Raw genomic sequence first — 226,466 nt, forward strand, 5'->3', positions numbered from 1 at the left:
CCTCTTGTCAATCATCAACTATCTGTTTATACATCAGTTACAGATGCTTGATAGATCTTGATAAATGCATTCATAATGTCCTTATGTTTGCTTACAGCTGCATTATGTTGCCATCTATTATAAACAATAATAAGTGTTTATTTACTGCTTATAAATACTAAATAACCGGTCAAAATAAAGTTTGACCATGTCAAGTATACATTTGATGTCAACAAATTCTGCTCCAGATGACAAATAACTTATTATTTCCAGCCTGTGGAAATAAACAATATGCCACAATGAATATGCCACAGCCTAATCAGACTGCTCTGAGATAAATGTATTTAGTTTTCAGGTATAAAGATCACATGGTACACAGAGGCTACAGTGAGAATGCCTCTGAATGTTTTCTCCATGATTTGGATCACTGAGCAGCACATAAAGTGTTTAACCTCTCCTCGCTTTGTAAAGCTGAATTAATTTTTCTAGCAGTGTGCCTGAATTCAATTTGTGCTAAGTTGCAGCGAGAGATTTATGCATGAAATCCCTCTTAGAGCTTATTTTCACTCTTTCTTCGCTCCGTAATCCCTCCGCCACTGCCGCCTTGTATGACTTAGTTATATCATTATTGATTTACAACAAGTGGACACTGTCCTGATTAGCTCTGTGCGATTTGCAAAGGATTTGGGCTGCGGGAGAAGATGATAAAGCAGCGTGTACATTTGAAATGATGTCAGACAGAATAGAAATGTATAATAGAGTAATTCAGACATCCATTTGTTGGTCCAAACACTACTCTCAATCTTGTTTTAATGGCTAAAAAGCGAGGTCTTATATTGAAAGCAGTGATATGATATTAAATGAAAATATTATGAATTTTCCTCCAAATTTCAACACTGTCAAAGGAGAAAATAAGCTTCTGTAAAACATACTGAGCTGAGCTGTTTTTGGTGCACGCTGGTGCCTCTGGGCCCACAAGGAGAGACCCCCTTTTTGCTTTGTAATTCAATTTCTCTGCCTGTTGTTTATTTCATAGCTCCCCTGTGAAGCATCAAAAGCTGATGTTCTGTCAGCCCCTAACTGTCGTATATGTTTGTCATTCACAGCCCTTGTTAAAAGAAGAGGAGGAGGAAAAAAAAAAAGAGCTTGACTCTTTCCTTTCCCCAGCTGAGAATTCCCAGAAGCTGAATTTAGATGGAAACTTTTTTTTGTCACTTTCCTGTCTAAATTGGCATATCTGGCTCTCTCCTCCGAAACCAATAAACTGTGAACCTGGATGTATCTGTCAATCACGCTCAAATTGACTGCAGTATGCCAGATGACAACAGCATCCTCTAGTATATAAATATATATATTATTTACAGTATAAGAGCAGTGGGAAGATCTGATTGGCTCTAATCAGCATCTGTCTTTGCTCATCAATCAAAAGCACAACAATGACACTGCTCGTCTCAGATGAGCTAAAGTGAAACATAAAATTGATCGGAAAGAAAAGATAAAAGAAAAGTTTGGCTTAGCAGAGGGCTGAATAAAGAGATTTTTATTCACATGAAAAACTAGTTCAGTAATCAAGTTAATGCACAAGTGCTGAAATCTTGATTTACTGTACATTTAATAAGTGAAACAGGCTGCTCTGCAGCTATGATTTTTAATTCATTTGAGAGAAAAAACAATCTTCTAATACTCTACTTTTTGCTGTAGCTAACTGTGACATTAATGTTATTACTCCTCACTGGATACGCAGTAATTATCTTAATGTGCAGACCTCACTCTGTAGTTTGCTCAAGACAAACACACGATTGATCTTGAAAGTTTATGATCCACTGAAGAATCATTATTTATCTTTAAAAAGAAACAGTAAAGAGGAAGGTTACACGAGCGTACAAACACGGGTTTGACACACGCTTCTGTTTCAGGTATTACAACCGTGAGCCTCATCATGTACAACTTCAAACCACATTGTCAGATCTAAGCGTTGACCTTTCGAGCTGCTCCGCACTAATACATGCTGACTGAACGCCCTGCGATTTGTACAGTGGTTCTATGAATGTGCCGCAGCGACTGAATTATAATTTGGGTACTGGTGTGTCAAATGTACAATAAATCCTCAGGATGTTATCATTTGCAGCGACACACCAAGACGAGGGTGGAGGGGTGGAAGTGCTGTGGGGAGGGGGGGCATGTGGAGAAAATATGAAAATGCATTTCACGTCTTTATATCTGAGTAGTAGTTTGGACGTTATGAAAAGAGGGAATGGATCTGCTGCTTTATGTGCTGTATCTAATTGGATATGGCAATATATAATACGATTCTCCAGTATCCATCAATTCCTGTGTTAGACCTGTTTGTATGGCCGTGTCAGTGGGGCAGCCTAGCTTGTTATGATGCCTGAGCAGCTATTATGAGGTAATTTTTGACTCTTGCTGTGTGAGGCCATCCAGAGGATACTTGAGGGGAGGTTCCTAATGAGTGAGCATTGATTGATTGGACATAATAAGTGCCCTGCTTGACTGAAAGCGGGTAGTGAGAAAAAGAGTGGGAAAAAAAGGGAGTGGGAAGGGTTGGTGGGGTCTGGATGACAACATATTTCCAAAATGAAGCAAATGACCAGTGATTATATCTGTTAGCGTATAGGTGAGCGCCACACCTTTGCCAAAATGAGGACAGCTTCCGGCCTGGCTGGCTGGCTGGCTGGCTCAGCCCAGCACCGAACCTCATTTACCCTTCACCATTAAATAATTACCCTAATGGCTATTGTGTGATACATGATGCAATTAAAGCCTAATGCAATGCACCTCACTTAGTGAACGTGTCAGGTCCCACATAACAGGCACTGGTTGGTCCTGGGCTAAACGGGGCTTGCTACCTGACTGGCCAGTAATGGGGATATCCTCCAAAGCCGACAGAAGAGCTCCCTAATCAGCTGGATCTGTCAGCCGGGCATGTTTGTTTGCAACCGGGGGGAAATATTCAGAGAGAAGAGAAGGAAGGGAAGGGGGGGGGGGGCAGAATTTGATGCAGGCTATTCCTGTTAGGGAATAATAGAAGCGGGTAGAAGAGAGGGCACAATCATCAACCCCCATCCTTTCCCCCCTATAACCCCAGCTTCTCCTGCAGCTCCCCTTCACCCTCGCCTCCCCCACCACCACCACCACCACCACCACCACCACACTCCCAACACCCCAGTCACTGTCAGGCCAAACACATGATGAATTGCCCTGTCAACAGAATTCATTCAGGGACCAATTAATTCAGCAGAAATGAACTAGAGCCATCAGTCGCTGAAAAACTCACGGCAAAGAGAGCAAAGTAGCTCTCTTTGGAAGAAAGAGAGACAGTGTGTGTGTGAGGGAGAGAGTGAGGGAGAATGAGAGAGAGGGTGCCAAGGGAGTGCAGTGGAAGTTAGCCTGACAGGAATTGGTCATTTAATGCTTTAGCGCACTGGAGACAGCCCCTGTCATAGAGGAAGCCATGACAGGACTCCCCTGGTACTTTATTTATTAATTATCCAGAGCAGCAAGGGGCATTTAACTGTCTCACTCCAGGCCTGTCAACTCGACTTCTTGTCATTTCCCCACCATAAACAGGTCCTTTAGAAACAAACCCGAATCAAAGCAGGAGAAAACGTAAGCATTCACAGAGAGGACGGGATTTTTTTTGTTGCAACGGCAAAATTCTGTTGTCATGCGCAGAGTGTTTCAGAGGTGAGATCCCTCATTGAAAATGTAAACATTCGATTGCCATCGAGGAAACAATGTCAGGCCCTGTGTTGTGTCAGCTGATCAGCTGTCAGCAGTGAAAGGGCTCCAGAGAGTCAGGTCGCTCTCACGACCTCTAGACACAAAAACAACACAAAAATAAACACCAATCGAAGAAGGCAAACTCCTGTTAGAAAAAATAACTGCAACGAACACAGCGCTTGCTTTGACCCCTGAACACAAAGCAATGGCACCTTGTGACCCATGCATGCGTACAAGTTATGAACTTTCTGGATGTGTGAAGAGGTAAAACTGTTCAGCATTTACCAATTAAAAGAAAAGATTCTAGAAAAGTCTGACAGATAAAAATGGTTTTGTGTAGCGGAATTTAGTTATTTTTCTACCTGGATGATCAGTTCAGTTCCCCTTAGATTCATCTTGTGACCCCTTGTGACAGTGCAACAACAACTCAGAGGGGGCAACTGAGAAACATAATGATGAGCTTCATATGAAATCTACAGTTCTATTGGACACATGGATACATGTTTTTTTAGGGGAATACAAAGCGTTTCTTTTGTGTGAAAGATGTAAAATAGTTTGCAAAGGCAGGATTTTTGGCCTAAATGGATTAAAGATGGTAGAATAACCAAAAATGGGAGGTCACACCATACGTATGCCAATTAAATTTTCTTTATTACAGCATACTGCAAGTTAATTGCTATGACCTGTAAATTTTAACTTATTGTACTGTTGCAGCAAATGTAAGCCACTTTGTATAAAAGCTCATCTGTGAAATGAACATACAGAGTGTAACAGTGCAACTATAGTCTTCCTACAGTCCTGTTTTCTCTGCTGGAAACTCAATGAGTCTGTGGTTGACCTGTTCAGTCAAAGGTTTGATCTTACCCTATTGTGTTGTGTTGATCGGGTGGTAAATATTTGATGGAAGCTTTTCTTTAGCACATTATGCATCCTGGTGTAACAGGAGGATGAAGGAGCAGCTGGGAAGCTGCTTATGCCATCAGGTATTCCTTTACCAAGATCACGCAACAACCTGCAGCAAAACAACATCATCACCTGTCCCCACAGCATTACAGTGCACTTCTATGAAACAGAAAATACACAGAAACTTAATGAAGGATTGTTAAATGATCTCGCAGCCAATCCTCTCATTGTCAAGGGTGTCGTGGTGCTTTAAGCAAACATCTTGTGGTGAGCGAAACATCCAAAAACTGTTAAATCCACACACTGGCATCATATCCACGACCCTAAACCGAGTACCAGCACCTAACTGAGATGATCTTCTCTGCAAGTTTGAAACAAAGGCAATGAAATCCAGAGGAAACCAGAAATAAGGAGAAGTGCTGCAGTATATAATTAATTAAATGAGACTAATTAGGAACATGAGAGCAGGTGCCAGGCTATGGGCTGACAGCACAGACAGCCAGACAACAGGAAGGGGAAAAAAAACCTATGGGTAAGGGGTGTAACGTGACAAGAGGAGGGACAAAGCAACTTTCTGTGTTTTGTCACATGAAACCTCCAAGGAATATATGTGACAGAAACTGTAGACCCAGACGCCATGGGGGTCTCTCCCTTTGTTTAAGACAGATTTTCATTTTGCCAATTTGAGGATGATGCAAGCAAGAGATTTTCCTCCTCATTATTTCTGCACATGGATTTAAAATAAAGAAAAAAACAGAACTGTATGACTGAGACATGAGCTGTAGCTCACCGGAGACAGCATAGAGATGTCTCACATTTAGAAATACCATGCAGATGAATGGTAACGCAGGCCTTACATCACTGACTGCTCAGCCTCTGGTAGAACAGAACTCCTGCATTACAGGTCAGACAGAACTCAGTGTCATTTTCTGTCATTTTTGGGTGATAAAAGTAATTCCAGCTCACCAGATCCTGTTACGGAGTGATGTCGAGACGCACAGCATCAGAGTTATTGATAGGAACCATTCTGTTGTGTAAAAGATAGAAGTAAACCTGTATTTGTGCCACAAAAAGCACCTCTCATGCTCTTTTTCATCCACACAAATGCGGCTCCCAACATTATGGAAAGTCCAGCTTGTGCAGCTAGAGATGCTCAGAAGGGGCATCAGCCTATTTTATCACAATTTGCTCGCTAACCAGTTACAAATGTGGCATGTGATGACAATAATGAGGCTTGATGTCACTTAGCCTTTGGTGCCGTGTGTGTGGAATAGCAAAGCAGGATGTCAGGGTGCTGCAGGTCCTCCACTCTGGCACTGAGAGGCCTCCTGCACGAGAAGTGACAGACACCTCGGTTAGAGAGAGAGCCGCCTCTCTAACAGCATTATAAATTACTGTAGATCCTATTTGTGTCAGTGGAGGCAAGTGAGGGGAAAATTCAACATCAGCCTATTTATTCATTTACTTATTCCCTGGCTCGGTCAGGCTCAGTGCTGCCGGAGAGGAGCTCTGCTGCGCTCTGCAGTGCCACTCTGCCTCAGAACAAATGCTGTGTGTTTACGGGGACACATGGGCATTTTATTTTAGAGGCACTGGTGATATCAGAGTCAATCAGGCCGGAAGAGGGAAAGCATTACGCTGAAGCAGATTTCTCCCTACCTGGATGGAGCCTGAATATTTTAACAACCGTAAAGTGTAAATAAACCTGCAAGTGCAGACGGCATGTCCACCATGGGCAAAAACATCCTTGCTGAGATGTGACTGTAATGTTTAAAAAAAAAAATTAAAAAAAAGAGCTTACTCATGCATTTGTGTTAAGCACATTCCCAAGCACATTCCAAATAAATAAATAAATAAATACATACATTTTAAAAAAGTGAATGACAGGGTGTGAATGACAACCTCCTTCGTTGTAGTAGCCTTGTTGATCCAACCATCCATCCCAACATGTTTTGGTGATGTAACACAACGCTACAAATGACCTTTGCTAGTTAATGTTTTGTATTAGTTTTATGAGCCTTGCTTATAAATCTGTCATGCAAGAGTTCCTGGCCAATTAGCTACAGACTTACAAAACAGATTACACAAAACATGTCACAAAGTCAGAATTACACAAAATGTGATTATGAAATCATAAAAATGCAGATAAGATTATCACATAAATGGTCACTTCCTATAAAGCAGAACCATAAGAGTGGTACAAAACCATTGAAAAACAAATAAAAACACTAAGATTATAAACACATGTGGACTCTTGTCTTGTGAGTGGAAGATTTTTGAGCAGAAGCTGTGTGCTCAATAAACAAGCTCACCTGACTGAATATTCAAAACAAGACTGTTAACAGTTCTTACTTTGTGTAATCAATAACGAGTGACAACCAATGGATTCTGCAAAAAAAAGAGAAAAAGTCATTTCCCAGCTAACAATGCCACAAGTGATTTAAAGGAACAAAGTGATTGCAGCTCGATATGTTTTTGCGTGCACCTGTTAATTCACAAAAAGAAATAAAAACAAGGGAACAAAAAAAAAAATTTTTTAAATGGATGGCTTGAACTGTGCATCATCATTAGTTTGACTAAATAGCGTCGGTCAGTGACTCAAGTAGTGGTAAATGGCACAATTAGCAGGCTGAGCAGGGAGAGGTATATTCAATTTGAAAGCCTTCTTTCTTAATCCATCTCCTGTGATCATGAGAAATGCTGAGCTACGGGCTTTTACGCTCAATGACATTAATCAGGTTAATTCTGAGCAAAATGTCAACGTTGTAATCAAGAACTAGCACACTCCAGCAAAACGTAAATGTCTGTGGACGCCAAATTTTAATGTCCTACAGCTTTCATCGTCCCTATCTCATCTACATTGTCCTCTTCTTTCTGCACAAATTCCTCTGTTAACAAGTTGGCACATTTTCTCTTCAGCTGGGCATATTTGATTAACAGCTAAGAAAAAAAAAAAAAAAAAAAGGAGCACAGATTAGTTTGAAACCTACGTAGCAACCAACAACAATGAATAGCTTAAGTACAGACACCAGGGAGGTGTTGACATGCTTCCTTAACATGAATCTGTTGTTCCTTGTTCTACTTCTCCCAGTGCCCCAGTGCCCCAGTGCTTAATCCCTCAGTGCACTTGCTCTGTAACCCCAGCAGGTGCAGTGGGAATCTATAAACACAGCTGGTGCGTCTCAGCGTCGAAACTCTCAGATCTACCCTCACCTCGCACCTCACCCCGCCGAAAACCCCCCCAGTTTACCCTGAATACCAAGCATAACACAGATTCATGATGCTGGCTGATTCTTTTTATCAGGGCTGCAGGCAAGACAAAGGTTCATGTCAATTAATTACAAGTACTCAGTGCTGCCGTCAGGATTTTTAGAAATTTGTCAGGGTTAAAAAGCCAATGAAAAAGCTCCACGTGGGATACTAATCTGAATTCCTCTCTGGTTATAGTAACTCTTCAAGGCAAGGTGACCTGTAACATGTATTCGCTGTTAGTGGAAACTGAGCTACATCGTGATTTTAAGCGACAAATACATTTACGAATCCAAGCAGTTAGAGGAATAACTCCAATGTTTAGCAAACTACTACAAGCCACTAACTGATGTCAGTATTTCATAAAAATGAAATACAATATTTCAAATGCAAAGGGATGTTGGTTTACGGTAAACCAGGACTACAAAAGGCAAGTCAAAGAATATGTCTGCTCGAGATACGGTTGAGCTCTGGGTAAAAGAAGTTTGAAACCGAGACAAGAATTCAGGGAAGACTGAGTCGTGTAAATGTCTCCGCCAAATGCAATAATAAAAGATCGCAATGTCCATGCTCTCTAGAGCAACGCACTGAGGTGTTTTCTGATCTGACGTCTTATCAACTGGACAGCATCATCTGTCTTTGCCTTTCGACACCATTACAAATCACTGTTGAAATAATAAATACATTTACAATGTGACACTGCTAGAATTAAGGTTTGGTTGGATTAAGGCACGAAGACAACTGGTTTGGGTTTAGTACTCACTAGTACTTTGTTAAGGGGATGGTTTTCATCATGGTTACAATAATAAACACATGGTTACAGTTCAAAATTATTATTGTTACTGTATAACTCCGTTACCTGACTTCCTCTTTTGCTCTTGTCATAATTGCTACGGCCACTAGAGGGCTTTGTCATTTCAACGTAAACAGATGTAATTCTGCGGCACTTTAAAATGACCGGGAGAGTATAGTCTCAAAACTGAAGGGCAATAGGTTGTTTGTCAGTGCTTTCCTAAACGATCCATTTGAGCATTACAGCATTTCATCTGAGAGTTTTCTGAATCCATCTCTACAGTTAGAGTTTGGTTCATTTTAGACACTTTTGCGAAAGTTTGATGTCTTCTTTACAATTCCCTGTAGCTGTACCACTGCAAATATGCCTCCTCTGCTAAATGCCCGCAGCCAGCTGTTCTGCTCTTCCGGGTTACAGCATTGTGGGACATATACTCTATATGCGCGTGTGCACAAATTACATGCAATGCACACATGCACCAGCTGTTGTGTTCTGATTTTTGTCAAGTACATGCATGTATCACTTCCTATGAATTCCTTGTGTGAACCGTCTGAATCCAACATGGGAATGTTGGACCCTGCCACTGACAATGCAAACTACTGTACAGTTACAAGTTAACTAGTGAACGTACATTCGTTTGATAGCAGAATATATGCCTGCCATACACATTTGGGTTTGATATAATGAAGATATATAGGATTATTATTATAACTTTGAAGAAGTCTTGCTGTCAATATAGTTAATATATTGGATTTCAAGCAATTTAAAGATATATGTTTGAGCACAGATACAGTACAGTATGTAAACAGTGGGTAGAAAATTAACAAAGGTGGAATGAGCAGAGAAGGTCTGAAATGAAGACAGTCAAAGACAAGTAAGAGAAATTGGAGAAGTGAAAGGAACTGAGAACTGTAAAGCCTTATAAAATAATAGGGGTTATGTATAGTTTAATACTGTACACGGCGTCTGTTTCCCTGCTGTATGTATATACAGATTTGTCACCAGGTGTCTCCTCTCTTTTCTAGAAGCTTGATGACTCTGGGTATCGACTGTCTCATTCACTCTGATTTAATGTTCTACTTGGCTTTGCATTTTAACTCGTTAAAGTGTCGTAGTCTATACCTGCCCGGGAACGTTAGTCCTGATTGCTTAGGAAATTCACTGCTGCCTGCCTGTAATGAGAGTGGACAGAGGTTAGAACAGCTCAATAGGAGAGATAACCAGTCTTTGATCCAAACAGCCATGCAGAACATACAGGCAATAGAATCAGAAAATGTACTGTCAGGAATTTTGGATTTTAAATTACTCCTGATTAACCTGAAGGGAAGTGGAGGAAGAGTTTGGTGGACTTAAACAGGCAGGAAAGAAACGTGAAGTCGGTTGGTCACAAAACCTGTCAACTTTCCTATAGTCTGAAAGTATGTAAGGCAATAAAGATTTGCACAAAGATGAAAATAAAAAAAAAAAACATACTATACATATTCATCAGTTGCCACATCTAAGAGTAAAATGCAAGCTCTCTGTGATGAGGGATTTTGTTTCATGCACCTGTCAGTCTCTTCCACCTAAAGCGCTGCACAAGTGTGAGAACAGCCCTTGCTGATCAAGATCAGTGAACAGTCTCATGTTTGCAGATGTCTGCTGTGTTATTATCAGGAAACATCAGACCACTGCCATGAAACATGCATCAAAGACGAGATTTGATTCAATGGATCTGAAGCTGGAATTATCCTCACTTTTTGTGTGCAATGATACTGCAGCTATTTATTTATTTTTTTGCAAACAGCATAAAACAATTTGTGGACATGTTCATGGAAACAGTGTTTAAGCTTTCTCATGACAGCAGTTGACTGACATCTGAGGGCGGTCGTTGCTAGGAGACGCACTGTCAACTTTAGATCCATGGTTTCCTCAGATGGTTGACAGAAGCCATTTTCCCCCTTTACCTAAAACCCACATAACATTAGCTATAATAAAAGTATGTTGTGTATAATTTGTTGTGTAACTAAATTATTTAAAACTAAATTAAGTTATCATGGCTCCCAGATAGCTAAATTATTCTGTCAAATACGTGGTGCGTTTCTTCTGGCTCCATACATTTCTAGTTCACGGCCCAGGTCTGGCCCACATGCACCATGACGGCTACATCCACATCAGGACCAATTCTGGCACAAACACAGAAGATCTTCCTGGCTCCCAGCCAACCCTAGATGATGATATATAATGACAAATATAATGGATAATAGATAATGACAGAGTAACAATGCAGCATCACAGACACACGAACAGAAATGGAGGGGGGGGGGGGGGGCGCTATCACTACAAATTTCTTTCAAACACCATGGATACTTATTTTGGAGGAAAAGTTAATTTCAATTTCAGCTAAATGTCTCAATATACCTGTTAGAAAAACGTATCTACGGACAATAATTTAACAGAAAAAAGAGATTGTGGTTCTCTGTAAGATAAAAACATCTCAGAAGACTAGCGTGAAAAAGCTAGGCTAACGAGCTACTACTGGAAGCTAGCTGGTTAAGCTTATTAATGTCAGCACTGATTGTTACTAGGCTTTACTTTTCAATCAGTTTATTTCCACACCTACAGTGCTCTGTTTGTCCAGCATTAGAAAAACTCGTGAAAACAAGTAGCTCTGTAACCTTCACATGTAAAACTGTGATTTGACTAATGACATCGAGCAACAGTGCAAAGTCCCGGACTGAATAAATAAATAATAAGGACGATAATTAAAATGAGGAAATTGATTTTTCTTCTCTTTAAAATAAAACTGTCCCAAGGTATTTGCCTTTAGGCTTGAAAAACTGGCTTGAAAAACATATCTATTGATATGTCATTGCCCCCTGTAATTAATATTTTTCTTTAATAGGGATTATGTTTACGACTTTTATTAAAACTGGAAATTGATACTAAACATTGTCTCAAATCCCACGGCTCTTGAATATTCACGAGGGTCAGCTAAAAAAAGATTCGATCAGCCTCAGCCACAGTTTGACTGTGGCTTCCAAAACACCTGAGGGGGAAAATGATTTCCTCATTGCCAGGCTAATGATGTTCATTTCTGTTAATCTATGGCCCAGTGTTTTCCAATTTGGAGGGTGTATCCTCACTCTCCACTGTCTATTATGCTCCAGGGCCGGGGAGAGGCCGCTCTCTCCCCATCTTGTGGCACTTGAATTAAATGGAAGCAACTTGATTGCTGGGAAGCACAAGGCTAAGCAATAAAGCAATTAAGACACTCCAATTCTTAGCCAAAAGACGGGGCAGCAACGGCACCGGAGAGAATTAATTTGTATATAATGATATCCTCGAGTCTCTTCATTCACATTTTTGTTTCATGGCTTTTTTTGGGCTCTTTTGTGTGGAGCGTTTACTCCTCCTTGGCTTGTCAGAGAGATGAAAACAAATCTGTGGTTAATAGGTCCTCCACGGACACAAGAGGTCTATTGGAGAGTCGTTTGGGAATGACTGGAGGACTGGCTGAAGTGAAAGAAGAAAGGACACTGATAACAGCTGCTCCTCTGCAGGTTGACTTTATCTTGAGCTTGATATCTGGACTTTATCTTCATTTATTCAAAGAATAAATAAGAAGAATATAAAGAATATTTAGGAGTGAAGCAGTTATAACTGTTTTTTAACAGTATTGTTAGTTTACAAATGTAGGGCCAGTACGCTTTCAGTTCTGGTCCCTTCTTAAAAGGGTTAGTTCAGCCAAATTATTAATTTCTCACTTCTTCTGTTGGCACATGCAGATAGTTTTGGTTTTATTTGCCAACATTTTGAGATATTGCCTTTGAGATTTCTGCAATGCCTCCTTCAGTGAACTTAAAACACCTCAAGGATTTTTGTGGACTGAGCTAAATACTGGAAAACTCAACACTGAGTGGAAGCATGAGACTTACTTATTGAATATTTAACCAAAGAAGCCTGATCCACAGCTCCAGATGGGTCACAACACAAGACAGAAAATCCAGGTGTCCAGTGCTTTGTACTCCACCATCTTCATCATCAACTTCATCATCCACCAGGACTTCCTTCCCACAAATTCTGTCACATATAAGGATGTCAGATTTCCAGAATTGCAAAAAAGTTGTAACTCAGGCAGAAATGACATTTTCTCAAAACTTAGCGCAAATTAGTGTGAGTATATTTTTAAGGAGTGCACTGAATCCCATTAATCTCAACTGTTTTGGGATTGAGGAAATCTAAAAAACAGAAATCTCAAAACCTCAGCAAGTAAAATCAGAACTATCAGCATTGAGAGATACGACTGGGAAAGTAGTAGTTTTTTTGTTTTTTAAACTTAATTCAGTTCAATACAACCAATTTTCTTTGGTAAAGAATGTAATTATACTACTGTCCCAGAAAAAAACAACATAAAGGAGTTCAAAGAAAAAAAAAGATCATTTTCTAATCACGAGTGTGATGGCTTATAGACACTAAATGTTTGAGAGCAAACAATTTTCTCTCCAGCTGGCCTCTTTATAGATCATGAAAATATACAACTTAAATCAATGGGAGACATCCCACACACAATGGCAGCCCTGCTGTTCAATGATGGCTTTTGTATTGGGGATAATCTACTAAGGTCATCAATCATGTCATGCATCTTCCAAAAAAAAAAAGAAAAAAAAAGAACACTGGCTGGTGTAATGGATTGAAACATACCTTTTATAAAGCAACTGCCATCTTCCATTGCTCACCAAAAGAAGATGTGAGTTAACGTAAAATATTTATAAAGAAATATATATGTGTGGCCCCATACTAAGGCAATACTTTACACTAAACACCAAGGGAGTCAATAAGGCAAATTGTTCCAAATTCACCGTCAGGCATGTGGCGAGGAAGGCATTTTCACAGCAAAAGACTCCCTGGTTGAGCTGCAAATGTACAATTGACCCTGTCTGCCTCTTCAAAATGGTGCAGCATTATAACCTGGGGGAATGTGTTGTCATCCAAATGAGATAAGTTTATTTTCTGCGATGTAGCATTTGTTCCATCAGGCAGGGAGGCTATAAAGCTAGAAGGATCAGTGGGGAGTCTAGCTCGGCACATGTGGTGCGAACGAGGAGCCCGACGAAAAGGCTTGGCCACCGCCCAAATCTCTGCCTCTGCCTTCTGTGCGGGCCCAGCCTTGGGAAGCAGGAGGCCACAATATTGTGGAACAAATTTCCTCTAATCTGAGCGTGCTGGTCTGGGGCTCCAGTGGGAAGGCTGCTCTCCTGTGCCCTCCCCGCCTGTCCCACTGATCAGCCCAGTTTACCCTTCACAGTGCCAACACACTGCAAGACGGATGAGATGTCGGCAGGGGGGGTTAGGACTGCCGGGATCTCGGCCCTTACGTGGACCACTCATGTGTGCTCTCAGCAGGCCTGCGCTCTGCCCTGGAGAAAGGAGCTGAGTGGAGAAGAGCTGGCACGGGATTGGCCTGCTCCCACCTGCAGCCTCACAGCCAACAACTTTCATAACTTTAAAGCGTCTCACTATTAGTCTGACACTAATTGCTGTTGCTGTTCAAATCAAGTCAAATACTAAAGCATTAACTGACATTTTATTTCTTTCCTGTCACGATGCGCGAAATAAACCATTTTCACCAACATGACCAAACAGATGGTGTAACCGATCCACCTTCAGAATAAACTAGTCTTACCGCCTCGCGATTGTATGCCACCTTTATCATAATTGCTGTGTGAGGTTTTGAGTTATGGCTACAAATGTATTTTGTGAGGTCACAGTGACCTTGACCTTTGACCACCAAAATCTAACCAGTTAATCCTTGAGTCCAAGTGAATGTTTTTAACGAATTTCTTTCACTGTTCTCTCTCATTATTGAGATATTGGTTTCACAAGGCTAAAATCGTGTTTTGTGATGTTCATCCTCAAGTCCAAGTGAATGTTTGAACCAAATCTGAAGAAAGTCCCTCGTGACGTTACTGAGATGTCACGTTCACGAGAATGGGACATCTCAGACAGATGGACAGACGGACAGACAACCCGAAACCATAATGCCTCCGGGCCTGGCTGTCATTGGTATGGAGGCATAAAAACACAACTGCAAAGATCCCACACAGCTGAGTGAGGATCCTCCCGTTGTCAAGGACTACATTTAGATTAAATGTGGTGCCATAGGCGCCAATGGAGACAAGTCACGTGCCCTGCTGGGGACTGTATCCATCAGCTCCCAGTCATTTTACAGCAGCATGCAGGGCTCCTCTGCTCAGGATTGATCGAGACAGGAAAGGAGTGGGAGTGATGAAATATATAGCAGATAATTATTTATGGTGGCGATGCCATGAAGCTCCTCCAGCACTTCTTTGTAGGCAGAGAAATAAACATTGTTTATACCACAAGTTGGAGTGTTAAAACTTTGAACTGACAGCTTTAAGATGAATTCCTAACACTTCCTCTTTGTGACTTGCGGTCTTGATTTTAAGAACAGCAATGAAAGGATTATCATGAAAGTACAACGATTAGACAAATTTAAAGCGTTCACATAAAATCTTTCAAATCGTACTTGTATTTCACCCCTGTCATCCTGCTACCAGAAAAATTAACAGGCATCTTTCTCACCAACGGCTTCATACAGCTGATTGTTTTATTAGATATCTTTCTGTGTTTATAACTTCTGAATAAAACGTTAATGACACCGTGCAGGTGGAAGATATCAAAATTATGTTCAGGGGTCAGATTAACTTTTTTCTCCCTGGTCAGCAGTTCATACTTACAGGACAAGAGACACGATGAAGGCAGTAACTGATTACTGATCAAATACCTTAGGATAATTAAACTCAGTCATTTGATCGGCTACTCTTGAGGTGAAATCAGTGTCACTGTCATTCTTTTTTTCATAATTTCTCTTGGCCCCAACGCACTTTCACACAGGGTAATCCCTGCATCCCTGGTTAACAGAACATAATATATAATCTAACAAGATAAAGGAACCCTCTTCACATTTTCATTTTGAATGTTTGGTTTCAGTGTTATGATTGTATTTATCTATTTATTTATGAATATATATGTGTTTGTGTATATATGTATATATACTGTATATGTGTATATATATATACCTAATATGGATGCATGTATATAGGGATACATACAGTAACTAAGAGACTCTGTTGGAGTTGGGTTTTAAATGTCAAAACATATCAAGATATGTGCAAACAATATAGATTTTTGGCTTATTTGACTTAAAAATAAAATAAATAATTAAATATAGGTGCCAAGTGATGCTATGAAGTTATTGAAAAACTAGAGCAAATGACATCACAGCCTGGTTTAACATCATAATCTTTAAGATTTCAGTGATAGTTGATTAAACAACGCTTGTGGTTTCAAGTGCGTTTTAATGATACAGGTCTAACAGTGCTGCTGACACTTCAACAACAGGGAGCAGCAAACATGCCTCACGTGGCTACACTGACAGAAATGCATCAGAACTTGTGTGTGTGTTTACAGTGCATGCAGTTAAACTGTGGACTGAGAGGTTTCAGCGTCTTCACGATGTTTTAATAAAGCAGACTAAGGAAGAGGTCTCACAGCTGCCGGACACGATAATACTGAACTTATGATGCAATCTTGTCTTCCACATTACGTCCAGTACGAGCATGCTGTTTCCTGTGAATCCTTTTTGCGTGGGTACACAATTTGAATCCCACATGCCAGGCAGACTCTGCCAGTAACCATGCACGCTGCTACCAAGAGGCAATTACAGAATGCAAATACAATGAATGGCTTCTGCGGAACACAAATAGCAGCAAAACTATAGTGTAATACAATAAAAATCTAAGAAATTACTGCTTGAATTATAAGTTGTAATAGACATTCATCTAATTTATCATCTATAGATGAATATCTTGTCTATTGATAAACAGTAAGTCCTTGCATTATATTTATTTAAAAGTGAGGTAGACTGTGAGGCAAACAATTTCTCAGTCTTCATCTCTAGCCAGCTTACAGGAGCCCATTCTAGGAAATTTTCCAGCTGCAAAGCCGGGCTGAGCACCGTTAAGCACCCGAGTGCACCCCGAGCCATTTTCCATTTGCAATAAACCCCGTTTGAAACAGGGCAGAACAACAGAAAAGTTGACTTGTTAACACAGGGAGAAGGAGGAGGACTTGTATGGTCTCAAATGAGCAGTCTGGGGCATTTTCATGCACCCGGGGGGGGGGGGGGGTTTGTGGGGGTGGGGTGTGGGGTTGTTGGACAGGCAGTGAGGAGGAGGGGGTTGTGATTTCCATAGCAACAGTCAAGTCCCCAGCTGTCATGTTTGGGCTGAGATAGGTGCTGTGAGCATAGGGACCACTTAACCCCAGCCACACTTCAACTTAGGAAGTTAAGATGCTGCTGAGTGTCTGTGCTGTGCCTCACTTAAAATGCAAACTCTATACCCCTGGGAAGATAAGGGAATGCTTCTGAATTAACCCGGGGATACAGGAGCTATGCAAAAAGCCTCCTCAGAAATAATTAACCATCAATGTTTTTGGATGTCATTGAATGAAGAGTAAAGAAAAAAAAAAACAGACAGTGAGAGCATCGAGCCAGGCACACAAACACAATGAACTCCCGGGTTTTTCATCTTGAAACACATTCACTGGTCGACAATTATAGGAAGTGGGGTCGATTGTGTAGTAACCCAAGAAGACGTGCTGTCAGAGGTAACACTATGAGGAGAATCTTTTCAGAGCTGTTACACATCAAAAGTATATTTTTTCGTATGTTGATGAAATCCACTGTAAACTTTACTCATGAATAATAATCCAAACCTTTTTTATGGCAGCTTTCACATGAACATTTAATATGACGAAGCAATGGAACAGCTCCAGTTTACAGATCAGGAATGTCAAAATAAAAGCCTTGACAAAAAGCTTATATTACTATTTACTATCTGCACCATTCTCTGTAAAAAATGATTCTCACCTTACTTCTTGTTCTCTGCTATTGTCCAAGTCACAGGGGGTTTTTTTTCTCACAACCAGCTGAGAGCTCTTGATGCTATAATGAGCAAAATGAGTTCGTATTATGTCTGAAGCTACAAGCCTTTGGTCAGACAGGGAACATGGTATTATTACAGTGTTTAAAGTGGGGCCCTCTAGTTGTTGAAATACATCACAGACTGATGTACGAGCAGAGCAGCAGAGGCAGTGAAAAGGGAGGTAAAATGTATGAGTGAACTTCAAGCAGCAGTTACTGAGAGGACATTTATTTTGACTCTCTCAGCCAGTAAGTTAACTCATTTCAAAGGTTTCACATATTATATGTGTATCAGCATCGAGCGTGAATACATACAGTGTACTGTTCAGATATTAGGGTTGTGTGTGATGGATTTCAAATGACTTCTATGATTCAGGTTGAAAACTGTCCAAAAAATTTTTTTTTAAAGTTTTACTCTTAAGAAAATCACCCTTCAAATGGCTTTTAACCCTTGAACATCCTCTTTCTGTTGAGGGGGGAGGACAGTAAGACAAAAAAACAAATGGATCCTTTTTTATTGTTAGACCTTTATATTGAGCTGGCAGATAAAGTTTTCATGGATTTAGTGTACTGCTGGACTGCTCTGAAGGCAGGGAAATGCCATGTTTATTAAGGTTTCATTTGTATACACTGCTGTGTGTTGTGTATGACCAAAAGATGAGAGTTTAATCTCTCTCGCAAATAAATACATGTTCATGTTACAAGTTCCCGTAGTACTAAAGCTGCAGTGTAAGCAATTTCATTTTAAGTAATAGTATTAAATAACAGACAGGAAACAGACTTATTCACTTGCTGAGAGTGGTAACAAAACCCCACTACCAGCCCTTCTAAAGCTCACGATTTACACTTCACATATCATTTATTTAGTTCATACCAAGAGAAAAACAACAATTCACCATTTTAGGGTTTATGTACCTCACCATTTTTAAACTCAACCAGTCGTTAAAATAGTGAATTTCTTTTTTCTTTTTTTTTTACACTTCCTTTTTTTATACAAACAAGGTATAATATGTTAGTTAGTGATCTTCAAATGTGCTGGTAGACTTATTTTGATACCTGTGGACAGAGCCAAGCTAGCTGTTTGCCCGTGTATCCAGTCTTTATGCTAAGCTAAGTTAGCCTGCTGCTAGAGGTAGCATCATATGTACATTATACTTACAGAAATGAGAGTGGTATCGATCTTTCATTTAAAGCGAGCCAGCGCGAATGCTCAAATATACTTCATTTTTTCATTTAGTAGCAGTTTGCAGCATCAAGAAGAGTTTTTTTTTTCCACGTGTGGCACCTGCTGATATCATCAGCATTTAAGATGAGATTTAACATTATTAAACTAAAAAAGGGAATTCAGTGAAATTTCCTCCTCCAGATTAACTACAAAACACCATCCTTGTTTTAACCGCAGCGACTGCTGATTGAGCAGCGACTCGTCTTTACATGCAGGATCACTCTGTCTCCTCTGAGCTTTTCACACAGCCCTCTGCAACGTAACAGATATTGCTCACGACAGGCCAGACAAAATGTCCCTGTTGTTTTGCAAGGGAAAATGTGGCATTGTCCCTCCACGGCAGTCCCCTTCTGGGTGTGAATGGCCATCTAATCAAGCTCTGCCTTTCACTGCAGCTGGTTTACAGCGAGCAGCGGGGCTGACCTCTGAGGGGCCCGCCTCCCCCTCCCTGTCCTCTGGGACCCTTCAACAAGCTTTAGAGGCCAAATGAGGTGTAAGTCTATTAAAAGGGAGTTTGTGTGTAGATCACAGTCCCTCTGGGGGTGGGAGCCTTTGCCTTGTCATTCAGGTGCGGCTAATTTCCTTCTGCTCCACATGCAGACATGAGGCCGGCCCATGGTCGTCGTCGCACTCAGACGAGACCCGCTGCTAGAATTTCAAATGACGGCTTCTTGCAGAGGCAGCAGGTGATTTATTAAAACAGAGCAGCGAAACAAAGACACATCGTGATGAATACAGTGCGACTGTGCAGCGTTCACAGCCTATGATCCTGTTCATTTATGAGGCTCATAACTACAGCGCAAACATCACTGAATGCAAATTAGATGGAAAAACAAACTCTGACATTTTTTTTGCTCACGTGTTGAAAAAAAAAAAAGAAGCAAAATTTGGGTGGAATTCTGGAGGGATGTGAACACAGCTGCAATGATAAATATTTGGTGCTGCTGCTGACTGCTGCTTATTGAACTGACAGAGAAAGAGAGAGGCTGGAGAAGCCGACGAGGGGAAAAAGGGAAATGGAGGAACAAGGCCACAGGCGATGCTTGAGTGCATGCGAGTTAGAATTTGTGGCATAAATTGATTGGAAGTGAGAGTTGTCAGAATAACATGGTGTTCTACGAATCAGGGTCCTATGAAGAGATCTGATTATCACAACACCACAGAGGCACCTTCAACTTCACAGCTCCAAACACAGACACAGTCACAGCAGAGTGCAGCAGCAAAACACCTGACAGTTACAGCGCAGTCAGGACAGTGACATGATTTTCACTGTGGTGGCTCTGTGAAGAGAAACTATGACTATCAGATTAAAGTGTTGGCCTCCAGCTCTAATTAGAGGCTGTTCACATCTATATATAACTCTCAGCCCCTTTTTAAGTCCCTGACGTTTAAGAAAATGCAGCTGGAAACATACAGACAAGATGACCAAGAGGATTTAATGGACAAACATGACCTCAGTTCAACTTATTATTTGTTTCAGTTGCTGAAGATCAGAATGAAGGATAACCCCCCCCCCTCCCCGAAAGAAAATGTGCAAAAAGTGACTGTGATTGCACCACAGGATGGCCTAAAACTGAAGAATAACTCAATCATTTATTCATTCAAGGGAACACAGTGACAACGCTACAGTTAAGTATAATGACATGAGAAAAGGTCATGTGATCAGACAGGTTGTAAACAGGCCAACAGATCAGACAGATTATGAACTACTTTCATGGTTTTGTGAGTATAAGTTTCAGAACCCCTTTAAAACCTGTTTGATCATCAGAATCAGAATCAGAATCAGAATCGGTTTTATTGCCAAGTATGTTTCCACATACAAGGAATTTGTGCTGGTGATTGGTGCAATTGGGGATCAGGGGGATCAGTGACAGTGGGGCTCTCTAGCCTTGTTGATCATCTGACCCTTTGTGTTTCTTGCCCCGTCTGGCTGTGTTTTAGCAATGTCAATGTTATTTTTACCCATAAGGGTGATGGCAAAAACCGTAAAAATTAGAGCCAAACTAAAATGAACTGCAATTACTCTTCAGTTTACAGTGAGCACTTTACACTCACAGTCATCATTTCATTTCACATCAAACTGTAAGAGCCAATGATTCACCACTGTCTCATGAACAATCTGTATTTGTAAAAAGATTTAATTTACCTCTGCACACCTGAGAAGACCTCCTCCATGACAGATCCCATTGCAAACCTGATTTTATCCACCCGAGCTATTCTCAAGATCAGGTGTGCACTTTATGCATGTAAAGAAAACAAACATATCATCTTTGAATCATCACTTGAGAATGAAGACTAAAGTCACATTATTGGATTTTTGAGCTCAGATATGAAGCCCTTCAGCCACCTTCAGAGCAGACTGACCTGATATTTGGCTGAGGAAGAGCTTTTCCGAATCAAGCATTGACAGTGTTTGTCAGAGGGGACCGAGGTCAGCCGAGCAGCATTAACCTCTGGGAGGCCATCTCTGTGCAGTGCATTAGTCACCTAGAGGAGGAGGAGGGATGTCCTGTAATAGATTATTGACCAGCGGGCAGCGGCCTGCACCGCACCATGTGGTCCTAGCCAGCTACTGACCTCTTCATCACAGATGGAGGAACCCACCTGCAGTGTAGAGCGAGGCAAGAACGCACATACACACACATACACATGCACACACACTCCCATGGCAGCATAACCCTGGCGACTAATGACAAACACACAAGTAATATTCTCTGTGTGGTTGCAAGATATTTAGCAGGACAAGGAACCTGAGGGGTATGAAACCATATTCATTCATAGCTATAAAATGGGAGTCCTTGGCTCATCAAATTGAAAGTGCTGGGGAAACAACAATTGCTTCCATGAACTTAGACTACCTAATTAAAGGCAGGCAATTTCTCTCCCAGAGTCACACTCAGGATCTTTAATTGAAATCAAAATGAATATCGCTGGAACACAGAGAGCAGGGTGGAGCGAGAGTTGGGGGTGGGGATGGACACTTCCTCTGCCATTTCACTGGTCTCACTATCAGTTCATGCGATTTCATATTTGATTTATTGACAGCTGGGAAAAACATTTCGAAATTAACCTTTTTTTTTTTTTCCTAAACACATGCATTACAGCAGCCTAAAGTACAAAAACAAAAAGGAATAAAACAAATCAGAAAAAAAACTGAAATAACCCAGAAAGACAAGAGCAACTCAAAACTATTGCCAATATCATCTGTGCTCTGTTTCCCTTTGGCTCAGCCTCGCTTTTTTTTTCTTCTTTTTTTTTTTTTTTTTAATTGTTTGATAATTCATCTCCGAGCTCTAATTTACCCCCCATCGTCAGCCCTGTATGTTCAACCACTGTGTGAGACATTCAGCTGAATTTCAAATGAGCTTGTAGCATATAAAGTCTCTCTTCCAGGGAAAGCACCTATTTATGGACATGTTTGTTTGTTTTTCATCAACATTAACCCTTTGGGCGACGAACGTCCGTATGCCGTCTTCTCGAGAGCGGTCCCAGGAACGTCCTTGGGCAGGAAGTCACACTGTTTTGGTTAGTCTGGTTTCTCAGGGTGAAAATACAAGATAATTAATTTGGTTTTCACCATCAGAACATTTGACCTATAGGATGCTATAGGATTTCAGCATTTTGAGGTCATCATTAAAGGAGTAAAACAATGAGATATTGTTTTGGTAATGTGTTGTAGGATGACCTGATGAAGTTGTGCCAGATATCTCCACTTTTACCCTTTCATGGAAAAAGGATTTGTAATGATAGTCACTGTTTGAGAGAGATATTAATGGTGTGTTCAGGTGCTCCTGTTCAGCTTACAAAGCCGGAATTTTTCTGTTGGAAAGTTTTGATGCAAGAGTTGTGGCATATTACTTCTGCATGCAATAGAAAACTATTTAAATTTTGCAGTTTCCAGGAGTTTCATTGGTTCTTTAAAGCAGTAGTTTGTAGAGAAATTTATATATGACGTACATACATTCTCCTTTTGGTGGCGAGTTCAATTACAAGATTGATACCACTCTCATATCTGCAAATAAATATGAAGCCAGTACCAGCAGCCAGTTAGCTTAGCTTAGCACAAAGACTGGAAAGGTGTATAATGTGATGCTGGAGGCAGATTTTGTTACTGTTGGACAGAGCCAAACTGTTTCTAGTCTTTGTGCTAAACTAAGCCAACTGGCTTCTAGCAATCACCTTGTATTTAACAGGCAGGTATGAGAGTGGTGTTAAGAAGCAACCAAGCAAAATAATCTGTCTTTTTTTTTTTTTAAATATGAAAACATTTAAACATTTAAACATATCAAACATTACAAGAACATGCACTGTGTCTCAAAAACACTGTGAACCTTTCAATGTGCACCAAACACACACATGCAGGCGAACAAACACCCACACACTCAAACAGGATTGAGAATATGAGGCTATCAGAGCCTTGCACATTACATTGACTGGTGGAGGTCTTCACTGTTTAAGTGGAGCTGCCTGCTGAGGTTTTCCTCCCCGGCAGCAGGCCTATAAGAGTGGTAAGTGGCGGTGATGAGACACTGTCCCCTGTGCCTCCTTCAGCTGCCATTCCCTTTAAATTGAAACAGAGTCCTGCAAATAAATGCCACATTCTGAGAAGGGAGAACGCCTGAAAGTTGCATTTCATATAAGCACCCGATGGGGAATTGGCCCCGGCACAGTCTGCTTTATTCGCTCTGCTTTTTGTTATTTATATGATGAAGGAACACGGCTACGTCAGGGTCATTCAGTGTTCATTTATCTTTTTATGTTGTGTTCTGAGGCAAGCCACTATAGCCGGGCTGCCTATAGCACTGGATTCTGCAACATGAGCCCCCTCCTATGGCTCTGAATTTTACAGACAATCTTATTTTGATGCTCTCATATCTTCGTATCAATATACATCAGTTTTACCCCCTGTTCATTAGCTTTAAATGGTGTCTCTCCTTAAGATTAATTGAGACTGGGATAAAAGAAGATGGCTCCTAAGAGTGGCCCACTGTTTGTTATTCATGTTGGCCTCAAAACGGCAACAGTAAATCCTCTAAGTTGTTGTTAAGCTGGCTGTATTACCATATGTGTGCCATTTCCATGGAGTGACAGACCCCCCCTGGATCAAATGGGGACTATTGATCCTGTAGCACTCCATTTCAAGTTAATTGTGCTTGAAATGAGGTGCACACACTCAAGCATACCTGCATTGGGAAAGCTTTATTTATTTATATTTGTCAGGGAACCTGTGTCAGATAAACTGAAAATATTCAATTCACGTCTCATTCAATTTTGCTCAAAAAGCCTGTTGTGTTGAAGTATGCTTGAACCAGATTGAATCAGACTATGATTCTCAGTAAGGCCAGTGCTACATGAGACCACAAGCAATACAATGCAGGGGACTGACTGAAATGATACTAGCATGGCAGTGATTAAACCTCATCAGTGGAAAAAGCCTCATCAGATTCTGGCAATATTCTCCTCCGCTTTCCTCATACTGCCTCCCTGCTTTGGAGGCTCTCTCCCCGGCTGGTAAGTAAACCTGGCTGTAATATTTCAGCAGAGGTCAGGTGAAATCTGGCCTCCCCCTGACCCCTATTCCCGACGACATTAACAAAGCAGGCTCTAAGGTAACCAGGCATGAAGAGCCTGGCAGAACCAAAAGGGCTGGAAGCGCCGGAGTTCCTCAGCAGACGTCCTGCTCAGCCTTCAGAGTGATCATGTGCCAGATTATGACTTCGAATACACACCGCAGCCTACAAATCACTTACGTCCCTGTAGCGCAGTGTGCTTAAAGTGGGGAATCTGGAGTGAAAAAGAGGCATAATCAAATCAGGAAAAAAAAAAAAAAAGAAAGAAAATCAAATCTCACCCTTGACATATTCTCATGATGCATTATATAACCTCACAAGAAAACCTCATTGTCCTTCAATGTAAAACACTGTTATGATAAAATACACTGGATGAATTTATGGTTAAAGGTGGACTTCACGGTTTAAGATATCTTTGAATGTAATGTTTTCCACAACACAGACAGCCCCATTGTCAGTGACTGGCAGTGAACGACAGTGAAAATCATGGCTCCCTCCGCCAGCCCCGGGGCCAGCACAGCCCCATTTATAGAACAAACCCCTCCCGCAGTTTGTTTATAAGCCTATTCTTTTATAATAGTATATATAAATAAGTGAAACTGTGTAATGGATCGCATTAAACAGGCAGGCATATTGAGGCAGGATTTAATTTGCATGCCAGATTAGCTTGCTATTGGTTGGGGCAGCGCCGTAGGGCAGCCTATTCATTAATAGGATCTAGTCTCTTCAAATCCATTAAGTCAATTGAACCCATACATAATCTGATTTCAGAGGCACCATGTAAATGTTGTACTGGTACGCCTGTTCTAGGACAGGCCTTTGCACTCCCTTAAGTGCAGTGGTGTGGTGGTGTTTGTAAAAGTGAAGCAGGGATTACCCCCTACCCCCTCCCCCATAAAAATCAGTTAGTACAGCATGTGTTGTTAGGCCTACCATAATCCCTTCATCTGAAGTTTTAAAACTGATTTAGTCTTGTAACCCTAACCTCCAAACAATTATTATGATCTTCACAAGAAAAACGGCTGGACTTGATGTTTCCTGTGGGAAAATATGGGTGATGAAGTACAAATATGATGAAGGACATATTCTGTTACTGTCCTGCTAATAGCACAACAGCTGGCTCAGAAAGAGGTATAGGACAGGTTGTTGTTATCCCTTTCCTTCATCATTTGTAATGACATTAATTCAAAACGGGGTGTCTCAAAAATTCTGGTAATCTAGACTGACTCTGTCAATCATAAGGACCTTCATGAGCAGCGTCAGTTCATGAAAGTCTACAGAATAAACTCAAGCAAGCCCATCTCCAGACGAGACCGCTGATATTGAATGATTCTGCAAAAACTGTCCATAGCAACTATGGACTGGTTAAGGTTAAGGAAAGATTGTGGTTGGGGCAAGCGCTGTCTCTGCAGGTAGTAAAAACAAAGTTAGGTTAGGGCCACCAGGCAGCCCCTAAACAAAATGAAAATATTAAATCTGTTCGATATGTCTGTACTTGAAATACTAGAATTGAAAAATGAACAATGTGTAGAACCTTTATGTTACGACCACATCCTTAAAATTACTTTGCAAAATTTTTAGTTTGTAGAAAACACTTCCAGCACACAGTGGCATTAAAGCTGCTGACACTGAAGTTTCTGCACTGTTTTGGTTCATTCTCTTCACTTGCAGGTAAATGGCAACTAGTTAGCAACTAGTTAGCAACTAGCATTTAAGCATTTAACTGCTAAAGAGCCAAATATTTCTCTCTCATGGGTTTTCTTCAACCAAAACAGAGCTAAAAGGAGAGTAGATATTGAACTTATATTCATCTAGTGGCCAGAATCACGACTCCAAATAAATGTTAATGTAGCTCTGGGTGCTACAACAAAATCAGTTGGCATCATAGATGTAAAGCCGTTTGTATGAAATCCTGCTCATGCAATCCTCCAGTTACAAGTCTGAAATAACTAAATTCAGGATCACAATGTGCAGAATATTTATTTATATGCAGGATGCTAAAAATACAGTCAATATATTTATAGGTCCGGGTGTAGAATTAAATATGAAGCCACAAGGCAAAAAAAAAAAATCTGTTTTGTGCAAACACTTCATGTAAACATCTTAAATGCTGCATCCACAGATCATCAGAGAAAGTGACTCCCAGTCAGGTTAACAAACACAAGGGTGAGGCGTAGGTTGAAGGGGGGGTCACGATGACCTAAATCCTTGTTTGTGAGGCTGGCTGGTCAGAGCTGAGGAGGGGAACACTGCTGGAGGCACTCAGAAGACAAGGCCCAACATAGTCCAGGTCATGCCTGACTGACCCGACTAGCCCCAGATTTACACACTGTACACACCCCAGCATCTGGGCCAACAGGGAGCTACACATGCACACACGCACACGCACACACAGACACACAGACACACACACACACACACACACACACACACCTAACTCACAGATACGCACACATCCACAGTGTAGATGTGAAGACAGGACAGGGACACACCATGGGGAAATCTATACAGTTTATAATTGGGGGAGGCTACTGAAGGAAGAAGAGAACCATAACAAATCTACACAAGGGTGCATGAGGCTAAATAGACCTGAATGTCTAAAAGAAGACTCAAAAAGTGGGACGATTTCAGGAAAAGGAATACGATAAATACATTTGGAGCGGTGCCATCCAGTCCTCAGTAAGATTTTGTGTGTTTGTTGTATTAATTCTCAAGTAGCTGTTTTTTTGCATTTTGGTAAAGATTTTCGTAAGAAAGTTTCTGCTTTCACCTAAATCATCCAAATTCATGTTTAGTGGCATAAAGAGAATACATAGCATCTGTAATTGGCTGATTATAGGTACAGTAAATACTGTAAAATATTAAATAAAGAATCACAGTAGGAGGCAGTTAACTACCCGTCACCTGAAGATTTTAAGACTTTATTTACAATCCCTAAACTGTACCACAGTGATTTCTATGTCAGAGGATTTGTCACCTCTGCTGAGAGGTTTTCCTGCTTTTCCAAACACACAATGGGGAAAAATTAAATCCTTGGAGGAGGATTTAGACACTTATATAACTCCCCAATTATAAAGTTTTTTTTTTATTCCTTCAAGAAGCCTCAGTGCCCTCACTACTGTTTATATGACTCACAAATATCTAATACTGAACTGTGTATAATGCCAGTATGCCCACATGACTGCAGAAAAGGCTCTTTTGCTTTCTGCCCGACTGAGTCAGGCATAATGGGAGGCTTGAAAAGCTGCGAGCTTAAACCAGCGCAGTCTTGACAAAGCCTTGGTGGCTTGCTGGGAGACTGTGCATCCTAGGAAGTTGCCAAAAAACTAATTTTCAAGAGCACTCAGCATGGTCTTAAAGCCATCTAATGGAACCACACCCAGACTGGACGTTAAATACTTCATTCCTGCATGGGCAATTTGCTGACAATGATGAAGGAAATGACTATAAAGGCTACTATAACTCTACTTAAATTTAAGAGGGAAAAAAAAAAGAAATAATGCAAAAAAAAACAGCAGCTATCAAGCTCACAATTTATTGCTCTATCAATGTGAGCTGCTACAAATGTGGTTTTAGTGTGACTAAAACACAGGGCCTTCTTGCAGCATAAGACCAACAGGAACAACCATTATTTAAAATGCACATCTGTACCCAACATAGATTATATGGCAAAAAGTATATAGATGCCTCAACATCACACGGATGTGTGACTGTTGAATATATAATTCCCAAAATATGGACATTAATATGTAGCGCCCACTCTTCCTGGCTGCGAGGATTTTCTCCCATCCAGCCACAAGACTGTCAGTGAGATTGGGCACTGATGTTGGGAGATAAGACCTGGTGTGCAGATGGCATCCCAATTCATCCCAAAGGTGTTGGGTGGAGTTAAGGTCAGAAAGTTTTGTTTTTACCAACGCTTTCAAACAAAAACCCATTTCATTCATTCAATATTATATATGAGAAAGACAAGTAAAATATTTGGTATTTTTGCATTCAATAGGACTGAAATAATTAATTGATTATCAAAATAGCTGTTAATTTTCTTTTGATTGAGTAATTGATTAATTGAGTAACTGAAAAAAACTGTTCTTTATGGACCTAGCAGGGGTGCTGTCATGTTTGCCTTTCCCAAACTCTTTCCACAAAAGTGTAAATACACACCGTCTCAACTCAGGTTATGACCTGAGTGCAAGGGTGAGTTGAGAACAGCTCAATAAAAAAGTGTTTGTTTGCCTTTAATGACTATTGAATTTGAAGGAAAAAACAGACAAACAGACTTAAAGTAATGAAAACATCCTGCACATGACACAAGATATTTTTGTGTTGCAGAAATATGCCAAATCCCATTGGTGGATTGTGACTAAGTACATTTACTCAAGAAGAAGAAAGAAGATTTTCCTTAACTAGAACTAAGGGGCCTGGCCCAAACCACAAACAAACTACAAACGTACTTTGTACATAGGCCACAATAATCAAGAACAAAAATGAAAACTAATGCAAATAACTAAAACATACTGTACAGTGGAGATATGAAGCTGTCCACTTATTAAAGTACACATACCTAACATACATTTGTTCTATGCAGCTTAAGTTCGGAGTAAATCTGATCCAGGTAAGAGTATCTTGTTAGAAGAATGCCTGGTATTTTCCTTAGTTCTCTTACAAGACATATTTTATGATAAACCACAATGACGCCAAGTCATCAAGAGGTCCCAGTCCCCTTTGACCCCCCCCTACCTGATGGCCTCAAACCTCCCCTTCACCTCTACTTATATTTCAACCCACCTTGATGTACCTGTTTATGTGTCTGTGGGTGGTCCGGCTGGTACTAAAACAAATTCCCTTCCCCCCACACTGGCAGGTCCAAGCATAGAGTACCCGTTTATCCGATTTCAGGAAACAGCTAAAGCTGCCCGCTTGTTTTGCAGTTTACGTCCTCAGTATGAAAGAGGTAGAAAGGGATCGAGGGTGGGCACACAGGAGGAGGGGATCATTCAGCAAAAAAAAGTCCCCTGGCCAGGCCTCAGGACCACCTAACCTGTGGCTTCTATTCCTGACCCATTAGTGTGTGTGTGGGAGGGGGGATATTACCTTTTCGCTGACAGTGCTTCCCCATATTCCCTGACCCCACAGAGACATTACAGTGGGCAAATATAAAGCAGGGCTTCATGAAGCCTGAGCTTATCTGGGCTCTGAAAGTATGTGAGACATGCCTGGGAACAAAAGGCCGTCTCTCAGGCTGGGAGCAGGCCAAGGGGATCTCTTTCAGCAGCCACAGATTGCCCTGTGTTTTCTTAATTGACAGACCCCGGCCACATTTGATAGAAATGACATGCAGCTGGCAGGGAGCCCCGGCCTTCCAGGTAGACCACCTTTCAGCAGGAAAATTGTCCTCAATCTACTTCATAAAGAAGTTCGATGGAGGTCTCTCAGCCTGCGTCATAAACATACTGTGCTGCGGTGGGTTCATCTCACTGTGGATTACACCTGCGTGGGAAAAGTTGGTAATTTCAGAGTATGGTTGGGGCCAGCTTTCCTTCATCTACACTTACTGATGGGCTTGTTGGCAATTATTTAACAAAGAACTATTTGGAAAATATCAAAAAGCAACATCTGTTAGTCTTCAGAGCTGTCATTTGAGACACCTACTTTTAATAATACACTTTTTAATTACTCTAAATTTAACTGATTGCATTTAACCCTGACCTTATCACTGTTTTCTGTCTGTCTAGACATAGCTGTATTTATTCATACTGTACATTACTGTATATTTCTCTGTAGCATCTCCTCCCACTATAACTGGCATTTATATACACACACACACATATACATATATATGAGCACATTGGATGTTGTGTGCACAGTCTGGGCAGTACAGTGGGTAGGTGAAGCTACATAAAGCTATATGTTCCCTTTTCCCAGTCTGAGGAAAGCATGTCCTCAGCTGGTCACATACAGTAGTGCACCCTTTGCTCTTTTTTTTTCTTAAACATATCTGTCAATCAAGCCTCAAAGATGCAACCTTACTTTATCTGTGTTCAACATGTTGAAGCCAAATCTCCAATACAATTAAAATATATTTTACTTCGAAAATGGAAGGTAATAAGTTATTATTAACTTTACCATAGACTGAACATTTTTGCTTCAACACACAGCATTCTGCAGTTAGATTTAAAGCAGCAATTCACTGAATTCACTCTTTGTGAATTCAGTCCTGCAGAAACTCTCTCCTGGTGGCATATGTGGACTTCATTAAGTTATTGTTTTAGATTTGTCTAATTTATTTTCTGTCATTTTTGACTGCTTTTGGGTTGTTATAAGGAGAAATTCAGGGTGAAATATTTTATCTGACGAATCTTATTCATGATTTCATGGTCACATTTCTGTCTAATTCTGCATTTTCTCTGTTTCTCATTAATGTTTTCTTGGTTAAAATAAAAGTTTAACAGAAAAAAAAAGTTCACATCTCTCCTGTCATTTAAATCACACTGAATACAGTAATTACTTTAACTTGGGTATCCCATTTTATCTAATGCAATAATCTTTCCAGGGCAGGCACATAGATGCATACCATTCATACCATTTTTTATTGTTTCTATTAATTCTTTGTTTTCTGACTTCTGACTATTTGTTTAACTATTTGCTGAAGTATTGTAGACAGGTTGTGTGGATGTAACAGCTGACTTTAAATGTCTTTGTTTGTTCTTAAAATTCTCTTGAAAAAGAAATCTTGATCTTAATAAGAGTACCAGATTTTAAAAGTTGCTAAGTGCAAGAACCATTCAAAATACTAATAATTATATACAATTCAATAATGAGCAGTGTTTTATGCAGCTGTGTCTACAGACAGTCACCACTTCAGTCCTGAAAAATGCTAATGAATTTCAGTGATGTGCTAGTAATGACAAACAACAACATAAACTGCCAAAATTCCTTTGTCACACCACATATTGCCAAAATCTCCAGTGTGCATTTAGATGCTGGGCATCCAAAAGGCCTGAACTCCACAGAGAATAAAAAGGGGCCATATGGCATCCATGTCTCAAGCCCCCGTGATCCACCGAGGCTGATTTCCCATCCGGTGTAGAAAAAAGGATTTCAGGGTGCCAAACGGCGTTGGTCCCCTGTGGATATTAGTGGGCCATGGAAGATAAGAAACTAGCCATCCCAGACATCCAGCTCCATCAGCAGATAAGAGCTGAAAAGGCCCCTCAGCTCCAACTGAACCTCCACTGATCCACTGCAGGACGGATGTGCTGCAACTTTCCAACCTCTGTCCAATACCAGAATTTTAGTTTTTCATCTATCTTTTCTTCATTTATGCTGTAATTACTGAATAAATATATTTTCAATAATAAATATAATATCTTTTAGAATAACAATAATCTGTTATTGTTTTTCATGAGCATTTCACAGGAGCCTGATTAGTATTTAAATGTCAAGCACAAGCCACATGAACGTCACATGTACAATTGCGGATACTAAGCAAATTGTCCTCGTTAAACAGAACACAAGTCTTCACAGTAATCATCCATCCAAACACAATTCAGCAGCAATGGGGGACATTTCACTGAAGACTACAGTCCTTAAATCATCTTTGATGAACAATAAAACGTGCAGTGCATGAAGTTCCAACAGCTGTGAGGAACTAAAGCACTTTTTAGTTAAAAACTGTTTAACTGTTTAACAGCTCTTTTTAAAAAGACAACATCTTTGCAGTTGTGCTACCACACCTCAACAAACTGTCACTCTGTCTGGATAAAGGCTCAATAAATACTGCACTTTATTAATTGTTCATAAAATAAATAATTCATCTCTTGATTCCAGAGGTGTCCATGTAAAAGACTGCTAATTAAAACATATCGTTAACTTGAGGCTCATTACGAGTTTGTTTACATTTTTGTTCCTAAACCAAAGTATCTTCTGCATTGTCTCACATTTAGAGGTTCCCATCCCACACTGTATCCTCACTCAGGCCCAGATTAATAAGCCTGTGGGGGCCCCTGGGCACAAAATCTTGGAGCCCTCCTCCACATATGCACAATCGAGGTTTTGAATTATAGGTTCTCAGTGGAGGGGAAACACCTGCAGTTTACACAGGCCTTACACTGACAGGCAACAGCCTATTATCACAATCTGAAGGACAATATCAACACCTGTAGATACAATCTGTCAGGCAGGGTTTACGCCACATGATCGCAACAATACTTTTCTGGGCCAGCAGCAATGTGTAGCTGAACGGCATGAGCAAGCACAAACTGCCTCACCTCATACTGTTCTGCAAAGGAAGACCAATCACAAATAAAAACATACGCGGCCCATATCACACAGGATTTCCATCATGACACACAGCATAGGATGGAAACACAACGATACAACAACCAGTGTCAACCACCTCTCATTGTACAAACACAGCACCTTGGAGACAAGACCTTAACTGAGGACCGTCCATACAGTGGGAATAATCATATGAGAGAAAGCCTACCTTGTATGGCGGTCTTCCTTCTGACCTTTCTCCTGGAAAACTCCACCACATCATTGAAGTCCAGGACTCTGATGAGTTGTTGACTGTCCTTGTCCTCAGTTGACTTTTAATCCTAGCCATGAGGGAAAATGAGGTTCCCCCTTCACAGTTTCCCACAAACATCCTCAAGACAGCGCACATGTGAAGGGACTTCCGGGTGTTCGGCCTCTTTGATGGCGACTTGTTCCCACATTCATTATCCGGCCTGTATCACAAGTCACCGTCCTCCTCTCCAGGCTGTTTGCTAATGCTAACAGGCCGACTTTGGAAATAGGTCGAGATATACGGAACGTTTTCTCTTTTTCGCCTCTCTCTTTGCTGCTCCACTGCTCCAAGGTTCCCACCATCACCACCTGACCTGACTCCTCACCAAATACAGACACAGCCGGCTAACCAATTATAATATATATATTTTTTTTAATTTGCAAATAAGGTAACTCTCACTGGTCTGCATTTCAACAAACACACTCTCAATTAATTTATTTGATTTGATTTGAAAAAAAAAAAAAAAAAAATTAAAAAGGTCAGAGGTCCCCGGGCCCCAGCCCAGTCAGCCATGTGAGTAATCAGTCCTCACTAACACTAAAACATGACAAATTTTAAATTCAGGCTTGAGTTCAGTAGTTGAAATACTGTCTATAATTACAGCAAAATACTTTAAAAGTTAAAAAAAGATATGATATAAGAGTGATATAAGTCAACACTTTGAAGGACATTGGGGAGATTGTGTTCTGTTGTAAGCCACTTATTGCCTTGTCTGTAATGTATTGTTTTTGGTGTCAGTATGTGCTTTCGCTTTAATGAATGTTCACAAATACAAGGAAAATGCCTCATGTGTCAACAGGACCAGTGTTGTCTGTGTGTGTGTGTGTGTGTGTGTGTGTGCAGACAGCTGCAACTCAGAAAACTCAAAGTCAGCAAAAAGTGCAGTGCAGTTTATTTTACAGCAGAATTAAACAGGTCAGTTCTTCATTAGCATGCGACATCAACACAATATGATGTTGAAATTTAACTCAAACTTCAAAATTCTCATCTCAATCAGTGTTTTTGAAATATTCAGTATTCTTTACAATTTTTTTCTCCATTAAAATGAATCTTTGGATCTTCTCAACTTCTTTTAAACCCCCCTTCTTTGGTACAAGAGCACGCCACAGTTGGCGTTCTTGCAGGATTTACACAGTCGTCTACCACCACATCTATAGTTGTTACCAACCAGCCGCTCAGTATGTTGTCTAGTGTTTACTCAGTCGTAAGGTTTATGCTCCTTCCTGACTGTCAAATACTAAAAAAAAAAAAAATCTATGGTAGTTGATGGAAACAATCTGTCAATCAAAGTCTGGTTTGTCTAGTTTTTGTATGTCTCAGCTGGTTGTCAGGTTTGTTACAAGCTTTACACATCAGCTGACATTTTGACCCGTGTTCATCTCTGCCTCTTAACTGAAATTTCTCCCAGTAATTCTTACACTTTGACTGACACATCTTTCAGCACCTACACTGTTACTGCAATTTCAGCTTCTGTCACCATTCATCAACTGCAAATTCAACAATAACTTAAAAATCTCAGTGTTTCAATTTCAAATGTTTCAGCTGCACATTTCATTTCTTAAACCTTTTCCAGGGAACAAGTTTAAAATGCTTTTTGAAAGCAGCGATACACTCCTTAAGTGATCTGAAACTCCATGTTCCAACGACTCTGATGGTAAAATATTCAGAGATATGAAAGGTCATCTGAAAACTTCTAAAGAAGCAATGAAACAATGATTACCAGGAGAAAATATCAGCACTGTGATTAAGAAACAAATTTTATTCTCACATTTCAGACCTGAGCTGAGTGAACAAACCCAGCTGTCCTCGCTGGTGCACTGTCATCCTCGCACTCACAACCAGATGAAACTCCTCTTGTGCACAGAACTGGCTGATGGAGCTGCTGTCACATTGTTGATCCTCTACCCAGCTTCCTTTCTACACAGGGAACTGTTTTTGGTTTTGTTTTCAGAGACCCAGCAAAAGCATAGTGGGATTTCTTTTTAGGCAAAAGATGGGTCACAACTTCCCTCCCCGTCTCTGCAGATGCTGGTTGGTTAATGAAGTAACAACAAATTGGGCCGCGGGCTAATTTGGAGTGGCGTTTCCTGGCCCCTCTTGGCCCATAGAGATGTGTTTCATTTTCTCTTATCAGTGATTCAGTCATGTGGATTTACGCATGAACGCCTCTGTCTCCCCCGATCGCTGTGCTAATGGAAACTTCGTTAATGTCATTAATCTACGGGCCGAGACATGTACTAAACACGTATTTTGCTGTTTGTGCTCCATTTGTCAAGTAATACTGCAAGTTTCCTTTACGCCAGAGTTTCTAGACACTGAAGCAACACAGCAGAAATGGCTTGGGTGATATTTTGGTTTAGATTATTTGAATTCTTCAAGTGATATTTATCATTTTGTGGCTTCAGACATGAAGACTGTTTCCCCCCTATAAATCCCAAAGATATCCACATCCACAGACATTAAATTGTTCAAATAAGGATAAAATATAAGCCTCTAACCACTGTGCACTGCATCCAGAGTTGTCTTTCTTTGCCTGAAATCAGATCTTTGTCTCCCTACAAAGTACATTATGAGACAGCCTGTAGCATCTTTCAGTGTCCACTAAGCATAACAAGATGTGATCTGTGATTACGGCACAATGCTGAACTCTGATCTCTGCTGGCTGGAGGACACAAGTTCAACACACTTACTTACAATTTAGCAGCCCAGATTAGATCAGAGGGCAAAATGCTCCTGCCAGGACGAATCCTCATCATGCTCATTGTATAAGTATTCTCTATTAGGTAAATCAGTGTGTTTATATTGCAGGCAAATTGAGCGTAGCTACAAAAACTTGTTGGGCAGGGACTCAAGCCTGGGTGGCAGAAGGCTTGAGGGCAGAGCGGGGGACTGTCATGAGGAGGGTCATCTCTGCAGTAGGACTCATGCTTTTAAAGAATAGAATAGAAATCATGATTTTATGAAAAAATATTTGGGTTTAGGAGGAAAATGGACACAAATAGGGTTACACATTGGTGTGACCTGTAGGTAACCTCTTGTATAAAACCACACTCTGCAACTGAGAAAGCATTAAAGCTAGTTAGCAACGATTAACTTCTCCTTGTAGTAGTACAAATGGAAACCTGACCAACTATCAAAGTTAAAAAAAAAAAAAAAAGAAGCTAAACACTGACAGTTCATTGTCTTGTAAAATCAGTTTAAATGAAGTAAAATGAAGTATGTAACAAAGAGCAGTTTCTATTTATCTGGTGAACGTGTCTCATTGCAGAAGCAGTTCTTAAAGGGGAACTTCACAGCTTTTACACATTAAAGTCTGTCAACAGGTCTTGGGGAGAAGTATTGTAAATGTGAAAAATAAAAGCTGTATACATTTTTTGTGGGATGGAGTTGGCTGAACAAAGTCTGATAAATGTCTTCAAGTGATGTCGCTTGAGTCAGTGTCAGCTGCAGCTGAAAACTACAAGTCTGAAACTCCTCATCTCTGCTCAAGGCTCATTAGTAACCTTTAGCTAACGCCTACAAATCTCCTGACAAACTGACTGCCGTCGAGTTGCTTGCTGGGTAATGAAGGCGCCACGTTCTGACAATGCAGGAGAATGTGTTAAAATCTATGTTAACAATGTCTTTGGTTCTGTTACATTAATTTATTTTAAACTATCCATCATGAATCTGACAATATTACAGGAATGTTGAGCAGTCAGTGGAGTCCTCTTTTGATGTTTAGAGTCACTTTTACACTGACATTTACAAAAGTATGAGTTTTGTAACTAATGATTATTGTTCTTAACTGCATTTGTTAATTAATCTGTCCAATATAGTGTCACAAGTTCCCAGAGGTCATCTTCAGATTGCTTGTTTTGTCTGACCCAAAGACAAAAAAACAGATTATATTCAACATACAATGATTTTTAACAAAGAAAAGAAGCAGATCCTCACATTTGAGAAGATGGAAACAATTAATTTGCAATCTTTGCTTGATAACTACTAATAACGAAATTGATGATATATGAAAATTGTTGTCATTTAATTTTATATTGGCCATATAATCAAATAATTGGCTTCTCATTTCTGCACTATAGCACAGAGAAATTGCCATCTGACAGTTATACCACAATAAGTACAGTAAGGTATTTTAACTAATATCAGTCTTATATCAGTCTCTGTATCAAATGTTGATGCTATGAGAACAAATGCACAGAATGTATAACTTCTGCCTGAATCCATCATTTATCAATAAAAACACAACGAAGTGATGGTGTTGCTGACGCTCGAGTAAAATGCAGGGTTTATCCCAAAGAACTGGGCCAACACATTCCTCACCCAGGCAGTGAATAGTTGAGTCACACTGGCTCTGATGTTCTATTCATTCAGAGCAAATGACAAAAAAAAAAAGGTCTTAATGAAGAGATAAACTAAGTGTGTGGACTCGCTGGCGGCAGCGGGGCCGGAGCTAGCTGACCATGTGTTTCCTGTCCAGTCTGGGGTTAGGAGCACAGTAATTAGGAGGATGCTAATGGGTCTGACAGTTCTGAGTCCTTGGAAAGCTTGAAATGTCGCTTCAATTAGACGGCACCCTGAAGACGTCTTGTGTGGCACCGTCATTCATCCCTCTCAGAGGTTGAAAACACAACTGTGCTCGGCCTGAATCTCCACATAACAGTGTCTTTTATTAAAGCCTCACACCCATGACTCACACATGAACCCTTAAGACGTCGTTTTTCATCACTATCTCCCAAAAGTTCATCAACACCTTCAGTTCTCTCCAAACTGAGCTCTCCAGATTCCAAACATACATGTTTATTCATGCTGATTTTAAAATCCCACATTATTTCCTGCTTGGTTGATCGACATTTTGATGGCCACGCTCACAAAGCCACTTTAATGTTGTCATTAGTTATGCTTCTGTGGTGGCCAAAAGATGGATCCATAAGTCCCAGGATCCAATAGGGTTGTATATGAATGGTTGGAGGAGATAAACTACATCAAATAAATGAACGAAAGACTCATTCACTGATGGAAGACGGAGGAGAAAAAGTCTGTTAATTAAAAATATGAAAATGAACAAAATCTCTGACACAGTTTTGGGCCCATCTGAACAGCAACAGTAATTTTCTCTCCACCTTATAAGAACTTATTTAATTAACAGGAAACTGAAAAGTAGCTGGAACCGTTTTCTGATTTAGTTTCCTGAGCAAGATCTGTTTTTTTTTTTTTTCAACATGCTGAAGATGAAAATAATATTTTGCGTTCATACAAATGACAAGACATATTTTGATTCTTACTTTATTATTCGCTTGGTTAATGTGACATGAAAAGTGTTCCCGCATATTATTTATTTTTCTCGGCTTTCAAAATGAGAGCGAAGTTATATTTGCAGGTTGCCTGAAGTAAAACTGACATTCAAGTCTCTCGTTTGACTGGATGCTTTGTGACACAAGACAAATGGTGGTTGACCTGTAGATTTAAGGTCAACAGCTATTTAAGAGAAGAAATTACACTTGAGAAACATTATAGTGTCATGGAGAAAAAGCCTGAAATGTCTTTTCCACAAGCACAATGAACATCTTTTATTCATAGAATACAGTGTTTGCAATGGTTAATGAGATGCAAGAGGCAAGTTATGGTTATATTAAGTTTTAGCTGACAGCCTTATATATTTATAACCTATACTTACAAGTAATATCTATTTAGTCAACAACTTATGGTTTATTGATGTATTTTGTAATTCACTCACATATCGTGTTATTTTTCTTTTTACTACCTCTCCTTTAAGGAGATAATACAATATGTACTGTATGGACATGCTGCTATGTATATGTGGGGAAGGTGTGTGTGTGTGTGTGTGTGCGTGTGTGTGTGAATGTGTACAGCAAATATTTTACAAATGTCAGGTTTTCTGTCATTTCTATCAAATAAAAATTGTCTTTCCTGAAATAAAATCCAAATTTGAATGAAAGGTGAGCAAATGAATTTATAAGAATGAAATTATGACAGTATGAAAGTGAAAATATTGTTTCAGCTCCCTTCTGACCCAAAACCTCACAGGCACACTGAACAACACATAAGACTGAGAGCGGGGATTCAACAACTCGCAGCCTAAACTCTGATTAAAACATGACAGCCTTAATTGGCCCTTTTCACACATTTGACAGGTCAGCAGCAAAAAAACAGCTGTAAATAAAAAATAATAAAATAAAAAGTGAGTCTGAAATTAGGTTTCACGTTCCTGGTTTTGTTGAGTGACATGTTCTATAGACAGACCTGTCCACTAAAGTTTGACCACCAAAATGTTTATATCCAATATCTGAATATATAGGTCACACATTTTTGGTTAACAGCTATTAAACATGTGAATACTACTGGGGGCACCATTTTTGCTTATCAAAGTAATAAACAAAAATGCAAACACTTGAATAGAACAGAGCCTCTATTCATGTTATAAGTAACGCCTGTGCTTTTCCTACTATAACAATGTGAAAAAGGCCTATGTCACCTGTTTTTAATTGGTTTATTTGCAGGATCACAGTCAGTACGTTATTCTGTCAGAGAGGACTTTGAAAGCAGCCAGAGATTAAACTTAAATCTATTTGTTGTTTTAATAAGTACAGTATATTACACACTGCCAGGGGCCACAACTGCATTCTGAATAAAATGAAGCGACTACATTGTTGTGCCTTGGTATGAAATGATCAGTTGCTATTGATCAATAATTTAGACAAGTGCCAGATTATTGACAGGGAGACAAAATATGTTAGGCCGGCCGTGTTTGAGAAATCCCCCCCATATACTCAATCACTGGAACAGAAATTGCTCGGTGGTATATAAAAACACAGCGATGTTTCTTTCCCCCCTCCCTGCAGATCAATGCTAATTGAAGTCCTACATGATGAATGTAGCCTGAAACGTTTAACCCACTGACTGCTGAACGGCAACAAGGACGGGCCACTGAACACTTGAGATGTTTTTTATGCTGATTATCATATTTGAAGGTGAGACTGAGAAGTTACAGTTAATTGCTAGAATTGCCTTTGCGTGCATTATGATACAAGGGACATAAGAGTATTATCTATTTTGCATCACTTGTTATTTCAAGGAGGCAAAGTCATGACGCCAGCCAGTCTTATTCTTGTTTTAACGGTCTTGCTTAGTTGGGTTAAATATGAGCAACTACTGCATGACGCGCAGCCTGAGTTGCCTCATGAATTGAAATTTCAAAATTTACTTTATAACTAACGGCACTGGGATGTCTCCTCGGAGGCACGCCGGTACAATATGATGATCAGCACAGCTAACAGAAGGAAGCCGGTCGATCCCTCAAGCCCTCCAAAGGCAACTCTCTGTTGGTGCAAATTCAGCTTGTGGACAGCACGCAGCAGATGGGGTAAACCATGCCATCAAGTGGAAAATAGACCTGTTGTGTTGTCACGGAGACAAGTTACAATATAGTCTGCCCATCAGACCACCAGAGGAAACTGTGAGAGGGATTTTTTTTTATACACCTAGCTGTAGCAACAAGGGGACGTGTGCTTTCTTATTGTGCATTCACTGCATCAGGTGGTAGCAAGATGATAAAGCGGATGTGTCTTCTCACAACCTGCCAAACCAATCGAACATTAGACCTTTTCTCTGAAAATAGAGAAAAAAGATGCTTGGCCTCTTTATATGCTCCTGACACTGGATCCTGACATATTTAATATAGCAGACTATCACTATGGTTCCTGAATGTACTGTAGTTTAGAGGTAACGCAGCCTCGACAGAATTATGAGACACATATCCTGACTCACTGCTACCACCTTGTGTCAGTTTAAGTCATAAACCTAGAACAAAACCAACGCAACGCTTCGACAAAGGCCTCTTCTGCTTGACTATCAAGCCAATTACAGGAATCTTGTTTTCTTGTTTACAGACAGACACAGGCCAACAACCTCTTCACTGATAGAGAAGCATTTTGTTTGTGCAAATCTTCTGAAAGCTTTAATGTTAAATCATCTTACTAGTATCACTGAAGAATACATTTGTACGACCTTAGAATACTGTAGTCAACACTAGGTTGATTAAAGTGCCATCCACCTACAATAAAAGGAAACCTAATGTCCACACAGATGATTACATCACAGCACTTTTATGTGTCTCTATACAGAGGAAATTTCTGATGGTTTTGTATTTTACAATTTAATATTTCTTATATAATTCATACACTGTGTTACAGGGAAAACAGCATTTCAACACAGGTACTTTTTACAAAACTCATTTCAAAGGCTTACAGGACAAGTCATAATAAATTCCTATACTTATTTTAAACATGTACTTGGCTATACACCTTTGCTTTTATTAACAATGTAGATTTAAGGGTTGCGTCACCCATACCAAAAAAAATATACATTATCAGTTAAACCAGTACTATCTAGCCATGGAGATACTTTTATTGTAACAACTGTTGTAAGCAACAGTTTTCAGGGGGTAAAAAAGTGCTGACAATGAGGTCTGTGGATCATCCTGAGGAGCCAGGACGTTGTTTCTGGAAGACACATGGTCAACAGTGATGCCAGGCAGAAGTCTCAGTAGCGGAGATAACAAAACCTGGACAAATAAAACCAATGGCTAGAAAAAAACTAGTGGTAAGTGAGAAAATGTTTGGTGGGGAATTGGATGAACCTATCCATTAAGTTGGCACATATACATGCAAAAAGAAATGTTTAATTAAACTCAAACATGTTTGAATGTTTCCAAATGAAACATAAGAGAACTGCATTTTTACAATATCATATACATAAAGTACCAGCAAAACAATACACTGTACTTTGGTTAAAACTGCTTTCCTATAAACCCACATTATTACAACACAGAGTGATTAAGAAATAGTGCAGTGACATCTTTTGGATATGAGGCAGCAATTCTTAAAAGTACGTGGCTGTCTTCAGTCATTTACAAATGTGGCATTATTTTCAGTCCCATCTTAAAGATGCACCTTTGATCACATTCCAGTGAGTTTTTTTTTTCTTTGTCCTCATTATTTAGCCGCACAAACGTGAGTGCAACACATCCAGATCTTCCTGGATTGTTTTGACATATTCAGAGCAACTCCTGTGCCCATGTGATACAGCTGAGAATGATTGCTGTTATGAAGACACCTGTAACATAAAGAGGCAAATGTTGATGAGGGCTGATCAACTGTTACTGACATTATCTGCTGCACTCTGGTGCATACTGGAAATAAATTCACTCACGTTGAGTTCTGACATCAGTTTTGGATATAAACATGTCATAAGCTCGTACAGTAGATATACTGCTGATATTACCTACCTGTGCTGGGCTGACAGATGGCCCTTTGGTTATATCTGGAGATTGATAAAGGGAGCGAACCCCAGCACATCCTGAAGAAGCACCAGAGCCCTCTGTAAGGGCGGCTCAACGTCTATCACAACATTGCGCTTCCGCAGAGGATCAAGACTCGACTCTGTCACATTGTGGCAGTGATTCACCTTCAGGGACTGCAGCTTTGGGCAGTACTCTGCAAGGGTCCTGTGAGCACAGCATGGAGGACATTATGGACTGGTGCACAAGTGAGGTGATGCATGTCAAATTGTGGGCACAAAGTTAGTTGGATTATACTTGAAATTAACATATACCTGATGGACTGGTTTCTGACCCTCAGGCAACCTGTCAGGTCCAGCTGCTCCAGGCCCCTGCAGTTCTTGGCCACCTCCTCCACCGACTCATCAGTGACGTTGGCATTGACTGCCAAAGATAGAGACCTCAACTTCAAACACTTCCTGGCAAGGTAGCAGATGGCGTCGTCCTTGAGCTGGCGGCAGGCGGTGAGGTCGATCGACTGCAGCCCCCCACAGTGGTCAGCCAGGCTGCGAAGGGACAGGCTGTCCACCCATTCGCAGTGCGCCAGGCCGAGGTGCTGGAGGTGTGTGCAGCTCAAGGACACGGCCACCAGGGAGTGGCGGGTGAGCCAAACACACCCGCTCATGTCCACTCTCTGCAGATGCTGGTTCTGGCCAAAAACTGGCAGCAGCTCCTTGTCTGTCACCCAGTCTGAACAGTTCTGAAGTGACAGGCTCTGGAGAACTTTGTTGTCCTTTAACATTGAGCAAAACGCTTCCTTGGGAATGCATGGTCCAATCTGTGATATCAAAGAGCAGAGAGCAGACTTCTTCAAGTACTGCAAACATCACGGCTCTCAGTATATATAGCAGGGTATCTGCAGGCCACAGGCACTGAGTTCAGTTCCCTACAAGTCTTAAATTTTACAGCGGTCATTAATATTTCTACTTGCCTGCAGTAGACAGTATCATTTGTTATAACTTTTCTATATGTGGTTAAACTACAACTGAAACTGGTGCAAGAGTGGACTGTGCATGCAGAAGGCTTTTTGAAGAGTTATGCTGTATTATTACTATTTATTATTATCATTACCGCTTAGTATTGTAGCTAGAAGCTCATTTTAGGAAAATACTTAATCTACCCATTCTGCCATTTATCTAGGTCCAGGTCACATCAATTAATTAATTATATTACTAAAACTTTTCATACAGCTGGGAAGTGATATAAATGTCAATAAAATAACCTTATTAATAGATAATTCTATAAGTAGGCCTTTTTCTCATTCTTTGACCAGTACGAGAGTCAAAAGTAAAGCAAAACCACTTACCGGGGACAGATCGAAAGTCCTGCAGTTGGCCAGATACACCTGGATGAGGCTGTGGAACTGCTTGCTCACCCTCTGCAGGCTGACCAGGTGTTGCAGCGGCAAATAGCACAAAACGTGCGGAACAAGTACATCTTCCCAGGGCAGGTCCAGAAGATGGCATCTGCCGAAGGAATGCAAACCTCTTGAGTTTACAGCTGAACTTTGACACTGAATGCAACGACAACACGGTTTAACGGAACATTGGATGTCAGCATGTGTTTTAAAAAGCAAAATAACCGCAGTTACATTACATTAGCAATAGAGAATGTCATATTAGCTTTGTCAGGGTGATATATGGACCGAGGAGTCAGCTGCCACAAATAAATGGGACAGCTGCATTTCTCAGCTGACTTGGATGTTGTTGCTATCGCTGTTAGCTGAGAAGCTAGCCTGCCGGGGCCACCAACCCAGCTGTTTTTTAAATTAAAAACTCGTTTTCTTAAAGGCACTTACGTTCGTATCTTAGCTTCTTCATCCATTCTGAGTCAGATATATTATAAAGAGTTTTTCAGGACGTGCTGCTCTTCACATAAACGCGAAAATAACGTATGTTCCTTTAGCATCTTGCAGACATTTGAGGTGTTGCCCAAACCCAATGCTGCCTTCAGGGACTGTCGGGACAATCCGTAACATTATTCTTCTAAAAAAGAAAAGAGAAAAAACATAGGTTCGATACAAGGTAAACAAAAGCATGAGAATGATAGAGATATATAGAGATGACATAGAAAACAAACTACAAGCAGCATACAAAGCAAGCACAGTGTTATGCATGAAATTAAAGTGGGACAGGAAAACTGTGGTAATTTCCTACCTAAGCAGGAATTAAATGCCACTGAATTTATGTTTAAAGTGATCTAAAGGTCTAATGTAATGAAGGGCGGAAGCTTTGACGGGGAACACGTGAACGCAGCAGTTGTAATTTTCCGGGTACGTCAGTGATTATGTTGAGGGCAATTTACATATTAGTGCGCTAAGGATTATGAAATACCTGTTTTATGTACCATGGAGACATGGGATAAACGTGAATTTGCAAGCATTTTTTGATTTCATGAAGATTTATCAAAACTCAAAAACTTTTAAAACTTTATTGACAAAATAATGTCACCATTAAACACATCAAAATAACTGGATAGCAAAGTAACCTGTACAGAAATCTTACCATGAAGAAATAAAACACAGGTAAGTGCTGTTCTGTTACAACATTAAGCCATGATTTAATTTGGAACAAACACAAACAATCAATCATTATTTTTGTTTGTATGGACAAAATAAAAAAAAAAAATAGTTTTGATATTAATCTGAGACTTCTTTTTCTGTCAGTTGTAAAGAGCAAATTATGCAGCAAAACGAGTGTGATCTGCTGCAGGCGCACACATGTCTATTTTGAATATTTCACTTCCGAATCCCAATCAGCTGCCACCATTTTAACAGCTATTCTTCCTGGTATACATGTGTTAAACAATTGACCACCCTGCCAGCTCACCTCTGCCCAGAACAACAAAGAAGTCAGTCATGCTGAACAATTGCTGACCCATGAGTTATGTCTGAGTGAATGAGATAAGTCAACAGGATAGCTGAGTGAATACTCACTCTTGACTGACTACAGTCCACTATACAAGCCAGAGTATAAGCATGGCGAATAAATCAGTTTATGATTTCTCTGCTGAGACCCTGGATGGACAACTTTTTCCAATCAGTAACTACAAGGGGAAGGTGCTTCTCATCGTCAATGTTGCCACCTTCTGAGGGTCAACGATAGAGGAGGTAATAATCTGCAAGAGCACTGATTGATTGCAGCCAGATCACACAATCTCATAACCCATGGTGTCATTTCTATTAGAGGTATTTGATTTTGTGTCCTGCTTCCTCAGTATCACCGACTGAATGCACTGATAGAAATGTTTGGTGACCTCAGCTTCACTGTCTTAGGCTTCCCCTGCAACCAGTTTGGTCTTCAGTCACCTGGTAGGTACAGTGAAGCTTTTGAAATGAGACACTTTATTCACTTGGTGGCATACTGTACCAAGAGAAACACTGTACTGTGTGAGTCACATTTCAAATGTCTCAAATGTCTTTGTCTTCAGATGTTTTTTATCAATTCCACCAAAAACTGATTTCCTCTCTAAACTTAAAAAAGCCCATTATTTTATAAAGAAAGCAAAGATTCTGTCGACAGTAAAAAAAAAAAAAAAAAAAAGAACGGATACAAATTTGTGTTGCAGAGCTTATTTTTTCTTCTTCTAGTCCATATATGTTGGGAATGGAGTATTTTTGTAGTGGAGTATTTATGAAGGGTAACTATATACAGTAAAACTAGCTCCACCGTGGTAAATTACAACAGTAAAATGCTCCTTATGCAATGAATCAGCAGTCTTTGGAGTCACAGGGCAAGTTTTCTGTACAAGTACTTCTAGATGTGATATTTTCAATACATTTGCTGCTGATATTTTTGGTCTTTTTCCCAAATGGGATGGGAGTGTTTTTACATTAATGTATTGGTGCTTTACATTAATATAAGGATCTGAATACTTCTCCACCACTAACTAACATACACGCTTTGTTTACATACTAACACCTACCTTTGACAGGTTGTAAATACACACAATATGGTTTTCATGAGGAATATGTTTAACAAATGAATACTTTTTTATTTTATTTTTTTCAGAGGTTAATCATGAAACCCTCAATATTCTGAAGTATGTGAGACCTGGTGGAGGGTTTGTACCAAAGTTTCCTGTCTTTGGCAAGGTTGAGGTGAATGGATTAAATGAAGAGCCTCTTTTCACCTATCTAAAGGTAGTGTGTTTTACTCAGGATTAGATTGATGGGTGAAATTTTTAGTCACGTTGTATATTTTTGCTGTCAGACCTGCAGCTGTTGCAACTGTCACTTCTGGTTCACCACAGGAATCTTTGCCATTTGTGAACCCTGTTATTGGAGATATGAAGAAATTCTACTGGTCACCCGTCAAAGTCAATGACATTCGGTGGAATTTCGAGAAGTTTCTCATTACAGCAGATGGCATACCCTTTAAAAGGTAAAGTTACAGACTGAGGACCTAAAAAAACACTCCATTAGGTCTAACAAGGGTTTCATTATGACTGTAATTCTGATGTTTCCCCTTCTGCAGGTATGAACTTCACTGCCCCATTGAGAAAGTGGAGAAGGACATAGCAGGACTTCTCTGATTGACTTTCTTCAGGGTAACACCGGTGGCAGAGTGACGATCCCTTAGTAAATGCACATGTGCACCTGAGTTGGATCTGATGGGGAGAGGAACAGGACTCAGAGCTTCAGTGCATTCATTCTGAGAGACGTTCCCTTCAGCCACTGGAGGAGTTTTCATGTTGCCATCCCACTTTTCTCTAAACAGATGTGATCTGCTTATTGAATAAATAAATACTTTAAAACAAATCCTCAAGTCCGTGTGGTTGATTTTGTTATTACTCCTAATATAAATATGTTATTATTAAACCCTTTACTTAAGTAAAAGTAACAACATAACTATATAAAACTACTACTAAACTAGAGGTCCTTCATTCAAAATCCTACTTAAGTAAAGGCATCAAGTTAAAGTATCTGTTTCACCCTTGTGACCAATTTATTACTATAAAATATACGACTTTATTAGAGTTAGTGGAACTAGGTTTAACTACTTTCTATGCAATTAGGTAATTTAGTCCAGTGGGTCTCAAACCAGGGGTTAACGTCCTCCAAAAGGTCACAAGAAAAATATGTGGGGCTCTGAAATGATAAAACAGAGAGAAAAGAAGAAAAAAGTTGTCGTCACTGCTTGGAGTTTTCTCTCATCATTTAAAATTAAGCCATGTGAGAAATTTTGAGGCGAAATGTTTTTTTGTTGGGACTACTAACAGCTACATTTTTATAAGAGTACTTATAGATTTTTCAAACTTAAGAAAGTTATCAAATACTTATTTATATGTTTTCCCCATTGTTTACAGTAAATATACACGCGTATGATTCGATGGTCAATTTAAAATTGGTCCTTATGTCGACCTGTACTTCCAACCTTGCGCATGCGTGTTTCTTCTTCTGACAGACAGCAGCAGCCAGTAAACATGGCTGGAGTCGGTTTTCGACGCTGGGCCCAAGCCCTCGCTAAAGGGAAAGGGTCTGGCATTTCAGCCCTTCTGTCGGGATGTAGAGCGGGTCAGTAGTGTGTTAGCTTTTTTATTGTGCGGTGTAATGAATACCTGTTGAAATGTGTGTTAAAATTTAAATTTTAAAGCCTCGAATGGACGTAACCTTGAAATGCTAATGTTAGCTTGTCCTAGCTGAGCGGCTGTTCTGAATGAGAGTGAAGGCGGACAGAACAGCGTTGTTGTTTCTTGGTTTTATTCACTTTAGAGCTTTATAAGTTAGACTTTGTTCATTCATATATGCATTCATTTGTGTTTCAGCCTCTGGTATGACAAACAATGATCTACCTGGTCCGTACCCAAAAACCCCAGAGGAGAAAGCTGCTGCTGCAAAGAAGTACAACTTGAGGGTTGAGGACTATGAACCGTATCCTGACAACGGAGAGGGGTGAGCTTTATTTTGAAAAGATCCACCATTCATAGTCGTTTAAAATGCACTCTAAAGGATGCACAAGTTATTGCATAGATAATCAGTTGCCATCATTGTGTTTTTGTAGTTATGGTGACTATCCAAAACTAGAAGATAGATCTCAGCATGAGAGAGACCCCTGGTACGGATGGGACCACCCTGACCTGAGGAGGAACTGGGGAGAGCCGGTAAGATACTGATGACTTAATTTCCTGCTAGTGGAATTATTTATTTTAGCTTAGTTATTACGTGTGATTTTCAGGAACTATGTCCAAATATATGAATGTCTTGCAAAGAGAGAGGATGCAGATTTAGATAATAATTGAATAACAACAAACTCAATATGGATATGGTATCAGGTGCAGGAAAAAAAACACCACAATTGCAACATGTCTGTTTGCAACATGAGATCTTTTTCTTCTTGCCCACTCTGACATGTTTCCCTCAAGTGAACATGGAAAGCCATGTAGAAATTGCAAATTTATCTTTGTCAGCAATAATCCTTAGTTAGATGTGATGCTGCCACCATTTGTGATTTAGAAACCGTGTCACCAGTACATGTTTTTTATTTTTTATTTTTTATTTTTTGGACTTAAGAGCACTGATATGTATATTTTAAATTGTAAGATGCCTAGCTCAGTACATATCTCGGTGCCAATTTTTTAAATTTACATAAATAAGGTCTCCTTATGAATAATATTAAATCTCATGTGTCAGTGTAAAAAATAATATTGGATTGTATGTTGTTATGGTGTTTTTAAACTCAAATATCAATCGTGGTACTTGCCTCAAAAATCAAATATCAGCCAGGTAGATTTTGTATTTTGTCTTTCCTTATGGTATTCAGATATCAATTTCACATTAATTACTACAAAATTAATTTCATCTAGTCTTTTATTATAAAAAAAGAAAAGTCATGGCTCATACATAACATTGGATAGTCTTTGATGAAGATTATACATGCATACTTGTGTCCTAACTGCCTGGAAACACATTATTATTATTTCCATAAATATATGATATAAACATAATGCTGAGTGCATTGTGTCAGTCCTCCATAAAGTACTATACTGTTCTGTTGCTGATAGTGCTTGATTGCACAGAAGCACTGTTTTTTCCACACAAGGCAATACCACGGTGTAATTACCTTTTTTTTTTTTTTTTTTTTTTTTTTTTATTAAGTAGTTATTACAGTTTAATATTGCCTGTTAATCATCAATTGTTCTCTGTCCATTTCAAGATGCACTGGCATTTTGACATGTACATCAGGAATCGTGTGGATACATCACCCAGCCCTGTGCCCTGGAACACAATGTGCAAACAACTGTTTGGTTTCATCGGCTTCATGCTGTTCATGTTCTATGTTGGGGAGATAATGCCATCCTACCAACCTGTTGTAAGTACAGATCAAGGCCTGGAATTATTGTGCATATTGCAAGTTGGTTTTCAAAAGGTGTGAAATGATCTGGTCTTAATAATTGTAATAATAGTAATTAAATATCTTTCTCTTATGCTTTTTTTTAAAATCTAAGACTGCATGTTTTCTTTCCCTTTTTACCTCCTCTGAGTGTTTCCAATGTTGTTTAATACTGAAATGCTGTGTGGTTTCTACCAATACATAGTGTTTTAAAAATGTGCACATTTCTACCAGAAAACTGTGAAGTTGTGCATGCTAGGATAGGCCCTGACAGCACTACATTGTCCTGTTTCTTGTTCATTTTGGCTGACGGCTGGGCCCATTAGCAACCTTTTTTTTTTTTTTCAAGAAAATATGACAGAATATTCAGCTGGCAGGAAATATCAGATTGTCCACATAGCTGATAATATCTTTAAAATAGTTATTCTTGCCATCTTTTAATCTTCACAAGTTTTTGAGTGATACAAATACAAATGTACATTTTATGATTATCCAACTGATGACCAAGACTTTTTATTACAACTACTATGTGACTATACTTATGTTTGTTTTTACCATTTTTGTTTGTTTTTCAATCTGTGTTTATACTTTAAATCATGTGGTTACAATGTCAGCACGACTTGTAAAATAAAAAGCTGTTCTGTGAACATTTATATTTATGCTCAGTAGTTTGAGTATTTTGGTATCACATGTATTTGATTCTGCCCTTTAACAACTTGCACAATTTCAGTAAAGCATTTGTGTCTGTTCTAGGCCGACAAACAGTATCCCTACAACAACCTGTACTTGGAGAGAGGAGGAGATCCCGAAAAACAACCAGAGGAAGTCAAACATTATGAAATCTGATGATTAAAATCCGACTCTACTTGTGTATATATATTTCTCTTTCAAGAATAAAGGCGTATGTTAACACTTAAACTTTATATGTGTGGGCGTTTCTTTTGTGTGGAAATAATATAAACCATTGCAGAATAATGTTGGACAACTTTTAGATAAGATAGGTTCAGGTCATGTCTCTATTGGGTCAGCTGTGACACTGGGGGTTACCTGAGGCCACTGCATTTGAGAATGGGTCTGTGTGGGCCACCGTAGCGCAGTGACAACACGGCAAAGCACTTTGGTCGGACTCCGCCTGTGGCTAAGCTGTTAGCTCTTAAGTAGCTTTCTAGCTTGTTTTGGATGCGGACAGTCAAGCTTTAATAGACAGTTGACGTGAGTTACTTCCGAATCCATATTTATATTTGTTTTTACGCTGTGTTTAAATTTGCCTGATACAACAATATTTCTGTTGAAATATGATAAGGGTGGTGGCTGTTAACTAGCATGCTAGCTAGCAGTAACATCGGCTCCGGTTATAGTCTGGGATTAAACGTTACCTGCTAGCAAGATTAAATTACATTTTCGTAATGTAGTGGCATGCACAAGCAATTAAGTGATCCCTTAAAACTATTTGAGAGATAGGTAATTGGCGCAGTCAAATTGTGTACAATGCTAAATGAAGCTAACGATAAGTATGTGCTTGGAGCCGTAACGTGTATCTTACGATACATTCATTTTAAAGTGACTTGGCTACAATTTAATATAGATTATATCAGCGGTAACTACATTAAACTCACAACAATGGGATTGACATAAAATGCTGGTATAACAAACAGTTTGTTGTGTCAAACCACAGCTGTATGGACAAACGATTTGGTGGGTTAACGTTAGCCACATTTTCAGGAAATAGTCGGAGGTAATCTGTCAGTAGGGGCATCACCCTGTTAGCCATGTAAGGTAAAAAAGTTGACAAATGTGAGGTTTGAGTACAGGTGTATGTAGCCTCCAGTTCTCCCTTTAAGGGTAACTTAAATGTCAATGCCGAGGGACCGTGGTTAAAGCCTTAGTGCTGTCCCCCCGTCTAGACCACATCAGACAAGGTCTAGATCAGAAGCCACTGCACTTAAACTTCTCAAATCTGGGCTAGATTAACAAGGACAGTGTAAAGACTGTTTAAAACAGTGCCACATATACTATACATATGTATAATTTGAAAAATCAAAAATGTCTATATCTAAAAACAGTGGCAATGAATTATTTTATGTTTTTACAAATAGATTAAAGGAAACTGTCTTTAACGATTACTCATGTCTGTTTGTTAATAATGCCCTGGTTTGATAAGTGCAAGATAGACCTGGTTGTCTGGATCGTTGTCTGAATGGATAAAATGCAATGAAGTTGGCATAGTTGCTTTAAATTTCAGAAATAAAATAAAGGTTTTGCAAATCTAAAAAAAGACAGTATCAAGGCTTTTTTTTTTTTTTGGTCTTTCAACCATTATGTCTAACACCGTTTCTCCACTAAGGCACAAACCTGGGAGTCAACTTCACTGTCATATTTGTGTATGACAAATTGTCTTCCTTAGTTAAAAGAAACTTGATGTTATTCTGAATCAACAATAAATATTATGGAAAGAAATGTTTTGCCTTCGATTTTAGTGGAGTCTAATCATCTGTCCAGGTCTTGAGACTGGTAATCAGAGGAAGATGAGGCTGAAGGAGATCCAGAGGACTGCCCACCAGGCGTGGAGTCCCGCAGGACACCATCCCATCTACCTGGCCTTAGGAACATCGGCACAACAGCTTGATGCCTCTTTCAACACCACAGCTGCCCTGGAGATATTTGAGATGGATTTTTCTGACCCCTCTCTGGACATGCAGCTAAAAGGATCGTTACCTACCTCCAACAGGTAATCAATAGGAGTGATAGAATAATAAGATACATTTTATCGACAAGCCACAATTCTTCTACCACTGTCCACATCAGGCAATTGTTTTCATGAATGATTGATCTGTTGATTATTTGTGACAAATCAATCAGTTGCTTTATTATTAAAAATATCAGAAAATAGTGAAAAATACCTTTTATAATTCCCATAGGTGATGTCATCAGATGTCTTGTTTAGTCCAATCAACAGTCCAAAACCTCAAAATATTCCATTTATCATCATGTACAACACAGAAATGCATCAAATCATCACCTTTGAGAGGCAGATGTTTGGCATTTAAAAAAAAAAAAAAAGAAGATTAGAATGATTAATTGATCATCAAAATAGTTGCCAATTAATTTTCTTCATCCCTACTTCAGCTTCAGTTATGAGTCATGTGGTGCAAATAACTCATTTTAGTTTTCGTATACTCTAGGTTGCACAGTATCGTATGGGTCAACTTTGGAATGGGAGCGGATGGTACAGGTGGGAGACTGGTTGCTGGCAGTGAAAATGGCGCATTGACTGTGTATAACCCGGAGGAAATAATAAGCTCTGGAGCAGAGGCAGTTGTGGGACAGTCTGACAAACACACAGGACCCGTCCGAGCTCTCGATTTCAACCCGTTTCAGGTAAATGTTTGTGTCCTACACAGAAGGTCTTCTCTTCCCTGGCCTATGGTACACATTATTAATCTTTCTCAATTCCTTCCTGTCTCAGAATAATCTCCTCGCATCAGGAGCAAACGATTCAGAGATATACATCTGGGATTTAAACAACTTAGGCAGCCCAATGACACCAGGAGCAAAAACACAGGTGGGTGCATGATCAGGAGATGACAGGATTTATGAAGTTCGCAGATGTCTGTCGTGAGGAATGAGTTGACTTTTTTTTTTAATTTTGATCCTGACCCATTTACCGTTGCTGAAAATAGAAACCACAATTTCGAAAAGACAGTTTTGTTTCTTTACCTCTGTAGTTTCACGTCTGTGAGTTAATAGTGAAAGTCCAAGAAAGTGTTGTTTGTGGTTTCCCTTTCATGTGTTGTGTGTGTAATTGCTCTCAGATAATGGAGTTGATGATGCTTTGTCATGTGGAGATTTTCTTTATAAAATCTTCCAAGCAAGCTTTCCATCATTTTCATAAAACAATTTAACATTTACTGAATACCTCAATTCTACATCACTATCAGCAGATTGCTCTAAAAGTTCATATAAATGAGTGTCAACAGTGTCTCCATGGCACAGACTATGTTTGAATATTTGGGTTTTGTTTGTCTCAGACTCAGGTTGTCTCAGGAAATCAGGTTTGACAATAACAGCTTCTGTCTCTTTTCTCAGCCTGCTGAAGACATCAGTGTCGTGTCCTGGAACAGGCAGGTTCAGCACATCCTGGCTTCTGCAAACCCCAGTGGGAAAGCAGTTGTGTGGGACCTGAGAAAGAATGAGCCCATCATCAAGATCAGTGACCACAGCAACAGGGTTGGTGGCTTGAAAACTTCAAACAACAAATGAGTCCAAGTCAAAAGCTACTGCCTGCCAAATCATTGCAAAGTTTATCTGTTGTGGATGAATCAGAAGGCTCAATGGTCAAACTTCATCAACATTTTAAACAATTTTATAGCAGTTATTCAGAGATTTTTTTTCTGTTCTGACACACTGGCCACTGCACGGCAATCATTGTTCACCATGACCACCGTCCAGTCAAATTATAAAACAATAGCTCAGTGTCATACCCTTGATCTCCTATTTCTTAGCTGTTTCTTAGATATACTATACAATAAAAACATAAAAATGAAGAATCGTTATACACAGCATGTGAACTTTTAATATACCTCTGTAAATGAACAATATAAACAATCTGTGATCAAAAATATATTATTCAGGACAGTCTAGTGCACTACACTAAACTACTGTAACAACTTCCAGGTCTTGGATTTTACTTCTAAGAGTGGGACTCAACTGAGAAAATGAGATTTGAGCTCCTCAACTGATGATTCTTGTCATCAACTTTTAGAAAGCAGTACTAATTTTGAGAATCTCTTTTGCACCCTGATGAAAATCCCTGTTATCATTCTAAGTCTCAACTATTGTGTGATTTCAGATGCACTGTTCAGGAATGCTCTGGCACCCAGATGTGGCCACTCAGTTGGTGTTAGCCTCTGAAGATGACCGACTGCCAGTCATCCAGATGTGGGACCTTCGTTTTGCCACATCACCCCTGAAAGTCCTTGAGAACCACACAAGGTGCAGCTTCAACAGTTTGTCTATCATGCTCCTGTCTGCTGTTTCTTCATCTTGCAGAATACACTGTATGTACCGTCTGTTGGTATTTTCTTACAGGGGAATTCTGTCCATATCCTGGAGCCAAGCAGACTCCGAGCTCCTGCTGAGTAGTGCTAAAGACAACCGGATCCTCTGCTGGAATCCAAACACTGGAGAGGTATATGACATTAATTGCTGCTTCTGTGTTACCCCTCAGTTACCTCGCCTCATTGTTGTGTTGTGTTGTGACTTGATGTCAATATCCTGGGTCATCACGTGTCATTTCCTTCATTTTAGGTCATTTATGAGCTTCCAACAACGAACCAGTGGTGTTTTGATGTCCAGTGGTGCCCCAGGAATCCAGCCCTGCTTTCAACAGCGTCTTTTGATGGGAGAATCACTGTCTACTCTGTGATGGGAGGGAGTTTGAAGGCTCAGCAGCAAAGCACAGCTGATAAGGTAGTGGCTGTTCGGCTTCAATTGTTTGTCCACAAGGTGGTGCCGGTGTGAAGGGATTGATGGGGACTAATGACTGCATATAACATTGAAATTCATGAGTGACCGTTTTCATCATTTATTAGTCAGCTAATTATTTTCTAAATGAAGTGAATAATTGTTTGGTCTCTAAAATATCAGAATAATTGTTAAAAATGTCTGTCACAGCTTCACAAAGCCTAAGTTGACACACTTAAATCTTATTTTGTTTCCAAACCCAAAGATACTCAGCAGATTTTCACATTTTAGAAACTAAAACAAATACATTTTTTTTTTACATTTTTGCTTAATTGATTATCAAAATAGCCAATGAATTTTCTGTTGTTTGACTAATTATCTGATTGTTGTAGCTCTTGCCTTTTTTAACCTTGTACGTTTTATTTAACAGATATCCTCCTCATTTGACACAATGGATCCCTTTGGTACAGGGCAGGTGCTGCCTCCCCTGCAAGTTCCTCAGCCCACTGTGCAGGACACCATAGTTCCCCCTCTGAAGAAGCCACCTAAGTGGGTGCGCAGGCCAGTGGGGGCTTCGTTTGCTGTGAGTTCAACATTTAAATATTTTATAAGCATTTTAATGGAAACAGGAAAGTCTTCTCCTTTATGACTGATCTGCTGTATGTTTTAAATTCCTCAGTTTGGTGGGAAGCTGATAACCTTTGAGAATCCCAAGCTGCCTCCGGCGCAGAGCCCCCAGCCTATCCCCAGACAAGTGTTTGTGAGCCAGGTTACCACGGAGACTGAGTTCCTCCAGCGCTCCAGGGAGCTGCAGGCGGCGCTGCAGTCGGGTTCCTTTAACAACTACTGCCAGGCCAAGATTCAGAACGCCAAGTCAGATGCTGAGCAGGACATATGGAAGTTCCTTCTGGTGGGACCTTACGCACTGATATTCAGACATAACATTAGGTCTGTCAGTCAGTGTTGCCCTGTTGTATTCCACTAATTCACTTTCTCTGTTTACAGGTTAATTTTGAGGATGAAGCCCGAATTAAATTCCTCAGACTTTTAGGTTTCAGCAAAGATGAATTGGAGAAAAAGGTATTCTCTCTCTGATTACGACAGCAGCTATTATCTAATACCCATCTTATATAAACATGTACCTGAGTCATCATCTTGTGTGTAAACATGTTGACTTTACTCAGATTTCAAAATGCCTGGGGAAGAGTTTTCAACCCAATGGACATGGAGTAGATGCCAAAGATCTGGCAGAAAAGATGCAGCGGCTTTCCACTGAGGTCAGCAAGTTTGTGCACAAAACTTTTTTTTTTTTTGGTCTCTTTTTTTTTTTGTCATTGTTATTTGCAGCTCTTGTTTACTGTGAAATACTCTTTGTCGTATTTCCAGAGGTCTGATGAAGCAGCTGCAGTAGGTGATGCCAGAACTTCGGGTTCTGTTTCACCAGCAGATTTCTTCAGTCAGACCCCAAAGGAAAACTCCAACTTCCAGATCCCTGTGTCATGTGGTAAAATCCCTCATCTGAACACACCATTTATTATGTGATTCTTACCCATATTAGCTGCATGATTGTGAGCATAACTGCAGTTTATGTGACTGGGTTGATGGCTGATGAGCGTGTTGTTCTTTTGAAGATACTGACGGGTTGATAAGCCAGGCGCTGCTGGTCGGTAACTTCGAGGGAGCTGTGGATCTGTGTCTGAATGATGGTCGCTATGCTGAAGCCATCCTCCTGTCCATCAGCGGGGGAGAGGAGCTGCTCAAGAAAACTCAGCAGAAATACCTAAGCAAGCAGAAGAACAGCATTTCAATGGTGAGAGAATTCATGTCAAAGTTGATGCTGTTGCATTGATTGTGCTTCAGTTGGTACAATCATATCTGCATCTTAAGTTAATGTAGTTTGTCCTCGACATTAGCTTATATCATCAGTGGTGACCCAGAACTGGAGAGACATAGTGCAGAGCTGTGAATTGGACAACTGGAAGGAGGCTCTCGCTGCTCTTCTGACCTATGCACACCCTGAAGACTTTGCCCGTCTGTGCGGTAAGTTGCTCACATTGATCATGCTGTGACTTGCCTCACTGCTAGGAGAAATGCACCCTTTTGGCAGTGCTTGTTCTACTTGCTGAATAACATTTCTGTCTGTACCTGTCCTCTCCACTCTCATGACGGCCTTCCTTCTTTTTAACATTGTTTCATTCTACAATTCTTGCAAGATACTCTGGGAGGCCGGTTGGAACGTGAGGGGACAGAGAAGCGCTGCCTGCAGGCCTGTCTGTGCTACATCTGCTCTGGGAACGTTGAGAAACTGGTGGAGTGCTGGGCCTTGCATAGAGACTGCTCCTCCCCTCTTGGTCTAGAGGTATAATCTTTTTAAGGTTTTGGTCTTGGCTGTAGCAATAAAGCAAATTATGTCTTAAAAAACACTAGTACCTCTTGCATCAGGAGACAAGTCTAGAAGAAACTGAAAAAAAACCCATTATTATCTTATTTCCTATTCTTTCTTATTTATTTATTTTTACTTTACATGTCAGTGAGATCCCGCCCTTACAAAATAAGTAATTGAATGATTGCTTTCTTCATCGTAAAGGAATGTCCTGACGTGCAAAGGTGAAAGAACTGAGGAATGCATCAGTCAGTGTCATGTGCTCTGTATCTTGCAGGATCTGGTTGAGAAAGTAATGATGCTGCGCAAGTCAATCGAACGCCTCCGCAACAGCGAGGTGGCAGTCCAGAGCCCCATCCTGGCCGAGAAGCTCACCTGCTATGCCGGCATACTTGCTGCAGAGGGCAGCCTGTCCACTGCCATGACCTACCTGCCTGAGAACTCAGACCAAGTGAGAGGCCAAATGCAAAGCTGGGAAAGATCCTCAGATTCATCATTTTTCCTCTATTTGGATCATAATAATCACCTTTGTGCATTTGTGCCATTTTGTTCACCCAGCCTGGGATCATGATGCTGAGAGACAGGCTGTTCCACGCTCAGGGAGAGGCTGCCATTGGACAGCAGCCTCCAAACTCCTTCAACAGAGTCAATGTGTCGACAGCCAAGCCCACTCCTGCTGCTCAGACTCCTGCACCAAAAGCACAAATTATGGTATAAATTTATTAGTGATCGAAAGCATTACAAAGTTCACGTATTTTGCTATATTCTTTCTAATGTAATTCTGAATGTTTGAACTTTTCTTTAAAACACAAAGACCATTTGGGTGATTGTTATTTTATTTTTCAACCTTAGAGCCAGTACCAGCCCTCAGCCCCCTCCCAGGTGGCTGCACAGCCGCAGCCTCCTATGCCGTCGGTGTTTACCCCACAAGCTGCTCCAACCAACACTGGGCCTGGTCTGCCACCCTCTTCTCATGTACTGCCGCCCAGTGCAACCCGGCCTGCCATGAGGCCTTCCTACCCGCAGCAGCCTGCTCCAGCTCCAGGTTGGACAACTTGTGCTTAAAAATGATGTCAGGCTGATTTTATTTGATGTAGTGATACTTATGTGTGTTCCCTCCCAGGTTTCCTTCCTCATCAGCCATTCCAGCCTCAACCTATGTCCATGGGCGGACCCTCAGCCTTCCCTCCTCCAGGTCCTTCTATGTCAGCTGCTAACTTATCAGGACCTCCACTACCACCTTCGTCATCAACCCCCGGAGGTTTGCCCCCCATGCCCAGCCCTGGGGTGCCACCAACAGGCTTCATGCCATCTACCTCTTTGCCCTCAGGCTTCATGCCGCCCAGCTCCCAGCCTGGAGCCCCAGTTCCCATGTACCCAGGGGGCCTCCACAACCAGGGGCCCTCACCCCCAATGGCATCTGGTCCCTACGCTCCTATCGGGTCAGGTTATCCACAGGGAGGCCCTGGAGCTCCTGCTGTAAAGCCTTTCCAGGCCCCGGCTGTCGCTCCTCCTCCTACAGGTACACACCATGTTCTAGATCAAGAGATCACAGTTACATTCATTCAGTTTGCCTTTTCTCACATGTTTACCCAGATAATTCTAGAAAGCTAACAGATCTCCACAGAATTACAGATGTTAGCAGGATTCTGCTGCCTATGGTGATTATTTTTTCTATTCAGCTGTCACTCCTTATTTGACTTGCAGGATATTTTCCCTGGCTGAATTCCCAGTGTGACCCTCAAGGTGACAGGGTTAGGGTTGGATATGGAATCAGAGTGCATTGAAACATACACTGAGTGACAGTAAAAAAACAACAAAAACAAACATCTGTATGATATAATACAGTGCAACACAATATTCCTGCACTACGTTATACCTTTGTCTTGGAATGCATTTCATTGCACAAGGTTTTTATGTTTTTCTGGTCACTCTGTGTGTGTTTGGTGGTGTTTGCTTGTGCTGCTGTATGTTTCAGGGAAATGTAGTGACTTAAGAGAACAAAACATGGTAAACAAAACTACAGTTTCCAGTAGAGATGTTCCAATACCATTTTTTCTGATTCCAATATTTTAACTTGTGTATCAGCCGACACCGACTACCGATCCGATCTATATGGAAAAACTATTTCAAACTGTTAGAGCCTACTGCTGCAAGCTGTCATATGCTGAGGCTCGCCGACTTATTCCTCCAACTGTCTCTCGTCTCATCTTGTGTAGCATCACATGACCAGTGCTGTAAAAGCTAGAAAAGCTGTCCCTGTTAAAACAGAAACACTGTCAAAATGTAATAATGCTCAATAATTTATAGGTTATAGGTCTGCCTATTAGGGACCTTGGCCAATGGCTAACTTTATGCTATTTACCAGAATTCAATTCTTCTTTGCTACTCCATAACAGCAGCTGCCAGTGGCTGCATGGCTCAACTTCCTGTGTAGGCTACTGTCAATGGGCAGCAAAGAAGAAAAGATTTCCAGTAAAACTGCAGTTTTATCTGTGTGTGAAACTATAAAGTTTATCAATACATAACGTGGTATCGGATCAGTGCGTAGACTCTCAGTATTTTAGGCAGTATCCGAGGCGTTTTCAATACTAGTATCAGAACTGGAACAACTCAAATTTCCATGCTTGAATTAAGATACATTTTATTTTTGATCACACAGTTTCTGTCCCTTAAACATAACATACACAAATAATTACAAATTGTTGCACTATAAATGTATTTATAGATGTTGTCCACATTACACTCAGTGCATATAAATGTATTTATAGTGCAAATTAAAACTTAAGTCCAACATTTTACAACATTTGCAGCTGATACATATGTTTGAGCTCAAAAAGTTATATATTAGATGCTTTTGATTATTCAGCATTGACATGTTGTTGCTGTTGGCTGATTTTTAATAATAATGCTGCCTGAACATTTTGCAGTATTTGCTGTTTTGTTTTTGCATACACTGCTGAAGTCTATGGATAATGTCACATTCTCACTTTAAGCGTTTTGCCATCTGAACTAACCTTGACTCAAACAGATTGTCTGATGTAGAAAATCTGCTACAAAGCCTGCTTGAGTGTGACCAGATTAAAAAATGCTACTAGTTTCTTTCTGATTGTCCCTCTTCTTCTCATTTAGGACCTCAAGAAGGCTGGAACGACCCACCAGCAGTGCGTGGTGGACCCAGGAAGAAGAAGGTACTCCTGCATTTATCACGATTAAAATAATCTTTTACGTCTTGTAATCTTTCCTTTAAAATAAGCTAAATTAGAATAATATGCTCGCAAATATGAGCAAACTTTCCCTCATGTAGTGTCCCAGTCTACAACTATTGTTGTGAGCACAGGTTAAATCAAACTTAACTAATCCATCTTCCATGTAAATGCATTTTTTTCTGAAACAAATGCGGCGGGACCTCCTCACCCTGAAAATAGCTAAAGTAAGGAATGAATGCAAATAGTTAGAGTACATTTCTGTCACACACATTTGTAGGAACTTAAACAATATATATATAAACAATAATGGAATATCTGTTGTGGTAGTGGTCCCCAGACTTTTTTCTTAAACAAACTGGAAGTGTTTCATAGTTTTTCACAGTCTATGTCAGCTTCTCTGCCTGCTCGCTGACTAGTTTTCTTGTTATTGTGACAATAAATATACCAAAAAAAATCAGCCAGGGACACAAGTACCCCTGGATTGGAATTGCTGCTCTAACATACATGGCTCACACAGTAAGAGTCTGCTGTGTAATAATACTCAGAAAAGTTAAATAATTTAACACATCAAGAGCTCAGTTCAATAATTTAGGTTATCATTCATTCTTAAAGCTCCACTAATAAATGTTTTATAAGTGGATGTATTGAATTACTACATATAATTTAAAAGAGGTTGTGTGTAGTGACAAACCCACAGAGAAATGTCATTGCTCTCATTAACCTGATTTCCAGCAGCAGAATACAGATGTTTTCATCAAACAAGCTCTGATGAACGCGCTGCAATAAATGGGAGACAGACAAAGTGACCAACTAGCTAACTATGGGTTAACTGAAGTTGAACATCCAGTCAGTGAGTTGTAGAGTTCTCTGCTTAAGTGACCCAAACAGTCACTTAAACAGTTAATGTAGCGTTAATGTCAAATCTAAACTGCTGACCAGTGTATTATAACCTCCCTCTCATGTCTGTACACAGGTCCCTGATAACTACACTCCTCCAGCCCCCATCACTGCCCCTGTGATGGGATTCCCAGTGGAGGGCCCTCAACCTCACGACCACGCCCAAGTCCCCCCTGGAGCCCCCCAGGAGCCCAGCGTGCAGGTTGGTGTGTGACGACGGGTCGTTATCTGAATTCTCAGCAGTAACGCACACGGCAAACATGTCAGCCCCTTGTATATGTGTCCTTGTTTTGCTCAGCTCCTCCAGCAGCTGCCAGCAGAGAGGGTGGAGCAGAAAGAAATCCCAGCTGAACACATGGTCCTCAAATCCACCTTTGACAGCCTGGTGCAGCGCTGCCAGCTAGCAGCAGGAGACCCTGTAAGTCCCACAGCCTGTCTGTGGCAGCATCCAGATTTAGCTGTTTGTATTAAAGCTCGTATTGATTGTAAGGGAAAAACGTTCTATGAAATATTAAAAGACCAAAACCATTTCAATTTCAGCAAACAAAAAGGAAACTTGATGATGCAGCCAAGCGTTTGGGATACCTGTATGACAAGCTGAGGGAACAGTCGGTAAGCAATTATTACATGAAGGCAAGGTTTTCATTGCTATGATCTAAGTGATAAACTGCAATAAAGCTGCCATGTGCTGAAGTTAAAACTGCACTCTGCTGGGTGTGTTGATGAAAATACCCCTTCTGACCTAGATTAGGAAGAAAAAACGATCCCATTCTTTCTATTTGAGTCTTGATTGATTTGCCGTCTTTGATTAAATGAAATTCTGCTGTTATATACGACCCCTGAGAGTCTCCTCTGCGCAGTGCCCACATGCAGTGATGATTTAAACCTTAAAAGGCGAGTGTTTTCATGGACCCTGGGGAACTTGTGACATATTTAAATGAGGCATTTAAATCTCAGGTGCCACTTCGTAACATATGACATTATTTCCCTTCAAATCTCTTAGCTCTCTCATAACATCCTGAACGGGCTTCATGAGATCAGCCGCTGCGTGGCGAGCCAGAACTACCAGCGCGGCCTGGAGGTCCACACCCAGGTGGTCAGCAGCAGCAACTTCAGCGAGATCTCCGCCTTCATGCCCATCCTCAAAGTGGTCATGACCATTGCCAACAAGCTGGGCGTCTAACCCCCGACAACTGCACCGATCAGACTTCAGTGTTATCATATTGTTATATATGTATTTATTTCTTTTTGACCTGATGATGTGCTTTGATAATGAGAATAATTACCGATGATACTGCAGATTGTGATCTTCATCACTCCGTACATGTTCTTTCCCGGAGGAACTCGGCTGATTTGGGCAGTGAGGTGGATTTTTGTAGAGATTTGTTAATGTTGCTGTGGTAATTTTACGATAAGATGAATGTATCCTGAAAGTTGTGATTCTGTGTAAATTCAACAGTTGATGTAATATACAAAGCAAGTGGTGCAAACTTTGAAAAAAAAGGTGGTGTTTGTACAAGTCGGCGCATTTTCATCGTCCACATTACACTCTACACCAGTGCATATTTTTCCTCTCATTTCAGCAGTAGTCAGAAAAATATGTGATCAAATGCATGCAGTGCTTCAACTGCAGAAACAAAACATCTGGGACTAGCAACTTCTTCACCTGAGGTGGGGGTGAGAATCGTGAGAATAAAATTTGAGCTGCACTTATTATCCATCTGTCAGTGTACTTTGTATGAGGCAGAAACAGACTAATAGTCCTGTTCTTTTTACAGAGCGAGTATCATTGCACAACAAGCATCAAAAGCATTGAAAAACTGCTGTAACATAAAGTCCTGATTGTTCTCTTCACCTGATGTAATAGATTGTGCTCAGTTCATTGTGCCATCAGGGGTTTTGGGCCAAAGCACTGCAGAAGGATGTCATACAGTGATTGTCAAGTTGCTGTTTTTTTTTCCTCATTCTATGTTGACTAATCCCTAATAGCACTGGTACTTCCTTAATAGCTTGCGTGAATGACTGAATGTAAATGACTTTTTTTTCCTTTCACCCTCAGACTTGCTTCAGTTTGCATGTTTCCCATGTTAACTCCTTCACTTACTGCTGAGTTCACATGGCAGCTCGGAAACAAAAATTAACTTCATTTACTGATGAATTAACATCCTCGCCACTCCCTCTGTTGAAGATACTCTTTCTCAACTTAATACCCACTCTACATCTTAACCTTTTGTAACTCTGAATGACTTTTTTTTTTTTTATCATACTTGTTTTAGATTAGATCGCACAACCTAAATGAACTGTCAAACTAAAAAAACAAACAAACATGATATTCTGAGGTTTGTAGCTGGACATAAAAGCTGGATAGTTTGTTGTATCATGGCAGCGGAAGGCAGTAAAGTGCCTCAGTGTGCTCATTTTGGTTGCACAGATATTTATACAATCCATGTTGCTTACTTTACTCATTTCGGTATCTTTTTTCAAATAAAATTCCTCTTCAAAGGGCTTCAGCTTTGATTGATTTCTTCATCACATATCAATGAGCTTGTCAAGTGATCACATTTTGCTACCATCCCCTAATAAGACGCTGCTGAGAAAGTTGTAATAAGTTTTAACTAATGGATTTATTAATGGTGCAAAGATAATCTATATGTGTAGTGCAATGTGTTAGACGGGACGATATGTGAATTTATGTGCCGTTGTCTTTAGATCTGTGTATATGTTCATACCCGTCTAATATATAAATCAAGTGTCATAAACATATTCATGCTTTAATTCAAAGGCTGTAATTACTTATAATTTTTATTACACATAAAACACACGATAAACACAAAATCAAGTGTAATAGATGAAATTGTATAAAGTAGTTCAAATCATGAATAGCTTCATTAAATTGATGCTTACAGATGATTGCATCAGCAGTCTGGAAGAGGACAGTGAGTACTTTTATTCTCATTTCATTACTTCTTTACTTTATTAACATGTTGAATGGAGGATTTAGTATTTTCACATTGTGGCATTGCTCTGTTGTTGTAGTTGCTGAGAGGCAGTTTCCGTTTTGAGCAGTAGATGGCGCTCTGTTGAATGTATTTGTCATGCATTTGCTTTATCTTCTCAGCAGCCACACACAGTGCTACGCCCAGCACTTATCAAACAGATTTCTACACCTTTTTTCACGACAACTGTTTATTGGAGTGTTACTAACAGCATTTACACACAAAAATAGGAAAATAAATAAATAAATATGGAAATAAAGAAGGATCAAAGTATCATTGAGCTACAATGAATTGACCATAGACACACTTAGTTCTCATTGCTTTTAAAGTAGTGCTGTATTGTTAGAGTCACTTGAAGTCACTCCATTTCCCCATTTTCACCAAAAGCCCGTGAATGCACCAAAGTCTGCTTCCCCCTGTCGGGCTGCAGACTCAGAAATGCGTTTCTCAGCCCCATGAATTCATTCACTGTCACGTCCACGGGCTGTGAGGTGTCGGTGAATGTGCAAGCTGGCACAGGTGCTTCCCCCCCCCGCCCTGCCCCTATTGGTCCAGGAGGATCATAAGTCAGGACCTCGCTGCCGATTGGCCGGTTGGAGTCAGACGCTGTGAGCTGCGTGGCGTGAATGTTTTTTGGGGGGGTTTTGAACTGGAGTAACCTCGGTGTCATGTCACCCTGGGGTGATGGTGGTATAATGCAACCTCACCACACATCACACCACGGCGGCTCCCTGAGTCATGCTGTGCTTTCCCTCAATGGGACACCGAGATACGTGTACAGTAGCTTATGAAATCAAAACCACTAAACTATACCCAGAGCATAAACTGTGCCCTTCTGCTTCGTTATCAAGCAGTTTGGCTTTGGTTACTTTGCAAATCCAGGTTTTAAATACAGAAAGTTCTGAATAAAAAGTAAATCCTGGGGTCAGCTGTCCTGGCGGAATAAAAAGTAGTCCCCACCTTAACCAGCGGCAGCATGAAATGAGTCTTATACGTTAACGCGCCGATGATAATGATAATAAAAACTAGAAAATGCAATTTATGGAGAAATCGCAGTGATGTTCACAAATGATTCGTAAAGTTTGTGGGTGTGAATCAAACTTTGTAAACCTGTAGAATAAATCAGGTTCGCACATGTGGGAAAATATTTGTATTTGTTAACAGAAAACAGAGACTATTGATTCCTTTATTGGCGCCTTTCTCACCCACTGTCCAACCAATCATCTTATGGGGGTTGTCTATAAACGCAGGTAGCTGTGCCCCGCTTCCTGTTTACCACATCCTCTGAAATTGTCACAGGAATGGTCTGTTTCTGCATTTGCTCCTGCTGAAGTGTTTAAAAAAGTCCAACGACCCACACACAAATCACCAGCTCTTTCATTCATTTCCTGCTATATCTCCCCCATTTCACCCAAAGCCCCCTGTATGATTTATGACACACTGATAAATTGAGAAATAAAATGCTATCAAAGTCCATTGGGACTGAGGGGCCTGAACTTGCCAGTCTTCTCTTGCTCGGTAAACATGGGTCTGTTAAAACCCAGATAAGAGAAAGCAGGTCCTGCCTTGTTTCCCTTGCAGCTGCCAACTGTAACCCTCTATCAAGACACCTTATCGTGGATCTTGAAGAAATACAAGGGAAGATCGCCCCTATTTGTTGGTTACCTACTGACATCATACAGAAAACACCTTTCACCTAAATGAGTGATCAATTATGATGAGAGTGATGAAGCCACACAGCTATTAGACGCAGAAGGCAGGTGTTAGAGTAGAAAGTCTGTCCAGGGCGCTGGAAAGAGAAGGCATATGGCACAAAGACAAGCCCGGCAGGCAGCAAGTGGAAACTAAGGAGCTGGTGAGTGACTGTGGAGCAGGTGAGTGGGGAGGAGGAGCATGTCAGGTGATTTTACTGGCAGGCAGGAGAGAAGTGACGTGGGCTGAAATGACAGGAGATGTGCATTAACAACTGGACTGAATGAATGGAAGCATGAATGAGCAGGCTGAAACTCAAAACCATGATAATGTGCTATTTATACTTTGGAAGTAGATTAACTCAAGTTCTGTGGGCTGCTTGAACTTAACTTGAATATTGTATTTTCCCCTCCATTATATCATCTAACTGCTATAGTCATTAGTTTCTTTGCATTTAGATTTTATTATTCGGGGCCTTTGCTCAACTAAAGTGATCATAACTCGACCTGAAAGTCAGATGTAATATAAACTGGCTTCTGGTCAGCACATCGGTCTGACATTCCTCTCTGCCCTGTGTAAACCATTTGAGAGAGCTTTGCTCATCTGCAGGCAAGAGCTAATAGCTGCAGTGTTAAATAGAAGGAATATATTTGACTTCCACAGTTATGTCAGCAGCAAACTGGATGCGTTCAGTTCTTTACCACAGAAGGGAACGGCTCGCCAGGGAACAGAAAATCCCCAGACGATCCCCCCTGTTTGATTTTCACCAGAAAATTGCTCCACATTCCCACACAAAAAACAGTGGTGGTAGAAATATTCAGGACATTTACTTTTGCAAAGTTAGCAATCCCGCGATGTAGAAATACTCCATCACAGTCCTACATCCAGTGTTCCTCATGTACTATTCCTATTATGAGCTCCTGTTGTTTTAGTCTGATACTGAATGTGCTGGGTTTTGACTCTTGGTCGGACAAAACAAGATATTTTCAACATGTCAGTTTGGACTGGAAATTCTATTTGGCATTTTTCACTATTTTCTCACATTGTATGGATAATACCTCTTCCCTCTCCCATTAATCATCTCAGGACCCCTCAGATTTATCTTGTGTTCCTTTGGAGGGGCCTCACCCCTGAGTTTGTAAACTAAAACAATGTAACTCTATGTAAAGTAGAACTTCAAAATCTATTTCCACCTTGAACAGTTACAACAGTAAAATCCTGCTTTGAAATTGATAGATAGGTAAAACTATAGTATCAGTTACAGGGCCAATGTTTCTGCATGGGGAGTTTTACTTCTGATATTTCTGTACTTTAAGTGCAGTTTTGAATACAGGACTTTTACTTGTAATGCAGTACTGTTACATTGATGTATTGGTACTCTTACCTCCTCCACCTCTGTCAGCCAGAACAGAGCAGTCCTCTTCTCCATTACTGTTGAATGATGGAGTCTGAATCCAGCCCTGACATCTGGGCTCATGTTTCACTGGACAAAGATGAAATGATCCATGTTTGCAGTTGGTTTGCTGCAGCAGGTGACGCTGGAAGATCTAGTTCACTTGAGTCGCAACTGAGCCATGATAGTTAACCTTAAACAATCCAAACTAAGAAAACTAAAATTGCAAAATTGCACACAAGGTGCAAACCTTGAAAGAAATGAGTTTAAATTTGTGCCAGATTCCAATTAAAAAACATGATGAGAAGCAGCTCCAGAGGAAAAGGAAGTCAAATGACTCTGTAGTCAAAGGTTTCTCGTGGAACTGCTGGAAACATATCAGTCTGGTAAAAATGTTAGATGTTGGGCTCTTCAGCCAATCAGGAATTTTCTGAAAACCTGAAAGATTATGTGGAGTATCAGAGAAAGTGAAGACACAATAGATGTAGAAAAAGAAGAGCGACAACTGTTAATTGAATTACCAGTGTATTGAAAATATTGTGAATTTTATTTCAGAATAGAACACAGTTGAGATTTGACATAATCATTCAGACTGACAACTGTTTGATCCTCATTGTCATTAGGAAAATGTTGATTTCTACGCTCTGGACAGCGGGAGTTGTTTGCATGGCTTGTTGGATTTATTGTCGGGTTTGGTAAGTGCTCTGATGATACTGTAACATTCCTCGTGACAGCACCTTTGTTTGGAAGTTTTCACACTGAGATGCTGTGATGGGTTGAAACTAGTTGGCACATCCATCAGGGACCAAATTTTGCAAGTTCGATTTCATGGTTAAACATCTGCACCAGGCGTTTCAGATTCTTTGAAAATGAACCTCTTTGCTGTAGTTTTATATATATATATATATATATATATGTTATATATTTTATTGTACCTTGATGTTGTCACGCGACCATTTGCCTAAATTAAAAGCTCATGTGTTTTAAAAACAAAAACAATGTTCAACCTGGTGCTTCGGCCTGTAAACAATGACCACGGTCAGATTTGTTTTGTGGTGCTTGAGCCGTTTTGTCTTAACTGACAGGACATGAAGAAGATCAGGAATGGATGCAAGTCATAAGGCATTAGGTTGTATCCTGACTCTTGGGAAAAAATAAACAGGTGCTCCAATTTGATATATTTTACCAGACAGTCTGCCAAATCTTGGATTGCAGAAACTTGTTAAGGTTAGAGCAATTTTTTTTTTTTTTAGTCAAAAAGAAAAAAAATAAATACATAAATAAAGTAATGTAAGCATTCCGCACACCAGAATTGAAGATGAACATAAACATCGCTGCACCTGAAATTTTGCAACAACTATCAGCTTTGCAGGACATCAAAAGGAAACCAGACCCCGTCTCAGAAATCACCACGGCAACAGTTCTGATGATCCAAAAGCGATGCAGCTCCACAGTACATTACAAAAATAGACGCAGTTCTGCCATTAGAGTCACCGACAAAAAAAAAAAAACAAAAAAAAAAAAAACCACCTCACTACAACACCTACTACAGTATATCGTCATGCATGGGTGGCACGTTGTTTTGTAACACCAGAACTGTCACATGACTGGTTGCTACGTCGACCAATGACACCTCTGCTGCAGGTGTTTCAGGACAAAAGAGGGCTGAATAAAAATCTCAAGAGGAAGCAAAAGCCACTGATGCCACAATATTTAAAAACTTCAATGATGATGTTAAGTGAAGAAGCAAGATCGACTTAAGTGTGCTCTAGTGGACCATAGAGAAGATAATAAATATGTTGACAGTTGGCACGCTCTTGGCACTGTGATATATTCATCAGAAACACAAAAAAGGTCAATTAAACATTACATGGTTCTAAGGTGAAGTAACATTTATCATTTTGCTGTTAATATTGAATGGCAGTTTTAATCTAATGATAAATGTGCCCCTTATATTGTCTTTAAAAAGCTCCATCCAATTATTACACAGACTAAATACAGTATGAGTTGTTTTTTTTTCTGCAGAAATCAAACCAAGTTACACACAGAAACACAATACATGACTTGGTTTCTGTACAGTTTAGGCTACCAGCTGTCAGTATAGTCAAGTTATAAGAAGATAGTCTGGGTTCCCTCACTTCTCCATCATGTGCCATATTTCATTCAAGCCAATTTTTTCAACAAAACAAATGTAATTCAAACTCTCATCCTTTTTTTTTGTTTGTTTTTTACAGATCCAAAACTTACTTTCTATCAGAACATCAGAACTTTAAAAACTTACTGTAAACTGCAATAAAAGGCAACAGTCTCCAATCAGTATCATACCATACCAGTTAAAACATTGTTACTCCATGTTTCAGTGCTCCACTTCTTGTCTAGTTTGATTAATAATTGAGTAATACTTACAGAAAAATGATCGGCTACATGACTGATCTTGCATGAAGAAATGCACACCAAAGTGGCAAAACAGCAGAGAATGAAGTTGACTTTTAAAATGTATCTACTTCAAATCTAAAACATCTTTGCAAGACCTTGGCCCGACTGAACAATAGAAACTGAGGCCAAGAGCTTAGCAAAAATGTAGTTTTTTTTTTCCATCTTGAACAATTTGTTTAGTTACAGCTACAAAAACCACAAAAACAAGCAAAATGTGGTCAAGGCCCTCATGAAGCTGACGTTCATCCCCAGAGGATGAGAAATGTATAGCTGTCAAAGACTGTGAAGCTTCTTCTTTTCGGATGTTTTGCCTTGAAGCTGACCACAACTCAACAATCTTAGCCACTCCGGTGGCTTCCGTCTCCAGTGCGCTGTATTCGGGCCTGCACCAGCTCATGGGACACTCTCTTGCGGTCCTTGGCCAGGCCCAAGAAGCACATGAAGTCGATGAAACAAGTGGTAAGGTTCAACTTGCAGCCAAACTCGCTGGTTGCATAGTCATAGGGGAACGTGTGGTGGTAGTTGTGAAATCCCTCACCTGTAACGTACAGGAAACAGAGATGAGCAGTTCGTACTAAGAACGGGAATCGATTCGGTGTCTACACAGCTGGATCATGTTTAGAAAGAAATGTAGCCTGATTAAGGACATGCCACATCAAATAAAATAACCACTTCAGTGACTGTAAGCCGTGATCCTTTCAGCTCATGTTGATTAAATCCACCAGAGGCCATGTCGTTTTGTTATTTAGCAGTTTATCTGCTGAGCTACTTAGCAAATGTCACTGAGTTCGGTAACACCTACATCGTGACACATTCTTGGCACAAGAGTAGAGTCCTCATAAACCACGACAGAGACCGACAGCAGGTTTACATTCAAACCCAACGCGGTCGGTTTCACAAGCAGGAATCTGCAAGCAGTGCTGGACCCTGAGGGGATTTTAGCATCTGATCCCAGCAACACAAACACACAACTTTTTCAATTATCACAATTTATGCCAAAAGGGCCAATAATGAATAAAAAGTCTGTTAGTAAATCAATTTTGAGCCACAGTGGGTGTGAGGAGTTAGCTAGCTCAGCCAGAGGTGGTCTCTGAGGCCCAAACACACAGACGCCTGATGAGCAGTTTTCAATGGAATGAACTGCGTGACATCCATTGTGCAGCCTGTGTCACTGCACTAGTGATTCCTACAGTGGAGGTGGAGAGGGTGGGAATCATTACTGACTGGGATAAATAGGGCTTCAGAGCTGCAACTATTTTGAAAGTCGATTAATTGTTTAGGTCATTTCTTAAGACAGAAATTCTTCTCCAGTGTGAGGTTGTGATGCTTTTCTATTTTCTTTTCCGATGTTTTATAGACTTAAAAATCTATTAACAAAGAAATAAATAAAAGGCATAAATAAGTAAATAAATACAACAACTCCTGAGACTCTTACAAATTTGCTCTTTGACTTTGATTATTTTATACAATCTTTAGCACATTCGGCCCATTAAATGTTGGGATGAGCCTGAAAAATTTGTTCATTTGTTTAAAGAGCAATCCTGCAGAATGTCATGGGATTTCATCTCTAGGTGACGCTACATCAAAGTAGCAAATGTAGATAATACTAACTCATGAGTCTGACTTACCTGATATTTTGTATAATTAATCCTTGAACTGTGTCCTAACATTTCCAGTCAGGATTTGAGTACTCCCCAAAAATGTACATGTACATGCAACAACAGTGTAAATTATTCACTCCTGCATGATTCACTGATTCACTGTGCACCTGAAGTTACTCTTCAAATTCTCTTTTTTTAATGTTTTCTTTTGTTACGATGAGAGCATGTGTTCTTCATACCTATAGCACTGAATGTGACAAACTTGTTCTCCCTGGGGTTGATGTTCTTGTCATAGGGCCTGTTTCCCCACATGTGAGCCGCGCTGTTGACCAGCCAGGTGGCGTTCAGCACCAAGGTGTACCTCAGCAGAGCCGGGATGAAGTACGCCACCCACAGAGACTCCCCCCACAGGTACCAAGGCACGAACATGGGGACGAAGAAGCACATGAGCAGCACAGAGGGCTTGTAATACCTGTGGAGGAGACAGAGTGGGCGGAGATCGGAAAGAATGGAGGTTACTGTTTATTCAGCGTCATAAATACACAAATGTAGTACACGGGATTCCTCACTCACTCATTTTCCCTCCACATGACAGCTTCCATTGAAACCTACCTGAAGTCAATCCCTACGTGCATGAATGACATGTTAGCAATTGGCACCTGGTTAAACCAGAATGACTAATACAACCTGCACTGCAGACACAGCTTTGCATCAGTGTTGGGTAAATTGAAGTAGATGAAATTTATTTTTTCTTTCTTTGCTTTTTTTTTATTTAATATATTGTCTGAAAGTTAAATATAGAAATGTTTTTCTGTCTGTAAGCTGCTCGTTTACTGTCAACACTACATGACAAAGGAGTAAAGTGCACCTTTCGTAACGATTTAACATTTCCAGGCTCATATTAAACCGTTGGATGAGGTGTAAAAATGAATCATTTACTGAAGCTACTCACTTCCTTTGAAACATTACAACTTTGTCGGCCAGCAGGTCACTGAGCTCCAACTTGCGTCCTTTCTCAATGACGTCAGGGTGTTTACGCACCAGCAGCCAGCCAATGTGAGCAAAGAAGAAGCCTCGGACGGCGTTGTGAGGGTCTGCGTCTGTCTCTGAATATTTGTGGTGAACCCTGTGGTCTCGAGCCCATTCGAAGATATCATTCTGTGGGGTGAAGTTAAGACAGAGATTACATACACTGTAGACCCAACGTGGTCTTTACACTGTAATGAAAACTGCTATTATCACAATGTTAAGTGTGTGCTTGTGTCATTTTTAGGTACCTGAAATGCCATGGAGTTAGCAACACCAAGAAAGATCCTTAGTGGTAATGACGCCTTGTAGGATCTGTGACTCCACAGGCGGTGAGCTCCTGCAGTAACTCCTAAAGCACTTATCAAAAAACAAAGTACGGCTGTGGGGAGAAATGCATTGACAAATTAGTTTGACCACATACTACTCATCTATTCCTGTCATTAGCCCTTTATTGCACTGGCACCGCACATTGCAATGTATTTGCATCACTCATTTTCTGAACACTTGCACTGTCAGAGTTAGGGCTGGGCAGGCAACCCTGCAACAAGTGATATGACAGTCATCTATGATACAACATGACACTTGTGTAACTGAAGGATATTTTCAAAAAAGCAGAAATGATTAATGCGCCATAGCATCTGTTCACCACACAGTGGTTTACAAGGCCTTTCCTATTTATTAAAGGCAACATATTTGTGCCCAAAAAAACTCTCATGGATACAATGAAATGTGTTACAGTAGTTTTCCTGCACAATATTTCTAACTGAAAATGTTTCAAATCTGCCTCCGACTGAAGTTTTCTGTACAAGCCTTATCGAAATGAAATAACTGAACAAAACAAGGTATACTACCTGAACTGTGACACTCACTGGGAGGTGTAATTATGTCCCATCAGATGATGACCGGATGGATAAAACCATTTGATGATTGCATATATGATTAGATTGGAAGCATTAAAATCTATCCAGAGGTCTAACCTCTTTGCTTCCGATAAATGTGCAGATGACTTTCACGTTTAATCAACTAGTTGCATAGTCTATATTTGTCATGTATTTGTATAAGGTGGGGTTTTCTAATGTCTTTTTTTTTGTCTGATCAACAGCCCAAAGCCCCAAAATATTCAGTTTGAAGTTAAATAAAACAGAAGCACATTTAGGGGGAACTACTGCCGAGAGTTTGACATTTTAGATTTATACATAACATACATAATTTTTCTCTATTGATCAATCACTCAGCAAATCGTTTCAGCTCTACCACGCTGTTACTTAACGGTAGCTCTCTGTTGTTCAGGAGGACAAGTCATTTCTCTGCAAAGCACTACACGGTCCGCAGCTTTGAGGAGCATGCTGTGGCATCACATCCCTGATGATTTGTGCCTACATCTAAATCCCCTCCTACATGCAGGATACTGGGAGGATCATGCACGGATCTATGCGACCACCACCGTTTTGTAAGCATGCACCAGCGGTGAGAGGAAGTGGGCCTGGCTGCTGACATAACAGCTGTGGTTTAGAAAAAAAAAAAAAAAAAAAAAAAACACAGAAAATGCCACAATCAACACCCCAGGCCGTGCAGAATTACTGTAACAGGTAGATGAGTTGTTGTTTTTTTTTTACTTACACCAAAGCAAGGTCAAAGGAGATGCTGAGGGGATGATGAACACGCCGTACGCGGCACCTATATGCAACAGGGTCATCAATATGACATTTTTCCAGACGATGGTCCTGGGAGGTTTGGGGCCCTCTTTCTCTTTGTATGTGTGATCAAACACGTCTTCTCTGGTGGCCTCTGGAGGAGCACTCCCGTTGCTGGACTTGTGCTGCTTCTTCTCCAACGCCTCCGCCTCCGTCATCGCGGCTGTGGTTTGGGCGATGCTCTGAGCGGCAAACATGAGATAAATCCGTCACCTCGGTGTTTTAATGGAAGCAAAAAAAAAAAAAAACAACAACACAACACAACACAACAGCCTCTTCACACGGTGAATGCGTTGGTTATTTCTGTGCTATCCAGCTAGCCCCGGCAGGCTAGCTGTTTGACGCTGGGTGATGCTGACTTCTGGGGTACGACGCTCTCTGCGTTGCATAACACTGATATTACACCTGTGGGGGGGAAAAACAGAGGCCACACAAATAACTCACCAAAACACAAGACAGACGAGCGGGAAAACGAGTGTTAAACGGAGACGAAGCTGGTCTGTTTAACCCAAATCTACAGTAACCCAGAAATGCGAGAGTGACAGTCAGCAGCTCCGCAGCGAACGCATCAATGGGAGCTGGAGCTGGAGGTGCGACTGACCAATCAGCGTCCAGATCGCGCCTCAAGCCCGGGCTCTGATTGGCTGCCGGTTTATCTGCTGTTCACCTTTTATTCATTCTCCTGCCAGATGTACATTTACCTCCCCAGGAGAGCGGCCGCTGCTGTCTAGACATGTATTGAATTAACCGCACTCATATTTCCATTCATGCGTAGATTAAGACGAATTTACGGCGATGCAAGCAGGAGTAGGAAAAAAAAAAAGTGTTAAATTGAACGTTGAAACAAGTTAGTTACTTGCTGCTGGACCCCCCCTCCTCCTCCCCACAAACACAGAGATACTTGCTCTATCACGTCATCCTCATGCACCCCTCCAAAAAGAAATCCTTAGGAATAAAGACAGGATTATAACACACACAGTTAAATGCAAACGTTTGGGCACCCATGGGCAAATTGTCTTTCATAATAAAGTGAATGCCCCTGCAGCAAACAGACATGAAATGAGTTCAGAAAAAAAAAAAATCTTAATAGCAGGAGGCTGGCTTCTACAACAGCACAATGATCCAAAGCAAACCCCAGAATCCACCATGAACTACTCCAGCAAAGACCAGCTGAAGCTTTTGGAGCGACCCCCCGCAGCCCCCAGAGTCAAACATCACTGTAAATCTGTGGGTAGATCTCGGGTGGGTATAGTGAGGGTAGATGCAGAACATGCAGTGTGTGAAACACAGCCTGAAAATGTCTCAGATCTTGAAGTGATCTGAGGGAAGAGTGGGTGAAAGAAAAAAAGACTCTCGGCTGGCTACAAGAAGCATTTACAGGGTGTGATATCTGGTAAAGGAGGTTTACTACTGACGGTTGCACATTCCACATTTACTGTTAATTAAAGTTCATACATTTTGATTACCCTGCAATAACATTTGAAGAAAGGCTCCTTTCTAGTTTCTGTTTGCTGCAGGAGTTGTACTTACTTCTTTTTACTTTAAAAATCAACAAAATGTGGAATTTTTCTCAGGGGTGCGCAAACTTTTGCATGCAAGTAATATTGGAGGCAGTGAAATGAAATATCACAAGAGAACAATTATGTCTCTATGACCCTGCTGCTGAGTAAGAATGATTCTCACTCGTGTAGTGAAGTTCAGTCTGCAGCTTAAGGAACTGCAGTATTTATTTCACTCAAGTAATGTAAAAAAAAACTGAACTGAAGGGGGCACAGGCCCAGGGGCCAAGGAATCAAGTGGCCCCTGGTCCTGAGCATGACTGGTAACATTTATTTTCAGAAAGTTGATCAAATGATATAAAAAACAAACTACAAAGAGTTGAAATAGCTACAATGGCAAGGCTACTAAGAGAACTACAAAGACAAAACAAATACAAAGATGCATAAAACAGTCATAAAGGGACACACACAGTGATTGTGCGTCTCCTACAGTCTGAGGGTCTTGCTCCTGTTGCAGAGGTGCGGAGCCTTTTACATATCTGTAGCTTTTCACCTCCATGACCTACATTTGAAAAGAGACCATCTGTCTCCATCTAGAGGAGAAATGAGGCAGCACAGGGAGCCGACGCTGTCATCACATCTCCAAAACCTCCTCACAGGAGCGGGCAGGAGCTGATCTCACAGCCGATGCTTTTATGTCACCGGCTGACACCATTTGCAGCATCCACATGACGGCATCAGCAGGCGCCTTTATTTACTTCTGGTCCAGTTAGCCGCCGCTGCCGCGCTGCGATGGAGGTAAACAGGGACGAGGCGGAGCGCTGCATTGACATTGCAACTGCGGCGTTGACCGACGACCAGCCGGAGAAGGCGCAGAGGTTCCTGGAGAAGGCGCAGAGACTCTTCCCGACGGAGAAGGCCCAGGGTGAGTTAAAATGGCCGTGCCGGAGTGAAGGGGAGCCTCGGCCGGGGAGGTAGGTGCGCAGCATCAGCATCATCACCTGCAGCATCACCTGCATCCCGGATGAGCTCTGCAGCGTGTGCAGCCGGGGCCTGTGATGGCTCACCGGCTTTTAGTGCACAGTCCCGGCTACTGAGTGTCATCATGTTGCCATGTCAAGACAAATGAAACTGCCCCTGTGGTAGCTATTGCTTATCTGTGAAATACCCTGCACAGCCCATAAACATGAAGCAGATGAGACAACACTCGTTATCGGTCGCTTTTCCATTTGAAAAAAAAAAAGGTCAAATGTGTCACAACATACCGTTATAAAAAGAAGGATTGTGATGTTACAGTGATGCCCCCATCCTACAAACGCGTCTGTTTGGTACAGACCCCCAGCAAAGATCATGTTATTTTGAATATGACAATGAATTTCAAAAAGCCCCACTTAAATCGTGACTCATATTGCAATGCAATATCAGATAGGGTTGGTTCAGCCCTTGTTTATTGGTTTCAGAGCACATTTATAATATCCCTACACCCGGCCCTCCACAGCTGCAGACCAAGAGATACCATTATACATAAGTACAATACATAGCAAAATAAAAGACAGAAAAGTGATAAATAAACACATTAAAGAAAAAATAATGTATTGTGTATGAATGTGTAGTTTTAAGCATTATGAGTAAAGTGATGCTGCTTTCAAAAACAATGTGAAACAAATCATTTTAATTTATCAAGTGCCTTTATACAAAGTGAAAAAAACACTATTAGAAATATGGTGATGTAATTATTCATTGATTGAAGAGGGCTCTGTTGTTTTTTACGTATCCTAAAGGCTTCGCTACAGTTAAGCTCAGGTTATGATTATTCTAGCTGCTTTTCTGTTGAATGTACGAGTAGTCATCCCTGAAATATTGCCACAAATACTGGTAAATATCATATGTGTATATTGAAGCGTTTCTTTTTTTTTTTTTTAAGTGCTGTTTAAGTTTGTACTTGAAAAATCTGCTCTCCCATTGCGAAGACATCCACAGACACAGAAACACACATTCACACAGCACATTCCCAAGGCTGCCACAGTTTCTGATCTGACGATGTTATATAATTTACATGTAGCGGCTTCTGGAAAAAGGGCTCACATAAGCTACGCCTACCTTCAATCTATTGTGATGTGAATGTCCTTATTACAGCAGGTTACCTCCTAACATATTCAGGTGTAATATTCCGTGACACGACCATCTGACCATGATCAGAAAGAAATTACCTTTGAATATCTTTTAATGCTTACGACAGTGTCTTTGGATTGGTTCTAGTTCTGCTGGACCTAATAGCAAAGAATGGATTTACACCCAGACAAGGCAGCCACTCAGAGTTCAGTGGGACCTCGGGGCCTCGACAGCGACAGACCCCCAGTGAGAATACGAGACCTGAGGAGAAGCCGTCAGAGACCTCCAAATCCTACACGGCAGATCAGCTGGATGCTGTGAGGAGGTGAGGCTGATACTAAATAAATCTGGTGCTGTTAGAAGGAATGGTTTACTCACCCTTTATATGCGACCTGACATTGAGAATCTTCTCTGCGCAGGATAAAACAATGTAAAGACTTCTATGAAATTCTCGGGGTCCAGAAAGACGCCTCTGAGGATGAACTCAAAAGATCATATAGAAAACTTGCTTTGAAATTCCATCCAGATAAGAATCACGCTCCGGGTGCTACAGAGGCATTTAAAGGTAATCAACCGTGGCTCCTCACTGATGTTGGTGTAAATGCAGAAAGCCTAATTAGAAGATATAATTATAGTTGCAAAAGGTGCTTTTTTCGCCCTTCTATGTGATGCTTAAACATAATTTGACTTTTAATTTTCCTTTCCAAAAGCTATTGGGAACGCATATGCTGTTCTGAGTAACGCTAACAAAAGATGGCAGTATGATCAATGTGAAGAAGAGAGGAGACATCCCTCAAGACACGGTCCAGACGATGGGAACTTCGAGCCAGATATTTCACCTGAAGACCTCTTCAATATGTTCTTTGGAGGAGGTTACCCGTCAAGTTAGTGTCACTGTTCTTGTGTTTTCATACCAGGTTATACTGGTTATGATCTGTCTTTTAATTGCTACATGTGCTACATTGATCCAGGTAATGCTAATGTTTACACCAATGGGCGGATGCGTCATCAAAGGCGAGAGAGACGAGAGCGACAGCGAGATGTAAGTCTGGTGTTATTGTTGGAGCTCCTGCAGACTGCAGATGTGCACATAATGTAATGCCACTGTTAAACAGCAGGGGGAGACATTGAGTGATCTGTAATTTTACCTTTTGAGATTGCACAATATTCAAGGGTCAGAGAGACAGCTGACGAATGTGTGTAGGATAAAGTGTTTGTGATGTTTTCTTCGCAGGGAGGTCTTGCTCTCTTCGTGCAGGTCATGCCCATCCTCATCCTGGTTATTGTGTCAGCTCTCAGTCAGATCATGGTCAACAGCCCGCCCTACAGCCTCAGCTTCAGGCCGTGAGTGTTGATCCCTGCTCTGGACGCCTGCCTAAGAAGGATGTTATTATTAAATAACGCACCTAACTGTTGTTGTGCAGAATTTGCAAAGGATTTAGACAAAAGATTATCTTCTTGTTACATAAAAGTCAGCATAATCCAACTCCGGCTTGTTCTATGATGGTTAATTGTCAGATTTTCATGCAGTTTTTGCACAAGCTGGAGAGCAAAGAAAGGTGTGTGTGTGTGTGTGTGTGTGTGAAATGTCACAGATTTATGGATTAACCAGCAAAAAATAGATTTGCTGTCATAGTATTTGAAGTTATTTTAAGAGTGAGCCATTGCATTGACTTTTCAGTTTCTTATTTGATTTCCTAACAGTGTTTCAGTTCCAAATAATCACAGACCGTCCTCTGGCTCCATGTTGTCTGTCTTTGTGCTTCAGATACACTTCTGTAGCCTCTTGGCAGAATGTGAGCCATTATCAGCCATGAGTCATGTTAACAGAGCCAGACGGAGCCAGATCCGTCATCCTTGTCATTGTCGGTCACATGATATATCTCCCACACTTCGTCCTATCTTTATGCAGGTCAGCAGGTTACACCCAGAAGAGGCTGACTGAGAACCTCAAGGTGCCATATTATGTGGGGGAGCAGTTCTCCAAAGAGTTTGCCGGAGTTAATCTGAAGAATTTGGAGCGGACGGTGGAGGATGATTATATTTCCAACCTTCGTAACAATTGCTGGAAGGAGAAACAGCAAAGTATGTTTGCCAGGAAAACAAATCCTGCTTGTTTATTTCTTTAATCATGAATATTGATGGTTGATTTTGTCATTATCAGCTCTGGGAAAACAATGAAAAACATATTCAGATTTTTAACTCCCACAAACAATATAACTTTCATGAATTGTTTCTGTCTCCTGCAGAGGAGGGCATGCTATACAGAGCTCGCTATTTTGGAGACACTGATCTGTACCAAAGAGCACAGAGGGCTCGCACACCGAGCTGCGCGAAGCTGTCTGAGATCACGGCTTTACTACACGGATGAGGCTGCTTCCATCATTCAAAGCAAGTTCTCCAGACCAAGACATTTATTTTCTACTTCTGAACACATTTTGTAGTGGCTACCTGCATATTTTGTTTCACTCATTGTTTTCTTGTTTGTTTTTTTTTTCTTGTCATCTCCAGAGTTTCCAGAATCAACACAAAAGATTACTGGCTGTAAATAGATGAGCTTTAACGATCTGGAGACTGAAGATGACTCAACAAGCAACACAAAGAGACCAGCACCAATCTGCATCAAACAGACCACACGAACTGGTTGAAACTATGAATTTTAGTGTGTGAAATTTAAATGTAATATTGCCATGATGTTATGAAATGGAAAAGCCACTGAAAATAGCTTGTCCTCCTGACAAGACACGGGTTTGGAAGAACCTCCAAGCCCCAGTTTCTACTGGATGCCGTGACGCTGGCCGAGGTCACATTATGGTTTTTGCGAGAACGCAATACGAAAGCCGAGCGTAGTGAGGTTAGATACTGTCGTACAGATGTCATTTATGTAGCACTCAATAAGATACCGCAGCAGATGCTTCCTCTTTCATTTTATGCAGTCAGATCAGTGGAGGAGATGAGAGTGAGGGAGATTTGCTGATTCGACTTCAAATGCACATTCTGAAACTATGCAGGAATAATGTGAAACCTCTGATGAATACACACTCATGTCTAAGGTTTGTCAGACATACGAACACTGAGATTTGTCTTCTTCTTCTGCTGTCCCTGCGCGTGTGTGTGTGTGAGATCATTAGGAAATGTCCCTTTACACTTGGCCTCCCTTAATTGTATTAAGGATAGAATTATACAATGTAACTGCACTTCACAATAAATGCCAAGAGAATGAGAGACGGGCCTACCCACAAAGTGGGGCTTTAACAGGTTGTAGTTTTGGAGCGTGATGCGATCATCATGTGTTGGAGAAAGCAGTCCTTGTCACACTTTTTAAGTTAATTGTAGGCTATTTATTTTCTGTATTATTATTTATTTAAAAAATGGATTATCAGACCAACCAAACCGGTATAGATCTTGCTCACTTTTTCCACCATGTTTTTACTCCCAGATGAAAATAAATATGGATGCTCAAAATGTGTTGGAAGTGACTCGTGGCTCTGAGCAAGAACAAGTACAGAAATGATGTGGAAACAAATGCTCAGTCAGCACATTTGGCGCACAGACACTCTGCAGACAGAGACAGGGAACTGGAAACATGGCTCTGCGCACGTTCACGTTTTGGCAGAGGTGCAGCATGTGCCCGGCAGGAACTGCAGCATCACATTCTTTCACCGCAAACGTTCTCAGCTGTTCTTGGTCGATGTTGCACCTCTGCTGCACATTACGTCATTGTTGTGCATGACATGGCTGGCTCATATCCGTCAGCTGATCTATAAGACAATATAGCTGAACAAATTTTCCTCACTACAAGTATCTTAATGTTGGTGTAGTTTGTGTACGAATGAGCATTCAGTTTCATTCATGTGATTGTATATTTAGCAGAACGGAACAGAATGCTTTTCCATTATTTCTGTACGGGAGAAGACTTGACTTTTTTTCCAAATAAGTTGCACAATTTCCATAGGAAACATGAACCTGGATGTAAAACTACAAATAGATCAATTGCATATCACAAGTTTAATGGAATAAAAAAAAAAAAAACAACAGAAAAGAGAATTGTTAAAAAAATAATTTATTTGCAAATCATGAAAGTACAAAAACAGTGCAATGTTATGAGTATTTGAATATCAAATAAATAAAGTCGAAAGCAGGACATGTCTACACAGATACAGGATCAAGTTACATTTGAAATATTAGCCACAGCTTACACTTATACTGCACAAGGCAAGCACTGGTAGGCCTTTGCTCTTGAATTCAAGCAGTCACTAAAGTTCCTAACAGTTTCGTTATTGTACAATATATCACTTGGAGTACAATTCAGTTAATTGCCTTGTATAAAAAGAACAAACACAATGGTCTTCAATAACTAGTAACCATATAGCTAGCTGCCATCATGTGGTTTCAATAGAAACTGAGGTACGCACTTTAATACTTGCAGAAATGCCTATTTACTGAATATAGCATGACGGTTACACATTTGTAATTTGAATATCTGAATGTCAATGAGGAGCAGAAGACTGCCGCGGGTACCATAAACTTCAACTCCCTTACAGTAGGAACAATGGGTGACATCATGACAAAGTCCATCCTTACACTTCAGAAGGCATCTCACATACAGTAATAGTAATAAGGCCCTTCTGTGAGATTAAGTGGGCGGCCACTTGCACTTCTCAACATTCCTCAATGAGCAGTTCTTCAGAACAATACAGTTTCTTCTTTATCACGCGGAAACCAGTACTAAGTTTAAGAGCTTGTCTCACTACTGGAGTGGATGGAGACTTTGAGCTAAAAAGTCCTTGGATTTTGGGCCACAGCCCACCAGACTCTAACCTCAACACTAGAGTCAGCTGAAAGGTGGGGACAAGGTAGGGGTCCACGGACAGCTGTCCCATGCTCTCGCAGACAGCCCCTTGCTCCACACAGAGGTCAATGAGAGCCCCCCTTAAACCGCAGGGCTCACTAGCTGCCAGGTGAAGGAGCTCCTGTCCGATGTGCTCCAGAAGTTTCTCTGGGATGAGCAGTTTGGTACATCGTAAGGCGCATTCTGAGTCTTTGGCTTCTCTTAGGCTTCGTGCAATAAGGTCCACTACTTCTTTCAGGATCGTCTCCTCCATTGGATTGTAGAACAGGTCTTCATTAGAGGGGGACAGGTCGCCAGAGATGTCTGACCCTGTTGGAAAGACACACTGGGTTAGAGCTGGCACCATGCATGCAGAGGTGGATCAAATTCACCCTCCAATTAAGACTGTTGGTTGTGTCTGCAGCATTGCTTACCTGAGTCTGAGAGATCACTCCTGCTGCCATTGTTGTACCCCATATCAATGCTGCTGTTGGCAGGTGTGCTGAAGTCAGTCAATCTTTGCACCAGTTTGCCCCAGGACAGCCTCCTGGGGCTGCTGTCCACTGGAGAAGGGGGTGAGCTGCCGATATCGGTGGGTGCAGAGAGAGCAGGCATGTTTGTCCTCTTTGCAGTTGCTGCCTCTGTGGTCAGCTGTTCATGAGAAAACAAGAACAGATGAGCACTCAAAACTCAGGATAAATAACCGTAACCAACAGCAAGATTGAACGTGATTAAGGCACATTTTAAGTAAAGCTTGTTTAGGAGTGTGTCAACAGCACAAGTTTGCAGCAAGAAAATCTGTGTTGAGGCAGCTAGCAGCTGTTTTTACTGTTAAAATGAGCTAAAAAGCTAACAAAACTGGCAACAGTGACATAATACTTACAGCTTCTTCGAAAACGGCGCTGCTCAAGTCCGTGGTCCGTGTTAAAGATAGTTATTTGAATGGTTATTGTCTGCGAAAACAACAGTCTGGAAACTTCTATCTCCCACGTCCACACAACCTCTCACCAGCTGCCAAGCTCTGCGATCTGTCCTGCAACAATGTATATATAGGAGCTGCTGGGCCACGCCCACGCTCCTCCGGCCAGCCAATCAAAAAGAGAGGCACGCCATCTGACCTGTATCCTGCCTGGTAACATGCCAACAGAGAAGAAGGACAAACACTAGCAGGAGAAGGGGGGATGGGGGAATGAATAGCAGAACCCAGCGCTATGGAAATGTACAGGGACTTGCCTGGGCTTGCAAAGATCATATTGTCTTTCTTTGTTTAATGTCTCACATAAGCATAAATAAATATCTCTGGTGTGTGTGCATCCAGATTATTGACAGCATTGATCAGAAGTCCCTGCAGGCAAGCCTCAGCTGGTTCAGTGTTGCAGTGCACATTACGTCACCTGTTTTGCTGAACCATTACATCAGATTTTTTCATCTGCCACAAAGAGATGCAAACACAGTCAACTGCAGCTGCGCATTTAATAAAATGCTGATAATTCACATCCATAACACCTCTTCCTGCGTTTATCCTCAAAAGGTACAACATGGAAAACATGCAGAGCAACAGGAATGCACCAGGAGGGTAGCTGATACTTTTTAATTATTTCTCTATTTATTATTATCATTACTGCCTCAAATGCTTTGGTGCTATTAAAAGAAAACACTGCACGAAAATGGAATTCAGAAAGAAAACACAACCGTAGTGCAAAGCAGAAACCACTGCTGTGTGTCTGTCTGGCACATCTATACTGTACCTGACATACTCAATGTTTGTTTACAGAAGTTTTTGGAAAGCTGCCAAACATATGCTGTGCTGCTACACGTGAGTGGGATGGACTGTACTTTATGTTATGGAGGAACTGAAAGACATAAACACATGTAGGCACAGTATGTTCTGAGGGGGATGTCATGAATCAGTCATCATCACAAAGTTTTTAGAGAGGGAAAAAAATGTTTGTTCCTCTTTTTGTCATATACAAAGAATATGGACTTAGGTTACATTCTTCTGCAGCTCAAGGAAAAACCAACTTCTGAGAGCTATGAACAAACAACTTGTAAAGTTTTAACAGTTCATTTTACGACATACTTTCTAGGAAGCTAGAGCAAACTCTTATTAAATGAACTGTTGAACTTCTAACAGGAAATTTAAGCTCCGGCTAGAGGTGTGTCTTGTAATGCCCAGGGCCGTCCTTAGACAGTCACACTCGGAGCAGTACATTCTGTACGTTCCCACCCCTTTGAAAACACTCATTCCCTGAGCAAAACACCAAGATCTGCACGTTTCCTCTCTGTACACAGTGTACACACCGCAGAGACCCGACGCAAAAACAATCGCGTCAGTGAGTTTCAGAACATTTTCAGCGACAGATATGCAAATGAGACAACCTCAAACAACACAGAACAAAGATTTAATTGTCTTATCAGCAACATAAAAGTCCTGTAGTGGGTTGGGACTAGAACTATACAACACCAAGAAAAACAAACGGCAAGTGACCCAAGAAATGTCCAAGTATGACTTTATTTACAAGCTCTCTTTGTTTTCTCCCCAGGCTGTTGGAGCAAGCAGCGATGAGGACCCACACAGAGAGGAGGATAGACTCAACAGGCACCAGGTTTCCAGAGTTATGAGTTACAGCGCAGCCATGTGAAAACACAATGCCTCACTTCAAGAGATTTATTACATTGCCAAAGATATTTGCTGCCTGAGGCTAAGCGCAGATTGGACTGGCAGAACACTTTAATGTATTAAACCAGCTGAGAAATCTATAAACAGCCTATTACAAAACTTTTAATTGCTTAGTTATTAATATATGATAAGAAGATTGTTTCGTTGACAAGGGTTTATGATGGTGTGCTGGGTCAAATATAAATATTTTTAAAAAAGCAAACCATACTCATACAATAGTAAAAGTGATAAAATAATTCATCTCACATTCAGTATCTCCAGATAACATTTCACACTATATTGAATACAACCATAGAGGAGGAATATAATTTATGAACTGAAATAATCCATCTCCTTCCCTTTTCTTTATATTTGGCTGATTTATTAACCAAAGGCATCTCGATCTCTTTGTTTACGACGGTGTAAAGCCCAATAGCTGTTCAATGGGTTTGTACCGCCACTCATCTGCCTCCAGCTCCTCCACCAAGCTCGCGAGCTTCTCCATTCGAGACACTTGTTGATCTGGAGGAGTACAAAACAATTACTATCACGGCACAAGTCTGTATTTCATCAAGCAGATATAAACACATTTTGAATGCACACTTACCATGTTTAACCTGTTTCAGTGTTGAGGCAACTTGGTAGCTGAATACAGACTCACATAAAAATCGGTCAGAGCCGTCTAAAAAGAAACATAAAAAGGTTAAGTTAAATTTAAAGATTTCTTGAAAAGACATAATTGAAACCTTGAGATATGTCAAAGGGGGCTTACAGGCTACTTTGGACAACAAACTCCAGGTTAAATATTATGTAATATCAGCATTATGTAAAAGGGCCATTCAGGTTTTAAATAGTCTAAATACTAATGGCACAAAAACAAGAAAACAAAGAGGAACAGCTTGAGACCTTCAGCATGACTGCAGTCCTATTCATCACTTTGTTGGTTGTTTTTAACCTTGCAGCACCCTGCTGCCAAACTAACCACGTTAATTAGTGTATTTTGAGCTATACAGGCAACAAAGAGAGGGCGAAAGAGCCAGATGGCCTTTCGCTCCTATAAAAAAAATCCTATGTTCAGGGTTATGAAGAGCTACTGAATGAAGCTAGAGGGTGGACCAGCTCACTTTGTTATTATTTTCAAGTGCTATATGGGAATTTGGTGAAAAGAAAGAGGAAAGAAGCTTTGTGACATGACTTTATTTTAGTGCCAGATTGGGCCACTGACTCAATTGTTGTTTTCAAATATATTTTCTTTCTATTATGATAAACATTGTACAAGCCAAGCCTAAAAACGGACAAATCATTTAACTACATATACTGCATGTCTTCAAAACAGCTGCAAGAGAGCGACTATTATACAACTAATATATAAGACTTAGCACTCAGGAAAAATGATGACTGCAATTACATGTCCCGCTGTCTGGGAACAACTTATTTGGCCCAACGCTAATTTCCACACATACTTTATTCTGCTAATACTATATTTAATCAGATAGTCTCACTGAGTGTGTGATCTTACCTTCCATCATTTCACCTGCTCCTTTAGGATATGTGTACAGGACTTTCCTAGGTGGGATGAGCTCTGAGGCACTGAATCCAGAGCCGGTCACCGAGCTGCCGCTCACACCTCCCGCAGAAGAGGACGAAGAAGACGCTGCCATCGCTTTAGGAAACTGTGGAAACACGGTCAAACGGCTCAGGAAGGCAGCTGAGCTTTAGCAAACCAGCCTGCAAACGCTAACGTTAGCAAGTCTGTAGTATAATCAACTGCTATTACTGGGTGGCTAGCAAGAAAAGCTAACTATCCTGCTAACTCCAAAGACGGCAATAACCATCCACCTTTAGTGTTCTCAGAAACAACATAGAGATAATAAACCTATTCTCTAACAGTAGGACTTACCGTCGATGTCTCAGTGAATCTATTATGACTTTAAATCTGCGCAGTTGTTTCTGTTGTTTGTTTGTGTACTTCTCTTCTCTCTAGTTTACGACAAAGACAGCGTTTTACGTCTTAAGCGCTACCGTCCTTATCACAGATTTTACGACAACGGGGATGGGTCGCTATAGTGTCACCTTTCACAGAGTCGTCGTTCATTTCCGTTTGTAGATCTACTAACGCGTTGCTAGCGGCAACACTGACATAGCAACGTCAACCTACTTGAACGTTGCGACGCTGAAGTTAGCCTCCGATTCGACAGTCACCGTGAATGGCATCGGTTGGTCCCTTAACTTACACCTCAGCACCCGAATGGGAAACTAACTTCGGCGTAGTAAAGCTATATGTACCCGAAAACTGTATATAGAAATAGCTAGCTAGCTAAATTAGCAGCGAGCTACCCAGGCAGTTACCTGTGTCGTTAGTTAGCCTAGGTTTAGCTGACGTTATCAAGTTTCTATTATGGAAGTTTTACGTCCAACTCTTATCAATATAAATGGAAGAATATATCGGAAAAATATCATTAAGGAAGAACATTATGAGGAAGAAGAGGATTTCTCCTACGTGGGGCCACCAGGTTAGTTAAGTGTTGACAGCTAGGATACATACACTCACTTGCCAGTTTATTAGGTACACCTAACTAAAACTAATGCGGTCTAATTCAGCTGTCCTGCAATAAATGCTAGCTTAGTTAAGGTTATAATAATAATATATAATCAGTTTGTGTTGACACTGTGTCACAAAAGGGTTGATTCATCTGTATGATCATTTTGGAAGCTGTAACCCTTGGTGCTGTTGAACTACATTGCGTTGTATAAAGTGTCTGTGTCTTTCAGTTGTTTAGTCTACCCTCACTGATTTGAATAGGCTGGGCAAAATAATAGGAACAGCTGTCAATATAAGGCAATGCAGCTCAACAGCACCAAGGACTACAGCCTCCAAAATGATCAAACAGTTTGAACAAAAACTGAACATTAAAACTTTTATGAAGGAAGATTTATTGCAGGGCTGCTGTATAAGACTACATTAGTTGCATTAGACTGCAATGCTGTCAGGCTGTAGCTTCAATAATGTATCTGTAAGTCTGAGATTGACTGGTTACCATATTCAGAGGGCGAGGATCTTGCAGAAGATGAAACCTGTGATACCTTCTCAATTGATAAGACTGATAAAGGATACCGCTGTGCCATTGATGTCCCAAGTGTTCTTTACAAGTGAGTTATCTACAGACCGCACAAAATGCATATGAGGTTTTGTTTAAAAGCAGTGTAATGAGTCTGTGTTTCCTTGTTTGCTTCACTGATCCACAGATACATCATTGGGAAAAAAGGAGAGACACGCAAACGTCTAGAGTTTGACACAAAGACATCCATCAGCATCCCCAAACAAGGGGTGGAAGGACAGATTGGTGAGGATTAAGAGCAAATCTAGTCATCATAAAAAAGGTGAGAGAGCGTGCTCTGAAACAAAAGATTTTCGCTAAATTTTCTTCCATCTTCTGACAGTTATCACAGGTTCCAACAAAGCTGCAGTCTCGTCTGCAGTCACACGAGTTGAGGTCCTCGTCGAGAGTTTCCGGAGAAAGCAGCCTTTCACACACTTCCTGTCATTCCCTCTCAGTGATTCCAAAATTCAAGAAGGTTTCCTGAGATTTAAAGATGAGGTGTTGCAGCAGTGTTCACAGGTATATAATTTATATATATCACTTCAATATATGTTGAACATCCCTCATTTAAACCTTGCATTTGTCACTTTGACATGTTTGAACTGACTAGACTTTACATTGTACATTACTTATTACCATATTTACACAATTCAATGATTGGTTGCACTTGTCACTTTCATATATTTCATACACCCCACATCTTTTTCCACAGCACAGTTCATATTTCATTTCAATTAAAAAAAAAATTATTCGTCTCTAAATAGATTTTGATTTTATTATTTGCTTTATTTAATTATTTTTCATTTATTGTTACCTTGCTTTTGCTCTATTTTTGTTCTTATTCTTCTGTGTTGCATTTGTGGAGCAAATGCTAAGACACAATCTTTCTATGCTTGCAGACTTGCCTAATAAAAACAGATTCTGATTCTGAAGTACTATAGAAGGAAATGTAAATATGAATAGTGAAATGGAAGGGCAGTGATAGCCATGTATTGTTTAAGATCAGCACATTATGTTGTTAATAAATTCTATGCTCATAAATTGTTGTGACCTCGTGTAGGATCATGGAGTAGAGGAAAGCATCTTTCAGAACCCTGCAAAGCTTCACCTGACGATCGGCACCCTGGCTCTGTTAAATGAGACAGAAGTGAGAAAAGCATGTGAACACCTCCAAGAGTGTCAAACCTTCATCAGGTGGGGGCCAATACAAAGTCATTATATCATAATAAGATTTTAACCATGTAACTAAAAAATACTGTCTTTATTTGAGACCAAAACAAGACTTTATGGAAATTACTGCTTTAAAAGATAGATAGTGATATTTAATATTTTACTTGTTGAATTAAATTCAATCTTCATTATCTGTTATTTAACATAGCCCATCAAAACCAGGAATGAATTGATTCTGCTAACAATTACTGCCCGTGAAGCCAAAGCCTGATATAACTTATTCCTCTCTGTCACAGCCTCAGTTGTCTGGCTAACATGTTCTTTGATTACGATGAACATGGAAACTGTAGTTTTCTGCAAATACAGTATTTACACAGTTGTAATGGATAAATTCTGGATTGAACACACAGGCTGGGGAAGTGGGAAAGTATTGAGAGACGGATTGTTGTATTGATGGTTTTGGTCCATTCACGGGATTTGCTGACATTGAGAAAAAATAGATTATCGCCAGCTTTATCCTTTAAGAGTTAATGAACTTTCTTTAAGCAGTTAAAGATAATGATTAGATTAGATGTAATAAGATTGGATTTGATTGTGTAGATTAGATAAGATTACACTTAATGATCAGAGTCTGCTAGCACACATACACAGCACAACATGATTTTACGGACTGCACAGCTGCAGTGCATTCAATCAGTGCTGAACCTTTAGTGTAAAATACATCAAATAAACACAGAATAAACTGTAGAGACAACTCTAAACTCTAAACCTGCTGTGTGAGTGCACCATGTGAGTGTGCTTTGTGTTGTCTTTTATCAGGGACATCACCGAAGGAAAACCTCTGCAGCTGGATGTGACAGGTATAGAGTACATGAATGATGACCCAGCCATGGTGGATGTCCTGTATGCCAAAGTCAATTTGAAAGACGGATCTGACAGGTGAGTAGAGGAGCATCAGATCTTGTTAAGACAAAAATAAATGAGAAAAAAAGCTGACACCTCACCGTTTAAAAAAAGTTCCTGCTGCTTGAATCTCTGTTTCTGTTTATTGTTTTTCACACTTTAGGTTGCAGGTGATTGCAGACCAGCTGGTAGAGCACTTTGTCTCTAAAGGGCTGATGGTCAGAGAGTGGGACAGAGTGAAGTTGCATGGCACTGTGATAAACACTCTGTTCAGAAAGGACTCCACAGGTAAAAACATTACATACGCATGACGGGCTAACCAGCACAAATGCAAACAGCATCTGTGTGAAAACAAACTTATTGACCTGCTGTGATCACATTGGTAGCTCCTGCCCTGAACCTATTTGCCAATGTCCCCTTATTATCTTTTTGGCTTGGATTGGAGCTGCAGTGACGACAAGGCTGAATCTTGAACAATTACAGCAACAAATTCCTACAGAGTGGCAGCATAGGGCAGCTACTTCTGTGTTTGGCCACAACTCTGTTTACGTGCACAAAGCAGCGTGTTTTCCAAGTACCATGACAATGGCTTCATTCATTTTTGCCATGGATCAAGTCCAGCCCCAGTTCTCAAATTTGTACTGGGCTGAGCAACAACACAGCCCAAGAGGGGGGCCGTGTCACTGCTGACCATGTTTACCAGCATGGGGACACATCCTATTAAAATTCAGTGTTTTTTTTTTTTTTCTCCTCCTTTCACAGACAAGCTGCTCTTGATTCTCACATTATTATTGTATTATTTGTGCAACTGTGTCAAGAAGTAAACATGTTAATTTGATCAGGAGATAACATATCTGTTTTTTTCCCCCTGATTTGTTGTTGAGCTTGTCCTTTACTCTGGTGTTTTTCCAGCTGAAGACACAGGCGGCCCAGGAAGACAAACCGTGAGCGAGAGAGAGGCTTTTGATGCCAGAAACATATTAAAGGTTAGAGGAAACTGACTCCTGCCTGCCTTTTCAAATTACTAAATTACAATCATCCACACTGGTACTCACTGACAGACAGCTGTTCTCCCAGATGTGCCAGATAACAAATGATGTGTGAGCATTTTAAAATAGTTTTTTTGCAACACTGTGTTGTTGTTTTTTTTTTTTAGCAACACTGTCTACATATCTACGTACTGTATACAGGTTTTTTCAACAGTTCTTGACATTTCCATGGCATTTAGAGTCCCACTGGGATATGGGAGCTGGCTATTTTATAGACCTTTAAACAGAGAGATGTAGGTCTTTGGGTAGAGCGTGAACAGAGGATAATCAGATTAATTTAGGGGCTGATTTTGCTCTTATCAACTAGTGCAGAAAGTGTTTTGATTTCAGGCTAAATGATCATATACCCAGATTAGCTGCAATGTTAGATATGTAAATTATCTTTTAGAAGCCAGTCATGGTTGTGTAGATTTCAGAACAAAAATAACATTGATGACTGTCTCTTTCAGTCTGTAGTAGTGGAAGAACACTAATTCATTCTGGATTATTCTGAGTGTAATGTGCCGTTGTGAGATGGTCTGTTTTGCCTAAACTCCCACATTGTAGGCTCGACTGAGGGCAGTACATGTCATTAGCTGTCATTACTGTGTCATTTCTCTCAAAGAACTCTGTTGTGTGACAGGAATTAGACTCCAGTAGTCATTATGGGAAGTGCATGCCAGCTGAAAAAAGCTTTTGTTGTGTCAAGAATGAAACATATTACATAAAAATGCAAAAACTGCAAATTAATGTGGGAAGAAGCAATCAAAAAAAGATCTACTACAGCACATTAACAACAAGCAGACAGTCAGTTACATGTTTGATAAAGGTGACTGGACTGATGTCCAGTTAGAGCTGCTCATTTCAGGTGTATTTACAATAAGGTCAAATTCATCATTCATCATCTTTCTTTGTTTATAAGTCCTATTTTAAATTTTTACTTTGAATCTTCTTCACATCAATACTAAGATTTTAAAATTCAACTTAAAGTGCTGAAATACTGCATGCTAAAAATCTGTTACCTGACAGTGAAAAGTCTTAAATGTTTACTGTGGGGTTATGCTAGAAAACAACTTGTATGTGCAACATTTATGTTTGAAAAGCTTTTATAGTTGTTCTGAGCAGCCATAGTTGAAGGCAGAGTGAAAAGCCAGCCCTCATAGATAGGGCAAGACACAAATATTGTTTAAATATGGGGCGAGAGTGCACATTTTCAGACAGTCTATTGTGTAAAAAATGCCAGAAATAGTTGTGTAACCAATGGAAAAAGAGAGCTTGACAGAGAAGCTTATTTTTCACACCGCCAGTTGCTTTGTGAAGTCGGTGTGAATGCGGATTGTTGGTTTCGCAAAGTTATAGAAAGTGTTGGACACAGCCTATCCAATTCCAGCATCAGAGGAGAGTTTTGATTGATTTTTCTTTTTTCAAAGAAACACTAAAATCCTCCAGGTGCTGTTTCTTTGTAAGTGAAATTGACACCGCAGATGGAAAACTCTGAAATTCACCTTTCTTTCTTCTCTGGTGCAGAGGTCGTCTTTGTTTGAATACCAAAATCCTTGATTTTCTTCTCTCTGAAAAGTGCTCACGGTCATCCGTAACCATGATGACGCCTTGTTTGTGACTGGCAGCTTGTCGTCTTCTCTCCATAGAGTTTAACAATAAGGGTTGACTTTTTAATCTCAGTATAGATTTTCTAAATCATGCAGATTGTTTTGATATTAGAAAGATGCAGTAAATGTAATTCAAAAAGAGATAAAATGATGATGAAGTTTTGTATTATTGAAGTTTGTATATTGTTACAGGAAAAAATCTGCTGTTTTGATTACAGAAATTTGGTGCTTATCGTTTTGGAGAGTTTGAGCTGAACACTGTCCAGCTGTCCCAGAGATATTCGACAGATTGTACGGGCTACTACAACTCTGCAGGGAGCGTCAACTTCTCATGAGCTGCTACAGAGCTGAGCCTCTTCTGAGGTAAGACCTGGTTAAATAATGGAGAAATTAAATTTCTAGTTTTGATGAGCACAGTCTCTACGGTGTTGTCCATTAGGTGGCAGCATAGGATTTTCTTTTTTTTTTTTTTAATTGCAGATGACTTGTACACCTGTATCTGAACCAAATTCTGTTTTATTAAGTCCATTGGGAGCAGTTTATGGTGCAAAGTGAAATGATCAGAGTGCAGAATGACTGAAATTTTAGATGGAAGCTCATTCATAAGATAAAAATGCATGCAAATCCATTCTCAAACACTCTAGGCAGTGAAATTTGTGTTTTTGTACTTTAGTCTCTAGACAATTGGTTTTCTTCAGGGAATCTGTGTCAAACAACATGAAGGTAAATGACAGATACATTTTAATGGAAGAGAGAAGCAAAAGAAAACATGAAAAAAAGCAAGAATTTCCTTCTGAAACTTCATGGTTTACCCTACTTTTGTCTCAACAAAGAACAAACTTACAAAGAATGGAAATGTTTTATTTTCCATGGGAATCCCAGTCAAATTATGTTCCTTTGTAGGCAATGCTGTTCTCTGAGAGGAGGGTTAGGGCTGTAGATGATAGACTGATGATAGCTGTTTGTATGAAATTGGATTGTTGAAGAAATAAAAGTCCAATAAGTGTTGGAAATAAGCTTTATTAAGCTATTTAGAATAAGCTCTGTATTGGGTTACATTGTCTGTTAAGATGTATTAAATATATAATAAGAAACATTTTATTGAACACAGTGGAGAAATACGTGAGAGATACTTGTACATGAATATTTCCATTTGATTTGATTTATTACCTTAAACCTCAAATCATCTTCATTTCAGAGGCCAATGTTGTACTTTATACTTCACTGCATTTATCTGACAGCTACAGTTACTTTGTAGATAAAGATTTTACACAGAAAACATATGATGTACATATGTATGATATGATGTATTGTTACAGATTAAACAAATCAACAGTATGTAAAGTAGTTAAACATTTCTCCACCTCAACCAAGTAAAATAGTGAAATGCTCACACACATACTTACACATTAATACCAAATTAATAATCATTCAAATATATAATAATGCAATAGTAATATAAAACAGTAGAATTTCTACTTTTATTTAAGTAAAGGATTTGAGTGCTTCTTCCACCACTGGTTCAATGTTTACTTTTTGTCACCTTTTAAGTATCAACATCCAAATATCCAATTACCCTATTAGCTGTCAAAAATCAAAGGGGATCTGTTGAAAAGTTGCCTTCTTACCATTGGCTGGTCATTCGTGCGAGCCAATTGGCTGATGTATCTCACATATTTTCTGACTGGTCATACAAGTCAGTGTTACCAGCATGTTTGGAGTAATTTGAAGAGGTCCAGTTGCATTGTCTCACTGTCAGCCACGGCAGCTGAAATAGCTTATTAAAACCATTCTTTAGCCAACCCTGGCTGCTCTTTGTTGAGAAGCTCAGACTTTTACAAACAGATTGTAAGAGTTAAGCATTTCATGGTTTAGCACATACGAAGTTCACAGGGAAAAGTCATGATAATAGTTAGAAAAATAAATCGTGAGGCAAATGAGAAAGCTGTTTGAACATGCTGGTATCTGGTCTCATCCACACACTACTGGATAATAAGTATTACCCATTTCCTTTCATCCCACTGCCTCATGAATGTGTTAATGCGTCACTGACATGATTTATTATACCAGTCGGGGTTTTCCTTTTTTCAGTCTTCTTTATCAGTGCCCTTCCCACACGAACCATAACCTTGTTCCCACTCCCGTCTGTTCAGTGTGTCAGTGGATACAGACATCGGACACAGAGCCTGGCCACTTGCTCTTGCCGTCAGAGCTTTTTTTCAGCCTCCCCTCAGTTGCTGATGCTCTCTGCTTGGCATGCAGGAGGGCGATTGCCAAGTGGCCAAAAGTTACATTGATGGAAACTGAGGGCACTTTTTGTTTGTCAGCTCTGCCATCCCGTGCTGTCCACCCTCCCATTTCAGCTGTGGCGTGATTTTTTATTTTTTTTTTTTTCCTATGCTGCTGGAGCTGTGTCAAAACAGACACCATTAGACAGGGACATGCAAATTTCATCAGCGGAAAACAGCCAGTCAAGCAGCCAGTCAAGCAGCCAGTCAAGCAGCCAGTCAAGCCGTCCATGCATTGACTGTTGCACTGTCTAGGCATATAATTTATCTTTTCAGACCTAGAAAAAAGGGCCTAATTATCCACTCGCTGTCTCCTCAGAGCATGCTTGTTAGTGGGTCAGCAGTACACATCCAGCCTAATGCCACTCTCAGGTAACCAATACAGCAAGGATTCTGGGAATTGCCAACACTATTGCTCATAAGAACACAGAGAGGAAGAGAGAGAAGATGTTTTTTTAAGTTAATGAAATTCACTGAGAATGTGTATCATTTATTTAGTTATTTATTTTTTGGCCGGGACATGATTAAGGCTGCGTTGGGAGGATGTCCTCTCAAATGATCGCACTGAAAACACATGTGAAAGACACATGCGTCATCCATCGACACTCAAAACAGATTTAATTTGTCAGGAGATTTCAACAGAAGATGTTCACACTATATGTGTATTCAAATTGCCATATGTGTGTTTTGTTGCATAGATCAGGAACATATTGGATAATCAATCAGAATGGGATCAATCATTTAGTGTAAAAAATGTCAGAAAATAGTGAAAAATGCACAACATTTGTCATTTATAAGCACTATACAACATGTAATATACAATTTAGCTAGTTGTAAGCAGCTATAAGAACATATTGCATTTGGGAAAATAATAACATCTCCTATGGAGACATATTTTATATTTTGTGTTTTACTGTATTGACATTTATTTTGTTGTGTTTATACACCAGCATCCCATTATGAGAACCCACCTGAGGAATAATAGTTGTTGACAGATGTATTAATAAAAAAACAACATTATTGTGTGTTATAAACCATTGCTTGAATGTTCATATATTACACATAAATTCTAAATAGGGGGACTTCAAGTGAAGTGTTGTGGAAAAATGCCTCTCATAATTTTCCCAGAGCCCAAAGGTGTCATCTTTAAATCATTTGTTTTGTGTGACTAACAGAGCAAAACCTACGGGCATTTAATTTACAAATACACAAAACAGAGAAAAGCAGTGAATTTTCACATTTGAGAAGCTGGAACCAGCAACTGTTGATAAATGACAGAAACTATGATCGTTTCAGTTTTGTTGACACGATTATGCACTTTCCATTTCCATTCTACTTTAATTTCCCCAGATTTCTGAGGCAGAATGATTTGGATTGCTTCTTGATAGAATCATGTTGCTATGCATGCCTGTGTGGCTGAGCTTGCTTACGCACTGCCCGACATACATCTTTTTTCTTTCTGTCCCTGCCACATCTCACAGCCTAATTAGTCAGCTCTGCGCTTCCTGCTGTGGGAACTTCCAACGTGACCCTTGAGACTTCGAGACAAGCATGTGTCCCTTTCAATAAGCCAGATAAATAAGACCTCTGTGTCTGTTTGTGTTACCGCTGACCTATTTCCTCTGTGAATTTGCGTTACTGAATTTCTGAAGATCTGAGGAGACACAGGAGCTGGATTTTAATTAAAATGTTAAACAGTTTAGTTGTCTTTGCAGGCATTTGTGCATTTGCTTGTTCACACGCATTTATGAGTCAAATACATTTTGAAGGCAGCTTCACTGTAGCCACTGAAAACAAGCCTTTACAATTTAAAACCAGCCGGAAAAAAAAAAAAAAAATCCAATTTACTTCAAAAAGTGGAAGCAAAAGCTGTCGCTTATATGAACCCATAACACTAAATACTTGCAGTGAACCATTCAGTAATGAGAATTCATATCATGTTTGGTAACTGGAGTCTTGTGTTATCTCAGCCAAGTATTGTTTTGGCCTCTATCCAATTTGCATATTTAATTTCATGCCAGTTTTCAAAGTAGCCTTTTTGATGCAGAGGCTGTTTGAAATAGGTCTTGCTTGATCAATGTGAAACTTTTTTAGCACATTTTGGGGTTTTGATATTCAGAACCGCACTATGCAATTTTTCATAGTGTAATTAGGAATTAAGCTTTCAGTCAGGAGGACTGACATTAAGATTTGCCAGGGAAGAAAGATGGTGCTTGACAGACGTGACCTTGTAATCAAGTAGATGTGTTGGATTTGCACACTCAGGTTTGTTTGAATTTCATATTATGTTTGATTTGCATGAAATCAATTAAGTGCAGAATAGCTTTTTAAGGTAATTGTAAGTTTTGCCCACGTGTGCCTTAAAGCACAAATGTTAATCAGGTTCATTTTACATAAAATATATTAAACCAAACCCAATTAACCGACAGGAACAAACTCTTGGTTATGTTTTCCTTTAACAAGCTTGAATCCTAAGTTTGTTCTAAGGAGGTATTTGATTGATCAAACACATCTATCCGCAGGAACTCACAAAGGTGCCCTATAAATGATCCAGCCAGACAAAGCCAACAAATATTTCAGATTGGATGTCGTTAGCTGTGAAGTATGACAGCGTGCCTTCCTTTTGATTGTTCTCTTATGTTGGATGTGACTATCCAGTCAAGTGTCACTGCTGCTTGAATTTCACACTAATCACTCTATCACTAATGGCATGAGCGGCCTTGGTGTACAGCCAAGGCTAGAGTATTTGAAATGTCTAATCTGCGTCTCCAGCGAGGAGGCAGGTGATCCCTGCAGCAGCTCTTTATCATTCAGAGTGCTGCGTCTGGAGGCTGCCTGCAGCTGTCCATGTCTGTTTACTGCTCGAGGCATTCACACAGGGAGGAGAGGCGCAAAGCCGAGTGTGTTTGAACAGCAGGTAGTCATTCAGAGCTGCTGTTTACTTTGTGTAAACTTTGCACGATAAGGGTCTAAAATAGGGCTGCAACAAACTTTTATTGTCAATAATCTCTCTTACCTGTTATTTGATAATTGTTGAATATATAAAATATATTAATAGATATAAATAAAATGATCATGACAGTGTCACAGAACCCAAAGTTATGTCTTCAATTTGCTTGTTTTATCCAACCAGCTGAACACCAAAGATGGAGAAACAACAGATCAAATCTTCGCATTTGAAAAGCTGGAATTGGTGAATGTAAATTGCTTAAATGAATAAATGTTTTATTTAAATCTTTCATTATCAACCAAACTGACATCAAAGCTGTTTGCATAGCAATGCCAACATAAGAAATGTAAAGTTAGCATTTTTTGGCAACTTAATTAACATATCTTGTAGAGATGCTGTAGTAAACATGTTAGCAAACAGTTGCTGATACACATCCAGTAATTACCAAGCAACATCAACATTCATTTAGAGACCTGATGAATACAAGGCTAATTTTATCTGTCTGTTGCTTGGTGCTGGGCAGCTAGCACCCAGTCAGTTTCTAAAGGGTTTAGAGGCTGCATGTTGTACCTGGAAACAATGCTGATGAGAGCAGTGAGAGTGAATCAATACAATGAGCTGAAAGTTGCTAAAATGCTCCTTAGAGCTGAGGGAGCTGCAGAGTTGGGGAAATCATTGACTCGATTGTTAAAAATATTAATTTGTGTGGCTTTAAAACTTGACCTAAAATAAGGACAAAGTAATGTGTCGTTGATCAGTTTTGTTTTGACCATCTTAACATTTCAGCACAGGAGCTGGATCAATTCATGTTGAATATGCAAAAGTGATGATTCACTGCTGTAAACTCTCTCTATTTAAAGCTATAAATTGTTAAACAGGTCCTCCCCCTGACTTCCATTCAGATGTTTCACTCATCCACTCCAAAGTGTTGCAGAGTGACATCCCGTCACACAGGACTTAATGCTGTTTCTTATTGGTAGGATGTAGAGTGAAACTGATGGGGATTTGACACTTAAAAGTAGTTGGTATAAGCTTCATAATACAGACTAAAAATAAATCATCTACTGAGAATGAGCATGTCAAGAGTTCAGAATTTTATCCAGCTTCTGTCTATTGTGTACATTTGATTGAAAAAGGTGCTGCACTCTCTTCCACCCCTGCTGCAGCTGCCTGCAGTGCAAAACAGCAGCTACAGTGCTTGCATGCTGCTGTCAGACTGCTCTCAACTAACTTTGCACTTTTAATAGCTGTGTGACCCAGTTTGAATCCAATTGAATTAAATCTATACACATTTATAGCAGCTCCACTTACAGCTGTAAGTCACTGGAGATTACTCACTAAATGCGTCCCAATGTGGTTTATTCTCTCCTCAACTCTCAAAATAACTTCTTTTGATGGTTCTTCTATCCAGGAACCTGCTCTCAGGCTATATTTTTTTCATGCACACTTTACAGTGGAGCCACCTATCACAGGCAGTAACTGCCTCACAAACAAGCATCAGTAGTGGCTGTTGTAAGAAATACATTTGCTCCATGTGTTTGTCTTTATTGCGGCATGAATATTTTATGCTTTAATATCCTTTGACCAACTTTTTCCTTTGTTCATTGATTAAAACTTTACATAACTGGCATATGCGCATGAAGTGCAGCAATAAAGAAAATAATATTTACACTCAACTCCCGTCCCTGTGGGTCCATGTCCCCTAATTGTCGCCTCCCTTGCTCATTGTGACACATTTCTCATATGCACAGGCTTGTACTTAAAACCAACAACAGAAGGCTGGACCATATACATTTAGTACAAATATATATAAGATATGAATAAAATAATAACATTATTAGGAAGTAATAATAATAATAAATCTGTGTGTCAGCTTCTATATAGAATCTATACACTCCCATACAACACATTTCCATACCTATATGCATATGCACGTGTAGTGAAAGGGGTAGCTCTGTATGTAATGAAAAAGTAAAGTATACATAATTACAGATGCTGAACACTATATTAAACCCACTAAGACTGAAAATAAAATTTTACTAAGTCAAATGCTTGTATTAGTGTTTCAATAGTTTCAATAAAGACATAGAAGTAAAAAAATGTATTATTAATTACTGGGTTTTCTTATAGAAAGGTTAGGTTGCTGTAAATTGAATATCTTGAGGGTTTGGAAAGTCGGTCAGAGGTCACCTCATCATTTTATATAATAAATAATGTCAATTCATGAAAAAGGAAAAAAAAATGTATCATTGATTAAAATATTTGTCAGTTGCTGCATTAGGATGCTTTAAAGTACAAATATTGATCAGAGATTATGTGTTGCAGGTCACTGATGCACATCAGAGCAGGACAGAAAGTGTTCACTGATGCTGGCTGATGAAGGAGCTCTCCGATGACAGTGAAGCACTGTGGGAAACACGTTTCCACCAAAAGATGAACATGAATGGACCCATAACAAAGTGATGTTTCATGTTTGCTGGATCTTTTGTTGAAATGAGTTGGGGAAAATTGCCATTTGTTTGGATTTAATTTTCCCTTCATGGTGGCTGTAAGTGCTACATTTTAATATTCTGTATAAATTTGACAGGAATAAATAAATGTGTAAAGCACCCACCCTTGGCCTGTTGCAATTAATTGTTGTGTACTGGGAATTCCTGAAGCGATACTTACAGAGATGTTACATCATGTGAGCATATGCACATCCTCGATAAGCAGTGAAGCTCGTGTTGTGCCTCGCTAGCTGTTCGTAACTTAGAAAAGAGATGTTCTGGTTTCACATTTGTAGACAGCAAATATTTATAGCTAGGCAAGCCTTTAGATTTTGCTGCAGTCTTGTCTGATGTTATTCAAATACAGCTTCCTCCCCTGTACTCCTTTTGTGTAAACTGATTATGCTTGGAGAACAGGATAGATAGATTTTATCAACATCTGCCTAGAGAGGAACTGGAGGAACTGATTGCATCAGTTAATCCATTAACAATTAAAGGCACTCTTCCACAGCGTAACTCTGATATGAAAAAGAAGCAGCTCCGCACAACTTGTTTAAGCTAAGCAAGTTGTGCGGAGCTGCTTCCATGTGTTAAAAAAGAAGAGGCTGCGCTTCACATTTTTGTCCTTTAAATCAACTCAAACATTATTCCTTAAGGAAATTGTCAGGGCGTGTGTTATATTGTGACAATATCCACACACTCAATGAGCAAATTAAAAAACAAAAAGTCAACTCAAGCGTTAAAGCTCACTTAACTGCCTGTAATACCAGTTTTGTTTGCCACACAAATCAGGGTTAGTGATAAAGCTAACTTCAACGCATCAGTTTCAAACCTCTGAATCATGTCCCACATCTCTGATTTGTCCAAGTCGATTTCTGCCAAATGGAGAAACAGTCAACCAATCGCATCTTCTTGGTGGGATGAAGACTGGGGTAGGCATCTGCCTACAAAACTTGCTTGCTACTCAGCTACATTCATGTAAAATATTGACAAAGATGTTAACATAAAAAGTGTGGATAAGATTGATGCATCCGCAAGTTTGCCATAGCTTCTGTTTCTACTGAAAATGATGCAGCAGGACGGATACGCTACTGATAATTAAAACAAAATCTTTTTAAGAAGAAATTGGCTAAAATGAACACAATGTCAGGCTGAAGAAAAGAAGTGAAACAAAAGGGCAATGCAAATCAGATTATCAGGGTATTTTCCATCTATCCGATATAGTTCAAATTCAGGCTGACCTCTGTTGCTACGGTAACTAATGCTCCACACCATACCTGCAGCAGTTTATTTTTCCTCAGGTATGAAAAAATTATTATTGTAATGAAAAAAGCAACTCATGCAGGATTTCAGTCAGGTATAAATTACCATTACCATTCCCATTATACCCCACTGTAGACAGTACATACCCACAGATACCTGGTAAATGATCCAATCAGAGGGCTGCTGGTATTTTCTATTGGTATTTTAAGATAAATATGTCTTTACCATCACAACAAATTTGAGCACCTCTACATTTTAACAAATACAGAATTAATGTTTTAGCATTCAACAACATCATTGCAGGACTCTCGGCCTCTAAAAGGCTGTTAGGGCCTCATGGGAGCACAACAGCTGTAGTTGAATGCTAACAGGATAATCTGAGCTCTGACTTAATTTCATGGCTTTTGAGGTTGTTCGCCGCTGTCATCGAGACTGAGAGGCAGTAATGGTGGTCTTAGTAATTAGAAACGTAAATGTATTTGTTGAGGGACACTCAATAAGCAGATATAATCTAAATTGAGAATTTAGAGGGGGTGCTCTAAGGTGGCTGTTGTGAGGATGCAGGACACTGATCAGTGAAGCAGAAACTTGCGATAAAGTCGTCTTTGCTTGTACCATATGTACTGCAAGTATAAAAATGGTCTGTTGTGTGATTAGTGGTCCTTAGAGGCTCCTGGTCACTGTGCTGCTACTTCAGATACTGATGGAGCAGAAGTGGCGAGCTCATAAGAGCCCTGTGCAATAAAAAAATAAAGATCCTTGGAGTTTTCTCGTCCCTAAAACTTCTGAAGAGATGAACAACTCAAAGCCTCTCATCATCATGTTTTCCATTTGCTGCTGCTGTTCTTGCCCATGTAGGATTCCCTCAGGAAACCTCCTCCGCCATGGTCCAGAGAGAGGCTTCCCAATATCTCAGTCCTTAAAAGTTAATGATGCAAAGCAGAACACAGTCTTTAAACGCTTCTGAGTGACCCATTTCAGCCATGTGGCCATTAATCTGCAGCACATCCATCCTCATCACGACATGACTGACGACGACCTCTCGATTAACACATCATGTCCAGCTTCTCGTGCTGGTGCTGTGCACAGCTGGCTGACGCTGCAGGATATTTCTCCTGCTGCCCTTGCTGTCCAAATCTGGTGCTCTGCACTTTCGGGAAAGCCTACATCTGCCAAATCAACTATTTTGACAGCGGTGTCAGAGTTAGTTCGGCCAGCTAAGCAGCATCACAGGAATGTGAACCTGCCCCTGGCTACTGAGCCTCGACCAATATTGGTAACCTTAAACTAAAATGAATCTTTGCAGAGCGCTGGATTATGTTTATCTTCATGGGGATGAAATAGAGAGTGGAGGAAGCGAGAGGGAGAGGGCACAGAGAGTTTAGGGAGCAGCAGGAGTAACGTGGGTAGACTTGAAATGATGTGCAGGCACAGCACAGCTCCAGGTCACAGATTGTTGCAGAAAAACCCAGAATATATCCCACCTCTTCAATCCCGCCATCCATCTTTACAACATAATTTTGTGCAGACTGTTGAAATCAATGAAAGACTATTTTCCATTTTATCCAAGACCTCAAGGTTTCAATATCAAATAAGCTCATGTCTTGCTGATCTACAGGGAGGTGTGTGAATGCACAAGACATCAGGCGTCGTCCATTTAATGTAGCGCTGAAGTTATCCACTTGAAATGTGGCCATATTTTTTAGGAGGCGTCAAGGATGAAGTGGTTTCCTGCGTAATCTATGTAGAAAATAATGAAATGCTGAGTTGATTTTAAACATTTTTAGGAAAGGTGGTTTCCTAATGCTGGACTGACAGAGATGTTCCCTGAATGACACAGTATCACCTTCATCATGATATGGACCCATGTATGTTTAGAAGTGTCTTCCTCCTACCTTGAAATAACATTTTTAGAGACTTGAAGTTAGTAGCATAACCAAGTCTGGATTACTAACCAGGCAGAGTGCCCCCAAAAGGTCCAGGCTAATTCTGTGTCCACTGCCTTATGCTAATTTCATTGAAAATGTGTTTTTGGAAAAAGCACTGCTACGGTACAACCTCACCTCATAAAGAGGATGATGTTGCTTCTGAAGGTATTTGTTGTTAAACTTTAAAACTACTTAAAATGTAGGAAGAATGTTGGGGTCACATTTTAATGTGGAATCGCCACAATATTAACACAAAAAACAGCTGCTCATTGATAACTTGTTTGGTCAACAGAACCGTAACAAAGGCTTGTTCCAGGTCCTGGTTTATCTGTGAAAGATAAGAGACACCTCTGATCTGAGTCACTCTAATACATTCTCTCTCTGCGCTGCTAATGAATAAATTAAGAATGAAAGCTAATTTTAAGCTAAATTGAACCTCATTTGCCCCAAGGCCACTTGGGAGTCCTTCAGCGACCCTCAGCAGTCCGGGGAGTCCAGTTTGGGCCCCACTGCCTTACGGTATTAGCTCAATTGCAGCAATTTCCTTCACCTACTGCTCCGACTTTATTGTTTAATTGAATTTCACCGCCTGATTGTGTTATAGTGGGAACAAGTGAGTCTTGCTGGAATAAATATTAGGCAAACTGTGGCCTTTTGCCAGCATCATTCTAACGCAATGAATAAAATCTGATTGATCATCAGCACAACAATAAACAGCTGTTCCACTTGTGTGATTCATTGGCAGTGTGACTGTTAGGGTTTCTGAAACAGCCTGTGTGGGCTGCTTATAAACAGAAGAAAAAGCCAAAAAAAAAAAAAAAAAGACAGAAATAATGAATCCAAGTAAGCAGAAATAAATGATTAGTGCAGGATCTAATCTTTTCCTTAACTCTTTCTCACCCCTCCCTGTCTCTCTCTCTCTCTCTCTCTCTCTCTCTCTCTCCCCCTCTCCTCCTCTTTCTCTCTCATTTCCATTCAGTGTGTTGAGGCAGCAGCAGCAGCAGCAGCAGCAGCAGCGGGAGGAGGAGGACACATCCCAGACCAAACTGCCCCGAACAACATGGTCGTTGCGCGAGTCGTCGCTTGCCTGTCCCTGCTGGTGGGCTTCTCCCTCCAGGTGGACGTGAAAAGTGGGAAAGAGGCAGGGAAAGCCGGGAATTTCATGGAAGATGAGCAATGGCTGTCAACCATCTCCCAGTACAGCCGTAAGATCAAGCACTGGAATCGCTTCAGAGACGTGAGTTGTGTGTGTTTGGTGTAATTACGCAGGCGTGTTGTCCTCCCTCTCCTCGGTGCCGCTGCCTGTGGAGGCGACGCGGGCTCGTTGGCTCAGGTGATGTTGCGCACAGCGAACTGTCGCTCTGAAGTGCACATAAACGCAACATTAGCAGTTTTTGCATCAGAAATACTTTTTTACAAAAAAACAAAAATAAAAGGAGATATAACACAGGCTGGTGTGGTTGAAGATCGTGGGTAGCCTATGGATAAATGCGCGCATGTGCCGTGTTTGATAAATTCACATTTTCTTTCATTGTCTCTCAAGGTGCCTTATTTTCTTGTATTGTATTTCATGAAGTGACAACCCTTGAATTGGCTGATATGGGCCACTGTTTCACAATGCAACTGTATGGTTAAATTGACACTTTTATCTATGGACCTTCTTATGTGAGAGTGAATAAAACACAACTCAAAGGAAATCTATGACATTATCCCAAGACTCAAAAGCCATTCCCAAGCTCCTTCTGGGTAACTGTGATGCCCCGAACAGTGTCTGTATTCGCTGATCAATACTCATTGATCTGCCATATTGCACATAAAATGTAGGGCTCCCACTTAGGAGGCTTCCAGAGCTCTCAGACTGAAAAGCCACACAGCAAGATCAATCAAACGTGTATCCTCTAAATCACAAATATCTGGCATAAGGGAACAAACAATTCTTATTCTCGTGTGGATCTGTTATCCAGACTGATTTCTGGGCTGTAAAGGGACAGCTTTGTTTATTCTGTTCAGTCATGCCAGGAGATTCACTAGAGATGGAGAATAAATTCATTAATAAAGTTACAGACATTATGAATTTCCTACTGACCTGAATTTAGTCAGATCATAATTGTAGCTGAAATGATTAGAAAACTGCTCCGTAACTATTTTTCAAGCATAATATGTTAAACACTTACCAGTAGCTTCTCAAATGTCACATTTTGCTGCCTTTTCTTATTCTTATTCTTTTCTTTTTTATATGGTGACACAGTAAAATGTCTGTTTTTGGTTAATCCACTGACTTAATTACCTGATAAATCAAGGTTTGCCAAATCCTGTAAATCCAGTTTAGCCATAAAGCAGTCCTGCTCATTAATTTTCTCAATTTCCCACAATGGTCTGATATAGACATAAATATTCCAGGAATAGCTACCTCAGTGCAGATACCAAACTGGTATGCACTGATCCAGGTCTAATAGAGAGAGAAAATCTTTTGTCTCCCATGGGTGGGATGGTGATGGCTGGAGGTCCACCAGCTTTTATATCATGCTTTCACTGCTGTATGTAGTTTTAAGTGTGCTTGTGAGGAGCATTTTAACATGATCTTTGCATTTTTTTGTGTTCTTTGTTTCAAATGGCTAAAAGACAAATGCATCCCGTGGGAAAATAAGGTTAGAGTTGAACTGAATCTAACACTACAGATTCTGGTGCCTTGATGTGGGGTATTTGCATCATGTATCGTGCCAGTACTGAGCTTGCATATCAGGTCGGTGCATCTCTAATAGCAAAATCTGTATTGGTATATGAGTTTCTTTTATCTCATGCCCCAAAAGTCTATTATCTTTATCTGGTCATTTTCTTAATGATTAGGGCAGGCATATCAGAAGTGAGGTAATATAAGGAAGGAAATATATGCACTACTATACAACTCAGTTACCAGTTTATTACCCAGCGAAGACTGATGCAGTTTAATACAACAGCCTCACATAAATCCCATCTTCATGAAAGTTATAGTGTTGAAACTGAGAGGTGTTGATTCAACTTTATGGTCATTTGGAGCCTGATATTGATGGTGCTGTTGAAATGTATTGTGTTACTCCGAGTGTTATTCTGAGGGTGGACTAATCCACCCTCATTCATATAGATGGGTTAATAGATTTTATATTACCCAGCCTTGCTTTTCACTCTCTCCTGTCAGCATCCAAAACACAACCAACCAGGGGATATGTGGGTGATGGGGAGACAGTGAGCACGGCAAGAGGTCGATGGGGGTTATGATGCTGGGTGTGCCACATCGATACAGTTGTGATGGCTCTTTGGTACCAAAAGACAGACAACATGGCATGAATCAGGACTCCAGACATCTCTGAGGAAGAGTAGGTTAGCAGCACCTCAGATCCGAGCCTCTGGTTTGACAACCGGATGGTTGTTTGATCTCATAGCTGAGAGATATCACTTTAGAGAGATAGTCTTATCAATGTCAGCCAGGCTGCAGCTGCATTACCTTTGACCATGCTCACTGGCACGCAGGAATGTGTCCGACAGCTCTGGTTCTCCAGGGACACAGAACAGCCCTGTTAGAGAATTTGTAATTGAATTGCAAATTTTTGCTGCCATGTAAATTTGAATATTATCTTTTCTGGTTTTTGGAGTGGTTTACAACACCTGCCTCATTAGATCACTGGTTGACCAAAGGGCAGGAGTGAACGATGTCGGATGGGGCTTTAAGCAGCATATTTGGGGGATGTTGGACCCCACCGCTGTCCTGAGAAGATTTGCTCCAGCTCTGCAGAGGCTGGATATTAGATGTGTCTTCAATCTACCTGCATTTAGTTGCATATGGAATCTAAATTTGACACATGCAAATGTTGGAGGAGATCTTGACCTCATTATTTGATTAAAAGCAATGTAGAAATAAACAAAAAAGAGGCGTAAGTGCTGTCATTAATAGTTTGAAAGGTTATGGTGACTCTAGGGGCCCACGGCTGATCTAGGGCCGCGAACAATTATCACAGTGAATATGGCTTTACAGTACAGTATCTATATGGCTGCAACTAAGTAATTACATTTACTGGATTATTTTGTATTTTTTGTCTAAAAACAGAAATTCAACTGATAATATAAAACAGAAAAACTAAATTTGAGATATGGGCTTTGGGTTCACTTCATCATTATTGGCCCAGTTATAGATTTTCTTTTGATTGATTGTCTGATTGTAATGTAGCCTACTATTGTTTAATCATCACTACTGCCTGACTTTTTTCTTCTTTTTTTTTTTTTAATGTTTTACAACTTTGAATCCCAGTGGATTAATTAGGCTTTTGGCTTCTGATCATTACAGAAAGTCTCTTAAATGTCAAAGCGAAAACAAATCTGTTGATCAGTTTCATTAAAGTTTTATTAATCTGCTGCGGTTAAATTCATAAAATCATAAAAGAGTAAGAAGCCACAGATGGGGGGTGGATACTTTTTTTTATAACCACCGTGTGTGTGTGTGTGTGTGTGTGTGTGTGTGTGTGTGTGTGTGTGTGTAGTCAAATGCGTGTAGTGGTATTTATTCAAGACCTCCTCAGAGGTTTAGCTTTGGTATTCAGATTAAAAATTCAAGTAAATACATGATTAAAGTGAAGTAATTAAAACAAGATGTTGAGGCTTTTTGGATGGCACAGCTGGGAAAAATCAGATGGACAAAATATCAAATAACAAATGATCAAATCACATTTCATAAAATGGAGGGAAAAGGAAGTATAGGCAGCCCTGGTGTCACCACGCTGATATCGTCTCATTTTCAAGGTTTGGGCCACTGCGGTTTGGTGGGATTAGTGAAAAAAGTTCTCACTGTTATATGTAAAATAATTTTATTCACTTTCTTGCCAAGAGTTGATGACAAAGTTGACGCCCTCTCGTGTCTGTAAGGTGAACATGGAGCTATAGCTAGCATAACTAATAATAATAATAGACGTGAAGCAAAAGATATACCTACCAGCATCTCTAAAGCTCGCTCATTAACTTCTGTTTCATTTGTTTAATCTGACACAAACAGAAGTATAAAAAAACAAAAAATTGTGTTATCACAGGGGAGCTACATGCTGTATCTATTTCTTGGCGACTAACGCTAATTAGCACTAAGCCGACCACTTTCTGGCGTTAGCTACATATGTAGCATACAAACATGTGAGTAGTATCAATTCTGTGGTCTAACTCTTGCCAAAAAAGCAAATCATCTGGTTGTGTTCTTTAATTTTCAGCTATTTTATCTCACCATGTTGCTCTGGTTTGAAAGAAGAGTGTAGGTTTGATCCATTGTCAAAGAAATTGGCTTTGATTGGTGCTTACTTGCATGGGAATTTTTTGCTGCCTTGCTTGTCTTTGTGAATCTAATCAAAAAAATCAAGTCGATTGTTGAAGCACAGCGAACGAGGAGATGTGATACTGTGGGGAGACAGACGGCCAAACTGGCTTGGCTCTGCTCAGACACGACTATTCTCTGTTGCACCGGGCAGTGAGATACAGCATCTGAAATGTGACGGGGTTGTATTTGTTTACTAGCTGTCTTGGCAAACAGGTGGTGTGAAAACAGCAAGCAGGAATATTCATACTGAATATAAATAAAGCAGGGGAAAAAAAAAAAAAAAAAATCACCATGTGGGCACACAAAGCAATGGCGGTTTGATTGATCTGACTGGTGTTTAAATTGGACCACTGTACATACGATTATCCGGCATGGAGACATAATGAGGAAATGTTGAAAGGAAGAACATTAAGACCAACAGCTGCAGGGGCAGGGGGTGTCGGGATAATCCACAGCAGGTTACAGGGCGTTGTACAAGCTCTAATATGACTGGCATCAGTGTTTATGCCGTACTGCAAATGTCAAAATATCAAATCTCACGATTCCCCCACACACAGTTCACCCAGGCAAAAAGGTTAGAAATGCACAGTCTGCGAATTAAGTTTAGGTCTAATTAGCGGATTATATCCAACTGAATCTGCTGATTAGTTAAAAAACGTGTTTTACTTCTTGATTTTAATTTTTTTTTTTTTTTTGTCCAATCCAATTTGCATTCTGGTGTGTTCGGGTGGATCTGCTCAGTGGGAGCTCAGGCCGCCGCTCATGTGAACAATACTGTGCTGTTCATTCACGGCCAGATTCCCCCATCTCTCTGAGCAGTGCAGAGAGGGAAGTCATTAAGGAGCCGTGGAGCCTTTCAGCCAACCACAGAGGGCTGTTTAAGGTTTGCACCTGCTGTACTGCCAGCTACATTTTTAATGAGGGAAAACTGCTACATCTTTTTCAGGTAAATGGCTCCTCGGCTCCTTTGGTTGTTAAGACAAGCACAGAGTGAGGCAACAATACAAGTGACCATTAGCTTTATTGGTGCTTATGATTTAATTTGATTTAGGACAGTGATAAATGCAACAATTAGATAACAATGAGTGGTTCTTTAATTTTATCCAAGCCTCTGAGTGTGCTTAAATCTACATCCTCAATATTCATGAAGGAATGTCTGAAGAAAGGGAGTATAAGAAAATAATTGTAATGTTTTATATACGGTACATGCATGAGCTTCAGAGCTTCAGCTAATTTTTGTTTTCTTCATCATTGATCTATTGATGATTTTCTAAATTATAAAATGTCAAAAAACAGTGACAAATGCTGATCTCAGGTTACCAAAGCCCAAAATGGCATTTAGAGCAGCAACAATTAGTTGATTAATGCATTAGTCAGTTGAGAGAAAAACAATAAAGCAATTATTTTGATAATTGACCAATTGTTCAAGTCATTTTCCAAATTTATCATTTGCCATGGGTTTCTTCTATTTGGTGTTTTATCTAATTGTAAACTGAATATCACTGGGTTTTTGGCTGTTGGCCAGACAAAACAAAGCATTTGATTTGAGTATTTTTTTGACATTTTATAAACCAAATGATTAATTAAGTAACCAATTAATGCAGAAAACAATAATCAGATTAATCCACAATGAAAATAATTATGGCGACCTTGTTTTAATTGCTTTGCCATTGTGGGCATGTTCGCATGGTGTTGTTAGCATTTAGCCTGGAGTACAGTGCTTCACTGAGCTGTTAGCTTGGTTGTAGGCTTTTTATCTTGTTTCAAATATAAAATGTCAATAACTAGTGAAAAATGCCCACTACACGTTAGAGACCTCTTTAAATTGTGCATTTTGTCCAAAAACAGTTTAAAATACTTTTAAAAGACTTTTGACTTACAATCATAAGGGAAAAAAACAGTACACCAAATTCTCACATGTAAGACGGTAGAATATTTGCCATTTTTGTTTGACTTGAACATCTTAAAATTATCTTGACTATTCTTAACATTTCATTGCCATTTCCGCACTCGGCTACACTCCAGGCACACTGGCATATAAAGCACTTCATTCGGCAAGACATACATAAGGACAGAAAGCAGGTTGGATGAGGTAATTGAGCTCCAATAAGTAACCAGATGATTCATCCAAACATGGATCAGAGTCATTATTGTTGCTGTTAGTGAAATGATGGCAATGACCCGGTCACTGATGCCACATCAACTCAGCTCCTCTGTGAGAACTCTTTGATAAATGCAAGACCAGGGTTCACTTTTTCTGCAGATGAGCAGCGATCGTGATGCTGTTGCATCCTTAGTGACACTGAGCTCCCGAGCACAAAGTCACTCTGCATGCTGTGGCTTTTTCTGCTCCTGTCATCAACCTCAGCCATTTATTAGCCTCCCACAGGATTTATGCTCCAGCGCTAACGGCCAGTGTAATTATGGATGTGAAAAATTTGAAAAATTAGAGTAAGAGGAGAGTATGCAATTGTAGAAAATATGAAAATGAGGCCTATTTCCAATTAAAAGTGGCAGTGCGGGGGTTGAAAATTAAGATGAGAGAAACCATAACAGTTAAATGAGCTATTAGTTATCTGTATTTCCTCTGCTGTGTGAATCCGAAGATCAGCCTATCAAATCAACTATCTGTGGAGATCTGATTGTTGCACACTAATGAGATCAAAATGGCAGAAGTGGTGGAAAGAGACGCTTTCTTGCTTCTTGTCATTACCATGTATGTGTTTCACTGGAGGTGAATGTCGGGGGGGATTTGCTGCGAGTATTTGGAATGCTCACATACAATTCACAGTGGAAACAGAGAAGAAAGGGGATCCTGCTGGCTTCCTAACACAAGCGTGGGTGACTCTTAATTGAGTGGAGAGGCTGTTTTGTGTTGTTGCTCCTGTGGAAAAGCTGGATAGCAATTCATGGTCTGCAAAAAAAAAAAAAAAAGAAAAGCTAAGGAAACAGAGAGAAGCTCAACGATTGCCTTGCACAACAGGAAAGCTTTTTCATAAGCAAAGCGATGTTCCACAGCCCACAGACTGTCCAAATATACAAAATCTCTTTCCGTCTTCTACCATGGCTGAGTACGAGGGGACTACTTATTGTGATAGGATAGTACATGTAGATTAATGTGTTTCATAACGGAGCCTGGCTGCACCTACTACATCAGTGTATTAACACACACCAGCAGCAATGTGAGTTGCTGAAATGTCGAGCTGAATAATTAGCTGTTCCAAGGTTCTTCTTCTGGCTCTATTGTTCATGCATTATTTATAGTGGCATCTGCCTGAGAGTTGTCTCTGTACTAGTGAAGCTCCTCTATGCCTTGCTGCAGGCAGAGTGATAAATGCTGCCACTCTGCTTGTGTGTCTGTCTTCATTCATGGCTGGCATGACGGCACACCCAAGACTCAAACGATGATCCAGCTTTTTAACAAACAAACTATAATCAAACTATAATCGCTCACTATGAGTCGATAATGGGAACTTATAGTTATAGGTTACAGTTTTTTTATTGTTTCAAGGATCACTTAACTTCTGCCAGTGTGACTGACTGCAAGACTTCCTGGTGTCCATGAATACACAAATGTAACAATAGACAATTGAATATAATTACGTAAAAGTAAAGGAAAGAGAAAATACTGAGAGTGGACAGCCATACCAGGAACTCTATTGAGCTACTTTGAGCTAAATGCTAATATCAGTATGCTACCATGCTCTTTAGCACTAAACACAAGTCATTAATGCCATTGTTCTGCAACCAACCATAACCATAGGGTTAAAGGAATGTCCGCACCAAATTGTAGAGCATTCCATCTAATGGTTGTCAATTTCTAACAAAACCACAAACTATTAACCGCACAGTGGCATTAGAGGAAAAGTTAGGGGTCCATCAAAGCCGCAAAGTGGTGCAGCCAGTGACAACATAAAAGTTCCTGTCATTGGCTTATCACAGTGATAGGCCTTAATGCAAGAAAAAAACAATTAAGGAACATTTTGTTTACATTCTTATTTGCTGTACTTGATACGTTGGCCCACTTGCAATACCTCCATGGCCTACCAGTGGGCCTTGGCCGACAGGTTGGGAACCAGTTGATCTTTAATACTGTCTTTTGGATAATTTGTTTTAGGCCTGAAGAGAGATTATTAACTCCTCTTGGCATTCCTAATAAGTGAGATTTTGTATATATTTTCTGAAGTTTATTAGATGTATTGGTTGGTAACAGGTTCCTTTTCGGAGAGGCTCTGCTTAGGCCTATGTTAAGCGATAATTGACCCTTCTTGTCATCCCTGGTAAGATTTCGCCTTACTAAAACAGGCTGAGGCTCTTCGCTTAGAGATGTATTTTACAAACTGGTAAAATAAAATCCAATATTTATCATTACACACATAATCAACTTGATGATAAGAAACCCACCTGTGTTTATTGACAGTTGGAAATTCGTCTGTCACTCAACTATAATGACATCCGCATCTGTTTATCTCCAATGACCTTTATTGTTATCACTCACAGACATGAGGCTGAAACCTCAGTTTACTCTTGACTGGGTAAACAATTTAGAAATGGCTTCACCTGCTGATATCTCTCTCCAGAAAAGGTGCTGTCACAGGACCCGTTATTTGAATGGAAATTATTAAACCTAGAAAAAACAAAAACGGCTACAAACATAACAGTGCATACATTAGCCAGGTGGAAATATACTGAAGCTGCAGAAAAGTGCTGTCCTGAATATATTCAGGTCTGCTTTGGGTGTTTTTGTATTTTTGATTGATGTGTGTTTGTGGCCACCATTATTGTCATGAGTTGTCTAGGCCCAAGCTGCACTAAACACATGGTCTGAGCAAACACAGTCATATTGCTTAGGTTCAGTAACAATAGGTGTAATAAAGCAAGGTGCACAGGTTCAACCTGGCATTGATATATTCCTTGCTTTAGGCCACAAATCGCTCACTGTTGCAGCAGCAGGGCAAGTGCTGTACAATTAGGCCAGGGAGCTACAAAAACTTTCAGGACATGCTCTTGCCTGGGGAGAATCCACCTCTTTTACTATCTTCTGTATGTTTGATTTGAATGTTGGACGAGATGGGCACGTGTTCGTCTTTGGCTTGACTGTCCCAGAGCTGCATATGGAGGAGCAGGGAGAGCTGAGCCTCGTCTCTGTATTAACGGTCAGAGTGAGAAGGAGGTGTCAAGGGCGTGCTTGGAAGGGACTGTGATCCTGTCTGTGTACAAGCTGTATTTAGTATGTGTGGCATGTGGTGGATATATTTGTTTGTGTGTGCGTATGTGTAGGAGAGAGACAGAGACTGTTAATTTGTCGAGTTGGCAGGATAATGGATACACACTACAAAGTCATATTGAAATGACCTTAATCAAGCAAATCGTATAGCAGGGATAGGGAGTAGAGCTAAAGCGCTAATAGCTTTTTTCTCAGTTGAAAGAACCCGACAGAATCTCATTTATGCGTGATGTAGTCCTTCCTAAAGCCATAACATGACATCTCAATGTGGCTCCCTGTTTTACTGTAATATCCCGCTGCCACTGCAGGAGATTAGCATTATCAGCAGCCACAACAACCCAATTTGTTCTCATTGCCATGGCAGATGGGGGGAATTAAATGTAATCAGCCAGCTAGCATATTTAACTTAGCTATCCCTGTGAGCTGTCTCATTCAGATCCCTGCGGCATTTCAACTGGGATGGTTATCATCATTATCTTCTCTTAACCATGCTGCTGGTTTTTAAACTCATGTGTCTGACAGTTAGTAAAAGAGCTCTGTACCTTCAATGGACTTGTTATTGGAGCCTAATTAATTTAAATAGCTGGTGTAGCTGTAAAAAATGTGGAAACTGCAAAAAACATAGTAATCATAGGCAGACAGACAGTGGTAAAATGATATTGTGATCACAATTTTGGGAGGTTTGCTGAACACACATGCTGACAGCGCACTACAGCATGCCCAGACAGTTGCACAGCTTTTCAGTCCAATGAAAATCTTCACGCAGATTTTGTGGTCACTGAGCAGGTCAGTCTGGTAAAAGGAGAAGGCTGGTGTTATTTATTTATTTTTTTTCTCATTTTCAGCAAATGCCACAATAAGACCAAAACCAACCAATCTTTAAAAACACGTATTCTGTATATTATAGAAAACCGACACAAACAGTTTACATTGCATTTGTTGGGGACTATTTTCAGCTGCACATTAATACACATTTGGTGCTCTAGAGAAATGGTGTTTGTTAGCACGGTTGCAGACCTCTGAATTACAGACCTTGTCTCTGGTTTGTTCAGCCGTTTGCATAGGGCCAGTGCTCACTGGTCATTTTCAGTGGACGGAGGAACAATTTACCAATAAGAACTTTGTAGACAAAATCAACACTGTGTACGGTCATTGTCCTGCATAGCTAGCTAGCCACCTAGCTACATCTACGAAAAGTAGCATCTGCAAAATGGGCAAAAAATGGTAACAAGCGTGAATGAGATGTAAGTAAACTTTTCTTATATCTGCATATTTCTTGGATTATTATGAAAAATGTGCACTGAAAATCCAGTGAAAACTCGTTGTCCTCCCTCAACTGTGGTTAACATAACCACGTATTAAAACTAAAAACATCAATAGTTGATCAGAAGAAGTGGTTTAATACACCATGGACTGTGGACCAAAGAAACTGTTTCAACCAAGCTAACAGTTTCATCGAAACACTGAAAACATGACACGAAGAAACACTGTATTTAAAGCTATTTCTAAATTTCAAAATGTAGCTATTCCTACGTAGCCAGCGTTAGCATAAACAGCTGTTTTTTTGAGAGCAACTCACCTAGCCTCCGATCTGCCCTGAGGATGTAGCAGAGGGCGGATTATAACCCCTTGTCTTGTAGACAAAACGATGGCTGTAGCTCTTGTCAGTCGACAATCACCACAGACAAGACTTACAAATAACCCCTTTGATGATAGAATAGCACACCTCATCATGTATTCTGTTTATTTGGATTTACTACTATGGCTACTACTACTGGTAATAAAGTCAATTTACAATACAAGATACAACAATAGCAGCAGGGTATAATACATGATACATTTTTGATGCTTGTGTATGAATTTAGCTCTTTCCTTTTTACACAGTTTCCTTTGATTAGATTACATTTTATGAAGAGAAGCAGATGTGAATCTGCTCCTCAAAAACTCTGTAATAACCACTTCATGAAGATTGTATTTTAAATAGCATAACCTCCAAGGCTTGTTTTATTCTCCAGAGACACAAAGTCAGTTTGTTAGAGTCTATTGGAGAGGAATTTATTTTCTTAGCCACACTTGATATTGATTTAAGTTTCCTGAGTTAGATAAATATGCCAACAACAAACAAGATTTAAGCTTATTCTACTATTTACGTATGCTGATAAGTTCTTTGAGTTTGCAGATCAATATTGATGAGTCTAGCCACTACAAAGTGAAAATAGAAAATTGGCATCAGGTTTGGTTTTTTTTTGTTTGTTTCTGTGGAGCCAAATGCTTCAGTTTGTCTTATTATGGGTTTTTTCTGCTAATATCATATGCAGCATGGCTCAGCACAGTAAAGCAGGTCTGCATAAGCTGCAAGCTCCCTGGGGCATCTGTGGAGTTCAACCTGAAGGCTGGCCTCTTCTCTTTCTGCTTCTTTGTTTTGCAAATGGGTTGTGGTGGTGGTGGTGGTGGGGGGGTGACATGCTGCAGAGCCTCCGATGTTCCAGGGTTCTGCTTGGCTCAGCAGCCGGGTCCAACAGAATCCATTTTTCTGCATCCGCTCCGTCCTCCTCCTCTCCAATTACTGCATCTCTCAGAGCATGCAATGCCTTGATTCAACTATGGAGTCTGCTCCAGGAAAGTGAGCCTGGCTACTGTTTCATGTACCGCTTCATCAGGGATTTGGAGACCACAGCTAAAGGGCTCTTGAGAATGGAAAAGGTTCACTTCTGTGATGCAACTTCTTGAAATGTAGTCTAATTAGCCCATGGCAGCAGCCCCCAAAAAGCCTCTCATCAGAAGGTCTTAATGTTTTAAGACTCTTGTCTCAGGTTGAAAAGATCCTCTTATTTTAACTTCACATAAACCAGCCTGCAAGTTGATAGAAAATGTCGGCTGCCGGTTAGTTAAATCACCGGCATTCGCAGGCAAGACCCACACCCCCCCAATTCAGCTTGATTGTTTCTGCATTTCAGCGCAGTGCAAATGTTTCAGATGGATGCGTGCTTGACAGTTGGCTACTTCATGGCTCAGGAAGAGAAACGTGCCCTTCAGTGTGCAGAGATGGCTGCAGATTGTGCTCCGTACTGTACTGCATTGCAGGCAAGCGTCTTACCTTGTGAAACAACATGCGTCCTTTGCCTGCAGGCCCCCGAGCAATCCTGCTCAGATGATCAATTTGATCCAGCCCTGTGTTGCTGGGCTGCGACTTAATCCCATAATGCTCTGGTGTTTTGTTGCAATCGAGACACCCCCATTTTTCTCTGTGGGTTTCTTATTTTATCTTGTGATGACTGCGATGAAAATTCTCATGCTTTCATATATATATGGCATGTAATCACACTAAAACAGTCTGCAACACAACTATAGATCATGTTAATGTCTGTCAGAGCGAATATGGTGCAGAAATCATAGACCTGTCACGCTTCAATAAGAGTAAACTAAGGAATTATTTCTTTATACAGACGAAAGAACCACATGAGTTGGTATATGGAGATGTGAAAATATGTCCCTAATTGTTTCTGTGTGATTTCTGTTCAAGTGAAAATGCAATGTTTTGCCACTCTAAAGCCAGCGTAGTCGGGCCGCAAGATACACAGTGTCATTTGGAACACTAATGCATTTCTAAGTGGTTCAATCTGTGGTGGGTCTGCGCCATTAGTGTCTCTCCCATTCCTCCGTCGTTTTCAAAGGCGACGGGGTACAAAGAGAGTGAGACATTACCTCCACCACTCAGGCCCCAGCATGCTGAATCGCGGCGCTATAATGACCCGGCAAAAGCAAGATGGACTCCCGCTGCTCCTTGGTAACTACAGAGAGACGGAGGGTGGAATGTAGATTCACGACAGCCTCTGCCTGTGTGCCCTTTTGCAGCTATTTAAAGTAGGGAAACGTACTAATTCAGCTACATTAATCAGGCAAAGCACATTACTGTGCAAATGTCGGCCGGGGGAATGATGATCTGACTGTCCTGCCAGTCTGAGAGGCAGATACACCTCAGTGATCTGATAGGATGACACAGCCACAGCCCTGAGCAGAGCAATCAGCTGAGGAAAGCCTCTCGCAGGTCTCCGTTCATTACAGACATGACCCGGATCACCAGTCCATCCATCAGCCTGTGTTTATCTAGTCGCCGCCAGAGCAAATGACTTCATGAAGCTGGCTAAATGACAACTGGAGGAAATGCAAAATGTCCACATCATCTATTAACCTCTCACTTATACCCTGCTGCTTAAGGTATATCTTTAGTGCAAATAGCACCCTCAGAATATCAATAAGGACCATTGCGGAGGATGAAACACACAGTTATTGCCCTGACAGAAAGGGATTTTATTTAAAAAGCAGAGCCTCTGAACTAAAATGTGTGTGAGTTCATGCTGATATTTTAAAGAATACACCCTGTCTGAGAATATTACTTTGTATAATCACTGGATTATGGTCATTTAAATTGATCTGCTGTTGTGCTTCCTAAAAGCTGAACACCATCAAATTTTGCAGGCTCTCTTGAAGGTCACATGTGGGTGATTAGAAGAGTTAGGGAAGTTTTTGTCAAATGGGCAATAAAAGTTTGGAAGCCAGTTTCTGGATTTTATCCTTTTATCATCCAGATGTCTAATGAAATAATTTGGTAATGATTGGGTAAAATCTGCCATGTAGGAGGAGTAGTGAAAAACTGGGTTGAATAAAATGAAATGGCAGAAAATCAGCAACATAGCTGGATGGATTCATCTCCAATCAAAGAACTTAGGGAATAAAAATTAGCTTCTACACCCGACGCTTCAAGAGTTTCAATAAACATAAAGTTATAAATGGCCACATTTGGCCACATGCTGCCGCCATTGGCTCTAGATGTCTCACCAATAAACAAATTACAGTACTTGTTTGTCTAGTGGCCTAAATTTCCATCAAATTTCGCTATAATTTGTTTACAAGTTGAGAAAAACACTTTTCTTTGATATGGTCTTTGCACCAATTAAACAGAAGAGATATAAAATGTTAATTTGTAGTTTAGGGGAAACAGTTAATCTGGCTTTGTCCAATGGTAACCAAATCCACCATCTCCTCTAAAGGTCACTAATTAACACTTAGTTATTTCCCCCTACTTGTGCTAAACTAAGCTAACCAGCTGCAGGCTGTAGCTTCATATTTACCATATACAGCCATAAGAATATTGTTGATCTTTTCTTCTAACTTCCTGCCAGAGAGTGAATAAGCATATTTCCCAAAAGGTATAACTGTTCCTTTAAGAAAAACCTATTCATTGGAACAGGCTGGATACAGTATCTGCTGATAGAGAATCAGTCCCCAACAAAATCTGATCTTTCTGAATTAGATAAGGAAATGTGATGTTCTGCGGTCAGAGAGGAGCTTATCCTCCTTTGAGCTGCAGATGAGATGATAGATATATAATATTTATAATAATATATATAATATTGTGTGTATATAGGGAGTTGTTGCGGTTTGTAAAACGTACTGTCTGTTTGATTTCAAATGTTTCCAGTACATTCTCTACAGCAGACAAGGGTTGAAGGGATTTGTGTGAATAGATCTGTGTGTGTGTGTTGAAGTTTAGGATGTTGCGTATGTGTGTGAGTGTCCTTTAGCACCCCGACTGTACCGACCCTGTCACATTACAGGGACAGATGAGCTGCAGTGATGAAGCGAGCGGGCTGCGTGCACGTGATGGATCATTGCAGCAGGGCGAGGAGATGCAGATTTTCACTGTGACATTTCTTTTACTCTGGCAGCGTTTCTCCGGCGAGCTGAAGTGAGGTCGTGCTCTGGCAGCTCTCAGTTCGAACACTGGGAGCCTGCGAGCTTGGCTCCTCAACACTTCTGCTTGAGGTTTTTATTTCCAATCTGATCTTCGGAGATTGATACTCATACTCATTTTTAGATTACTGCTTAGTTTGTATTCCACGTCGGAGGTGCCAAGGTGACCTCTAACACTTAAGCTGTAGATAAACACTTGTAAACAGTACAGATGGCTCAACACTATTTTTTTCAGATACAAATTACACAACACTGAGTATCTGCTAATACTGATACTAATCCAGTACTCATTTTTCCTCTTCCACTAAGCTCTTTTCATTCTTCATTAGCCACCCTCTCCACTAAAAACATAATGCATATATTTTAAGATACTTAAATCACATAAGTTAATGTTGAAATGACTCAGTACTAGCATCAGATACATGTTCAAGCTCTAAACACATTTTTCTTGGACTTTGCTCGGACAGCTATGAGAGCACCAATTCAGAGGAGAAATGTTGGTTTGGCAGCGACTAACAACGGTTTGTATTAAGACGTTTTCCCATGTGGATAGCAGTTGGTCATCCATCAAAATAAATCACATGATATTTCTCGGCCTGTAAGCTTTGCTTTGTTGCTGTCTGGAGGGAGTTTCTGACACTTCCACAGACACCTTCCAACAATGTGTTCCAGCAAAACTTTTCTTGTCGACACATTTATTTCTTATTTTTCCATCACCACTGTCTCTCTCTAAACTTAGCTGTACTGTAGATATGCAGATATTGTAGGAAGTTCAAATTAAAATATTAACACTAAGCAAAATATGAGGTTTCACAGAACCGTCCTGTTGATGTTCTCGTCTAAAGATATGGCTTGGACCAATTCGCCACCTTGATGTCCCTAATGTTTAGTTGTATTTATTGCATTTCATATTTTTCTCTGGTGTCCAGTCCAATGTTTTTGCTGCTGTAGTATCCGACCAATGCTGAGTAATGCCCTGGGGCATTACTGGCTAGCTCACATACACAAACAACATACCAATTTCCTTGCTAAGAAACAGACATTCAGTGAAATGGTTTTGTGAGTCAAAAGTTCAGTTTACCCTCGTGCCTCTGATGCAGAGCCAGGATGTGCATGAGCATTTTGGTGTTGCTCAAGATGGGTGTGCACCAATGACATTGGGGTTGGGTGTTTCAGGGTTATCGGCGGTATTTATGTCACCAGCAGACAGGGTTTGGTCGAGGTGAGATAGACGTTAACTCAGAGGAGCGCAGTCAGGCTTGTGGCCAAATGCTGTCAGCCTAATACCAGCGAGCGGTCCAGGAGGGGCAGTCGCAGCATCTGGATAGTCAAGCTCCATTAGCCTCCTGGCTCTGTTTTACACCGGCTGCATTACAGCCTTGTTGACAAATGGCAGAAGAGGTGGTGTGTGTGATATGAATCACCTAACTCAGGGGACCTCCACCATGAATATCATCCCCCCGTACTCCCTGATCTTTCCCACCTTCCCTCCCTCCCTCTTGTCTGGGTCTTGCTGCTGTGAACTGTAGCAGCAGCCTGGATGGGATTCAGTGGGACAGCACTAGTTCTCAACCTTGGTGAAGGACTAAATGGAGCCTCTGCCTGGTGTCCTTGCCGTCACACTGCTGCTGGGAGAAGATAAGCACTCCAGCCTTTAGGACACGCTGTAGGGACCCCTCTGGTCCCTGCAGCTCTCTGAGCTGGGTAGTTGCAGAAGTGCTGCGAATAATGAATTAAGAAATACATCTGACGTGTGACATGCCTGAGTCGTATCTCTGATGATATTCAGTGTAATAGCTTTAACCTTTAAAATGCCAAGATGTAAAGATCCACATCAGAAGAGAAAAGGAAGGTAATTCAGTAGTGGAGGTGTTTACATGTCATATGACATATGTAAAGTTTCTTCTTCTTCTTCTCACATGACTCATCGAAAACATCCAGCCGATTTGGAATATTGATAACAACAGATAACATAAGATAACAATGATATTGTCTCTCGTGTATGTAGCCCCGGAACATTTCATCGCTACAGAAAATATTTCCCTCTAAGAAACATTCTCTGAGGTGAAATCTAGAGCCCTGCTGCGGCCTGGTGATGAATTCAGGCTTAAGCCTTTTAAAGCTTTCCGCTGGCTTTTTTTGTTTGTCCTTGTGTGGCCTGTAAATTGCTCATAGTGATATATTAACATGCTGTCACTGCACTGTTAAGTAGACAGGTATGACTGTGTGCGTGTGTGTGCGTGTGTGTGTGTAAGAATTAGGTTTATTTACTGGGTTGAGTTGCTGAAATAAACCATGCAGTGCTATATTTCTCTCAAACACACCGGAGCATTGAATGATGACACACACGGGGAGAGGCTGTGTGGTGGGTATTGATGTGTAATGCCCTTGGACCGAAGCCAAGACGGTGAAATGGAATGAAAGGAAAGTAGTCACTCTCCTGTTAACTCAAGGTTGTACTTTACAGGAGCTATATCTGTCTGTGTTGTCAGTGCTACGCTTAGTAAATGCGCTCTATGTGTCTGCTGCTGCAACTATAAAAAAACATCTAAATCACATCTGCCTGTTGACTTTGAAGATTCCCACCCATTTGCCTGTATTTTTCCAAGGCTGATGCGGTATGTTGTGGCTTATCCACAACTTCTGAGCTAGTGGGAGGCTGGTGTTTGGCACTCGCTTGTAAACACAGCCAGAGAATGAGCCCTTAGTGATCGGGACCCCTGCCAGCTCATAGAAGTGGCAGCTGATCATCCTCAGTTAATAGGCGCCCATAATCCTCTGTGACTGTCTTATGTTGTCCCTTGAGAGGAGCGAGACTAAGGCATGTATTTGCAATCAGCGTGCATTAAGGGCTGACAGTTTAACTGCTGCCATAACTGTAATAAAGCACCCCACTGTTTGCATGCTGAATGGAAGCAAAATGAAACTGTGAAGTGTTTTTGTTTTTTTTTTATCTCTAACAATGGCTCTCTCTGTCTTTCTCCCCCACTGCTGCTGGTCATTGCCACAGGAAGTCGAGGTTAGTGTCTCTTTTGTTGTGTACAAAGCACTGTCTGTCTTAACTTTGACATCTCTTTTACACTGTAGGTGTCACCTGCCTGATGAGTAAGCACTTATCTTGCCTAAACAACAAAAAATACAGTACAATACAACAATATTGCAACATAATGACAAAAAGGATCAGAAACAATAGCATGTAAAGCAGAAAAAACTGCTTCCTAGAAAATAAATAGAAGTATCAATAATAATAAAAGAATATCTGATGTGGCTTGTAAGTGTTAATGTAATGTTCAACTCAACTATCAATTCATTGTAGAAAAACAAGTGTAAACACAAATATCCCTTCAACTCCTCACCCCGCGCACAGTATTTAAGATGCCTCCGGCTGTACTTGTTCAGCTTAACTTTAAGAGCTCAGTCTTCGTGTCCCCTGAGCAGAGTAAGACCAAGCTAAACTGAACAGACCTGATCCTCGGGGTCCTCTCTGGGCCTTGTGCCGAGTAGTAACCGCTTTATAGTTGATCCTCTCGGCCCTGACACAGAGAGAAATGGGTCAGAATGGATACAGCAGAGGGAGGCTGAATTTTTATTATCGTTCCAGCGCAGTGCCGCCGGGGACACAATCTAAAAACCAGAGTTAGTTTGCAAATATTCCCTCTGCAACAGCGTGGGAGCTAAAATAGTCCAAGTTCTTTTATGAGATACATTTAAGCTTTCAGAGTCTTGCTGTGGTTGTTAACTTAATGTTAGAAGGTGCATTTACAACAACAACCGCAATAGTAAGTAAAAGGAATATTATAACTATCGTGTTATTAGTATGTCAAAAGAAGAGCTTCAAAGTATTTGATTAAGACAAGTAAATGTCTGACAGGTCAATTTTGGCCTCGGAAACAAAACAGTCTAAACTAAAGGTCCTCTTATTCACTTGTTTGTGGCTGTATGACATTGTCATCATCAGCAGATTGAGGTGTCTCAGGTGGTGCAGAGTTGTAGATATTCAAACTCTTCCTGATTTTAATGTTTTAATCAGCTGATGAAGATTGTGTGATAAAGTCAAAAGCTGCGGAACAAGCAAATAAGTGTAACTCGACTTTGTTTTTCATTGTTCTAGCATGCATGTATGCTAAAACTACAAAGGAACACATTAACAAATAATTTAATATTTTGGGAAATACAGTTGTTTCCTTGCCAAGAATTAGATGAGAAGATTTATACCAATCGTAATGATGGCTGGTTAGCTTAGCCTAGCATAAAGACTGGAAACAGAAGGAAACAGCTAGCCTGACTGTACAAAGATGACACAATCTGTACTTTCTGAACAAAAACCAAAGTGTCAAAAAAACTATTTGACAACTTAAGCGGGAAACAACCTGGTTTATACAAGGACGACAGGTCTGAAATGAGATTGAGGTTTGTTGAAAGACTAGCTCATCAATTTGTACAATTTTTATTCAGAAATCTCAACGATTATTTATTCGTTTCTAGAGAGAAGAAATTAATACATGAATGATTATTTAAAAAATATAGGTTTTAGACAAAAGTGGACAAAACAAGACTATTGTTAATAAGTACATATACATAAATATAAATTCATAAAATACGTAAAAATATATATTAGTTTAGTTGATGAGGAAGTGCAGAACTGCATGTGTATGCTATTATCCTGAAAGAAACTCTTATCCATTGACCACTAAAAGTCATTAAAGACTTAATAAGACAGTATAAGTGGATGTCATCAGCAAAAGAGTGAAACTTTGTAGCGATTATGATGAGCAGGAAATAACTAGAGTGAATATTTTGTGGCTGTGTAAGCACTTGGTTAGAATTCTCTTTCCAAAGATAATTAATTTTATAAATCAATCAAACATACAGTATACATATATATTGAGTAAAAATCGTCACATAAATGAACAGAATTTATTTAAACTGTGGATTAAAGGTTTTATTAAATGCATGATTTATGCTCTTCTGAATTATTCTCTTAATGACTGAAAAATCATTAAGCATGCGAGCGAGAGCATACTTTCTCTATCTGTGTTGCCTAACATGAAATATGAACTGAATTAATGCAAATATGTTTCCTCTCCAGGATGACTACATCAAAAACATGGAGGAGAACATGGGTTCCGATGAAGGTAAGTCAGAAAAAAATATTTTATCTGATAAGAAAACAGTTTTCAGTTTGATGATGGGTGTGTGGATCCATTTAAAGTTTGTTGTGTTTTCCACTTGTGTGTGCCACTGTGCTATATGCAGAGCTGGTTTGCAAAGACTTTCAATATTTAAATGGTGTTACTCAAATCGTCAGTTCCACTGTATATCAGACTATCAACCTGCAAAATAAATGCTAAGGGCTGTCTGCCTTAATACATCAGCTCCAGACAATGAAATAGCGTGGTGCACATTATTGAAGTGTGGCATCTTTTAATTGCAGCAGTTGTCTGAGGTCATCTAGCTTGTGGTGAGCGTAGGTCCGAGGTGTCAGAGCTTGTGGAGGGTGAGAAGGTAGTTGTGATTCAGGATAGGAGAGGCTGCGCCCTCAGTCAGATCCATTAGTTTGAAAAGCCTGCTGTAATTGCCTTTGTTGCTGAGGGCTCAACTCAGAACTCCCACCAGACTCCATTTACCTCCATGGGGTCTGTTCCTAGTCAACAAGAAAAAAAAAAAAAAAAAAACATAAAAAAATCTTACGATTAGAAAATCAGCCATGGAGGAGGAATAGAGACTATGTGTCTCTATCTCTGTTCTGGTCTTTTTGTATTCAGTGGAAATAAAAAATGATACAAGAAAAGAAGGTTCATACTTCTGTAAATGTTTCATCATCTTTCAAATTTGTCGTTTTAAATAGTTAGGTTACCCAAGTCATAAAAAATGACTGAGGAGTATTGAGTTAAGCATTTGAAAAATTAAACATCAATGTGTCTTTCTGGGGACAGTGCACTTTCCTTTTCACTTTTTTGCATTCAGAAGAAAATATGTAGTTCCAAGTGAAAGCTGCTGCTGATTCGAAACCTACTGCTGTGGTTCAAACCAAACTGCTTTTAGCAGTCACTATATTTGACCTTTAAGCTGAACTAATGCTGCACATGAGGTTTTACTGAGGTTTAAAGCGCCTATCTTCAATATTTTTAGGTTCACAGTTAATCATGAGACTATTTTTACGTGACGATGGTTGCTTGAAATGGTGAACCCATAGAGAATTACCATCCGACTTTGCAGTTCCTATCAGCACTACAGAGCATTTTAATGTCTTTCACCTCATCGTTTTGGTTGTCTGGCCACAAATTTACTGTTTTGGTTCTCTCTTGCCACTTTCTATGGCTTTGTTTTTAGCTACAGTACAGCTGGCAGGCTGTTTTCAGCACCTCTGATAAAACAACTACATGGTACAGACAAAGTTAGCGACTAGCTGTGAAAAAAACGTGTAACATAGCAGCTAAGGGGCAGATGTGTCCCTCAGAAGTTAATGAGGAGACCAAAAACAGAGCTTAAAAGAAAGTGAACATTCATGATTGACATATTCATCAGGTGGCCAGAAACACTTATAATGAATTAATTGTTGTAAAAGGTGATATATGTCTTATGTCAGCTGACATTTTGAAGAATTAATACATTTAATAGCATCAGGTGTTAAAAGTATATCTGGCACATTGAAGTGGAAAATTTAGCAACCATTAATACAAGTATGAATAAATACAAGTATATAGCTAGTCACCCACATGAAGCTATAAGTAATAATAATAGTAGTGTTAGTCAGTAATTGATAGTAATAGTAGCATTTTATTGTAGGAGGAAACCATTTTGCAGTAGCACTTACAGAATAATAATCAGTGATATTTGATAATTGTAAATGCAATTCCTATGAAAATGAAAACGTACAGTGTATCCATCCTTTCTTAATTATTTCACCAATAAATTAATTAAATAGGCTAAATAGGAAAAAACAATTTTCAAGACAAGTGTCAGTTTAGACCAGTGGTTTGTTATGTTGCTATGACTCAACGATGTCGGCAGATTTTAAGATAACTGTGCATCTGGTTAAGCTGTAGTTCAGCTAAACTGGTCAGGTTATAAAGATGCTATTCGTACATGCTTTAGCCAGTTTAGCTGGCCCTTAAGGTTACTTTGTGTTCCTGCTGCCAGGTGAGTCTGGGAGTTCAGGTGTTAGCACCACACATAGGCCGCCTCACTTTAAAGTCGATGAAGACTTGCCTCAAAGGAGAAAGATGTGGGAAGAAGCAGGGGGAATAACTAATGTAATCTCAAGAAAACGCCTTACTTTCTGTAGTGTGGGTGATGTTAATTTGAATACCATTGATTTCATCCCCGTCACAGCTCCCACTGGGACTAATTCTGCAGACCTAATTGATCAGGGTCCTCTTAATTGCAAATTCAACAAGACAGCGGAGACTCGGGCAAGGTGTAAGCTCCAGACAGAACAAAAGACCTAACAGGAGACTTGAGAAGGCTCTGCAGAGTCTGCTCTGTATGTCCAAACAGTAAGCAGACCACTGCTTAGACTTAACAGTGGAACTGTCATATTTGACCTTGATATCCTTTATTTGTGCTGATAAATTAGACTTTTTTTATGCCTTAAGAAAAATTCTACTAATTGGATCATAAAAGCAAGTGATTATGCGTCCATTTGTACACTAACTTCAGGAAATTATTCAGGACATAGTGTGTTGGAATTAGATGTGAACGTGTGTGTTGTATCCTCTCTAATTACGAGTAAATAATTTTATATCTCCATTGGAGTTGAATAAAAGCTGCAGGCTGCTTTAAATAAGCGGCCACAAATTAAGCTGAAGGCTATAAAAGAGTCTTCTTAGATGACAGTAATTGCAAATCCAGTTGAAACTAATTTACTAAAAGCTGTCAGAAGGGTCCGTCTCTCTCATGCTTTTAATATTTATCAGAGCTAAATCTTTTCAGTTTCAGATGGGTGCTACTATTTCTTGGCAGCCCATTAACAGGTCTTTTGCAGATTTTTTTTTCTTGTTTTTTCTTTTTTTTTGCAGAACCACTAAAGTCTAACGTACTTCATTAAATGCACGCTCTGACAATCTAAATGAAAGACAAATGGTTCATGGAAGATGCTGTCCGATTGCAAGACGTCATTCTCAGCGGCAGAGAACTCAGTTGTGACCACTGACAACAGGGAGAGAGCTGATCGAGTACAGGAAGACAGCCGTGCTCTGATGTGTTTTTGATCGCAGCACCAAAATAATAATAATCTCTGAGAGATTGGACGCAGGCTCTGTGCAGTCACATCGCCTTTGTTGACATGATTACAAGAGGATTTAGAGCCCATAATGGCCCCAGCCCTGCACTGAATTCTCAATGCAGCACAATGCAGCAACAACAGGGAGAGCAGGCGAGGTGGAAAACACACTTGATCTTTAATGCAAATTCAATCTTGTGTTTGGATTTCATTTTCAACATGTAGGAGTTGTAGAAGAATACTGTATGAGGGATGTGTTTGGTTTTAAGCTGTTGCTTGGAGGCAGACTTAGAGTAAAGGTGCTTGTGAACATAGGAGGAATGAGAGAGCTGCAGATCACCATCTGAAGCTATACTGAAAGCACCAAGCTGTGTTTCTATGGGAACATACAGTAAAGCAATCTTGTGTTACTTAGCATGATTAAAAAATATCTAGCAAAAGGTGAGGGCCTGAACCAGTTCACGTAAAGTGAGGCGTAAAAGCAAAAGTCTTTGATTCTAGGATTACTTATATAAAACAGAGATGTTTGGCTTAAAACTGCCATAATCAACATTCTTTATACATTAACAGTGGATCATATGTGGATCAAAACAGAATCATCACCTGACTCTGCAGTTTCCCTCAGCTCCAATATTTTACCACGTTTCAGCTCATTGTTTTGGTCAGCCAGACTCATCTGTTGTGATTCAGTCTCACTGTTCTCATTATAGCATCGTTTCCAGACAGATCTGTTTTTAACCAAAACAAGCTTTAACTCGCTGTACGCTACCTGCTGAACTACCCGCTGAACATGGTGAATATCATTGAGCTGATAATATGCAGTGTTGTGAGTACAGTTTGTTTCAGCTGCCCCATGGCCAAATAACCAGTTATTGTAGATTTAACTTTAAGACTTTCCATCATTGCAAATTTGTTTGCAAAATTAAACTCAATCAACCCTCCTACAAATTGAGTTCACTGTTCACAAAATGCTGTTAATTTGTCTTTTTATATTCCAGTTTTTCCTTAATAGGTTGCCAGATTTCTGTTGGCGCTGCCTCTTTGACCTAAATTGCCATTTCTTCAAATTTAGATCACACAAACACAGTCTGTCAACTGATCCAGCAAAATCTGATGGCATTTAATCTCTAGGTGGCGCAATCATTGTGGTAAGATAAGTTTAAAAGTCCAGACTCAGTGGTGACAAATTCACATCCCTCAAGATTTTGTATGATTCAAGCCTTAAAAATTCCCCAACAGGAATTAATCTAGCTAAGATGTATGATCGTCTGTCACCTTTAATGCAGATCTGGATTCAGATGCAGATTAAAAATGTTTTATTATTAAAGTAATATGAAGAGGATTACGGAGTCTTGGTGGTGCTGAGCTCTTTCTGGTTTTATTTGATTCCTCCTCAGATATTCAGCTGATTTAATGTACGGCTCACAGCACAGCCTGTAGCTTTGGTTTCCCCAGTGGACGACAGGTACAGCAACAGTTCACCAGTTAAAAAAACCAAAGGAACTCCACACATGACAGTGAGAGCAGTTTACGGTATATTACACAAAGAAAACACAGAGTTTGGTTTCTTGCTCCCATGATAGTTTATGGTCTGTGACTGGAACCTGTGTTAAAACCACCATCAAAATAAGCAGTGACAGTCTCTGTACGATCAAGCAGAAGACAGCCTGAAGAAAACCTCAGTGATGAGTTTCACTAAAGAGAACTGGTGTGATCCACTGAAGCATACTACAGAAAATATGAGACGACTTTACCTTCTTTGTTGTCAAGAAATAGTCAGGATGACATGTGCGGTGACAGTCTGGTATGATTTTTGGGAAGTTTAATGTCTTAAATCAAAAGCAAAATAGGAGACAAATGTGCCGTAAGCTGTAGAGTCTGGATATTATTCAGCTGCGGGGGTTAAATCGTGACAGAGCAGAATACCTGTAGGAACAGATGAAGTGAATAAAAGTCAAGTGGTCCCAATATCTTTTATATGGAATGACTGTTTCGTGTTTATGAGCTATCAGCACTGCCAGAATCCAGCTATCTGTCTTTGAGCCTCTCTGCTGAGCCTAAATGCTACAACTAGTGTTTTTATGAGTTTCTTTCCTGCTGAGAAGTTGCTTTTAGATAAACGGATTTGTAATTCAATTACAATGGATAGACAAAATAAAACCATACCTATATCACGGATGCAAATTCATTTTCTTTTTGACATTTACGAGTCGTTGCCTTTGATATGGGAGCTGCTTGCTTATTTTTATGCTGAGTCCTGCCCTACTTCAGACTCTCTGTTTTATGAAACTCAAGCTATTATTACATACAACAAAAGGTTCCTTTAATCTGTAGCTGTGTGAAGATAAACTGTGGGATTTTCTGCTCATATTGTAACTACTACTGTACTTGCCAGTAAAATCTGGGTACAAATAACACTTTTATCATGTTGCAGCCTTTTAGCCAAACTAATATGTAACAAAACCTTAATGCAGCCAGAAAGAAGCTAAAATTTGTGTGAAGGCTGAAGGCTGAAAGTCATTAAAATGTGTTAATTTAGTAATAGAAAATGAATGAAAATTAATTGGCATGTGTGTCCTGATATGCATTAAAATACACATAGACAATCATTTGATTAGCATGGCACAACTTAAACGGAAAATTGAGGAAATGTTAAAACATCTTGAAATGTTTACGAGCCTAATGACACCTTTCCTACAACTTGTGCAGCAGTGACATATCGTGGCACCACACTACATCACAGTGTGATCACATCCAGCTGTGAGTTGAAGAGACTCATACCTTTCAACCCACAGAAGACAGTGCAGCTATGATTCCCATTATATTCTCCTCCTCCCAAAATATAGTGTGGAATGAATCTTAAAGCAATTCTCTACCTAAGATCAATTGTTCCAAACTTCTAACCAAATTTAAACACCCAGCCCCATTTGTGACATCAGTATTCTGTATCTCATGTACGCAAACCGTAGGAGAAAAAGCTAAATGTTTTTTTATGAACGTTTGGTGCTACACAGCAGCAGGTTGTATCTTCAAATATGTTTTTCTGATCCCACTGATATCTTCTCTCTGACTGGATCACAAGTAGCTGCCTTGCTCTGCTCTTCTTCTTCTTCTTCTTCTTCTATTTCAGTAAAGTGTTTTTAAGTCCGCTGTGCAGTCTGTGGAAATGGTAAAGAGTTTCACAGCTCTCTTAACATCTGAGTCAGTTAAAGTTTTGGTCAGACTTCTCAGCAGTTGTTCAGGCACACAGTATTTTTGGATTCCCTCAGAGATGTCTTGTCATCCACTGATTCCGTAAAAGTCCACTGTTCCTCATACCTCCCTCCTGTAGCATCACAGTACCACCTAGTCGCTGGATTTGCAGTGATCTGGCTGGCAGACACCTTGTCTGTTGACCGTGTTGACTACAAAGCAGCTGCTTGAAGCTGACTCAGGGTTTCACAGCTTAAATTTCTCTTGCTCACCGCTGCTTGCCACTCACGCTTAAACTCATCTGAGTACGTGAGCTTTGCGAGGCCTCTCTGGCAAGGCGGTAAATGGACTGGGACAGTCTGACATCCAGTTTTCGGATGGCATTGACCACAGGCTGAGGAAGGTGAAGGGCACAGTGCTATTTCCATCTCAGTCTATCAGTGGAAAAGAGGCTGGCATTGAACCATTCAACTCTCCAAAGATATAGAGAGAGATGCAGTGGAGGGATGGAAGGAGGGAGGGAGACAGCATGCAGGGGAGGGAAGAGGCTAGAAAGAAAGGGAATGTGGAGACAAAGATGGAGTGTGCGTGTTAGTGCGAGAGAGGGAAAAGGCAAGCCGGAGAGAGACAGTGATAAGTTGATGTGGGGGAAGTGAGATGTGACAGGCCAAGAGAAAGAGATGCTCAATCAGTGCTGTCAGGTTTTCTCGCAATCAGAGACAGTCGTTGGAGACTGCAGGCAGTACTATTGACGATGGGCTGCCTCGCTAATGACAGCTAGGCGTCCATGTTTTCAGCAGTGCTGACTATAAAATCAATGGACTCATTTGCGCACACTGCTAGAATATTTTTCATTACACATTTCATGGTTTTTATTGCATACGCCTTTGAAATTGATAGTTGTGTGAAGATGAGAGATCATTATAAATGGTGTAAATATACAGGCCTTGATCATACAACACATAAAATAGCTGCGTTCCTCTTTTTTTTTTTTTTTTTTTTTTTTTTTTGCTGTTTAACACATGCTCTTTGTCAAATCATGAATAACAAACAGACAGAAACTCTGTGTTTTTCTCCTGGAGGTGGAAAAAAAATCGAGAATTAGAGCAAAACACCTCAGCTGTGATTGACACGTCTGGATTTTCAGTGTTGTTATTTTGTGTTTGCAGCCATGGACACCACCAAGGACCCATGCCAGAATGTGAAGTGCAGCCGTCATAAGGTGTGCGTCGCTCAAGGCTACCAGAGGGCCATGTGTGTCAATCGCAAGAAAGTAGAGCACAGGTAGGTGGAGACGTGTTTTGTGTTTGCAAGACGTGCCGCTGATGTGCTTTCTGTGTGGACACGGTGGACGTTTCTGTGGTGCAGTTAGCTCCGCGTCAGTTAAAAGCCTTTCAATGTCTGGTTGGAGAGCTATTGATTAAACTCAGTAACAGGGCCAGAGAGTGTCATGAGTCAGGAGTGAAGTCATTTTTGATGCAACACTCATGCTGAGCAATGACTAATTAACTGTGTGGATGAAGGTGGTAAAACTGAACACAGGCAGTTATGGAGGCTAATAAGGGCCATAAAGGTTTGACATGCAAACTGAATACCTGATTTTGAACTTTCATCACTACTGAATACTTTTTTATACCACTGAAATATTTGTCTTGGTCAGATCTGAATCGTTTTTCTTAATTTTTGTGTCTGAATTTGACCAAGCTAATTTGAGTAATCAGATTTTTTGACATGACTTGAATTTTTAGATCTGAATTTAGCCGACTGGATTTTAGCTATTTTAAGTTATGAATTATACATTTTGAAAATTGGCTACTTGAGTTTTCTATCTGAATTTATGAATCTTAAAAAAAATACTTACGTGTACTTGAAATAAAACTTTTGAAAGTGATGACTGAAAATTTGAAAGAGGGAAATTCACTCCACATTAATTCAGAGAAAATATTTCAGTGCTATAAATTCATTGGTAGTTGAATATTACATAAATAATCACTTTAAGTAGTGATTAAACTTTCAGATCAAGTATTTAGTCGCTTTATGGCGATTAATTGCTTCCACGTGCGTTTTATACATGGCTAAACATGAAATCACGACAGCTATGCTCCTATCAGACACAGAGCAAAGAGATGCTTGTTTAATGGCTAGCACTTAATGCCAAGGGTACATACCTCATGATTAATTAATGCATAAGTAATATATGACTCATGATGGTCTAATGCATGATGTATCTTGAACTCCTGTGGTTTGGTATTAATTATTAATGAAACCACTATTACTTATTTTAATTACTTAGAAATACATGGATCATCAGTTTGTGAACTAATACATATATGTAGTTAAAACAGAATAGAATTAACATCTCCAAAAGCAAGATAGCACCAGATTATTATGTTTGAACCATGAAGTATGAAACTGGTTGAACTTTGAGCAGCCTCTTCATCTGTAGAGTGCACTGATGTGTGCATTCACACACACACAGTGTGTTTACTGTATGACCACAGTTCAGCAAAGGACTTGATCAGATCAAACCTTACGCTGTGTTGAAGTCATGTTGTATGGACTGTAAAGACAAACAGCTAAGTGAGAAGTTAGGCCTCTAATTTTGGACAGTTTTGTTATCTCCTTCTCAACAAACAGTAAGTGTCAACAATCCTGTCCCAAAATTGCTGAAAATCATCATTGTAGTTCAAGTGAATAAAATCCCATATTAACACAAATATTACTGGTTCAGCTCATTAAATAGGAGCTTTGTAACCTGCACATTTTGCTTATTTGTTTAACATTTCAACAAACTGCTGTAAATATGTAACATAATTTACAGTCGCTATAATCAATATTTTCAAATTGGATGGATCAAATGATGTGTATGTCATAAGAAGCTGTGAAAACCAAGGTTACTGTTCTTCAACCCTTTTGACTGGTCACAACCCTGGTTTCCTTTTTTTGGCATAAAAAAAACGAAATAAAAGGCTTGTAGCAGGACCTTCAGTGTGGAAAACACCTTGGAGGGTCAGCCACAAGTCTGAACCAGTTCTGTGGCAAAAGGTGTTGCAGTGGTATCAGGATCCCAGACACATATATTCTAAGACTAAGAGTGTTGAAACAATATATGATTTGTCAAAGTTGTGTGAAGATTAAGTCTGGTACAGATCAAAACACACGTAACGTAGGGCTACCAAAGCCAAAGTGTCTCATGGGTGGAACAGTGCATTTTAAAGTAATATTTAAGCTACTGAATGATGGCCACAAGTAACAATAAAGTGATAATGGTAAATGGTATAATGCAGAGTTACAACTGCAGTAAAGTAGAGAAAAGGCATAACATCAGTGACTGGACTCAAAAATTAGCTTCCATATGCTACTAGACCACTTAAGGGTTGTAGCAGCAAAACCCCTTATCGTATTGAGTAGTTTGTTATTTCTTCTTTTGAAAATAACATGGTTTTGCTTTAAATGACTAAAAACATGGGCTTTTGGCAGTGGCAGCTCATGTGTTGTGATGTACAGTACTGTGTGTTGAGCCCACGGAAGTAACTTTTTATAGGTTTATATATATATATTACATTTAATCATCTTGTCCTTTTTTTGACCCTAACGTGATACTGAACTGAAAATATTCAGTAGAAAGAAAAAGAAAATTTTATTGACCATCACTTAGCAACAGTGTTTCTACGTCTCAAACCACTTGAACGCTGAGTATACTGTGTACTTGACCTCTGGTGAAGAAATGTATGTCACTGAACTTTCTATGTAGATAATAGGACAGCTTTAGAAAACATGGTACAGGCTAACCAGTAGAAGTGAGAGCAGAGGAGGGAGGGGTAGAGATTGACAACATGACAATTGAAGCATATAGAAAACTCTTACTTTTTGGTCATTTTATACAGTAATACAGAGTATTATGCAAGTATTTCAGATGCTCCTCCCTTCACAAAGACCCTTTAGTTTTCTGTTGTAAATCTCACAAAAAAAAGCATTTATCTGTTCCTTCACCCATTCATCCCACTTTGACTGAAAAACAAATGAGCAGGGTTGCAGCCTGAAAAGAATTAATGGAGTGAATTATTACTACCTGCAAAGCCTATCTGCAGCGGCAGGCATTTATCTTTTTCAATAAAGTGCTTCATTTACAGAGTCACTCCAGAGATGAGAGAGACTGGGTCGAGTAATGGGTAATAAGCACGAACGCAACCACACTAAACCATCCCAGCATCATTAAGTAGCAGCCTCAGAAGTCGTGCTGCAGAGAGCCTAATGCTTGTGCTCAGTGAACATGTAGTCAATCACCGTGTGAGAGGAAAGCAAGCAAAGGTAAATTTTATGAAGCAGTGCATACAAATATTAACAGGTGGATTATGTCTTTCTGGTAATTATGATCAGAAATGTCTGTATCACTCTGCAGCAGAGTGATACCAATACGATACTAATAAAAACATCTTGTTAGAGAGGATTTGTAACTGTAGGTGTGCGCCAAACAAACATTAAAGGGCCAGTTCACTCAAATTACAAAACATATTTTCTTACTTAAATGTAGGGGTGCGAATCAAAGCAAATGGTCCTTAGTTATCCAACATTTCTGCTGCTACACCATGAATCCTTTGCGCTTACAGCACTCAGAAATTATATTTAAAAATTCAACAGCAAAGCGTCTCATCCAAAACCATGTCCCATTACATTACAATCATTTTACAGATGCTTTTGTCCAAAGCATTTCACAGTAAGTGCTTTTAAAGTTGACAGCGACAACAGCTAGATGTTACCAAAATTGAAAGTGCATCCCTCTCGAATAAACAACCGAAAGCCTGTTCAGTGCCACAGTGCAAGTCTACTAACGTTTCAAAAGAAATGAGACGGGAGCGGTGTGAGGTGTCGAGATGTGTGAAAAGAGGGCGAGTGTCCAGCCAGCAGCAGAGGATGGGCAGTGAATCTGCTATCCTGGTGTCAAGAGGCCGTTAATTTGACTGCTGTGGAAGACAAGACAGGCATCTGTCATGTGTTACTCTGGATAATCCACAGACCTCTCTGTCAACAGTTTTCACTGGAACTGCTGTCCACCAAAGAAATAGTCCACGAAAATGAAAACTGATGAGAGTGTAGCAGGAATGCTGTTTCTGGAAAGAGTTTTTAGCTACACGAGAGGCAAAACCCAAGAGGCTGGTTGGTCCACCACCTCAGTCTAGACTGAAACGTACTTAATACATCTCAAAATATACTTACACAGATTTGGTGATCCAGTCTAGTGCCACGATGAGTTCCATAGTTGTGAGTGAAATGTCTTGTGAAACTATTTTGGATTGTTATGAAATTTGGTGCAGTCATTCTCTGCTCCTCTTCAGGGTGAACTGCTGTGATTTGGCCAGTCCTCTGTCATTATTTATCTAGCGCTATTATCGGGTCAGTTATTTTGTTTATAACTTACCTCCGAAATGAATAACAGCCTCTAGTAAAATATCTCAGCAACAACAACTACTGCATGGATTGTCATGAAATTAGTACAGTAACTGGCACAGGCCTCCACCTCAGGATGAATTATAATCGCTTTTGTGATGGTTTTTGACTAAATACCTGAAAAATTAATGACATTAATCAACTTAAGCTGCATTTTGAGTTTACTGCATGATGGCATGTGAGCGTGTTAACATGCCATTGCTAGCGTTTGGCTCAGAGCACTGCTTTACCTGAGTACATCCTCACAAAGCTGCGAGTGATCTTGTTAAATTTAAATTTTAAGTGCTGCTGACACAAACTGAGAACTCAGACGACACTAAGGAAAAAAAAGGCTAACGCTACAGACCTGTGCTGTAGCACTGAACATGCTTGTGTTTTGAGGTGACATCTAGCTCTTGTTCCTATCAAGTTTAAATCCACTTGTTTTGCACAAACGTGTCTTCAAAGTAAATATAAGGTACAATATAATAAAACTGTTTTGCTGGTGAATTTTTGAATGTAGTTTTTCAGTGCTGTGTGCACCACAAGCAACAGACATCCATGGGAAAGTCGAACTGTTCGTAAGTCGAGATACCATGAAGGGTAGAGGTAAGTGAGAAGGTGTATTTTTCTGTAATTTGGTTGGACTGACGTTTTAACATTTCCTGTTTTCCATGTGCAGAGTCAAACAGCCAGGGCATCTGGAGGCCCATGAAAGCAGCTGCAAGCCGTGTCCTGTGGCTGCCTCCTCGCCTGTATGTGGCACTGATGGACACAACTACGCCTCTGAGGTGAAAGAAAACACTGGGTTCTGCACCAGCATCTCTCTTTGAAAGCACTTAGACTTGAAAGCTTAGATAATTTTTCTTTTGCTTTATTACTGGCTCCTGGCTCCATAAAACCCTGAAAAGAAATGGAAAGTGGCCGTGTCATCGTTTTAAATAATGAGAGCAGTTCAGTCAAGTGCTGTTTCCTGCTACGCTGACATACACGTGGGCGCAGCAGGCCAGCACAGTTCATCACTGCTCGCGGGGGGACAAGTGCACCAGCTGAACATGGCCGTATGATTAATGACTGACGTTGTTTTGAGCGGCACCACCGCGCACCGGCCGCTACCAGGACTCTTTATTGATTTACGTATAGTTTTTAATTTTGACCTTGCATGAGAAGACGGCGGAAAATGACAGCTCATTCTTGCTGCCTTTCTCTAAGTGCAGTGTCTCATCTGAATGAGCAATCTCTTTTTCCTGCGGTCACCCCCATAAATATTTTAACTGCGTCCATGCCTCTCTCTCTCTCCCTCTTTACAGTGTAAGCTGGAGCAGCAGGCCTGCCTCACAGGCAAAGACGTGGACGTCATGTGTGCTGGCTTCTGCCCCTGCGCCACAGCCTCCATCACCATCACAAATACCGACACCAAACGTGGCAAGTGCCTTTTCTTCATCTTCTTCATTTTAAGCATCTTAATTTTGGGATTCACACCTCCATGTCTGAATCACTGTCAGTGCTTTTATGAGTCATGGCTTCAAAAAAAAAAAAGAAAGTTATGATACACTGGTGGCCCCACACAGCACACTGTGTGTAGGAAAGTACAGACCCCAATTTCCTGAGACAGCTAATCAACCTGAAGCTTGATGTTTGGGGATCAATACTCACCAATTTCAGAGATTACTGTTAGCCAAATATCCCTTGTGTGGTTAAACTGCTCTTTCAATCATGTAGTAATTAATTATTTAGAGTGTACACTATCTATCATTGCAGCCAAACACTATTGATTGTCCGGGCTCTCGGGCACGTGAAAATGCCAATTGATCAAAGGGATGAAATGTTACTCTTGTTTTTCATGTGTAGCCTGGAATAAATGCTTAGCCTGAGACTAAAAGTGGATTTTTATCGGACGACAGCAATTTGCTGTAGTAGAGTTAATTGCAAAATAATGTTTTCTTTGATTAGCAGATCATACACTCACAAATCACGGCATGAAAATCCAACAGCAGACCTCAACAGCTTTACAGTGAGGGAAACCTGTGCCTTTTATTCTGTGCACTGTACATCAGTGAGAGTTCACTCCCTTGCCTGCTTTTTGGGAAGGTGAGTCAGATTGCTATTAAGTGCCTGCCAGCGTTTTGAATGCAGGGATTCCCTGTTTTTGCTCCTCTAGAGAGCTGCACTGGCCAGGACCTGGCAGACCTGGGCGACCGCCTGAGAGACTGGTTCCAACTCCTTCATGGAAACGCGAAGCGGAATAACTCTGGCAAGCTTGGAGCTGGCACCGCTTCAGGTTAAAAACTCACAAAGCGGCTTTATTCTCTGCCACCCCCAAACTTACAACTCAATTGTCTGTGCAAGGAAATGTAGCGTAAACAGAAAGAAACTTAAGTATTGTGCAAATTATTTCTGACAGCGCTGGACAGGAGCCTGGTAGCGAGCTGCAAGGACTCCATCGGCTGGATGTTCTCCAAGCTGGACACCAACAGTGACCTGTATCTGGACCAAGCTGAGCTGGCTGCTATTAACCTGGACAAGTACGAGGTCTGCATCCGACCCTTCTTCAACTCCTGCGACAGCTACAAAGATGGGAAGGTCTCTACGGCGGAGTGGTGCCTCTGCTTCTGGAGAGAAAGTGAGTGAAGGGATCTCCACCAAAGGAGCAGAAGGAGAGCTGAGTCTGTTTCAAGTCAAATCTCTAAATGGGTGAAATAATAGCATCGTTACATCACAGGGAAATAGAGAGTTTGCAGTGTAGTGACTTTATTCACGTCCCCCACCACCACTGAGTGGCAAAGCTAACTTTTATAACTGTGAAATGAGTAGTGTGTAGACATTTAAAGTGGCCAGACATTTTTGTTGTGACACATAATATCATATGTTTGTATTTCTACCTCAACACCAGGGAAGCAGCAGCACCCTTAAAAGAACAGTTTGATATCTTAAGAAAGTGTATTTCCCAAAATGTGGAACTATCCCCTCAGCCAAGTCTGACAGCCCACAGCAGACAGCTAGTTTAAGCAGGATTTCAACATCTTTAAAGCACATTCTGATTCTGTTGCTTCTCTTTATTCTAGACTTCAGCAGTTTGTATAAACCTATGCCTGAATTCTCTATCCATTCATCCATTTTCCACTACTTATCTAGGTCCAGACATATTCCCAGCATGATTAGCAGTTCTTCTTCCCTGCTGAGAACAATCTTGGCAAGACTTGTTTTGTCTGAGTCATCTGACAGTTTGCAAGAATGTCTGTCTGGCCAATTGACAGTCCTTCTCCATGGCCTCAATGAACTCTACCCACAACCCAGTTTCATCTCTCTGCTGGAAAATATAGTCCTTCCCTGATTTAGGGCTCCCCTGGGCTACACAAGCCCCAAAGGCCTCCTTCTTCAGCTTGACAGCTTCCCTCACTGCCGGTTTCTTTGGTTGCCACTGAAAGGGGAACCAACAACTTTCCAGCCACAAGTGCAAAACAACTGTGTCTCACAACTGAGGCTTTGAACAACACTTTGTCTTTTCCCTGGATACAGTAAACATTGGCAGTTTCTCTTTGGAACATGCAGTCACATAGATGCAGTTATCTCATTCTGTTGAAAAGAATCTCTAAATTTCTTTTTACCAATATCTTCATTGATTTTTTCTCACATATGAATGCAAAGTGGCAGATAATATATGGTGATATCAGGTGCATATCCTTTACTCTAGAACTTTGAATTATTTTATGGGTTCATACAATGTCCCCACATCGTGGTACTGGAGCTGTTTGACATATGTAGAAATGTGGTTTGAAGTCTGGTTTGATTCTGTGTCAATATTTAGACAAAAAACTTCTCCTGAGAACACTGCTATCTTTTTTTTGAGTGGCAAAAAAAACAACTAAAAGCCTGTTTCATTTGCATAGAATTTGAACGCAAATCACCAAAGTTACATGGCAACACCTTCAGTTGCGTTAATAGAATCGTCAGGCAAAATGATTATAGAATGAATCTAAAAATAGCTGGTGTGCTTAAAAATTCATTTGAAAATGACGTTTTACTTTCAAAGTAATGTTCCCAACATTTATGTGTAGTTGAGGTGTTGTGGAATGTAAAATCCAAAGGATCTGTATCAGCGACTGCAGCTCTCAAGCATCTTCACCAAGTGTCTCTATAGATGTTTTTGCACAGATAACCTGTGCTCACAGAGCTATTTATAAAGTGCACACGTGCACCATTTGCACCACTTGACCTTTACTAAACAAATACAGGATATTCCTGGCAGTAACCTCATTTGCAGGCTCATTATCCAATTGATCAGGCATTTAACCTGCATGCAATAGGTTGCACTGACACCCTAATCAATTCTTTATCACTAACTGGTGATATTTATAAACTACACAATGCTATTAAGTAAAAATCGTTTCATGATAATGACTTGGACACATATTATATGTAAAGATATATGTGCAAACCACTATAAAAGGCATTTGTCTTTGTGAAGCCTCAGAGAACTGACAATATCCCATAAATTCATCTAGTTTTGTGCAAACACAACAGAAATTCTGTACAGATGAGAAAACTTTCTCCTCTTAGTTTCTATTTCTATCTATTCTAGAGATTTCCTTGTCATTCTCAGACTACATCCATATGTTCTTTCACCTAAGCTCTCGACAATCGATCAGGCTCTGAGGGAATGAAATATAAGACTTCTTAAACAAATCAATGTGGGGAAAAAGTGTAATTATGAAGGGCATTGATTGAGATAAAGTTTGAGGGAGAGCAGTTTCAGGTATTGTCATCACTTTTCTTCTCTGATTCACACAGAGCCGCCGTGCCTCGCTGAGCTGGAGAGGATCCAGGTGCAGGAGGCGGCCAAGAAGAAGCCTGGTAAATACATTCCTCCTAACAGCACCGTGAAGTTCAAGAAGTATTTGACTGAACATTTTTCAACCCCACACGTGCAGAGAAACACCTTTGGACAGGAAATTACCACTATGCACCATCTAGCTGGCGTGCCCCTGCATTCGCCGCGGTGTCTCTGGGTGTACCTATGTAACAAGGTGCCTGGAGCAGCAGGCGAGGAGCTGGAGGAGCCTCATTAAAGAGATCACAAGCTCACAGCTAGGATTAGGCCCTAATCAGGCTGGGGGGGATTAAGGGGCAGCTCTGGCTTTGGGAAGGAGCAAGGCTAACGTGCCTATTTGGCTCCCTGGGAAGCCCCACGCCGCAGTATCAACCCAGCACGCTCAACATGCTACACAGCTACTTCTCAGTCTTCAGCTCCAGAGATGCGTTCCTCCGTCCCTGAAGCCCACTTGTCTCATTGCTTGTGTTTTCTCTCTCTCTCGCAGTGGCGTTGTGGGGAGGGTGGGTGCTTGTTAGAGAACTTCAGGTTTGACAAGAGCGTCCTGAGGGAGGCGGGAACAGTGGAGCTCTGTCACCGAGTCTGTCACTACATTTTTACATGCCTCTCTCACAAAACAAGGAAGCACGCCACACCAACGTGCTGTGTGAAATCACGTCCACCAGCATATGCATGCTTGTGTAAAACAAGCAGGGCGAGCTCTCTCTGTCTGCGTGGTATCCTCTGCCAAAAAGCTGCTCCTCCATCCTGACTGATGGTTTTATCACAGGTTCACCAGGGCGTGCTGGCATTCTCGTTTATGCTGCGCTCATCTCAGGCATCAGCATGAGGCAGCAATGTGTGCTGAGGGTATAAATATTTAACATCTAGGAGTGTGTGTGTGTGTGTGTGTGTGTGTGTGTGTGTGTGTCTGTCTGCATGTGTCCTTGTAGGGATGTACATTCCCAGCTGTGATGAGGATGGCTACTACAGGAAGGTGCAATGTGACCAGAGCCGAGGGGAGTGCTGGTGTGTCGACCAGCATGGCGGAGAGATGATGGGCACCAGAATCCATGGCAACCCCGACTGCGGTAAGAGAGGGGCATTTGGCAACAGATATTTCCTCACACTGTGCACTGCAAGCAAATCTCCTTCTTATAAAGTCATCTTTTGTTTGTGACTGGTCTGTGAAGTCGTAATTTTTATTTCTGGATTTTGGTGCATTGACCTGCCGTGTCACACATTTCTAGAAAATGATTGAAGGTCGTAATCTCCTTTCTTCATCAGCTGTTTTTTTTTTTTTTTAATTTGTTTTAATTAAGTGTTGAAGGTTTTCAGGAATCAGTTACAAAAAAAAATTAATTAATTAACAGATGGAGATTTTTGGCAGGGTAGATAAATAAAAGCTGCATCTGTTCAAAACCTTGTGTTAGATCTCAGTATCAGAAATTGTGCTGAAACAAATGGTCATTTTGGTATCAATTACTAATTAATACATTTTTTAACTCTGCAATTAAGGTCAAAAATTGTGAAAAATGACAATTTCTCAAAGCCCTTCCTCAATTACCTTGTTTTTTCTGACCAACAAAACCCAAAGGTGTTCAAATTAGAGTGATAAAAGCCAGCAAACAAACACATTTTCAGAGTTAAAACGAGCAGATGTTTGGCATTTTTGCTTGCAAATTTTCTGCCAGTCAGTTAAATACTACCAATTCATTTTTTGCCACTAATACTTAACAATTTCTTATATATTTACCTTTTTTCAGATGAAGTGGCTGGATATTCAGGAGATTTTGGGAGTGGTGTGGGATGGGAGGATGAAGAGGAGAAAGAGGCAGAGGACAACGGTGAGGAGGCAGAAGAGGAGGAAGAAGAGGAAGGTGAGGCAGACGATGGAGGATACATCTGGTAGAACTGTCTGACCCCACACAGAGAGCCATGTCACAGCTGCTGGCCTGAAAATCTACAGGGATGGCTCTCTCCTAGCAGCAAAAGATTTTGGGATCGGACTCAGGAGGCATGGAATTATGTATCATCCTGGTGGGATATGTGGTGACGGGCAGGTCCAGTGATGAGATAATGACCAGTTTTTGTCTTAGATAGGTGTAATTGCTTCATTCTCTTCTCTGTTTTTTGAGCAACAGAGCTTTTTGTTTTGCCGTCCTGAAAAGCAGGACCCACTGACTACTGCGCCATAGGTAGCTAAAGTCCATCAGAATTCCTATCTTGTCCGACCGCCATCTATGCATATAGAGATTACCAGTAATTTTGTATTGTGTGAACAACTGCTTGAGTATTAGAGCCGCCGTCCCACTGGAATGACAAGAGATCAGAATTTAAAGGAATAGTTCAACATACGCTTCTTTGCTTTCTTGCTGATAGTTAAATGAGAAGATCGATACCACTCTTACAAGAGCTACGCAGCGGTTGGCTTAGCTTAGCTTCTTTTAGTATTAAAATTGGAAATGTGGAAACAGTTGCCTGGCTCTGTCTAAAGATGAAAATAAAAAAACAATCCGTACAAAACCAAAAAGCATGCGGTGGACTAGCCGGGAAGTCACTGTTCTAAGAAAAGAAATACTCCAGCACATAACACCCTGTAAAAATACAAACTGTCGCTTTCACACTTTGTGTACCGATTAAACAAACAAGATATTACATCTTAGTTCGTGAGCTTTAAAGGTGCTGGTAGATGGATTATCTTACTGTTTCTCAGAGTCAGATTTGCTGTTTCCCAGCGCTTCCAGTCTTTACATGACTGAGATGGATATTTTCATAATAACAATGTATCAGATGACTCTGTGAAAACAATGTGACAGTGCTGCTTGTAGAGACATGAGTTGGCAGCTCTCTTTGGCTTTACAGAGCTTCACAGTGAGTTTGTTTAGGTGTCTGGTCTGTAAATTCACTGCTGTGATTCACTCTTACTGCTCTTAGCAACTTGTTTTCAGGAAAAGGTTTTTAACTGTACATTATGTGCTCAGCACCAAACAGCAGCCAGACACAGGTAGCAACCAAGTGGTGAACATAGCGGAGAATTCAGCAGCTAAAGAGCAGGATATTTTTCTCAGGAGTTGGTAGAGACCAAAAACGGGACTTTTATTCACTTTTATTCATCAGATGGACAGAAATATGACTCCAAATGAAAGCTAATGTTGCTCCATAACTGCTGAATGTGTAAATAAGCAACTGTGATGACATGTTGCTGTTGTGTTCACAACTTGTTTTCACAAGCGGTCAAATATTGCAGGAGAGGGAGTGGTATCAATCTTCTCTAATAGTTGGCAAGAAAGCAAATGAGCCTTTCTCCCAAAATGTGGAACCATTCCTTTAAAGCAGTTCAGTGCAATGTGGTTAAGTATTTGTAAAGTGATTCTGATTCTGTATATAAATCCAGTGTACATTATCTATGAAGCAAGCTTAGAGGATTTCAGGTGACTATGGTTTCAAGCTACCTTTATGATAAAGGGGCACCACAGGTCATGGCAGTTTTTAAATTGTACATGCTTTATGAATTTAGTGGATACACACAACAATACAGGACCTATATTTCCAGTTGGATTACTTTTATTGAAAATCTGTAGAACTGCACCTACAGTAGAAACCACTAATCGCTGTCCTCTGCTCTCTCTGAAATCATGTCAAAGAATGTGGCACAACTACGTTTTATTCTGAGTTTGCAACTTGAAAATCTGTATTTTGTGTTCATTAAAAAAAAAAAAATGTGTGCATTACTTGAAGTTCTGTGTGTATACTTGAATTCACATTGTAATTTTTTTTTCTATGAGAATATTGTTGCCATATCTTCATTCATGCTATTGATAGGCAGATATTTGGTTGTTTTTAGTATTGCATGTTAGTGAATAAGAATGTACTTCTAGGCTGAGCACTTTACTAATAAAGGCACTGGAGCCAAGCTGTGTGTTGATTTGAATCTTTTCTAACTATTTCAGGGTCGAAAATGATCATCCAGGGAGAAATTAGTTGGGGTTTGTAGCTACTTTGCCACCAAGTCACACAGCATTTCCTTCTGTAAAGAAAGGAACACTGTGCTCAGGTGGGGGAATTCAATGAATTTGTAAGACGAAGGCAGGTGTTTTTTTGTGTCCTCGCTGTGGTCAGGAGAGGATCTGTATCAGCGACTGCAGCACTCAGCTTTTTCACCACAGCAGAGCCATGAATAAACCAACGCTGTTTGCAGTAAGCCTACCTTATGTGGAGTAATCTGCTTATAAAACATAAGCTGGATGTGTAAATAATGAATATTTTAGAGCACAGAACTACTTTCTTATGACCTTTTGGTTCCCCACCCGGTGTGTGAGGCACTGATTGCTGAAGATTTTTTTTCAGCTACAGCCTGTTAGACACGCGATTACATCTGATTGTGTTTAATTTCATCATCATCTACAATCATGGAGCCTGCAGTGGAATACAGACAAGAAGAGGCTGAAAGCTACAGTTTCCTCCTCAGTTGAGATTCTTTCAAGCAGATCAGGATATTTGTGGGGGTCATTTTGGTGCTGAGCTGCCACCTCATGCTAGAAGAACAAATTACAGCAGGTTGGCAGCCAATACCATAGCACTACTTAATCACAATGTAAAAGATATATAACATTTCAGATTTCAAAGCCAACACTGACTGTGCATGTCTGAGTTGGAGTTGGACAAAAGCCTGACAGGGGGTCCTGATGTGGATCAGACTCATGGAGAGTTAAGTATGAGCCTAATCGTGCAGTGCTTTAAAAACCTGATCTGAAAGGGACTGGTAGCCTGTAAATGGCAACAAAAACTGGTGTAAGGTGATCACTTCTTTTGGAGTGTGTTTTAAAAACCTAGAAAAGGTGCTCTGCAATAGATGAAGCCAGTTGATATCAAAATAAAGTGTATCACAATAATTAAGCCTGAGGATAAAAGCATCAAAGCCTTTCTCCTCATCTGACAGCACCACGGAATCAAAAATTACAGCACTCTGGCTCCACAGTGGTCGACACACAGGCTACTAAGACTATGCATAAGATACAGGGTCCATCACACTGGGCTTAACATGGATTTAAAATGATCTAAAATCATAGTGGAAGTAGTGACATAAAAAAACAAAACAAATGATTGCAAAAGCAGCATCTCACATCATCTCATTATTTAGGAGGCGTCTATCACAACCTACTGCAATTACACATCCCCACCCTCCCACCCCCCCATCCACACATTCGTGGGGACCATAGACTGTACATATTTTATTGGACTTTCATGAATCAAATGATATATGTATTGTTGGATTACAAATCAGTGTTTTGACTTTTGGATTTCTACTAACTTTCTGTTTTAGTCACATGAATTATTTTTGTTTGATGGTTATATTTAGAGATTTCTTTTCACGATGACATAAAAGTAAACAGACAAACAAACAAACAAACAAACAAACAACCTAATTAAATGAGAATTAAACATGGAAAAGTGCAGTGGTGGTGAATAATAAGGGTCCCAGGACAGAGCCTCGGGGGATGCCACAATGGAGTTGGGCATAAGTGTACGGGGCCTTCCAACCACAACAGTAAAAAAGTATTTGTCCCTTTTCGCTTCTGATAGCTGGACCTTTTGTCTTTCTCTGTCAGGCCTAACACATGTCAAAGACACAGGCATGCATTGTTTCTGTAAACCCTCCGAGAATGTAAAATTCTAGCTCCCAAACAAAAACGTATATTCTTTACTAATTCTGTTTGAATAATGAATATGAGCACATTAAAAAACACTGCAACTGGAAATAAAAAACAAAACACTCACCCAGATGACTCTATAAAAGGCAGATTTTATTACAACAGCTCATCACATGGACCATCCTACTTATTTTATATTTAGATGCTCTCATTCAAGTTGAAACTATTTGCACAGAAACTGTAATTGCTGAAAATAGTCATTCAAGTTACTTTCTGATGTCAGCTAAAGGGCATTTACTGTACAAACATTTACATCGGTATTATACATAATTTACAGGAGTTCAGTGACTGGTACAGATCACTTTTCAAAGAAGAAGAACTGAATATTTAAAATGTTACCCTGTAAACATGGGATGCAGACAACAGTAAATGGGCACAATGATAACATGCTTCTGTTCCTCATTATTCATTTCCAGCATCCACAGGCTCAAACAACAAAAATATTTGAGTATCCAGAATAATATTAGAATATTAATTTACACGTTTGCATATTAATGTTTGCAGGTTGCACTCTCATATCTTTTCAGATAGTCAAAAAGTACATTACCTGCAGCACTTCAACCCTGTTAATACTGTACAGCCTACATGCTGATTACATGACAATATAATGCTTAGGCTCTAGAATAAGGGAATAAATAATAAATAATAAATTATTCACTTATTCTCTTATTTAAAATATTGCCACTTCAAACTTGACTTTAATCCATACTCATTTCTAGTAGAATTGTAACCAATGCTATGCAGAGATATGAGACACTGTATTTTATGCAGTACTAATTAATACTTATTGAAAAGATAAACAGGTTTCAATAAACAGACTTGGACCTGTGTATAATCTTTCCTGCTCTCAAATACAGTGCGGTAAGACTCTCTCTGCTACAGTACAGTTGGTCATTCTTCATTATTGCTTCCTGACATTACAGGAACAATGTATTACTACTGTCTCCATGCTATAATAAAGCAAGGGCAGCCACTGACAGTCATAAAAATTCTTTATGAACATACCAAAGTCAAAGATAATAAATACTTCTTTTAGTCCAACTAGCACTCTTAAACTTAGCTGCCTTCAACACAACATGTAACGTCACTTTTGGGTCAACACATGGGAAAAGATGTAACTGTCAGAGTTAAAATTAAACAAGCCGATTCCATCAAGACACTGAAAGTGAGCAGCACATTAATCACAACACAGTCATCAGTGAGCTGTTCAGTTTGACTCAGTATATTTCAGCATCTTTGCCCTTATTTGCAGGACATGCTGTCTCTTCGTCTTATTTGGGATCTAAAGGGGATTTAACGTTATTTGGGCTCAGTATTCAGCCTGGAAGATATGTTATGTTGGAGTTCAGTCTCTCTCCCTTTTAATCCCAAAGTCATTAGCTATATATTTTGAAGGCGGTGGCTGTGTACCATGAAACTAAATAAATTAAACTTACTCTTCTGTTTCAGTTATTTTTATAATTAATTGTTATAAACTTTTTAATTCAACCACCTTTACCATCTTCTGATGTCAGACAAGCAATATACTAGTCACCACAATCACCATGAGTCCTTCATTTTCATCACTCACTTCCTAACAAATTCTAACTCACGCAGTTAGTCTATTAAATAATAAATAATGCAACACTGATGTCTACATATCTACATTCTTGCACATTGTGTGATTGCACATGTATTGTAATTATAATGTGATCTAATTAAAATGCCACAAATTGACAACTCAGCTAATTCTCACATTTTCTAATACACCATGAAGCACTTTTGAAATGTTGCATAGAAACCTTTAAACCCTGAATAAATGCTTTAAGAATTAAAATGAATTTGCTCTTTTTAAAAATATATGTATTATAATTTAATGAGATTTGAAATTTGGACTGATTGACATGAGCAAAGAGACAAATTTATTGTCATGCTTAATGAAAACATGTCAAGAAAACCTGCTCTGGTTAAGCTTCGGTCCTGCATGTCAGTCAATGTACTGTGATAACCATCTGAAACCTTCCCCATAGCCTTGTTTTTTCAACACGCTGCACATGAAAATCTCCAGCGGCCGAATGTTCAGCTCCTTCAAAGAGACATTTCCCTGTTGATCACATTAAGGATAAATGAAGACGATGGTCATCAGGCACCAGGACATGTGGCCACATACATGGAGAGATCATATTATCTCTGAGAATTAAAAGATAAGGCCTACCTTTCCTGTAACTTGACCATCAAGAGCAAAAGCTCCTCTCAGTGCTCCTTCACTGATGGCCTCAGGGCGGTCAATTTTATTACCCAACACCAACACTGGTACATTGACTATGGTTTCATCTCCTAGGAGAGCCTAGAAATACAAGAGCAGCACAATCATCACAAATTAACTGTTAACAGACGACAGTCAGTACCTTGCAATGGAAACAGCTTGTGAGAGTGATGGTTAATCTTACATCGAGTTCAGTCTTAGATTCTGTGAGTCTGTCGTGATCTGCACAGTCTACAAGAAAGACAACTCCATTCACAGCCGGCAGGTAATTCTTCCAAACTCTTCGAGCTATAAACAAAGGAAAAACAGTTGGTGAGTCAGCTGTCCTTGCAGCACTTCAAGATGATAGTGAATACTACTTTCATCTTGTAAAGCACCAGTTTTAAACAGAAACTGGTGAAATGTGTCTTTTGCATTGTATTCTCTATTCTCTAATCAGGGTGAAGCTGGGTGGAGCTGTGCTGGGAATTATGTGAACTCACCAAACTCCATGCACTAATAACAATGATAATGACATAAACTGTTCTGCTTTAACAGATGCAACAAAGCTTGGAGGAGAGTGATGGAGCTGTCAATCAAGCACAGCAGGCACACACCCACGCAGTCTTGAGAACAGCTCAAGAGAACATAAGTGAAAACACCTATGTGGGTGCACAATAAAATTTAATTTTGACTCTACAAGGCAAATATGAGTTCACTGTTTTACCAAGAGATTTAGAATACTTTGATAATTCTTACAAAATTAACTTATCCGTTTATGTGATACTGTAATGGATTAGTCTTTCTTTAAGTATATCTTTAGTGGCACTGATACAACCGCTATATATCGGCACATCCTGCCTTTAAATTTCTCTTTAAATGTCTCAATATTTAAGCTTTTTAGCTGCATCTGAGTTGATTTGCAACTCATCAGATGTGATTACCCATCAGCGCTGCAGGGACTGAAGAGACACCATGTGGCAGCCACAAGTGAAGACAACATGTGGCAAGTTGAAGAAAGGCTCAGGGATATGGCTTTTTCACAGAATAGAGTTTGACTTATCACTCAGTATGGTGTGAATGATACAATTACTGATTAGATTGCATTTAGCTGCTTTAGTTTCAGGGCCCTGGTATTCTGGCTTGCTGTCACACTGGGACACCAGAATACAATGGAGGCATCGTTAATGTGACTAAAAACACCTGTGTTTTCTTACGACGACAGGTCAAAATGTCTGCTGTGACAAAAGAGCTACCTTTTGTCTTTCAGCAAATAATTAACACCAATTTATAGGTTTATTAGGATCTAGCAGATGTATATCCACTGCAAACCTCTTCCCTGCAATTTTCCTCTTTATTACAAAATAAATTAGAGAATGTGAACACAATTATTTCTCCTGATAACGTACTATACATCTGTGTAGCGTTGAGGTGGCAGTGCAACAGTCTACAGTTTAATCTGAGCTGAATCTTAAATTACTGTCACAGACAATAGATTTCACTTGCTGTAGTAACAAAAAACCATGACAATGACGTACTGTTTTTCTATAGTGTGTCATTATTGGCAAAAATGAAGATCTCACCTTGTACGTGTCCTCCCAGATCAAATGTAGTAAATGTCATGCCACCAATTGTCAGTTCCTCAGAAGCTTTGTGGGAAAGAAAATAATTAATAAATAATTGTGGTTATGACTGTTTGACCCAATACTGTCATGATATTTTGCCAACAATAAGGACTGTATCACCATACTTGCGATTCTGTGCTACAACATGCAAGAGTCTCACCTATGATACATGATGATATCACTGTAACGGAGGAGGAAATATATACCTTTACATGCGTGTTTGTTTTAACTTCTTTTAAAAAGCAGTTATCTGTTATTTATTCATTAAACAAACAGCTTTCAGTTTCACTCAAGTAGCTCACATGAAACAAAGACTCCATGCCAACACAAAACACTGCAATTATGTAAGGGTCAAAGTGCCAAAAACTAGCAAAAGGCTCAACTGCTGGAAAGTAAAACAGCTCAAAACCTTAAGATCTTGAGCCCCTAGAAGGAAAATGATTGCACCTGACTGTATCATAGTACTGGTGCCAATACTGCTAATGGCCTGTAGTAACCAACAGACCAACATAAAGGGGTGATGCTATATGTACTATACTTTCAGAAAAGAGCAAAATGATACAACCTGTACTATAATACACTGTGGTATAATATAAACTAGAATACTAACTAACACAGGCAAACACACCACCCTAGTATGGCACATTACTGTCTACTGTATATCTCTCCTTACTTGGATGCAGTGTGGGCACATGTTGGCCAAGTCGGTCATCTTTCAACATGTGCAGCAGTGTTGTTTTACCAGCATTGTCCAGGCCCAGGAAAACCAGCTTCCCATTCTTTTTGTACAGACCTGGAAGAAATCACAGATGGAAGAACTGATGTACTTTTTATCCCATTACTTCATATTATACATTACTCTGAGGTCTAACTATGTACTAGTTTGTTATTTCGACCAAGCCCACCACGTGGACCATATACAGCATTTAAATACTATTTACATGTCAATAGTTTAACACTGTAAACTGGTGGTATTGCTGCTTTTTATAAGTTTGGGATTTTATTCTTTTTTTGCCATTTCAAAACAGCAGACAGTACTTACCTAAGAACTGTAAAACACTACTAAATCCCCTGTAGATCCAGTCAAATAAAAATGACATCGTTGGTCTTTGCCTGAATAAGGAAAAAAAGTCAGATCACTATCACAGAATACTGCCCTGAGAAAAAAAGAAATGTCTGTAATAATATGTCGACAGAAAAATACATTAGCAATTATTTTGATAACCAAATTATTGTTTTAGTATTTTCTGTCAAATATTTGCCATTTCTATCTTCTCAAATATGAGAATTGTTTTATGCTTTTCTTTACCACACATGACTAAATATCTTTGGATTTTTAAGTGTTGGTCACACAAAACAAGACATTCAAAGATGTGGCTTTGGTCTGTTGGAAAATTTAACAAGCAATTTTTGTAACTATTTTTCTGGCATTATAAAGAGAAAACGATTAATCAAGAAAATAATCGTCAGATTCATCCATGATAATAATAACAATTAGTTACATCCCTAGTCTGCAACAGCTACTATCTGTGTGAATCTTATTATTTTAACATTTAGTTGTTGACATTGTGCCAGTGAGTTGTTGAATCGTTCCTTGAGGACAATTTGTGGTAAAATACAACGTTGTATGATAATTGCTCTTCTATGTAAACAGGCAGACAACATCCAGTGGTATGTTAGCAGCTTGTACCAAACGAAACACTTTTAAAATAGGTAGTATTCCTTTAGAGAGCAGTAATTACATTGCATTACATTACATGAGACAGGTGTTTTAATCTCCTGGTGTGACATAACTATGTAACTCCTCCCATACGTCTAACAGGTGGCTAGCGTTACCTTTTAGCAAAAGATAATTTAGATCAAGCTTAGTGCCTCCAAACACCCAAACTTATGACCACCTCCCTCTGATAATGATTGCAGCTGAAATTATATATATTAGCTTCATCAGTGGTAACCTAAATATACAGTCTACGATGGGTTAGGGTTATTTAACAGCGCTCCTCGTCTGCTGATAACGCTGTTTGGCTAGTTAGCGTTAGCATGTTAGCTGACGTCAAACCTCTGGTGCTTTCTCGAGTCTGACCTCATGTGGGACGAGGTTTAACGACGATCAAACTCGTGTATAAGAGACGTCGGTAACGCAGTGTGCTGTCATGTCGTAATGTTACATCAAACTCAGTCTCCAGCTTCAGCTAACTCACCTGTCGGCTCCGACCAGCGCTCAGTAGTATCGGTGGTCTCCTTGGAAACAGTCAATGGAGGTCTTCTTCTTCGTGTCTTAGAATTGGCGTCTTGTTTGTTTTATTAGCGCCCCCTCTTGACGACTGTCGGTAATTGTGAGAAAGCATAGATTATACTCTTATTTACTTTATAACAAGAGTGAATCAATTAACAGGAAGTGATAAAGTATCCTTACCAATAATGTTAACTTTCACAATCGAGCACAAGCACATGGAGTAATCTCAAAATACCGCCTTAGTGTTAGAGATGCACACAACTTTTAAAATGTAGAAACAATCACCGTCAGCTCTAGAAACATTTGGATGGCTGTTTTGTCAGAGAAAGTCAATGTCAACATTTTTTTCTGCTACTTCAAACTTCAGTTCATTGTAACACTTGTCATGGCAAATTCTGCGTTCATAAGATGAAATGCCTCAACAGGAAGACTAGCGACCACTGTGTGGAAGCTAAAGGAGATCCAAATAAAAAAATAAAAGAAATAAAGAAAAAGCCAATCTTGAGAACTTTCCTGGAGAAACCTACCTCTGTTTTAACAAATATATACAATATGAGCTATATTTGACTTTTGTTATAAACCTTTTCTGGATTGTATTAAAAGTACCAAACCTCTGGCCTTCATTATTACTACTATTCCACTGCACTGGATACTATCTACTCTATTTGCAATCAAAAGTTTCATGACTTAATCTATGAAGTGAAAAATATTGATCGTAATTGATTAACTTTCTGAAAAGTATTTGATAGAATGTGCTTTATTATTTAAGCACATCTGTAACGAGAATAAATTTGATATCCAGGCATCAGTTTTATTTGAATGTTATATGAAATAAAAGGTTTGATGTCATCAGGAACCAACTTTTTTGTCCAATGAGTTGCATAAGAACATAAGAGCACTTTGTAACCATAGTTTCCAACTACACTGTAAAGGAGCATAGAGGTTTATTGAAGCTTATTGTTTAATCGTCACCTATCAAAGCTTCCCATGGCTTTTACAGCCGAGGGTTTTCATAACCAGTCATTTGTACTTATTACATTTCAGGAGCACCAAAATACATCATTTACTGGAACTGCATATAGGCAATGTGCCATTTATTGTATGTCCACAAGAATTATTAGGTTATGGAGGATTGCATAGAAATGAGTAACAAGAGAAACGAAGCAGAACACAATTTCTCTCTGTCCATCTTTTCCCATCAGGGCACCATTATCCACTTAAGATCAATATTCTGTAGGTCAGCTCAGGTCTAAATGATCATAATAATAATATGTAACAGTGGCGATAAAATCAATACAATACACCATAGCGCTGGATTTAGTGTAGTTTATTATGGTGTCCTGTCAAGCCTGAAATTATGGCCTATAGCATAAATGATGAAAAAGCGTAAAAGTGCTTTCACATGGTCTGAATTTTACAAAGTGCCACAATCACACAACAAGCAGTTTTGACAATGACAGCATCAGATGACCAAGTGTGAACAAAAAAGAAAAAAAGAGAGAGAGGGGAAAAAAAACCGAAACTGGTAAAATGTGACATACAATATACATCCAATCTGTCACGTGTCACTGTGATGTAGATGGAAGGAGTGAAGTCACATCTTCATGCTTCTGTCCAGGCTTTTCCTTCCTACTTCTCATAGTAGAACCATTTGTCGACTGAAAAATGAACAAGTAGAACTGATTTTCATAGTGTAACAACATAGAGTTGCTGCAATAGAACAAATAAATGTACAAAACACCCACCTGAACTTGGAATAGGAGCTTCAGCTCCAAAAGCACATGCCTGTAAGAGTTAGTGAAATCATTAATTATGGCCTTATTAAACGCTGTCAGAAATAGCGTTGTGCATATCCTGGGAGGCATTTTTCTATTATGTGAAAGCCATGACATCCTTGCTCAGTTTGAACTAAAAACCAAAACTCAGTTGTGGATCAGTTGGATTAAACTGAAAGAAAACTGCCTTCAGCTTTTCTCTGTCTTCACTAATGATCCCCTGTTTTTGTCTGAGGGCTTGGTAGTTACCAGCTTATCATCCCTGCTCTCATTAAGGAAGGGAAGGTTGTGGAATTTTAGGCTTCTAACATGAGCGTGAAAATAAAACAGACTTACAGACTTAACCACAGCCTCTGCGTCTCCAGCTGAGCAGCAGAATGGACTGTCTGAGACGCTGGTGTTCACGCTGACACAAGAAAGAGAGAAAACAAAGAAAACAGTTCCAGCTTTAAAAGAACAAGGGACCTAGAAAGGCATATATTTGGAGACAGATAATTATCTAAAGGGCATTGTGGGAGGAAATATCTGATAACATTTCTCAGACACACATATCGGCATATACAGCTCACTGTTTGAATAATGGACTATATTCTGATTGTGAACTACTCACCAATTTAACTCGCCAGCGTTGGTCTTCTTAGAGATCAGTGCCTTCCAAAACTCATGGGTGCTCTTCACTGTTGCGATGGCAAAGTCCTGGAGAAAAAACAACACATTTTTCTTATTTACATCCTCCATGACAGCATCAATTTACAAGGAAAGGATGAAGCGGATGAGCTTAACCAAAACAGAAAAGATAAAGAACTATTAAGCGTTTTTTGATTTAATTTAACATGTTCTTGAGGAAGATTTTCAAAATACAATGCTGTGTTACCCTGTCCTTAAACTCTCCATCGAAAGCAAACTGGTTTTCAGGTTTCCCATCTGGGACCTTATATCTTTTGAACCAATCAACAGTTGCCTCCAGATATCCAGGCTTCAGTCGTCTCACGTCATCAATATCTGCAACCAGTCAACAACAAAGGAAAAGTCTAAATACAGATCAGATTTAAATGTAACTGATGGCATCATATTTGGCAGTGTGGAAAGACTTGTATTTCAGGTTATTCCTACCGTTAAAGTCGCCGGCTTCAGGATCCTCTGTATTAATCACGATGACCTTCCAGTCTGTTTCCCCCTCATCGATCAAAGCCAGAGTTCCCAAAACTTTCACTTTGATTATCTCTCCTCGTGAGCACACCTGGGAATCAAAGACACATGTTTAAAAAAAAAACCTGCCAACAGTTGGATTTATTTCTGTGTCCTTGATATCCACAAACAGATTTGATGTAGTACCTTGTTTCCTATGTCACATATATCAATAGGATCGTTGTCTCCACAGCATCCTGTGTCACTGTCCTTGTGGTTAGGGTCCTCCCATGTCTGTTGAAAGGGAAAGAAAAAGAAGATGTTTGACAGAGCAGAGACATGGTTTGGTTTCCTAGTTTTTAAATATAGCCTGGGCAGGACTTACCTGCGGGATAGCTCCATAATTCCAGATGTAACCTTTGTGAGGAAACACGTTAGCAACATAACGAAGATTCCCCTTCTTCATATCTTGTTTCAGTGGATTCAGTGGATCTTTGGTGGCAATCTGAGAAACGTGGGCACAAAGCAAATTAAGTTTATTGGTCCCCGTAAATGAAGAAGGGGGAAAATTGCCATAATTATGTAACTTGCATGATCAGTTCAGACATGACAAGGATGATTTATTGCAGTCATATCATTATTTGATAGTATAATGATAACAAAGCCATCATCTTGAGAAATGGCAATAGCAAGTACAGAAAAAGAATATGCTTCTCTATAGACTATCTACATCTTATTTTTTTTTATAAGATTACCATATTTATGGACAAATTATGTTAATACATACCTCCATCTTTGCATTTGTCCATCTTGGAACCTCCACCACAGCGTGAAATATATTCTGCGGACATACCATTTTGTTATGCTGAGCCTGAATGCTCTCGTTTTAGACACATTTCTACACGGCTTGAGGAATGCTGAAAGCAACAGCTGATGCAAAAAGTATACTGTCTAAAACGCTAAACATCCTTTTACTGCCTGTGAGACAGTGAAACTAGTGAAGCAAGTGTGCCATAGATAAATAATTTACAGCCAACAAAACACTCCAGGGGCAGTAAAATTTTGTACAAAACTTTTTTTTCATAACAGAATCATAACAGCCGTGTAATGGGCTTTCTTGAACCTGTGATGTGAACCCTTCATTTACGGATACATTTACTGAAGCCAGTTAAGGTGGCCCACAGACTGAGGCTCATACGTGGTGCTGTCTACACCTTCCTAAAGCAACAAGGACTACAAAAAATGTATCATACTGTACTTGCACAGATTCAGATTGTGATCCCGAAGGAGCACAAATTTGGCTCTATTTTTTTCCCCACGAGTCTAACAGAAGTCATGGAGAACTAACAGACACTTGATGCTTACCTCGGCTTCATTTGCGTAGATGGGTACGTCATGGAACGGAGAGATGTATTTACCCTCAGAGTTTTCTGTGTAAAGAAAACTGTGCATTTTAGCTCTTCATTTATTATTCATTTATTCTTTAGCATAAATGAAAATTCAAGACCATAAGCAACTAAAAAGTTCATAAAACTATATGACTACAGGTCATATAACTATTACAGCAGCTACTTGTTCAAACAACTATTACACTATGCACAATCCATGAAGGGACTATTTCCCTCCAAGACACAAAGTAGTTCATTGCTTACTGAAAAACACCCTGTACTCCTGGGTGTTGGGCCTGCCCCTCTCCTCGATGGTGAAGCTCATGTCTGTTGTTGGTTTCAAACTCACCCTCTGTCGTCTGTGCACTAACTCAAGAGGACTAAGCAAATCCTGAGTGACAGGCAGTCATTGAGGCAGAGGAGCAGACATGCGCACTGCTTAAGGTTAGAGACCTGACAACTGCCTGCATGTGACAACAGAGCTGCTGTATGAAGAGTGTAAAGGCCAGATGACAGAGATATACTGGCTTCTGTTTGTCTCTTTACACTTTTCTGGATTTGGATCACATCCAAGACTGGCATCCATAGCCAACACGAATAAACAAAGCTCTGGGAGAAGCAGAATTTCTCCGAATAGTAATCAACAGCTAATCCTTTGTCATTGCTACTTCTCCATGCTGCAGCATGATGTGAAGTTTCTACCTTCTTTCTTTGCATGTGAAGTGATTTGTTTTCCATTTCCCTGTTGTAAGCTGTGGCCCTTGAGAGCTCTTTTCAGACAAAAACAGATGGAGCTGACTGGTGTTAGCTGTAAACCTATTACGAAAGCAGGATTAGGTGGCGTACCCAAGTCGTGACTTCTTGCCTCCGGAGTTTCACTGTAACTATTTGATAACATACTTATGGGGCCAATTTCAGGAACAATTTGTATAAATTATTTAACTTATTGACTTAGTTTATATTTAATTTAAATTAAAAAAAAACTTTTAAAAACAGGTAGCAGGTTATTCTGAAGGTGACAGATGGCATTTTATGGTCCTTGCTGAATCCAAAACCAAGAAACCAAGAAACCAAGTAAACTTGCTGAAACCAAGTAAATCTACATTTGTTTAGGAGCTATTGCTCCAATGCTTTTTGTTTTTTGCTGTAATTTTTTTATGTAAAAGTAGAGTATTGGTGTATTTGACCACCAACTGAAATGCATTTCATTCATAATGCTGTATAGCTAATACAGAAGCTAATTTACATGACTTTTTGCACCATTACAAAAGGAACCAAAGGGGGAAAAAAGAACACTTAATGTGTATTATATTATTATATTAATAATATTATTATTCAATCTCATTATTTGGAGAAGTTGTTACCTATTTAGTGTAACTAAAACACATGCAATACATACAAATACACCTCCTGCTGTGAAGATAATCAAAATTCATGTCTTAGCGAGCCAAATATCTATACCTGTAGACTACTGAAAAACGGCTGTAGTTTTCACTGGTATATGGATGATTAAAGTGATTCAGATTGCAGCATGATGCACAATGCAAGGTCACAGTCAGAAGTCATGTGACGCTGTAAGCCTGCAGCCCTGTTGGCCAGGAGACATTCTCCTTTGGCTGGCTTGTGAGTGTAAGAGCTTGGCATGCTCTTTTTGCATTTTTGAAGTCTTGTACACAGAAAAAGGACAAAAAATAATCTGGTCATTAGTGAACTCCTTGTACAGTATATCATAATACCAACACCCTCTTGTGTTAATATGACAGAAAGACTCCAGTCTGCCCAAACATCAGCTTAAATGGTCCAGAATCAGCAGTGGTGCTATTTAAAGAATGCCTGGAAAAGTCTGAGCAAAATACTTTTAATCGCTCCACTATGGCCCAGTCTCTGTTATCTGCAGCATTCTTTACAGATGGAGGATTTAAGAGCTTGTTCAGCACTTACGCTGCCATCTGTACTTTCTCTTGCCTACTAAAACAAGCCTCTGTGGTGACCAGGTAGTTTCAGAATTGAGCAATTCGCTGGTCTCTCAAACTGATTTTGTTCTATGTTATGAGCCAAACCTTTGATCCCAGAGCATGTGTGAGGATGAGCTACAGGAGAACATGTACCCACCACCATAAATACAGTTCAAATGTATGATCATCAGCCAAATTGATTCCAACTTTTAAAGCAACTGTCTTCTTCATTTGGAAGAAATAATGTGAACTATAAGTTACTGAGAAAACTAGACCTGAAAAAAATTATCAACTGATTAATAGAAAATTAATCAACATCTATGTAATAACTGATTAATCTTATAAAAGATTTATCAAGCCAATCACTGTATAGTCACAGCCTCTGAAATGATGATTTGCTGCTTTTCCATGTTTTCTATTGCAGTCCAATGAATACTTTTGGGTTCTATACTGTTGGTTGTGCAAAACAACCAACTTGAAGGCATCATCTTGGGCTGAAGGAATTATTTCACTCTTCTGACATTTTGTAGACTTTTGTTTATCAAGAAAATAATTGAAAATAATTGTAAAGTGCAGCCCTAAATAAAATATACAGCAACTGAAGCTGAATTCAGCTCAAGCTATGTGTGTCTTCAGCCTAGCATAATAAATCAAAAATTCATTTCACATAGTCTCAGCAATAAATGAGTCACCCAGTGAAAAATAATGAAACAATGATGCATGTTTCCTCCATGTAAGCTTTAATTTAAAAACACATTTTTATACTATCAAAAGTAATAAATAAGTAATTGCAAGTATCTCAGCTGAGACAAAAAAGGTCAAATGGTGCATAAAGATGGATAGATTTTATCTCCAAATATCAACTTCAGCCCTTTGCAATTCAAACAAAGGCCAAAGTAGATGCCACGGGGCGTGGGCAGCAGCAAGAAGTAAAAACTCAAGCAAGGAGGATCTTTACACACCTCTGTGCTTGTTTCTTGTACAGCATTGTGATATCTTCAAGTATTATGTTTTTTCTCATCTCTCAGGCACACAAAAGCATCCAACTGAAGTAGTTAAAGGCACACAGCATGCATTCTATATGTGGTGAAATATCATTTAAGACATCCTCTAGGACTCTGTTGTGGACAAAATGTCAAATTTGTAGGAAGACTGCAGAGCAGACTGAGTGTTTGAGTCCAAGGGGTTTGACTTCACATTCAGCCACTTCAGTGCCGGCATGGCACACAACTTCTCCATGGGAAGTTCTGTAGGAAAGAAAACATGAAACACAGAATAAACTGAAGCTCTTTCTCCACACAACAAGCATTAAAATGTTATTCTTACCAGTGATGCTGTTTCCCTCCAGGTTAATCTTCTCCAGCGTGGCTATCTCAGTAAGCTTGCTTGGGAAGATGGAGAAGCTGTTATTTGCCAGATTGATGCTGGTCAAATGCTCCATTTCTCCCACGGCGTCGGGCAGTTTGGTGAGAACATTGCCATGCAGGTCCAGTTCTGCAAAGTATTTCAAGACACAAGTAAATCAAGGGGTCACTTGCCTGTTCTTCTGTCAGAGCATGAAGACATTCTGTGGATTTGGATTCATGGATCAAATAGCTGTGGTGTATTTATTATCCACTACCTCTCAGCTGAGTGAAAGTTGAGAAGAACTTGCTGGAAAGTGCCTTCATCTCATTGTCAGCCAGCGTGATAACACGGATGTTTTCTGAGACACTCCTCAGGACCTTGAACACACCGTCTGGGAAAGAAATGAGCTTGCAGTTTGACAGATCTGCAGAGAAGAAAAACACAATTATGAGATTATCAAGCATTAACACAGCAGGGTGATGTTGAATATCTATAATTAACAAACACTGTGGGATTTGAATTTATGGTTACATGAGCAAACAAATGTAAGTCTTTGTCACCATCTGCTGGTGAAATCTGAAATAGCATCAATCACAATACTGAATCAGAGCAATTCATTCATTTGCTATGAAAGTGCAGGATGAGGGAGTAAGGGACAAAAGAGAAAGATGTGTGAATGGGGTCTTACCCAAATTATCTTTCCCCTCCTCTACAGTTGCATTAATCCTCCGGGCCACATTTGCAACTGCCTCAGCCATTTCTCTGCAGTAAGTGTTCCTAAGGGTCATACAACAATACACTTACACATACTTTTTTTTTTTAAATGAGATGTATGACAGGCAAATAATATATTAAAAAATAATGACAGTATACTATTACAAATGTTTCTCTCTTTATGCAATTACCACACTACTACACTGAGTCAAAAACAAGTTAGTATATGTTCTTAGGCTTTGCATGTGTCCTAGTTCTCTTACCACATAATGTGGAAGAAGTACTAAAATCATTCAGTGGATAGCAATCCAACAATGAAAATACATACAAATAAAAAAGAAACAAAAATACTTATTTTGAAGAAACGCACCTGTCAGAAAGTTTTGGAACTGACAATTCATGAAACATTAAAATAATTACTGAATCGTAGTCAATCAAAGATAATGACAATCTATAATCTGGAGGATTTTTATGCTGTCACTGAACTTTTTATGCTAGGGCTGCATCATTGTTTTGTCTATAAAATGTAAAAAAAACAGTGAAAAATGCAAATTTGTCAGACGAAGACTCCAAAAGCCACAGATATTCAGTTTACAGTGATAAAAAAAAACAAAACAAGTTATAACTGGAACTGGAACCAGGGAATGGTTTGGCTGTTTTGCTTAAAAATGACTTTGATTATCAGAACAGTTGCCAAGTATTTTTTCTGTTGATCAACTAATTGACTATTGGTTGCAGCTCTACTTTCAGTTGGAGGATCCTGCAGTTAGTGAGTCCATGAAACACTGAAAACATTTACTCTCATCATTCACTACAGTCGTTATTAAAACGTACTAAATCCTTAAAATGGAAATAGCGAATAACCCAAAAGTTGAAACCACAGCACCACTGAACTGGACCTGGTTGCCATTAACAGCCACATTTCCGACCAAGTACGTACATGTTAATGTAAAATAAGCTTTAGCCTTACTGTACCACAACCCTACACTGTCGGATTAATACAAATGCAGCCTGTTGAGCTATAGATGGTCAATTAGCCACTACTTCATAAGCGTTTCATTAAAAAGTCACTAGGAAGCCACTTACCCGGACTAGACACTGCTGTTACAGAGCCTGGCAGCTGCCAGCGTTAGCTAGCGTTAGCTACAAGCAGCTCAACCGCAGTCTAATTTGGTTTGCGTGTATTTTCAGCCGCGGGAGAAAGCAGTTCACCCTTAAATATTCCCGAAATGCATCGGAAAGGTAATACCCGCGGGCAGCAACTCACATGGCAAACAAGAGAAGCGTGGCTGCTTCTCGATATCATTAGCATGAATTAGCTTCAGGCTGCTAGCAAACGGCCCACTAGTAAACATGTCAGTTTGCAGACAGCGCAGCTCGACCAGAGTTCAGAGTTCAACTGCAGTAAGAAGCAAAATAAGCATCAGTGCTTCTGCCAGTTAAATTAGTTTACATCCATGTCTGTCCAGATCTGTCGCTAAGAATAAATTAAATTAAATTGAGTTATATTAATTAACAAACAAATATTTAAATGTTATTTATTCAAATGAATTAAAGTGGGTTACATTAATGAAATGAAATAGATTATATGAAATTAGTTTTGATTAAATTAATTATTTTTGTGCTGCCAGGGGTCTCAATCAAAACAATAACAGAAGACAGCGTTTGGTGACATTGTTAAGGAGTATGGGATCATGGGAGTTGTCTTCACCACCACTCCCATCACTGTAGTCAGCTTCTCCTGGTTGGGATTTCTTCACTGTTATTTGTTCAGGAGGTTTTTATTGGTAGCTGAATCATCTGCAGAGCCCCCTTCTCTTCAAAACAAATGATTGATTGATTGATTTTAGGCAAAAAAATTAAGTTGAGCCAACTCAATTTCTGGAAATTATTTATTTTTCCCCCAAAATGGATTAACAAAGTATTTTTCTGTATATGTATTTAAAATGTTTTATGAGGTCACATTGACGTTGATGTTTGAACCTGAATTCAAATGGACGTTCTTGCCTAAAATGAAGACAGGATATCCCGTTCAAGAGAATGGGACAGACGGATGACCGGATGGCTGGACAGGCAAGCCGAAAACATAATGCCTCTGCCCAAGGCTGTTGCTGGTGTTGAGGTATAAAAAAAACACAGCTACATATTATTTAAAAAATATGTGTCAGTCGGTCAACATTAGGTATTAATTTTGTAATCATATTCAGAAGTTTCATGCCTGAATTCTGCTTTTTAAAATAGGAGTTTTTTGCACTGAGCATCTTTAAGAGACATGTAGAAAATATCTTTAGTCTTAAGTCTTTAATCTTGAGTTATATCTCAGTTGATGAAGGCTACAATTAACAATAATTTTCATTATTAATTCATCTGCAGTGTATTCTAAATTACAACTAGAAACTAAGGTGATATCTTCATCGGTTTTGTCTGACCAACAGTTCAAATCCCCGAATATATTAAATTCGCAATCATATACGACTAACAAAAGCAGAAAATGCTCACATCTGAGAAGCTGAAACAAGAGAATGTTGACATTTTTCTCCTTATCTTTGCTTGGAAAATGACTCAAACAATTAATTATCAAAACAGTTACAGATTGATTTTTGATTAATCAACATACAGCCCTGTCATGGCTTGATTTTCAATTAATGTCTCAATTAACTGTTTAGTATGTAAAACATCAGAAAACTGTGAAATTAAATCAATAATATCTAATAATATAAAATTCTTATCACAATTTTGCAAAGCTCAAGGTTATGCCCTCAGATGTCTTGTTTTGTCCCAACAATAGTCCAAAACCCAAAGAGATTTCATTTACTATCATGTTCGAATTAAGGAATAGCAACAAATGTGGCATTTTTGCTTTGAAAATGATCTTCAAAATAAATGCTGATTTAAATTTCTGTTGATCCACTGATCGTAGCAGCTCTAATATATTTTAAATTATTACGATTTTTTTTCCATATTCGCCTGAGGCTGAGATTGTTGTCTTACCTCTGAGTCCCGATCCACTATTCCCAGTTTGTCCACTGCTGTGGTCATGACTCTGGCAAATTCCTGGTCAGTCAGTGTATTTTCAAAGGATCTGAATACAATGAGCCCCCTGGCTTCAGAAGAATAGAACTTAGTTTTGCATTGTTACAACTAGCAGCCACTTCACAGTATTTGCTGGATATTACTCTGCTATACAGAGCTTTATTTTGAATTAGTGAACATCAGTGGACTTTGGCTATGACTCACTGTGAATGACTGAAACCGAGTGAAACTAGAAAAATCTGCCTCCTCTGATGTGCCTGTTCTTTTGTATCACGCACAGTAGTTCCAGATAAATATGCCAGTGATCCAAGCAGGGACGTACTGTTACATGTTGTGGATATGTTTGCAGCTATTTTGTGTTTATATTGTGTCACAACAGCATAAAACAAACCAGACAGTCCAGAGAAAGCTGTGCTATTAGACCAGACTACAAGACATACTTGCTGCTGAGGACATATTTTGATTGGTACCAAAAAGCAGGTAAAGGTTTGATATTGAGCCGTAGTGCTGAAAATAAGCTTGGACAGTATTCTTGCATTTGAACTGGTTAAGTTTTATAAAATATAGCCCCCCACTATTATATAACTTTCCTATGTTCATATGCCAAAAAAAGTTCAGTTTAAGTAATAAAACATAACAAAATACATACTCCATGTGCTAAATGTACATAAATACAACTTTCTTTAATATTTACAATAAATATACATTAGTTTAGAGTTACACAAATGGTAATGTACAATAAAACAGTGCTGGAATATTCAATCACATTGCCATTTTGTGTTTACATTGATGAAATTGATAAGTTAAGGAGAATAAACTTTTACATTAGATTGTGACAACTGCACACACCTGGAGGGCAAGATGCTGCTGTACTGTTTGTCTTTCAGTACGTCTTAAAACGACAATGTTTTCCTTCGATACCAGAGCTCACATCACAAATTAAAGTTGTGTCTCTGCACATAGATCAGCTACAATCTTTCCGTGTACAGTGAAAAATTTCAAAGAGCTTTTTCATTCTGGCTAAGTGTTTTCTTTTGTTTTTCAGAAACGGGTTGCTTCTGTACAGCATTTTTGTGCTGTTATGCTGCTCAGCAACACACAACGCAACAACACAGGTCATGCTTAGTGGGGGGTGGGGGGGTGGGGGGGGGGGGTTTCAGCTGTCACTGGCAGCCACACTCATCCACAATCATGTCTTCGTGATGTCGAAGGAGCATTTCTCCATTTTCGTAGTACAGCATGCTTAATGGACTCATTTTGGTTGGGGCACAGCAGGGTGATGCCACTCTGTCAGGGTGATAATGTCTCAGTAAACTCTGGAAAAGGAAGAGACAAAACAGAGAATTTTGTTATATAGAATTTAAACCAGTTAACTTAACTTATTCTATTACATAAACTCTCTCTTGTACAAATACAGAAGTTCATGCAGGGATCTTCTGCTGAATGCAGCATGAATATAGACAGATAGATTGATAGAGAGATAGGCTGTAATACCCACCTGCATATAAGCATGATTTGTTGGATTTAGGTCTTCTCCTAAAGGACCAGGGCAGGAACCTTCACAACGGTAGGCGTTATACCTTTTAGGAAAGATGATCCAGGACCCCCAGCCTATTTGGTTAAAGTCTACATGCAGGTCAACTCTGCGACAGAGAGGTTTTTCACTCCCTCTTTTGGACACCTGCAGGCTTCTCACTGTTTGTTCTCTCTGGCCCCGTTTGCTCCTGCGCCTCTTTGGCCAGCGGGCCTTTTTGATTTCAGCGGGGGACAAGAACTTGGATTGTTCAGCTGTATGAAGTAAGCTTGCTTTGGCCTTTGAGTTTTCATCTGAGCCAGTGTGTGAAAAGATGACCAGCAAGGCTCGGTCACTAACATCCTGCTCACTCCTTGGGCTCGCCACATAGACGGGATCGGGAAGTGACAGGCCTCTCTTTGTCTTTACCATTTTCCTTCTTCTTGATACGGTTTTGTGGTGAATTCTTTCTGTCGATTTTTGTCTGAGCCAGTCCAAGAGAGGACTTGTCATATTGAACACTTTCCAGCTCTGTGATGAAGTGACCAGTGATGATTCAGTGAGCAGCCCCACCAGCTGCTGTTCTTGGCAGCGCTTGTGCGTATGGCATGCCTGGCCATGGTGATAGACCTCCACTGAGATGTTGTAAGTGCTCGGTGTCCGAGGGAGCCTGATTCTCAGCTCTGCTGCCTGGATCTGCTTGTCAGCCAGCAGGGTTTGGAGGTCAAAGGTTGCAACCCAGCGCCTGTGTCTGTACGTCAAACCTAATGAAGTGAAAAGAGAAAGATTAGCATCATTAGGGTTCACACTTTATCACATAGCTTATCATTAGTGGACATTATGGTAAAATCAGGATGAATATCAAAATCATGACAAGTATTTTAAACTGATATGACACCAAATTAATGAATGCACCAGTGGGCTTTGCAGTGCAAGCAGAATCCACCTGTTAAAGAAAAATTGAACACCTGCTGCATATTGAAGGCACTGTACTAAAATAAATACAACCTGTTAAATACTATATTAAAGTTGAGGTAACCTGTTCACGTCTCCTTCAGTGATGTAAGATTTGCTCTTGGAAATACTGCTAAAGCAATATAATTGCTATTTCTGTCTCTGCAGCAAGCTTAAATTAATCTCAACAGGTGGACAGTGGGAGTAAGATTGGGTGATATGATTACATACAACCTGAGAAGATATCAAGGAGGTTTTTTTTAATACAGTTTGTGCCAGTGTTGCTGTTTTTAATACAACATTTTAATGGACATTTCTACTGTTGTACTGTCATCTACATCATGGTATAAAACTGTATCTATATCACCCAGCAATGCATAGTGGTAAAAACTGTACTCCAGATATAATACATGCTTTTATTATCATACAAAACCTATAAAATTAGTCTTAATGGTGGGATCCTGCTAATGGTCTTATAATAAGTGCAACTTTGGGGGTAATTACAGGTATGATTTATGTTATATGTAGATCCATGTAGGTCCAATCACTTCTTTTGTCCTGCAAAGTGAGGTGCAGGGAAAATAATAAATAAAAAATATAACTGCTTTTGATAACTTATATTCTAGCTTGTATTGATATAAATTTCAGTGAATTTAAGTTGTAAGGCCTCAGAAAAAAAAAAAATCCAGTCATTGTCCCAGTGCACCACAACATGTGCTGCACCCACATCTGTAATGGCAGAGGGGGTGGGGGTGGGGGGGTTCATTGTGATTCAATGAACAGGTGTGGTTCAAATTCATCTAAAGGATTAAAGCGTTTTAAACATTCAACTTCTGCATTGTCCAGTGCATTGGCCCATTTACTGCAGCTGGACTGTTGATCAAAAGTGCAAACCACCCTCTATATTAATCCACTCAAAGCAAACACCCGAAACCAATCATTTAACACGTCTCTGCCCGTCCTGGCTTCTGCATATCCTCAGTCAGACAAACAGGTAATAACTCTAACACCTAGCAGCGATGTGAAATTGGATTCAGCAGCGGGGAGGGCTGTCCTCTGATGGCTGCTTGTGTCACCATTAAATCCCGAGCTCTAATCTAATCAAGCCAAGTGTGAAAAAGAACTGAGGGAAGTTGTTGATTTGACCTAACAAGAGATTTGTATAGGGGGATGTCTGGCGAGATATCTAATCAACATCACCTATTTAAGAAAAAAAAGAGGTTTGCTTTGAGAATTAGACAGAAAACCGGCCTTTTCACACGCTGATCCCTGCGTGGTTATTCACCCCCTGAGCGGGATGTGGATTGAAACCCTCTGAGGTCGTCTGGCACGCAGCTTTGACAGGACATCTCTTGAGCCAAAAAAAAAACAAAAAAAAAAAAACACTAACATTTAAGAGAGGAGAGATCTGAGTCTGCGCGGAGCTACTGAAGTTTAAGGAATAAATACAGTTTGCCATCATCTTGTTTCCCTTCTCACTTGTTTTTTTTTTTTTTGTAGAATAATCAACCAAATCTTACTTTTCGCCATCACACTCTTCACGGTGTCTGCTTGCTTTGCGGCATCTTGCTCCATGGTGACCACCGGCCTGGAGAAGTTGGACTTGAAATTCCTGTAGAGGTGCATCATGTAGGTCGGCAGGTGATACCCGGTCGATCGGTCCACGACGGACAGACGCTGCGGCGGCCTCATGTAAGCTCCATCTCTGGGCTTATGGATCCCCTGAGCCAGCAGCACCAGCAGAGATGCGTGCAGCGCGACGCCCAGAGCTCCCAGTGAGCGCATGTTTTAGGCCGGTTAATGACAAATTCCTCCACCGGGAGATTAGGGGTGTCTTATATACCCTCACCCACCCCCTTTCATGTTTAACAAGTAGCTGAGAACATTAAAGGAAATTGACATGCGTCCTCAAGACTTGTTACCTGAACAGCTCATCATCCATTCACTTGGTAATGAGGCGCCCGGGTGCGTGTTTACAAGGAGCGCAACTTTTTGTTTGCGCCATGATCTTCGGGCTCCTGCAGCCCGATTCCCCATCCGTGGACTAATTGTTTCAGCTATTTGGCTTACACTAATTGTTAGCCTTTCCCATAGTGTAATGCAGTCTACTACATACCGTCTGAAATGGACTATAGGGAGAAGGACTAATTAAACATTACAAACATTAACATAAAAAGACGTCGGAACATCTCTCAGTAGTCAATATTATCAGGATTATAAATAATACTTATAGCACATGCCCCGGCTTGGTGCAAGTTCTCTAGATATTAGTAGCCTAGAACTATAGGTTAATGTGCCTTTAAGGCTTCTAACAGGCACATAAAGATAAAAGATGAGAAAAAGATGTGAGGACAACCACAAAATAAGATAAGGTCAATGAACATCTTTATTGACATCAGGCCCAGCAGGGTCAAATTAAACAGGAAACGTCGCTATCTATCTTTATCATATTTAACTTCCTGAGGCTCAGTGTTCATAACAGAGTTTAGAGCCGATATGTATAATTTTTGTCACCTTGCCATACTTTTTCACATCGTTATGCTTATAATGCTACCATACAAAGTTTCTACAGAAGCTTAAGGTGGTGGATCATTGGTGTGTGCATAATAACATAAAACTGATTTGAAAATGACTGTGTTTTTCAAGCTGTCCTCTGAAGCTACAGAACAGCAGTGACCTTTAGTGCCACAAAGCTCAGTAATTCATATTTTAAACAATAAAAGACTTGCTAATATTTTGGTTAGAGAGACTCGCAGAGAGCATCCGAGGATGACCACAGACTGCGCATGCGCCGCCCGTCTCTATTCACATAGCGAAATCCTTCTCCTCGTAAATTTTCCCGAGAAAGGACCAAAAAAAAAAAAAAAAAAAAAAAAAAACCAGTGAATGTTCTTTCCAGCGGTGTGAACAGAAAGCGGTGCAGCTCGGCTACATCCTCCACTCCGGACGAACCGAGCTCTGGACACATGTTCTCTGCAGACGCTTTGTGCTGAAATGGTGAGTAGCTTTAAAGTTTACGGTTGCTGTTGCACGAACTACGGCAGCCCAAAAGTGGACACCGAGTCTAACAGAGTCTTTATTCCCTCATCGGCTGTGCATTATAAATACTCGCAGCAGAGCGTTTTGACTGTAGCTGAAGGTTTTTTTTTTTCATAAAGTGCTTGTGCGGCTGATGGGGCATACATGTGCTTGGCACCCCCCCCCCCCTCTCTCCATGCCTGCAGTGCATTGTGCAGTATGTGCGCCGCATTCAGTCAGGGATTTGTTCACAAGCGACGAAGGAAAACAGGAAAAAAAACGGGGGAATAGTCTCCTTAGGTTGGTGCCCATCGTTAGGTAAACGCACATAAACAAGCACGTTTTCACAAAAGGTCCATTTATGCCGCACTTCATATTTTTTTCTTTAAAAACACTGTAGCGTCTTTATTTTTGCGGTGATGCGCAGCACGTAGTGGTGGTGGTGAAAAATGATTTCTGCATGATTAAAGTCACACTCTTAGACCTTTTTATATCAATTCCCCCCCCCCCCCCCGCAAGCAATGACCTTGCATCTATTAATTGTGGTATTTTGAGATATGTTGGCTCTCGAAAGACCCAAAACAAATACTTCTACACATGCATAAGATTGATAGCAAATGCATAATATAGAGATCCAGAAAATATTTTTATGTACTTGTTGTGTAAGAAAATAGTTACTTATTAGTTTAATCACTAAAGGAAACTTGTTTACAAAGAAACGTGGACTCCAGAGGTCAAAAATGAACATACAGGCTTAAATCTATTGTAAAATACCCACAGACTAAATCTCAATGACAGGAAATCTTTAAGCATTTGTGCTGCACAATGAACATACTTTATTTGTGTATTTTAAAGGGGTACACTCCCACTTTTGGATTGCAAGTCACTTAGGACAAAAACATCAGCAAAATAATTGTAATATAATGTTAAAGCTAACATATGTCAGCAGCTCATAGGTGGAAAAAAAAAAAAAGGATTTTTAAACTGGAGTGTATTTTGAATGCAATGCAGAGGCAAGTTTTTTTTCCTCTAATCCTAAATGTCCACAGTCATGATCAAGATTCATGAACTGTACCAAGACATGTTCTATAGTGCAGTAAGACAAAGCACATGATGCCCTTTGATGTGTTATGGTCCCGGCTCTTGTTTGATTTAGTCCGTCCAGCTGGGATCAGTCGCCTCTCCTCGTATCACTTTACCTCACTTACATCCTGGGGGAAGACAGAAACTGGCCCTTGACAACCGAGAGCACAGATCAAACCGCGAGCATCACAATTAATCAAGAGTGAGAGCATGAAACTCCTCAGTGAATGAACACCTGGATCATAAATGATTGAGCTGTTTATGCTTGGTCTATCTTGATAAGAGGCATTGAGCAGAAACTTCACTCCTCCCAGGCTTCACTTGAAAAGTTGCTGATTTTTTTTGTTGTGAAATGTTGTTATGGCTCATGGTTTTATTATGAATTATTTATAGGGATATTGATTGGGAATTCATGAACTAGATGTGGGGTTTCTTTGGGCAAGTTAATCCCCCCTAAAACCCAAGGGAATGCTTTAATAAACACGAGACAGAGTTGATTTTCTCTGTAATTTCAGTCCCATAAAAGATTTTAAAGCCTGATTGTTTTGATCCTAATCCGCAGCCTTTAGAGTCTCTGTGAACTTGCGCCAAGTCACTGTATCAACACCTGTTTGGAGTTGAGTTGATATAGTTGTCATAAGATAATGAACATCTGTGTCCCACTGACCAGAAATCTTGTGTACACGCCTGAGTGCACTGGATAATTTGAACCACAAGGTGTCACATTTGATCGCTGCTCTCAGGAGAATATTGTATGTCCCACAAAATTGGTCCCTTTGGGTTTTTAATTCATTGTAATTTTAGCTTCTCAGGAGCTGTCGGGTTTGTCAATACATTTTTTTATCATGGCTATTATTCATAAAGGAAAAAATGATGCAGTGATGCTCCCATGCTGCTGAAAAGACATTGAAGACATCATATTGAATCTTTAGTTTTTGTGAGAGTTTGAGTTATTTTTCAGCTCTATCATGCTCATTCTGCTCCAAGGAGCTCAGTTGTAGCCCAGGTGAAATATTTCCCTTTACTATCTCTTCCTTTCCTGTTCCTGTTACAAGGCTTTTAGCAAATTGACTTTTTGGGGGGTGAGACAGACACCAGGCCTGAGAAAGGATTCGGACCAGACAGGTGATACTAGCCGTGCGCTCCTTTTTCCACCGGGAACATTAAGCAGAGGGGATGTTTCTTTGAATCTGTCACAGAGCGTATTCTCTTCGTCCCCTTACTCGGACCTGTGCTCTGTCTTATCTCCTTCCAACAAAAAAATGGAAGGAAAGAAAGGATTTGTACCAGTCAGAATAACTAGATGTCACATTTTCTCGACACGAGTGGTTTTGCTCGCACAAAATCCCCGTCATGTGCATGACTCTCTCCCTCCGTGGATTGATTCATTCACGTCCTGCGGTTTTAGCGGTACATGGGAGGGTTTTGTTTCACATTCATGGTGTTGCAACAACAAGAAGAGTCTTGGCCTGCGCTGCTGCAGGAAGGAAGGAACAGGTGTGGCAACAGTAGATTTGACATCCATATCTCGAAAAAAAACGCTCAGTCACTTTTGAAAAATAAGCTTAATTTGGGTATTATCTTGTGACAGACTGTTGATTACACATACTTTTGTAGGAAAATATTCCCACAGGTAGCGACCGTGGGGGCTGGTGCCTGCTCTTGGATGTTTTTGCTTCCTCATTTGCATGCACAGTTGTTGTCAGGAATGATTATTGTTGGGCAGAATTAGTGATTTTTTTTTGTGTTTGTAGGTTTGTGCCTGAGCAGGTATAATATCACCGGCTGCTGGCTGCTTTGTTCTTACTTCATACAGCCCGCAGGAGGAAATAAGACACCCAGTGCATGAGAAGTTGGTCTGACCTCAGGGTTACGACTACAAGAGGCAGAGCACACACAGCCCTTTTGCAGCTGAACCTCAAGCTTAAATCTAAGTATTTGCCCAGCTGTAAGCCTGTTTGCCCTCAACGTGCCATGTGTTAACCGCTAATGAATGGAGTAATTAGAGCATCGTAGTGAATTAGGCTTACGTGATGTCATCTGTGTGCAGTTGTTGCCGACCGTCAGCCTCCTGGCAGGTCTACATTACATCATGTCAGTGAGGGTTAATGGCTGTGGCTGACTGTAAGAAGTTTAATAAGTGAAGGTTTCATTTATGTGTTGGAGACAGTTGTTAAAAGGTCTGCCATGTGTGGGAGGCATTGTGCTGCCAGGAGGCTCTGATAGTGATTGGACAGTGAACTGGGTGATGAGTAAGCCTCTCTGGGTCCGCCTCCACATCCTCTTCACACATCCCCACACACAGTGTTGCACATGACACACACACACACACACACACACACACACACACAGACAAGTAATGGCATAAGCGAGCAGCCTTGCATACAAAAAAGTAGCACACACAAAAAAACCAAAAAACAACAAGGGAGCATGCTGTCACCCAACTAAACCTCAGACGGAGAGCCGTGCCCCCCTTTACCCCTCCTCCCCACTTCCCTGCCTCCTCCTGCTGGGTGCCTGTCTGGGATCCTGTCCTCACTGAGGGACATGGTCATTGACTGGCTTTATTAGGACGCGTTAATGATGCGAGACCGCTGCCTGCCGTAGTGTGTGATCGGCGGGGCAGAGACAGATTACCTCACAGATCAGAGAGAGAGAGAGAGAGAGAGAGAAAGAGAGAGAGAGAGAGAGACATGTGAGCGAGGATGTCCGACTGAGACCAACGCCGCTGCCTGCCGGAGAGCTGTCATCCTGGTTCCTCTTAACCCACTATTTTGTGTTTTCTCATTGTGCTCCTCAGAGACTCGAGCGCCTCTCGGATGGTGGACTGAACAGCTGAATGTCAGGTATAGTTGTGATATACTTTGCGTTCTCTGTGTTGTGATACTTGACTCCTGCTGCAGGCTTGTGATTGCTAGACATGTCATCAGTACGTCTCTGAAGGGAACAAAAGGAAATGACATACGTTGTTGTCTAAATATCACTTAAGATGCCTGGTGTGATTTTTATCTCAGACTTCAGACTTAACTATGCAGCCTTTTCAAACTATGGAATTTCTCTTAATTTCTCACAGAATATGAAGCTACTTTTCCTCCTGCAGAGAGAGCTTCATTATGTTAACACATTGTGTTATAATACCAGTCATGTTTTATATTCACATAGCTACACGGATTACATTCTTCATGGCATGTGATGAAGTGTTTATCATTCCTTTACCGGAGGACCAGCGCCTGTTTGACAGGATCCTGGCATCCCACACCAACTTAGAAAACGCAGCTGCTAAGTCAGGATTTGTTTTCCACATACACAAGTTTACAGATTGCAATCAGAGTGGCAAGCGAAACGAAACATGTTCACAAATCTGTGTAAAATCTGCCGGTGGAGGGGCTCTCCAAGGCTGTGACAAATAAAAATGCTGTCAGTTGGCCTGGCGGTGCTGAACAGAATATTGCGGTCAGACGCTGGGGTTTAGAAAAAAAATGAAAGCCACATTACTGCAGCCTTGAAATCATAGGGGGATAAAATTGCCATCTTGAAATGAAATAAATTACAGGCAGGGTTTTAAAAATAGATCTGCACACCCTTTTTAGCAGCTCCGTGTCGAGCTGTGATGAAAGCAAGAATGTGGAAGGCTAGAGGTTATTCATGTGATTTATGCCATATTCACTGCGGAGTTTGTTTTTTGTCTCATTCATGGAGTCCCAGTAGATTTGCTGCTTTTTACAAGAAAAAAAAGTCAGTTGCTTTTCAGCCATTTTGTGCACTTTGACAGCTAATCTGGACTATCTGTCCTCCAGTGCAGAATCTATTCCGGGGAGTTTGATCAGATTTGGAAATTGCATCCTTGAACAATGCATCGCATGGCTTCCTTTGTGCCACAGTCTCTTTCTGAACACGCTGTGGGGCGATTTATTTTGGACTAAAAACAAACATCGGAGCTGTAAGTTGACACAAACTCACAATGAGGTCTTTGGAACAGTTGAAGGAAAGCAAGAAAAGATTTCATGCGGCGGAAGGACTGAGCTCATTTCCGTGCAGCACTGATATTTAGCTCAGGAACTAGCAATGTCCTGTGGAATCACGCCTATATGTAACCCTTAACCTCATTGGTGAAATATGTGTACAGCTGCAGGGAGGAAGTTTCAGAGAGTACAACTAAGCATTTCCTGTCAAGGTGTGCTTACACTTCCTCTGCTTTTGGGGGGTGTGCCTGGGTTGTGTTGAAGGGTTTGCTGGTCTAGTATCCTGTGATGAGTGAGAAACCGTGGGACATTGTGTCACTGTTATAAATAAGACTAAAACCGGATTACTCCAGACCTTTTAATTGGCACACTTTCTAGCATTGCTGAACGGTTTTTACAACATTCTTGCATATGTTGTTGATTTCCAAAGCCGTACATAATCAAAACAGGCAAAACCTATTCATAAATGGGGTGAATGAAAATCTGATTGCATGATACAACATCAGCTTATGTTGTATTTGTGCAGTTCTGTGATTTTCTATGGTTTGGTGCCGCCAGCAGGCTTTCAGGCTTAACATTGTCAGACTGAACGAGTGGCTTCTGCGGAGACCAAAAACACCCAGGATCCTTGAATACGATGAGCGATGCTGCCAAGAAAGCGAGTTGCGTTCGTTTTGGACTTTTCTTTTGGTTTGTCACTCCGCCATGCTTCTGGCTCTCTTCTCCATCCCGATATGGGAAGTTGTGTTGAAAGATCTTCTCGGTGTTACAAAGTGATACCCATCTCTCTTGAACCCCTGCATCTCTTGTGAATGAAGAGTGCTCTGCATCCTTCCTCGGGGCCACCAACAGATGCATCCTGCAGCTGCACGCTCTTTCCTGTCTGCACTCAGACCCTTTTGTCTGAAGACGTTGCTACAGCAAAGTTGGGACACCGGCTGAATTTAAATGGGGCAGCCCTGAATGGAGTAATGCTGGTAGGCTGGCAGGAGGTTCCAGTTTCCATGGTCTTTATTCTTACTGTGCCATCAGTGAATTTAAATATTAGTGCCATTAGCTAACTTCAACCAGCTGGTTCACGGCCTGGCTCATGGCGTCCCGGACAAACTTCTTACATTGTTGGTCGCTGTTGTCAGAGGAAATCTGAGCTTGTCTTGTCGTTTTATTGGCCTCACGAGCAGTGCGACACTGCTCTGGCTGACATGCGGGATAAACAGCTTCTCTGATGAGTTGCCTTGATTGGTTCTCCAGGAGGATGTTTATGACTAAGGGCTATTTCTACTCAGGCCTCCGCCCCGGCTGCCCGCTCGCTAGACCAGGCCTGCCCTCGCTGAAAATCAGTGCGGCTGATGAGTTGAGCTTGTGTGTGGCTGTGACTTCTGTGACAAAGTGTGTGTGTGTGTGTGTGTGTCACACCTTTAAAGTGAAGTTTCTGTCAGGAAGCGTCACTCAGCTTCATTCAACACTCAGATGTTTTACAAATGACAACAACACATGGGATAGGATACGGGAAGTTCTAGTGTGTGGACGGGGATAATGGGAGAATCTGCTGTCGGAGTGTTTTATAGCCTTCGACTGAACCACATAGGAACATGCATATTATCATGCATGACTGTGGTGGTGTGTAAAGGAAACCTACTGATTAAATGTCCTTAAAGTGACAGAGAATGAAAAGGGTTCGCTATGTAAATGCCCTTTACTGTGAGGAATGCACAGCTCTGCTCTCAGTCCAAATGGGAAGTTAAGGAGACAGAACATACATCTTATATCGAGCATGTCTTACGTTATACCTTTTCAGTAGTGCAGACCGCATGACGCTGGGGCTGCAGCTGTTCACGTTGTTTACTGTTAATTCAAGTCGGTTTTATTTATGCTGCCCAAAATCACACATCACAAATTAGCTTCAAAGGGTTTTGCAGTCTGTACAACAACGCACTCTGTCATTAGACTCTTCATTTCCTTAAGGAAAAACTCCCCAAAATACAATTTTTTTTTTTGGTGGGGGGTGTTGACAGTCCACCTGCATGTATGCATGTTTTCAGTTTGAGCATTAAAAAAATCTCGTTATGTACATGAAACATGTGACATAACCATCCATTGAAACATTAGGACTGATGACTGGTGCACTATTAAGCACAACATGTCTTCTTCTGCTGTAGTTTAATGGAACCAACTGGAGAAGTGCTGCCACTATTTATCATGATGCGTCCAACTCCTAATATTCTCATAACAGTATTGGTTGGAGACATGTATTTATTTGCATTTTCTTTTTACGACTTCCTAGAAATGTGGTTAAAACATTCAGTGGAAACTTGACTAGGAATAAAAATAGTAAAATTGCAATGTAGCGAAACGGAATGATAATAATCTGTTGTTTGCTCTATTAAATGTGTCCCAGAGCTTATGGTAAGGTATTCAAATTATTTCTTTTTTTGTCTGACCAACTTTCTAAAACCAGGAATATTAAATTCACAGTTTTATAAATCACATCAGACAAAGCTACTTTTGAACTTATTTGAACTAATTCAAGCTGGTGATGGACTTTAATGGGACCCTCTGCTGGACCACAAGGCGAACTGCTTCAAACTGTCTATTGAGCTCATAGACTGCAGATTTTGTATTTGAGCAGATCATTACAGTTTGAATATTACATTCAAACAAATGCTTGAATTTCAGATGAGAAGTGACAGCCCTACTGTACAGCACAAGAGTCAACTGTGTGGTCTTTGTGCAGATCCTGTCCCCATGAAAGGGAGCTGAACCTTAGCCATCTGGCTGCCAGATGTACCACTACTTTTCCCGGTCCCCTCCGTAGAGACTTGAGTCTATTGCATGAATCTACTCCCCAACATCAGACTGGAGATAAGACAGGGACGTGGAGGACGCTGTCTGAGAGCTCTTGAAGTTTTTGCCCAATGCCAAGCAGCTGAGCGCTTTGAGCTCCCGTGAGGGGTGTTTCCCACCGACTGGGGGTGGGCGACGGGATTAAAAAGAGGAAGATTTCTTTTTGGATGTGATGCCAAGTTCTCACACTCCTTTGGACCATGGCAGAAAACAAGCAGCAAAGAAAAGGGTCTGGCAGCACAGATCGCTCTTCAACGCACACGTAAGACCTTGAATTTTGGTGGATTGTTGCGGAATGGAAGGGTTTTGTTGTTTTTCTCAAGGCAGTCGCAGAATTATGGCAACAGAGATGCTTTTGGTATGTGGTGAGGACTCAAATAGATTTGGGCAGCCGGAGCACAGTATTCTTGAAAACTTAACTTCCTTTTATGGAAGCTAAGTTTTTTTTTTTTGTATTGGGTAGAAACTGAGCCTCTTTTTTACTTCTCAAGCTTTTTTCTCCTCAGTGATTCGATAGCAGTATATTCCCCACAATCATACATTTATTCAAGTTAAGCTGTGTATGTGTTTCCTTTTTTTTTTTTTTTTTAAATCATTCCAGCAGAAAAAGTAACAAGTAAATCAATGTGGTGTTTTACCCTTCAGAAGAAAATCTCCAACGAATCAAAAGGTACAAGGTTGACCTGCCCACTCAGCTCCAGACGCAACAATGAGGGGAGTAGCGGTGACTCACCCAGCACTTCTCTCGCCGCAGAGCCTCTCTGCACAATGAGAGTCCACTCTGTTCAAAGCTGGAGATCACACAGAGGTGCTTTGAGCTCGGGCGGCAACAGACGACCCTGCCGTGCCCCTCAGCTGTATCTCATGAAGTAGATATTGATGTGGGATTGATTCTGTGCTCTTGGTCTACACTTTGCCGCTCCAGTGTGACAGTATGTGTATCTGTGAGTTTGTGTTGGGTGACACACTGTGTTTTTTTTTCTATGTATTTTTTTATTTATTTATTTTTTTTAAGGTTTTATGTGGGAATTTGTGTGTTTTTCTCTGATCGTGTGCTCTGGTGCTGTAGGTTCCTGATCAGCTTCATGTTAGAAGTGATGCTGAGTTGCGGTGTTGTTCCTGACGCGGACTGCTAGCTTGTCTGAAGACTCGTTTGTTTATCTGCAGAGCTCCCTGCAAGGCTCACTGTTTATTCAAAGGGGAGGAGGGTGGCTTGAAACCTGTGGCTGGCTCGCGTGGGCGTCTGAGTGCTCCGTATCAAGTTGTATGATTAAAATATAAATGCTGTCACACTCGACTCTGACTCCCTGCCATTGTGTTTTTAAATCATAACGTATTTGAGTGCTTACTCACCCTAAAAGGGGGACTTCATGAGTCACTGGTTGAACCTCTTGCATGATTTATCTCTATGAAAATACTCTTGGTGATTAAAATCTGTGGCTCTGTGTCAGATCTACAGAAAGCTTTTTTCTGCTTTTTCGATGTATAAATACAAAATAATTGCAAGGGTTTGACAGTATTTCAAGGGATTGAAGAGGAATAACTCATATGTTCAGTTTTTGGATGCATCAAATGATGAAATTGCAAAGCCACTATGGGAGAATGACTGGTTTGCCGTAGTAGACAGTTGGGCTGCAGTGGTAGGATGTGTCGTGATAGAATCTGCGTCATCATGTCATGCCGTAGCTGTCCCTTCAAACGGTGCTGCTTAAAGTCCCTATCTTAGTTTGGTGTGTAGGTATGCTAAAGGTATCTAATGTTAAACATAAACAAATAAATACAGCTGAAGCTAATGGGAATGACATGAGTTTTGTATCAGATCATAGACCAACTATTAGACGTGATGAAATTTTGACCTGATGACCCTAATCAAGGTGGTGGACAGTCTGACATTGCCGTCCCTGGAGGCATGGATAAAAATATGTTTCAAATGTGAAAAATCTGCATTACTTTAAATATGTCTTATCATTATTTATAAAATATGAGTGACTCGAACAGATTTTTTTCTTAAATCACTTTGGTGAGGAAGTGTGAGACGTTCACTGAATAGCTTATCACACCTTAAATGCGTCTGCATGTGTTGTCACTCGCCAAACATACCGTATGTGTTGCCACTGTGTGTGGGCTTTTATGTAGGTGTGTGAGTGTGTTTGCTTCCTGTTTCTGAGTCCGCTGCGATGTCATTCACAGCTGCTTGTGGAGCATGGGTACAACTGCCAGTGCCGCACCACAGCCTGTTTCCGTAGCGTCGCCGCTTGAGAGTGTCCATGGCAACGGGATGGCCGACAGCAGGCAGTCTCTTAGCATGAGCCCCTTTCAGACAGTCAACATCCACAACAACAAGGCCAAGTCCATTATCACCAACAAAGTCGCACCTGTCGTCATCACGTAAGTCCCTCCCCGAATCCGCGTTCTCACAATTGGGTGTTAATCCTCTTTGATCACTGTGGTCACCTCCCCCGCCCTCCTGCAGAAGTGTTTGCCCCTGTTATCATCTCATTTGTCAATCCAGGCCTGGCAAATAGTATCTGATAATTGAATTGACCTCTTTTTTTTTAACCATCCAGACCTGCTGTTTTGTTCTGTTTCACAGGTATAATTGCAGACAGGAATTTCAGATTCACGATGACATCCTCAAGACCAACTACAAGCTCGGTCGGATATCAGACACCATGCCCGAGCACTACCTGGTGCAGGTAAGGGCAACGCAATAAGCCCCTCCTCCTTTATCGTCTTTATATCTGCTCTTTTCGCATTCACATGTCAAACTTGCCGAGTGGCGTAGGAACATTGTCATGCGTTGTTTTATGATCTGGTGCAGCCACTGAAACAGGAATCGTTGTCACCCTCCTCTCAGGGCTTTGATCTGCTCTGTCACCTCCTCTGCTGTGGCTGGTCAAGCATGCCGTGTTTTGTCAGTGTTAACCCGCAGCTTCTGTTTACATGTGTGTATAGGTTGGTAGTTTCACCTACAGTAAGGTCTTGTTTTGGCCTTTCAATCCACACCACAGGGTTTGTTTTTTACAGCTGAAAACACTTCCACTTTTTAAAAAAAAAATTCAGGCCAGAGTCGTCTTCCTGGAACTGAACCATTTTGAAAACCAGATTCTGTTGTGCTGAAAGATTGTAGGGCTTTCATCACATAGTTTGTCACTGATCTGTGAGAATCTCTGTCCTGACTCATTTTTCATGTTGCTGTGAAGGAAAATGGTGTTTGCTGTGCTACAGCTGCAGAACTTGATTTATGAACCCTTATTATTTAACAAATAGCTAAATAAGTAGCAGATTTGTCTGCATGCATGAAACACTAACCACTAACTTTGTTGCACAGCTGTAGGTCATAGAGCCTGATGTGTCACAGACTTTGGTGTCTTGTCTTTCTGAAGTTGTCAGAAATGCCACAAATTCTTACTTTAACATGATTGACAGTTTGGGTTTGGATCCTGATAGCCAGTTCCATTTAGGATCTTGTTCCAACTTTGTAAAATACCTGGATTTGTTTAGACAAGCAGCCAACAAATCAATTATTGAATCTTTCATTGTCATTTTTCTCCTTTACCTCTCTCTCTGTTGCTACAGTGATGTATAGAAATGAGCAATAACTGTAAGCAACTGTGAAGTGTAATATTGGCAGGTGGAAACTCATGAAGGAATAAGAAGTTTCCTGTTTAAATATTTATCTACCAGCTGTAAGGATGGGGTTCAATATCTTTTTTTTTTTTAAATCTGAATCCAACTGTGAATCCGCATATTCAACCAGAGCTTCACATATCTGGGTGTTTTACCAGCCTGGGACCGGTTGTTGGAGCCCATCCCTAGCTGTCACTGACCTGTATTTATGTTGATGTTTTCAGACAACCTAGAAGAATAACATGACGATTTGATTGATAGATAAAGTCCGGCAGTGCAGGAATTAATGTTAAGCTCTTATTTACCACAATCTAATTTATACTTCGCACTGATGATAGAAGGTGAAGGGTATGACGGAAGTTTAGCTCAGCTCTACTGAAACACAGTGTGACCGATCTCGTGGAGGTGGAGGTGACAGAGCAGAGATTTAATCTGTTGAGTCAACAGAGTAACCTGACTGTGTCGGTTTTGTTTGCCAACAGAAAGAGGAGGAGGAGGAAGAAGAGATTTACTAATTGTTTCTGTGTTTCAGTGTGGGTGAAGGACAAAAAAAAAAAAAAAAAATTAAGAAAAACTAAAAGCTAAAAACGGCGGTGAAGATGCAAGCCATTTTCACTCACTTTCATTTCATTTTCTTTTCTTTTCTTTTTTTTTTAAAAATCTGACCAGTGTTAAAATATTTGCCCTGCAGAATTTACAAATGCTAATGAATGCTAGAGTGGAAGCTGTGGAAATGTTGTTAAACTAAGCTGAATTCAGGTAAAACTTGCATTTCCTTCCAGGGGGAGTACTTCATGGTCCAGGACGTGTACAGTAAGGCAGATGTCCTGAACACCACGGGCAGCTACGGGGCGCCCAACTTCCGCCAGGTGAAGGGATCCTACCCGCTGTTTGGGATGGGTCAGCCGAGCCTGAACGGCTTCAAACAGGTTCTCCAGAGGCTCCAGGCGCAAGGACGCGAGGTCAGCGTTATTCTCTGTGACCCACATTAATACAGGCAGAATTTCCGGCCACTACACTTAAGCCGACATAAATGGTTGATAGGTTCTCTGGTAGATTTTTCTTTTCCTGTGTTGGTGCCTGTGTTGCTCTGCCTGGGCTCTTTCTAGCCGTGTTGTCAGTAAATATTTGAGGAGTCAAGTGCTCAGTGGAGGCTGTGGCTGAATTGTAGAACTGAGCAAACAGAAAGTTGCGGTCGCGTGTACCAGTGGAAAATGAATCTCTCTGCTTACAGCAGCTAGAATCTGACCGTAATTGAAATGAAATTGACAAAATTATACATCAGGCCTCTTTAAAATCCTTACTCATGTGCTGCATGTCATATGACAACTGATTGTTTCCAGTTGCTCTTGGAAGTGGCGTAGTTGGTAGAAGGCAACAAGCATTTACTTTTAAAACCTATCATTTGATGCCTATGTTGCTGTGCTTTTGCAAACAGGAGGTTATATTCTTCTGTGTAAGAGAGGAGCCGGTGGTTTTCCTGCACAAGGATGACGACTTTGTGCCGTACACCCCCAGGAGGAAGGAAAACCTACATGAGAACCTTCATGGCCTGGAAAAGGAGATGCTGGTGGAGAGCCTGGAGCTCACCATCAGGAAGGAGGTGACGAACATACACTTAGTCAGCATCTGCATCTGACAAAGTTTTGTTTGACACAATGGAGTTTATAGCAGCGTTTCAACACCCCTTCCCTTCTTCACAGCTCCACGACTTCGCCAAGCTCAACGAAAACATCTTCTACGTCTACAACGACATCGAGTACTTTAAAGACGAGCCACAGAAGATCTCCATCACGTGTGAGGAGGACATACACGTGACCGAAGAGGTCTATAAGAGGCCCATGTTCACCATGCCGGCCTACAGGTTGTTTACACTGTTCCTTTATTAGCCCTTAACCTCCTCAGCTCTCATGGCAGTTTAGACAGAGCAGCGTGTGGCTGAATGCTGCAGAATATGCAGGCCAGGTTATAAATAGTGGCGCTTGTTTGTGCAAAGGCTGGTTCCCCTGCTTTTTTTTTTTTTTTCTTTGGAAGAAAGCGGCGTGCAGACGCTAAAGAAGGTTGCAGCATCCTGTTTGCAGCAGAGTCGAGCGTAGAGAGATGTCATGGGCTGCTTGTGACATTTCCAGCCAAAAAAGAAAGCAGCAGGATGTTTTATTATAGTTTGAAAGCTCAGGTTTTTTTTTGTTTTTTTGTTAAAGGAACATTATCTCATCTCTCCCATCATCCCTTGTGGATTGCTGAAAGAGGAAAAGTTTCTATCTGAGACTTGTAAACACAACATGAGGGGGCTCGGCTGTGGAGTCTTACTGAAGGGTCAAATGTTCATGTGCAGTGTTATGAGACCTACATAAGCACAATATTGACACAACACAGGCGCAGGTTCAACTCTCGGTAACAACCTGTTGTGTTGCAGGTACTACAGATTACCATTACCAATGGAGGGAGCACCACTGGAAGAAGACTTTGACGCATTTGTGAACATACTCAGGGTAAGCCCAAGTAAAAACGTCAATCATGGTGCGAGTCCACCAATTAAATAGACCTTTTTTGGTCGTGTTTTTCTGGTTGGGATTGTGTTTTGATGAGCCATTAAAGTTATTAATGGCTGGAATATTGGAGTGCATCTGGACTTTCTCACCAAGGCAGCGAGAAGGTCACAGCGGCTTTTTTTAATCTTCATGTAGCCTTCTGAATCTGTCCTGTCTGTGCTATCAATCACTAATAAGTGTGATAGTTATTTAATAAAAATGGCAGAAAACCTTCACTTCATGTCCGCTCTTTGGCCATCCGCTCTGTCTGGTTTCCGTCCTGCCCTTCACTCACACAGGATGTTCTTTTCGCCTTGTTTTGCCCTTTTTTGGACTGACTTGCAGCAGCCGGTCCAGTTCCCTGTGGTTGGAAAGTGGCTCCTGTTTTTTCTTTTTTTTTTTTTCAACTGAGTTTGGATCTGAGCTTTACTAAGTCCTGCCATACTCTTTCTTTCAGTCTTGCACTCTTTCTTTCTATAGTTCTCACTCATGACATTGTCCTCCTAAAGTCAGCATTGATGAAAGATCCTTCACTTCCCACTTTAAACAGGCTTTAAAGCCACTTTCCTCATCTTACCTCAGATATTTCCAAAATGATAAACCTAATGACCCAGTAAAAACTGATTTGCTTTAAACTGGACTAAACTAAACTGTGCAAAATTTGGCTGTAATGCTTCTTAGTAAAAGTAATAAGATGTGGCCTCTTTTGAAGCACAATTCACCAAAACCACGCTAACTGGGGAGCAGATTCATCGTTTGTACTGCTGTTATGATAGTAACATATCATTCACACGTGCACTGCTGAGTCACTGTCCTCTACATGTGCTCTGTTTTCCAGGAGAGCCCCAGCTTGTCTCTGGGCCACGATGCGTCGCGGCCGCTGCCCGCGCTGCTCTTCAGCTGCCAGGTGGGGGTCGGCCGCACCAACCTAGCCATGATCTTGGGCACGCTGGTCATGAATCGCCTGCGGGGTGATTCACAGCCGCCGTCTCAGTAAGAACTCAACATCAAACACGTCTGGAAAAAAGGGGACTTCATCACATATTTGATAATTCAGTCTAATGAAGAATTCATTCAGCCTTTTTCTTTTTTGGATATCAGGTAAGACTGGAGTTGACTCTGTTTCCTTTGTTTTGCAGAGTTGAGGAGGAAGTAGCTTCAGAGCCCAAACCACTTTTCCAGATCATCCAGTATCTGATCAACAAGCTGCCTAATGGACAGCAGGTCATGGAAGAGGTAAAGCAGATTACTCACAACATCACAACATGGTTTGAGACAAAAAAATGGATGGAATAGATAATCTTGAGATCCAAAAGTACAATTCAATACAATTTAATTGTAGGTCTTACAAGGTCAAAATGTTTTTATATTTCATTCTGACTCTGACACTCAAAAATGTTGAAGTTGATAATGTCTTGTTTTATCTGAAAGGTTGACCAAGCCATCGCCCTGTGTTCAGAAATGCACAACATCAAAGAAGCAATATATGAGAACAAGAGTAAGCTGGAGGGTATTGGAGAAGATTATCAGATTCAGGTTAGTGTGACATGACGACAGCAAGCTGCAATTTGTCTTTGAAGGCAGCATTTCGTGCTGCAATAGGCTGCTGATTTCTAACGTTGTCTGCTTCTCAACTTGTGGTTATGCTAAATAAAGAAAGGGTGAGACCACAGTCAAAGGATAATGATGATGCATAAAAAGTCCTCATCAGCGTGGGCCCTCACGCTGATGGAGGACTTGATTAACGGAGTTGAATTTTGTGCATAATTATCTCCTGTCTGTCAGGAAATCAGTGGGATCTTAAATGCAGCTTTACTTGAGGTGCTTCACTAGAGAAATAGATACAGAAATATGAGCAGATATTGAAGCTTTTGTTTGTTTCTTAGGGAAGCAGTACCAAAGACTACTTTCTCAACAGAACCATGCAGAGCTTGGAGCGTTACTTCTATTTGATTGTATTTAATGCATACCTTCATGAACAGGTAACGTTTTTCTTTACAGTGTCAATTTCTGTACGAAATATTGATATGCATCAGAGGTAGATCCTAGCCATGAGAATAATCTGAGTTGTAACTGTGTTGCATTTTGCAGTATCCTCTTGCCTTTGTGTCCAACTTCAGCCAGTGGATGTGCTGCCACGCATGGCTGTACAGGCTGCTGGCCTGCATGGACCTATCAGAGCTGTCAGCCCCGGCCGAGCTGGTCACCAGGGGAGCCCGCATCCTGGTGAGGAAGTCAGACGCAGAAGACTAATTCTGTGGTCGGTAGAGTTTTAATCATATCTGTGTCTGCAATGTGAAGCCAAAACCATGTTGTGCAGGACACAGATACAGTCTCAGTGTGTGCGCATACAAATGCTACTGCTGTGTTTTTTTTTTTTTTTTTATATACTGATAAATCCCACCACATGATGTATATGTGTGTGTTTTTTTTAAAGATAGATATCTCAAATCATCTTTTCACACAATCATATAATCATCCCAGTCTTCATACGCCTCATATATCTGTGTGTGTGTGTGTGTGTGTGTGTGCGCGCGTGCGTGCATGCATGTGTGTGTGCAGGTTGCTGATGAGTACTTGGCTCCTGACGTGCTCAGCACAGTGAAGGAGATGAAGGCGGTCAACTTCAGACGAGTGCCCAAGATGCCTGTTTATGGAATGGCTCAGCCAACATCAGAGGTGCAGCATACTCCCTCATACTGTCATCAAATCAATACAAGAGCTCTTATTTACTCTTTTAAAAAACTTGCAATATTTGTCTCACTAAGCAGTAATTTTTGTGCATATTGAAGAATCAATCAAGTGCATACACTAGGGAGAGAAGGAATAGAAGATTTTGCACATCCCTGTCCAATATTGTAATCATCACAACTGTGCATCGCTGTAGTCGGGTAAATTCAAGAGAGCACAAATAGACTAAGGAGAATGACTCATGCTGATTTTGTGGAGACTCACACGCCCACCTCAGGATGCCTGAGCCGGACTTCCAGCTCCTTGCCGTCTAATCGTAAACTTGCTGTGTGCAGGCTGCTGGAGCAGTTTTGGCCCATCTGACGGATGAGAAGAGGAAACACAGCCACGTGTTGTGGGTAAACCTGCAGGACGAGCTGGTGTTAGAAGGAAATGGTCAGATTTTTACACCGAGAGAGCCCTCGTGCCTGGACCAGCACATTCCTATCCCATCATCTGACCCACAGCTAATAGAGGTAGAAAAAAAGGTTGCTTTTGAGATGTTTTTCAGGGCTGATACAATCAGATTAATGATCAACAGTGCCTGTGACAGTCACTAGTTTTACCACTTCAAGCTTTAGAGCTTCGCTAGCTTCAAACAGTTGAGGTGAAAGTGCTGTTGTCCCCTCCTGGCCTGTAGAAACTGGAGATGTCTCTGAAGGAGGTGATCCTGCAGGCTCAGAAGTGGCTGGAGGTGACGCTGGAGCAGGAGAAGCAGATGAAGATGTTTAAAAGCTGCCTGACAGTCCAGGAGATCTTCAACCAGCACAAAAGCTCCCATCAGGGCCTCGTCTATAAACGCATCCCTCTGCCGGACTGCAGCGCCCCAAGCGAAGAGGTAATGATGCAAAGGGGGTGCATGAACATGTATATACTCACAAACATACAGGCACGAGATGCAGAAATAGCTTCTAGGCTCCTGTGGTAGATGTTTTTAATGTCGAGAGATGAGAATAAATAAATCTTTTGCTCCCTCTGGTGGTTAAGACGGTTACTGTCATCCTGAGCTTTTCACCATAGAGTTATGAATAAGGCAAATAACTATTTTACTCTTTTTCTCAACCACTCCAGTTGTATTTTGTCATTTTCTTCATCATGATTTGTCAATTTACAGGTCTCTATTTGAATATTTGTCTGAATGTGAAGTAAAAATGTAAAATTTGAGTTAAAACAATCTGACTTAACATTAATTTAATATTTGAATATATTGTTTGTAGCAAGCATGATATCTGCTCATATAAAAATCAGTGTCAATTAGTATTCTGCATTAAAAAAAGTAAAGAATTATTAAATTGATTTGTTGTTATATCCTCGATTGATTTCCTTATGATACACATAAATATTGGTGAAATCAAGAAGTATTGCGGTAGAGTTTCTGTCTCTTTTTTTGGACATGAACTCTGTGTGTGTGTTCTTGTCAGGATTTTGATAAGCTGCTGGAGGCCATGAAGAGTACCTTGGCTGAGGACTCCCGCTCAGCCTTCGTTTTTAATTGCTCCAATGGCAAAGGGAGGACCACGACCGCCATGGTCGTCGCTGTTCTGACTCTCTGGCACTTTAATGTAAGACGCTTCCTGGAGTTTTCTGAATGTTCACTAAGGCCCTCACCCTATTTCATCATCCAAAATAACACCCAAACTTGGTGTCTTCCACTTGCAGGGTTTTCCAGAGTTTGCAGATGACGAGATTGTAAGTGTCCCTGACGCCAAGTACACAAAAGGAGAATTTGAGGTATGTACACTTGATGCAACCAAACCATTGTCTTCCCCAGCTTGTAAAGATGTGACAACAATTTACTCTGTTCATTTTAAATCCAATTTTTAATTGGAATGTACATCCTTTTTTTTAGTGAACTGGAAACTACTGATAAAAGCATGAAAACAGTTTATTCGTATGACAGGTTTAGAGCTGCAGCAATTAGTCAGTTCAGTCAGGAGAAAATTAATCAGCAAATGTTTCGATCATTGAATCGCAGTTCATTTTTTTAAGCAAAAATACCAAATATTTGCTGTGTCATAAATATAAGGATTTGATGCTTCTCTTTGTCATACATGAGATTGAAATTAATATATTTGGGTTGATGCTAAAAAAAAAACCAAGATATTTAAAGACATCACCCAGAACTGGGGGAAATCTGCTCTTTCAGTTTCACGGTCAGATCCCATCACAGTCTACTTTCATATCGGTGCCAGTGCTCAGACGTGATGTGTGGCTGCACCTCTGAAGTAAAACAACTCAGCATCGTGTCACAAAACTCGAGAACAAACAACCTAACATCGTATCACGATCAGCAGAGAATGGTGCCAACACATTTTACAACGTTGAGGGTGAAATTAATAAAAATAAACATGTAAAAATGTCTTGGATCCGTTTAGCGCAACATGATGCACTTCAGTCTGTCAGCCTCAGCAACTGTTGAGTTGTTATTATTAATATTATTATTGTGTTTTTTCTTTGCAAACTCTTGATCCTTTAAACTCTTGCATACATTGTACTATATCATGCACCGTAACTTGAATGCAGAAAATATTTGAGGGGGCTTCCCAACATCTGTTTGCCTGTGGCAGGGCACTTGTTAAATAGTGCATTGTTGATTTCAACTGCATTCAGATTTGTGCTTCATGAATCCCACCACCAGTTCCCCCAAACGAAAGCGATAACACTCTGTATTAAAGGGGTAGTGTATGGCCCTCGTTGGTTTTCTAACCTCTGACTCTGCACCTGTGATTGAAAGCTTTGGCCTCACAAAGCCAGAAGCCAAAGCTTTTCTCCTCTGCTCTGAATAGTGGCTGTGAATTAGAGCCACTGGGTGTTTTTTTTCTTTGATTCAGAGCTGTGAACAATGAGTCAGTGGTTGGAACCTGCTGGCCGTGTCCTCAGCACTGTAAACACGGACACACAGAGAGGGAGAGAGAGGGAGAGAGAGAGAGAGAGAGAGGCCGCAATCTGCAGGCACACAATATCACATGCCAGTCACAGCAGCGCGGCCCCCGGAGTTTCTGGGATACACAGAGCGGTCGCCACGGAAACCTTGTCTGCCTCCAATTTAGCCGCCAAAGGGAGTGTGGTGTTGCCGTTCCCATTGCCTTATCTGGCAAAAAAAGTGTGGCTATGGCTGTGAGGTCCAAAGCGTTATGTGATGGAGGATCTGGTGTGTTACATAATCCTCTTTCATGTGATATGGAAATTCCTGGTTTGATATAATGATAGTGTGATAGGTAACCCTCTGACAGTCGGTGCCCTGGTACATGAAACATCATGAGAACTTAAGTCTTAAAGGGGCTTCAATTCATATATTTATTATAATAATGTGACAGTTTGAAGGAAAAATAAACTCATCATGTGCTACCTGCTCTTTCCATGACTGACCCCTAAGATCAGTGCTTTCTACTATATCGAGCTAAGTTGTGTACAAACGTATAAATGAAAAGCTCAAGTTATAGATAGGAAAATGTCTTATTGTAATTTTTTGTAAGATCAGTGCAAGCCTATTTGATCTCAGTAATGATTTTAGTGATGTGCACAAACAGTTTAAAGAAAAAAAAGAATAACGTTGGTAACATTGTGTAAAGTCAGTGTTAAAAGGCATGTCCGGATTGCTGCTGTCAGTGGGATAGGTAGTAGGTAGGAAAACAAAAAAGAGAAATCTTGAAGGAGAAATGTGTAGAAGTTTGATGCAAACTGGCACAGTTTGTGTGTTTATTGCACTGCTGCATGCTGATGCTGCTTGTCTGACACACATTCTGAATGAGAATAATGAGGTTTTGCCTGCAGGCCTGTTCTGTTCTCTGACCCTGCTGTTTGGTTTCCCCCCCCTCCCCCTCTGCCTCTTGCTTAGTCTTATTATTATCGCTGTTGTCATCAGTATCTGAAGTCAACCAGCTGCAGAAGGGCCACCAACACAGTTTAGTAATATAGGTTGCAACTGATTGCCACGCAGTGTTGTGGTTTTACATCACACAGACGCGCTGATGGAAACATTCCCCATCTCAGCGAGGTCAACATGCTGACACACACTCGCACCCATATTTCAATGAGGTCAGGACTGACAGGCAGTGACATTTCTTCTTCAGTTCAGCTGAGTGTCGCACAAAGAAGCATTGTCAACTGACTTCATAAGTGTGTCTGGTTGTTTTAATCAGGTCTCACAGTTTTCATATGAATCAAATGATACAACAACATACATGTTGGCACGGCGTGATGATGCCAGATGCTGCTGTTGCTTTGAACCAAAGTGAGATTATCTGCATCGCACATTTCACACAGACAGATAATTCTTTACATCATCTACTAAAAATACATACAGCATAAGACTTTTATTTTATTTTCACTACATGCAAACTTAATTACAAGTCATTATTGACACAACTGTGTCACCCTATGGAAGATTGTGTGATGTGACCGAAAGCTCAAGGGCAACCTGAGTTTGTCTTGTTTTCAAAGTCAAGGATAAACTTTTACTTTTAACTTTTAAGTCAACGTTGAGTGTCTACTATATTGTGACACGTGGGCGAAACTCCATCTGCTGAGAAAGATTGGGTGGTTTGATTGAAAGCTCAAGAACAGCTGCTAAACTGAACAGGTGGCGAGACTGTTTTGTCAAGCATTTTTTAAAAGACATTAAAGAAAGAGAGCATAAAAACAGAGAAATTGTAGCTTCACTGCATTTCCATCCAGGTTTTAATGTTGAATTGAAATTTGAATTAAAATGCCATAGATTTGTAAAAAAAAAAATTTAAAGAAAAAAGAAAAGAAATCTTAGGTTCTTGTTAAGTTTTGCAGTCTTGTCCCAACTTTGGAAACATTTCTTGGAACGTTTGGCAGGAAACATAACGAGTCCCTGTTGTCTTTGCCAACCAGGTTGTGATGCAGCTGGTTCGCCTGCTCCCCGACGGTCACAGGATGAAGAGGGAAGTAGACATGGCCCTGGACTCTGTCAGCGAGACCATGACCCCCATGCACTACCATCTGAGGGAGATCATCATCTGCACATACAGACAGGTACACCACGTGTCCCTGCAGTATTCATTACCCAGACCCTGTGAGATGTGGCTTTAGCTGAAAGTCAGGGTCGGGATTACAGCTAGAGTTTGAGGGCCATCTGAGGGATTGAAATGCAAATGCACCAATTAAATCAAAGCAGAAACTTGTAACTTAAGGACAAACTGTTGTGTTCTCAAGAGCGAAAAAAATCACTCTAAAAGTGTTGCTAATGTTTTTCTCTCGAGAGGTTAAATCAGAAAAATAACAAACACTACTTACTTATGAATCTGTCCTCTTCACACTGGGACACAATCAGCATCTTATTATTGATAACACCATTACCTACACAGCTGTTCCTGGTCTCTCTCTCTCTCTCTTCTCTCCTCTCTCCTCCCCCCACCCCCTCTTTTTATCTTCTCCTAAACCCAACCGGTCGAGGCAGACGGCCGCCCACCCTGAGCCCGGTTCTGTTGGAGGTTTCTTCCTGTTAAAAGGGAGTTTTTCCTCCCCCCTGTCGTCAAGCGGTTGCTCTTTGTGGGAACTGTTGGGTTTATTCTGTAACAAAGTAAGGTCTTGACCTTACCCTGTAAAGTGCCTTGAGATAATGTATATTATGATTTGGCGCTATACAAATAAAATTGAATTGAATTGAATTGAATTATCATGGACTCAGGTGCAATATCACATGGGCCCCATAGATGGAGTTGTTGTTCTAATGTCTTTTACAGCAACGCTGACATGGCTGAGAGGGATCCACTGCTGTGTGGGCAGGAGCTGCAGAGTGTGGAAAAACGATTGTGGTGCAACATGCGTTATCTCTAAAACTGAATGGGATTCCTTTTGGGTTTTAATGGAAAAGAGTGAGAGGAAAAAAAACGGGGACAGGAACAGCCATGATTACTTGTGGGATTTCGTGGCTTGACCTCTTAAAGCTTTGTTATGTGATGCCATTCATGGTCCAAGTAGTATTAAATAGCATCTCATATCAGTGTCAGCTGCTTTATTTGCAACGTGCGTCGATTGTCCTTTAAGGTCAGGTCCACTGATGAACTGAATTTGTGAGATTTACTTCATTAAATATGCCTGAAAGAGGAAATGCACGTAAGGAGAAGCAAAGTATCTTTAATCTCTGCAACATAAAAAAGAAAATGACGAAAAGCAGCTACACCTCCATCTGTGAATGCCGTTCCTGGTAGTTTGGTCATTGTGTTTAATTAACAAGGGATAAAGGGAACAAAAGAAGTTTGTAGTGGTGTTTCAAAGGCCTATCTGGACAAGGTCTCTCCTGATGCTGTGGCCTCTGCAGGACCACGGCTCTGTTTTAGCCATTTGTAATGCAGACTGTAATCATTGTGCCTCTGTGCACCGTCAGCCGTTCTCAGCGTGCTGGAGGCACCCTGTCCTGTCTCCACCATATCAATGGGCCTCATTGTCCCACCAACTCTGTCTTTCCCCTATACTCTCCCTCCGTCTGTCACTTTGTGGTGCCAGGCTCAGGGAAAAGGCTTCAATTAGGTCATTTTATTCCATTTTTAGTTTTACACAAATACATAATATTTTAAACACGTTTGTATTTAGATGTTGTGAGGGAAAATGCACTGACCTCACCCTGTCCCAGAGTTCAAAAAGATCATTTTGATTAGAAGTTAGTTCTTATTCTTATAGTTGTGGTCATATTTCCTACCAGTCATAATTACACTGGACCTTTTTGAGTTTTTGAACACTAGTTGTTCTATGGAGCAGTTCTACGTGTGGGTCCCGGACATCATGCATATTCCTGCCATCAGTTTCGTGCTATTCTATTGATTGACAGGTTTTGTCGGCATAGAAAGGAGTCTACAGTGGCAGCGTAGAAGGCTGCGAGCTAGCGCACACGGCTGTAGACGGTGCATGATTTAAAATATTAAAAAAATGAACTGTTTAATGAGGAAGTGCATTTAACATGTGTATCCAGGATGCAAACAGTTTGTTTTGGTGAGAAATGCTGGCTGTAAACATAACTTTTGTTTGTGCTGCTGACATCTGTGAACATGGGGGCAAGTAGCAAAAAAAGATGTCTGATGGGCTGAGGAGCGTGCACGTTTTAAACAAATTCCCAAGTCAGAGAAAATTAATGTGAACAACTTTATTACCCAAACTGTCTGTCGTAACCCTCCATTCCAAGTTTACAGACTGTTTTTTCAGTCCACGGCTGACTTTTCTGTCACTCTTGACCATACTTGACCTATTAGTTGTGCTTGTCCAAAGTTTTCCATATTTTGTTTTTTAGCGATTCTGGCTTTAATAATGTTGCTGTGTTTCCAGATTTCCACAATTGCGTGGTTATCGTACAGACATGATAGAAATAGAACCCAGATTGTGATAAACCAGGCTGATCCGTTGACCCTGCCGTAGTGGACCTCAGGTTGGCACTGTGTGTTCCTCTCTCGGCCCGAACCAGCAGGCCAGGTGATAAACAGTGCCAGATGTTGCTAGAGCCCGGCAAGGCAGCGGCGGGGTGGGAGAGAGAGGTGGGAGAAAAGTGGGGGAAGAAGAGGGGGAAAATTTCACCCCCACTCTCTCTCTCTTTTCTCGTAGCCCTCCCCCCTCCAAAGCACCCTCCTCCCCTTTGACAGTGGTTGGAAAATGTGTCTTTGATAGAGAAAAAATATATTTACACTGGGACCCGAACCGTCCGCCAGCTCTCAGAGGGGACTGGGGAGGGGTGGGGTGTTGGTGCGGGCCAGAGGAGGGGGAGGGGGGGGTTCTTCTTGAAGGGCCTGTAAATCCCTGCTGCCGACCAGGCGTGACCCCACGTTGCAGATGCATCTTCCAACATCAGGGCCGACGCCGCAGAGAGCCTGCTTCCTCTCCACCACCTCCTCCTCCTCCCCCTCTGTCTGCTGTGCAGAAATCAGCTGCAGGGGCCTTTTCTTTCCACCGTCAAGCCAGTTTGAGGTAGAGAATCACCTCAAGCAATGTGCGCACACCGGCGTTCACGCTTTCTTTGTGGAGCTTTGTGTGTTTACGTTTATTTGTGTTGTATTTACTGTGACACAGCCTGAATTTCTTGGGGGTGAGCAGGGAATCTGATCTTAAAACCAATTTCTTATGAATACCTGTTTATCTCTTAATTTCCATCTCTTAGTCCCTGATTGTTTGTTTTGCTTTCTCTTTTTATTTTATCATTATATTTTCTTATCAGCATATCCAATTTCCACAAACAATTACATCTCTGTCAGTTCAGTACATCACTTAGCTCCCTTGTCTGATCTATCCTGTCCAAGCCGCTTACAGACAGATTTCCCACTGCATGTAGGAGAGCAGAGCTGCACAAATTTGACAGTCTCGGAAACCCAATTTCTGTATCACCTTTTCTTTTTCTTTTTCTTTTTTTTTTAAATTGAATGCTTTTTAACCCAGCTGAGAAAAATGAATTGCACGCACTGAGACTGAATGCAAATCATGGCCTGTGTGTGTGTGTGTCCAAAAAAAAAAAAAAAAGGCTCTCATGGTTTGGACGGGGCAGTGGAAAAATATTTTTAGAAAGGGGAGAATGCTATGAGCAGGTTTTCTTGGGGAAAGGTAGTGGATGTCTGGAGGCAGAAGGGGCAGAAACTTTGGCTAAACACTCTAAGTTTGCAGAGATTGTGGGGACCACCGCAGCACTGAAAGCCCCATTATTTTATTTTACCAAGAAAAAAAAGAACAAAGGATTAGAAAGAAAGAAAATCTGACTGAGGGAATAAAGTGTTGAGGTGGGATAGTAAGAGGCAGTCACGCTTTAAGGTTAACGAACCACATTGTCCACTATTTTGATACTACTTTAATCCGAGTTCTTTCTAATACTCCTTCGGCTCAAGGGTCTTTGTGTTAACAGTTTTCTTCTCAATTAGGATGACCACTTGACATAAGTGGGCCAATTACAAGGTGGAGTTGGCAACAGCTGCAGGAAATACTGGCAGGAATAAGAGCCCACCTGAACCAGAGACAGGTTCTTCATCTTCCCTGGAGTGACTGCTGAAGAGAGGCTCTCATTTAGACCCAGCTCCGGGTGGGAGTGGGGGGGAGTGGGAAAGCCAGAGGTTGTTGATTTTATACATAATTTCCATGCTCGTGCCAATAGCAGTATTTGTTGCTGCTGTCTGCAAAATGACAGAATCCCATCTGAGCAGGTGCAACCAGCTGCGTTATTTGTACACGGGTAACACAATAAGTCTATACAGTATGGAGTAATGATACAGTTGTATAAATGTGTGTGTGTGTGTGTTTGTGTGTGAGAGAGAGTGTGTGTGTGGGCCAGCACACATAGAGGTAAATAAAGCATCTCTGGGTACTTTGCAGAGGGGTTTGGTGAGCCGGGGGGTTACACGCAGCTGTTAGCAGTCAGTTGCTATTCAAGAGCTCATTTATTTTAAGGGAGTTTCCACAGCTGTACATGACTTCAAATGATACTCGTAATACATCTAGTGAGCGTTTAAAGTGCCCACTGATGTCTACTATGACATTAGAGGGTTGCTGCATTAATTAGTAACATTGATGCTAGGCCTCATATATTTGTCATTAATGATTTATGTGCCTTGTTCACAGTAGGTGTAGTTGTACCTCTGCAGTACAGTAGATACCATTGACCAGAGGAAGAGAAGCTACATGTGACAAGATCCTTGTGACCCTCTGATGGCACAAAGTTGACTTAATGAATATTTAATGATCCCTCTCCAGGTCTCCTGCTCCCTGTCAGTGGGTCAAACACACATACCTCTGTTAAATAATGATGCAGGGTATTTTTAGTGCCGCTGAGGGCACATATGCTGTATGATTTCACTGATTAGTGCATCTTCTGACCTAATCAGTTAAATCACCTGGTGCACTGCGTCATCGGAACAAATACGCTCGATTTTCGCAGTAAGCGATTCAAACCCCCTGAATTGTAATTACTTCCCGGCTGCTTATTATTCTGACTTTTGCTTCCGCTGTGGCCACGTTCAAAGTTTAATTGCCTAGCCACTTTGTACTGTATAGCACCACTTCACCATTGTCCTGCAGCGTTACTCACACCCAGAACCAGCATGTTCTCCGGCAGCTGATCTGAAGTGATTGGGAATGTTATTTAACCCAATAACACAAACAAGAATAACAGAACTTGTGTGAACATCTATTTTCTGGCCTTTCTAGCCATTTTGGTGATTTAGTCATAACCTGAAACCTCTATATCAACCATAAGTCAAACATAACGTATATTAGTATAGCATAAGTACACTTATTAATTGGTGCACCTACCAAAAATGCAGTTGAATACAACATTTTAATTTGTGCAATGCAATTATATACCTTAACTAGTTGTAATGTACAATATATTGGGTATATAACTTCTGATTCTAAATGGTTTATTTTATTTCAGTAGTTATTTGACTTTGAAGCTGCATTGAGTGATTTTCAGTTGCCTAGTTACACATCTTCGTCCTCATTTTTAGTCTTGATTTGGTCTGTGTCTCTTTGAATGGCCAAGTCTTTGATTTTTCTCACCAACCACCTGTTTACTTCAGTTGCTGTTTCACACTGGGCAGGTAGTGTTGTGCAGTGTTGTGGTATCTGTGTTGGATCTAGGAGAAGCTGCTGTTGGTATTTATATGATCCAGCACTGTTTCTGTTTTTTGTCTGTCCAGCTCATAAAAGACAATGAGCTGAAAGCGGCTGAATTCTGCAAATAGATGCAGGGAGTTGTTTGATTACAAGGAGCAATCTAATTGAGTTATTATCAAAAGAATCGCCTACTGCAGTGTTAAGAAGCATAAGGTCATTAGCGACCTTGTTTGTAAAGTCTGCATTCATCCTGCATTCATAAAGTAAGTATTATTAACAGAATGCATTCAAAGAATCAGAAATAAAAGTACTCAGTAGCAGCCCTGACCAGTGTTATAATAAGATAATTCTATTGTTGAATCATTGTTATTAATGCATTATTTGTATTGAATTGAACTGTCTGACTGCCAGATAAATGTAAAATGTATATTTCCCCCTGAAATATAGTGTTGAAGTACAAAAAGATCAAGTTACTTTTTATAGTAGTTTTTCTTTAGGATTAGAATATTATGGACCTACATTATTGTGTTCTTCGTTCATTAGACCTTTAACAGGCTCATCTGTGTAAGCCTCGGCAGATATCATAATGTTGTGTGTTTATTTCACACAGCTCTCATACTCTGCCTCACGCTCCACATACTGACCACTTTAGAAATCGTTGTGTTTGCCACCTAGTCTGTTCCCTTTTACCCTGAATAACTGAACTGCCCTGGCCTGCCCTTTGCCCTGACCTCCCTCATGTCCCCCACCTCCCTCTTAACCGCTGGCCCCAGAACAGCGCTTCAGACTTGGGCTGGGTCTGAGGGCTGCCATTTCCTACCCCCACACACTAAACCTGTCATTGCCCCAGGCCCACAGACCAGGAATAACTACCTCCAAAACCATGCATGAGTGTTTCAGCATACCCCCAGTAGCTGTGGTCACACTATCTGTCGGATCCTGCTAATATCACCAGGGAAAGGTCCACCTTTTTTGTCATTGCTTTCACACTAGCTAGCTACTGGCACTGAAGAAATACCTACGGGAACACTATCCCAGTGGCGAAGTGACTTGAATGCCAGCCATGTGGGATATGCAGAAGTCGTGACTGGGCTGAGTTTCTCCAGGAATTGCACTTTCAGTAATGCCCCAGTGGGGAAGCTGTGTTTCATACGTGAGGACAGTTGAGCAACAGATGAATTCCGTGTTAACGACGCCATAACTACTCCCAATGTTCCAACAACTCACACATTCAGCAAAGAGCGTTCAGACCTTCCTTGTCAAATGGGCTTTTCTTCCCTATTGGAACAGCTCACAATGTGCCTTCTTTCTGCATTCTTTCATTGCTGGAAGTAATCATTGGAATAATACAGATTTTACACAAGCTGGCATTCGGATAAAAGTGCATTGCATACGTTTTTTGTAAATATGAAATAGGTTCTTGGCCTAGCACATTCTATAGATTGACAAAGGCAGCTGGTCAGATGGTGAAATCCACCAGCAGCAGTTGCTGTTTCTGTTAGCCACTGTTGGACCAACATATTCAGAGGTCAGACTAAAGACTAAAGAGAAAATTCTGTATCCATGCTAACCCTGTGAGGATATAATGACTGTAAAACAACAGAAAACAAAATGTTTGTTGGATGTGTAAAAAATGGAGAGGCAACTTTTGTTTTAGAATCCGTTTGACTTCTAGAGCGAAAAAACACAAATTAAATTCTAGACTCAAGGTAGTGCCAGACGTTCATTTCACCGCCCACATCTTTATGATTCAAATACATCCGGGGGGTGTTGCTGTCATTGCCAGCTGTCTCCTTAGTTGGAAAAACTGTCAAGCCAATCAAAACTTTAGGCAGGATTATCTTCTGTGCCAAAGCAAGAAGAATCGCATCAGAAAAATTGGCACAGAAACGGCAACAAGTGTGAATGAGATACTGTTGTAATCCCAAGTACTGAATTAACACCTCAGAACGTGGCATATTTCTTCAGTCAATATGACAAACATGAAAAGAACTTCTTCTGGCAGCTGTTACTGCAGCTTCTGTGCTGGGTGCAAATGCCAAAAAGGATGAATTTCTCCATCTTCACAGATTGGTCAGTCAAAATAATTCCTTTTCCCCAAACTGAGCGTAGCTAACATAAACACAAAGACAGACAGAATAATGAAGTGAAAACAAAGTTGCAATTTAGTCTGATTATCCTTTCACTCCCAGAGGAAAGGCTATGTTATTGCTAAAATGAGCTATAATGAATATTTTTATATAAACACTCTGCACTCTGCATCAGTTCCATGTAACTTTCAAGTATTAGCTTATTGTTTTAGTCTTTTTTGTTTTTTTTTTAATCGGCAATTGTTTGCTAATGCTTTCTGCATCTTCACCAATACTGTATATCAGTATTGTGTTTGAAGCTTGTATCATTAAAAGTAGTTGTGGTCCAATCAGCTTGTCAAGTGTGGCTCTCTTTGGTCAGACTTGGCTCCAGCTTTACCTAAGCTGTACTTCACCTGACTCAGATTTTCATGAACTCTGCTGTGCCTTTAGCATAGCAAACAGTGTTCCTACTGTCAAGAGATTGTTAACAAGCATTCTGACAGCCAATTAGCTTTAATATTTAGTATGTTAACTTGGCACCATGTGAGCGTTTGCTTTGTAATGTATTGCTTTTAGCATTCTTGCAAATAGTGTTAACACGCTAACATTCGGCATGTAATGCTTAGCATGTCAGCATGTGGACATGCTAGTGATGATTTTGTCATTAGTTAGAGCTGAAGTGGAATGGAGTGCTAGATGGAATCACAGAGTTTTTTAGATTTATTATCCACTGGGATTCAAGAATGTCTGTACCAGATTTCATGGTAATATAATAGTTATTCAAAAAATTTCCCTCTGGACCAAAGTGTTAGACCTTGCTGTAGTGTGGCCAACAAACAACATGGACACAGAAGCTGTGTTGCTCCCTCATGAGAAAAAAAATCAACCGTCAATACTTTTGCTGTCTATTAACCACAAGCATCAATACAAAATGTCATTTGTCTCCAAGAGTACAAATTTGATTAGAAGAACTGCAGTGCGTTTTGAATTATTGAGTGTCTGATTATGTGTTGCTCGCAGACATACCATTTTAAGGCCCTAGGGTTGGGTTTGCATGCACAAGATATTTTGATAGCTCAGTAAATGATTGATTCACAGCGGGAGTCTCAGTGTGCTCTTTTGCCAGGCATGTGCACGTACAGAATGTACCATAATGCGTGTGGTTAATGTGGGCAGATATTCCAGTCTCTGTGTAGGCTAAGTTGATGAGCCCTGTCTCCTCCTGTGGCTTTTGTAATCTCTGCTTAGCAGACACGTGATGTGCTTTTGCTTGTCTTTTTTGTCTGAGAAATTGGCCTTTTCTAGTCAAAAGCCCATTGACCATTGATTGTACATTGTAAATTCCTTTTTAGTTCCCCATGTTTTAAATTATGTTTAAGGCTTATTTTTGTGTTAGACCTTATTTTTTGAGTGTTGATTAGAGGTGTTAAATATTCAGGAAAGCTTAAATCTGTATTCTTAGAGATCATCCTCCACCATACTTTTCTTGTGATGTCATCACAAAGAATTTTAAACTCTGAGTTACGTATTCACTGGCTAGATGGACTGATTGGTTGATGGCAGAACTGCATATACAGTGTATATGGATTGACACTGCTTGCCCCTAAAATCCACCTCAACCTCAGCCTCATGATTTAATCAGCGTAGTGTGGCTGAGCGACTGGAAAAAGACAGAGGATGGGAATCTGTAGAAACCATTAACATAAAGGCATCTTGGTCCCCTCCTCTCACTGGCTGCTGCATGGCCTCTCTGCTCCTTTTGAAAAAGGAGTTTTGGGCACTATCTTGATCCATAAAGATCAGTTCTGCAGCTTGAAGCCAGATGATATATAACTTTGGTTACTTTGCTACTGGCCAACCTGGCAGGTGGCAGACATGGAGGTTGGATGGTTGGGTTTTCAGAAAAATGGCTTTGAATGTAGAAAAACATACATATGCTGGTTAGTTTCATGTGATCCAGAGGAATATGTTAGAAATATGTTCATGTACTTCTCTCAGTCTAACACATTCCAGCATCTGGGATATAGATGCCAGGACTTAAACTATACTAATATTGGTATTTATTATAATAATATGTCTCACCTTTCTAATCAAAGTTAAACAGCTTCACACAGACTTTAACAGAAGCAAAACTTAAATATGATGTTTTATAGAAGTAGACAGAACAAGAAGAAACGGTGATGAGCTTTCACTTGTAAACAGTACTTGGTCAAAACCTAGTATATGTCTGGACCATGTATGGTCAATGTGCAAATTTGGGGATGTGGTTGGAGACTGTTGTGGAACCGCTGTAAGCAGCAGACATCATTGTGTCATATTTGCATCCTGCCTAGTGTTAGCTGGTTTCAGCCCTTCATCTGTTTGCTTCTCTCCTACTCTCTGTGGTCACATATGCAGTATTTTAATACAGCAGAGTTCACAATAAAGCTCCGGAGCAGCTGGAAAGCATGGCGGCTGGGTGACAAGTAACAAAAGGTGTAGCCCTAAGCCCACAGTTGGCACCCATACATGCTCCAACCATATACTAAGTCTATACCAAGTCTTGTTTTAAAAAATCTAGCGACAAATGCTTGTTGGTAACATTGCAGGCTGTAAACGGAAATCTCGCCAATTCATTTTGAAGTCCAACTCAGTCACTTGGCACTATGACCACTCACTCAGTCACTCGTGGACATTCATGATCATAGAGCTGGCCCTACTGTTGCGGACCAGCCAAAAATTAAAAGGAGAATTAGCCAAGAGAGCTAAAACTCAATGTTGCAAGCTCATTATAAACACTGGAAGGCAGCTCCATTATTTTTAAGCTGAGAGTAAACAATATTTTGCCTCAGAACATTGCTGGATAAGGCAACCCAAATAATGGAGAGCAGGCTTAGAGAGATGATGCCTAATGTAGAGTGAAATTGGAAGTTTTCATGCTGGCCCTTTCTACTACACCATTTATCTTCCTCACAACGGAACAGAATAATAGCATTATAATAATAATTTCTGCTACACAAGGAATTGACTTACCTGCTGCCAAAGGAAAATACTGAAAATGAGCATGGAAGACGGCTTTATTTTTCACCCTCAGCGGCTGTGTATAGGCAAAAAGGTGTCTTTTGATCTATTTGAAGACTGTTTTGTGTATATAGGCTGATAAAAGGGGTCAGTGGTGATGAATGTTGTTGCCCAGATGTAACGTTACCAATAAGTAGGTTCATATTATTATTATTATGTGGCAGTTATCAGACCGTGTGGAATGAGTGATTCTTTTATGTTCAGAACAGGAATGGAAAAACAATTCTAATCAGGCTATTTCAATACTTGCGAAATCTGTACACACAAATGATTAATTCAAGCATACAAACTACCAATTTGTGTGCACACATGATCAAAGACTTTCCTTGACTGTTTGCTGGCTCTGTAATTTTTGAGTTGCGTTTGTATTTAAATTTCCTTCGTCTAATGTGTTCCACATCCAAACACGGTAATGCTAGCATCTTAGCATTTAAATGAGCTCATTTGCTAGGGCATATTAACATCATAACATGCTAAATGACACATGCTAGGTTTAGCTGGCTAAAGTCCTATAGCTGCTACACATGAAACTGAAAATGCAAATTCTAGCCTACTTAGCATGCTAACATTAACAATGCACAATTACAGCTTCGTGTGATGAAAGGTTAAGAAAGGTTTAACAGAGTAGAGTTGAGGCTGACAAGCATTCTGAGATGTCCTGAAATGCTGAAATGGGAATTTTTAAACATTCCTTATTACTGTTTGATTTAAAAATTGGGTACTGTCCCGTTGTCATTCAAGTTATAGACTCTTGAAATCAGGCATCTGTTAACCTTGGCAAAAAAAAAATCAGCCTAGATGGAAAGTTGTTCCAAAAATTGCAGTTGGGCCCTGGTTTGGGTCCACTTAATGAACCTACCTGAAAATCAGCATGTATACTTGACTTGGAGCTGTCTGTACATTGAGTCAAGGAGCCATGTATAGGCTGCCTGTCCACTCTAGACAGGTTGGGGTTTGGTTTAGGATTTGGGTGGGAGGTGTTCTTGTAGAATCTGATGAATGGCTGCTTGTGCAAACCTGGGTGGGAAGGGCCAATATGGATTGGCCTTTTTACCTCGGCAACCCCATCAGCTGGTAATTGGCACCATATGTCAAGCACACAGACCTCTCCATAATGTGCACTTCTCACATGCAGTCCTAACCCACACGAGCCCACAGAAAGGTTGACCCTTCAACACATTCAAGCATTAAACCGTGATCCTCCCTCCAGTAGCTCTGTATTACTTTTCTTTTTAGATGAACCATACTTAATTGATTTTGAAAAAGGTTAGTATTGTAAATTTAACAAAAATTGTTAAGTTCATAAGAAGCTGTCAAGGAAACATATTTAATAGTATCTTCTTACCACAAACATGGCTGCGAAATCTCATGATATAAGAAAGTGTGGAGGAACAAGTGGAGAAAACTCATAAATGAGCTTCAGCTTATGTACTAATGCCCCTGTGTGTAAGAAAAAAAAACATCAAGAAATGGTTAAACAACAGTTGTTACATCACAACTTGACATTTTAAAATATGCTTTCAAGTGGTGTCTCAGTTTTATAGAAAGGTGCTGTGAAACAAAATGTACCATTTTCTGTCAGTTGGTGTCTTCAGTTTATATTGTGCTTATTCACAAAAAATCTGAGTGCTTTTTTTAGTGACTGCCTCTGCTGCTGATGCAACAAGCTCAGCTGGCTGCATGGGTGGCAGTAAGAGCAGATTAGTGCCAACGGTACCAGACACACTGCAAAAACTGTGGGCAGTGGACCATCCCAGCAACAGGGCTACAGAGGCTGATGGCCGAGTGGGCTTGGTGTGTCTAAGACTGTATATGAGCACTCACTGCATAACATAACACATGATTTAGATGAAACCAGACCAATATCAAGATCGGAAAGAAACAGCTGGCACACCCAATAATGGATTTCTGAAACTTCTAGGCTGTGATACACTATCTTTTTGAGTGTGAGAGGTGAGGGGCAATATGACATTCATCCATTATCTATACTGCTTATCTGAACCAGGTCGCGGGGGGGCTGGAGCCTGTCCCAGCTGACACTGGGCAAGGGTGGGGTACACCCTGGGCAGGTCGCCAGTCTATCACAGGCTGACATATAGAGACAAACAACCATTCACACACACATTCACACATATGGACAATTTAGAGTCACCAATATGGGAGGTAACCCATGCAGACACGGGGAGAACATGCAAACTCCACACAGAAAGGCCCGCAGTTCGAACCCAGAACCTTCTCGCAATGAGGCGCCAGTGCTAACCACTGCACCACTGTGCCGCCTGGCAGTATGACAAACTGTCAAATGAGATGTCAGTATTGTCAATGCTTGTCACATACATGGAAAATACTGTAGCTCCTGCGTGATTCACTGCAAGAGATGGACAGAAATTGCTAGTGCCCTCAAACACCCTGGTGAGCAAAATGTCAGTGATTTGAAAAATCAATAGCACTAGCCAGCAGCAATTGACTGACATGTCTGTCAGTCTGTGTATGGGAGAGGGGGGTCGGGGTCGACAGTATTGCTGTGATTTTAGACTGTAAATAAGCCTGATTGTATGACTGCAGAGCTCTCTCCATTGTTTTTGAGCGTGTGCAGTTATGGAAGCAAGATGAGATTTTCATATTGAAATTTCAACCCTTTCACATCAAGGCCCTGTGATTGCATAGCATGTGGAACCTTTGTATACCAAACCTTATGACACACGGTGTCCCTGTTTACACAAGACTTGGGCACAGGTCAAGCAGTGTGTCTCATAAGTGGGTGGTGTTTATCTTTAATACACCTACACCTGCAGGCTGCAGGCTGTGACGCTTGTCCGGGGATTATTGTGAACTTTTGTCTGAGCCTGGTCTGATGTTTTTGAATTAAAAGACAGAGACTGAAACAGTTGCCTGAGGCAGTATTAAATCACCCCAAACAGATATCGTGAGCATTTGTTTTGTATCCTCAAAATAAATGTATTCTTGGATCATGCAAATAAAATCATTTTAGTTTTATAGAGAGGGATTGTTACTTAGAGCTAAAGCTTTGATTTGCCCGCAGCGCTTTTACTTTCAAAAAGGATAAATTAATATCAATGTGATTTAAAAACAAACGTGCATTGTAAAACGCAGGGAATTATTTTCATGATCCACTAAATCGACTTGTGAAGTTTAAGAGTCTGTATCACTGAATCAAATTGAAAACTTCAACACTGCTCTAAAACTATCTGACACTTTATAGGTAATATTACCTCAAATGTTGACAGGGAGTGACTGTGTTTGATTCTGTGCCTATTGGAAGCAAAGTTTCCAGTGTAGTTTTAAATAGTTTTGCCAAGGTTTTTGTGTTTTACAGCATATTGAATACAGATTTGCAGCTCATTTAGATGTGGTAACAGATGCTTTGTGACTATACTTGACTCACAACCCCCTGCTGTCTTGAACAATGTCTGTATTTCCTGACTGTTGGCGTGTATATTAGCAACAGTAAAAACATCACTCTGTCTCCCTCCCTCTTTCTCTATCTCCTCAACTCAGGATTTACTCACCAACAAGAATACCAAGTTTTCCTGATTGTGGCAGAGTCAGCAATTTTAAGTCAGCCGTTCAGTGCTGTGTGAAGCTGGAACGTGGAGATGTTTCGCTTAGCTTGGAATAAGCTGGAAATGAGGGGGAAAACAGCTACTCTAGCTCTGTCCAAAGGTAACAAAATCAGCCTACCAACACCTATGAGGCTAACTTGTTACCACATTATTTCTCATTTTAGGCTTGGTCTAAAGATTATCCGTCCCAATTTTAGTGAAGATTGGCCAGATTTTGTCTTTCACATTTAAATCCAATATGGCGGCAATTGACGTCAAAGACTGTGTTAAAATAGGCTTTAGCCAAGGAATCCAATGGTAGTGGAATGCTCTTGAGGCTCTTGAGGCACAGACATGAAACTAGGTTAAAAGCATCACGGGAGTGTCCCCAATCAGTGGGCCAAATTTCAAAACTTTGCACCATACGGCTCTAGGGAATGCCATAGACTCACATGGCAGAATAACAAGAAAAAGGAGATGGAAAAAAAAAACAAAAAATGGTAGAAACGAAATGGGAGCAGCTTTGATGCACGGCCCTTAACAAGTTGTGGTTTTCTTCTTTCTCTTGTGAAGTTGCCAGAAACCCAGCACAGTCACTGTGTCGCAAAAACAGTCTGACACACAACTGCCCATAAAACCACAAGTTGTTGTTTTTACACTTGCATAAACAAATGACTTGTAAAATGTTAATTACTGAACTTAAGAGGTGTTGGTCGGCTCGTTTTTGCTTTTGGACAGATCCAGGGTAGCTGTTTACCCCTGCTTTCAATCTTTTTGCTAAGCTAAGCTAACTCTCTCCAGCATGGCTCCAGTTTTTTAAACACAGGTAAACCTGCCAAAAAAGGTGATTGACTCCTTTTACACTGCCAGTCGAGTTTGCCTGTCTATTTGGAGAGGACACACACACACACATACGCACACACTCACACTGCAGGGGGGGATGTCATCAAATGCACTTAAAGAATACACAGACAGAGGGGACAAAGTGTGAGCTGATAGCTGCTGCGCAGACTAATGAAATGGATCAGTCATGTCTCATCCCCAGGTTGGTGCTCCTGTAAGTCTTGGATCCTCAGTGTGAGACCTTTCAATCTGATTGTGTGTTTTTGAAATTTTTTTCTGGCCACGCTCACTCTTGCATGCCCTAGCACAGTGCAGCCACAGTGCGTCTGGTTTAACTGCACCGTGCCGGGCAGGTGACAGGTCTGTTCACTGTGTTTGTGCTGTGAGAAACATCACAGCACAGAAAAGGGGCGTGTTGCACTGGGTGTTGTGTTTACATCATTGCCGATCAGTACCAGAGCCGATCAATACCTACGACTTGCCCAGCGTCATTTGACCCGGGAGTGAATGCTGAGTCTATGCTGAGTCGTTGGCTAAGTTGATTTTTTTGACCAGCGTATCTCCCAAAATGTCAAATTATCCCTGTTTATACATTCACACGTGAATTTCACGCTCCAGAGATGTGAGCTGCTCCAGCAAAAATATTGGCTGGTGGACTTTGGCAGAACAGTTGGAATGGCAGAAAGGCTGAAAGCTGATATATATCTGCCCTTATCCAATACTTAAAATTTGATTTGTTTGTGAATTTTGTGTGTATATGTGGTCTGTCTGTGCCAGTGATTTAGGGATGAGTAATTCCCTTAATGGGTGGGTTTAATAAAATTGGCACTGGGTGTGTACAACATGTGCTTTGCCTTCACAGGAACCAGTGAAATGTTTTTAATCTGTAGTGCTTGTAGCGAGTAAAAATAGATAAAGTATTTCCAGTCCCTGCTCTCACGAGTGTCTGTGCAGTGATAACATACGCTGCCTCCACTTTTTCTTAACCACTTCTCTCTCTTTCACATTGTCCTTGCGTAGAGGTCTGCTCAGCCAGCGAACATTCCCGGACTCTCTCAATAGTGGTATGTGGTCTGTATTTGGCCGGCCGCCCACTCCAGTCAGGATTGAGCAGAGTTGAGGGCATTCATTATCACACCTCAGGGGCTGGCTGAATAATGGCTTTCACCTTTGATAGCGAACAAGGACGGATGAGTCACCTCCTTTGTTCTGAAAGGTCATGCGAGATGAGAGGATGCTCCAATTCTCCACTTTTTTCCAATTCTTCTGTTTCACCACCTCAGTAGAGACTTTTCTTCTTTATCTTTAAAAATGTATGAAATTGTTCCACCTGTAGAATAAAAAGGACCTGCACCTTCTGATTTTCATCTCAATAGAGCAACTCGGGAAGTACCATGTTCTCTAACCTGTTGAAATAAAATGCTGAGAAGTGGATATAATTATCTGCACAGTACAAGACCGTACCAGAATTTAAGAAAATGTAATCCACACAAATCCAAAGCTTTCAAGGCTGTCTCCTTTACATGGAGTGGAAGAAATTTACTCAGTTTCTTCACCACATCTTCCCCAACATTGTTTTCTGAAGGAATTTCTGTGAGTGCACGAGAGGCCGCCCAACCGCACATATGGCTCAGTCGATGTAGACGGACAGATGGCAACCACAGAATTAGGGTTCAGCAGATTGTAGAGGTGTGAATTATGTAATCTTTGTAAACTGATCTGAGCGTCTGTGCGTGTGCGTGTGTGTGAGTGTGAGTGAGAGCTCGGTATTTGGCTGTGGGTTTTGCACAGATAGCTGCCATGCTTTGGCACTGTAAATTTTCAGGCTATGAGATGAAATGCTAAAAGCCCCCTGGGGGTGCAGGGCACACAGGGAGATCAGGTTCACCACTGTCTCCCTGTCCTTCCACTGTACTCAGTGTTAACAGAGAAAGATTATGAAAAGTTAGATGTGTGTATGCTTTCTTCCTTCCTCTGCGCCCTGGGAGAGTTGATAGACAACAGACAGCACATCCATTGTTTGCATAGGTGTAGTTTCTCCTCCGCTGTGCTGCAGATGCATGGAAAACTGGGATCCAACCTCGGCTGTTTAGGAATGGACAGGAAACCCCCCACCCCCCACCCCCCACCCCCTCGTTGCGTCATTCAGCCCTGGAATTATTATGGTGCGTTGTGCACATTTTAAATTATATGAGTGCTAGCCCACCTACCTTATGAACTTTTATTCTTTGTGCAGCCCCTAGCCTTTAACAGACTTTCATGACATGCCCTAAACTATAAGCGGATGACCTTAAAATCTGTTTTATCCTTCCAAACAAAGGCCACAAGTAGTCAAGTGCTCATTTAAATACAGACAACAATCTGCTTTGAGAGTGTCTGAAGACCTGCTGACAGTTCATTGAGCAATACTTCACCTCGTCCTTGCTTGTTACTTTCTCTTAACCCCAATTGACATGTTATCCAATCCACACCCTGCCACACAGACACACAGCTGGATGGCAGACCTTGTCGCTTGATGCCTGGAAGTGCTCAAGGCTGTAAGCAATCAGAAAAAAAAGAGGGGAAAAAAAGAAGGGAAAAAAAGGGAAAATATCTTGACACCGACTTGCCACATTGATGAAAGCCTGTCTGCATTTACCTCAGTGCTGCTCAAAGCCTATAATTCAAGAGCAACCTAATTACCAACCTTACTTGGTGAGAAGTGGCATGTAATAGTGCTATTACAGTGCTGCTTCATTGCTAAGTTCTGCTTTGCTAGGTTACATAAGCAAAATTTTAATTTATCCATCAAACTTCAGTGTAGATTGACATCAAATACATTTTTTAGAGATTTTGTGTCCAAGGTTGGCTTGCAAAGGATTTTCGTCTCCCTGGTGTAGACGGTGAATTAGTACTGTGAGAGTACTGTTATCATGTCTCTTCAACAACAATAAAGGGAATTATTGGACCATCTCTTACTTTGGATAATTGCATTGTTCTAGTGTTTCTGACCATAGGGATCTGCCATGGAAATTTGAGAAATGGCCATGGGTTTCTTCAGCAGGTAAAAGCAAAGAAGAGATGAGAGAATGTGATGGGTGAGGAGTTTATGTGGAACAAGTTATTTTTCGTTCTAAAATATCTCCATAGCTCTCTATCTTTTCTTTTCTATCATCCATATCAAGCACACATGAAGTTGTCCAGTCACAGGCACTTTGCCTCGTGATTGTGTCAGCTTTTACAAGGGGTCGATTTATGTGAATGTGATATCAATGTTACTGTTGAAGTTTATATTTTCAGATACTTAAGCTGAATGCTTCCAGGTCATGTTACCACATGTAAACCTGTATTATGCAATCATCAAAACCAAATTACTCTATCTCACCCATCTCTGTATCTCTGTGCAGCTTTTAGCCTAATTTAGCTCATTGTTTTGGTTCTCAGACTACACTCATATTACAAGTGTAAGCGACCATTCCTGGCAAACAAGTTTATAGAAATAATGTTTACCTCTGCATGAAACAGGAGAGGGTCAGTGTAAACGAGAGGCTAGTAATGAAAATAGAAGCTTTCTGGCTTCTGCTGTAGCTGGCGAGCCAATGGCTAACGCGCTAGCAAAGCAGTGAACCTGCTAGCTATAGTGAGTCGTAATAGCTCTTTGAGTGTCTTTCTACTTTTTCTGCAGTGAGTTGGTGGCTGCCCCTGGCGTGTGGATCTCAGGATTAAACGTAATTTAATTTAAATAAAGAGTTACTGAAGAAGGGGGAAAATTTTGGACTTTCTGGCTCTGTGTTCCCGCGAAGGTCGGCACCGTTAAGCTGACCTGTTATTGGTCATTCATGTTCACCAACGTTGACCTCAATGCAAAAGATTTATTTTTGCTGTGAAATGTTGCCATTTTGAATGTTGGTATAGCTATGTTTGTACTTTTTCTGTTACTTGGTTTTTACTGTGTACTTTTTACTCGCTCAGTTCACTCAGCCCACTTCATCTTCTGGTTGAAATATGAACTTTTAATTCCATTTGTGCATAAATTAAGTTCGCTGAGCGTGGTGTTTTGACAGTTCAGCGCTCTTGAATCAATAAGATGATATGAAATGTCTGTTTCATGGCTCCCTGTAGTGTTTGCTCACCCCTCAACTCTACCGCTTTTAGCATGAGAACAATGGAAATCTATTTAAAATGTATAACCACTGAGGTTTGATCCACTAAAGTACTGTGGTTGTTGCTTTTTAATTACTTTTTGTGAAATGGTTGCTAAGAGCCTCTTGTTTTGTCTTGGTGGGCTCGGTAGGGTTTTTTGTGTGCCTTGTAATGGTCAGATTAGTAAAAGCTTTTGACACATGACTCACAATATGTGTTTACTACCATGCCTGCAGACATAGAACCTCTGTTTGTGGAGCTGGTGGCCTAAGGGAGACTAAGATAAACAATATTATGTTGGCGCTAAGTGTAAATAATGTCCATGGATGCAGGCGATGGGGTGGGGGTAGGATATAGGAGAAACGCAGTGCAGGAATGAGGATATTATATAAGCTGAAAACAACTCTCACCTCTATTGCCCTCAAGCTCATCATACTTGTCCTCAACCACCGAATGTCACTGTATTAATACTACAAATATAATAATTGAAGGTCGAGAGACTCATTGTGTTACACAATATGATTTTTAAATGTTGTGGGTGTGTTGCACTTTGTAGGTTTATCCATGAGCAGGATCAGCAAAGATCAGTGGTGCTATTGAAGTGATTTGCTTTTGGTTTGGACTTGAATTTTGACATTTGAATTTTCTGGGCTGTACAATTTTGACAAGTGCTTCATTTTTTTGCTCATTTTTGAAATGTCATTTTGATTTAAATAGAGTTAGACACATTGCGATGATTGTGTGTCCTTTGTGACTGTCTTTGCTATTTCTTAAATGTCAAGAAAGACCAACATTATGCAAACACAACCGGCATTCACGAGGCAGTTAGAGACACTGAACTAGCTACAGCACAGAAGAGACAGCCCATATGGCTGCGCAGTTGTTGATACTGTACACAGTCCAATGTAAAAATGTAACAAGTATGCTGCTGCCAACAGTTGTTTCTGTCTGGGAAAAATGTGTTGTTCCCACTTGATACCAATAGAGCTTTGTCTCCCAACTTTCTTAGATCAAAAGTGGAAAGACGGAGAAGGAGTGTCAGCAGCTGCTGCTGAGGAGCCTGCAGTGCCTGGAACGCTACATTTACCTCATCCTCTTCAACACATACCTGCACCTTGAGAAGAAAGACTCCTGGCAGCGCTCCTTCACTGTCTGGATGGAACAGGTACAGGGTCTCTGCTCCACAGCCACTGTTCTCTTCTCTATATGAATTTCATCCATTCTCTTTTTTCATATTAATGTATATATGCATTTTATCTATTTCTTTTTGTGACATTTAAGCAAATAAAAACAAAAAAACAGGAAATATGTTTAAAGCCCCAGCAGCTGAGCCATCTGCAAGGTGGACCTGCACTGTTGTTGCTCTCAGGTGCTAATGGGGGCGGTGAAAAGATTTGCTTGTGGCCTTCAAGACCACTTTACACTCATTGGCTTCCTCACACGTGTAAGATTTGCAGGATATCACAGTTCCATTAAAAAATGTGGCAGGGGGAACACATCTTTAATTACCCAGAATGCTACGTGTCAAAAGCTTGGTGATGAAAAACAGAAACAGGATATGAGGGATAGTGTTTTTTTTGTTTTGTTTTGTTTTTTTCATACTCCGGTTACCAGAGTTTCATTAGGATTTTCTTCCAGGAATTTACAAGCTCGTTCTGGTTCTATTGTGGCCTGGTTCTTCACACACTGAACTTCATAATGTCTCGGCTCTGTGTTTTTGTTGGTACATTAATCGTTTGGCCACCTGTGCCCCTACAGTAAAGTCGAGAATTTATGTGCATTCCAAACAAATGAGTAGTCTGTAAGTGGTACCCTACACACACACACACACACACACACACACACACACACACTGCATTTAAAGTGTATGTCGCAATACATTAATCTCACATAGTGGTAAAAAATAAGCTGTTTGGCAGGTTGACAAAACACGTTTCAGGGAAAATACAGTGAATCTGCATTATTTGGTTTTGTTTACATTTTTATACATGTGGTTTTAATTAAAATGTGTTAGCTGTCTTGTTGACTGAATGACTGATTTTTCACTGAGGCTCAGCAGGCCTGTTAAATCATTATTTATGTTTTTATGCCTCTGTGCTGGTGACAGCCGCAGATGGAGGCGTTATGTGTTTGGGTTGTTGCTCTGTTCGTCCCACTCTCATGAACGAGATATCTCAGGATCGCCTTGAGGGACTGTCTTTAAGTTTGGCACAAACCTCCACTTGGACTCAAGCGAGAACTGATTAGAATTTGGTGGTCAAAGGTCAAAGGTTAAGGACACTGTGACCTCACAAAACACTCAAGAATTCATGTGATAATTATGACACAAATGTCTAACAGGATACAGTGTTAACATTTTTTTATCCAAAAGGTCAAAGGTTGACTTCGCTGTGACATCATAATGTTCAGCAAAAACACTTTTCTAGCCATCATTCACCACTGTGACAGAGGAACAAAAGGGAAGATTACCATATTTCACATTTGATTGGATACTGAAGTGGTGCTCTTGGGTGCCCACTTTAAAGCTGTGGTGATTGTATACATCTTATGTGCTGCTTGGTTGAAATGTCCTCATTCTGGACAGACAAGGATGTAAGCTGCAACTCGACTGGCTGGCAGAGACATACGACTGCAAGGCTGTAATTCTAATCTTCTCAGGCAGAATGATGAATTTTCATGTTTGTAATCTCAAACTGTCTAAAACCGACGCTAAATGCAAAGGAACAAACACTCGGTTGTGATTTGCACGCAGCCGTTTTGTATTCCTCATTTGCGAGCAGGCAGCCCGCAGAGACATAGCCAAGAGGATGGAATGTTTGAAAACCACTGAACGAACACCTCTTCCTTCTTTGTCTTTATTGAGGTGGAATGAACTCAAAAAAAAAAAAAAAAAAAAAGTGGAATTCCAAAATAGACTGGAACAATGGCTGTGAAAACAATTGTCACAGAAATATGCGCGGTCAATCGGTGCATATTCTTCCTGTTATGAATAGCAAATATATGTGGTGCATCAGAGTGACTCTAATGGCCCAGTTATGCCATGAGAAAATACAGGCATGCACACAGAGGGCAGGAACACTTTGCTATAAAGCTGGCAACAGAAAACACTTGTTGCCATAACATAATATCAAAATGTTATGTCCTGGATGTTTCTGTATTTTATCATCTAGGTAGCACTTTTGTTTTTGCTGGCATTCCTTTCATTTTTTTTTTTTGCTCTTCCTTCCCACTAAAGCTACCTGGCTCTGAGCTCTGGTCTGGTCTTAGTTTTGGGACACACACAACATTAACATATCATCACCATTTAAGTCGTGATGTACAAAGCTGTTCTTTCCAGTGTCTAGAGTCAGTACATTGAAAACATTTGTTCAAGATTTGTCCCCCGAATCGTTCAGCTGTAATTCATCTTGTTTAATGCAGCTCATAATTTTGTTGCCATCCTTATATATTCTGTTCTGCCACATTTTTTTTTTTGTTCTGCCATTAATCACTCACATTTTGTTGTATTATTCCTTGTTTCTATTTGCTACTCAACACTGACATGTTGTTTTGTAACCTACGTGTGTTGCTGCTGTGACTACCTACAGTTGAACACACGCCTACTCCTCCTGCGTACAAGATGACTTAAATGTCATTGATTTGTGGAGGGATGCACTTCCTGACAGAGTGAATGAGCGAATCACGTTTTTGGAACAAATCACTGAACAAATCAATGACTTGAATCACTTGCTCAATGCACGACTATCTCTGCACGCTCTGCACGTTTGACGCATGACCACTTTTAAGCTGATATAGAGACAAGCAGTTTCTTATTTACACACCCAGCATGTGTAAGTAATTGTTCTATTTGGTGTGAAAATAGTTTGACCTTTTTGGAACTTTATGACACAGGTACCGTGAAGGAAGGAGGAAAGTTTAGGGCCACCAACTGAAAAAAGCTCAGAAAAGGAATTTAGTTGATAGGAATTTTAGTTGAGATGTAGTTAAAGTGTTAACTCAGGATTATTGTGCTTGTTCTGACCATTAAATCAGGAGTCAGCTACTATCAACACATTTTACTGATGAAAATCCCTACCCCTTACGTCTGAGCTTTAGCCTTGATAAACACAGAATTCCCTCTCTCATATGGTTTCTTACAGCGACTGTTTAGTATAAACAAGTAGTGCTATAATCAATTCACTTTCATTTAAATAGCCAATTATTTAATGAATTTCATTGAATTTTTAGCCTTTATTAGCAATTCTGTTAAATTAGCTTATTATAAATATGAATCATAATAATCATTATGTTAACATGAATCTCTAAACCTCAGTGGTGAGTTTGCTGGGGCTGGCAAAGTGTCACTGACAGCGTCATGGCACCTCACAGGTGTGCACTTTTGACTTTCAATTTACTTGCATCTTCTGGAACACCTGGGGCCACGTCTGAGCGGGACAACAATAATAACGCCTTTAAATGTGCCAGTGCAGTCAGGCCTTACCACCCTGCCCACTTGGAAGGCCTGGAGGCAGGTGTGCAACCAGGCTGGTATATCCCAGTCATCCATCAACTGCACAGAGAGCATCATTCATATAACACCTCCATATATCAAATGATGAACTTTTTTGTTGTGGAACAGACTGACATTAAGAGGTTTTTGTGCAATAGCAGGCCCTCCGAGTATTAGACGACACATAATCATCCAAAAAAAAAAAAATTATTAAATTAAATTAAGAATAACCTGTAACCTACAACAGCATCCATGATAAATTCAGTACAGTGTCCATTTCCACAGCACTAGTCTAGTTATAGTTGCCACTCTGCAGCTCTGAGCTTTTCTCTTATTTTTAAATACTCTTTACTCTAATCAGCCATGATGGGAAGTACATGAACTAGATTTCTGCTCAAAGTTTAGTTGTAGTTTTTGAGTGCACTGCTGGAGACTTGTAGCACATTTTGAAATGTACCTTCTCCACTCATTAAATAGAAGTTTAATTAACAGCTAACAAGGCTGCTGCCAGAGGCTATAGTATAGGCCGCTGGCCCATACTGTACAAGATGACACCAGACAGTCACATTTTCATGCTCAGCCATAGAGTGCAGTGTTAATGTGCTGGAAACCGGCTGGAGGTGCTCACTCACTGCCAAAACTAACTGTGAAGAGCTCATCAGAATTGCATAACTATCCTGCCTGTGGTCTGAGCTTAGCGTCTCATGGAGCTGCTGCATGAATTAAATCCAATTTCCTTGAAGAAGGGATAACTGACAGGATGATCATTAGGACAGTGGTCCCCTCCTATAGCAGACAGACTGTACCTAAATTTGGATTAGCTTTTATATTCAAAATGTCAGTGCAATTAGGTAGATGTCTGAAATTTCATAGAGATAATATTTGATAAAGGCCTATAGCTTCAATTAAAATCCAGGATGTTGTGGTTAAATTGCAAAATCCATAATGCTGAGACTTGCTGTGAACACACACACACACACACACATATACACACATAATTTAGAAGTGTGCACTGCTAAATTGTCAACTTCATGCAGGGTTGGTTACTTATGTCCTAGTGTGTTTTTTTTTTCTTGCTTCTTATATTTAGTTTTATTCCCAGCAGCGGCAAGTAGTTGTGTTTTCTTTAGACTGAATTGAAGAAACTGCATCAACCTGGCACAGCCAAGACACTGTTTGATTGACAGGTAATGTCTTGAAAGTGCAGTGCAAAATCCCATCAGCACAGACAGAACATTGCTGAGCACAAAAAGATGTGGCCAAACTTAGTATTAAAGTAAATTGGATTACTTCCTTGCAGGCAAAATGTCCCTCAGTTACACTTTACCTGCAAAGGGTAGAAATTGATTTGAAGCAGTCGGACTATGTGAGGTCAGACAGTTGCTGTGGCAACCCGCCTGTTTGGTATTAGGGTTGGGATTAGGTGTCATTTTAGAGAGATCTTTATTCCAATTGATTTCTGAACACATGACAGATTTACAGAGGACACCAAAGATGTCAGACACTCAAAACACCCAAGTATCTTGTTTTTTTTTGGTTTTTTTTGCTGTTTGTATTTGATGCACACTTTGCCGTGCACTGTGCTCCATCTGCATGGATTCTGTGGTGTGATGACTCTCACATCTTTTGCCTGCACTGAAAAATGTTGAAGTGAGAATGAGGGATGTGAATCTCACATAATCATTCTCAGTGTTCACAAAATGAAAAAAAAAAAAGTGTCTGCCGATTGCTGTACAGCTGCCAACAGTTTGACAAGAAAGCTTCTTATCACAGCAGAATTTAAACCAAGTCAGCTTGCAGGATGCTCCAAGAATAGTGTTTCTCCAAAGCACGCGACAAGGCATGACTAGATACAAATGAAAACCATTAAGACTTTGCAAACTCTCCCTCCAGGACCAATTATGTTTGAAAGAACATTTCCTTAAACGGAATAATAAAAAAAACAGAAATAGTCAAACACAAATGTTGTGCAGGAATCTTGTGACATACATGACACATTTTGCCCCCCCACCACCACCACCATCAGTAATGTGATGTGTTTACTGGCCCAGTTGCTGCAGAATCTGGCAGGGGCCCAACCAATCTGACCCAACCAACCCGAAGGCACAATCATTAGCCCTATCACCAGTGACCGTGGCAGGATCATTAATGACAAACTGCAATGCCTGAGGCGGCGGTTGAGGGTCATCACCATCGCTGGTCATGCATTTGAAGCCATGGTTACACAACCAGCCACATCTGAGCAGTACAGCCTGTCCTGCATCCCGCACTGACTGTATACATATTTGTGTGCATGGACTAATTTGATCTCTACAGCGGCTAAAAGCAGGAGCACAGTGTCCCCAGTCATGCACGGCAGCAGCCAGTGCCAGCTGATATGGAGCCTCTGATCTAGTTGGTCTTTTTTTTTGCTTCTGTTCAGTTGGATTGTTTGAACCACAGCAGCATGTGTTCCGCGTTGTTTCACTGCGCAATCAAAGACACTAATTGCACATGCCGATACAGCAGTGTGCGGTCAAAGCAATATATCTATATAGATATAAAGGTTTTCTTTTAAATGTGTGAAGCAAACAGCGCCGACTGCCACATTTTGTGCACACTGGACAAATATTGTCATGAGTGTCATTAAGCGATGTTGCCTTGTGGCTATGTCGTGAGATCAGAGCAGAAACATCAGAGGAGTTATTGGAATTGAAATCCATGTTTGCTAATCCGAAACGTGGCCCTTTACACAATGGCAGGACTTGTGTACTGTGCATACCACAGATGCCTGCAGGAGGGGTACCCTATCAGTCACTCCAGCTGTTTTGATGTGTGGCACAGAGGCCTCCCTGTCCCCCCGCACCGGCCAGGTATGTGCAGCCTTTGAGATAGCCGACTGTGGGAAGGACCAGCGCCTCCTCGCTGCCCTGCCCCTCCCTCCGCTCCAGCCCCCTAATGAGTTTTGGCGTTTGTGATCTCTTCAGTGCAGCATGAGAGGCATCTCTCCAACAGCTCTGCTTAGTGTCACCCAGAAAGCCTGTTACCACACACCAACAGCTTCAAGGAGTCTTTTTTTTTTTTTTTTTTTTCCACTTTGTTTTACAATGTGCAGATGCATTCATGGGCTGCTTTCTACATCTCATGCAGTTGTCTTTAGCTGTTATTTCTGCCGCAGGAGAACCCTGGGTTGCCATGAAAAATGTTCCAGGGTTGTGGCAAGACTTTAATTTTATTTAAGTATAAAAGTGAGACTAAATTTAAATTAATTATGTCTTATATGACTTCAAGTCTGAGAATTACTCTTCAAAGTCATTCAGAAATACCTGTTATAAAATGCAGGTGTTGGGGTAATGCAACATGTTTTTAGCCATGTTGGTGTCCAGCTGACATTTGTCAGAGACTAAACCAGAAACTAAAACCAGGCAGTGGAGTTAAAGCTAGTTTATTGTTTTCAGCCATGCTAGCTGCGTGTTGGTCGGTTGATTGGGCCACCACTCTGGTCCAGACCAAAGTATTGCAAAAACTGTTGGATGTATTTTCCTGAAATATTGTACAGACATTCATGGTTCCCAGAGGATGAATCCTTAGGACTTTGGCCATCTTTGCTGAAATATCTCAAAACCTACCACATTGTTTGGCACAACAATCGTTTCCCAGACAGTGTGTCCTAATGACTCTAGCACCACCATGAGGTTCACATTATGGTTGTGGTTTTGACTTAATATTTGAACATTTATCAGTTGGATTGTCATCATATTTGGTACAGACACTCATGTTCCCCTCAGGATCAATTGTAATAACTTTGGTGATCCTCTGACTTTTTATCTAGCGCCACCATCAGGTAGAGATTTCAGTTTGTCAGATACTTTGGTTTATGATGAAATACCTGGAAATGATTGACATTCCCATCAGCATGAACTGTACCTTGCGTTTGGTGCTAATTGGTGAATGTTAGCATGCTAAACTTACACGGTGAACGTACACTGGAGTGCGTCGTCCTCGGAGAAAAGGTTTTGTGGTTGGTGCTGTGAAAAAAAAAGGAACCGACTATGAAGTGATACCAATGTTTAAAGGAATAATGTTCTGAAAATGAATTGTGTCAGAATGTATCAAAATATCCAACCATTTCTGCATGACTGCAGCTGGCATCCTCTGTGAGGGTGCTAACTTTTCAGAGCCACTTTCCAAAGGGGCAACTATTGCATACACAAGAGAGAGATTTTGGTAGAGTATTCATAAAAAAAAAAAATTGGGATGATAACACAACGTCAACATTCTCAGCTCTTACCCACGTCACTCAGGAACCTCCATCTCAGCCCGGCAACATCCTCTTGAAACCCTTGATTTCACCATTAGATGGGCCTCTACGACACGGTTTTTCACACTTCCCCTGTTTAGACAGCTGGGCCGTGGAGTAGATGAGTCAGGTCAAGTACCCTGGTTAACAGCACAAATCCCGAATTTCTCCTGAGAGTCACATCCACTGACTAATGGTTCCGCCTGGTTCAGCTGCACCCACTCATTCATTCCCACCAAAGAGCTCACAGAGCAGTGGGGCTGGAAGCCGTCCAGGAATACATTTAACACAGACCTGCATGAACCAAAAGGTACATTGGTGCATGTGTTTGCTATAAAAAACTGTATCAAGACCGGACAATAGGAACTGCACAATCATTTGATCAGGCGGACTAAGGAAAGGTTTTTAAGTTGGACTCTACAAAGCACTGGTTTTAGTGTTACATGATATCTATTGTAAGATTTGATTTTGCATGGTCAGCAAGTAGGTAATCTAGACCACACTCTGTGGTGCCTTGTGTTTATTTCTGCACAAAGCTGGCCAGCTAAGCTATAATCATTGTAGTGAAAGGGATATCTTGGTACTATTATTCCTGTTCATTGTTCCAGCATGTCTTCCTCAGCGTTCAACCTGACGGTGCATTTTTAAAAGTGTCCTGAGCAGCGCTTCATGCAGGATTACCTCACAGCCTCAAGAGCATAACTACAGTCATACTCTTCATTTTTTTAAAATATAGTTTTAAAATATGCTTCCGCAAATGATGCCCTTTTTTACCCCGCTGTTTAAACATTTCTCATCTTGCGCATTCTTCTCCACTCTAAAATCTGCAGACTCCTTAACTGCCCGAGGACAGGAGGGAGAGGTTGAGTTGGCAAAGCACTTTGGGCCACATTCCCTCATCTGAGTCATTCCCTGATGTCTTCTAGGGTCTTACAGACTCGCTAACAGCCCGTGGTTCAGCCGTGTCCTGTATTGATTCCAAGCTTAGAGTGTAAGCTGCAAGACACAATGTTTCTGCATGCTTGAGCGCCCCAAAAATGTGCTTGAATCCTTTTAAAGGGCCTGTGATAAGAAAATCAATGCATGGATCAATGTAAATAAATAAATTTGACCGACTCTGTTGACCTTCCTAGTCTCTCGTATGCTCTTTTATCAAATGAAGTGGCTGAAGTTTACAGTCCAGCACTGATTCTTGAAGCATCTCCTGCAGAGTAAACTGGGCCAGCTGTGGCACTTTTTAATGGGGTATTCAATCTTTAAGGTTTCTACAGGGTTTGTTTGTATTTGTTTGTATTGTTTGGCTTTATGGCCAGATGTTTCTGGTTGTCCACGGTGAATCCCATCAGTCCCCTGGTGTTTGACAGCCACAGCAGACCATGAGTCAGCGTGACCTGGTGCTTAACGCAAACACTGAACTCTCTCACAAGAGAAATCTCGCCATGTTCCTCTCTGTCCTCATTCATTCAGTAATGACTCAGACACAGAAAAACTGAATAACATATACAGTGTCCATGGTGTTGTTCCAACGCTGTCCCCTCACAGGAAAATAGTGAGGTAGCTAGGTAGGTAGTTTTTCAGTTTTATGATACTTTGAACTTCCAGTCGACCACATTTCATTGGTAAATATTTTACTACAAAATCAAAAGTGAACCATCCTACAGAAGAAGGAGAAATATTCTTCAATGGTAAATGGACTGAAATCAAGCATTTCAAAAGTTGCCTTTCATTCACCCAGTCACTCACACACCAATGTCAATGATCTATCATGCGTGGCACTGGCTTAATCATCGTCTTGCTCAAGGACAGTTTGACATGTGGACAGGTAGAATCAGAGACAACCTGCTGAGCCCCAGCCGCACAGGCTCCATCAGGTCTATGTACTTATTTGCCCCTATTAAACAACAAACACAAACTATTAAAGAATATTTATATGAGCCTTCAGTATGGGATGATTATCATTATCATTCATGCTTTCGGCAGCACATGGGAAGATATTCCTGCAGATGCTGTGCAATGAGCAATTCCACATTTCTGGAAATATTTTCCCCTTTACTCCACTTAATTTTCTGCTGTAGTAAGTAGGTTGTGGATTAAGATTTTACACACAAAACATGCACAGCTTGTAAAATAAGATCTGTCTGGTGCTGATATTTTTTACCACTTCCTGTTATATCCAAACCTTCAGTACATACCTTATTGTTCCAATGTAACAGCTGCATGTATAAGAAAACCATCAGATAACATGTTAACTGAAAACGTAACAGTCAAAGCATTTGTGTGGTCATGATGGATAGATTTAAAAAAAAAAATGCCTGGCTTTCTGTCGTGCCTGCACATTAACATTTCATGTATTTTTGTGGTAGGTGGCTGCCAGGGCCGGAGTTTATGACATCCTCAACCAGCTGGCCTTCTCCGAGTTTGAAAACCTGAGGGACACGCCACTGGCCAGGCTGCGCTGCCGCTGGCAACGGCAAAACATTCAGTCACTTCCTTTCCGAGGGGAGTTCGTTTGAGAGAGGATCACTGTGAATGCACCAAAACAGTACTGTGCTTTTCAGAATAAAAGACATTTACAATAACATTGTCATGCCTTCTATATTTACCCATGTATTATGCATTTCTTCACTTCATCTACGGTTTGTTTTGCTGTTTCTTTTTGGTTGTTTTTTTTTTCTACCATTTTGTAGGTGTTTTAATGTTAAATCTTAGCAGATTGTTGCTCATATACTAGAATTGATATTTGTGCCTTTGCCTGTTTTTTAATGGTAGATTATAGAATTGACTAATATTTATGTTACTTTTTTTGAAATCAAGTTTAAAAAAAAAATTTTTGTTTTTTTTTCGGGTTCTCATAATTAAAGAGAGAGACTTTAAAAACTTCTGTTTTACCAAGACAAAAGTTAAATATTGTTATGGAGGAGAGAAGCAAATTCCACTCTGTTGTTAGCCAACAATTTTGGTCGTATGTCACAACTGTTTGCTGTTGTGTGACCTGATATTTTTCTTGAGCCCTGTCCTTTTCTCCTCGGCACAGCTGTCATCAGTGGCTGTGCATTTGTCTGACTTGAGGTTTTAAATTTTTGAGGAGATTCCCTGTGTACATATGAAAGCTGTTGTTATTTAAATGGTCCTTGAGTTTTCTAAAGCTGATCAGAGTGGATGTTTTTGAGAGCTGTTGGTTACTGCTTCTACAATAGTACTCTGTCCTTCTGTTTTACCTGTTTCTTTTTACAGTTATGTCATGATACAGGTACTAACAGTTAAGTGTATCAAGAATTTTTATTTTAGTGAAAACATCAACTTTCTCTCTGATTCTAAGTCTCATTCTTCCTTGTCAAAACCTGGTGCCTACATCACCCACAATGCACTCCGACCACTGATGGTTTGGTTGGAGATTCGGGTGTACAGTAGTTCTCCCCCAAGACCTGTAAACAGACTTTGATGTGTAAAGTTGGCAGAGTTCCCCTTTAATCAGCTCTGCTCTTGCAGACTTCACGACCCCTGCCAGTAAACGGTAACAATCTTTGTGACATCACCAGTCAGTAGGAATCAAATTATACGTCTGACGGTAAAATTAATGGTTACAAAAAGCCAGGCCAGCAAATACTTGGCTTAAAGCAAAACACTTGGTATCAATTGATGAATGATAAATATACCCCCTAACGAAGGGTATATGAAGACAAACGCTGCATGGTTCACTGTTCAGAACAATAAGTTAGAATTGCATTGTCAGACAAACAGGGTAACAGTTAGCACATTGCTTTTATTCAACACATGCCAATTATTGTTTATTGTTCTCCGTGTCTTCATTTCCAATATAAGTTTTACTGTACAGTATTACTTTAAAAAGTCCTAACAACTTTTTTTTGTTTGAATATTTTTGTTATTCTTTCATTTTCTCGTGTGTTTAGTTGTAAAGTAACTCGTAGCTTCAAGTGTGCTGTAAAAACCATGAATCCTGCCTTTAAACCAGAAAGACAAGCCAGAAAAAAAGCCCTCGAAAATGCCACTGCATGATGACTTTCACTCTGACTTGTTCTGTTCTGCTAATGCGTCCTAACATTTGCACTGTATATAACTCATCCAGACTGATTGAGCAAAAAGATTGTGATGATTGACAATGAAATGGTATTTGAACCTGAGAGACTCTGTTACAAACCCATCTTTGTGTGACTTGATAACACAAGAACATACATCTGCAGGTTGTAATAACACCTCAATGTCTTAGCTATGCTCTTAATTTAATTTTCTTTCCTTTTTTTTTTTTTTTTTTTTAAACAAAGGAACTCTTCATGGAAGCAATGTATTATCTTTTATTCACTGTATGTGCCACTTATTTTCTTTTTTTTTTGGGGGGGGGGGGGGGGGGGGACTAAAATAAATAATTCGAATACACTTAACAGCCTGTGTCTGCTTTTGGGATAATTTAACTGTCAGCTTTTCTAAGGAGAAAAGTAAAGCTGATCCATCTGTGTCAAGGATTTGGACTTTAAAGTGTGGGTGGACTTTCTGACTGTGGATGGTTTGCACACAACTCCCTGTACATTGTTTCATTGAAGTTTCCGATTCAGCAATTGGAGCCAAATAATTGTCTCTTCCCTCCTGAGCTTCCTTTTTTCCCCCCTTCTTATCTCAGCATCATCTTTTGCTCTAGATATGCACTGCTGAGGACCCAGTCATATATCCGGATGGTCTCTTTGTCTTGTGTCTATGCCAGCTTCGTGGAGCAGAGCAGATTATGAACATCGAGCAGCGTACATTTACATTTAAACAGATAATTCATTGTTGGGCTGAAATCTTAACATATTCCATACACAGTAATAAAGAGCTTAAGCAGATCAAAAGACTAATCTCAGTTGCCTTTTGATGTGGACAGGTAAGGTCTTAATTAAAAAAAAAAAAAAAAAGTCATTCTGTCAAGAATGGAGGCCTGTGTGGGGATTAAAAGCCACCGGCCGGCACATCAGTGAAGCTCACTTGGCTTCGCTGGCCTGCTTTGAAAGACTGATATCCCAGATCACTTCCCGTCTTGTAAGTGCATAGCGGGCTTATCTGTGGGAGTGCGGAAGTTGTTAGGATTTTATCACACCACAGCCTATCCTGGATTATTGTAAATGGAAACCAAGTGGTCCAGATTGAAACAGTCCTTTTATAGTTTGTTACACTTGTTTCCTTTCTACATCATCTCAGTTTATGTGCTTCTTTATCCCTATTTGTTATAGGGTTGGCAGTGTCTATGAGATATATTAGGTGCATTCACAAAAACACAAACGCACACTTTGAGAGAGCACAGTGTCTGTTTGTGAGTTTCCCCTAACTCTACCAACAGAGACAAATTGGTAAAAACAACATGCGGACACGAAGAGGGGTTATTCAGTTGCAGCATGTGGCCAACTTGACTCTGGGTCAAGATAAGCCCTGGACATGAGGACCATGCTTGGATGATATAGCGGCCCCTCGCCTTTGAAATCCTTTCCAGACTCATTGAGATACTCCCCAATGTGAAACTCAAGCTAGCAGTTCTGAAGGATCCCGAGATTACGGCAGACAAAGAGCGGCATTGAGTGGTGAGCAGCAAGAGGGGATGTAATGAACTTCATGTAAAAAAGCTTCCCTCTGCAGATGAGAGAGTTGCTCAGGAGAGGAGGCATGGTGCCGGTGCACCGGGTGCATGGGTGCACCCTCCTCTTTGATTGTTCTTGTGTGGATAAAGGCAGCATTACAGACACCCAAGAGACTCAAGTGTGCTTCTCAGCCGTCCCAGGGATGTGATCAATAATAACAAGATGGTGAAA

The 226,466-nt window shown here is 40.4% G+C and overlaps 15 protein-coding genes across 28 annotated transcripts; 7 read left to right on the forward strand and 8 right to left on the reverse strand.

The window, feature by feature from the left end:
* Nucleotides 1-41,178: 41,178 nt before the first annotated feature.
* fbxl15 (F-box and leucine-rich repeat protein 15) lies at nt 41,179-44,337 on the reverse strand. Its single transcript, XM_071463197.1, has 5 exons — nt 44,175-44,337; nt 43,683-43,842; nt 42,652-43,154; nt 42,326-42,544; nt 41,179-42,153 (listed from the first exon to the last, which is right to left on the reverse strand). Exons 1-4 carry the CDS (start codon nt 44,198-44,200, stop codon nt 42,355-42,357), a joined length of 879 nt encoding a protein of 292 aa, XP_071319298.1. The 5' UTR covers nt 44,201-44,337; the 3' UTR covers nt 41,179-42,153; nt 42,326-42,354.
* Nucleotides 44,338-44,689: 352 nt separating this feature from the next.
* Nucleotides 44,690-47,135, forward strand: gpx9 (glutathione peroxidase 9). Of its 2 annotated transcripts, XM_071462571.1 has the most exons (6): nt 44,690-44,900; nt 45,390-45,485; nt 45,593-45,686; nt 46,387-46,517; nt 46,628-46,758; nt 46,852-47,135. In XM_071462571.1, the coding sequence occupies exons 3-6, from the start codon at nt 45,620-45,622 to the stop codon at nt 46,907-46,909; spliced, it is 387 nt and encodes a 128-aa protein (XP_071318672.1). In that variant the 5' UTR covers nt 44,690-44,900; nt 45,390-45,485; nt 45,593-45,619; the 3' UTR covers nt 46,910-47,135. The 2 variants fall into 2 exon arrangements, with proteins under 2 accessions (XP_071318672.1, XP_071318671.1); XM_071462570.1 differs by lacking the exon at nt 44,690-44,900 and having other exon boundaries at nt 45,099-45,485.
* A 596-nt stretch (nt 47,136-47,731) lies between these two features.
* ndufb8 (NADH:ubiquinone oxidoreductase subunit B8) lies at nt 47,732-50,625 on the forward strand. Its single transcript, XM_071462518.1, has 5 exons — nt 47,732-47,891; nt 48,143-48,269; nt 48,379-48,478; nt 49,531-49,686; nt 50,461-50,625. Exons 1-5 carry the CDS (start codon nt 47,759-47,761, stop codon nt 50,551-50,553), a joined length of 609 nt encoding a protein of 202 aa, XP_071318619.1. The 5' UTR covers nt 47,732-47,758; the 3' UTR covers nt 50,554-50,625.
* A 158-nt stretch (nt 50,626-50,783) lies between these two features.
* Nucleotides 50,784-64,164, forward strand: sec31b (SEC31 homolog B, COPII coat complex component). Of its 2 annotated transcripts, XM_071462516.1 has the most exons (26): nt 50,784-50,919; nt 52,207-52,435; nt 52,890-53,085; nt 53,174-53,269; nt 53,794-53,934; nt 54,557-54,699; nt 54,796-54,895; nt 55,015-55,176; nt 55,601-55,753; nt 55,850-56,080; nt 56,176-56,250; nt 56,355-56,447; nt 56,557-56,674; nt 56,802-56,980; nt 57,084-57,210; nt 57,384-57,529; nt 57,831-58,004; nt 58,112-58,264; nt 58,406-58,598; nt 58,677-59,075; nt 59,261-59,299; nt 60,686-60,744; nt 61,736-61,861; nt 61,958-62,077; nt 62,200-62,271; nt 62,663-64,164. In XM_071462516.1, exons 2-26 carry the CDS (start codon nt 52,233-52,235, stop codon nt 62,840-62,842), a joined length of 3,678 nt encoding a protein of 1,225 aa, XP_071318617.1. In that variant the 5' UTR covers nt 50,784-50,919; nt 52,207-52,232; the 3' UTR covers nt 62,843-64,164. The 2 variants fall into 2 exon arrangements, with proteins under 2 accessions (XP_071318617.1, XP_071318618.1); XM_071462517.1 differs by lacking the exon at nt 59,261-59,299.
* A 4,088-nt stretch (nt 64,165-68,252) lies between these two features.
* On the reverse strand, nt 68,253-75,105 carry scd (stearoyl-CoA desaturase (delta-9-desaturase)). The gene is made up of 6 exons (XM_071462981.1): nt 74,945-75,105; nt 74,427-74,682; nt 73,055-73,185; nt 72,730-72,935; nt 72,017-72,249; nt 68,253-70,714 (listed from the first exon to the last, which is right to left on the reverse strand). Exons 2-6 carry the CDS (start codon nt 74,656-74,658, stop codon nt 70,515-70,517), a joined length of 1,002 nt encoding a protein of 333 aa, XP_071319082.1. The 5' UTR covers nt 74,659-74,682; nt 74,945-75,105; the 3' UTR covers nt 68,253-70,514.
* A 1,204-nt stretch (nt 75,106-76,309) lies between these two features.
* dnajb12b (DnaJ heat shock protein family (Hsp40) member B12b) lies at nt 76,310-81,580 on the forward strand. The gene is made up of 9 exons (XM_071462979.1): nt 76,310-76,924; nt 78,259-78,436; nt 78,531-78,676; nt 78,822-78,995; nt 79,083-79,153; nt 79,346-79,455; nt 80,024-80,196; nt 80,361-80,502; nt 80,623-81,580. Exons 1-8 carry the CDS (start codon nt 76,792-76,794, stop codon nt 80,480-80,482), a joined length of 1,107 nt encoding a protein of 368 aa, XP_071319080.1. The 5' UTR covers nt 76,310-76,791; the 3' UTR covers nt 80,483-80,502; nt 80,623-81,580.
* A 578-nt stretch (nt 81,581-82,158) lies between these two features.
* On the reverse strand, nt 82,159-83,985 carry ddit4 (DNA-damage-inducible transcript 4). Its single transcript, XM_071462983.1, has 3 exons — nt 83,826-83,985; nt 83,377-83,593; nt 82,159-83,272 (listed from the first exon to the last, which is right to left on the reverse strand). The coding sequence occupies exons 2-3, from the start codon at nt 83,555-83,557 to the stop codon at nt 82,773-82,775; spliced, it is 681 nt and encodes a 226-aa protein (XP_071319084.1). The 5' UTR covers nt 83,558-83,593; nt 83,826-83,985; the 3' UTR covers nt 82,159-82,772.
* Nucleotides 83,986-85,440: 1,455 nt separating this feature from the next.
* On the reverse strand, nt 85,441-87,262 carry anapc16 (anaphase promoting complex subunit 16). Its single transcript, XM_071462984.1, has 3 exons — nt 87,121-87,262; nt 86,209-86,283; nt 85,441-86,123 (listed from the first exon to the last, which is right to left on the reverse strand). Exons 1-3 carry the CDS (start codon nt 87,260-87,262, stop codon nt 86,014-86,016), a joined length of 327 nt encoding a protein of 108 aa, XP_071319085.1. The 3' UTR covers nt 85,441-86,013.
* Nucleotides 87,263-87,714: 452 nt separating this feature from the next.
* On the forward strand, nt 87,715-101,265 carry ascc1 (activating signal cointegrator 1 complex subunit 1). Its single transcript, XM_071462980.1, has 10 exons — nt 87,715-88,114; nt 88,649-88,751; nt 88,848-88,945; nt 89,043-89,221; nt 89,763-89,896; nt 90,692-90,811; nt 90,939-91,063; nt 91,688-91,761; nt 93,632-93,776; nt 100,977-101,265. Exons 1-9 carry the CDS (start codon nt 88,000-88,002, stop codon nt 93,746-93,748), a joined length of 1,065 nt encoding a protein of 354 aa, XP_071319081.1. The 5' UTR covers nt 87,715-87,999; the 3' UTR covers nt 93,749-93,776; nt 100,977-101,265.
* LOC139608864 (testican-2-like) lies at nt 101,123-146,210 on the forward strand. Of its 4 annotated transcripts, none has more exons than XM_071462975.1 (11): nt 101,123-101,199; nt 105,311-105,577; nt 125,731-125,776; nt 133,227-133,341; nt 138,167-138,275; nt 138,795-138,913; nt 139,650-139,765; nt 139,889-140,107; nt 142,276-142,338; nt 143,248-143,385; nt 144,061-146,210. In XM_071462975.1, exons 1-11 carry the CDS (start codon nt 101,191-101,193, stop codon nt 144,204-144,206), a joined length of 1,347 nt encoding a protein of 448 aa, XP_071319076.1. In that variant the 5' UTR covers nt 101,123-101,190; the 3' UTR covers nt 144,207-146,210. The 4 variants fall into 4 exon arrangements, with proteins under 4 accessions (XP_071319076.1, XP_071319077.1, XP_071319078.1 ...); XM_071462976.1 differs by lacking the exon at nt 101,123-101,199 and adding an exon at nt 105,051-105,174; XM_071462977.1 differs by lacking the exons at nt 101,123-101,199; nt 105,311-105,577 and adding an exon at nt 117,375-123,660.
* Nucleotides 146,211-148,080: 1,870 nt separating this feature from the next.
* sar1aa (secretion associated, Ras related GTPase 1Aa) lies at nt 148,081-154,141 on the reverse strand. Of its 2 annotated transcripts, XM_071463186.1 has the most exons (8): nt 154,059-154,141; nt 152,900-152,970; nt 152,531-152,650; nt 152,018-152,038; nt 151,816-151,881; nt 150,438-150,541; nt 150,203-150,334; nt 148,081-150,091 (listed from the first exon to the last, which is right to left on the reverse strand). In XM_071463186.1, exons 2-8 carry the CDS (start codon nt 152,955-152,957, stop codon nt 149,975-149,977), a joined length of 618 nt encoding a protein of 205 aa, XP_071319287.1. In that variant the 5' UTR covers nt 152,958-152,970; nt 154,059-154,141; the 3' UTR covers nt 148,081-149,974. The 2 variants fall into 2 exon arrangements, with proteins under 2 accessions (XP_071319287.1, XP_071319288.1); XM_071463187.1 differs by lacking the exon at nt 152,018-152,038 and having other exon boundaries at nt 154,059-154,138.
* Nucleotides 154,142-155,404: 1,263 nt separating this feature from the next.
* ppa1a (inorganic pyrophosphatase 1a) lies at nt 155,405-158,834 on the reverse strand. Its single transcript, XM_071462640.1, has 11 exons — nt 158,649-158,834; nt 158,362-158,426; nt 157,784-157,837; nt 157,382-157,501; nt 157,204-157,290; nt 156,982-157,108; nt 156,743-156,870; nt 156,479-156,564; nt 156,205-156,274; nt 155,839-155,878; nt 155,405-155,751 (listed from the first exon to the last, which is right to left on the reverse strand). Exons 1-11 carry the CDS (start codon nt 158,707-158,709, stop codon nt 155,723-155,725), a joined length of 867 nt encoding a protein of 288 aa, XP_071318741.1. The 5' UTR covers nt 158,710-158,834; the 3' UTR covers nt 155,405-155,722.
* A 2,224-nt stretch (nt 158,835-161,058) lies between these two features.
* lrrc20 (leucine rich repeat containing 20) lies at nt 161,059-165,413 on the reverse strand. Of its 3 annotated transcripts, none has more exons than XM_071463225.1 (5): nt 165,392-165,413; nt 162,375-162,463; nt 161,961-162,110; nt 161,666-161,833; nt 161,059-161,586 (listed from the first exon to the last, which is right to left on the reverse strand). In XM_071463225.1, exons 2-5 carry the CDS (start codon nt 162,442-162,444, stop codon nt 161,450-161,452), a joined length of 525 nt encoding a protein of 174 aa, XP_071319326.1. In that variant the 5' UTR covers nt 162,445-162,463; nt 165,392-165,413; the 3' UTR covers nt 161,059-161,449. The 3 variants fall into 3 exon arrangements, with proteins under 3 accessions (XP_071319326.1, XP_071319325.1, XP_071319324.1); XM_071463224.1 differs by lacking the exon at nt 165,392-165,413 and adding an exon at nt 163,487-163,784; XM_071463223.1 differs by lacking the exon at nt 165,392-165,413 and adding an exon at nt 163,668-163,774 and having other exon boundaries at nt 161,299-161,586.
* Nucleotides 165,414-166,015: 602 nt separating this feature from the next.
* On the reverse strand, nt 166,016-169,951 carry ndr2 (nodal-related 2). Its single transcript, XM_071461945.1, has 3 exons — nt 169,421-169,951; nt 166,932-167,710; nt 166,016-166,749 (listed from the first exon to the last, which is right to left on the reverse strand). The coding sequence occupies exons 1-3, from the start codon at nt 169,683-169,685 to the stop codon at nt 166,597-166,599; spliced, it is 1,197 nt and encodes a 398-aa protein (XP_071318046.1). The 5' UTR covers nt 169,686-169,951; the 3' UTR covers nt 166,016-166,596.
* Nucleotides 169,952-170,353: 402 nt separating this feature from the next.
* pald1a (phosphatase domain containing paladin 1a) lies at nt 170,354-225,066 on the forward strand. 6 transcript variants are annotated; one of them, XM_071461941.1, is made up of 21 exons: nt 170,354-170,897; nt 174,802-174,847; nt 180,998-181,195; nt 181,401-181,503; nt 183,220-183,399; nt 183,876-184,040; nt 184,141-184,301; nt 184,854-184,929; nt 185,807-185,961; nt 186,108-186,204; nt 186,400-186,504; nt 186,855-186,950; nt 187,060-187,194; nt 187,531-187,647; nt 187,995-188,174; nt 188,339-188,536; nt 189,120-189,260; nt 189,358-189,429; nt 192,559-192,699; nt 212,913-213,068; nt 223,035-225,066. In XM_071461941.1, exons 3-21 carry the CDS (start codon nt 181,011-181,013, stop codon nt 223,182-223,184), a joined length of 2,613 nt encoding a protein of 870 aa, XP_071318042.1. In that variant the 5' UTR covers nt 170,354-170,897; nt 174,802-174,847; nt 180,998-181,010; the 3' UTR covers nt 223,185-225,066. The 6 variants fall into 6 exon arrangements, with proteins under 6 accessions (XP_071318042.1, XP_071318043.1, XP_071318040.1 ...); XM_071461939.1 differs by lacking the exon at nt 170,354-170,897 and adding an exon at nt 170,996-171,231 and having other exon boundaries at nt 174,801-174,847; XM_071461942.1 differs by lacking the exon at nt 174,802-174,847.
* The last annotated feature ends 1,400 nt before the right edge of the window (nt 225,067-226,466 follow it).

Source organism: Trachinotus anak, unplaced genomic scaffold (assembly GCF_046630095.1).
Source record: "Trachinotus anak isolate AG129_WGS33_773 ecotype Australia unplaced genomic scaffold, CSIRO_AGI_Tana_v1 ptg000025l, whole genome shotgun sequence".
Taxonomy (NCBI): Eukaryota; Metazoa; Chordata; class Actinopteri; order Carangiformes; family Carangidae; genus Trachinotus; species Trachinotus anak.

Bases quoted from the DNA above. Each gene is read 5' to 3' on its own strand.
- anapc16 (XM_071462984.1), bottom strand. From the start codon at position 87,262: ATGGCAGCGTCTTCTTCGTCCTCTTCTGCGGGAGGTGTGAGCGGCAGC. The intron at 86,284-87,120 runs GTAAGATCACAC...GTTTCTTTTTAG, and splicing joins AGCAGGTGAAATGATGGAAG to ACGGCTCTGACCGATTTTTA. The intron at 86,124-86,208 runs GTAAGTGTGCAT...GTACTCCTCCAG, and splicing joins ACTGAAACAGGTTAAACATG to ATCAACAAGTGTCTCGAATG.
- ddit4 (XM_071462983.1), bottom strand. From the start codon at position 83,557: ATGCCTGCTCTCTCTGCACCCACCGATATCGGCAGCTCACCCCCTTCT. The intron at 83,273-83,376 runs GTAAGCAATGCT...TCTTTCCAACAG, and splicing joins GAGTGATCTCTCAGACTCAG to GGTCAGACATCTCTGGCGAC.
- ppa1a (XM_071462640.1), bottom strand. From the start codon at position 158,709: ATGAGCTTCACCATCGAGGAGAGGGGCAGGCCCAACACCCAGGAGTAC. The intron at 158,427-158,648 runs GTAAGCAATGAA...TTCTTTACACAG, and splicing joins GGAGTACAGGGTGTTTTTCA to AAAACTCTGAGGGTAAATAC. The intron at 157,291-157,381 runs GTAAGTCCTGCC...CCCTTTCAACAG, and splicing joins ATTATGGAGCTATCCCGCAG to ACATGGGAGGACCCTAACCA.
- sar1aa (XM_071463186.1), bottom strand. From the start codon at position 152,957: ATGTCATTTTTATTTGACTGGATCTACAGGGGATTTAGTAGTGTTTTA. The intron at 152,651-152,899 runs GTAAGTACTGTC...GATTTCTTCCAG, and splicing joins TAGTGTTTTACAGTTCTTAG to GTCTGTACAAAAAGAATGGG. The intron at 150,335-150,437 runs GTAAGATTAACC...TTGTATTTCTAG, and splicing joins AATCTAAGACTGAACTCGAT to GCTCTCCTAGGAGATGAAAC.
- sec31b (XM_071462516.1), top strand. From the start codon at position 52,233: ATGAGGCTGAAGGAGATCCAGAGGACTGCCCACCAGGCGTGGAGTCCC. The intron at 58,599-58,676 runs GTTGGACAACTT...GTTCCCTCCCAG, and splicing joins GCAGCCTGCTCCAGCTCCAG to GTTTCCTTCCTCATCAGCCA. The intron at 62,272-62,662 runs GTAAGCAATTAT...CAAATCTCTTAG, and splicing joins ACAAGCTGAGGGAACAGTCG to CTCTCTCATAACATCCTGAA.
- ndufb8 (XM_071462518.1), top strand. From the start codon at position 47,759: ATGCGTGTTTCTTCTTCTGACAGACAGCAGCAGCCAGTAAACATGGCT. The intron at 48,270-48,378 runs GTGAGCTTTATT...GTGTTTTTGTAG, and splicing joins TATCCTGACAACGGAGAGGG to TTATGGTGACTATCCAAAAC. The intron at 48,479-49,530 runs GTAAGATACTGA...GTCCATTTCAAG, and splicing joins GGAGGAACTGGGGAGAGCCG to ATGCACTGGCATTTTGACAT.
- pald1a (XM_071461939.1), top strand. From the start codon at position 171,073: ATGGGGCATACATGTGCTTGGCACCCCCCCCCCCCTCTCTCCATGCCT. The intron at 187,648-187,994 runs GTGCAGCATACT...TGCTGTGTGCAG, and splicing joins TGGCTCAGCCAACATCAGAG to GCTGCTGGAGCAGTTTTGGC. The intron at 213,069-223,034 runs GTACAGGGTCTC...TTTTTGTGGTAG, and splicing joins TCACTGTCTGGATGGAACAG to GTGGCTGCCAGGGCCGGAGT.
- dnajb12b (XM_071462979.1), top strand. From the start codon at position 76,792: ATGGAGGTAAACAGGGACGAGGCGGAGCGCTGCATTGACATTGCAACT. The intron at 78,437-78,530 runs GTGAGGCTGATA...TTCTCTGCGCAG, and splicing joins CAGCTGGATGCTGTGAGGAG to GATAAAACAATGTAAAGACT. The intron at 78,996-79,082 runs GTTAGTGTCACT...ACATTGATCCAG, and splicing joins TGGAGGAGGTTACCCGTCAA to GTAATGCTAATGTTTACACC.
- LOC139608864 (XM_071462975.1), top strand. The intron at 133,342-138,166 runs GTAGGTGGAGAC...TTCCATGTGCAG, and splicing joins CGCAAGAAAGTAGAGCACAG to AGTCAAACAGCCAGGGCATC. The intron at 140,108-142,275 runs GTGAGTGAAGGG...TGATTCACACAG, and splicing joins CCTCTGCTTCTGGAGAGAAA to AGCCGCCGTGCCTCGCTGAG.
- gpx9 (XM_071462571.1), top strand. From the start codon at position 45,620: ATGTTTGGTGACCTCAGCTTCACTGTCTTAGGCTTCCCCTGCAACCAG. The intron at 46,518-46,627 runs GTAGTGTGTTTT...GGTTCACCACAG, and splicing joins CTCTTTTCACCTATCTAAAG to GAATCTTTGCCATTTGTGAA. The intron at 46,759-46,851 runs GTAAAGTTACAG...CCCCTTCTGCAG, and splicing joins GATGGCATACCCTTTAAAAG to GTATGAACTTCACTGCCCCA.
- fbxl15 (XM_071463197.1), bottom strand. From the start codon at position 44,200: ATGGATGAAGAAGCTAAGATACGAAC. The intron at 43,155-43,682 runs GTAAGTGGTTTT...TTGATATCACAG, and splicing joins GGACTTTCGATCTGTCCCCG to ATTGGACCATGCATTCCCAA. The intron at 42,545-42,651 runs GTATATGTTAAT...CTGTGCTCACAG, and splicing joins GTCAGAAACCAGTCCATCAG to GACCCTTGCAGAGTACTGCC.
- ndr2 (XM_071461945.1), bottom strand. From the start codon at position 169,685: ATGCGCTCACTGGGAGCTCTGGGCGTCGCGCTGCACGCATCTCTGCTG. The intron at 167,711-169,420 runs GTAAGATTTGGT...TCACTTCATTAG, and splicing joins GAAGAGTGTGATGGCGAAAA to GTTTGACGTACAGACACAGG. The intron at 166,750-166,931 runs GTGGGTATTACA...TTCCTTTTCCAG, and splicing joins CAAATCATGCTTATATGCAG to AGTTTACTGAGACATTATCA.
- ascc1 (XM_071462980.1), top strand. From the start codon at position 88,000: ATGGAAGTTTTACGTCCAACTCTTATCAATATAAATGGAAGAATATAT. The intron at 90,812-90,938 runs GTGAGTAGAGGA...TTCACACTTTAG, and splicing joins TTGAAAGACGGATCTGACAG to GTTGCAGGTGATTGCAGACC. The intron at 91,064-91,687 runs GTAAAAACATTA...GTGTTTTTCCAG, and splicing joins GTTCAGAAAGGACTCCACAG to CTGAAGACACAGGCGGCCCA.
- lrrc20 (XM_071463223.1), bottom strand. The intron at 162,111-162,374 runs GTAAGACCCCAT...TCTTCTCTGCAG, and splicing joins GGAGGGGAAAGATAATTTGG to ATCTGTCAAACTGCAAGCTC. The intron at 161,834-161,960 runs GTAGTGGATAAT...AATACTTTGCAG, and splicing joins AACTTTCACTCAGCTGAGAG to AACTGGACCTGCATGGCAAT.
- scd (XM_071462981.1), bottom strand. From the start codon at position 74,658: ATGACGGAGGCGGAGGCGTTGGAGAAGAAGCAGCACAAGTCCAGCAAC. The intron at 73,186-74,426 runs GTAAGTAAAAAA...TTCTCCCCACAG, and splicing joins TCCTTTGACCTTGCTTTGGT to CCGTACTTTGTTTTTTGATA. The intron at 72,936-73,054 runs GTACCTAAAAAT...TTCACCCCACAG, and splicing joins CTAACTCCATGGCATTTCAG to AATGATATCTTCGAATGGGC.